Source organism: Pteronotus mesoamericanus, unplaced genomic scaffold, assembly GCF_021234165.1.
Source record: "Pteronotus mesoamericanus isolate MK-2021 breed Mesoamerican mustached bat unplaced genomic scaffold, CSHL_Meso_final contig_90, whole genome shotgun sequence".
Lineage (NCBI taxonomy): Eukaryota > Metazoa > Chordata > Mammalia > Chiroptera > Mormoopidae > Pteronotus > Pteronotus mesoamericanus.
Window position 1 is genome coordinate 30,869,559 of NW_026555277.1, and position 287,709 is coordinate 31,157,267.

Sequence of the window (287,709 nt, forward strand, 5' to 3'; positions counted from 1 at the left end):
ACCCCAGGGGACTTTTTTCTTCCTTATGCCATGTTACCACACACATAATGCACCAATTTAATGTGAAGCTCAGGGATTAGGTGGCTGATTCACAGGAAACTGAATTCAGAAATTACCTCATGTCACTGATGAAGGCTGGGCATCATGACAAGCTGGCACTGATCCTTGTTTTATTTAGCTTTCGTGTTGACACACATCCTACGTGATAGATTGCAGATCCTTCTACTTGTATGTCCCTCTGGGGGATGTTAAACTACGAAACAGTATTCAAGGATAATATTTCAAAAGTTCTATTCTGGAATGAGATAAAGGGGCTTAAATGTCAGTATCCTTGTTTTCAGAGCTAGAGAAGCAGTGTTGGGTAATGCAAAAAACCCGGACCCCGGAGATGAATAGATGCGAATTTCAGTCCCAGTTCTGTCCCTTCAACTGTGTAATTTGGGCCTTATTTTATAAATATATGTAATATTTATACCTTCTTCTTAGGGTCGTTATGAGAATTAGAAGAATAATTCATCTAAAGCACAATGCCTAGCACTTAACAAACCAAAATGAATTACGTAAGCCAAACACACCTAATAAAATCAGCAAATTACGATTGTCCTATGATAGCTGTAGCAGGGGTACTGGTAGTCGTGAAGAGCTGGGTTGATGTGGTAGTGTAGGAGACCTCTTTCTATGCTAATTCTGGAATCATCTATTTTCTGCCCCTGTCTGCCCCCCACCCCACCTGCTGCAGGATGATTGATGCCACCCCCAGCTCCAGAACTGGACACACGGCTAAAGTCTAATCAAGCAAGTCATTGTATTCCACTGGCATAGTGATGGCTTGAGGGATGGGAACGGGACCCAAATACAGCCAATGGGATATAATGACAGTTTTACTGGGAAAGCCGAGAGAAAGATGCCTAACTTTATTCTGTTGAACTTGAAACTTTAAGTAGGGACATCATGGCTTTTGTTACTCATCTTGCCCCAGACTTGAGGTGGGGTGGGGAACTGCCGGGGGGGGAAGTGGGGGAGAAAAGCAGAGCACTGTGATGGAGAGAAACAGAGTTCTTATAACACAAGGTTAAATGAGAAAGGAAGTTCCATGTTTCACTTATATTATTTTTGCTTTCAAAAGAGTTTGAACTGATACACTCAAAGATGCGTGTTTCGAGATATTTGCATTTGAAAATAGACTTAGCAACTCCCCAATTCATTTTCTGAGGGGAGCATATATATAGATTAAAGGAAGGAAAAGCATATAATCATTTCAATAGATATAAAAAAGGGACTTGATAAAATTCAATATCTATTGGTAATTTAAAAAAACAATTAAACTAGGAATAGAAGTAATCTTCCTTAATTTGACTAAGTGTACTTAAAAACAAAGAAATGACTTATAATAAACTGAGCAAATCATTGAAATCTTACCCTTGGAGATTGGAAATGAGACCAACAGGGCTTTTATCACAACTCTACTTAACACTGTTGGGTATACCAGAGGCCCTAGATGGTGCAATAAAGCAAGAAAAAGAAATAAAAAGTTATAGCAATTGGAAAAGAGAGAAAATGTCATTTGTAAATTATAAAAAAATGTAATAAAAAATCCAAAAGAAACTGCCTATACATTATTTGGTTAGTAAGAGATTTTAGCAAGGTTGCTAGGATACAAAGTCAACAAAAAAACTCAACAGCATTTTTATACCAAAAACAAACAAATAGAAAAGTGATACTACAAATAATAGCATCAGTGATATTAAGTACCTAGAAATAAATTACTTTTAAAAGGTATAAGATCTCTACAAGGAAAATTATGAATCTGTATTGTAGTATAGTAAAGAAGATCTGAATTACATGGGGAGACATACATATATTCCTTAACTGAAAGACTCTGCTGTGTTTAGGGGTTGGTTTGACAAGCTGATTTTAAAACACATGCAAAGGGCCAAAACCATGCAAGACAATCTTGACTGAGGAAAAAAAAATGTCAGAGGATTTTCTCTAACAGATACCAAGATATGCTGATATCAAAGCTACAATAATTAAGACTGAGTAAAACTGATACAGTAATAGATAAAGAAACCAATAGATAAGAAAAGGACTATTAAAAGGAGCCCACGCATATGTGGACCTTGATTTAGACAGAAGTGGCAACGTAGGGCATGAGGAAAGGATAATATTTTTAATAGTGATGCTGTGACCCTTGACTAAATATATGGGAAAATGAAACTGGACCTGAAAGAGTGCTGACCACAGTGGTAGGTAGGAAAATGCAATTTAAAAATCACAGGGATATACCACTACACACTCATCAAGATGGTTAATGTAAACATCCGAATACCAAGTGTTGGTGAGGGTGTGAAGCAATAGGTCCTTTCACGTACTGTTGATGGGACTGTAAATTGGTTCAATCACTTTGGACACAAACTGGCACAATTCACTGTGCAATTCAAGAGGAAGAAATGTATACCCTCTGACCTGGTTTAATTCTACTCCAGGCACATTATCTACAGAATGTGTGCTTGTGTGCCAGGCACAAGCACACATAGGGAAGCACACACATGGTTTGTAATGCCCAGAAGCTGGAAATAACCCAAACATCCAGCAACAGCGGGATGGATTTTTTTAAAAGTGCGATGTTCCCATGATGGAATACTACATAGCAATGAAAATGAACGAATTACCTGCATATGACATGAGTGGATGCCCACAACAGTCAAGAAGAAAGACAACAAAAGTACACAGTGTGCAATTACAGTTTAAAGTTGCAATTGGACAAAACTTAAAACAGGTATCAAGATATGTTGATATGTTTGGGATGCTTACAAAGATAGTAAATTGTAAAGGAAACTAAGGATGTGAGTACTGTAAAAGGAAGGAAGGCGGGAAGAAAAAGCGTGATGGAGAGAGAAAGGCCTGGGATTGTCCACATTCTATCAATGCTGTCCAGTAGGCCTTTCTGCGGTGATGAAAAATTCCAGTATCTCAGCTGGCCAGTGCTGTAGCCATTAGTCATACCTGGCAACTGAACACTTGATATGTGGTTAGTGAGATTGAGAAGCCGAATTTCAATTTCATTTCATTTTTTTAGTTAATTACAATGAAAACTTAACTAGCCACATGCGACCAGTGGCTACTGTATTGGACAGTGCCGTATCTACTTTGTATCCGTCAAGGTTGCAATGGGAAACAGGGCTCACCCAAAACAGGGTAATTTGAGAAGGGTTCATTTATAAGACAATATTTAAAAAGGTGCAGCCTCACTGGTGTGGCTCAGTGGGTTGAGTGTCATCCCACAAAGTGAAAGGTTGCTGGTTCAATGCCCAGTCAGGGTTCATGCCTGGGTAGCAGACCAGGTCCTGGTTGGGGTGTGCATGAGAAGCAACCGATTGATGTTTTCTTTCACATAGATGTTTCTCTCCTTCCCTTCCTCCTTCCCTTCCCTTCTGTCTAAAAATAAATAAATAAAATATTTTTAAAAAGAAGGTGCAGGGGGATGCATGTGTCAGGGAACCGCAATAGGTGAGTTTGCAACCTGGGGCTGGTGGCAGCCAAATTGTTACCAGCCCTAGGCCTGAAGGGGCAAGAAGAAGGTGTAGTCTCTAGAACCAGAAGGCAGAAAATGAAGTAGATTCTACCATGTTAAGAAGAGTGGGAAGACACAGCCAGCCCAAGATGACCGCATATTAGGAGCTAATGGAATAGCTGTCCTCACCTCTTTCCTCCCTTGGATATATTGCAGGGTCTCCCCATCAGCCAAACCCAAGAGAGAGTCAGAGGACAAAGTGCCCACAGGCCTGCACAGGTCTGCCTCCAGGGTCAGCAGAAGGTGAGAGGAGATCTGGGGACAATCAAAAGATATCAGGCACACAGATCCTGACCTGAGTGTTTGCTTCTTTATTATTTATTACACTGTACCTTTATATGTTACTCTTTCTTTCCATATGGGATTGTAGTTTACAAAAGGAAAAGAGGCAGAAATGAAGGAAGAGAGGAAGGGATTAAGGGAGTGAAGAAAAAGAGAAAAGGTAAAAAGAAAGGTAAGTAGAAAAGAAAGAAAACAGACCCGACCAGCCAGCTCCTGCATTATGTACTGGGAAGACTGATGGATTTATCAGATCTGAATGTAAATGGACATTATCAAATGTGTTTGTCAAGTCAGGAGACCAATAAAATTTTTAATGCTATCTACTACATTTCTTAACCTGTGATGAAACTTAGACAGTAGCTTCTATTTTTTAACCTTAATATATTTCTTTTTAAAGTAGCCAGAAATTAAATAAAGACATAAAACATGCTCACAAATGCTGTGAACGAACATAACAATGTGGACCTTTGGTTTTGTTTGCCATCCTACAGGACTGGAACTGCAATTTTCAAAAAAACTTTAGTCATCCGCCAATATTTCCAGCACCCATGTGGCACCATACTACAGTATTATTGATTATATTCCCTATGCTATATTTTACATCTCCGTGACTATTCTGTAACTACCAATTCATACTAATTAATTCCTTTGCATTTTTCTCCCAGTCCCCCAACCCCCTTCCCCTCTGACAACCATCAGTCTGTTCTCTGTATCTATGAGTCTGTTTCAGGTTTTTTGCTTGTTTGTTTTATTCTTTAGATTCCACATGTAAGTGTAATCATGTGGTATTTGTCTTTCTCTGACTGACTTATTTCACTGAGTGTAGTACCCTCTAGGTCCATTCATGCAGTTACAAATGGTAAGATTTCATTTTTTATGGCCGAGCAATATTCCATTGTATGTATGTACCACAGCTTTTTTATCCATTCATCTATCAATGGACACGGGTTGCTTCCCTATATTGGCTACTGTAAATAATACTGCAACGAACACAGGAGTGCATATATTCTTTTGCATTAGTGTTCTGGATTTATTTGAATATATACCCAGAAATGAAACCACTGAGTCATAAGGCAGTGCCATTTTTAATTTTTTGAGGACCCTCCATATGCAAGAATCCTATTGCCTAACTTCATCCCATAGTGGGTAAGACAGGCATTACAAATACCCACAACAGCAATAATAACAACAACAAAAATAATGATTCTCTTAAGTTGCAGAGCAGATGTTAGTGCAGTATGACAAGTAGACAAAGCAAGCAGGAATGCAGCCCAACTGTGGATGCTGGGAGTGGGAAAATCTCGGCCGGGCCCTTGTGTCATCAGTCAGGGTCCAATCAGGAGGCAGAACCCACTCATTGTTTTAAATAAGTTTAAGATAAATAAGTACTAACTATGGAAAGTATTAACTGAGGCATAAAGAATGATCTGAAGGATATGTGAACAATAGACACAGGGAGCAGTCACTGCCTGAGGAGATTAGGCAGATGACCTAAGCAGGAAGGAACACTTTAACATCCTGGGTGAAACTAAAGCCATGGAATCAAACTGTGGTTTGTTTTGAAAAGATGTTTGTATCAGTTAGGAAGGCTTCGGCTGAAAGGGAAACAGAACTGGCTAAAAGTGGTTTAACAAACAGATTTTTTTTTAGATATTAAAAAAAAAAAAAAAGCAAACCCAAAACCGAAACACAAGTAACTGCTTTTGATTCAGTGGTTCAATGATCTCTGGATTGGCATCTCTTTGATTCTTCTGGTCTTTTCCTCGTGGTTACAAATAATTAATACAGCTCCAGGTATCAAGTTGAAGTCACCTGGTGGAGGGAGGGAGGTGGCTTTGGAACATACAAGCATCAGCATTTAGCTTTTTATCAGAAAATCAAAAACTTTATCCCCAAACCCCCAGTAGACTACAGCCTACATCTAATTAGCAAGAACATGCTGCATGGCAATCTCTAGCTGCAAGGAAGGTGGGAAGAGGATACTTAACTTTTGCAGCCTTTACAGGGAACTTAGCAGGGGTTAGGGGACACGAAACTTCTGTTAGGTCAGCCAGCTGAGCAAGTAACGCCTAAGGCATTTCCCCTGCAATGTCCAAAATATCTACCATGAAAATGATGAATTCTTTGGCTATAGGAATAATTTCTGGAAGGTCTCTATTTAGATGTATGTGTCACCTGGAAGGCTGACATATCATCATGCTTATGTCCTTTACCATGTTAGCATTAATGTGTTTCTGAAGATTTGCTAGCAGTTTCCAGGTATGAAACCAAGAGTTCAAACAATAGGATAACTAGTCTCTAATGTGGGAGAAATCTATCAGGAAAATTCCAGAGACTGAGAGTTGGCCTTTCGTGCCCATAATTAGGTGAAGGCACTAAATTTAGCAGGTGGGGCAGGTAGGGCAGGAGGTGCTGAAAGATGAATTTCATCCACTGCGCATTGCCCAAGCTCACTCTCAGAGTCAGCTCTGGGAGTTGCCTGTCAGGCTCCTCCCTAGAACGTGCCATGAAGCCTGACGCGCTGCTGTCCTGCAGTCTGCCTGCCATCAACCGGACACGGAAAATGGGCATCGGGAAGATGTGGTGACAGGGAGACACAGACCTAGCTTTGTCCCCTAAAAGCAGGGTGCTTGTTGGGAGTGAAGGCCCTAGAGCTAAAGCCTCAAGGTCCCCATCCTGGCTCCACTGACTTAATTATAAGATTGTAATGAGGATTAAACAAGTTAATGCGTGTAACTTCATTGATATTATGCATGGTGTATAGAAGGGCTACATAAAAACTGGCTTCAAAAAAAAGCCTTTCTCCTCTGATTCTATCAGTATTACTATTTAATATGTCTTTTTGCAAAAGCCTTCTTTCTTTCTTTTTACTTTTTTCATTTTTAAATCATGTTTATTCTATTACGGTTATCTCAGTTTTCCCCTTTTGTCCTCCTCCACCCAACCCACCCTGATCTTTTCTTTAATAGTTTATTTTTATTGTGTTTTTTCCCATCACCATTTATCTGCTTTATTCCCTCTTCCACCTCCACCCAGCCCTCTCCTCCCTGCACCACAACCTTCTTTTTTTTTATTACATGAGCAACATAGGCTTAGTACAAAGAACTCAGAAAAGAAAGAAACACAAGAGGAACTTTTAACAATCCGTAATCTCCTTCTTCCAGAGAAAACCACTACTAATTATATTTGATCCGTCTATATATTCTCTTTTACAAAAACTAGGTCTACTTTGCATCCTGCTCTGTATTATGCCTTTTTAAAAATGTAGCAACATATTGGGAGCATCTTTCCATATCTAAAGATATATTTCCATAGTATCTTTATAGTTGCCACAAGATATTCTGCTAAGAGGGTATTCCATAATGGCATCTGCCAATTTGCTGCTGTTAGACATATTGTTTCTGCTTTTATTGTGTTGTTTGTTCTTTTGTTTTTCCTATAGATGGCACTGTGATGAACATCTTTAGAACTCATTTCTTGTGCACATCCATAATAATTTCCTTAGGGTAAATCCTCAGAAATAAAATTACTACATCAAAAATTAAGCTTAACTTTAAGGCTTTTGATGAGTATGCTTCCACTGATCTCTAGAAAAAGAATGCATTCAAATATACATCCATGTTCTTATCCTCTTGAAAACACTGAAGATTATGATTGGTTTTTTGTTTGTTTGTTTGCAGTTTTCCTGAAATACTTGCTAAGATTCCCAAAATTAATGACATCTTTGATGTAGAACCCACAACACAGATGTGGGATTTCCAGGAATATTTGCCTTCAGCTCTTGGTCCCTGATCTTTTGTCTTAATTTTGCCTCAAGAACTCCTTTTGGTGGATTGGATTTTTGCCGTGGTGTTATTTATAGTGGGAAACACTTTAAGTCAGGTGCTGTTTTGGTGTGTGGGTAGCGCTCCCAGATATTCTTTGTTGTTATCTAGATTGGAGGAACCACTGCTTTTTTCCAAGTCAAAGTTTGTTTTAATACAAATAAGCACATTGACTATATTCTGGTTAGAGAAAGAGAGATGCTGTGATTGTGAACGGCATGCCTGGAAACTAAAATCGAAATCTTTCAACACTCTTTGGTGTGGTGTTTACTTAATTATTCAATGTTTACTCATCACCCCTCAGATTCCAGACCATGTGCTAGGGATATAAAGATGAATGATAATAATCCCAGCCCTGGAGCAGCTTGGCCTGAAGAGGAGGCAGATAGGCAAACAGATAAATTAAAATGTGATGTGAAATATACTATTAAAATATTTTTATCACACATCATAATAGCACAAATTGCTATGTTGAGAAAAACTGGATATTACATAACCTCTGGTTCATTCATTTCTTCCTGTGATACGTAATAGAGCCAGGCCCTGTATTTTTATTTTCAAAATCTATTGCTTTTATTTTAACAAATCCATACATACTTACATACTCATTTCAGAAAGATTAACTTGCAGACAAGTTAAAACTAAAATGGATGGGATTACTTTTAAACTGTAACCTCATCCATTTTATCTACCTTGAGCCCATTAGCACTTCAGCACTTTTTTAAAGATTTCATTTATTTTTAGAGAGAGGGAAGGGAGGGAGAAAGAGAAGGAGAGAAATGTCGGTATGTGGTTGCTTCTCATGCACCCCCCAATGGAGGACCGAGCCCGCGACTCAGGCATATGCCCTGACTGGGAATCGAGCTGGCGACCCTTTGGCTCACAGGCCGGCACTCAATCCACTGAGCCACACCAGCCAGGGCAGCACTTTAGTATTTTAAGTGTTATATTTTTATAACAAAAATGGGGTGAAAACATACATGTTTTAACATCTGTTTTTTATTTACCATACCATGAACATATTTCAAAATAAAAGATATATTTCTACTACATCATTCTAAATATTCACATTCACTACAAAGATATTATATTATTTATTTTAGCAATCTGGCTAAAATAACATTTTACATTAACATGTTAATAACGTTTAACATTTACAATAACATGTTAAACACTTACATTGTTTCTATCTTTTTACAATTACTAACAATACTACAATGAATTTTTTGTTGCTAAATATCTGTGCTCATTCTTTTATCCTCCCCACACAACCCAGGATGTAACATCAGGTACCATTTGGAAAGCTTCACCTGCAGCCACAGTCAGAGACAATGGCTGTAATAGCTATCTCCCAGCTCAGTTGCTTTTTGTGCTCTTGGGTTTTAGTACTAGCGGCTGTAGATTAAACTTGATCAAAGGGGCATGAGCCAAAGGTCAGTGGCTTTTGTCCCTGTAGCAAACTGGAGGTACCGCCTTGAGATGATAATTAGTTCTGAAACGCAATGTCTTCTTAAAGCCTGATGGATTGACAGAGTGCCTGGAATGGCTTGCAGAACACCTCCTCACTTGTTTTCCGTCTGTTTGTTTTTGGATATTTTTTCTCATACTGATACTTGCATCTCAAACTCTATTAGTGCACTCTTGTCAAGGTTCTTCCTGAGCCACGTTTAGCTGTGGCTAGCTAAAACCATGGGTGTATTTCCTTCTGCAAACTTGTACGTGATCTTGGTCCACTCCAAGGTGATCACATAAATAGCCATTTGCTCTTGGAAGATTATATTCTTATTCAAGAAAATGAGAAGCAAGATAACAAGGTGGGGAATCCCTTCAATGACGAGCAACCAGCCAGAGCCTCTGTGGCAGGTCCTATGTGGGCGTAATGGTACAATGATTCCAACACAACTTCTGGTTTCCAGGGTGCCCCAGTCTATCAAGTATTAGAAACAACCAGGAGTCAGATTACAAATAACTAAAAGACATGGCCCCCAAGATTATACCGCAAGAGTTCTGCTAGATAACCTTAAGTCGCCGGCTTCCAGACTGAGTCTGTGCAAGGGCCAATTTTATTTCTCTCTTCAAATTTTTGAAAAGTGAATTCCAACTACCTGACAGATGAATTCCAACTATAGGACGTTCTGAATAAAGCAAAATTGTGAAGGCAGTAAAAAGATCAGTGGCTGCCAGGGCTTGAAAGGAGACAGGGATGAATAAGTGGAACATGGAATTTTGGGGGCAATGAAGCCATTTCGTATGATACTATAATGGTGGGTATATGACATTATAGGTTTGTCCAGACCCATAAAATGTTCAACACCAAGAGTAAACTGTAAACAATATGGACTCTGGGTGACAAGGATGTGTAAATGCAGGTTCACCCATTTTAACAAATGTACCACAGTGGTGGGGGATCTCGGTAACGTGGGAGGCCTTTTTGTGTGGGGACAGGGCGTATATGGGAAACTCTGTAACTTCTTCTCAACTTTACTGTGAACCTAAAACTGCTCTAAAAAATAAAGATATTTTTAAAAATGACAGCAAAGGCAGAGGGGCCTAATCAGCATTATGATATTAATTGCTCCTGAAGGATTTCAGAAACAGAACGAGAGTCTTGGAAATAAAGAACAAACTGACAGTGACCAGAGAGGAAGGGGAGGGGGTACAATGGGGGGAAGAAGGGGGAGGGGTAGGCGAAGGAACAGGAAAAGAGGACCCATGGGCACGGACAGCAGAGGGGGGTTTGACTGTGGGAGTCGGGGGGACGGGGTAGGGGCGAGCAATGGGGAAGAAGGCGGAACAACTGTAACTGAACAACAATAAATAAGTTAGAAGAAGAATTTCAGAAAGCAGGTTGTAACGTCAGTCTCATTAATTAGTAAAGGAGTCAAATGGCAATTACCCTTGTCATTAAGGTGCCACAAACTGAGTCATCACTTCATATAATGTCACCTTGACAATAAGCAAGAATAAAGAGCATTGCTTATATTTCTTCTGCCCCCTGGAAAATACACTTTGTGGGAGGCTGTGAGGTGATGGGAGGAGCTATTTCATCAGCTCTTTTTCAATTGTGGACTAAGTATTTGGGGTGATTTTCTTGTTGCTGGTAAACGATGTAGTTTTGTTGCAATCTGGTTTCTTTCTAGCTAATGTACTTGATCTTCAGTCATTTGTTCTGAAGAAAAGGTGTTCCAAATGTTCTAGATTGTAGTATTTTGTGAATTTACAAATCCTTTGCTGCATAATCTTAACCAGCAACCATATGTGTGGCCCTATAAGGAGACAGAGATTTCCAGTTTTGAGCAATGAATGCTACCTAATTCAGTGTAACTCAGCTGCATTTAAAGAAACAAATATTAATTGAGTACCTATTCTGCATTTACACTGTACTAGGCTCTGGGGGAAAAGGGTGTGGAGCAAGAGACATAAAACATGGATCCTATCTTAAAAAGAAAACAGGTAATGTAGTTGAAAAGAAGATATACGTACACACATGAAACAATTTAATCATGTTATTGGGCTCCATGGTAAAAGTCATTCGCTCATCCATTCAACAAAAATCTTGAATGCGTCCCATGGGCCTGTGCTAGGTAGGAACAGGGGATACACAGTTATGAAATAAATGAAATGAAATCTCTGCCTTCAAGACGCCTACAGTAAAATGGAAAAAGTCAGACAGGTCAACAACAGCTACATTCATTGCACTATAACAAGGGACGGTTACAGCGGAAGTGGGACCGAGAGGTGGGGGTGGGATCTGGGAGGGTTATGGAAGGTTCATTGAGAAGGAGGGCTACGGGAGGCCCCACCGAAAGGAACCAGGCACCTCCGGAGACACGGCCAGTCACGTCTTTGGCAGAGAAAGCAAAAGGTGAGCCTTGGGATTGGGGCATAAAATTTGTTCATTAGGCATGTGTAACAAAATACAGTTGTTTTAAATAATAGTCATGTAGGAAACTGACAAGAGCACTAAGTGATAAGGAACTTGCCCATTAAAATGGGCTAGACTACTAGGGAAGGTTTTGTGGAGAAGGCAGGGGAGCAGAAACTCTGTTGAACCTTAGAAGATATAACTAGGATTCGAGAAGGCAGCACATAAACTGATATACGTGGTGGGGACGGGGGGTGGATTTGGTGATATATCTTTTAAAAAATTTAAGTGCATACTTTGTGACCTATAATCCCATTTCTAGGAATCTATTTTATAAAGTAGTTGCATGGGTAGAAAAAGATTCATGCATAGGAACGTTTATCACAGTGTTGTAAAGAAAAAGGAGACAGAAATATGAAGAAATACAGAAGGAAAGAAAGAAGAAAAGAAAGAGAAGGAGGAAGGAATGGAGAAAGAGGAACAAAGGAAGAGAGAAAGGAAGGCAAGCTCCTTGATCAAGGGCTTTCCCTAGCTGAAGAAATTATGGTATGCCATACGATGACATTAAAAATATATTACTGTACATACAGTAAAACATATCACTAACTTGGAAAGATGTCCATGATATTTTTTCACATGATAGCTTGCAGAATATATGCATTACATAAACCCATATCTGTGAAAAAAAGTAGAGTGTATGTGTTAGTTTGTGTAGAAAGAGCAGCACACATCTGTTAAGCTTCAGGAAAAATTCTGGAAGGCCCAGGAGCGTGAAGGAACAACCTAAGAACTTTCACTTTCTACTTTGTATACCTTGGTAAGTGGTGGGTTTATGATTGTTACTTATTTTCATTTTATTTTCCCAAATACAAATTGTAAACAAAGAAAAACATGTAAATACTAAAGATAAAGTTGATATCCTAGATTATTAATGTAAACTTGAAAAGCATCCCTTTTCTAACTTTGAGGATGGCGATGATTTAAAAACCACAAACCATACACAGGAAAAATAATTTTTAGAGAGTTACAGCCTGTCGATGACCTTTGGATCACCCCTCCAGAAAAGTTGAGGGTGTGTTGGCATCAATTCAGAAATTGAGAAAAAAGATTAACAGTCATTTTTAATACTGATAACATGGTGATTTTCACATACCTAGTTAAGTGTACCCCAACCCCCATAATCTAGAGCAGAGCCCACATTTACAGTGTTTTCTGGTTCTCAGGGGCTATATTTTTTGACCCTAGGGCAAATTTTCTTAAGGTGAAACTAGCAGAACTAAAGTTAAAGATGGTCCCATTAAGACTGCCCCAAAGCACCGAGTCAGCCCAGTAGACAGAAACATTGGACATTGCTCAGTGTTACGGTGTCTGAGATTTGCTTTTTAAAATCCTAGAGATGGGGAAGTAGATGGCTGTGTAAACAAGGTTAGACATTAATTGATGATTATTAAAGCTGGGTAAAAGGTACATGGGGAGAGGTGTTATAAAATTCTGTTCTTGCATATGTTTGAATTTTCAGCAATAAATTTTTTTTTAAGTGTAAAACTAAGACCATTCGACCCAAATCAACAAATCTTGGTTTTCCCAGGTATCTGATCCTGGTTTGCTGACCAAATTAAGCCAAGAAACTTTCTGTACACTAGTGTTTATCTGCAATATAAGGGTCCCCTCTAATGTCCTTTAACTTTTTCAATTCCAAATGGATTTCTTACTTTGATTTGGAGTATTTTTTTTAAAGACTAAAATAGGATTCAATATTTAACCATTCAGTGCTAAATGAAGACATATTCCCACCATATTTGTGGCCTTAATTGCATTCAAATCAATTCGACGTTTAGAAGGCTGAAGAGACCACTGTCTGAACTGTGAGGATCATTTTCTTTCTCTGGTCCCATTTGCAATTCAACCATCCCTGGGTGTGGGGCTGGCTATAGTCATTCCTAATACTGAGCATCCCTGCTTAAGGGCAGACAGGGACATCTTCCAATTTGGGAAGGAACTTATCAATAGTCATAGCTATCTGGTCCTAGATCTTTAAATCTCCACTTGGGAGATTTAAAACTTTTCTAAAAATCCAGCTCATGAACAAAGAATTGCTTTTTTGCAAGTTTTCTAGCAAAACGAACGAGAGCGCCACCTGCTGGGAACTCCGGAACTTCTTGAACTGGCAAATTATACAGCAAATTTCCTGGACTCAATGCATTTGAATCACCGGACACCCGCGGGTTAAAAATGAAGATTCCTAGGTTCTAGTCCTATGGAATTAGGATCTCTGCAGGTGGGGGGTCAAGAATTAGTATTTTTAAGCAAGTCCTAACGCTTTCAAGTTTAAGAGGCAAATATCTTAGTTCCTGAACTTGCCTGGTAAGAATCATGTGGCAATGATCGTTTTAAAGCACTTTTTACCTGGCTTTACTAAATCAGGACCTCCAGAAAAAGAAGCTGACCCTTTCGATGTGTAGTAAGAATGTTAGGTGAGACTTAAGAGATGAACATTTGGTAAATATTGCAGAGTTGAATGTCATACTTAACTTGAGAAATTCCCTAGCAGGATAGAGAAGCTCAATTGCAGTTAATTGATAATTGGTACATAGAACATCCAGATGTAGGGATTTGACAATAGTCCCTGGGTTTTCTGCTCTGTTGTTTTAATTCAGCTCTGCAGTTTAAAGTTCCAGCCTGTACCTTAAAATTCTTGCCCTTAACGCCCAGCTCCTGATGGCTTCATCTATGATACCAAATAAACCTGTGATGCCGACTCTCTGTCTCTCTCCCCTCCCCCTTAGAGAGAACCAACCACCGCCCCTCCCCCTTCCTGCTTTGTGAAGGGGTCAGATGGTGAAACTTGCCCTGCTCTGGGGTTTCTCCCAAGGGCCCTGCCCTACTGCCACCAACTGAAGAGGTATATAAAAGATGACCATTGTCTTTTCTGCTTCAAGGTCAATGAAAAGTTCCAATTACTTTATAGCAGCTCTATTAACACATCTGTGCAGTTAAGCCTGGGATATACTGGGTTTTAAAAAAACAGAGTCTTAAATAAAATACTATTCATCATGGATATACCACAGGGAGAAACAGAATGCAAAATTTCCCAAACTTAACAGCCAAATCTTTTCTTCATGGACCATCTCATGAGACTGACTATTCTGCAGAACATGCTCTGGGGAAGTGTAATTTTTTTTCCTTTAATCATCTCCATGTTCTCTGTTTCAAGTGATCTGTGCGTCTCTTCAGTGGTAAGGTTCAGAAAACAATACCCATGTCCGGAATGAGCCGACCTGGGTTGCACAAAAAGAAAAGATGACATCACGGGTTTTCACACCATCAGTTCATTTCTCAACAACTGAGTGTTCTGCTAACCACAGCGCCCTTGTGTATCGATCGCGCCTTTTTCAGCTCTCTTTGCATTTCACAGAGTATTTCCTTCCTCTGTATCATTCTTTCTCTAAATTCACCAACCTGTGTGGTGAGTCAAGGAACTGGCAATGGCCCTCAATCTGTGGTTTTTGTGCAGCTCTGTAAAGCATGTTTTGCAAAATACCTAGTCTCATGTGCCTGTCCCTACATGTTGGCCATGCATTATTTTTATGGCAGGGACCTTGTCTAATGCACCCCCGTGGTATCCAGCACAGTTCCAGACCCAGCAGATGTTCAATAAATGTCGTTGAGAGAATGTACCAAAAACAATCCACAAACTAAATTAAAACTTGGCCACTCTCCAAAGTCAATGCCATAATCTACCTTTCTCGTAAGAGTGTTCTGTCTGTACTTAAATAATCGGGATTAAAACCCTTTCACTTTTAAGAAAAATCCTAGGGTATTGTGTCCCCTAATCTCCAGAAGCAAATATGAAACCTTGCCTGAGGTAACATTCCTAAATTTTATTCCAAGCTCCCTCCCTTATATAATTCTTGCATGGGCAATCCCAGATCTGTTTTTTAATTGCTCACTCCTCTGGGAATTCTCCCAATATTTGCTATGGTTTCTTCATGTCTTTTTTAACTTTTCTAGCTACATGACAGTTGTTTTTCTTCAAAGATTGTGTTTGGTCCAGGCCTGAATTGGGATGGCACTTCCTTTCCTTTTAATATAATTTGCATTCCTAAGATTAAACACATTACTACCAGATTGCCTTAATTAAACACACACACACACGTATAAGAAGTCATGTCCTTTTTTCCTTCTTGATCCAGTTTTATTACTTCACCCACTTGACAACTTCCCAAAAGATTAAGTGAAATCAATCAGTTGGTTCATTTCTAAGATGACTCAGGATATCCTGTCCACTATCACTGTCTCGCTCTCTTCCTTTCCTTTCTCTTCCACTACACAACACATGAAAACAGACACACTCTGGGTTTACTTTGTACTGCCAGCCCTCAAGTGGACTATAGATGACTTTGGGGAATATGTGAAAGACCAGAGATTCATCTTCTTAATCATCTTTCAAACTTTCTAGCCAATTCACCAGATTTTTTTTTCATAAGGATTCTTCTCCTTTTTTTAAAGGAGAAAATTACAGAACAGTCATTTCATTATGTGCCCTCAAAGAGAAGAACATTGAATAAACATAACCTCACTACCATTACCACATCAAAAACGCAACAATGATTTCATAATAGCAAATATCCAGGCAGTGTTCCCTACTTCCACTTGTCTCATGAGGTCAAATGTTTATTGGTTTTTTAATAAAAAATCAAATTCCAAATAAATTCCACACATTTTGACTTGTTGATACATCGTTTAAGTCTCAATGTACAGATTTCTTTCTTTCCTTGTAATTTATTAATGAAATTCGGTTGTTTGTCGAGTAGCATTTCCCACAACTGAAATTTTCTGAACAAATCCTTGTTGTGCGTTTTAAAAACCACAGAATTCTGAAGTTTGGCTAATGGCATGTTTGACTACCATTATATTTTAAGTTGTCAAGTAACTTGAATATATTAAGATAAATCACATCTGCTATATTCACCAACGAAAAACTCAAGGTGGTTTCCCAGGTAACCTTTCCATTCAGTAAGTTCCCTAATGTAAATTTCTAGTTAACTAATTTTTGTTACTTTTCAAGGGCTTGCACAACAAAAAGGAAAAAAATAGAACACACACTTGGGAAGAATTATTTCCTCTAAACATCCATTAGAGGGCAACATTTGCCTTAATATTATATTTTCCCTGAAAAGTTTTAAATTGCATCAAATTTGTTTTCATACTTTGACAAGTTGAACCTCATTATCTACTTTGACTTCTTGTCTCAATTCTGTAAGATATAGTTACAGCTCGTGTCCTCCGTTAATGTGATCTCCGCGAACTTGTCTTTCCCATCACTTCCATCCTTGACTCTGTTCCCAGTTGTAACCACGAGGCGGCGATATTGCATAAATAAAGACCGGCAGAAAGGCAACATTAAGCCAGAACTGCCAAAGAAAAAGGAGTTCAACCGGGAAAGGCTCATTAATTTAAAAAGGAAGAACACAAACCAGACATTTCTAGTTCGTATCCAACCCGGCCCAAGGTCAGAACTGTGTAAGATACAGCACAAAGGAGCCATTCAGGAGCGTGAAGGCCGACTTGAAGGAAACGTGTGCACAATCTCCTTCGTTTTGCGGTTCCACTGGACGGGGCGTGGGCACGTCCCTGCATGTGTGTATGAAGAGTTGCAGAACAGCAGCAGGATGGAGTGGACTGGGCGTCAGTCTGCTGGAACGAACAACGCTCTGACTGACCGTCTCTGGACACACGCCCTGAGACAAGTTTATAATAGTGCTGCTTGGAAGTCAGCACTCATTTTTCCCCGAGGAAAGAAATCAAGTCCTGAGGGAGCATATGGCCTGTCCATGGACGCACCGTTAGGAGGTGGTGCACTCAGCCAGGTGTTTGAACTCGAGTCAGTGCTAGGGACATTTCTCACTTCGCACTCTTCCTGTAATACCCGTCTCCTCCCCCGCAACACACACACACACACACACACACACACGACATTCACACCTGACAGCAAGCACTGTAGTACAGATAGATGTAACAGGGAAGTCACGGGCTCTTGAAAATTTGATCAGTTAGGGCCCTCTCCCCAGAGCAATACTCAGAAAACCGCGTGTGTAATTTCAAGTAAGGGTGGGTGGGTCGCAGGCCTTCTGCAGCCCGTCCATTTTTCAGATTCCAGGTTAAGGAGAAAGTCTGTTTGGGTTGGAGCCTAGGTAGCAACTTAAGGATCCAGACAGATCTGGGAGGAGGAGCAAGCCAGGGCGTACCTCTTCCTACCACAAGCCACTGGAGTTTCGTCTCAGAAAGTGGGAGGGGCTTCTCAGAAAGTCTAGGGGAGAAATGGAGTGCCTGCGTTGGGAGACCCCTCCCCCATTCTCTTGTCCCCCAGACCCACACTCCAAACGCCGGTCCTGGTGTTCGGCTGCAGCAGGACTTGAAAGAGTGCTGCGAAAGACCCTGGACCGCGGGAAGAGCGCGGCGCATAGTGGCTTTCCCCAGAAATGTTTCTTTAAGTCTGCAGCTCCCGAGTTTAACGTTAGGACCCCTTCTTTCCGGATCTCTGCTCCCACCTCCCGCACGCCCCTCTCGCTCTCTTTCTCTCTTCTCCCTCCTCCACCATTATCCCAGCCGCTGCACCCGACTCTCGGCCTCCAGCCCCGCCTCCGCCGCCGAGGGGTTTCACCCACGGCGGAGAGAAATCTACATAGTGGACCGCCCCTCTAAGAGATCATTGGTTTAGCCCCCGGTCGTCGCGGCCGATGATTGGTGAGCCTCCCCGGGGTTATTTGCATGCCGGCGGCTGCGAGGTACCCAGCTGTACAGGCGGCCCTCGCCCCGCAGAAGTTTGCCCTGCGCTTTCTCGCCGGCTGGTCCCGGACTCGCGCCGCCCCAGGAGCCGCCTCCTTCTGCCGCTGCCGCCGCCGCCGCCCTATTCTCTTGGGATTCCTTGTCTGCGGAGGACAGACGCTCTGCTTGCGGGAAGTTGAAGTGGACAAGGGGGAGTACTGAGGAGCAGCTGCGGGGGCCATTCCAGTGACAGCTTTGCGTCCTGACGCGCGGCGCGTGGGGCTCGGGCAGCAGCTAATCTCCCACCTTCCCGCGGCCGCCGGGCGGGCGGGCAATGCGGCTGCCGAGTGCGGCAGCATCGAAAGGAAGGAGGGCACTCCAGAGAGCCTAGAGCTTGTTTCTGCCCACTTGGAGAAGGGAGCATGGAGTTGTGAGCGCCCCTCGCTCGGCGAGGCCGCCCCCGGCAGGCTCCCCATGGCCGGGACGTACAGCTCCACTTTGAAGACGCTGGAGGACTTGACCTTGGACTCCGGGTATGGGGCCGGGGACTCGTGCCGCTCTCTCAGCCTCTCGTCCTCCAAGTCCAACTCGCAGGCGCTCAACTCTTCGGCGCAGCAACACCGCGGGGCGGCCTGGTGGTGCTACTCCGGATCCATGAACAGCCGCCACAACAGCTGGGACACGGTGAACACGGTGCTGCCCGAGGACCCCGAAGTGGCCGACCTCTTCTCGCGCTGCCCACGCCTCCCCGAGCTGGAGGAGTTCCCCTGGACCGAGGGAGATGTGGCCCGGGTGCTTCGCAAAGGCGCCGGCGGCCGGCGGCTGCCAGTCTTCTCCGCGGAGGCGGTAAGGCGCCTGGCCGGGCTCCTCCGAAGGGCGCTCATCCGCGTGGCCCGCGAGGCGCAGCGCCTGAGCGTGTTGCACGCCAAGTGCACCCGCTTCGAGGTGCAGAGCGCTGTGCGTCTGGTGCACAGCTGGGCGCTGGCCGAGAGCTGCACATTGGCCGCGGTCAAGGCGCTGTCCCTGTATAGCATGAGCGCGGGCGACGGGCTGCGCCGGGGCAAGTCGGCTCGCTGCGGCCTCACCTTCTCGGTGGGCCGCTTTTTCCGCTGGATGGTGGATACCCGCATTTCTGTGCGCATCCACGAGTACGCGGCCATCTCTCTCACTGCGTGCATGGAGAACCTTGTGGAGGAGATCCGGGCCAGGGTGCTGGCTAGCCAGAGTCCCGACGGCGGAGGGGCTGGAAGCGGGGAGGTGTCCGCCGAAGCCCTGGAGATGGTCATCAACAACGACGCGGAACTCTGGGGCGTCCTACAGCCCTACGAGCATCTCATCTGCGGCAAGAACGCCAATGGTAAGCTCGTGGGCCCCCACCGATGATCAGGGTGGGAGAGAAATGCCGCCCTGGCCTGCCCAGGGGGTGAACTTTTTAGGAAGAAGGTGGTGGGTGTACCAGAACCTCAGAGAAAGCGTTTGATCTCTGGGTGGAGATGTTCATTAAATGGCTCTTGCCTGAGATTGTTTTTCTGGCGACAGACTTTTGGAGGAGGTTAAAGCCATAGTTGATCTCCACCCTGTTCTGCGTGTCATTGTCACTTTCTGGGGGCTGTTCACTGCTGGAGCCCCTTGATCAAGCCATTTCTGAGCCTCCCTTGAAGTGAAGCTTACTGCCCTGAGCTCTTGGCCTCGCTTGAGAGGATCTCTAGTTGGCATCCCGTACAGCTGGGCAGATTGACCGTGGTTCTGTCCCTTGAGTCTCTCCAGCCTAATAGGGGCAGCCAGGGAGTTCAGACTCTTAAGACCTGAGCCAAGTGGGATGGGAGGAAGGGAGCAGGAAGACCAGGACTGGTGCTACCTCCCTGGGCTTTGCTGGGTCAAAGGATGCCTGTCAGGCCCTCCCCTAGAAGATGGCTAGATAGTGGTGGCTTCTTAACTCTATGCACCCAGGGTGATTGAACCCGATGATCCCTGACTCCTCTTCCCAGAAAGGGAATCAGTTACTGGCTCCCAGGGCCTGACTTTCCGAGGTATCACCAACCATGTTGTATTAAATGTACAACTTAATGGGCTTTCGTGACAGAAACTGGGGAAAAGGTATGGGGGGTGGGGGATGGGCAACTGCATGGTGTCAAGCCTGGGGAAGAAACCATTGGTTAGTAGAACTTCTCTGAAGGATGGCATGGCTTCGTGCAAAGGGTGGAAGAAAAGCACTTGACCTTCTCCTTAGCAAGGTTAGGGTGTGACATCCGTTCAACATCAAACTGCCTATCATACTCCAATTTCAGGAGTCAGCAAACCATAAATTATTTAGAATGGTACTATGGCTAGACATCCTGGCAATCTGATTGGAAGGCCATTTGGGGGTGGGGGCAGCTTTCAGTGGCAAATAAGTAGTCAGTGGAAGAGGTCAGGTGGGTACTGGAAAGACATAAACAGAGTCAAATTTAAACACCATTTAACATGATCATAATAGTTAAAATTTAAAATTAGCACTTAATGTTTCAGTCTTTGCTCTTAGTGCTTCATATGCTAACTCAGGTAAATCCTAGCAACCCTGTTAGGTAGGTACCTATAGTATTATCCTCATTGGGGAATAATCTTAGTGTCCCCAGATGAAGAAACTAAGATATCCAGCAGTTATTTGCCCAAGATTGCACAGATATTAAGTGACAGAGCTGGAATTTAAACCCAGGCAGGATCCAGAGTTTAAGCTTTTAGCCACTGGAGAAAAGCAAACAGCTTTGTTTTTATTAGTCCCGATTCCTAGGAGAGCAGCTGACTTCTTAGACCTTATTTTCAAGACAGCCTGTATGTATTAGCATGGCTGACTTTGACTTTCATTGGTTTTGTTTTTAATTCTGGCTCGACCAAAGGAGATGCTTGGAATGGAAGAGCGTTTGCCTACTAATTTTCCTTCTCTGAGGTCAGAGTTGAGGTCCGTCCAGAATCTCAGTTGATGATGTCACAGCTGATAATTGTGCTTTGCCCTCCAGGTCTGTGGCATCAACACAGGGTATGAGAGCTCCAGGAGAGGACGTGGGGGGCAGGAGCATTTCCATCCAGTGGTCGCAGCCCAAGGGAAGAGCTCTGCACTGTGGGCCAAGGGGAGGCCCAGATGGAAGTCAAAGAAGTAAAGGTTCCTAGGAGAAAAGGCCCAGGCCCAAGCCCCACAAACCCAAGTAGGAGAACGGTGGACTGATAGGTGCCAAGCACACAAAACAAAACAAAACAAAACAAAAACATGCCCTTCGCAGCAGACCTGGTGCCCTGCAGGTTTAGGAACATCTCAGGTTTTCTAACTACAAATTGGAGCTAGTATGATCAGTGGCTTCTCTAAGATCCCCTGAAAATACAGGGTGGCCAGAAAATGCTAGAATATAGGAGTCCTCCCCTAAACAGCCAGTTCTTATCTAGGGTCATCGCTCCCTGCGATTTTCTTTACATGGGATTTTGACCCCTTGATTTGACCTCTTTCCTACCCCTCTCCCTCACCCCGAGCAATTCTTCTTAAGCCATAAGAGTCGAGACAGCAAGACTCTATGTGACAGACAGCAAAGCTCCTTGGATGTTCAGAGCAAGCATCTTCCCCTGTGCATTCCCCGGTCTCTAAGGAACTCCCTTCCAAGTGAGGTAACTATTCACTTCCACTTAGTGACATGGATGCTCATTTTTTATACATGAAAACCTGGAGGTGGACTCTGTAAACAATAACTAGGCTGATTTATTAAGTCTCTATAGACAAAGTGAAATGAATGTTTAGTAGCAGAGCAATGAATTACTTATGCCTGAAAGCTGACTTCAGAGGGAAGCATAAACTGCTTAGGAAAGAAATGGAGAGATCCAAACCTTTGTTATACTAAAATAAACCCAAGGCCAGCAAGGTTACCGTTTACACAGCTGAAGATTAAGTGGGAAATGACTGCACATGGGAGGGAGAATACTAGTCCTGCTGGTCTTCCCTTTAAATTATATATTTATTGTTGTTATGCCTACTAATTACATAGCATGGGCACATGCATTTGACTCAGCTCTACGAGGCTCTTAAACTTTTAATGTCTTCCAACCAGGAATGAAGGGCCCTAATCTATCTATTCCTGTCCATTACTCAGAGTACTGGGCAAATATGGTTTTGCTCAACCCAGGATGGATAATAAAAGTTCTGTAGTGTTTATAAAACATGATCTCATAGAGCAGCAGGAGTTATATATCACTTGCTCATTTGGTATTGATGTCCCTGTTCCCAGGACAGTGTCATTAAGTGATGATATCTTTGTGGCTTTCTTATGGGAGGTGGAGAAACCACTTTAATAGAGGAGTATTTATAAACATGGAGCTGGCAGAAAAACAGAAACTTCTCTCGTGTCTCTCTCGCACTCTTTTCTCTCCGCCACCCCCTCTCTCTCATCCCTGTATGTGAGTTTGATTCTGGGCATCACTTCTGGGTTTCTTCTTGGCCGTTTTTCTTAGTAAGCTTTTGTGAGTTCCCATGGCATTTGAGAAAGTTCTCTTCAATTCTGAGACTCTAGGTTAAATGATAGGATTTGGGTGAGAATATTCTCACTCTAGAACAGCACCCAGGATGGACAGGCGTAGGAAAGAGTACAGACTTTGGACTCACTGGGAGGGTTTGAAGCTCACCTCTGCAGTTTATATGAGTGACCTGGGGCAAATGTCTTAACCATTCTAAGCCTCAATTTTGTTATCTGTAAAATGGGAGATAATGACAACACATAACTCAAGGTTTGTTTGAAGATTCGGTGAGATCATAGATTTAAAGATCTTAGCAAATACTAAATGCTCAATAAATAATAGCATTTCACTCAACAAACATTTATTGAGCCCTGACCCTGTGCGCACTACTCTTAGAAGTGCTGTAGATTAAAAAGTGCTGCATATTATGTGAAGGGAGACGAAGGGTTCTCCTCTCATAAGGCTTACAAACTAGTGGAGGAGACAAGAAAAAAAATAAACAAATGGGGATATGCTCTTAGCAGTAAGTGTTATTTAAAAAAAAAAAAAGGTCCAAAGTAATGGGATAATGTGACTGGGGCTAATTTAATGCCAACGAAGGAAGACCTCTGAAGTTTCATTAGCAATAGGCAATATTTCAAGACTACTGCTATCTAAGGGACCTCGAGGGGAAAAAATAGTGACTGAGGACTTTTCTGAATTCCTCAGTTATCAGCTGAGGCAAGTCCTAGCAAATGTTGCAGCTGAGAAATAAAAGGGCCGCATCTATAGCGGAGATGAAAACTCTTCTAGTTGTAGGACTCATTTAGCGAGGAGATTACAGGATGGAGTGCCACTGAGATCATCAACTGAAGGACCAGGGGTTAATCGAGCTGCTAGGTGCTGTTTAATCAGTTTCCACACCTGGGTAGTCTGAGGGAGAAGGGCAGTTTCCCATCTCTGACTGTTTTTTTGAGGCCAGGCGAGCTGGTAAAACTGAAACAAAGCAAGCTTTGGAAATGAAAACTTATTTTTCCCGCCTTGAGTGTCTGAGAAATGCAACCCAGCCTCAAATAGAGGAACAAGGTGGAGTTTTGCTTCCTCCAGAGGGCTTTCCTTGACCCCTCCACCCCCGACTAGCAGAGCCATGGCTCCTCGGTGTCTCCGCAGCACCCAGAGCGTGCTCTGGGATCATTTCCTGCAGTGTCTGTCGCTCCCATCAGGCTGTGAGCTGACAGGCATTGTGTCTCCCCTGTGCCTCACACTGCGTCGGCACAGTGGGCCCTCCATAAATGTCTGTCAGGCAATTGATTGTTCCTCCCATACACAATATTTAATTCCAGAAATTTAATTTGGAACTCCTTGACCCCTAGGAAAAACCTTCTTTCTCCCTTTTCTACCCTGGCAAGGAATTTCAAGTTCTCAATGAACAGAGGCAATGTTTCGGGGGTACCCAAACCATAGGGACATCATTCAGACTTTTGATACGCTCATTTGGAGCAGGGCTCCCTGAGCCAGCTGTGAGGAGTGAATGTAAATGGGGTGGATTTCAGGGCAGGGGGAGTCCTTCAGCATGAGATGTCCAAAGTGGAGTTTCAGAGCAGACGTCCAATAGGCAAATGGCAAATCCACAGCAAAACTGGGTTGAAAATCAGAGCCCGTCCGTTCCCCTAAGAATAGCAATACCGACCCCCCCCCCGACCCCCGCCGCTTGCCTGCAGAGCTGCCCCGGAAGGTGATCTCTGTTGATGGCTATTGCTCATAGAAGGTTGTATCTGTGTTCCACTCCACCTGCCTCCGATCTGAGAATAGAACGGAGGCGATCAACTGCCGAGACATGCTGAGATGCATAAATAACACCCAAGGGTCTGAAACAAGCCCGAGACTCTTTGTACTAATCCCCGGGTTGGTTCTTATCCCATCTCCCCATTAGTATCTAACTCATAAGGTTTGGACATTGGGTGGTTGCTTTGGCTTTTGCTTCCACGCTTCTGCAGCTATAGTAACAGGTTTGACCTTTGTGCAACACCTTAAACTTCTGATCATCGTTGCTCTTGCGAGGTCCTCACAAAAATCTGGTGACTGGAATGCCCTCTCACATAAGGAAAAGCCCAGAATTCACAGCTTGGTAATGGCCAGGCCAGGGCCAGGCTCCGTATCGCTCAAGCCCCAGGCCTACGCTTTTTTTGTGAAGAATCATAGAAGCTAAGGTAGTAAGGAGCAGGTCAGCATTTGACCCTCTCCCAATGGCGACGAGGGTCAAAGTCATAGCAACTGCAGTACTTATTATAGATCTTGTTAATGGCCGGCTGTGTCCAAGCACTTGAAATCCACTGGGCCAATGAATCTTCACAACCATAGTGAAGACCGGCATCAAGATCCAGTTATCGACACGTATGAATGACCCATGGACATGGACAACAGAGTGGGTATTGACTGTGGGAGTGGGGGATGGGGTAGGAATGGGGGGAGGGGATAAAGGGGGAAAAATTGAGACAACTGTAATAGAATAGACATGATTTATAAATACAAAATAATAACAAATCACATTTAAAAAGAATAAATTACATAAAGATTTTACAAAATAAAAATAAAAAAGATCAATGGAAAAAAAAAAAGATCCAGTTATCGAGGCCCAGGCATGGATGTTCCTCCAAAGGATGCTGTGCTGCTGTTTAAATGTTGCTTGCTGGCTGTCCCAGAGTGTGCCCTATCGGAGCCGTCGTTACTGCCGCTGGGGGTAGGGGCCAGGATGCTCTGCTGCCCACGGAGGGCCTTGCAAGTGTCGGCTGCTGGGGGATCAGTATGCCCCGCCGGATGGAAAAGCTGCAGACTCCACTGCGATCACCTCCTGGAGGGCTGAGTCAACGCCGGGAAACGGGACACAGGGGGAAAGCACCCGCTGGGAGCCACTGCTCTCGGGAGCACTTGCTCTGGAGTTGGTAGAAAAAACCTTTATGAAGGGGACTTTGATGTCCTCAGAGTCCACTACAGTGCCAGGCCGCTGGTGAAATCTCTGCACCAGCAGCACAGGGAGAGAAGGAAGCAGCACAGCAAGGGCAGAAGTGCTTCAGCTTTGAAGTCTGAGTTGGGTCCCAAATTGCAAGTCCCTGGAAGCAAGTTGCTTCAAGTCTCCATTTCTCCACCATAACACAAGGGGCCAGGCAGTTGTGCTTGGTGCGTACTCAGTGCTCAGGGATGTTAGAGCTGCTGCCGGCTTAGAGTTAAGAGCTAACACTGAGAGTGTAATTCCTGGCTTCCCACTCTTGAGCTGTGTGACACTGGGCAAGTGGTTTAACTTCTGTGCCAGAGGGCCTTCCCCGTAACGAGATTTCTCAGCCTTGTTACTACTGACATTTTGGACAGGATCATTTTTGTCGTTGGTCTGTCCTGTGCATCCTGTGCAAGCAAGGATGCTTGGTAGCATTCCAGCCTTTACCCACTAGATACCAGTAGCAACCCTCTTTCCTCTTCGGCCTATCATGACAATCAAAATTGTCTCCAGACATTGTCACATGCGCCCTACAGGGGCAAAATCACCCCCGGTTGAAAAGCACTGCTCTATAGGACTGAAAAGAATATCCAACCCATGGGATAGTTGTGGGGATTTAATGAGTCTCTGTAAGGGACTCTGTGCTGTGCCTGGCACATACAATATTAATACTAGTTATTGCAATATTTTTGCATAGTTGTGTTGGGTGCACTGGTCATGTTTGCTTTTGTCCAAGTGGGAGTCTCAAGTGCAGGGGAAGATCGTGATCCAAATCCTGGGGTGACAGGTATTAGTCACAAGGCTTTCCTTTGTGACTAATAGGTAGGAGGAAGTTACAAAATTTGGAAAAAGCATCCTCCTCCTTTACGGCTCCATTGCCCCCACGAGGAAGGGCTGGCAGTGGGCCATGAGATCAGGCCCCTCCCCCCAAGCCCGTGCCTGCCCCTGCCAGGACGACAGCAATGGTGCAAACTTGAAGCTCCAGCCCCAGGGAGCAATTGTTGACACTGGACCCCTCTTGTTGCTGCTGCCAAGTCCCGAGCCACAGGACGGCAGGTGTTCTGTGTTTTGCTGGCTTGTCATGTAAACAGACTTTGTGGTCATCTTGCTTGTTTTTAAAAAGACCTAAATGGTTTTGCAACTTCAGCCGTATATTTGGAGCTGCATGCTGAATTGGGAGGAGAAGCTTAGCAACTCAGCCCAAGTGAGCCTGAGAAATGCCACAGTGGCCGCATTAATCAACTATGTACCGAGCACCAGCTACATACAAGACAATAGGGATAGTCTGGAGGAGGACAGGAACTGATCTTGCCTGTCCAGGAATTTACACTTGAGTAGGAAAAGCAAAGTACACACCGTACACGGATCCTTAACAAGGAAGCTTGTGACAGCTACATTCAGACGACAGGGACGATGCTGGCAACCTCCGCTTCCTCTGTGCCCTGCCCATCATGGGTGCTTTTCATGAGTTATTTCATTTCATCTTACCCAAGCCCCTCTGTATGGTAGAGATAATATCCATCCCATAGAGGGGGGCCTTGAAGCTTTTGGTGACTGGGGGGCCCAGAGGGGAGAGATGAGCCCTGGGTGGGTGTGAGGGGGCCGGGGCAGCTCTGGGGAGAACGCGGAATGCACGCAGCGGGACGCGGGCAGGCAGCGCAGTGACAGGGAAGGGGCGATGGTGCAGAGAGCACGGAGGCTTCCAAACCGAGGCAAGCAGTGTGAGCAAAGACCTGGAAGCCAGAGTGTGTGTTTTGGAAAAACAGCAAGTAACCCTGTTGGCCTGGAAGGTTCAGATGTATAACAAGGAGGCGCAGGGCAGATAAGACAGTAAAAAAGGAAAACTTTCCCACATCTTTTATCCAGATGTTATAAAGCCTGCCAGAGTGCAGGAAGAGAGTCCTCCAAAACTTATTTTTATAATTCAGAAATTTAGTTTGTCTGCTCCCCAGCTCATCTTAACCACAGTCCCAGACCTCCCATCACCCCTCTTGTTGATTGAAAGCTTGACCTCAAAAACACCCCAGTCCTCTGTCCTTGCAACACCAGTAATGACAGCAGACTTTAACCGAGCAAACTCGGGCTGAGAGGGCATGAAGAACAAGCCTTCGATCAACTCTGCATCTTCTGTTGAATTTGGCTTCTGATTTGGCATTTCTTCCGTGGCCCTGAACGTAGCATTTCAGGCCAATGCAATCAATCCCAGTATGGAACAAAGCTCAGGGCTGACAAACTCATTACATGAGGCCATTGAATCGACTCTTGCCAAAGCAGGATTCTCAAACATGGAGCTGGAAGGGAACATAAAACAGGGTATGATAAGAGGGTCCCAGAACTTTTCTTTGGGTATAAGTCTGACTTGGTATGTTCAGTTTCCAGTTTGGAGTTTTAGAAGATAACAGCTCAGCTCTCAGAGAGGTTTAGACACTTTCTAATTCTTGGTGAATGTGTTTCCAGAGGATTGATAATACAGATTTCAGTCATGTTAAATGTCTGATATTGTGGAACCACCTTATAGCTCAGTGCTGGATTGCACTTCTGGAGTCCAGCTGAATTCCGCTGACAATAATAAAATGTAACAGATTATCAATGGCTTAGCTCATAAATTGGGTGTTAGTCCTTTTTCTGACCCTAGTGTGACAAAAGGAATTTTCTTGTCACTTGAAAAAGAGAAATCTCGAACATTTTGCAAAATATATCTACAGTCACTTGTGGTTCATGATTTGGGGCCTATCATTTGCTTTCTAAAAGTGAGCTGAGGTTGAAGGGCAGGGTTGGGCCTACAATAGAAAAATTAAATAGGGAAGCACAACTTGGTAATACCACACATGCAAGGTTAGGGGTGGGAGAGAATTTTAATTGGAGCACAAAGAGTCTAAACAGGACTTTCAGTGCAGGAAAATCATCTCTAAAATTGAGGCCCACGCTTTTGTTGAAAACTTAACCTATTTTTTTGTCTGTATCTTCTAAAATATGAAAACCAACCTTTGCGTTGAGGAGAGCTGTTAACAAACACAAGCTGAGGCTCACGCCCCAGACTAAGGGTCTGAGCACAAGCATCGAGGACAGTGCAGTTCAGAGGGCGAAGAATCTGGACCCAGCAGTTCTGGCTCAGAGCGTGGCCTCTCCATGACCTGGAGCAAATAACTCCATCTTCTTGGCTCTCTGTTACTTTATCTGTGGTGTGAAGAGGTTGGACTAGATTCTCCAAGGGCCCTTCTGTCTCTGATAGTGTTTCTAGACCCCACATGGACACTGTGAAATCATTTGCCTAAAGTCAAGCCCTGTAATTAGTATCCTTGGGAAAGAAACACCCCAGATGGAGCTGGATGTGTTCTCCGGAGACCTGGCTGAGTCGTAGGACTCAATTCCATCCTTTTTATGTTGGGATTAACTGCGATTATTGTATTCAGAGTTTCTCTTCCTCACCCCCGCCCCCCGAAGGATGAGTTCTGTCTACTTTTGGCCAACCTAACACTTCAGCGCTCGACAGCTGCGTCCAGGCCCTGGCAGGCCTGCTCTGTGGTGACACTGGCTCCGAGGTGACTTCATACTGCCGGTGTTTGAAGCCCGCCTACCCAGACTTGGGTATTTATAGCAGGGGAGAAGCTCGAAGAAAAAAAAAAATTAAATATGCTACACCCTTCTTTATACTATGTGGGACAGAGACAGGCATTGTGAGGAATTTAGAAGGCAGGGCTGTATAATCCAGCAGGATATTTTTAAATGCTGTTTGTTGCAGTTGGCAGGGCCAGTTTTTCAAAGAGGAGGGAATTGAGAGTGAGTGAGGATGACAGGCTGCCAGCAGCTCTGAAGCCTGAGACGTGGAGCTCCGAGGTGGACGGGCTCTGAACCCCCATTTACTTCACAGTCACAAAGTGTGAACTGGGCTTGGGAAAGTCACCATGACAGGCGAGGTAAGTGGGGTGGCTTGTCGTCCCTCTTCCCCACGGCATATCGACCCTACGAATCCCCAAGTTGAAAATTAAGAAGATATTCTGAAGGAGACAGAACATACGGCTGAAAACAGTTGTTTCCGTGAAAACCAGGGGCCTGGTGCTGCTGCTTTCAACTCATCTCAGCAGCTGGGTAAATCAGGCTGCACACGGGGACGCCATTTGGAGGGAGGTCGCTGACAGCTGCCTTGGGAGCGCCCCTCCCTCCATGAGCGGGCAGGCCAGAGCTGTGCTGGGAACCAATTTAGTTGCAGGTGAGAGGGCCACCAAAAAGGCATCCTGTGACCTCCACTTGTCTGGGGGATGCTTGTGCAGCGTCCTAGGAAAGGCTGGTGTGTCTCCTATCACATTGGTCTTTGAGAAGACAGATGGTGGTTACAGTAGGAAGTTCTGGAGATTAGGGACAGGGGAGAGGCCGAGGGTTTAGTTTGGGGTGCATCCACTTGTCCATTCAGCAAGTATTTGAGGACTTGCTATATGCACGGGGCACTCTTCCAGGTGTTGGTGATAGAACAGTGAGTGAAAGACCTGAAGGAGGGGAGGGTGCAGGCTGGATGAGGGGTGAGGAAGAGTAAGGCGCGCTGGAGGAAGCACGGTGAGGCCAGCCAGGCTGCGGGAGACAGAGCTGGGCAGAGGGGCATCCCGTGCCGGGTGGGTTCAGGGAGACCAGTGTGGCGGGGTGGGGTGAGGGTGGGGTTGCAGGGGGTGTAGTAGGAGATGCGATTGGAGAGGGAATGGAGTAATGACTAGTCAGGTGGGGCCTCATTGACAATTGTGTGGTACTTTGGCCCCCTGAGTTCTGCCAGAGGCCACTGGGGGGCCATCAGCACAAAAGTGACATGATCCGATTTGCATTATAGCAAGATCAGTCTCTTCACCGTGTTGGAACTGGACTGTAGCATTGAATATGGAATCAGGGCGACCACGTAGGAGGCTGTGCAGTAATCCAGGTGAGGAGCACGGAGGCTTGGACCAGGGTGTCGACAGCTTGGATGTGGGAGGGATGAGAGAGGAGCTGGTGAGACACCAAGGGTTATGGTCTGAGCGACTAAGAGAATGAGTGGCCGTGGACTGAGACGGGAACAGCCGTGGAACGAAGAAGCAGGATTGAGCCGGAGATCTGAGGGTGACGTTGGTTGCTTGTCCCAGACTTAATGTATAGAGATGTCAAGTAGGAGGTTGGCCTCCAAATCTCCTTGGCTGGGAGGAAAGGGCTCCTTGAATGTGCTTAATCATAGGATGGATTGAAACATTGCCCTCCTTTGTCCTACCCCAGGGTAAGCACCATCCAGCGGGGCTGGATAGGACCCTGGGCAGTAGAGATTTAATTTTCAGTCTTATAATTCTTGGGTTGATGGCCTTAAGAGACTCTGCATACTGCTTTCTAGCTTCTTCACAGGCAGCCAGCAGCCTTTAATGAAGATCATCAAATCTGTGGTTTCCTGTCATTAACATGGGGTCTCTTTAATTAGGTCCAGTTGTTCTGTGGCCCCCTGGGACTTTTTGCATGTGTCCTTCAGTTCTGGAAAAATGAGACTCCTCTTTCAGGCAGCTTTGGGTTTCTAGAGGTCAAGTCTAGGTCAGAAATTTAGGCAGAAAGAGAACCGTCTTGGATGCTTTGAGAAGGCGCAGGGGCCTGGAGTAGCCTCAGAAACACTTTGGGAGGACCCAAGTGCTCGATGATGGTTTGTTCCCCTCAGGACGGGGATGGTAACACAAGGTGGCTAAGAGATGGAATATGAGAGTCACCACTGCCTCTCTGCCAGCTAGTTACTTAGTGTCCAGGCCTCGGTTTTCCTCTGCTGTGTAATAGGTATATCTCGGTTCCTGTCTCACAGAGCTGTTTCAGTGACCCTTAACCCTGGATTCAAATTAGAATACACTAGAAAGCTTAAAAAAGAGAAAGTGTGTGTAGGTGTGAAATTCTCATCTCCATGGTCTAGAGTGGGCCCAGACCATGTGGGTAGAGTTCTTGGGAGAGTCTGGTCCTCAGGGAGTGCCTAGATGTTAGCTGTAACTAGTGGTAAAAGGATCAGTGTTCTCATTTGGCTGAGCGCTCATTTCTGCCCCACCCAGGATAGTGACTTTCCTTCACTTCACAGCTACGCCGCTTTGGCTCACTCGTCTGGAGGGATCGCGAAAGAACACCCAAGAGAAGCTGGAGTTGTTAGGTTTGCATGGAACGGGCACAGAAAGATCTCAAATGGCAGTGACACTGTGTAATTTATTTATCCCACTGGCAGATGTGATAGGTACGGTTTACTAATTGCATCTTCAAGAGGAGGAAACTGAGGCACAGAGAAGTTAGATAACTTAAGGTCACACAGCTAAGAAGAGATAGAGGCTGTAATCAAACCCAGGCAGCCTCACTCCAGATTCTCTACTCTCCAACCTTACGACGTCCCCTCCTCAGCCAGAGAAACCAAGAAATCTGAGTTCTCAGCACTGATCCCCAGCACATACCTACCCACAAGCCTTTGCAAAGTACAAAGCATATGCCGTGTGCTTCACATGTATGATACCATATACATTGCCTATGAGGTATGCACTCTTCTTACTCACGTTTTATAGTTGCAGCAACTGAGGGTTAGAGAAGTCCAGTTGATGTTGCTAATAAATGACACAGCAGGATTCAAGGCAAGGTCTGTTGGGCTCCGCAGTCCTCATTCGCCCTGCTGCCTCTCTCCTCCCTTGCTTCCATCCCCTGGAGAGGCCTGGGTGGGGATGAAGCATATGCAGTGATTTCCTGAGCAAAGAAATGAATGGGTTGGTCCAAGAGGGTGAGAGGAACTGAAGCCAGTCCATCCCTCACTGCTTCTGAACCAGCGAGCCATTTAGGTGCCTTAAAATAGTAACATCGCCCAGTGGGGTGGCCAACCTGGCGGGCCTGCGGGCTGTGGCGTGGGTATTTGTTTCTCCGCGCGTTTAAAGATAATCCTGTGACGCTGCTTTTCTGCTGGTGGGAATGAAATAACCTCCGAGAGACTGTGGTGGTTGCTTAAAATAACGCAAGAGGAAGAACGTTTGGAAGTTGTTAGCTCCTTGAGTCTGTTTCCTCTCGATTTATGACACCTTGAAGAGGGCTGGGCCTCTTCTTGTTTACCCTTCTGGCTCTTCCTTTCCTCCGTATTTTAGCCCTTATGTCATCATAAGCCAAGGGGGTTTGTCACCAGAAAAGGCGACAACCTTTTCTAAGTAGTTGAGGGCTCCTTGCACATTTAATTTTGTCTCTTATAAAGGAGGGGGGAAATGAGGTGAGGCCATTTGTTTTCAAATGGCCCATTTCTCTCTTCCAGCTGCAGAGGTTCCAACATCATAGCAATGATGTTTGCTCTGGGGTAAGAATTTACTATTTTATTCATTCCCACTAAGGCCTGTTCTGGGAAGTATGAGTTTTCTTATAGCCTTCGTTGGGTGGAGCCCAGGAGACCTGACAGGAGTGAGGGGGGCTGCTTTGTTCACTACCACAGCCACTAACTATGGGAAGCTATTTAAATGTAGATTTAATAACATTCCATAAGGTTAAAAAAATCATTTCCTTTGTCACACAAGTGCTTTTCTAGTGCTTACTCATCACATGGGGCCAGCGCCGCCCCCATTGGACAACGCAGATCCAGAGCTCCATCATCACAGGCAGCGCGGTGGGACACACGGCCGCTAGGGTGGGTCAGCGGGCGGTCATTGGGGCCAGCTCTCTGGGCTTTCACAGGTCTCCAAATCTTAACCATTCTCCAGACTCTCTAAAGGGCCTCTGTTTGCCGAAACAAGAAGATTCATGGAAGTGGAGATGAAGGCCATTGATTCTTGTGGCTCTAACCTCTGGCCCCTGAACACGAGGTCAGGATTTATGGTTTCCAAGCTTTACAGCCTAGGGCAAGCCACTTAGCCTCTCTTGTTGCTTTCTTGTCAGTGAAATGGTGATTTAAAAATATCTCGTAGGGATTTTGTGAGGATTCCACAAAATGACGAAATATGTATAAAACACTTTGCAGAATGCTGGCCACAGAGTAAGAACTTAGATGTGTTACAAAGTTTTCTATGCATTTTCTCATTTGAGCCATATAATATCCCCCAGAGGTAAGACATTGTTGCTGTTTCAAGATGATGAAACAGGCTTCCGGGAGTGCTGTTTCTACTATCACTGCTACTGTGTAGTACTTGAACTTGAGTTCTGCTTTCTTCCTCCAACGTGCTTCTTTCCTCCTGAGCTGTTGATTGACCGCTTATCGTAAGTCAGAGGATGTTTCTTTGAACTAGGAACTCTTGTGAGCTCACTTTCATTCAGGAACTGCCTGTTCCTTCCACCATTTGAGGTGAGCTCTTTTCAGAGGCTTTTTGTCTGGAGCTGCCCTGTTGGTAGCCACTTAGCGAGCTGTCACCGGGAGAGCCACTGCCACAATCTGTGGCTTCTTGGAACTCAAAATTTACCCAAGAGGTTAAGGTTTTTAGTGCTTCCCATGCCCTGGGGTCCTTTCACATCCTTTGCTGTGAGAAATGAGCCCAAGAGAACTCTCAGTGGGATCCTGGCAGAGGAGGGGCTTTGAAAGAAGAGTAGGACCACGAGGAGCCTCTTGGATGGGGTCTGAGAGGATATTTGCTCACGCCACCAGCCATCTGAGTTCAAACCCTGCCTCCGCTATTCACTTCCTCAGGTTATACTGCTAGTTATGTAACCTTTCTGGGCCTCAATTTGTCCATCTGTAATATGGGGATAATGCTAGAACTTGCCCAGCATGGTAGTTGTGAGGATTAAATGAGATGATGTAAAAAAAAAAAAAAGGCACTTAGCTCAGTGCCTGGCATATAGCAGACACCAGATAGAAACTGTGGTTGCCTCTGTCATCATCCTTGCTTCTAGGCAATGGCATTGGGTGTGTTTCCACTTTCATGTATTGTTTGCATTTTTTGCCTGATGATGTATTACCTGTCTAGTCTAAAGAAGTGATTCAGAGGGTATTAGTGCTTCAAGTGAATGTCTAAGTTAAATTTATGTATCACAGGCTTCCACGTGGTCTTTCTTCTTCCTCCCTCCCTTCTTTCTTTCCTTCCTTCCTTCCTTCCTTCGTTTGAGGTCAATAGGGGTAAAAAACATGATTCTGTGCAGTCATCATTTTAGCACCTTACAGGGCAACCGCCAGCGTGTGTCCCTCCTGCTGGTCTGGACTGTGTAACCAGCCCCACCCAGTCAGTGTAATCAGAGCTGATTGTTTCTATAGGATTAATTTGTGGTGTGAAAGGTCCATATAGTTGAGCAATTGCCACTCGTTTGCCCACACCCAGAATGTGCTAAATCTGCCACTTCCAATGAAATCCAGATAGCTTGGAGCTATTGGGTTGGCCAAAAAGTCAGTTTAGTTCTTTCCGTAAAATAAAAGACACATTTTTCATTTTTACCAATAAGTTTGTTGATCTGGATATTTTGAGTATGTCGGCTGTCTCCCTCACGGCATAACGTTGATTGTTCTCAGTTAACCTCTTGATTTGATCACTGTCAACCCCAACTGGCCTCCCCAACTATGGAGCATCGTCCAGCGAGAAATCTCTAGCACAAAACTTCACAAACCACTTACGACACATTCAATCAGTCACAGCATCTTCTCCATACACTGCACAAATCTTTTTTTGCATTTCAGTTGCATTTTTACCTTTCTTGAAATAATAAAACAAAGTATGCTAAAAATATTGTGTATCTTCTTCCATCTTCAATATTAAAATGGCTACATGAAAATTCACCAATTTTGATAAGTATTTTTTAAATACATGCTGATATGACAGCTGTCATGATACAACCTAACAAGATTGTTTTGAATGACATTAAAGACAACCAAGTGCTCCTAGAGCCATCTTACAGAAAAAAACAAACGTACTTTTTGGCCAACCCAGTGTTTGTAGGGAATCCAGTCATTTTCATTACAGTTGTTACAGAGATGGGCTTTAAATCCAGGGGCTCCAAAGACTGAGAAATGGTGAGATCCCTACTTTCCTTCTGCAGATGGGCCTACTGAGGGAGATACCACTGTCAAAGAAAAGAAAGGAAGGACGTAGGGTCAGGATATTGCATCGTTGCGTTGTCTTGTGTAACTTGGGCCCCTCTGTGGGACGTCCCAGCCTGACAACACCCAGCCTGACAAAACTGTTGTCCTTTGTGAGGCTTCCCTGGCACTGACAAAGCGCTCCTGGTTAATGGGTAACTCAGACCCTCCTTTGCAAATAGTTGCTTTGTTACTTACCATGCAGAGGCTGCCTCCATTTTTAGCGTGGCCCCTCAAACCTCAAAAGAACCGTGTGTGTGCACACACACACACATACCTGTAGCATGAGCCCACACATCTCCTCCTCCTCCTTAAAATGCAGGAAATTCTTAAATCAGTCATTCCCAGGCCTGGCTGTTTGCTGAAACATCTTGAGGCACTTTGAACGTTTATATTCTGGGACACACCCTGGATATGTTAAGTAAAAACCCCGAAAAGTGAGGCCAGAACATTTGTATATTTAAAAATGATCCTCAGGTGATTCGGATTTGTGAGTCCATCCTGTATCACTGGAAGCCGGGTTTTGACTTCAGGGCTTCTTTAAGAGTCTGCAGGTGGCAAAGGTCCCCTTTGGGGGAAAGGTGGCATCTGAGGCTGGCCCGTGAGGGTCTCTGTAAATGGTGGAACGAAGACCATGGTCAGGGAAACTGAGCAGGAGGTGTGCAGGGTGCTGCCTTAGAAAAGGTTGTGGGCGCCAACATTTATTGAATGCCGTCTTGTTTACTCTACTCAACCAAACTGCAGAGGTGATGGCGATAAGAACACAGGCTGCTGTTTGCTATGAGACAGGGCAAGATTCTAAACGACTGGCACAGGTTATCTCGTAGGATCCCTGTGATAGCCCATGAGGAGTAGGTGCAGATGAGGACACTGAAGCCTAGAGACAGTTAAAATGACTTGTCCAAGGTCATACACACAGCATGTGGCAGGACTGAGATTTGGGGCTTGTGCTGCCACACTCAAAGCCCATGCCTTCCATGGCTGGAAGTTGGCTGGAGTTTTAAGAACAATCCTTAGGCTATCCAGAGTGGATCCAATAAGAATCCTGTGTTGTAAGTTTTTCCAGACAGATCCTTTGTGCCTTTTCCCCCTAAGCCACTGCCCTTTGACTCTTCTAGCCCTGGCTTTCAGACCCTGGTCATTTCCCTCCACAGATCCTGTTCAAGACCAGCAGCCAGTCAGCTGTGCTGCTGTCATTGGGCCTGTCTGTATTTTGGTCTGTGGCTCCTTCCCTCCTGGACCTCTGCTCTCAGCTCTTCTCCTGGGACAGAGGCCTCAAGTCAGGGCTTCCTCAGCAAATAAATGAATCAGGTTCTGGGAGTGCTACAGTCACTACCCAGGGTGCACACTCAGCACAGACCTCAACTTAGCCAGCATCCGTCTTTGCCACTAGTGTTTAGGTGCCTGCGCTCTGTAGACCGAAAGACGTGCAGCTTCGTGACTGAGGGTGTGGACATGCAGCTGGATCGCCCGAGCTCAAATCCTGGGTTCACTGCTTCGTCAACAAGTTGCTTCATATCTCTGTGCCTCAGTTTACTTGTCTGTAAAATGGAGATAATACTACCTACCTCACAGGGTGGTTGCAGGTCTTAAATGAATTATATCTTCTAACATGCTTGGAGCCATGCCTGGCATGTACGTGGCCAGCGTTTTGGCCATTATGGTGCTGATGACGACAATAGGAAGACTATTCGGAATTGAGGGGGGGGGGTCTTTAGTGACCCTCCTGTGGGTATGATGAGGGATCCCACTTCTATGTGAGGTGAGCACTTCCTAAGAATTACAGCTGAAAGAACAAGGGTTTTGGAGACAAATCTGGGTTTACTCCCAGCTAAGCTGATTTTTTAAAAATGTGATACTGGGCAAGCCCCTCAGCCTATTTGTTTTGTTTTGTTCTTTATTCTGTATGTGGGGATGACAGCAACACCTGCCTTATGGTGCTGTGAAAGCGAAATGCAAACATGTAAGCAAAGCTGCCCACAAGGTACACGGGCTCAGCTGGCAATGAATGAATAAGAGGAAAAATTGGAGTTGAATGAACCTAAGCACTATAATAAGCAGGGGGGAAATCAGTTGCATATGACACACAGCACGATACAATTTTTATAAAGTTATATTTGAAAAATGTACTGAAGGCTCTCTCACAGGCATACAGTAAGTCCGTATAAAGGAGAAAGCAAGGGGATGGGAAGCCCGGGTGATGGTTTGGTGTGTGGGGAGAGGGAAAGGGATGAATAAGGAGAAAGAAGAGAATGAGGTTTAGGTTTAGAGGCTTGTCAAGGCTCTATCTTTTGTTTTAGAGGTGAAGTCACATTATGATAATGAAATAAAAATGGTCATGCACCAGGGATTATGATATATCCGACACGTGCACCGGAAGTTAAAATATTATGGTTCTCAATAGGTTGATTGAGCTAGTTGTGATTATTATCCCGTGAACCCCTGCACCACGCCACAGGTCACCAGTAATGCCCTTTGAGGTTACCTGTCTTCTGTGCAAAATACCCGGAGAACCGGGCCTTTCAGCTTCCAGCCACAGTGGCTTCCACACGGGGAGCTCAGGACAGCAGGGATATTTAAGTTGCCTTGTTTCTTAGGTCGGCGCAGGTCTTGGGCAAACCTTCAGCGTGCGTCTAAAATGGTTGAACAAAGACAGGGTTGTTTTTGTCCTTGCTGTGCCAGATATAAAGGCTTTCATTAGAATCACTTTAGGAACATTTATGTTAGCCAGGAGGCTTTCTTTCCAAGGGAAGGAAATGTTTGGGTTGGAGCTGGTGGTGTTTGCCTTGGGCTGATCTTAGACCTCTCTGCTTTCGCTGCCACCACTGAGCATCATGACCTTGGCCTGTGGCTTTTCTTTACCTGCGGTTCCTTCTCTTGATGGAAAGGGGAAGCGTGGAGGGCATTTGAAGACACCATTGGTGTGCTTCTGGGTCCCTGGCATCTGGGTATAAATATCTGACCTTCATGACTTCCACTCCCCTGTGAATCTCAGAGTAGAGGAGTTAAGAGCATAGATTTGGAAGTTCCAGACACCTAGTGTCAATTTGGGGGTGTGGTTTGAAGAAGAGGCATTATTTTCTTTTCCTTACTTAAAGTTGAGGTGCGTAAAGTACAGAATCTTACATTTCATTCAGCTTAATGCAGTTTTACCCAAATAGACACCTGTGCAACCTACTCAAATCAAGGTCAAGATCTACGATACTCCCATTCCAGCGGAGGCCCTCCTGGCCCTTCCCGGATACCGACTTTTGTCACCAGCCCGAAGTTTTGCCTGACTTTGAACTTCCAGGGGTGGGTGCATTAGCAAACTGCTCCGAGCCTCAGTTTTTCAGTTTTTTTAATTAACGTTGCAGGACTTGTGCTGTAGCACAAGAGAAATGAGACAACATGTGTGAAATATTTGCAAAACACTGCTTAATCAGGTAAAGCTGTTTGTTGTGTGCGATTGTAGTGGTTGACTTCAAAGTCTTCGCCTGTGTCCCACGCAGAGACGCAGGCCTTTTCCCTCACTGCTAACTGTAGCTCCTGTGTTTCCCGTGCCCCTCGTGCCCCGGGACCTCAGAACACACTTCTGAGATTGTTCCAACCGTGGCTTTCAGGGTTTCTTACTGAAACCAGTTCTTCTTGCTTAATAAGGCAGAGGAAATGGGCAGGAAAGCAGAGTTCTGCTGCTTTTGCCTCTCTTTCAAAAGAGGGTCTGTTTGCTCTATTAGCAAAATCAACAGAAGCATTGCTGGAGAGCTGGCTGCGCTGGCCTGCTCCCCTGGGTAGGGGGTTCCCTGGAAGCTGCGTTTGCTGAAGTGCAGGAAGTTAGGCATTGAGGTTTCAGGAGCAGTGGGAGGGGCCACCTCTCCCACTTCCTAAAACAGCAACAACAAACAACAACAACAACAATATTCCTCCACTCTGGTTGCCTGAAATTCTACAGTTACAATTTCATTCGTTAGGTCAGGGCTGGGGGGAGCATAAGTATGCTGGGGGGGGGGGGGGGGGGGTGCCTGAATGATAAATTGCTTTGACCTTAATCTGAATGGTTTCCGTAGTGTCTTTTCCTGAGGGTGGGTCTCCATGAAGGAGATGGTAGAACTCTGCAGTTGGTGGGTGGCGAGGAAGAAACAGGAGGCAAAGAGAGCGTGTGAAGGCCCTTTCCCTGAATTTGCGATGTGGCCTAGGCCTAGGTCTGCCCACAGACCAGGCTGTACACATTTCCAGAACACCTACTTGATGTCAAGTGTCTGAATACAGGGGCAAAGTTACAGACCCTGCCTTGGGGAGCAAGAATTGAAGAGGCATTTGCAATACAGTTTCCTCTGTGCTAAGCTTGGAAACCCATGGCCCCTGCACCAGGTTGGGGCACCTGGTTATCATGGTCCTGGAGGTCATGTCGTTTGGGGTGAGATCTGAAAGGTAAATAGAAATTAGCCCTCAGACATCAAAAACATGTGACTCACCTCAATGTATCGTTGGGACACTCAGGAACTGCATTCCCAAGGGTAACGTCTGTCCACCCCATAAATGAGATTTTGTACTTACTCAGCTGCTTGACATGTTTGCTAATGGCAAGACCACTGATCTGTATCCCAGCAAGCTTGCAGCCCCTCTACCCTGTGCAGTAGAATTTGGAATACCACGTGGGTCTTCTGACTCTGTGCAAGACTCCCATTTTCCTGTGAGAGTTGGTAAGAGGGGCTGGATGGGGAGGTGATTTGTAAACTGAAAACTTTATTAGGAAGAGTTTATGAGCAAGAGAGTAACCCTGCCACAGAACCAGAAGAGAGAGAGAGATGTGGTTGTTATGGAAGAAGATACCCCCTTGGCATCCCTCATGTGGCCAGTCATTGCGTATGGGGCTAGCGCGCCAAATTTCTCCAGTTACCATGGGACCCAGACTTAGACAGGAAATCATGGTAGGATGGGAAAGGGTCCAAAACACACACGGCTGGTATACAGGCAGCAGTTAGAAAAGAGAGTAAGAGAACAATCTATCTATTTTCCTGAACGAGGACTGCGAAATCAAATGGGGTTGTTTTTCCAAGACTCCTTACATTTTATGGACCCAATTTTCAAGCTTTAATTTTTTCCACGTTAAGCAATACTCAGGTTTATTTGACATGACCCTTTTGTATGTTTGCAGAGAGCACTTAGGCTTGTTCTGTGTGTTTTCTAAAGCTTCCAAACTGAAAAAACCCATGTCCCTTCATGGGTTCTGGGGGTGGGGAGGGGGCAGAGGGACGTTTTTCTCCAACACCTGGAAGGAATCTCTCTCTGGCTTTACCATGGCCGTCTCTTTCCTGCGAGCAGCTCTTTGGAAACCCAGCACCCCCTCATTTTATGGGACGTGCCAATGGAAAATAGGAGGGGTCCCCCGTAAGGCAGCACTCCTCGCGGCTGGGTTTCTTGGAAATCTCTGCCGCCAGGTCCAGCAACTGAAATTTCTCATTCATAAAGCAGCACATTTTCATCCTGCCTGTGAAGTTGTTAAAAGAAATTGAAAAATCAGGAAGGGATCTTAGCTTGCACTTTTGCAGATGTAGTTCTGGAAAAGTTCAGCAGGGGCCTGACTGTTCATAGCTTGGGAACAGTTCCAGGCCTCCAGAGGAACATTTACTAGGTCGCTATTGATAGCATTTTCCACGGACAGCCCTGATCTACTTCTTGGGGAGTGAAATGACAGTTGATGAAATGACAGTTATGGAGCCTGTACCCCTGTACCCCATTGACAACTAACTGACTTTCTTTGCCGGGTCAGGCATAGTTTATTGGTTGAGTTCATTTCGTGGGAGTTTGTTGTCTTGACCACACACTTTGACATTATAATCATGGCCAGCTCAGGAGTGAGAGGTGAGGACAACACTCTCTACTATGAGTACAGTGCCGTGTGGTTTTCACCGAGTACTTCCACATGCTTTCTCAGTTGATCCCACAGCTATTATAGCTAACACAGTTGGGTCTTTACTATATACCAGGTACATTGATAGACACTTTATAAACTTTACCTTATATCATTCTTAAAATAGCCCTTTGTGGTAATACTTAGATTATTTCCATTTTGCTGATAAGGAAACTGTGGCCCGGAGAGATTAAACCTCTTACACAAGATCACATAGCTAGTGGAGGGTCGACTAGGGATTTGAACCCGGGTCCACCAACTCAAAGCCCATGTTGCTCAGTACCCTGTGGTACTGCCTCCCATTCTCCTGTGTTAGAGGCAGGTGGCTTCAAGCTCCTCTAGAAGAAACTGAGGCCCAGAAGAGTCTGTGTGGGGTCCCAGGGCCAATGAGTGACCCGGCTTGGACCAAAAGTCCGGTCTCCTGAGGGACCAGTGCTTTGTCATTACTCGAGATCTGTTCACCTGAGCAGCATTCCCCAAGCGAGCCACCAGCATTTCCAAGTCAGCATTCACTTAGTCAGAAACGGCCAGTCCTGCTCTCCTTCTTCAGGGCAGGCAGATGATAAGGAATTCTGGGAATCCACTGCGTTACTCTCACATTCCAAGTAATTCATCTGAAGCTAAGAAGCCGTAAAGTTGCGACTAATGAGTACACTTCTTTTAAAAATTTCTGTATCAAGACACTTTTCAGGTTGCAGATGTATTTCAAATTGATTAAAGCAAAGGGGCTTATTTAAAAGTCCAGAAGTAGGGTTGGCTTCGGGGGTGCTTTGATTCAAGGGTTCAGTGGTGTCTTTGGGACCCTGTTTCCTCTTGTCTACTCATTCCTCTGGGTTGGCCGCCTTCGCCCGCAGCTCCTCTCTTGTGATCGTAAGCTGCCTGCAGCAGCCTCGGCTTTCAAGCCTAATAGCAAAGGGGGCAAGTCAGTTTCCAGGACAGCTCACACAAAAATCCTGATTTGTGTCTCCTTGGCTCTGACCGGCCCGACTGAGGCCACGTGCTCACCATTGAATCATTCATGGGAGTCCAGCGGCCACATGCTTTACCCATGCAGGGAAGGCGGACGGGGAGCACTTAGGGTCTGAGAACCGTAAGTGGGCTGTGGATAGAAGGGGAAAGGACGGTTGCTATGGAGACAAGATGCTGGGGGTGGGGGTGGACTGGGAGATCCAGAGGAAAAAGAAGAATGGAAAAACCAGTCTTGTAGAGAAACACATCTGCCACTTTAGGCAGGGCAAGGATAACTTTTTTATTTGAAGAGAGTTTCAACAGACCATTAAGTAGAACAAGAAGCTCACAAGTATCTTTTTGTCACAGCTATTAAAACAATTATTATTATAGTCACTGACTTCAGTGTGTATTTGTTCTAATGTAACCTTTCCTCTCTGGAAGAAAAGCACTTCTTTGGAATGCCTCTTAAATATTCCAATTATAGGGAGAGAGTTATTTAGGTCCTGAATAGCTGGAGACCAGACTTATTTCTGTCAGTAAAACAGAAACTTAATATCTCAAATTATGCCTCATGAATTGAATATCACTCCTCCTTTCTTCCAATCTGTCTCCAACTCAGAGCCACCTTGGCGTGCCTCAAGTTTTAGTGAGACCATTTGATCTAAGCTGCATGTTGTCAGATTAGACAAGTTCATCTCACAGATCCTTGTTTTTAATCAGCTGCAGATGCCAGTGGAAGGTGTGACAATATTAGAGACCACATGTTTTCAGGATCCTGGATGGCTTGGTGGCTAATTTGCTTTTTATTTCAGAGCTAAACCAGACAAGGAGAGGTGTTATTCAACGTTCCTTTTGAAGTACCTACAGCTAACTAGATCCAGATAGTGCAAATGGTTAGCCAGGAAGGGGGTGCCAGTGTTGAGCCAGGAAGGGTTCCTTGACCGCCTGCCCTGTGGCCGCATCGTGGAGGACACAAAAGGGGTGGCTTCTCCCCCTCAGGAATGAATGATCCTTTTGCGATAACCATAGGAACTGTTTATTCAGCAGTTCCTCTGTGCAGGCATGAACTTGGCGAACATTGTTTCATTGAATCATCACACCAGCAGTAGGAGGGCAGAGGAAGCAGCAGAGGCTTGCAGAGGTGAAGCGCCAAGCCACCCAGCAAGCAAGCTGCAAAGTCGAAGCCCGCATCCCTCCCCCCAGTGTTGTGGATGGAGACTGTCATTGCAGAGCTTCTCACAGTCAAAAAGCAGGTTCTCCCCTGATAACAGATTTCATCGCTCATGAAACTGCAGGCCTGGGAAGAAGGAAGATTGCCTGACTGCGGAGGCCAATGCCTCTCCAGAAGGAGGGCGCTGGGTGGGCCTCCTGCCAGCCTGTCTGGCCCACGTGTTACTTCCATCTGTCTGACTTCTGACTCTGAGCTGTTGGTCCGGCCTGTGTGCGGCCCAGACAGCAGGACCCGTCCGGGCACGAATCAAATCTTTATTCTAGGATTGGGCAGCATCAGAGTTATCCAGAGCGGCTGAGGCCACCTTAATCTCCATATTTTCACACCCTGCACAAAATGACACATTGGAGAGCACAGGCGGATTGGAGGTGTTAAACAGACTGTGAGGAGCTGGGTCTGGGAGGCCAGCCGGCAGACGGAGCATCCTAGCCATACACATACCCCACCCGCCGGGGGCTGTTTCAGCCAGACTCTGCCAAGGTCATAGGCGCAGAGAACGCAAGCCAGGACTCTTTCTCCTGGGCAAGACTGTTTGGTTTTTAAAGTTTTCTGTTTGTTTGTTTTATAGTTTTCTCTTGGGAGAAATATATCTAGGAGAGAGGGAGGTGTGGAAGAAAGGAAATTTTTGCCCCAAATCTTTAGCAACAGGATGTCAAGCCCCGCATGCAGTATGATGCTACAGAGTTGAGAATTTACCCCAGGGACGGGGCTATCATCCCGGGCAGCGGATGGCTTTTTCAACCAGGTCGCTGACTCCTGTCACTTTTGGGGTTGCTTTCCCTCAAGAGCTGAGACTGGAAGGGAGCTGGGAGTAATGAAGCGAACACTGAAGGTGCCTGAGGGCTGGCAGGGACAGCCCGGTGGCGCCTCTCGTGCTGCTGCGGGGGGTGGGGTCCTGGGGGGCGGGCAGAGACTCTCCCGGAGGGGCTCCCGCCTGATCCTCCACGAGCAGCATCACCTTCTCTGATGCTTCGTAGAAAAGCTGGTGGTGTCACATCCCTCTTTATCGCTCATTATCTTCATAGCCTTTGCTATGAAGTCTGTTTGAAATCCCTTATAGCCACTTTAGCTTTCTTTTGATACATGTTGTCATAATCTACTTTTTCCATACATTTCATTTTAACTGGCTTGTATCATATACCAAGTGAGTTTCTGGTGAGCAGCACATAGTTGTATTTTGTTTTTTATCTAGTCTCACGATCTCTGTCTTAACTGGTGCATGTAGGTTATTTACATTTAATACAATTATTGATGGATTTGGATCTAGGGTCTACCATTTGATGTTTTGTTTCTGTTCCCCCCGCTTTTTTTGTTCCTCTCTTTCCCTTTTTCTGCCTTTAGATTATTTGAACATTTCTTAGTATTCCCTTTAAATGTATCTATTTTGACTGTATCTCTTTGTGAGTTTTCTAAGTGGATGCTCTAAGGCTTAAAAAAAATACATACCTAAGTTTTCCTAATCAACTTAAAATTCAATATTTTTCTGCTTTACATATAGGACAGAATACTCACCACTGTGTAGATCCCTTTACCCTCTGTATAAATCTAGGTTGGGAGAAAACCACTCTAACCCATCGATCAGGTAGTATAGAGAGAGGAGGAAGATCTGGAAGGAATGAAGTTGGGGTTTACCTCATTTATTTATTCGTTCACTCACTTTAGTAACATTTATCCAGCATCTGACAAGGCAACAGAATCCCCTCCCTCCTGGGTTGTATAATTCAAAGACTGGTATTAGTAGTCAGAGTAGTAATAGCTAAATTCTGGGCACTTACTATGTGTCATGAGCTGTTCTAAGTTCTTTACAAGCATGATGTAATTATTCCAACAACACTATACTGTGAGTACTGTAATTATCTGCATCTTATACATGAGGAAAATAGGGCACTGAGAGTTTAACTTGCCTAAGGTCACCTACCCAGTGAACAGCAGGCTTTGGACCCATTGATTTTTATCCCATTATCAGAGAGTGTCCATGGTGGAAGAACACACTGGAAGGTCTACAAACTCCTAGTCTGTCTTGGGACCTTGCTCTCCAGCTCGGTCAGACCTTCCTTTGCTAGAGCCCACTGATGGTCCACTTAAGAGGCTGCTTTGTTTGCAAACTGGTGGTCTTTCCCCATCCTCCCATAAAATATCGATAGGAGACTTTCTGTGTGTCAGGGGTTATGTACATAGTAGCAGAAAATGGACCTTGAATCTGAGGTTAGAGCCGGAAGGGACTCCACGTGTGGCCTAAGTAGTGACCTTTTCAGGTGTGGAATGTGAGCTGGGGGTGTGGGGTGAAGCTACCTGCCTGCAGGCATGCAAGTAGAGGCAGAGCCTGACTCTGGCTTTTTGTCTGCGTCCCCTGTGCCTTCTTGGCAGAAGGGTGAGGGAAGCTGAAGAGTAGCAGAGCTGGAAATTCTGATCTGTGACAGAGACAGCCAGAGGTCCCCACAGGGGAGCCCTTCCCTGCATGCCAAGCCTCAAAAGGCTTTGGCAGCTGGGCTGTGCTATTTAATAACCTTCTGGAGGCTGGTCCAGTGGTCTGGCAATGCCGTGTGGCAGGGCCGAGCTTTATTCAGAGCCTTAGGTTTTGCATCTCCTGAAGAGGCAGAAATGGACGTCAGAAAGAACTATTGCAAGGGTAACTTTGTCACATTGGCACCTGCTTTTTCAAAATAGCAAGGCCTAGTATAGGAACAGCAAGTAGATATCACTTCTTCAGCCAAACCTAATCAAGTGATGATAGCTGCCTGGAGCACTGTGCTGGGGGCAGGCTCAGCAAAGAGGATTTGGGGATCTATTGGTGATGCCTGTTACCAGCTGAGAATTGGACTGAAAGCATGTCTGTTAGGTATGTGTCACATTAGGTGTATAGGTTAAATAAGCCTTGGATTTCAGTCATAGCACAGTGATACCTGCGCTTGTAGGACTATCGTGAGGATTAAATACGAACATATGTAAAGCGCTCATTACGTGGTAATCATTCTGTTCGGTGCTCTTAAGGGCTTTTAATAAGAGAGAAAATTCAGTTTATTCATTCAGATATTTGAGTTCCTTCTCCATGCCTGGTGCTGACCTGGCACCAAGGAAAGATTGAGCAAGACATACTAGGTCACTCTTCTCAAGGAGATTGTTCCAGATGGAAGGAATTGATAATGACTAGTGAATAAGAGGGTAACTTCAGGTAATGATAAGAGTGTGGAACATCAGCCAGACTGATAAGGAGAGAAGGGCTGCAGGGAAGGTGAAGCCAACGTGAGAAGGTTACACCTGCACAGAGGCCTGAATGTGAGGAGGAGCCAATGATGCAAAAATATGGGAAACCATTCCAGAAAGATGGAGGAAAATGTGCAAAAGGCCTCAAGGAGCCACAGCGTGTAGGCACGGTAAGCTTTTCGAGGCAAGGTCAGAGATATCATGCCTTACTTACAAAATACTTTTTAGGCTGTTGTTATGAAAAATGTTTGAACATTAAAAATGTGGAAATTTATATAATGAACCACTATTATCTATTCGTGACCCATATTCAACAATTACCACCATTTTGATGCTCTCTTCATCTATGTCGTAGACTCTATGACTTCCTTTTTTTTGGCTGAAATAGGTTAAAGCAAACTCCAAACATCATGACATTTTTATCCCTAAATATTTCAGTCTGTGTCTTTTAAGAAATAATGATTTGCCTACAATCGCATTTTTTTTTCACTGTCACAGTGTCATAATAATTCCTTAACACGACCTTGTGCCTAGGCCGTATTTAAATTTACCTGTTTGCCTCAAAAATGTAAGTTGGTTAGTTTGAATCAGATTCCGAACAGATTGCAAATTGTCATTAACCGAAATGTGTTTTTGTGATGGGCACGATGAGGAAAGCGTTTGACATCAGATCTGCACTATTGGGGCGTTTCCTGCGTGGCTCTCAGGCCTGGTGTGCGCTTTAGATTGTTAGTGGCCCTGGAGGCCTGTGAACTACGGCAGGCATTGGAGGGTTGTCTCCCAAACTGGCATCAGAACCCCCGCCTCATCCTTTATTCTTGCTAATGGGACTGGGCTCTGTTTAGGGATCAGAAGCCACATGTATCATGGGCTTTCCCTGCTGGCCCAGAGGTGATTCCTGACTTTCCTAACAGTTGTGGTTCTAGCCCCCTCATGACGCAGAGATGGGCCCGTGACCCCGTTCAGGCCGCTGAGGGAAGTCTGCTGGTTGGGGCTTCTGGGAGGATTTTCTTCTCGTGAAGGGATGACCCAACTTTGGAGTCATCTCATTTTCAGACTTCTCGAGGTTGTATGGGGATGTCTGGGGCTGTGGTAGCTGCTGTCTGTTGATGGTGCAAGAAAAATCAAACCACCCTAGTGCACACTGAGGGGGGAACAGGAAATAACTTGAATCCTTGATAGCAGTGTTGAGTCACACGACTGACCAACCCTGAAACCACCCTACCTAGAGTGACTTCTAATGAGATGATAATACCCCTTATTGGTTAGGCAACTTTATATTGCTTTTTGTTATCTACTGCCCAGAATCGTCCCAATGAAACTACGCTCATTTCATAGCCATGTTTCTGGAGAAACAAATAGCACCCCTAATAAGTTTTACTTTTCTTTGGATCCAAAAAAGGGCAGTTGACCTTCAAACTCTATCCTTATCCTCCTGCTTAAGTCTCTCTGTTTTTGTTCATGTTTTTTTAAACTGGCTGATTAATGTTCTCCCTTTTCTTTTGAACTCCTGGCACACTGCTATCTGTGGTTTGTCCAGAAACATTTCTGAAGGGTGGACTTCTGTGAAATGGAAGATAGGCGACATTCCTTCTCTCTGTGCAAAGACTTAACCCAGGGCAAAACATCTTTCAATAGTGCAACGTAAAACTTTACGGAAGATTTTAGCAAACATAGCAGAAAGAAAGACAAAAACCGTGTGGGAGTGGTTAATAAAATTGCATGTGCTGCTTATTAAAAGAATTGAGGTGTCGTCCAGTGAGGAAAGGCAGTGAGCAGGGCCTGCCCGGGGAGGTAAAGGTAGCCTGGTGCATTCTGGGAGAATTTAGCAACCCTCTAGTGTGGGCCCACAGTGCTCATGGAATGAGAACTCGGTGAAGGCAGAATGAGCAAATGGAAGAGGCGTTCAACTTGGTCCACCAAAAATGACCACTTGGGCTTCCAGGTTCTACTCTGCTCTGGAGACAAGTTTCTGCAGAAGTGAGGCAGGTCCATTCAGATGACCTGTTGACGTAAATCTCTACACCCGTGGGGAGCTGAAATGACCCATGATCTTTCAACTTGGGGATCATCCAGAGGCCATTTTTCATCAGCAGCTGGATTGTTTCAGCTCCCGAGGACATTTCTAGGACCTGTCTTCTGATATGGATTAGTCAGAAAACGCAAAATATTTGAATGTTAGCTCACACCTGACATCGTTAAGAAGGAAAATGCTCTCCTTCCTCAAAAGCATCAGTGCCTCCCGAAGCTATGACTAATTCCTGTTTAGCTCACCTATGCCTGTACTGGAGGGAGGTGGATATAAATCTCATCTCACTCTCTTGGTAGAGATCTCAGGGAATAAAGCATGTGTTAAGAAGGAAAATAAAATTCGGTAACATATTAAGGGATTGGTATGTCCCAGGTACTTGGCTAAATACACCCATTAACTCATTTGAATACACCTACTCTCTAAGCAGGGTGATGTCTTTTTTTCCCAGATGACAAAACTGAAGCGCGGAGAGGTTAAATAACTTACCACGGATAACAAGTGAGGGGACTGACACCTAGGTCTGGCCAACCCCAGGGCCACCTGTTAACGACTTCCCTAAGGTGACAGCATGGCAGCTGCTTAGCATGTGTTGGCCATTCCCTTCCCTTCTTGCCCACAGCCCATCCTTGGCTTGGAGCTGTCCCACACCTGGGTTTCCTCTCCTCTGTCTCTTAGACACTAGCCAGCCCAGGCACCAGCTGGTCCTGATTGGACTGCCTCTGTGTGATAAGGTCGGAAGAAAGTCAGAGGAGTCTTGCTGAGGGCAGACTCGGACCTTGGCCGCCTGGCTGTGGAGTGGCCACCTCAAGTCGGTGGGGGTGAGGGGAAGCAGGCTTGAACCAAGTATTGCCAGATCCTGGCCGCAGAACTTTTCATTGCCCTGCCTTCCTCCTGCCATCTGCTCCTGGACTTCGGGTGTTCCCTGCTCCGATGCTCTTCCTGCTCCTCTGCGCGGCTAACAAGACGTTGTTCCCAGCTGCAAGGGCCTTTGCTGTCACTTCGGCTAAGGCAGTGCTGGTCTCTGGCTTCACAATTTTAGGCTGGGAAAACGATCCTTTGGCAGCACAGCTGACTCAGGCTAATAACTGGGACAGTCCTTGGACAGGTACACCAGCCTCCTTCCCGAGTCCTGACACGAAACCTCTTGGTGTTTTTTTCATCAAAACATCTTGTTTCTCTAAATGGTGGCTTTTCTGAAGTACTTGTGCTGGTGGTTAAGCTGCCCCAGGAAGACCCGAGACCAACGTGTTGGGTCCTTATCACATTGTGGGTCACCTCTGGACCCAGAACATTGAGTTCCAACTCCCCTGCCGGCACTCAATGCAAAATAATCCCCCGAGATTTTGGACTCGGGACATACTTGGTGGTTCAGGATCTAGCAAAGCCACCCGTTTTCAGACTGCCCAGAAATCCAAGGGGGAATTTTGATGAGTGCTCCAGTGTGAGGTTAGTAGCCGAGACTCAGAGTCACGTCCCGGCTCTGCCACCAGCTGATTAAGTGACCTTTGGCCAGTTCTTTGAGCCCTCGGAGCCCATGCTTCCTTCTTGGGGAAGTGTTGGGGTGTGACTGCTCCAGGGGGTCTCTGGGTTGCCTTTAACATTAGTGATTTTCAATTATGTTGATGAAGAGCTCCCCTTCCCATTCCTGGCATTTGTTCTCTCAGTCAGCGTCCACTCACGGAGCACGCTGGGGGCCAGGTGTGGAGTAGGAAGTAAGGCTACAACATGAAGGACAGGGGACAGCCCCAGCTCTCCTGCCCACAGGAAGGTTATCGTCTCCAGGGCTGACAGGCCTGTAATGACCATAATGACACTCTGAACAAAGGGCAGCTGAGTCAGAGGGTGAGGAATGCCTGAGCCCCACCTCACCCAGCAAATCTAGAGCGCCAACAGATCTCAAAGCTAACATGTGTGACCTACCCAAGACCAGCACTGTTTTTATTAAACACCCGAAAATCTGCACGGCAAAGCACCAAGGGTTCCTCCATGCATTTCTGACTGGAATTAACTCTAGCTCTGTTGATTCTGGAGGTGGCGGCTAGTGGCAACCCTTCACGTCTCTCCTGCGCAGTGACTGTAGACTTGCTGTCGATGGGGGCTGAGCGTTATGCCCTGTTCTTTAAGTTCTCTTCCATGCGTCTTTCTGGGCTTCCCCACTGAGGTCATCAGCATGAGGAGGGCGGGAACTGTGTCATAAACTGCTCACACATCCTTGGTCTCACCACTGCCTTAGGCACACACAGTCCTTAGTGTATCCTTAATGTAGTCAATTAGAGCAGGCCCAGCTGAGCTTCAGTTATTCTTGGAAACTTCGCAATTTTTATTGCGGCAGTTTCATCACATTCCAGTACACAGTGTATTTCAATATCTCTATTCCTAGGCTCACAGATTATCTGCAAAGTTGGGTTTCAGTAGCACCAGTGGAAATAGTAACTTAGCGTTGCTATTTTTACCCTGGCCTGGTGCATGAGTACCTGAGGATGAAATATTTGTGGCAGACACATGTTTGCACCAGGTCACTGGCTAATGCCTGTGGGTTGGCGGGGAGCAAATGAGCATAAAGTAGGGGAGGATCTAAAGAGTATCTTTGCCTCCTGAAGGATCAGAAGGCCCAGGCCATCGGCTGGGCTGGACCTGGAGCTGAGTTCAAAATTAAAGTATTTCTAGAAAGTGAGTGCTTCTCCACTCTTGAGGAGTTCTTGTCCATCCAGAAGGTCTCATGTTGCTGACAGTTGAAGAAAGGATAAAAGGAAGGCTTTTGCAACTCTTCAGATATCCATGTGACAGGTGCCCCTTGTGATGGCCAGAGCCTGGGGGACTGACCACAGAACGCAGCCTGGGCAGCGCTGCCCTCGGCTGAGAGTTGTCTCCCCTCCCCACTCCCTGCCCCAGGCACTGCCCTGTGGAGGCTGGAGCAGTGGTCTCCATCCCGCTAGGTGCGTGGAACAGAGTGACATCACCATTTTGAGCCCTGTTCCAACAAATCTGGTCACTTGGTCCCCAAGTTGTTTTCTGGGCAAGTGTTGGGTAAAAGCAAAGCATTTGTTTCGTCCCTTACAACTTTAATTGCAAACCAACTTCACTCTGGTTGGTTAGAAATTGCTGTATAAGCTGGATGGGGAAAAGCTGACTCCACCTAAGGTCCCTTCTCTGTAAAAAGACCGTAGCACAAGTGTTCTGGGGTTCTGTCTGTATGTCAGATCCCACCGGAAGGATGGCAGTGTCTGCTATTGCTAACTGGAAAAGGGAAACTGAATTTAAGGAGACCTGTGCACTTAAGAACTGGACTCATTGTGAACAAGAGCCCCAGGGCCGTGGCCAGCCAGAATGTGCCCTTTCCCTTCTGCCGCGTCTGCCGAGGCTTGTGGGTGAGCTGTGATTTGGGTAAGGGGAGGGGAAATGGAGAAGGAAGCTGAGTGGGGGAGAGAGAGGAGAATGGGAACCCAGAACTCGTCCCTGGAATCAGTCTAATTGTTTCCATTCCTCTCATGAATACTTGGAGCTGTGTTCCCCAAAGCTTTTTGGCTGCCCAAATACAGCTTTCCATTGTTTCAGAGTTTCCCAGAGATGGGGTTTTGAACCTCAGAGAGCCAAACCTCAGACCCCTCCCAGCTGCAGGTCAGGAAGGCCCTGGACACAGGTAATGGCAGATAGGCTTGTTTCTCTCCTTCCGCAGAAACCAGTCAGCCTGACCTGCGTGTGTTCATTCCTGGAAACCCAGGAACCTCGGGCCGCGGGTTTTAATCAGGACCCTCACTCGTTCTGTGGTAATTGGGGCTCCTCAACCCAGGCTCTGGGCCCACTTAAGTTTCCAAATGCCAGCCGAGCGCTCGTTCCCACAGACAGAGTGTCTGCCACTCACGTGGCCTCCTGTAAACGCAGACTGTCCAGGAGACAGACTCACTCAAGTGCAGGCCTCCTTTTAATGTGGAATTTTGAACTCTTTGGGCAGGGATTTTTCCAGTCTTCATTTTTTCAAAGGAGGGTAAGATAATACGTGGCAGCCTTTCTGGAGAAGTCATTTGGAAAGACGTGGCAAAATGAGACTCATCGGGACCAGTGCGGGGCTGGTTATGCCCAGTCCACGGCCCCTCTCCCTCAGCTTCTCTGTCCCAGTCCCTAGAGGCAGGGTCCCATACTTGGCTTAGTGACCTGTTGTCATTCCCTTGAGATTCTTCATTTTTGAATGAGCTCCCCCGCCCCTCCTGCTTTCATTTTGCTCTGGCCCCCACAAGTCATGCAGCCAGTTCGGCCAAGGACCCTGGGGATGGATACATGCGGTGAAGGCTGGGCTCTGCCACTCGCTCGTCAGCTGTGAGACCTGGAACTAACGAGCGCTGGCCTCTTAGCCTCAAAGTCCTTTCAGATGAGAACAGTCCTGCCTCCCGCCCCTTTGGCTGCTGCGGAGAACAGAAAAGGTTATGCCCTTAGCACTTAGCACAGTGTGTGGCACATAATAGGCCCTTGAAAACACACACAGCTGGCTTACCTTTTTCATTCCTTTTTCAGGCAACAGATACTATAGTCATACCTTTTTCAGGTAACAGATGCTATAGGACACATATGCTAGAGACTGAATGGTCTCCCCTCCCCCCAAATTTGTATGTTGAAGCCCTAACACTCAAAGTGACTACCTGGAGATGAAGTCTTTCGGAGGTAAGTAAGGTTATATGAGGTCATAAAGGCAGGACCCTAATCCCATAGGGTTGGTGATCTTATAAGAGGAAGAGAAAGATTAGAAGGAGATCTCCAGAGATCTGCCATGAGAGCTTCTCACCAGAAACCAGACCCTGGTGGGCCTGATCTTGGACTTTTCAGAACTAAGAGAAGATGAATTTCTGTCGTTTAAGCCTCTCAGTCTGTGGTATTTTGTTGTGGTAGCCCGAACTAATACAACATACTGAATGCCAGGCCCAGCGTCAGAGCTGGAGTATAGCCACCCCACTGAAGGAGATGTGTCCCTGCCTTCATCATAGTTGGAGTCTAAGCTCAGACCCAGTCACTCGTCCCTGAACAAATTGCAGAATTGTGTGTTCTGTCTCAATTTATTAGGGAAGAATAGCCTCAAAGTCTGGTGGGACCAGAGGGTCCCAGGGTACTCCAGGCCATAAGGAATGGCTGTTTCTCCATGTTTCCACATGACTGGATTCCAAAGAATTAAAGCCACACACAGAGGAATATTCCAGGTATCTTTTTCTGTGGTCACTGTCCCTGGCCTCAGCCCTTTGCCTCTGCTGGTGTACATTTTGGGACCTCAAGCCTCTCAGTTTCTGAGCATGTTTAGTCATTGTGTTCATTCACCGCACCGTAGGTGGGGCACCTCCCCCTGGCATGGCGTCAGCCAGGTCATGCCCTCATGATCTGCCCTCCCCTCCCCCCCAGGAGAACTCCAGGCACATTTGTGGGTGCCGGGGGAAGTCCCTCTCCCAGCGCAGTGGGATTAAGGTTTTGACAGTGAATCTCTAATTTCTGTTTTTCATCACAGGGGTAGTAATAGTAGTAATGACAGTTAACAGCACTTCAGTGAGTGTTTAAGCGCCAGGCACTGTTCTGAGTGCTTCACACATGTTAACTCATTGGCCATAGAGTTGCAAAGTCCTACACTAACCCTGTGTCGCAGATGAAGAGCCGGAGGCAGGTGAGTGCCCACAGTAGCATCATCCCCACTTATGTGACACAGCTGGTGCTATGGTCTGTGTGTGTGTGTGTGTGTGTCTGTGTGTGTGTGTGTGTCTGTGTGTGACCCCTACTGTCAGGGTGTTTGAAGGTGACACCCCCCTGTCAGATGCTCTTGTTTACAATGACTAGCTGTTTACCAGGGAAGGCAGGGCCTTGGACTTCACCAGGGAGCTTTTTAACCAGGAGGTTGGGCTCCTCTGATGAATCTGATAGTCACGCAGGTGCTGGCTCGCCTTCTGAGCCAGGTGGCCTGCAAGGAGCTACCAGACACTTGAAAGAATGTGGTCAGACCACATCCTACCCAGGAGACAGCTGCGGTGCTCAGGAGCCAGCCAATCAGATGCACCATCTGCCAGCCAGCCCTCCCGCAGTGTGCGCTCAGGGTGTCTGGTCTTCCTCTTACTGCTCTTCCCTCTGCCAGCCGCTCTCCAGCTGCTGACCTCATTCCACGGAAGGCTCCAGAACCCCTTGAGCAGGAAACTGCACAGGGGCTCCTGTATGAACTGCTCCACTGACAATGAGCTAACAATGAGCTATCATTAACCCTTTCAGTCCTTGGCCCATTTCCAAATCAAGAATGTATATTGGATTTTAGTGTATCTCGTTTGTCTAGAGAGATTTTTTCTTTTTTAAGAACATGGGTTTTTGAATCACGTAGGCTTGTGTCTGAGGCCCCTCGCTAGCTCTGTAACTAAGACGGGATACCCTCTGAGGCTGTTTTCTCCTGTAAATGAAAATAATAGAAGCTATTACATAGGATTGTTGTGAGGACTCCATGTTACAGCACACGAAACACACTTGCATAGCTATGGCACATAGTAAGTGCTCATCAAACGTTACCTGCTGCTGTTAACACAGTCTGAGACAAGGAGGATCTTTGGGGAGGCTCATTTTCCATAGATCAGTTGAGAGAAGAAAAAGAGAAATGGGAACTCTGAGGACTACAAGCTAGTTAGATATGGAGGACATTTTAAAATAGCCTTTTGGATCTACAACTAAGAAAGTGCTGAATGCTCTGCTCAAGACAAAAGCTAGAAACGAGGTTCTGCTGCAGTGAATGCTTGTTCAGCCCTGTGGAATGCCTGTGGCCCATCTCCTGTGAGCCTCTAGGCAACCCCCGAAAGCAGTTACCCACCTCTGGTCCACGGTTGAGAAAACTTGCTCATTTTGCAGATTTGGACCCAAGTTCAGTATTTCTCACATCATAGTAACCCTCTGAAAATGGGTGGGGACCATGGGTTTTCCTGGGGCTCCAGTATTGAATCAAACAGGGAACTCTTTTCTGTGCATTGGATGTGCCTTAGCCAGTTCGAGGATGTGCTCAGTGAATTTGCAGGTGCTTTTCCGGCAGAACCACCTGTTGTTCCACGGGGTTATTTTGAGTCACTATCTCTGAATGAACTGGCGATTAGAAGTCCCCAAGAGAGTAGTAGCTGATTGCTCCCTCATAGAGCTTGCTCTGTCTTTTACTATAGGATTGAAATGGTGTAATTACCCTAAGGCAGAACGCTAGTAACGAGGGCTATGTTTAAATAGTTGTTTCCCATTATAAATGGACATCTTATTAAACTTTTGTCACTTTTTACTCAGCCCTGGAGAGCAACCTCAGCCACTATCCCTAAAAGAAATGTGTGTCTTCTCTCTCTCTCTCTCTCTCTCTTTCTTAAGTATCAGGGGCAGCTTGAGAATTTCTACATAGGTAAGGTTTTCAATCCAGTTTCAGGGAGTGGCAGAGGGATTGGCTTGAAGCGTCACGTGCCAGGCAGGCCTGAGGCTTCTTTTAGAATAAGTTGGCTTGGGTTCGTTTGGCACTAAGGGTTAAGATGAGGACAGCTGAGGCCTTGCCCAAGCTGCCCTGGTGCCTGCGTGATTAAACTCCATCTTCAGTATTTTTAGACCTCTCAGAGGCAGATAGATTTAGAAGCACTAACAGCATGCCTTCCAGGGTCTGTCCAGTGTCACCCCCAGGTCCCAGGTCTGAGCGGCGGGTGAGGCGGCCCTTCCGCGGCCTGACAAGCCAGGGTGTGTGTGAGGCCTGTCAGGGTGCTCTGGAGAGCGGTCCGGAGCCCTAGAGCAAGCTGACCAGCACAGGGTAAGAAACACAGGGCAGTGGGAGGGGTGGGCTGTGTTTGGAGCCCCTTGGGAACAGAAATGACCTCTCCACATGGTGTCCCTCAAGACTGTGTCATTTTAAGTTTGACTGGTGTCCTCCCTCCAGACCTAGGCTGAGCTGAGGGACCACTGAGAAACTGGCTCCCTTCCAAAAATATCACAGCTGTGTGCACATTTGTTTTGAGTGTTCTGTGTGTGAGGAGGTAGGCCAGGGACTGAGGCTATGGAAGGGCAGGGTGACGGTCCGTGGGGTTGACCAGAGGGGGCATTAAACAGCATAACCGCAATGCAGGCCACCCCAGGAGGAGAACTGTGTGCCGCTTGAAACAGGGGCGCCGACCTACATGGGTCCGGGGAGGCTCCTGGAGCCCAGCTCTGAGGAGGGAGGACGTGACGAGGCAGAGTGTGGGTGCTTGGGGCGTAGGTGGGTGGTGTGCAGGGAAAGGGAGCAGCCAGTGCCAGGGCCCCAAGGCAGAAATAAGCAAGGGTGTGAAGACTGGAATGGCTGAAGCTGGGAGTCACTAAGCTAGGAAAATAGATGCCACTGAAGAATGTGATGTGTATCCCGAGACAGAGGCTGACAGGGTCGGAACTGTGCTTTCAAAGAAAGGATTGTTCTCCCTGGAAGGTGGGTGGGAATTTAGCAGGGGGGAGTGTGGGAGGAGGAGACCTGTGCGGAGGCTCCGGGGTACCCCAGGTGAGAGCATGCAAGCTTGGGCGGAGGTGGCAGTGGAGCTGGAGAGATGTCGCTGGTCTGGAGGACGCCACAGAGACAGACTGGAAGTTGACTGGATGTTGGAAGTGTTGGGAGGAGAGGTAAGGTCAGGACTTGGGTGTCTGGCATTCACAGCAGGGCGGACTCGAGCAAGGTGGAGACCTCCGTGCAGGGGATGGCGCACACAGGGAGAGGAGTGGGCTTGGGACGTGCTGAGATTCGGGTATCTCAATCTACCCAAGCACAGTCGCAAAGAGGGTTGAATGATGGATTTGAAGATATGGACTTGAAAGTGATTGGCATATAGATGAGCAATATTTAGAAGCACTCCTTCTGGAGTGCTTCCTGCTCTCAGCCCCTTCAAGTGCCTTATCTCGTTTCATTGACAAGCATCTCTCTCTCTCTCTCTCTCTCACACACACACACACACACACACACACACGTACACACACACGCGCGCACACGCGCGTGCGCTATACCCCATCAGAAACAAGTGTGGAGGCCCAGTGGGTGGAGACAGGTGCCTCCCGAACACGTGGTAGGTCTCAGAATCAGGCCCATGTGATCTGATGCTCACACTGTGCTGTGGTCAGCAGTGACCCAGGTTTTGTGAAGCCTAAAGTTTATACAGTGCAGAAAAATAATCCAGTATTACAAAGGCAAAGTGAGGCATACAAACAAATTGTTATTTCGAATGAAAAAGGTCTAAAACACATTTTTAAAAGCTGATAAATCACAAAATCCAGAAAACTCCTTTGATTAACAGCCTGACACACCTTGACAAGACTTTTCCCTACATTTTTCGGCTTTGATCACCTCTTCGTAGGACAGTGATTCTATACTGTTGTCTATAGTATAGTAATTCAGCCTTCCCTTTAGAACAGTTCATCAAAATTTGCATTTTTCTTTATCACTGATATTTTAGAAAACCTTATTTTGGCTTCATAATTCAATATTGGTGATGTCAAGTATTTGATAGGATTGTTGTCAAATTTGGGAAAATGGCAATCACATTTCCTTCATTTACAAGCGGTAGGATTTGGAAGGTTTTTCCACAGACCGGGTCCTGGCCCCATGCATTTTGAACCCTGTTCATTTCTTTTCCACCCCTCGCACACATCTGAATCCAAGCGCTGTAATACACATTTGTATCCTGATGTGACCCCTGACTCTGCACCCCCTGTCAAGACACATTTGACAATAGGAGTATTTCTTGATTATCATGGCGCACTGGGATAGTTAGTGACATATTAACTGTGCATGGAAATGACCGCTAACCACTAAACCCTGCTGATGGTTTTTCCCGCTCAGCTTCCCTTCCACTGGTTTCCAGCCTGGGGTGGGTCACATGATAGCGGGTCAGCTGGAGGGAGAACAGGCAGTGATCGTAACTGCTGGTGGTTAATCGTACTTTGGCCAAATTTATAAAAATACATGTCCCCCTGAACACATGGTTACACCCCACCAAGGGTTCTGGAAGGGACCTGTGCAAAGGGGCGGGGGGGGGGGGATGTTGCCTAAAGTTTAAGCTTCCTGACCTTCCCAGTAAATCTGCCTCTACTGACATCTCAACCCATCAGACCTTCAGGGGGCAAGTCGTCCAGGACAGCTGCACATTCATGTCTTGTAGGCACCCAAACTTCATCATTACAATAAAGCTGCTTAACTGTGTAGGACCGGAATAGTTTAAAATCATTTCTCACAGTTGCCTGCTATCTTCAGTAGCAAGAGCTATGTTCTTGATGATTCAGTGTGTATTTTCACAGTACTGGGCTCGCTCTAAGGAAGTGATTCACCCAGGGACCCCAAGATGTCACCAGGTTTGAGCCAAGTTATTACATGGCTCCGCACTAAGTCATTTCAAGTTTTTATGTCTACTTTCTCTTTGTAAGTTTGAAAGCCCTTCTAAAGCTATTAACTGTCACTTCTTGCTGCTTTGAACAGCCACGGTCTGAGAAACAAAACCAGCCAGCTTCCTTTCAGTCTATTGGCTGTTCTGACTACCTGGTATGTGTGGGTTAATGATGGGCGAGGAAACGTGTATCTAGTAATAATGATCAATAATAACGAGCATTCATTGGATGCTTGCTCTGTATTAGGTATTCTAAGCCCATCACATGTGTCCACTCGTGTGACCCTTACAGTTATCTGTGAGGCAGGTGCTTCTGTTATTCTTATCTTGCAGGTGAGGAGGCGTAGGCCTGGAGAAATGAAGTGACTTGTCTTTGGTCATGTACAAGAGGTGCCGGGCTGGGATGCCCTCCCAGGCAGTCTGGCTGCAGAGCCACATGCTTAGCCATGTACGCCATGGCTTCTCAGTGTGTCACCTCTCATCTCGCAATACCCTCAAAGGCAGTGTTTTTTAAAAAATTTATTGGGGTGACACTGGTTCAAAGGCCATGTTTTCAATAGTATTTTAGGAATAAGGAAAGTGAAGCTCCCAGAAGGTTAAGTAACTTGCCCGAGGAACTGATTCCAAAATACCCACCTTTTTTACTTCAGCCGGTTGTAACTCTTAAAGATTCATCTACTGTGGGGCCACCTTCATAAGCACCAATAACATATGAATCGGCCCAGAAAGTATGATGTGTCTGCAAGGAGATTACACCTTCAAATGTACATGCAAGGAGAGAACTGTGGTGTGAGAGTCTGTGGAGCTCCCCTGTGAGGCCCGTGAATGGGTCCATGGCATTTCTGTTGACTCTTCAAACTCTTTTCCTTCATTTCCGGATTATTGCCCAAGTTCCAGGCGGTGGAGATTGCTGAGACTCTGGTTCAGGGTGCATGAGATGTTGAGTTATCCCAGAGTTTTAGGATATAGCATGAATGCAGATTATGCATACGGGAAGGTTGGGGAAGACCTAGGAATAGACATGTGATCCGGTTGAGAGAATGTGGTTTGTCACTTCCTGGTTCTGATCTCAAGGGTATTTTAGGGAATGACCCAGTTGCTCTGAACTTCTGTCTGTGACCTGGTGACAGTTACCTCCTCATAGTCTTGAGAGCAGCGCCAGGAAGGAGTCTGGATGGTTCAGGACACTGTTGTAGGGCTCGTAGGGCTCCGAGCTCTGAATGAGCGATTCATTCAGAAAGGCATGCAGGAAATCAGCCTTACACTCAGTGGCCCTGAACTGAGTCCTGCTGGAAGTCTTGATCTGCCTTTCTTTTCCTTTTTTAAATAGGTCCCCTATCATGCTGTGATATTCTTGCTGTGGCTGGAAAACCAAGTCGGCCAGCTTTGACTGAGCCATTAAGCACTTTTGTGTACCTACTATGTGTCAAACTCACGAGAACACTCATATAGCAGAATTTTCTAAATATTGTAAAGTAATACTTGTTTAAAAAAAAGAAAAAGATAACTAAAGAAAATGGCTTACTCTCCAGGCTTTCTTTTCCTAAAATAGAAATGCTTTTACTGCATGACAGAAGGCAAGAACTCAAGCAAGTAATAGAATATCTTTTTAAAAACAACTCCCCAGGTGTATGGGGGGACCTGTATGCTTTGAACTTTATCCCTCTTCTTCTGGGTCTACAGTGCCGTATAATGACAGTTTAGAGTCACAGTGCTGAGACATAGCAAATACTTAATCATCATATAGAAGTTATTTTCTTCACTGTACTGTACTTAGTGGACTCTGGTACATTTTAGAATTACCTTTCCCTCTAACAAATTCATTGAATCCAAACTGTACCATTTTTTAAAATTGAGATTTTGCTGACTCAGCATTATTAGAAGTAACTATGAGATGACTAGATACTAGATAACATTATATCAATATTAACTTTGAAAATGGCAATGTTATCTAGAAGGCTGTCTTTCATCTTAGGTGATACCTGCTGAAATATTAATAGAGGAAGCCACATGCCTACAACTTCCAAATGGTTCAGCAAAAAAAAGAGAGAAAATAAATGTGGCAAAACATGAGCAACTGGTGAATCTCGGTGAAGGGTATTGGAGTATTCATTGTACCGTCCTTCCTGTTTCTCTGTAAGTTTCAACATTTTCAAGAAAAGTTGGGGGGAATAAAGTAAAATTCTAGTCCTTTTGTCCTCTAACTTAACTGTCTTGAAGGCAGGAATCATCGCAAATGAAACACATTGAGATAGCATACCTTTATCGCCTCCTATTTTCCTACTTGCTCAGTTCCAGTCAAGCCTCAAAGCCCCAGCCAAATATTTATCTATATGATGTGCAGGATTATTTTCTGCCAAGAAGGCAAAAGCTCAACAACGGCCCTGCTGACTCGGTTTGCTGGGGAAAGAGGTGGGTGAGGTGTAACGCTGCCCCTGCTGATGGCTTCGTGAGTATCAAATGTTGCGAACTGCAAGGTTTCCTTCTTTACGGAGAGAAAATGTGCTGTGTGTGACAGAGAACGTGTGTACAGGGGAGCACGCTTGTCCCATAAAGGCTTCACTGCTCACACGCTCCAGGAAAACACTGCCAAGGACTGGCGTCCAGGCCCACGCATGGTCTCTCGGGGGTGTGTTGCTGAGTTTAGCGTGGAGCCCCAGCTCAGCGTTTTGACTTTCAGCCAGGGGATGCGAGGGCCTTCCAGATCGAGTTGCACTTACGTGGGGTCTTCATTTAGAGTCCATGTTTTCTTTAGCCTGAGACGTGTCCCCTGATGTGGAAGCCAGTTGTCCGCACTTATGTGCCGTTCCAGACATTGCTTCGAAGAGTCTTAACCTTACTCAGGTACTAGGCTCTGATGTTGGTGTATATGGCCAAAATTTCTCCTGAAAAATCCGTTAAGTGGCCCATAAAATACACTGTGAGAGGCACCTGGGAACTCAGGCCGGTAAGGAATACAGGTTCATGGTCCTGTCCCATGCTCACTCTGGGGCCTCTGCCCTTTGAAGAGAATGGCAGCCCAAACGTCGATCAGCAGGGCCACTGACGCCTTGTGGTTGGTTAAGAGTCCTTTGCCATTGTTCTGCCTGGGTTCAGATTCTGGCCCCGGCACTTCCTGGCTGTGTGTCCATGGACAAGATACTTGGACTCTGTTTTCTCATCTGTGAAATGGGAATCATGAATTCTTTTATAGGAAGTGCTTGCAACAGTGCTGGCACATAGTTGGTTTCATATAAGGATTTACTTTTAGCATTTCTTTTCCTTCCAAATATTTATATTGGTGTTATGTAAGTTACGTGCATTTAAAGTGTAACTCCACTCTAAAAGATAAAGAGTATGCTTTAGAGTTGGCACTTTAAGAAGAAAAACATTTAACCTCTTCCCCCTGCACAAAGGAAGCTTCTACATGATGCCACTCCTGTGTTCGCTGCAATTAAGATCACCTTCGACATGGGGAGGCTGTTTCTAGTCCTCTCAACACAGTGTAAAGTGATGGTGCTTGACAGTTAATAAAAAGGGAGGATGGAGTTGGAAAGGTCACCTCTGTGAACTGTCAAATGGGGCTGCCACGTGGGGTTGAAGGCCTGCTGGCCTGTGGTTGGGTGCTGCTCCGAGAAAGTGCCCTGCACAGCAGGTGGCCTTGACACCTCTTCCTGTCGCCCTCGCGCTTGACCAGCGCGGACAGCTGGCCTCTGCCATCTTCCTAAGAACAGTTCAGTAGTGTTGTAGGAATGGGCGACGCTAATTGTGTGGCCTCTCTATTTGATTCCCACCTGAGAAAGTGCCCTGTGGCCTCTGCCTTAAATCAAAGGCCTGAGAACAGAACTATTGAGAATGAAACCCATCAGAAATAAATCTGCCAGAGACAGGAAATTGAGTTGGAGGTGTCTTATCAGGTGCTGAGCTTAACCCTGCCCTCCTGGAGAAGCACCAACAACCTAAGATACAGATACGTTTCCATTTACAACTGGAGGCTTGACAGATGCAGGCCCCTGGGAAGCCCAGAGCCTGCTGGTGAATCTGCGATGCCTTCTGGGTAATAAATCAAACTGCCAGGAACGGCCCAGCTTCCTTCCCTCTGCCTGGGGCCTTAGGTACAAGGGTTCAACTGGGTGCATTTCTGAGGGCTGGAGGCTCCTTAGCGATACCTAGTTACAGGGGACATCTTGATTTGCTTGCTGCCCTGAGGTATTTTCAAAGCCACAAACACTGAATCATTCAAGGGCCACAGCCCCACGGACTGACCGAAGTTGGTGACAGAAACAGCCAGCCCAGACCAGCCCTTGATTTCCTTTGGTAACCTTTCTGGCTGGAGCCTGAGCCCTGTGGGGCTGGAGAGCCAGTGGGCCTTCTCATACCAGAGATTTTCATGCAAGAATCCCTCCTCTCAGGTTCCTCAGGAAAATGTCCTTGAATGGATTTGAATCTGGTCACGGATGTGAAATAGAAAAGTGAGAGTTTAATTTTAGTAAAGAAGCTAGGGAGAGATTAAAATGCTGTCTGTATATTGTCTGAGAATGGTTAAATAAATCATAGCACTTGGATATGGTGAAATTTATGCAGCCACTAAAGAGTACATTTTTGAAGGAAATACAATGGCCTAAGAAAATGCTCACTCAATATTCGGTTATGGTGGGCAAGAGGGTGGGGACAGGAAACTGTATGCTGTGGCCCAGTTCTGTAAAAACATACGTGTACATCGTGTGTGTGTGGAAATATACCTAAGTGTTACTAGTGATTATTTCAAGGGGGTAGAAATACACAATTTTTATTTTCTTTATATTTTCTAATATTTGCCAAAGTTTGTAGCCTGAGCATATGTTATGTTGAAATGTCTTCTAAAATGAAGTGCGCTGTAGTGAGGAGAAACTGAAGAGTTCTGAATACTCAGGGGCGGTTCCCTCCCTTGTCTGCAGAAGGGGATGATGCTAAAACGAACAAGCTCAATGGAATAGCGAAGCTCAGCCGCACACCTCCCTCCCCCTTTCAGCATTGAGGCCAGGCCCTCATGCTTTGCTGGTGGATATGACTAAACCAGGTTACCTAAGCTCATTGTTTATGCTCGCTTTTTGGGATGGGCAGGAAAAGCACACATTTGTGGAATTAGATTTTTTTAAAAATCTTGACATAGGCGAGATGAGCAAGTGGAAGATCCATTTCAGGTGCACAGACCCATATCCGTAGTCCCTTTACCTGACGGTGTGTTTCATTCATCTGCTGGCTGGCTCGAGGGGGTGGGTGTCCTCTGAACAGCAGTGGCTATAGGAAAGGCGGCGTGTTTAGGGACATGTGGGCAGCTGGCTCCTCTCTCAAGTCCTTTTTGACCGCCGTGACCCGGGTGAGCCGAGATGCTAACAGAGCCTTCAAAGCTGGACATTGCTTTCCCGTAACAGCTTTGGAGGCTGGAAGATGAACCAGACACAGAAAGGGGCATTGGACAGAAATTAGAATGTAATCCAACAGAAAGACTTGAGATCACAGAGATGTAGGTTAAGCTTCTTCATCCTCTCTCCTCCCTTCGTGCTCCCTTATCAATGGCAAGGACCAAAGGCAATCCTATCAACTCACTGGCATAAAGCGGCGCCCCCCACCCTCACCACCAATAAACAGATGGATGTGTGTATGAGTAAAGTTAACCCAACTGGAAAAGAGTTTATTATTCACATTCATTTAAGAAGAAACAACAAAGGCAGAGCAAATGAAGACAAACGAAAGGGGGGAGGCATTTACAGTCCTTAATGGGGTTGTTGCAACTTACAACCTCTTCTCATTGGTTATCTTTATTGAGTACCAAGAGTTCGAGCTCACTCCCCACCCCCAATCTCCTTCTTCTGAAGAAAGGATGAAAAAGCTGTGAGGAGATGTACGAGCTTCGATAATGCCTCATTACATTTGGCAAGCCCAAGACAAAAATTAATGGGACCAGATCATTCTTCTGCACGAGAAGCCGTGCTGCCCAGCCAAACGATTTTTAGCTCTTGCCATGCCGGAGATCGTCAAACAAATTAATAGCATGCTAATGGGTGCCTTTCAGGCTTCTCGTTTATATTAATGAGGTCCACTCCATCCGATAACCAGTGATTTATAGCCCTGGAACTCGGAGCCCAGCTCAAAAGATTGTCTTTTGTCACTCTTTCTGGGGTGGAGCAGCCAGCCTAACAAGCTAAATGGTAGGGTTTTGTAATTGAATTCTAAAATGTAAAACGCCTGGTGCGAGAGCATTTCATTCTGATCATGGCTTTGGAAACTGAAAGGCAGGCCTTCAGTATGTCTCCCACTACCCAGAGCTGAATGCAGTCTGATTTGGGTTTCCACAACTTGTAAAACAAGCGTGTGACATGACTGTTAACGCACGGGTGTTCACGCTGAGCTAGCGTGGCAGTTACAGTCAGCGGGCTGCATAATGGTTCCTCTGAAAGAAAACAATATATATTTTTTAAAGCCATAAAAGAAAGCCCTCTCTTGCCTTGAGGGTACAGGCATCCTTCCCCTTCACAACGTCCACCCCCACCCCCAATGAATAGGAGGCAGAGAGGGCTGGCTATGCACCAGGCACCGTGCCCCTATTTTATTCCTGTCTCGTTTAATCGTCCCAGCGGTTCTGGGAAATAGGTGGTAATATTATTCCCATTTTACAGAGGCAAAGCTGGAACACAGAGAGGTTCTGGAGCAGACCCCCGTTCTTCGAGCTAGTAAGTGGTGGAGCCCGGATGCCCACCTCGCAGACTCTGCTGCCTCCCAGATCGCCTGCTACCTCTTGCTCCCAGTGCAAGGCAGGGCGGGACGGGGCCCCAGATGAGCAAACTCAGCACGCCCTTGGCACGAGGGCCCAAAGTGTAGGGGCTGTCCATTTGAGCCTGGGAAAAAAGCTCTTTACAAACGAAAGGCCCATCCCCCTGAAGGCTTCAGGCAAGGTTCATTCACTGGCCTAAAATGTCCCATCCGGAGTGCTGGGCTGGCAGGTCCCTGAGGTAGCAAGACCTTCAGGGCTGCAGCTTCCTTGGGCTTTGCAAACAACTGCCTTCATTGTTTTCCATGAGCACTGTACTGTTTTACTATCACGACTTCCCAAACACACAGTCCTTCCAAACAAGGCAACCTGATCCCCTGGAAGATCTTGGCTCAAACATCACAAGGATGTCTTGCTTAAATGATTTTTTTTTTTACATCAATTTGGGTTCATTTTCTGTAGTCCATGACCACCGTGTATAGCCATGTCCTAGAAACGATCCGAAGACAGCTTATTTTTCATAAGCAGTAGTCTGGAAATTTAATTGGTAGGCCATTCTTGCCTCCCCGTGCAGACCTCTGTTCAGTTCGTTCTCTTTACCAACTTTGACTTTGATTCTTTTAGTTCTTCCTATTTTATAATCACCAGCCATTCCAGAAAAACATCTGCTAAAAAGATCCATCCCCTGTAGGGAGAATTAAGTACATATTTTCACTTCAGACAATTTTACTTCATGTTTTCTGCATTGCATGGTGCAGGGGATTAATGCAGACGTCCCTGAAAAGCTCCTAGGAAACCTGAAGCTGCATCTTCAATCACTCAAACCGTTCAAGGGCCAGAATTTGAAAGAGGGTGAGGAAGTACCAAGAATAAAATTAGAACAGGACTCTATTAATTGAAACACTTATGCAGGCCCAGTTGTATGTAGGAAACACTAAACTCTTTTGCTTTGATGTACCCAAGCTGAACACTTTTTAATGGGAAGACCAGAAAATAAAATGGCTTTTAAAAGTAACAGGTTTAAAAGAAGAGAGAAGTGAAATTCCCATCCCCCACCCCCAGGTTTCCTTCTCTAATTTTCTGTGTTTTAAAGGTAGAGAGTAAGACCTGGGTTTTATGTCAAGGGTATGCCACGGATGATCGAGCCTTGTCATCAGTGTTGCAGTGAAATGGGGATATCTATTTTGTGATGTGTTCTGGAGCAGCCAAGAATGCCGGGTTCTGGCTCCATTTCTTACACAGCACATGTGATCTCGGGGAAGTCACTTTGCCTTCCTGAGTCTGAGTGAGATGGAAAAAAAAACTGACAGACTCTCTGTTTACACTCACCTTGAAAATTCTTCATTATGATTACGTGTTCATTGTAAGGTATTCTACTCTAAAGCACAATAGAAAAAGTTAAGTGGCATTTGGCTGGCATTCTTTAAGCTGAAACTTAAAAGAGTATGTAGTTTGAAATGACCAGAGAGAGAACAGGACAAGGTACAAAGGCTTCAAAGAGGCAAGGGATCTTTAAGGAAAAGCAAATTCATTTCTAATACAGGGCATCTACCACATGCCAGGTTCAAGGCTACCAGGTGAGGAAATAATGTGAGTATGTACATAAAGTGCCAGGACTAAACCTATCTGCCTTCGTGAATTACAAAAGTCCCCCCTTAATCATGGAGATACATTCCAAGACCCCCAGTAGATGCCTCGAACCACAGAGTACTGAACTCCATAGGTACTGTTTTTTCCTACACATACATACCTGTGATAAAGTTTCGTGTATAAGTTAGGCACAGAGAGAGATTAACAACAACTAGTAATAAAATGCAGCTGTTTTAACAATATGCCGTAACAGAAGTTTTGTGAATGTGGCGTTGTTAAGTAAAATAAGTGTGACTTGAACCCAAGCACTGTGACGCCACCACAGTGATCTCATAAGCAGGGCAGCTGCTGAATGCCTGGCAGGCCAGTCGCGCGCGTGTCCTGTGCAGAAACGCTGGGAAAAGGGATGATCCACCTTCCGGCAGGACGGGTCGGGATGACGTGAGATTCCACGATGCCTCTCAGAAGGCATACACTTTAAAACATGAATTGTTCATTTCCAGGATTTTCCACTGAATACTTTTGGATCGCAATTGACCACAGGTAACTGAAACCCGTGGAAAGTGAAACCGTGGGGAAGGGGGAATGTTATATTTTTAAAATGTGTTTCCTTTGCATAATAAGCCATATATACATAGTTCTATTGTATATGTGAATGAAAGCTTAACTTATTGAAAGTTTTCCTAAAACTCATTAGTGGTGGTACATTTTTCTGGGTCTTTGAGTAAAGTCAGAGTTGTCGAGAAGTTCAGCCTCCTTTCTTTTTTTTATTTTTTTTAATTTTTTTAACACTTCCTTCACCATCTTGCTGGAATTGGAACCTGCCTGTGTGGGGGGACATTTCCGTCCTCACAGATTTCTCAACCTGTGACTGTTTGTTTCCCCCACAGACTGTTGTTCCTTATTGTCATTTCCAGACCATTTCTTCTTATTTCTCCTTAAAAAAAAGAAGAAAAAATGTTCCTTTGAAGCATACGGCATTTCAGATTAGACCACCTGCTGGCCCCCCTTATTTCAGGAATCTGCACATCCCCAGATCCCCACCCCACCCCCTTCGCTGAGGGAATCGGCCCTGCCTCACTGCCTGGACCTCCAGTGTAACTTCTGCCTCGTTCTGGGCTGCACCGGCCTCCACAGGAAGCGCTGGTCTTTCGGTTCCTTGACCACCTCACTTCCAATGGTCTTGCTCATTTGTTTATCTGACTTCAGCAACCTGGTCTCAGGGTAATACCCTGGGCCTTGTTGGGGCCAATAACGGCAGCACCTTTTTAAGCTTCTCTCTCTCTGGCCACCACCTCCTGTCTTTCCAGCTTAGTTCTCTTGGTCCCAACACCCAGTGGCTCCTCCATTCCAGTGGGACCACCAGCCCATTGACCCTGCTGTCCACGAACACCTTCACCCTTTTCTTCCCCCCCCCACCCACCTTACATGTCAGGGCCCCCCACCATAACCAACCAACGCCTTGCCTTTCACTTTTTGGAAAATCCTAACCTTGGCGAAGCCCAGCTCTGCTCTCCATGCGGGCGCCCAAGCAGCTCCCGGGGCTGAGAGCGTGCACACAACAGCACCGATTGGACTCCCTTTAGATGTATGGCCACGTACCCCAGCTGAGCTTTCGGCTGTGCGTGGCAGTTCTGCTGCATCTCCTAGTCAGTTTGCTCTCTTATTTTTCCCACACCTCCTCTTCTCTCTGAAACTAAACGTCTACTTTCTCTTTCACATTCAATTGTGTTTGCTTTCTCTACCACTGAGAAAATAGGAATCTCAGAAGGAAATCTCCTTTTATTTCTTTTGTGGAGCTGAATAGTCTCTAGGCACCTTATCCACACACTTGGCCACTCTTCCAGTGGACGACCTGTCCTTCCTATCAATGGCCAAGCCTCCACTTGTACCTCAGCGTCCGCTACCGCTGGCCTCCTGAGAGCGTTATGTCTGTGGTTCTCCCATTTCTCCTGGATCATTCTCACCAGCAGACAAATACGCCACCTTATGTAAGTGCCATCTTTAAAAAATTATTTTCACTTTACCCCCTGTTCACCTCCCATTTCTGTTCTGGTGTATAGCAAACCCTCCGCAAAGCATTGCCTATAGTTAATGTCATCACTTTCTCACTTCTTCTCTGCTGCACGCTCCAGCGATCAAGTCTCTGCACCACTCCACTGAGCTGCCCTAGTTCGTGTATCAACAGCTTCTGTGTTGTCAGACTCTGGTCCATGCTCAGTTCCTCATCTTACTAGATCTCTCAGAAACATCATTTTTTCCTTTTAACTTTTTTTTTATTGAATTTCACATGTAGAGAAAGTTACAAGAATAAAGAATTTCCGTGTATGCTCCATCCAGATCCCCAAATGTTAACATTTACCGTGTTTGCTTTATCCTTACCTCCATCTGTGTGTGTGTGTGTGTGTGTGTATGTGTGTGTGTTTCCTTCCCTTTTAAGGGTGTCTCAACAGCATTTCACACAGCTGGTCACTCGTTCCTTGTTGAAACAGCTTCTTCCCTTGGCCTCTGAGGCGCCACACTCTTGCATCACAGTCCCTTTTGTGACTTCTCCCTCCTGCTCCTGAGGGCTGACAGAGCTCTGCAGCGCAGCCCTGGGGCCCCTACTTCTAGGCTCGCTCCCCAGGTAACCTCACTTGGTCCTGAGACTCCTACATTCTACCTACGGCCTGGAATGCCTCCCTCAACTGCAGCCTCTTCTCCTACCTCCTGATGTCTCCCTCAGATGTCACATGCCCCAAACTGCAGTCCCAATTTCACCTTCTCAGACCCTGCTCCTCTCCCAGCATCCCCCATGTCAGCAAGTGGCGCATTCTAGTCACTGCTAAAACCCTAGCGGTTATCCTGGCTTCTTTTTTCTTGCATCCACATCCAATCCATTAGACAGCCTGTTGGCTCTGCCTACAAAGAACCCTCATTTCCACTGCTGTTTCTCTAGACTGAGCTGCTGTCTTCTCTCCTCTACTTCGTCAGCACCCTCCTAACCTGTGTCCCTGCTACCACTCATACTTCCTGAAAGACAGCTCGCCATGCCGTCCCCTCAGCCAAAGGCTTCTCGTCACACTTAGAATAAAGTCCAGTGTCCTCCAGTGGCCTACAAATCCTCTGCAGTCTGGCCCCTGCGTTGCTGGGTGATTCTTTTATTATTACGCCTTGGGGCTTTGTACCTGCTCTTACCGCACCCAGGTGGCCCCTTGTACCTGCTCTCCCCTTCACCCAAATGGTCCTGTCCCAGGCTCCCTCACTGGGGGCAAGTATCTGCTTCACTTCCACCTTCTCCAAGAGGCCCTTCTGACCTCTCTGTCAGAAAACCCCATTCCTCTTCATTCTCTTTCCTTGTTTAATGTTTCTTCATATCATCAACTGCCATCTGCCATGTATGTTTTCTTATTGTCCATCACCCCCTCCCCCACTGGAATGTAAGACTCTTAAGGCAGGACTTTGTATATGCTCATCAAATGCCTGGGCGCATAGAAAGTATTCCATGAAGTTGTCCATATTCCAGTGGGGCGAAGGCAGGATGATGGACTGATTCCTGAGAAGAGCAGAGATCGGCGGCCCTGGCCAGGATGCCATTGTCACAGACCATGACTAAGAGAATCCTCAGGCAAACTGGCTGGTTGCAGGTTGAGGCCGATGTTTTGACCAATTCGCAAAGTAGGAAAGATCATTTTTGTGCCGTAAGGCGTGTAGCTTCTTGCAGCTGTTTTAGAAGTTTCCAGGTCTTTGCTAAATTGTTCCCAGTCCTCTCATAGAACACTATGGCGTTTCCTTCCTTCATTACTGGGGAGGGAGCGGGGTTATTAGATGAACAGAAGGAATGCAGCTTTGGTGCCGATTCAGTGGACTTTCGAACCAGGGTTTCACACAGAATGAAATATGTTTGATTTAAGGTCTGTTTAGATTCGTCTCCCACCTTCCTCAGTTTATTAGATCTAGAAAATATGTGGGCCGGGCTTAGGATTCAGCAAATTAATATATATGGCCTATGTTTTAGATGTGTAAAATCAACCAAGCTCAGATTCCTAGTGCAGTCACTTAAATGGGACCTTTGTACTATTTGTTAATCCAGGTACCACTGGATTTCCATGCACTTGAAAAACTTAAAAAAATAACAAACCTCTAATTAGCTACAAGTAGGGATGTTTCTTTGCGGACCAGTTTGCCCAACTCAAAGTCCATTTGTGTAAAATCATAGTAGAAACAATTTTTTAAAAATGAACATGATCAAGATCAGCTGGAGGAACAGTTTTCAGTTCTGTGTGCTGCCCCCCGCCCCCCGCCCCCTGCCCCGGAGAGCGCGGAGCCACCTCTGTCCTAGCCTGTGTCTTCTGGGGCAGAACTGCCAGTTTTATAGCCCACATGTGCTCCTGGCCCTCTGCTCCCTCCAGGCTGGGATGTGTTTATAGACCTGCTCACGCCAGTGCCAGTGGCTGGCTGGGAAGCACAAGCTGGTCCACTTGGGATAAAGACATCAAAGCAGATCTGATCCAATTAGAAAAAGACACTATTGTCCGCTGAATTCCCCAAGTTAGCAGGCTGTTATGAACACTTAGCCAGTTTCCTTGGGGAGTGCCGTGGCATTGACTTCGATCTGAAGTTCATGGAAATGCACACGTAAGGACAGCACCCAGTCTCCTGTGCGGGGAGCCTGGGAAACCCTGGAACCACTGCTCCCTTCCCATTTGGGGCAGGTGAAGGTTTTCCGGTTTGCACAGTGGCTGTAAGACACTCTTTTCCTCACTTGGTCTTAACAAATGTTAGTCTCTTGCGTCTTAGAGGGAAGAATACAAACTCTTTATTGGGGGAAAAAATGTATAACTGTTTCCATTTATAGCACTTCAGAGAGTGAACATGGGAAATAGTTTAAGCTGGTAATTTTAGCTATTAGTCCTGGCTGTGGAAGTCCCGGAGACACTTATCCATCTGTGTTCAAGTTGCAATTACTCTGTCCTCTCTGGCACACACTTTTCTTTTGTTCCACTTTGTTTTCCTCTGGAGCTTTTCTGAAAGCCACCTGTCTTTGATGGCACATAGATGATTTTCATATCTGCCATGTGCAGCTAATGAGCTGCTTAAAATCTCTGCTTTCTTCAACCGCTATCACCTATTACAGAGAAGAACCACACTTGTAATGTTTAGAAAGTGTTTTCCTGGGGTCACATGGATTGACGTGGACTGCTGAGGTCAGGGAGGAATTCGGTATAATCTCAACAAGAGAAAGCTGGGCCTTCTTTGCTCCCTGGCCACAGAGCAGCCCGGAGCTCCAGCTGCCCTCTTGAAAATACAGATTATTGATCTCAGCTGGGACCAAGAAAGGGCAGGTAGCTACAATAGCCCAAATCCCACTCTGCAAAGATACATACCCTCATCCAGTTGTTTCTATACTTTATGATTTCAAAATCATTTTATGATCTTTGCCCATCTCTAAGAACCATGTGATTATATTGTACTCAACCTTTCTCTGTGAATCAATTTTTAAAAGTTCAGTATGCATAAGCACACTCTGGTACTATACAAAAGTGCAGGATTTGCAGGGCCCTCTCTGAATACAAACTATAGAGTATTTTAGAAGCGCTGGTCACAGTAGAACCAGAATAAAGATGAGAATAGAATCATTAGGGTCCCCACACTATTTAATGTGTTTAAATTTCCAATTTAAAAAAAGGGCTAAGAAAATGCTTCCTTCAATCTGTCATGGCTTCTTATGTGTTTACACTCGTATGTGGGTGTGCTGCTCTCTCTCTCTCTCTCTCTCTCTCTCTCTCTCTCTCTCAAGTAAGTGGAGCTTTAATGGCCGGCACACCGGCCCAGAGATCTCAGGTGGAGCCTCTTTGCCGGCTACCTTCAGCAAAGAGCAGTCCCTCACCCAGGTAACTCCTCCTAATGTGTAATCCCACAGCATAGCCTTAGAAACCTGTTAAACTTCACATTTTTCCCCCAAAGGGGCTGTCTGTACTGATTTTTGTCTGATAATATTCAATCATCGTAAAAAACACGAGTGCCCTCAAGGTTCATCCATGGTGTAGCAGGTGACAGGATCGCCTTCCTTTCCAGGGTTGAGTGGTATTCCGTTGTGTGGCTGTACCACACTTATCCCTTCATCTGTCAATGGGGGTCATTGTGGATACTTCTTGGCTTTCGTGGATAAAGCTTCTATGAACATGGATATGAAAATCATATCTTCCAGACACTGCTTTCAGTTATTTTAGATCTTTACCCAGAAATGGGATTGCTATATCACATTAGTTTTATTTTTAATATTTTGAGGAACCGCAGCACTATTTTCCACAGCACCTGTGCCAGAGTGCACCCCACTGTTAGTGCACAAGGATTTTAGTCTCTCCACACTCTCTCCAATACTCATTTTCTGATTTTTGGATAGTAGCCATCCTGACAGGTATGAAGTGGTGTATCTCATTGTGCATCCTTCCTGTCTGTATATGTCTAGGTAGCATGCACCTTTAAAATGTGTATGACTATATTATATGTGCTTTCATTATAGAAAACGGCCTCTCTCTATTGCTCTGTTTTGGCAAAAAGCTATTATCTTGCATAAATATTTTAACTCTTAGTGACAAGGGAATAATACAAGCTAAAGCAGAAGACTAGGTTGGGTTCCGTTTTGTCTTCTCAGACCAGGCATTTTTTTAACCACTATTTTAATGAATCATTTGGGATCATTTTCTAATTCTCTTTTTAAGTATGAAAAATTTTATACTAAAAACTTTTCAATACCCTAATGGTTTTATTCACATCTTTTCTGACCTTAGGGGAAGAAAAATGGAGTGAGCTAATAATATTCCCCTGCTTGTCTGCTGGCTCTTATTGGCATGCTCAGAGAAGTGTGAGCTGTGAACAAGCGTGGAAGTTGGTATTGTCAGAAATCCTGGGCTGGGGGCTTTGGCACTTGTACAGTGTAAGGCGGTAGGAGGAGGAGCATTAGGGACCAGAATCGGAAGTCCATTGTGGGGTCGATACAACTGCTTTGCTGTGATTTAAGGGTCCCAGTCCAATGTCCTCAGAAATGAGGCCATTCATCTCTGTTAATCTGTTGTAATGAAGATGTTGAAGGTGAGACTATGGGGACTAGTGGGGCCTTTATAGCCAGCGGCAGGCCCCGCCTAGAAGCTATTCAGATTTATTTATTTTACTATTGTTTATGCTTTTACAGTTGTCCAGATTTCCCCCCATTTGCTGCCCCTCCGCCCAGCCCACCCCCGACTTTCATAGGCAACCCCCACACCGCTGCCCATGTCAGTGGGTCCTTCATATATGTTCTTTGACTAATCTCTTCACCCTCTTTCAAATGGCTCCCACCTCTCTCCTCCCCTCTTACTGCTCTCTGTCTGTTCCATGATTCTATGCCTCTGGTTCTGTTTTGCTCATTAGTTTATTTTGTTCATTCGATTCCTAAGTAAGATCATATGGTATTTGTCTTTCACTGACTGGCTTATTTCACTTCGCATAATAGTCTCCAATTCCACCCATGCTGCCATAAAAGGTAAGAATTCCTTCCTTTTTTCTGCTGCATAATATTCCATTGTGTAAGTATACTATAGTTTCTTTAATCCACTGATTTACTGGTGAGCACTTAGGCAGTTTTCGGCATTTGGCTATTGTAAATAGCGCTGCTATGAACATAGGGGTGTATAGGTTCTTTTGAATTGGTGTTTTGGGATTCTTAGGATAAAAAAACCTATTCAAACTTAAAAAAAAAAAAAAAAGTGAAGCTGTGTGGGCCAAGCAACACTCTCCAGGCCTGAATCAGCCCCATAGGTGCAATTTGACATCTGCTACAGAGCTGGTTCTTTATGGAATAGTCTTTGCCTGATGGTCACCATTTAGCAGTTGTTAGTTACCTGCCCCCAAGACCCCCTCGTCCAGGCCCTGCAGCCTTGTGCTCCTGGCGCATGCCCGCTCCGGCTGGCCCGCTGGGAAGGACTGTCTCATCAGTTGACTTTAATAAGTCATTTGTATGGGGAGAAAAATTGGGGTCAGGGTAGCTTCAAGTTAGGGACTGAGCAGAGTTGTTTCATGGGGTCCCAAGAAGGCCATGAGTTTCCTGGTGGTGCAGGAGTCAGGCCTCGGCAGATTCCAGCCCTGCTGCTTACGAGTTGTGTAGCTCTAGAAGGCGCATTGCTTTGCCTTTCTCATCCTCATGTTCTACTCCTGAGAGTGGGATGATAATGACAGTGATAAAGGGGCCGTCATGAGATTGAATAAGGTAGTGCAGTCAAGTGCTTAGTGTAGAGGCCAGCATATAGTCAGCCCTACATTCACATTAACCATGGATGTTGGGATTTAGAGGCATTGTGGATGTGCCGTGGTGAACCCCTAAAATTAATTGCAAAATGTTGTGTTGATGTGCACGTAATTTTTCCTGGGGAGAAGATGCATTACCTTTCATTGGAATCTGAACATCAAACAAGATAGATTATGGACCCTGATATTAAAGGAAGCCAAGGACATTGTTACAGCACTCATGTTGGAGAACTGACAAGCAGGTCCTCTTGGATCTGGAGGGCAACGTCATGTTTGCTTGGCTCTTGCCATCCTCATCGTAACTTGACTGACCATAGATTTATGCCATCGACCCACCTTCTTCAAGGGCAGAGTCAGTTTTCCAGGCTGTGCTGATGTCAAAACTGGAAAAGCAGATTCTCATTCAGCCAGCATGACCCCGGTAAAAATGGCCATGTTGCTGGGTTTCCGCTTGAAGGTAGGGGTAGGGATGGGGCATATGTGACGAATAACCCCAGAGAGACTGTGAAGGTCATTGCTGATGTTATGACCAGATGCAGGAGTGTCCAGAGGAAAACTGTGCTCATGTCAGGGCGATAAAGTGAGAGTTTCCATGTAGATGCGGCTACAACACCCCTCCCCCCCGCACCCCCGCCAACCTTCCTCATGCACCTGGGAGTGATTTTGCGGCAACACAGAAGCCTGGCTTCTAGGACAGTGGCCTTGGAAACGTGGCTGAAGGTCATCCTTCATTGTCATCCCCCTGTGGACCTGTAAGTCCCTAATCACCCCCCTCCCCACCTCACCCTCCTCCTGGGCTGAAAACAAGACTGAGAAGACTAATGACACAGTGAGAAAATAACACACCTAGTGCTCTGTCCTTCTGTTTGATTCTTCCAGACCTGATTCAGAGCAGTCAGAGCTTGGAAGGGGTGCATGGCTGCCAGGGGACCTGGCTACTGGAAATCGCCGATTATTCTTGCCCTTAGGATAGCTCTGAAGAGTGTAGCTCACTTCCTTTGTTTATGCAATGGGGTGTTTTCAGATGATTAAACAGAAATGGGTGCAGAAAAAGTCAATGGTTTAAAGGATGGAGAGAGGGACAGACAGATGGATAGATAGGTGATAATACAGGTAACTATAGCAACATGACAGACTCTGATCTAGATGGTGTTTACAGTTCCCTGTAGGATGCTTTTAACTTTGCTGTATGTTTGAAGACTTTAATCATCAAATGTTGGAGGAAATGAGTTATAATATTTGGCTGTAAAACTTATGGAAAATGGCAAAAGAGAATTCATGGATTTGTGATTCTACTTCTCTCCGCTGCCGCCACAGCCATTTCCCCACTTTGTTCAAGCTCTGTCTTCTTCATGGTCTGTTCACTCTGCTTCAGGCGCTTTGGGCATATTCTAGGTGAAGCAGGTACGCCGGTGAGCAAGGTGATCCTCTGACTGTGGAACACGTGTCCTTTTACTCTTTCGCAGGGAGGACAGATAAGTGATAGTAAAAAGTTTTATAAGAAAAAAAATTTTTTTTCCGGAAAAACCATGACAGCACAGAGTGAGGAGGGGCTTGAGCAGCTCTCCAGTGAGGGCTCAGACAGACCTCTCTGAGGAGACTTCGGAGCTGAGGCCTGAGTGAGCAGGAGGCAGGTGGGGAACAGCTGGTGCAGAAGCCTGGAGTGGGCACGTGCTTGGTGTCTCTGAAGAAAGGAAGGAGGTTGGTGTATGGGAGAGGAAGGGAGTGGCTGAGAGACAGGGTGGGGACAAGGTCAGCCTAGAATGTTACTCTGATTGCAGGGGGCAGCCACAGCGGAGGAGGAGAGGGGTGGTACATCCTTCTGGGAAGATCTCTGGGTACCATTCACATTGCACATGATGAATGGGGGTCCCCAAAGGCAAATAATGCATGTAGAGGCCCTAGCTTGGGCAGAGAGGCTGTGTGTGTTGTGTAAAAGCTTTGAAGAAGTGGCTCTCTTTGGTGACTAGGATCAATCAATCATTCATAATTAGGGAGTTTCCCCACCTCTGTCCCAGGAGGAGATCAGTTCTGTTGGCGCATGAATTTTTTTAATTATTATATGGTAAAATTGGCTTTGGGGGATATATAGTTCTATGAGTTGGAACACATGTATACATTTGTGTAATCACCACCACAATGAAAATACAGAACAGTTCCATGACCCCAAAAGCTCCTTCCTGCTATGCTTTAACCACACCCTCCCCTCCCCCTCCCCTGGCAACCACTGACCTGTTCTCCATCATTTGAGAATAGCACATATGTGGGATTCTGCAGTATGTACTAGCCTTTTGAGACTTCCTTCTTTCATGCAGCATAATTCCAGGGAATATGTTTTTAAGCCTCCAAGGGGACAAGCTGAGAATAATACTTAAATGCTTTTGTTTTGCTGGGAGTGAGGGGAGGGGAAGAAGCAGCCTGAAAATGGTGGTGGATGGTAAGAACCAGAAACAGGAGTGGGAGACCCTGGGTGGGCCCTGGGAAAGGAGCGTGGGGAATGATCATAGGTGTGCAAAGGAAGAGTGTGGAAAGCTTTCTTCCCTAAATGGGCAATATAAACTCCCGTGATGTCCCCTCAATACTGTTGGACCACAGAGTTCAATTTCTTTGGAGAACGCACCGAAAGGCCTAGGGTTCCCAGGTATGTGTGGGCCGAGCACAGAGGCTGCCCATCGAGTTCCGCTCATCCAAAATAGAAGCTGCGGTGAGGGTGGCGGTGGGGGGTGGGGAAGGCCAGGCAACTTCAGGCTTAAACAGGAAACAATGGAGTAAAATGATCCAAGGAGTGGTTGCCTCCCTGTGTCTTGGGTCCACGTTCCTGGACAGCAGTGAGAGGCGAGCTGGCCAGAGGCTGTTGTCTGGGGCCGGGCGAGGGGCTGGTGAGCTCCGCCCAGCTCTTGGAAAGTCTGGAGCCCCTGAGTGGATGTAGCGGGGCGCGCCCGTGAGCGGTGGGGCGAGTGAGGCAAGACCGAAGGGCAGAGCGATGGGCCCCTGCCTGCCCAGCTCTGCTGCTTCCAGCGCCCGTCCGCCTCTGGCCTCCCAGATCACATGTGCAGGCGGCTTTGTAAATTGCAAACCGATTGTGGCCCCTTTATTGTTAACGTCCATTTCTGTACCTTCTTGGTTAAGAGTCCTGCAAGATAACTAAAGGAGGAAGGGGAAGAAAGGCCAACCTGTTTTTCCATTGGCAAGGATCTGTTGCCATGTTCCTCTGGTCACCGCCTGAGCAAAGCACACGCCAGGGCCTGCCGCACAAAGAAGAATCCCCAGGGACCCCCGAGCGTGATCGATAGCGCCCGCCTCTCTCTGGGGCTGGAATAATGAGCTGTGCAGCCCCTGCCAGAGTCACCAGGCAGCCTCAGGGAAGCCTCCCCTCTCCCACTGTCCACTTCGTCAACAAATGCCCCCTCCCCGCCTGACACCTCAGTTGGGTTTCCCTTTGATTGGCAGAGGCCCTGTTATTTCCGCCTGGGCCGCCTGACAGCCCCTCCGCCTGGTCTAATTATGCCCGGTCTATTCTCGGGCCACCTCAGCCCCAGGAAGCCCTTATCAGATTGTCCAACTGACCGTGACCAGATCTCCAGCACCTGCCTCCCTTGCTGATTGAGAATGGAAGGTGTTTATACACAGCAGAGCCGGGGTCTGATTGACTGGCCAGGGTCCTGGGCTGAGGACCGCCTGTCTGAGTGTCAGTGATGAAAAATGGAGTCGCCTCGCCACCCAGCCTCATTAACGCCCCTCCCGGTCCAGACAGGATCAAGTGCTGTGTGTGCAAGCACAGCGCCTGCCGCCATTGTTCGGGTCCCAGGGGACAGGTGTCCGGCTGCAGCGGTGTTACTCGGGTCCACCTCGTACCAGTTTTATTGTTCTCTGCTCCCTCCACCGCTCCCGTGACGGTCACCCACTCCCAGCTTCTGGTTCCTCTTCTCTGATCCACCCTGAGTGTGGCCTTGCGCCTTTGTCTTTCACACTCACTCCTTCCCTCTGGTGTCAGCTTTCATAGAAGCCAATCAGAATCACTGTTGGAAGGTTGATTTCTTGGTGTTATAAATGTTCTGTTTCTGAATGAAACCTTCGCTGCTGCCTACCTTGTCCAGGCACCCACAGGAGTTTCTGGCTTTACAGAGTCCTGTAAGGCAGCCAGCACATTGGGGCAGATCCCTCTGGTAAATGACCCATTGGGGAGGAACATTAAATAAATTATCAAGATCCTTCAGGGTTCCATTTAGATCATTTGCTAATTGATCACTAGTGGCCTACGGAGCTAAGAATTTTCTAGAAGCCGTGGCTGCTCTCCTGGATGACGGTAGTTGGCCCCTTGTCTCATTTAAGCTCAGCGTCCCTGGGCTCAGTTCAGTTCTTCTATCTGAGAAGCATGGATAAGGCCCTCTGCTCAAAGTGTGGCCTCCGGACCAGCTGTGGCATCAGCTGGGAGCTTGTTAGAAATTCAGAATCGCAGGCCCCACCCCAGACCGCCTGGGTCAGAGTCTGCATCCTGACAAGACCCCAGGGGTTGTGTGTACAGTATAGCTTGAGAAGTCCTGCACCAGGTCATTATAAATCCAGGTAGGGAAGCCCTCTTTAGATTTACCAAGAAGCAAAAGAAGTCAGCAACTTCCATAAAACCGATTGGAGAAGAGGTCTTGCTTTCTTCTGGCTTGGGCCGGGTCTGCAGACAGGGAGGGGGTCCTTGCTGGGAGACAGGAAAACCAGTTTGAAGCGTGTTTGCTGAGAGGAAGGAACCAAATGTGAATCTTGGGGTCTTAGATTAAGTTTCCTATTAGCAGCTTTTCCTTATTCTCATTTTGGTGTTGAAAGACCACCTACAAAAAATAGTGTCCTCTAGGGCCACCGCGGATGATACCCTCTAGGCTGGTGAGCATTTAGTGACAATTCCCCATCTTGACCCATGCCCTAAATTACTACCATTTGCCTTTGGTTAATTTGCAACTTTGCAGCTTGAATTTATGGGATGGTATTTTTTTTCCTACATTTTTATGCTTGCTAAATGGGCATAAGCAATTTCTTTAATCAAAAGAAAACTTTAAAAATAACTTTTATTATACAACTAATTTACCCAATGTAGACAAACTTTTAAAATATGGATCATCAAATAGAAGCACACAGAAGTCATCTATAATCTCACCTACTGGGGATTTTATTTTTAAGACCTCAAGGCATATAATAGTGTTTTATAACCTGTTTTTCTTTCCAAGTTAATAAATACATACAGCTCTTCTCCATATTTGTTTTTAATGCCTTAAAAAGTATTTCATTATATGGAATGTTCTGTATAATGAATGGATTGATGTAATTCATCACCTGTTACTGGGAATTTGGGTTTACAGCTTTTCCTCTGTTATATCAACACTGCCATGAACTTCAGCAGTAGCAAAATATTTGCACATTGTCTAAATGATTAATTTAGGATAACTTTTGAGTACATATATAAAAATGTTACATTTAGACTAGAAAAGAAACAACAATTCCAAGAAATAGAAGGCTGTGAGATTTGACCCTACTCTGCGATATTACTTTGCGTCTTTTAATAGCACCTTCAGGTGAATAAGCATCAAGCTGCTGGAATTAGGTGGTGCGCCTTCACCGTGGCAAATGGCTCTTAGGAATCCCCTGGTATTTCTGAAGAAAGCCAATTCCTTGGCTTCTGGAGCTCAGTATCTTGCCTAGCAGGCAGCCACAGAAGGCTGCGCTGGACTTTTAAAGCATGGTTGGCGAAGCACTGGTGATGGCTATGGGACTGCCGTGACGGAAGGGTCAGGGGAGGTACTGAGGCTCTGGTGGGTGGCTGGAAAGCGCGATGCTGTGTGTACGAATGGGGGCCACACCCTGGACCCAAGAGCAGATCCAGGCCTTGGGTGTGGACAGCCATGCTAAAAGGGGAACTTGAGGTGGCTTCAAGCCAGTGCAGAGCTGGGGGCCAGGATCCAAGAGTGGAGAGGTAGCCTCAACAGGAAGGGGCAGGCTGGATTTGAGAGCCAGCTGGGTGGACCCAGGATCAACTGAGTGAGAAAGTCTTGAAGAAGTCTTGCTAGGTGTTTTCCCCGGAGGGGCCTCTGAGCCTGCCCTCGGGAGTGGGTGCACCCTCCCTCCTGGCCTGGAAAGGACTCTGCTGGGTGCCATGCTGTTGCTGGGACCGTGGTTTTGGGTGGAGATTCTCATTCCTGGAGTGCCCAGAACTTTGCTGCTCATCGCAGTATGTTCCCAGTCCCCCACGCACGGCCGCTACAGCCACGTCACGTGCCACCTCCTCCGAGCTTGAAACCACCTCTCCTGTTTTGCTTTGTTTGTGTCACAGCTACGGCATTTCCCATTTTCTTCACTAGACTATAGTTATGTGTGTGTCTTCGGAAAAGCAGTACGGTGTGGGGGGAGCTCCCAGGGATCATGCATCCACCAGCTCTTCGAGTGGCCTTCTCTCTCTTCCGATTCCTGTGTCAGTCTTGGGAAGGTACTTAACTGAATGTCCTCATTTATAAAACAGGGTGGTTGTAAGGATTAGAAGTAATGACATAAAGTACCCCCCTTAGTATCGGGCCAGATAGTAGGTGCTTAAATTGTCCATTATTATTGAGGGCTTAATGTAGTCTTGTCTATGAGGGTTGATGGATCATTGTCTGTGGGCAGATCCCACTAGACATGCCTGTTAGGTTAGTAATAGGGGCCCTGAGGTCAAAAGGCTTAGGATAGCCATCCTGCCCTTCCCCCCAGACCTGAGCTGGGAAAATGATCACTGGCAGCAGATACTAGACCAGCGCCTTTCAGAGGTGGCAATAAGAGAGAGAGGAGAGAGCGTGCGAGCAAGCAAGCGAGGAAGCTCCGGGCAGCTGTTGGAGCTGGGAAGGCGCTGGGTAACTGCAGATTATGACAAGGCCATGTGAACAACCACAGTGACAACTGTGTGGGACTGTCCTTTCTGTCCTGCAGTGTTGGAACTGGCCTGGCCCAGCAGGCAGGCAGCAGAGCCATGACCCAGGAACTTCGCCTTGCCCCCATCTTAGCCCCAGACTTGCCCCTCTCCTTCCTCTGTGGAGCCGTGGAGCACAGTGGTCAAGGCTGCCTGTGCGGGGACCCACCCCAGCTCCGTCCTTTCTGCCTGTGTGACCTCAGGCAAGTTCCGAACCATTTGTCACTCCATGTTGTCATCTGTCCAGTGGGCATAATAGTACCTATGGCACAGGGTCCACTTAAGGACCAAATGAGTTTATTTAAGAAAAGCATTTAAAATAGCGACTGGATATAAGTGGCATTTTCTTTATAAGTGTTTGCTGGTGCTGCCGGGGGTTCAGATCTCTCTGTCTCAAGCCTTTCATCTGAACACCTTGTTTCTCCTTGAGAGCAGAATCCCGCATCTGATCCACGTAACCCCCACAGTGCAAAGTAAGGATTCCTAAATATTTGTTGGATCAATAGGTGGGGGGAACTGAGGCTGTGGCACCAAATGGACCCAAGTTCAAATCCTGGCTTCGCCCCTGTCCCTGGACTGTTGACTTCTCTGGCCTCATTGCCTCATCTGTACAATGAAATAAAATATTAGATTCCTTATCGGGTTGCTGTGAAGGTTCCATGGAAGAACGCATGCAGGGAACGCGGCTGTAGTGAGCTTTCGGCCAGTGGCAGTGCTGATGAGTGAAATAGTGCCTCGGTAGCGCTCATTCTACTGCATTGAGGAGGTGGCTCATGCGTGGTAGGTTTCATGTTGAAGCAGCAGAATGATTTCTGGTTTCTGTTTACTTTTCCCCACTGAACATCAGAGCACGAGGGAAAAAGCAGAGCACAGGCACATCCTCTCCCCCGACCCGCTGCCATGCATCTAGAGCTGCAGTTTTGTGTGTGCTTTTCACAGGAGGTCCTCAGGCATGCAACCACCCTCGAGGTTATTCATGGTCTTTGGTGTCCACTGCTCATCCATGCGGCCGAGATCATGGAGCATCTTCCCAGCTTGTATGTGGCGGCAGCCAGACTTTGACCCCACCTCCTTAGTGCTTCCAAGTTGGCGTTAACTCTCCTGTTTGGAATTGCCAGCACACAGCTTGGCGTGCACAGTGATTTAGTGCTCACAAAGGCACCTGTGAAAGATCCACTCCCCGCAGGGTGCTGGGCATTTGGGACACCTGGCAGGCAGTAAGCTGTGTTACTGACAAGCGCAGGTGCTACAGGGGACTGCAAGAAGTCACAGAGAGGACATGTTTCTGTTCACTGGATGTCCACAGGGGCTGGTGACACTCAGCCACTCCCTCACTCGGTGCCTCAACACGGAAGTCAGCACGTGGGACTGCCTTAGTTTCCTTCTCTGTGAGTTGGGGTGAGGGTTATTCAGCAGGTGACTTAAGTATTAACCAATCTCTAATGTAGTTCTGAGAACACTGGTCATGTGCAAATATACCACAGGAAAAAATTCCATGGCCAAATGTGTTGGGAAATGCATCACACTGTCTTCCTTGGCGTTTTATAATACATATTTGCATATCCAAGGCTCTGAGAAGTCTTGCAGTAAAAAAACAAAGTTAACATGTTTAATCCAGTAGTGCCCAAATCAATCACCATAAACACCCCCCCCCCCGCCGCCATATAACATCTATTAGCATCCTTGGGAGCTAGGTAACCACACCGAAAAAAATTTGGGGTTATCTAATCATCCCAAAATAGTTTACATAATAAGTGATATGTGAATATTAAGAAAGGAGAATCTGTTATTTTTAAATGGGAATATGGTAGAATTAAAAGTATTTTGCAAAAATAAACTATTTGGACCCTGGCTGGATGGCTCAGTTGATTGGAGCATCATCTCATACACCTGACGGTTGTGGGTTCAACTCCCGGTCAGGGCACATACCTAGGTTGTGGGTTGGTCAGGGCGTATATCAATTGATATTTCTTTCTCACATCGATGTTTTTTTTTCTTTCTCCCTTCCTTTCTCTCTCTAAAAATAAAAAATAAAAAAATAAAAAATAAAAAAGTCCTCAGGTGAGGATTAAAAATAAATAAACAAATAAAAACTATTTGGTAATTATTTTTTTGTAGCCAGTCACTTTTAGGGTAGTACCAGGGTCATGACATGCTGGCAGATGCCTCCATGGGGGTCAAGCTTGACACTGAATGATGAAGGTAAAATTTAGCATTTCAGAGATGCTCTTTCTGAGACCCTGGATTCCCCACAATTTCCCCTTCACAAAACAGCTTTAGAGGCTGTCCATTCGAGTAGTTTCATTCGAGCCTTTAAACACTTTCTCAACCAAATGGATATCTCCTGAGCCAGCCCCTCACCCAGTGGTTACAGCTCTCAGACTAAAGTTTGGCTCAGTATGAAAGACCCAGGGTGTCAGATTTATCCCAAAAAATATTTTTCATGTATTTTTTGTCTTTGGGGATGGCACTCACGAAACTGCCTTTCAGAAGAATTGCTCTGACAAGAATCACTTGCGAATGTAGGGTCCTCGTTATGCTGCACCGTGGAAATCGAGGCGAATTACCAGAGCCCCACGAGCCTCAGTGCTCACTTCCTCCCAACTCTTCTGAGAAAGGGTGGAAATGTAGACCTGCAGGTCAGCATTATCCTGGATCTGAGAGGTCACTGGGTCACTTCTGAAGCCTCTGTGTCAACGAGGCAAGAAAACAATGGACCCGCTGCAGGCTCTTGTTTATTATTGCAGTCCTCCAATTGTACATCCTTCTTACCCCTGCCCTCCTGCGGCTGGTCAAGCTAATTTGATTTGACATCTGGCATTTGAGATTTGTCAAGTATTGTAACCCTAAGCAGTACTAATATTGAAAACCATACTTGAAATTTATATAATCCAGATGTGCATGCCAATAAAGCAGAGAGATGAAATGACAAGCTTGGGTGGGGGAGGGGCCTGGACTGGGTAGGGGAGTGAGAGAGAGTGTGTGTGTGTGAATCTTGTTGCCTTCTATTTTTTCCACATGTTCTATATAGCCAAGAGGGATATTAAACATTAATATTTTCCCCTAGGAATAATAACTGGATTATAAAGTCTAGCTTTAAGTAAGTACCAGCATCAGTTTTATTTGCAGCCAAGAATAAATAAGTTTTGGGGACCAGGAAGGCGGTCTGTTTTAAATGCTTTTTAAAACTTTTCCATTGGCCAGGACCATTCAACAATGTGGTCTTGGGAATTATTAGGCTGAGTCAGGATTTTCGACATGGCTCTCTTTAATGTCAGAATTTTTCTAGTTGAACATGCCGTTTTTCTTATTTGAGAGCCTTTGTTGTCCGTCAGATGCTCCCCCTGAGAACCAAAGGCTTTGACCCCTGAGTTGTCAGTCCAGAGCCCTCCCACGCTTGTAATGCCCAAAGGCCATTCCCATTTTCTGGAGTCTCGATGAGTAGCTGAGTTAAATGCGAAAAGGTCACACTGTTCAGGTACTTGGCAGTGGCCTTACATGAAAGGTTGAGTGTCTCCCCTCTCCCCAACTCAGCAGTGGTCCCCTGTGTCACCTCCAGCAGGACAGTCATTCACCTTCTCTGGCCATGGCCTTGCCCACCTGTGAAGACCACAGAGCTTTGTCCAGGTGACCGTATAGGAACAGTTTATGTGGCTGATCTAACAGGGAGTTTGGTGTCAAAAGTTTTGGTGTTCTTGACATGAAAGCATGGCAGAATGTATTATTATTCCTTAACCTCATGTTGTGCATAATGAACAACTGCCCTTAACTAGACCCACTAGCCCAGGGAAAACTGGTCATACCACCTAGTAAAAGCAGACAGAAAATGAGACAGAAAGGAAAGCGCAGAGCTGGAATCCACGTAAGTGAAGGTGACTTCTGGTAGACTGGGCTATTGACAAAAACCACGGCTGCAGTTGATTCAGTGGCAACTGTGACTATTGCCAGGTAGGAACTCAAAGATCCAGTTGTTACTTTAACCCCTCTTCAAGCAGAATTAAAGGAAAGTGGTGCGCTGTATCCAGGGGAAGCTTCTGGCACGCCATCACCCCCACAATCTCCCCTCCACAAAATGGCTCTGGAGAAAGTCTAATGCGCAGTTTCCGAAGCAGGGATGGAGTGCCTTTCACGGGGCCAGGAGGGGTGTTTCCCAGCTTTTCTTCTGTCGTAACTGAGAGCTATAATCCCGGGAGGGTGAGAAGGACGATGCCTGCAACCCAGACTCTCCTCAGCAGAGCCTCCTCCCGTGGGCTACAGCCCTGCTCCGACTCAGGTCTTGAGTAAGGAATGCGTCATGGATCCAAGCCAGACAGATTCCAAATGATGGACCCTGATTTCCCGTCTTGGGTTTTGAGCTGAGGGAGTCAGGGTTCGGTGTGATTAGGCCCCCGTGGTTTGTTTACATCATGGATACTCAGGCACAGGGAGTGGAATGAGGGATCTTGAGCAGGCTTGGCCAGAGTGGAGCGCAGGTGAGTCATCGCCACTTGTAAACGGCCGTCCCCTCTGCTTCATCACGTCCACGAGGCCCAGCAGCGCTGGCACTGGGGCCCCGGGCAGGAGTCAGACAGTCGGGGCTGCTGGTCCAGTTCTCCCCACTGACATCACCCCACGAGTCTGGAATGATTGGCAGCCTCTGCCTGAGGATGGGAGCAGTCCAGAAGTAGAAAAGCAGGAAATGTGTCCAGGGCAGGAGCACACCTTGGATTTTCAAGGCACATCCACGCCAGGCCACGCCAGTGCAGCTGGCCAGCAGATCTCACAGCATCCCGCGACCGCAGTGCGGTTCCGCGCACCCACTGCTCGGACCTAGGACCTCTCCTCTAGGACACAGCGAGACCCACTTGGCAAAAAAATAAAGTAACCAAACCTGTGCTGCTGAGGTTATCCAACTGAGGCGCACTGTGTTTTATTTGTTTGATAAATACATAAATAACCCATTCCAACCCACTACCAGATGCAGAGATGCATAAGAGCATCCTAAAAGGGCTGTAACAAGGACCAAACCCATCACATGGGCCATAGCATGGATAAAGGGCAACATGAGAGCCAGGCCAAGAGGAGCCGCGGTTATGGGGGAGGTGGCTGGAGCTCCAGTGTGGAGGTCCATGAGTCCCGCTGGAATCCTCCTGGCTTGGTGGCTTATTAGCTGTGACTTTGGCCTCCCTTTGATTCTCTTACTGTAAGGTGGGGTGATGGCACCACATCATAAGTTGGTCTGAGAATTGAGTGCTTCTAGTACCCAGGAAGTGCTTAATAAATGGCGACTGTTGGCATGATGAGTGGCACCCCTTCTTCCGTAGCAACAGCCTGTTTTGGGGTGATGCCCTCCACACAGCTGAATGAGTCTGATTTCCTTCCTCTTTTCTACATCGTTGCTTCAGTACCAGTGCTTAAGGGGGTGTAAGTTCTTAGGAACTTGAACCTTGAAGTCAGGCCGTGTGGCCGCCCTCAGTTGTGTCCTCCCTCGGGCTCATTCTCAGGACTGGGTCGTGTCTCACCCATCTCCTCCGAGGTCTGCTAGTGTCACTCAGCTGTGAAGCCCATCTAGGAGGCCACCGTTCAGACGGATGGAGGGGTTCTTCAGAGAAAGCGTGGGCTGGAGTTACCTGGGGGTCAAGTGCTGGCCTCTGTCAGGGGTGCAGGCCGGCAGGGCCGGCCAGCTCTGCCCCTCCCCTGTCCCTCGCCAGTTTACTCTCCAAAGCAGCGAGCGTAGAGTCAGCCAAGGTTCCCAGCAGAGACCCCAGGCCTCCAAACACATGCTCAGGCCCAGACGCCTGAGTTTTCCTTCCAAATTGCAACGTGGCTTTATTCCAAAACAAAACAACAACAAAAGCAGACCCCCAGTGTGTGCTTGGCTCACTTCTGTAAAGCGTCATGACCATTAATCAAGGGAAAAGAACGGTCTGCGCCCTGTGACAGACAGAAGTCAGGCCAAGATCATTCTTTCCCCGCCCCTTCCTGGGGCCCAGGAAGAGTAAAAATAGTGAACATCGTAATTGCTAAAAATCACAGAGTGTTCACCTAAGTGCCTGCCTGGTACTGGCATTTTACATACATTAAATTATTTAATCCTCCTAACAACCCAGTCCGAGAAGCGCTATCAACGTTCTTCCCATTTTACAGATTGACGGGACAGGGGCACAGCGCAGTTAAGTAACTTGCTGAAGGTCACACAGCTAGTGACGTCCAGTGTTAGAATTAATACAGCCTGGCATGAGAGACCACACACTTAACCACAGGCCTCTCATGAGAGTTATAAGTGATAAAACATGATAATTATAAAAATAAACCAGATATACTTGTTATAAAATGGCACAGAACTAGAAATACACTTCATTCCAATGTCAGTTTCCTAGCTTTGCTATTGTACTATGATTATGTAAGGTATAACCATCTAGGGAAACTGGGTGAAGGGTATATACAGGACCCTTCTGTAAGATTTTTGCAGCTTCCTATGAATATAATTATTTCAGAATAAAAGGTTCCCACAAGCAAATAAATCTCCACCAACTTTGCATTGCATTCTGATTGTATGCCAAGCACTGTTCTAAGTACTTCACATTCATTATGTTATTTAAGCCTCCCAGCAACCCTGTGTGATGGGGGTACATTATTATCTTCAGTTACAGATGAGGAAACTGAGGCGTGGCAAGGTGGAATAAGTTGTATAAAGCCAGCAGGGAGTGATGAGGCCCCTGAGTCTTTCTGACTCTAGAGCGTGAACTCACAGTGCTTCTTTAGAAGTAGGTACCTAGAAGGTGTGCGACGTGGGGGCCTAGCTCCATGTCAGGCTTGGCCAGTGGAGCGAGTCAAGCTCCCCTGGGGTCGGAAAGCTCCCTGAGGCAGCCCTGCAACCTTGTCCGGTCTGAGGCAGGCCTGAGAAGGAGTAGAGTCAGTCGATTTCCATCATCTTTCCGCTGTCCCCACTGGTCCTCCTAGCAGCCCCCTTCCTTTCCATGAAGGACTAGCTTGCCCTACAAGATGAGTGACCCTTGGAGGAGGGTGGCTGGGGCTGAATCGCAAGTGGCCCTCACATCCGAGTGAAAGAGCAGGCTTTGGGGTCAGACCTGGGTTTAAATCCTAGCTTGACTTCTTACTAACTTCTTTACCTTGAGAAAGTTACTTAAACTCCTAGAGCTGTGTTGTTGTTGTTGTTGCTGCTGCTGTCATTTTAACCTGTCCAACAGGAATACTAGCATTACTTTCCTTCACGTTTTATCACACGCCTCAAGTGAGATACGCACCTGGTGCATGGATGCGCCATCAGCGCTGATTTCCGTGCGCTTGCGCAGCCAACATTGAGTCCTGCTGGGTGCTACACCCAGCACTGCATTAGCCATTTGAAACCTCTTTAGGCACATAGGCTCTCAGGGACACAGGGACAATGGTGACCACTATGCAGTCCTACCATCAAAGAGCAGGTACTGGCTCGTGGTGCAGAAGGCAGGTTACAAGTATTTACAGAGGGTGAACCACCCCCTCCAGGTACCCACCGAGCCTGGAGCCCTGCTGGATGCTGGACCCACGCCAGGCCCCTTTCTGGGATTCAAGGGCATGGTGCGATTTGGAAGAGGGAGCATTATCAATCACCGTGTAGGATGGCATCAGCGATTCCATCTTCATTTCCATCCAAGGTGTCTTGTGACAGGGTATTGTCAAGTTCAATTTAGTCTGAATCGGGTCATGACAAGGACTTATTTTTTATTTCTGCCCGCCCTGAGCCAAACCCGTCTTGAATAATTCAGGGTGCATCTTCTTCCAAACACTGAGCTTGTTTTTTTCTGTATTGCTTTACTCAGGGTCATGTGGTTGCTTGTTTCTCCTTGTCTCCTCTCTGAAAACCCACCCCGCACCCTCACCTCCGGTGCCAGTAAGGAGCATTTTTAGGAAAGAGAATCGACTTTGTGTATTTACTACAAAGTAGCACAGTCTGCATAAAGTCAAAGGACGGTCCTCAGGGCACAGGCTGCACATGGTGTCCTGTGGATATCTTTCGACCCGACATTCTTTGGGGGAAAAAGATTCTTGTGCTGTCATTCAAAAATCAGGAGATTTCCAGAGTTGGCAACAGTTGGCTGAAGCTGAGTAGCATCTGCCCCCTTGAGAAAGAGCAAATGTTCTCCAATTTGCTGTAGACCTTCATCCCCCAATTTCACTTATTTAGTTGTGTGCCTGATCCCCACAGCACCTACTTGTCAACTCCTGCCATAAATGAACAAGCAAAACCCTGTTTCCAAAGGTGCAGCTGATTAGATGCTTCAGGAGCTGAGCGGGCCGCGGTGGGTCCTGAGAACCTGCTCCTCATGGTGTGTGGATGCAGCAGAGGCCGCAGGAAGCTGCTCACTGCCCATCCTTCTCTTAGGTCGGTGTCCCACTGGAACACTGGGACTGCAGAGGAGTCTCCGCTCTGCACCAATACCCCAACTGTGGTCGAATTCCTAGAAAAGTGACCTGGAGGATGACATGACATGCTAATTCCGGGAGTTGTGGGAACACACGTACATCCGTGGGAGAGGGGCTGGCTTCGAGTATGTTTGAGTAATGTGGAGTATTAGCTGGGGTTCCAGACAAAGAGTCAGACTGTGTAAGTTTCACCGGCTTTGCCCTATGCTAACTGGGCATTTGACTTCCTGGAGTCTTGGTTTTCTCATCTGTAAGATGGGGATAATGTCAAGTGTGCCTACCAACAGGATCTGGCTACACGAGCCTATGAGAATACGTTATGACGTGTAAAGCTGTGTTGAAAATTAGGTGATAGGACAGCAACAGCGTGCGGTGGAAGAACACACAGTCTCTGTGATATCTGATAGCATGTAGACTGAGCTGGAGCCCACAGGGCAAGCCCTGCCCTCTAAAGAGGGTTTATACATTTGAAAATGGTTGAAAAACGATCAAATGACATATGCATAGAATTTCATGGTGCATAGAATTTCTATGAAATTTAAATTTCAGTGTCAATAAATGAAGTTTCCTTGGAACACAGCCACGCCCATTTGTTTATGTGTTGTCTACAGCTGCTTTCACGGTACAGTGGCAGAGCTGTGTAGCTGTGACAGAGACCAGATGGCCCAAAAAGCATAAAATATTTACAATCTGACCCTTCACAGAAAAACTGTGCCAGCCTCTGGAGTGGATCATGGAGGGACAGTGACTCAGTTCCCCTACTTTTTTCTCTCCATTTCTTCCGCCACCCAGATTCAGGTGCTGTTTGTTGCAAACAGGTGACCCAAGGATTATTTACAGACATAGAGCCATGGGGGTAGATCCTCTATGGCCCCCAAAAAAGCTGCCCTTCAGGACAAAGCCAAGAATTTCTCTCTGTTTAACTCGCATGGAGCACCCCTCCCATCCTCTGGGCTCCAGCTAGGAGCACTTCCTGATGCAAACCACAGCATTTTTCATAAAACCAATCCCCCTTTTAGCAGCAACCACAAAAAGAGAAGAGGCTGTTTCTGACACAATGGGCATTCCTCCAGCATATTAACCACCGGGCGAACCTGGTCACAGAGCTTCCCCCCTCAGCCCTGGGCTGACAGGTGACACAGAGCACAGCTAAGCTACGATGAGCCCGTGAGGGCAGTGCCAGGGCTGGATTGTGTCCCCCCAAAATATGTTGAAATCCCAACCCCTAGTCCCAGAGAATGTGACCTCATTTGGAAGTAGGGTCATTGCAGATGTAATGTGTTAAGTAAGACTAGGTCCTATTAGAGCACCGTGGGCTCCTCATTCAACATGAGTGGCATCCTTCTAAGAAGGGGGAAATTTGAGCAGAATCAGAGGCAGACGGGGAGAACGCCATGGGACATTGGAGGCAGAGATTGGAGTGATGCATCCGTAAGCCAAGGAGTGCCAAGGCTTGGGGGCCACCACCAGAACCTGGGAAGAAGCAAGAAGGGATTCCACCCAGCATCTCAGAGGAAGCACGGCCCGGCTGATGTCTTAATCTCAGACTTCTAGTCTCCGAAGTGTAAGATAATAAGTTTATGTTGCTTAAAGCCACTCGGGCTGCTTGGCGACCCCTGGCACAGCCTTCTAATGCCTTTCAGGCACTAGGCATTATCCCAGTTGTAGGCATGAGGCAATAGAAGTGTGGCAGGTTTCCGCGACCTGCCTGATGTTTGGCTCATGGCAGAGCAGGATGCAAACCCGAGCCTTATGATTCCAAGCTGCTCCATGGGTTGCCCAGGGAACGGCGTTCCTCTGGCTGGTCCAGAGTGTCCTCACAGAGGAAAAGGTGGGCTCTCAAAGTGAGGGCACCTCCAGCCTTATGTTTCTCATTCCAGGAGTATTTTTTTTCCTATGGTTACCTGAATTTGTTTACTTGAGCTCTCAAATGTGCAAGAAGGAAAGTCAGCTGCTAACTAAAAAAGAAAAGGAAAAAAAAGGGATAGATGTGTTTTTGCATACATCTATGTCTACAGTTGTCAATGGGGCAAGAAGTGAGTATCACTTTCTTAGCCACCTTACACTGCATGTCAGAAATTTGTCTAAGAGACCCTTGAAGAGATACTCCACATAAAACGCAACATGGAAGGCAGTTTAAAAAGGGAAGACTCCGTGCCCGGGCCTGTGTGGCTCGGTTGGTTGGAGTGTCTTCCTATAGCCAAAGCATTGCAGGTTCAATCCCTGGTCAGGGAGTGTACAGGAAGCAACCAATTGGGGTATTTCTCTCTCTCCTCTCCTCTCTCCCTTCCTCTCTTTCTAAAAGAAATGAAAAAAATTCTTGGGTGAGGATTTAAAAAAAAAAAAGGAAGTCCCCAGCAGCCTCCTGGAAAGCATAAGAACACTGATACTTCCTTCTTTGGTAGCAACTGGTTGGTCAAGCTCTTGTATAACATGCCCATGAAATCAGCCGCAAACGCTCCTGAGATGCGGCAGGAGATCCCTTTAAAACTCCCAGCTCACATACTGGGGAAGAAATTGAGGTTGCAAGTCTGGGGTTTTGTTTAAGGTTGTCTTTTTCTTTCTTATGAATATTTTCAAACAAACAGACCAGTGTAAAGCTTTGTATGAAGAACGCCAGCATGACCATCCAGAATCAACAGTGTGATTTTTGCCCTTCCCCTGTCGCTTTGTCCTCGCTGTTGCTGAAGTATGTGACAGCGTATCCCGCATCTCATGCCGTTTTTCCCCTTCCTGCCATAGCGTGCATCTCTTCCAAAAGTGGCACTTTGTTTTTTTAATAACCACAGTATCATTATTGTGCCTACGCACATTAACCATGATCCCTGGCATCAGTGCCTCCCCGTTTGTGTCCAGAGTTCCGGATTAGGGTTTTTAAGCTGCACGGATGGAAAGGTGGGCCGGGGGACAGGGAGTAATGCCGTTTGGGATGGCAAGAGGCTGAGGCTGGGGTCCAGGAAAGAGAATTTGAGGAAATCCTCTCCGACTGCAAAGGGCTTTGCAGTCTGCAAAGGGCAAGTCAGCAAGACTGAGCCCAGGTTGGGGGGTCCCCGGCCAGGTGAGTCTCTCCCCTTCCCCTGGGTGACCCAGGTTTCTCCCTGGAATCCTGCCAGCCCTGGCTGGCGCTTCCAAGGGCCGCTGTCTCTCAAATACCCCAGGGGTGGCTCCCGGCCCCAGCGTCGGGGGACTTAGCATTCCCGACATATGCTGGCAGCGCCCCGGTGTGTGCTTCTGGTCGCCGCCAATAAAGAGAATTGTTTCTTTCTCAGAACAGCATTCATTTACATGGAGAGAACTTCCCTTCCCTACCTCCACCCATTCCCCCCACCCCAAAAGGGATGGAAATGCTTTTTGGAATTTGATTTTAGTGGGCTCACTCAAAAGGAGCTTTATGTTTATTTTTTTGAGTAGCTCTCTGCACTGTTGTATCCATTTATCATGCCTCGCTTCCAGCCCTCCCCGTCTCTCCTTTACTCTGCAAACCTAAACTTCATCAAACTTCTCCTAACGACTACCACATGTCCACAGAGGACGCAGGGGGCGGGGGAGGTGGGGGCTGGGAAATGAAGAAATCCTCCAAGGAGCACAGTAGCATATTAAAATTCAATGGCTTAGTCATCAGAGTTTTCAGCCCAAGCACGGAAGAAAAATAAATGAATGTTCTGTAACAGTCTTGTGGATCTCAGAGGAAGGGGGTGGCAGGCGGAGGGAGGTTGGGGAGAGGTGGTGGTTTTTAGAGAAGGGAGTTCATGCCGTAGAGAACAATTGGGGCTTTTGCTCAGAAGTAACAAGACACACTGCTGTTTTCCTGCTCGATAGAGGCACACACAGTGCCAGCTAGAAGGGACCGCTCTGATCAGATCAGCTGGCTCCGCTCACAGGCAGGGGCCGTGACTTCTTCATCCTCTGAGGAATTAGCGGTAGAGGTGGGGCTACATCCCCGCCCTCCGCACTTCTCAGTCCGTGTTTTCTCCTTCTGGCCCAGAGAGGGCATTTTCCTTTTGCTGATAGGTCTGCTTGGAGTTCCTGGCGAAGGGGATCCCTCTGGGCTACCTCTGAGCTTTTAGAGCATCACCGCTTGGACTGGGGACTCACCAGTGACTCCGTGGGCTGGAGAAATGCTGACACAGCCTTTCCCTGTCCGTCTTCTCTGTCAACTGGAGTGGGCACTGGAAAGTGAATGTGTGAGCCGGTTTACGCTGCTCAGGTTCCAAGACTGTAAAAAGGCCCCCTCTGAAACTTGTTGCCTTTGCTTCCATTCTTTGATCCCTGAGTCTCCCTGAGGAAGAATAGGCTGGTTGGCCCTTGCCTTTGTTCTTAGGTAAAGCAACTGCGGGCAAGGACATAAGATGACCTGATGAGGTCCCGAGTTGATTGGGTAAAGCTGGCTCTGCAACGCACCTCCCCTCGTTTCCCACTCTCCGGGCTGGGTAAACCCCATCCTGTGATGACCAGGGACAGTGAAGGGCAGAGGGACTGTGAACTCTCCAGGCAGAGGAGGATTTAGAGGGGAGCAAAGGCAAGCCCCTTAATCTGAGGATGAGGGCGGGGAGGGCTCTGGCCTGGGCCCTGCCCGGCCAGTCCAGCAGAGGTAGCACTTCAAACAGTTCAGCGTCCCAGGGAAACCAAAGAGCGGCCAGTGCATGACGCCCACCACAGGTCCTGTTCAGGGAGAGATTTGTGACTCTTGGCTTCGAGTTTCTGTTTGATTTCTTTGATCAGCTTCAGGGCAAACTGAAAGAGGGGAAGAAAGTGACCAACCCAACTCAGCGAAAGGTTGGTGGCAAAAAGTCAAAACAAAATTAGATTTTCTGAGCAAGGTTGAGAGATCTCCCTCCAGTTGCTGGGCCAGGTCCCCTGGATTGGGGCCGTTGAGTTCATTTCCCAGGGCGGTCACCCATTCTTGCTTCCCCATGTATTACAGAAATGCCACCTGTGTGCAGACTTCTGCAGGTCCCTCCTCCTGTCCCCAGCCCCAGGGAAGTAGCCATGGGCCACATGGCCCTGTGCCCTTGATGTGCTGTCATTGCATGCCGGATAAATCGCTGCTCTCATTCCACAGAGGAAGAAATTGGACTGAGAGCTCCAGGGAGAGTCCCGATTAGAGTCCCAGCCCCTGGCTCCCTGCCCGGGGCCCTGCCCGCCCTGCTCCCCTTGAGGTACTGCCCTCCACGCTGCTGCTAATAGATCAGGTGGGCTTGGAGACCCTCCCTTCTTGTCCTGCTGGAGAAGCCTGGCAGGGCCTGGGTTACCTCCCGCAGAGAAGATGCTGGGAAACTTTGCTCGGGCAGACTGCTGCTCTCCTGGAGCACAGCCATTCGAATGTCAGGCTCCACGAAGATGGCAGTGGGGAAAGGAGAGCGGCCTGGGCCTGCAGCAGCAGCGCCCCCACCCCCGACACACCCACACCAGCCTTGTTAGCAGACAGTTTCATGTTCTCCCTTCCAGGCCCCCAGATCACAGCACCCACCCACCAATATCAGCAGGAGGGCCGGGGTGGAGCAGGGGGCGGGGGTGTTGCACAGGGCAGGTGCACCTCTAAGTTCTGAGCATGATCTTGCTCTTTGGACTTGCAGAGAAGGGCTCCTGGGGGTAGGTTTAAGTGTCTTTGTTTCTCCACTTGGCTTAGAGTTGAGCTCCATCCACAGAGGTGCTCGCAGCCTATTGGGAAAAGAGCAGGAGCGTGTGAGTCCTGAGCAGCTATAGGCCTCACCTGTCTGCCTTTCCAGCCTCCCCAAGAACAGGTCACCCGGACATAGGAGAGCCTCAGGAGAGAGCCCATTCAACCCAGGCCACCTGGGCCTGTCACAGGGAACAGTAAAAATAAAACGTGAGCACACCTGTCCTTTTTAAGTGTGGAGGCAGAGGTGAGTGCTCTGTCCCGAGAGATGTGCTAATTAAAAGCTGGCAACCTGCAACAGAACTGATATTTAAACCCCACCCCCACTCCACGTCCACCCCACCTCATCCTACTGACTCCCCTCCTTGCAATAAAAGCCTAGTTCTCCCCTCACCACTCCCCCCACCCCCACCATGAGCGTTTGTTAATGAATTTCTAGCCAAACTCCCAAGTTTAGGGATGTGAAGGATGAACCTGGCTCTCATGCAAACACATGCACACACGGACCCGCACCCGTGAGCCTGAACGCACAGTGGCTCCACTCTGTGTCCCCTCCATCATCACGAGCAGGGTTTCTCAAGACATGAACCTGTAACCTGTCAGGGCTTCCACAGGCACAAAGAGCCTAATGAAAACCAGAGCTACCCCCAGGCACGCCTGCTGTTAAACCAGTCCCCAGGCCATTGAGCTCTAGGCCCTGGGCTGCTAGTGCCTCAGATCAAAACAAACCTGGGCCCCATTATCTCCTTGGCTGGGTTTGGTCTCCTGCGGCTGCCTTGTTAGTTCTCTGCTGACATCCTGATGCGCTGCACTGGGCCCTTCTCTGTCCAATGGTCAGGGCCTTCGCAAACCCACTGAGACGGAGTTTGAGCAACACCATGTGGAGGGCAGTGCTTGGTTCCAATGCCCTGGGCAGCTGAGGGTTCACAGGTGAAAGCCGCCAGCGAGAGGCGGCAGGAAGCAGCGTGGCCTTGGTCTGGCAAGACGATGCGGAGGCCCTTGAGAAAACAGTATTACATTATTGTCACCATTAATAATAGCCTTTTATTTGAGCCTTGCTGGGACAATGCTCCAAACAGAGCTGAGAGGAAGAAACAGTCCCTGCAGGGGGGCCTTGTAATTTATCAAGGCTAGCAGAGGAAGAAAAATCCACTGGGGAGCAGCTGTAGGGCTGGGCTGGGCTTTGTCGTCGCTGGAGTATAATGGGAAGATGCCCACAGCCTCACTATGCATCCCTGTTGGCTTTGTTGCGGGAGCACTGTGTCTCCGGAACCCCCCTTTGTCTATTGACCAGATCAGAGCCCCTTGAAGGCTCTGAAAAGAGAGAATAAAGTTAGGCCAACTGAGGTCTGAATCTTGCCTTGACACAGCCGTGTGACCTCGGGCAGGTTCCTTTTCTTCTGAGCCTCCGATTCCTCAGCTGCAGGGAAGCACCCAGGTAGGAGATCCTGGGAGTTCAAGCCCTTTGCGTCGCTCACAGAGCAATAGCTGCCAAAACCAGATGGCAAGCTTGTTGATGGAAGAGGACTTGCTAGAAGTGTCTTTGCACCTCTGGGAGTGAGAATCCAAGTACCAGGCTTGGCTCTGAGTGATGCCACCATTTACTGAGAGCCTAGCGAGTGCCACGCGCCTAACCTGTTGCATTTCTGGCCCTCCTTTATTTCTCGATGAAAGAATGGTCACGAGAACAATTGCCTTCACACTTTTTCAGACGAAGATGTGAGTCTGTCTGGTGTTCTGGTTGGGTGCCGGGCTCCGCGTACCAGGGGGGGTGTGGTGGCATCTGGGGACTAGAAGAGCTCTGTGAAACCCAGCAGCCTACCCTGCCAAGTCGGAAGTCCTGCTCTGCTCCAGGAAGGCTGGCAGCTAGGAGCTGCAGCTGTGTTGCAACAAGTCTGATTTAATTTGGGGGGTGGTACAGACAGCACTGTGTGGTGTTTGTTAAAAGCCAGAAGAATGCCGCTTATTCACCCATCTATGAGGATGGCTATGCCTTGGGTGGGGGAAGCCAGAAGAGATGTGTGATGATAGCATTTTAAAAGAGTGAAAATGGTGGTAATTATAAATTTTTCATAATACCCATGATGCATGAGGTCTAAGTGGATTAACTCATTACAGCTAAGTAGGCATCAGGTTTTCCTGCGGCTTCTTCTCTTCTCTCCCGGGGTTATTATTCTATATTTGACCCGCCCATCCTGTCTATTAATTTGTAAGATGGGAATCTAATCATTGTCAGTAATCATTATCTTTCTTCATGGTCCTTTTATCATCAACTTGGTTTCCCAGAAATAAAAATTAATCAGGAAAAAAAGTACATTTTTAACATAATGCAATTGGTATAAACCCAAAGGCATTGAAAGGGGGGAGGGTTTTTCTACGTTAAATCCTCTTTCAAATGCATGAGAAAAACAGGCCTCTTAGTAGAATCCTATGGTAAATAGTTTTGTACAGCAAAGAAGCATCTGTATAATTGTCTCTTAGGTAAACCTGGATTTTCAATGTCCACAATTATTACACTGTGTACTCATGCTGATATGTCAACCATATGGCAGTAACTCTGTTTTCACATTCACTTACATCTTTTCTGTAAAAAATCTTGTAGGTTATTGAACCTAGGTGGGAGTGATGGAAACAGATGAGAGCATGCCTTATGAAGCACCCCTTCAATGTAAGGATACTGCAAACTCAGATAGGAGAAGGCATTTGGAGGAAATGCAGTTGTGGGGTAGGTAGGGTGGACAGGCACCTGGAGCAGAAATCGGGAATCTTGGCCTCACCTCCCAGCTTTTGTTTGGCCTTGGACAGGACACTTGGCCTCTGTAGGCATCGGTTTTTCTAACTGTAAGATGAGGGATGTGAGTGTTTAAGAAAACCCATGGAATAAGTAACTATGATGGAACGCTTCCAAGGAGACAACATGGGGCCAAGTGTCCATTTAGAAAAACTGTTACTCTCTTGTTATCAGCCCAGATTTATCCCTGGAAATGTGCAGGAGTGTTTCTGGACAGCATTCAGGAGGGAAACCTGATCTGGGAATTCTGCCTCCTCGAGGCCCCAGAACTGCGTCGCACACAGACGTGTCCTCTTCAGAGACCCTCCTCAAATTACACCGTGATCAGCAGTGGGGACCTCGTGTATGTATTATTCAGCAGGCGTACACCAGCCGCCCTGCAAGGGCAGGTACCGTGTCATCTGGGATCAGATGGGTTATAGAATTCAGAAAATCCTCCCTTTGTATCCAGCTTGCTTCTCCCTGTGCCACTTGACTGTGGTCCTCATGGGCAACCCCGGCCTCTGGGGCTTTCATGGGGGAGCCTCACAGTGCTGGGTGGTGGGTGTCATTCTGTCCACTCTGCACCTGGGCAGGGGCAGCAAGCAAAGCAACACAGTAGCTCCACAGCCTTACATTTAGCAGAGATCTGTCTTAAGTTCATGTTGGGGAAGACCTCTGAGGGTTCATTGACTAATGCTAGGTCTCTAGGGGCGCTGGGTTTTGAGGAGGGCGGTCAACAGGACCTGGGTATCAGCCAGTACTGAAAAGCCATCTGGTAGTTATATTCCTGAGCATTTGAGTGTCACGAGCCACCATTTTGTAAAGCTGCAGGCTAGGTCCCACCTGCTGAAAGAGAATGGGAGACAGACAGACAGACAGACAGACTGACATACCAAAATACCCAACAGATCTTCGAATGTCAAAACAAAAGGCTGAATTCGTACATGTCCAGAGGGCAGAAATTCATTTGCTTGTTTCTGGGAAGAAGGGGAGCTGAGTGGGGAAGGATTTCAGTAGTCCTGCTCCCTGCCCTCCCTCCAAACAGAAACCTGCTCATCTTGTGGAAGTTTCCGTGGTGCTTTTTACCCATTCCCCAAATGACTCATAAGATTTCAGGGGTTGTAGGCTGCATTTCCTCCTTTCTCTCACCTTCCAGATTCATGCTGTAAAATCCCCACACCTAATTTAAACAACAGTTGTAGAATCTGACCTTCCCATCCTCATTCCGGCTCAAAGGCGATGCCAGACACCTGCAACCTCACTGCAGAGGACAGGTGGGAGACCCAAAGCTGGGCCGGTGGGAGCGACCCATCAGGCAGTTAGACCAAACCACTAACAAGCCTGACACCAGTAATAGTAACAGCAGCAATAATTGGCAATAGCAACAAACACATCTGGACTTTGCTGAGCCCATGTCAAACTCTTCTACACACTGGATAATATGAGCAGAGCAATGGTGTGTATGTTGATACAGCCAGGTGTATAGTGACACCCCCCCCCCCACACACACACACACACATCACAGCTTTCTCAAGAGCAGATGCTTCCTCAGAGCCTTCTCCGTGCTGGGCACAGCTCTAAGCACTGTTCATGATCTAACTTACAACAACCCCAGGGGCAGGTACTGTTGTAATTCCCACTTCACAGATGACACTGAAGCACAGAGAGGTTAAGTAATTTGCCCAGAGCAACACAAGATTATCCTCAGACTTCTGGGTCATTAACCTCAGCTTTGTAAACCCTTGACAAGTGTGTTCCTCAACTGTAAAACAGATAGGATAGCACCTCCCTTGAACTCTCTCTCAACGTGAGGGATAAATGGGAAAATCACGATAAAGTGGGACAGAAATTCATGTTATTCCATCTTCACATAAGCTGTGTGGGGAAGCAGAGGTTATTCAGTAATGATCAGTAGCTGCTGGAAAGAGTGACATAAAGCCTACAGGATGCCGTGGCAATCCATAAAGTGTGCCATGGGGCTTCATTTTTACTTTATTTATTATTTTTTAATGATTTTATTTATTTATTTTTAGGGAGAGGAGAAGGGAGGGAGAAAAACATCCATTGGTTGCCTCACATATGCACCCCGACCATGGACTGAACCCCTAACCCAGGCCTGTGCCCCTACTGGGAATTGAACCAGTGACCTTTCACTTGAGGGGACAACGCCCAAGCAACGGAGCCACAGCGGTCAGGCAGGACTTCATTCTTAGATGAAGAATTGAGATTGTTATGGGGCAACAGGTTAGGGGGTTTAAGAGGAGCCCCGACAGTGGAGCTTCTAGAGCCATTAGAGCACTCTGCCTGAAAGCCGCAAAAACGGAGCCAGGGTTCTGCCTCCATTTCCCCCTCCCCCGCCAGGGCCACTCAGGGCTGGCTGGGAAGAGTGAGGCGGCCTGGCCCGCGGTCGGTCAGGACGTGCTTTGGAGGGATTTGGACTTCAGAGGATTGCGTACAACCCTCAAGTAGAGAATGTCGCCTCTGGGCATCATGGTCCATCTTGGCCAGAACACGCCTGCTCTCCAGCGTCCTGGATTCTGTGGCTGGTGTCCTGGTGTCAGAAGACGTGCGCTTGAGCAAGTGGGCCTTAAGGCCCAGGGTCCCAGGGGCTTTGAAAGGAAGAAAAGGAATAACTGTCAGATAGTTTTGCTGGAGACAGTTTTGGGGGCTTTTTCATAAACAGTGATTTGAAGTTTGATCTTATTATTGTGCTGTGTAATAGAGTAGCTCCAAGCCTCATGTGACTATTTACATTTATGTTTTAATTAATAGTTCATAAAATTAAAATTTTAGTTCCTCCTTAACATGAGCCACATTTCAAGTGCCCGTTGCCAAACATGACCGGTGACCACTGTGTTAGCACAGATACAGAACATATTCACCATTACAGAAAGTTCTAGAGGTTCCCTGATTCTTCTGGGTTTATACGACAACAAGCCTGCTCTTTCCTAGGCTGCTTTCTGTGCCCTGTTTTAGTCTGAAAGCTCTTCTTCTCTCAATATTCTCAGAGGCCTCTTGGAGACTCAGCTGCTCTAAGCTGCTTTTGACAAGTGCTCATTCTAAGACCTCCGGTCACATGTTTTCTTCTCTGATGCCAAAGAATCAGGCCTTCCTGAGCCACGCACAGCTCTTGCATTCATTTTCCTTGGGTTCCGTTGTGTTCTGTAAACGTCGTCCTCCACATGTGTTCAGAATGAACTCACCTTACTTCCAGTTAGACTGGACCAGTCAGAATTCAGAGGTCAGACTTAAGACCTGCCCTCACAAAGAAACCAGACCAACTTACAGGATCAAGACCTACTGTTCTTCATACTCACTCTCAGGGATCATTTCATGTGTGAAGAATAGTTGTATATTTAGAGTTTTTGAATTTCTTCAATAAGCTGGTGTGTATGGGACAGCTAAGGTACTAAGGAGGCATTCGATGACTGAGTGGCCCTGTATCTGGGGACGCCTTGATGTGGCAGCGACTGAGAGCAACCCAGCAAATCCTGGGCAGCCCGCAGGGCGAACTCTGTCTTATCCTCGCAGCTGCACAGCTGTGACAGGCTGAGAAATGGAGGACTCAGCAGCCAGGGTTTTTCAGGATGTAATTTTCCCTCTGGATAGCCCGTGGCTCCCTCTGCCACCCCCTCTGGGGGGCGCGTGTGGTGGTAAGACACGGAAAATAGGCCTTGTGAAATGTTTTTCACTTGGGAGAGAAAAGAAAGAAGAATCATTGGCGATTTTGCCTTGAGTATGTGGAACCTGACACCAGCCTCGTTTTCCTCCATGGAGCTTCCAAATGTCACACGGTACAGGTTGCCGACACCGTGTCTCATTACCGACTCGACTCGACTCAGCCCCCACCCAGCCTCCTTTCCCCAAACAAACCCTTCACATCTCGAAGGTCAGAACCCCGGACAGCTTTTTACACAGCCACCATATGGTGTTTGCTTTAGCATAGATCCACAAATGATGTGTTATTACAGTGGAGGTGCAGAAAATTATATGACAAAACCGGGTTTGTTTCTCCACTAGAAACCCAAGGCTGAAATACTGCAGTATTCCTTCATGCCTCACTCAGAAGGCGAAAGGGAGCCTTTCCCAGAATTAGGGGCCGTTCACCAGGGACCAGAGGGGGGAAAAAATAACATCGCACTGATCACTAGTGGCTGAGCTAGTGGTTTATTTTCTGTCTGTGTTTTATTAAATTCACGTTTTCCATTCGACTGTTCCTCATGTGATTTATTTCTGCTCTCGCTGTCCCCGTCCCCGCCCCCCAGGAGATTACACACTGACTGTAGTGTGGGCATCACAGTGAACTGAGACATGCCAACTGGCTTCCACGAAGGGACAGGAATGGGAATGAGTGCTGGGTGGGTGCCAGGGTGTTTGGCAAGGACATCATGCCCACCCAGTGGATTATACCATTTGGGGCTGAAAGGCAACATCCCAGGGGTTGGGTTGATCCTAAAGGAAACGAGCAGGAGTTGGGTGTCATTTAAGGAGGCCAATGTGAGATGACACCTTTATTCCCCCTAATTATGGTTCCTGGGGCAAGAATGATGGAAAAGGGAATTTATCCAAAATGTCTGCCTGACTTTCCTCATTTTTAGAAAAGCAACTTGGAACCCCACAGCAGCTTAGAGGACCTTGAATCCTGACCACCTCGTCCCTTTGGTCTGAGGAGACCACACCCTAGCCTTTCTGGAACCCTCCACCGTGTGCTTTCATCCCTCTTCCTTCCCAGGACAGAGGAGGGACTGGTGAGAAAGTGATGTGTCAGGGTCATGGGGGAGCCAGAATGGGGCTCAGGGAACATCTCTCCTGGCCCAAAGGTCAGAGGCCAAGTGTGGGTAAAAGTCACATAATGGAAATTGTTTGGGGGCCACGAGAGTGAAATATGTAATACAATTCACCTTGAGCAAATCCCTAAGCTTCAGTTTTCTCATCAGCAATTGGGGTTCATTTTGCTTGCCCTGCCTGCCTGAAAATGGAATCATGTGGTAGGTATGGAAGTACTTTATACAAAATGTGATTTTATACCTGTGTGGTCCAGTATGGTAGCAACTGGCCATTCATGGCTATTTAAATTAAAATTAAATAAAATTAAGTGAAAGTATAAATCTGGCTTCTGGTAATCACTGGCCTTATTTTAAGTGCTTGAGAGCCACATGTGGCTGGGGGCTCTTGTAGCCACCAGTGCCATTGCAGATGAACGCAAGGAAGTAGGTGGTTAGTAGAAGCTGCCCCGCATTCTGGGGGCAGAAGGAATGGGGCTGGGAGCTGCTAGTCACGAGGAAGGTTCAGTGTGGGAAATGGGGGTTCGATTCCGGGCTCTGACAAGTCACCAACTGTGGGACTTGGGCAGGTTACCTCACTTTCTGAGGCTCAGTTTATGCATCTGTACCATGAAAAACAAAAGAGTACTTTCTTTTTGGGGTGCTTGTGGGGTCAAATGAACTCGTCAGCTCTGTACCTGGCACTCCCTAAGTGCTCAAATGATTAAGTCACTGAAGTCACGGCTTGTTACGCTGTGGGTGCTGCTATCCCAGCTGCTACTATACCATGTCGGAAAACTCAGGTCTCACGGCCAGTGCCCTTAAGGTCCACCCAAGGAAGGGCAGGGGAGCTTCACCAGGGGAGGGTGGGAGGAGGGTGTGTGGTAGTTTTAAGCCCAAGGTGGTGATGGCGAGACAAGGCAGTTTTGTCCCAAGCACCCTAAGCACCAGAGAAGGAGCCCTTCCATGGGAGAGTGAAGAAAGTGGTTAACTCGCTTCCAGCGGGTGGGGCGGGGGCAGGCACCGTTCCCAGGCAGGAAGAGGCTGAGATAACCCCAGGCGTTTTGCTGCCTCTGTGGCTCCCCTGGAATCAATCCCCTGGCGGCGGCCGCTTCCTAAGCAGGCCTGGCCGCTCTGAGCGGGGCCTCCTCTGCGGTCGGGCAGGGCCGGGGACGTGGCTGTATCGTGAGTCCCGCTCCCAGATCTTGAAGGAAGCCAAGAAGTCCAGGCCTCTGTTGTCTCCTGGCCCAGGGCAACCTGGGTGCAGGTGATGAAATGGGAGACAGTGGCAGTGAGGTGCCCAAGCCTGGAAGGGCCCAGGGCGTTGGATAAGGCTTGTCGTCATCTGGGAAGAATGTGAGGAGATAACTGGGGCTGGGGCTTCCCTAGGGTGGAGGTGGCAATTAGCTGTGGAGGAGCGAGTGCAGAGCCAACCCTGGTACGATGCGCTCGCGCCGATGGCAGCTGTGGAAGCAGCTCTTCCTCTTGCAGTTGGAGGGGCGGATTCGGTCCCGAGCTGTGCGTGGGCCAGGTAACAGCCACCTGGAGCGAGGCAGGAGAGGTCCAGGTGTCCAGGACCTTATGGCTCCCTGGAGGCCGCCCAGCCTCCTCTGGCCCAGGCACTAGGCGAGGGAGGACTCTTGTGGTTGCAAATTATAAAAATATATTTGAGTATAAGGTGGAAATAAAAAAGGAGAAGGATTATTAGAAACAGATGGAGCCAAAGGACAGAAGAGTCCAGCTTTGGGCCCGTGCTGGGATCAGGGCCCGGAAGGACACGTGCACGCGCACACACAGCCTCTCTCCCTCCTTCTGTCTCTCTTCTCCTCTCTGCTTGCTTTTCTCCCATGAGCTTCTTTGGAAACTGAGGTGCATCATGGTTGGAGGCCGGGGATGCCCTCAGTGCATAGGTTAGGAATCCAGTCCCTCTCCCTGGGCCCTGGTTCCGCGTTCTCCAGGAAGGGGTCAGTGACCCACCCATGGTCCAGTGGGGCCGGGCTCATACCATCCAAACAGTGCCCTCCCACTGTGACTGAGATGGGCTAGCTGAGCAATGTGAGCTGCCCAGCCAGCCCGCGAGGTGCCTGCTGCCACGGGGAAGTCAGCCCCAGTGAGGGCAGAGGTGTGGCTGCTGCCGGGAACAAACCGAAAGGGAGTTTTTGAAGTTCCTCTGGCATATACCATGTATCTGTGCAGTGCTCGGAGTGGAAGAACAGATTTTAACCTCTTTGCACTTCGCTTGGCCCCAGAAAGAAAGAGTCTTACAAATATACATTTACGACAGATAAAGTCAGTGAAGAACTCACCTTTAACCTTTCAATTCCAGGGGAGTCCAACCCGCGGCCCACGGGCCGCACGCGGCTCTGAATGTGGCCCAAAACAAAATCGTAAAAATACTTAAAACATTACTTAGTTTTATTACCTAGATATGTCCGTTTTCTATCCTAGTGATCACAAACTTGGGACCTGCTCAGCGATTTTAAAAGGTTATCGAAAGGGCCGCTGCATAATTAGAGTTATTATGTGAGGACTCTGGCTCATCTGTGGTGGCAGATAACATGAAAGTTATGCACGGACCTTTTTTTTTGCTCATCAGTTTTTATTAGTGTTTGTGTATTTAATGTGGGGCTCAAGACAACTCTTCTTCCAGAGAGGCCCAGAAACGCCAAAAGGTTGGATGCCCCTGTGTTAGGCCATGTCCCTCTTACAGCTCAGAGAAACAGTGTGGCTCCCCCCGGGCCACCCAGCACCCTGCTGGGGGTGGGAGTAGACACCCGTCCACAGTGAGCACAAGGGGAAGGAGGAGGATAGGGTCCTGTGAGAAAAGCCAGACACCCGAGCATCCCTGCTGCGCTTGGGGAAGGGTGTGGGGAGGGCGTGTGGTGTCGTGGGGTGTGTGTGTTCCTGGCTGTATTTCTCTGTGCACCCCCCTTAAAGAGCCGCTCTGCCCCCGGGGCTCTCGCACAGGCAGAGCGGAAACACTGCCAGGCATCTGAGCAGACACCTCGCCCTCCAGCCAGCAGGCATGATTCACCCGGAACGAAGCCTTCTGAAGTCAGAGCGCAGAGCCCACGCCCACCAACACAGCCTCTATTTTGGTTTTGGTTTTGGTTGTCATAGAGGAGGGGAGGAGCCATTGTCCTTGTCTCTTGAGAGGCTTCTCCTACCTTCTCTCCTCCGAAGCCAGGCAGGCCCCTGCTCCTAAGCCAGGGCAGAATGTTCATCTCTTAGACCACCAGCTTCTACTCGCCAATGCTGGGGGCACTGGCCCTCCTTCCCTTCCTCCTCTTCCTCCTCCATATAACAGCAGAGATTCAGAAAGGAGTAACGCATAGAGGCCAAGCACATGCACTTTGATGTCAGATCGATGTGCGTTCTGTTTTGCCCCTGACCAGCTGTGCGACTTCGAGCCAGCTACTTAACCTCTCTGAACCTGTTTTCTCATCTGTGTATAACATGGGGCTGGTGGTAGCTCCCTCTCCACCTTGTCCTGAGGATAAATGAGTGAGGAGTGATTTGCAGAGAGTCGTACTCATGGTAAGAGAGCAATCATGGTGGCTGCAGTTTTATTCAGGGAGGCCCCTGATCTGTGTGCTGCAGGAAGAGGCTTGGGGTTGGTGCCGACCCTCTTTGAGGGGGTCTCAATCAAGACTTCTGGGGTTTGGGAAGAGCTGGTGTGGAGACTGGGAGGGTGAAGCGTCATTCTGCCACAACTGCTCACTTTCCCATTGTCCCTCCTCTCCCAGGGCCAAGTGTCATCCCTTTGGAGGCAGAAAGCTGACCCTACAGGTCATTTGAGAAATTGGCCAAAACGCTGTAATCTAATGTCTATAAAGTCCCCTTTTCCCAGAGGAAACCCTTGCCTCTTTGGGCCAGGAAGGAAGAGATTCTGGATTTACCTTTATGTCTTTATTCAGGAAGTATTTAGTCTAAATGCACCCCATGCCAGGCATTTTTGGGGGGGGGGTGCTGGGAACAATCCCCTGACTCCTGTGGAACCCACAATCTGGTGGCACTAAAGAACTCATAAGGCTCTTTAAGGAGACCTGGGGGAATTTGCCTTTGCACTGAAACCTGCAGTGTCTCCTTATTGCCAGTAGATGAGATGCGGACTCCTTGGCTTCGCTTACCTTGCCTGTGTTCCCTGCTCCCCAAGCAACCCCTTCTCTCTTTTCCAAGGCAGCTCACACCTTCCTGCCTTTGCTCCTGCCGAGAACCCTTACTGCTACCTCTCTCTGCCTAAGCTTCCCAGGGCTTCGTCCAGGGCCCGCTCGAGGGGTCACTAAGGCCCCTGTGAAGCCATCCAGCCACTGAGAACAGCTGGAAGTTACACTGACAGGGTAATGGATATGCCTTAGCCCTGGGGAGATCTCGTCCTACTGGCCGTGCCGCCAGCTCTTTGAGAGCAGGGCTGTGAATTGGGCTTCTTCAGCTCTGCTGATGGTGCACAGTGATGGGCACTTAAGGAGTGTGTCCCTGACTGGGACTAAGCTCTGAGTTAGGTGTTCAGGTGGGGTGAGGCTCAAACAGCTTTCCCTTTTTCAGAAGGTCGTGGCGTGACCTACCCAGGTGGCCCGCCCTCTTGCCCGTGTTCTGGGCCTTAGTAGTATGGCCCTGTTGTTGTAGAGGATATTCCCAAAGTGCTTTGCGTTCCCTGGGCCTTGAAGCTGGTGCTTTTGTAGAAATTGTTCAAGGTTTCACCCACCTATGAAGATTTTGGTGTAAAACTAGCACTGTACCACTTCTTAACAACTTTTTCAGTTGCTCGTGGGTGCCTGTGTTCTCCTGCATTGACCACAGCTGCAGTTCGGGGACCAGACTCGGAGACTCGTTCTTACAGGCATGGCCATTGCAGGTTGGAGGCTGCAGTTTGATCATTGACTCAGCAGTGGTCCCAGTGGTCCCACCTACAGTCTGTGGCCAACATTTGCAGGCATGCAATTCACGACCACCTTTGTGGTAAATTCATGTTGCATGTGTTTTTATATTTACATAGTGCTTCATCATTTTTAACATTTAAATAGATAGCAGACCACGAGTGCTTGAATGGATTTTGCAGTTGAAATAGCCGCAAACTCTCAATGTGTCCCTCAATGTGTACATTTAAGCCTTGGCCAGGCAGCTCAATTGGATAGAGCGTTGTCCAGATACGCCAAGGTTGTGGGTTCAATCCCTGGTCAGGGAACGTACAAGAATCAAACAATGAATGCATAAATAAGTGGAACAACAAATCAATGTTTCTCTCTCTCTCTCCAATAAATAAAAAACAAAAAGTTGTACATCTGCGTTCATTTATGAAAATTATGCTTGGGAACGAATTCACTTGTTTTACCTTCCTCAGTAAGCAGAGGGGAAGGTGTTGTGAGCTCATCAGGGGCCCAAGCTGGGCTGACAGGTTCCCTTGGGAGGTGGAGCCGCCTCTGAATTGGCTGGGCCACAGTTCCGCTTCCCATTCTTTTTAATAATTCCTACTCTGGGTAACACCTGGGATGTGGGATGGAAACAAAGTTATAATTAAAGGTAGTGAGGGAGTTTCTCTTTTTACAGAAAACCTGCAGTTAACCCTTTGAAAAAAATGAACCATTGCTCCTCATTGTTCCCCGTGAGTAAGTTGGGGTTTTCCCACAGTGGGATCATAAGCTGCCCCGGGGTCCGGCCCCCCAGATGCAGCCCTTCCTTCTCCCTGTGCTTGTGTAAGCGCTTAGCACGTACTACGTGCCTTTCGCCCTGCGTGAGGCACTGAGATGCTCAAACGCGAGTTTCCTTTTCTCCTGTATGCCTCTGAACTGATTTCTTTATGTACAAAATAGTGCCAATAAGAGCTTTTCTCGTTGAGTCGTCGGGAGGTCTAAATGAAATGAGGCATGTAAAGTGCTTAGCAGAGTATCCGGTTTGCAGTAAAGCTAGAGTCGGTGTCAGCTATTGCTCTGAGTGGTGGGGAGAGTCATTGGTCGGCCTGCTCCCTGGCCCCGCCAGGACCACGACTGCTGTGTATGTGGATCTCTAGCACTCGCCCTCTGCAGAACCGGGGAGGGGGCAGGGTTCGTGGTGCTGCAAGAAGCCTGCCGGGCAGACCGTAACAGCGGCAGCCACAGCTCCGCCAGCCAACCGGCCGAGGCCGAGCCACACAGGACGCCTTGGCCCAGTGATTTAAGGAACTGAGCTTTTGGCAAAAAAGTCATTTGTTGAGCGTTCTGAGGCTCAGTACAAAGAAACTCATTTGTGTAATAGAGAGATGAACTTTATAAAACTCCCTAAAGAAATCAGGGAGGTTTTCTGTTGTCATAGGGTGCAAAGCAAGTTGGGATGGCTGGGTGTGCAAATATCAAGAACAAGGTTTCGGAAGACAAGATTCGGCCTTTAAGAAGCAGACAAAAAGCCCTTTTGTCCCAAGTTGGACAAGAGCCTGCCCAACCTTGGCCACTCCTGTTGAACTTGTTTAAGAAACCCACATAATTGCCCGACTGGTTTCTTGCTCTTTTGTTTGGCTGGAGAGTCTCCGCTTGAACAGAATTCTTTTCTTTTAGGGAGGGAGGTAGGATTGGGCACCCAGTGGTGACGCCTGCTGCTAAGGTCCTCGATGTCCGGTACCTCCCACCCCTCACATCCTCCAAGGAGCTTGTCCAGCCTTTGAGGCAGTGCTGGGGCCTGGGCCATGAGTAAGACTTACCTGGCCTGGCTTCCAGTGTGTCTGGTGGGGAATCCGCCACCTCAAGGCTAGACCCGAGGCTGTGGGTAGAACAGAGGCAGCCTTAGTCAGGAGGCGCCCTGGGAGAGTTGAGGGCATCCAAAGCAGGGTGTTGAAGTGAGGAAGCAAGAAGCCTAGGGTCCCAGCCAACTCCTGTCCTTCTACTGCCACTTGTGCAGGAGGGCTGCTGAGGGACACACGTGGCCAGGAATTGAGAGCAATGGCCAGTCCATACTCGACAGATGGTTTGTGGCCCCAGGATGGGGAAGGCCCATCTCCTCTGCTGGGGTCCATGTGTCCCTGTGGTTGCAGCATTGACAGCTGAGATTCCTCCCTGGTTTGGATTCTAGCCCCGAGCGGCACAGCGACTGCAGACACTTGGGGACGGCCTTGGGGAGGAGCCAGTCGGTCCTGTGCTGTTCGGCCGCACCTGGCTCCTGGATCTTTTAAACACCTTCTTAGAAGTAAAGCCAAGCACAATTTAATTTTCAGAAAGAAGCCTGCTGGGAAGAGCCTCTCTGTCCCCTTTGGAAGCAGCATTCTGCAAGGAGTGTGATTTCCGGGAATGGTACAGCCGTGTACGGGAAAGAAAATCCGCTCTGAAACCTGACGGCTTGCTTTTAGCCCTGGCTTGGCCTCTTGTTTACTGGGGAAGCTGGGCCAAATTACGTCATCTCTCTGTGCCTCGGTTTCCTCTTCTGTAAATTAAGGATGGTAACATAGTAGCAAACACTTCCTGTGTGCCATACTCATTACTTTATGTTATTCTTTAATTCCTTTATCCTTCACACCCACCCTATGAAGCAGGTCCTGGTATTAGCTCCCTATCACTATGCTGCTGGTACACAATTCATCAGTAATCAAGCATGTTAACAACTTACAATAGTACCTGTGTTCTAATGTGCTCTCAATGAATATCACTTATTTTTAATTTTCTATTGGCCACTTCCATTCTGCCCTTCAACCTTATAGCCAGGGTTAGACTTGGTTTATTCTTTGACTTGAGAAACCTCCGGGGGACTTGGCTAATGAGAGATTCTAAAGGTCAGGCTGCAGAGAACAGCTCTCCCCAGTGGAGCCTTCTGGCTCCGAAGAGAAGATGCCTGTTGAGGCAGCCGGAGTACCTGGGGCTGCCAGTGCTGGGCTTGGGCGGGCAGAATGGTCCCTCTGGTGGAGGGGCAGCTGCAGGGCATTTACCTCCCTCCCTTAGAGACTGGCTGTGGGGCAGCGATTCCCTGCTTCTCTCCTCCCCTTCCTGTGTGCGCCCCAGGTTCCTGGGGGACTTTCCCCAAATGCTAGACCTAATTAGCCCTCTGCTCCGAGCACTCACAGCACCCTCAACATCCCCTCTTGTACATAGGACTCACTCCTTCCTTCCTTCATTCAACAGACATTTGCCCAGTGCCTCGATGTCCCAGATACTGTGTTGGGTGGTTGGGATACGTAAGAAAATAAAGCACACACAGGTTTCTGCCTTTACATGCTAGTGGGGCTAGGGAGAGATGAGAAGATGATCCCAGTAAATACAGTCAGTAAATAGTGTATGAGTGGGTGGTAAGTGGTAAGGGGGAAATGAGCAAAATGAGGTGGATCGGGAGTGTGCGGCACAGGGAGGGAAGCCGGGGTTTGAAATGGCTCACGCCGCAGGTGTCTCGCTCGGCGCCACAGGAAAGCCGTGCCCGTCTGCGGCTCACGCTCCATGGTGGAGAGTCAGGCCTCGGGTCTGCTCCTCCGAGCCTTTCCCGGGGTCTGTTTGCATTCTGCCTCCATAGGCAGATCCTGAAATGGGTTCTCATCCCTCGATGGTTCGCTTCAGGCGCTGGGGTCCTAATGGGAAAAGCCCAAGAGCCAGCAGTCCTCTGCCTTCACCGACAGCTTCGCGGGGAGCGGCCACTCTCTCCCAGGAGGCCGCGTGGGGAGGCCAGCACTAGCACCCACTCGGAGAGGGTGACTCTGAGTCATCTTCTTGGGTAGTGTCAGTTTTTATCACCTGTAAAATAGAGATAACATACGTCAGTCACAGGGCTGTTCACAGTCATAATGGTAGTTAACTGTTGAGGCCTTGTCAAGTGCTTTATGTGGTTTACCTATTTAACATTCACAACAATCTTATAAGGTAGGTCCTAGTGCCCCAGTTTTATAGATGAGGAAATTGAGGCCTAAAGAAGTTAAACAACCTGCCCAAGGTCACCCAGCCAGTAAGGCGTGGGTGGGGAGGGAGTGTAGAGCACCCCAGCCGGCCTGACTCTGCACCAGCTCTCACCCACAAGGGTGAGACATTAAATGAGATGATCGGAATGAAAAGCCTAACAGAGGCGCAAAGTAAGTGCTCATTCCGCTGTAATGAAGGCCACAGGACAGCGCTGTCTCCTGAATGCTTTATTACCCTGCATTTTGTGCTAGGGGCCCAGCTGTGGCTTATTCTAGTCACATGCTAAAAATGTGCCGGGTTTTCAGTCTCTTTGTGTTGCCAGTAAAACTGCTGTCTATCAGCTTTTCCCACAGCCAGCCCGCCCAGCGCAGGCCCGCTTCCACTTTTCACTCTGAGCTTTCAAAGGTCAGGGGAGTCCTGACAGATTGTCCTCTTATCTCCTAAGTGTTTTAGAGCTTTTCATTCACTTAACAGCCAGAAGTGATTTTTAAAAAGAAGAAACACCCCTTTTGATTAATTTATTTATTTTTCCAAATGCATTTGTCTCCGCCTTCCCCCCACCACTTTCCCCTGCCCCCTCTCCCCTCTCCCTCCCTCAATCTTTCCCCACTGTGGCTTTGTCCATGAGTCCTTGCTGTATGTTCCTTGACTTTCCCTTTCCCTCTTGTCTCTGTTGGTTTCTTTTCCTTTCAGTGTTGCTGGTCTTATTTTCCTTGCATCTTTGTATTGTTGGTTAGGTTCCGCTTATAGGTGAGATCATATGGTATTTGTTTTTTGCCCCCTGGCTTATTTCGCATAGCATAATGCTCTCTAGTTCCATCCATGCTGTCACGAAGTTTAGTAGTTCTTTTTTTCTTTCTGCTGCATAGTAGTCCATTGTGTAAATGTACCATAATTTTTGATCCAATCATCTACTGATGGGCATTTAGGTTGCTTCCAACACTTGGCTATTGTAAATTGTGCTGCTATGAACATTGGGGTGCATAGGTTCTTTTGAATTGGCATTTTGGGATTCTTAGGGTATAGTCCCAGCAGAGGAATCACTGGATCAAAAGGCAGTTCCATTTTCAGCTTTTTGAGGAAATTCTACACTGCTTTCCACAATGGCTGCACCAGTCTGCATTCCCACCAACAGTGGACTAGGGTTCCCTTTTCTCCACAGCCTCGCTGTTGTTTGTTGATTTGTTTATGATGGCCATTCTGACCAGTGTGAGGTGGTAACTCATTGTGGTTTTGATCTGCATTTCTCTGATGGTTAGTAATGCCAAGCATCCTTTCAAATGTCTCTGCGCCCTCTGTATTTCTTCCTTGGAAAAGCATCTGCCCAGGTCCTTTGCCCATTTTTTTGATTGGATCATTTGTCTTCTTGAAGTGGAGTTGAGTGAGTTCTTTACATATCTTGGAGATCAAACCTATATCTGATGTATCATTAGCAAATATATTTTCCCATAGGGTTGGCTCCCTTTTCATTTTGCTGATGTTTTCTTTAGCCCTGCAGAAGCTTCTTATTTTGATGAGGTCCCACTCGTTTATTCTTTCCTTTATGTCCCTTGCTTTAGGGCTTTAGGAGACGTATCGGTGAAAAAAATGCTGCTTTGGGATATCTGAGAGTTTCCTGCCAATGTTCTCCTCTAGGATTTTTATGGTGTTGCGACTTATATTTAAGTCTTTTATCCATCTTGGAAACACCCCTTTTGGTCAGCAGTGACATCCCCAGAGGTCAGCGACTGGTTCCCCCAGGCAGGCCTCACCTGGCCTGCAGGAGCCCAGGCTGGCTGCTAAGGGAAGCCAGGCTGGTTTCTCCTTGTGTCTCTTGGGCCTGCCAGGGTCTGGCAGGGACAGACTAGGAAAGAAACAGGTAGTTTGTCATTCATGGCAGGGGGACCATTTGCAGTGCTAGACTCAGGAGCCAAAGCTTCCGATTCCATCCATCCTTTCTCCAGATACGCCCACCCTTCTCCTAGGGCACAGAAGGATCTCGGCCACTTTCAGGAGGGGTTTTCCAATGTTTTTGTAAACCAGTGAATGTGCTCTGCTGAGTCACTGCACCAATGCCTGGGGCTGGGGCGTGTCCCGGAGGAAGGAGCCCTGCTCTGGACAGTTCAGGGCGTCCTTCTGGCCTCACTTGATGTTTGACTTTAGGGCCATCTGAGTGAGGGCTTCAAGTTTCCACCCTTCAAAGGTGGAGTCTGTGCCAAGCACAGTCCATGAATGAACTTAACTGACTCTTCATAGAAGCCTTATAAGAGAACAAATACGGTTGTTCCCATTTTTACAGATGATAATCTGTAAAATGGAGTTGAGACTAGCACCTGTCTCCTGGGATTATTTTTGAGGATTAAATGAGATATCGAGTGGAAAGTGTTAGCAATAGAATGCGGTAGATGTTAGTGATTTGTGCTGTTAGAGGGCAGAGGGGGAGGAAATGAGGCAGGGGACTGGGAGAGGGGTGAGGGTGATTATAGATGAGAAAAGCAGGGTTTAGAAGTGTGAAGTGCTGTGCCTGAGGTCAGGAGGCTAGTCCTTGGCGGGGCGGGATTTGGAAAGGATTGTACCTCACACCTCTATTCATCCCCTTTCAGTGTTGAGATAGCAGCCTCCCCGCCCACAGTTTCCAGGTGTTCTGGAGAAGTCAAGGTTCTCCAGAACTGGGCCAGGCGTGTAATAGCTCCTCCAAAGGTACCAAGTTCACCAGCTCTTTCCCTTCCTCCTATTTCCTCCTCAGGCCCATGGGGTAGGTTCTCCGTGAACTGGACAGGGCAGGGGGAGATGAGAGGTGGAGGGGGGAAGCTGGGCAAAGGGGAGAGGCCCCCTAATCCAGGGGAGGCCAGGGTACCTTCTTCCCTGGCCTTGATTCAACTGGGGTCAGGCTCGTGGACTTGGCTGAGTTGTTGACCGCACTAGACTTCAGGTTCCTCTTCTGGAAAATGAAGACAATGGTTGTGCCCATCTTGTAGAGACTTTAGGATTAACTGAGACAGTGCACACATGAACCGCTTAGCTCAGTGCACGTGAAGTGCTCATAAGCTTGCAGTGCCTAGCTACCTGTCACACGGCCTTATGACCCCAGCTGGTCCTTTCCCCCCGCGGGTCCATAACCCTCTGCTCCCCCAGGATACCAACAGCTCTCCTCCTGTCTGAGTTCGTGCAGCTGCAAGTGCAGCAGAGCTCTGTCTCAGTGTCCATACCACTCCTGCCACCTTTCTCCCCAACAAGAAGTGCTGTGGCCCAGCAACAATTGCTGCTCACTGAGCTCTGCGTGGAGCCGTGCGTGGTGAGCATGATGTGTTTGCCGCATCATCCTCACCACCGTCACCACCACTACCGTGTGCCAGATACTGTGTACGAAGCACCCGACAATCATCATCTCATCTGAAGACCAGACAACACGATTCCGAGTCATACGCAGTCTGGAAATTCCTGCAGATGGGAAATGGTGTCCCCTTGGTTCAGAAATCATGTTTTAGATAAGGAGGGCGTGGCAAGGTCTGACTCACAGGTGACACAGAGCCGCTTCAGATTCACAATCCTAGGGAGGAGGCAGCGTCACACGCCTGACTGAATCCTGTTTCACTCATAGAAGGCAGAAGCCCAACCTGTCCACGAAAAGTTGTAATGTAGCGGGGGAAGGGGGTGGATTCCAGGAGCAAGGTAAAGGTAAGCAGTGACTCTGCAGAGAGATTCCGGGGCAGGGCCCGGGCAGCATCATGTGCTTTTCAGTTGTCTCATTTGGTAAAGCAAACGAGGGGCTAGGAGGCAGGATCAACCCGTGGGTTATTCACAAGACACCTCAGAAGGGTTTAGCTTCTCACAGCAGCCTTTGGAGGGGTGCGGCCTGTTTCTGACTTAAACTCAGCCTTGGGTCCTAAAATGTTTACATATTAGAATAAAGACAGCCAAAGTTACATTCTCTCTAAAGAAGAACACAGGATTGGCAAGATCTTTTAAAAACAATCATAATAAATGATCAACATTGGCTCTGTGGATGTAGGAAATGCAAGACAAGCCTGCTGGGTCCTTTCCTGTCTCAAGACTGGACTCCCAGCCTGTGGTTCACGGTGTCCTTCCAGTGTCTTCCATTCCCCCATTTCTTCAGTCCCCCTGTGGTACTTGGGAGCAGGGAAAATGACATCTGGCAGGAATTCAGAGGATGATGGAGACACCCTTGGCCTCCCCCTGGGTAGACGCCGCCTCCTCTCTCCTCCTCCTTCCCCTGGAAATACACACAGGATGTTTGACTGCATTCTCTCTTTCTCCTTGTTAGGCTTTAGAACAGAGATTTCAACTCACTCACTCCTCACAGCACCCCATGAGGAGGTTACTGACCATTATTCCCACTATAAAGATGAAGAAACAGGCAGAAAGAGACTAATTTGCCCGGAATCACAGAGTGCCTGGTAGCTGGGAGTGGAACTCAAACCACCGGACTCTGGAATCCTCCTCTTACCCACCCTGGACCCCTTGCAGAGAAAAGGCACCGCTGACTGAAAAGCCTTTTCTTTTCACTAACTCCCCCTCTGTTGGCCTCCAAACCCAGTGAACTTGGCCTCTGAAGATTTCGGCCCCAATTTAAAGAGCATAGCCCTTTGGCAGGACTGGACACAGGAGATGAGCGGCCTAAACCTTTCTCCAGGCGCTGTCACTTTATTAGTGGGAAACCTTCTCTGTGTCTGGCTCCCCGGTGCTGACAGGAGGTCCCTCTCTGGGGGACATCAACGGTGAAGGCGGGGAAGCGGTGTCCGTGGGGCCCCTCCTGGTGTGTGGTCGCCGTGTGTTGCGGCCAGGTGGATGGTTAGATTCCCTGGAGTCACGGCTCCCTGCCTTCGAGCTGTTCCTGTCAGCAGCTCGGCCTCACGGCCAGCAAAGGAAAGGGGCCTGTCAAACAGAAAAGCTTCGGAAGCTGTGGGACGGAAGGTGTTCTTTGAGAGCTCTCTTGGCTTTAAGCTTTAAGATGGGAGGGAGGTGGGGGGTCGGGGCATATGGACAACTTTTTCCTTCTCCTTTGTTCTCAGAAGCCCAAGGGAAAAAAATGGGCTGTAATGAGTCTCAGTTGAGGTTATAATGATTTTCTTATGAATTGTGAAGTCTTATGTGTCCATTAACTGTCTTTTGCGGTGAGGAGATTATGTAACAGAAATAAGAAACTCTACCTGACTATTACGTGCTAATTCAGTCCACCAGACTCTTGGCTCTTCATCCAATATTGGGGGACGTGGTGATGGGGAGCCTCCATGGAGACAGGCAATAGTCTTTCTGGGAAAATGGTCAATTCAGGCTGGAATGTGTTCCTGGCTTCGGGCTGGCAGTGGATCCTTGCCAAGAGGTGGGGCAATGGTAGGGAGGGGTCGGGGAGAGTGACAGCTGTAATTAGCCCCCCAGTATCAGTTCTTCCCAGACTCCGGTCAGGGAGACTTATTTACGTGCAGTACTGTACAGGTCAGACAGTTGCAGGAAAAGGCCCGTCTTACAGTCTGTTTGGGTAGTTGTTCTTTGCTGACAGAAAGCCAGGGTGGGGGTGGGTGAGCTTGGAAAGAGGTAGAGACCTGAGAGTGAGTTCTTGGTCTGCTCAGCCTCAGGTTAAACTGCTGTACATGCTTCTAAAACGTTCTGTAAGTGGCAAAGCAACCCAGGACTACGTAAAGAGTGAACAGCCAATTCCCCCAATTCCTTATCAGATGTCTTCATTCCACAGATACTCTCTGAGCTCCTCCTGGGTACCAGGCACTGTCCTGAGCTCCAGGGACCAGACACAGCCCTGGAGCCTCCAGTTCAGCAGGGAAAACAGACGCCAGTGATCACAATAGGGTGTGATGAGTAATAAGACCAGACACAACAAACTGGGCAGGTCATTTAGCTTCCATACCTCTGCTTCATCGTGTGTAATGTGGAGCTCAGACCTCCCCTCACAGGCTGTTGCAGGCTTAATGGCATTGTATGTGTTCAGTACTTGGCCTATGGTTGGTAGTGGATTCGTACTTACACAAAGGTATGGATGGACTTCAATAGGGTCATACAGCAAATCTTCATCCATTCAGCAAATATTTATTGAGCACTTACTGCATCCCAGGCATTGTTCTAGATGCTAAGAATATAGCAATGGATAAAACAGACAAAAGCTCTGCCTCATGGAGACTACGCAGTATTCAGGGAAGGCAGAAAATAAAATAATGCAGTAGCACGCATAGCGTATTTGATAGTGGGTGGTGCCATGAAAAAAATAATGCAGGGAATGGGACGATGGAGGGCCAGAGGTGGGCCAATACACATCAGGGAAGACCTCACTGAAAAGCGACATTTGTGAAAAGCCCTGAAGGAGGTGAGGGAGCTGGGCCTGGAGGTATTGGGGAAGGAGCATTAGAGAAAAAGGAACCAGTGCAAAGGCCCTGTGGCCACATCCTGCCTGGCATGTTTGCACACAGGAAGGGGGCCAGTGTGGTATCGCCAGAGACACGAGGGTGTGGGGGATGACACGGGGCTCAGAGGCCAATTTAAAGACCTTCTCCCTGTGTGATGCTGGGGGAGACATGCAGGGTGTGGGGCATAGCAGAGCTTTGAACAGAGAGTGGCATAATCAGGATCAGCCTCCGGGTTGGAAAGGACCATTCTTGTTGTTCTGCTGGGAATGGCGCACAAAGAATGAGTCAAGGAGAACAGCTAGGCTATTGCGGGAAGCCAGGCGAGCAATGATGGCCTCTTGGGCCAGGTGGTACCACGGAAGACAGGAGAGTAGAAGTTGACCTCCTGGAGGAGGGCAGTGCATTTGTAGTGGAAGTGGCCTGCTCTGCCTCACCCTGACCTTGCCTCGCAGGTGCCAGAGGAAGGGGATGGTAACCACAACGCCCTGACACGAGGGTGCCCTGGCTCCCCGCCAGTCCCCCATGAGAAAGCCAGAGTGGCTCAGAAAGTCAATGGCCGACTTTTTCTCTCCAAAAAAGATGAGAGCTACAGAAGTACGGGCGAGCCGGAGCTGGCCTGGCCTGGCCCAGGAAGGGGGTATTTCCAGGATTTCATTCCTTTCGCTGTTGGCTTTGTTTCACTGGGGCTTCTTCCAGCCTTCACAGTTGTCACATCCTTTCCCCATGAATAGCTGTCACTTAGAGAAGGAGCCAGAGATCCTGAACTTCCTCAAGAGGACGCCCTGGCTTCTTTCCTGTGTTGACCAGGGCTCTTCTTGGCGAGGGAGGGGGGAGGGCTCTCATGTAAGCCAGCCTTAACGGGGCAAGGTCAGATTCATTCCAATAGTAATTCAGAAAGTGAGACTATCCTTTACAAAGAGCATATTATGATGATCAGAACAATTATAAATAACTTGGCAAAGGAATTTGTAGAGATAATAGGAAAACAATTAGAAATGAGAAGAACATACATATATATCGAGAGGGTAGTTGTGGTAATCTTTATATAAAAACGTCCAGTATTGAGTGGTTACTCTGTATTCATCAGCCCATTTAATCTTCCTAACAGCTCTGTAGAGGTGGTGCTGTGGACTCTAGTTTACAGATGGGAAACCACACACACACGTGCACGGATTCGGTAACTTGCCCAGAATGATTCAGAGGTAGATGATCTGTCCCCAAAGCCCCGTGCTCTTGGCCATGACTCCATTAAGTTACCACTAAATGGCTTGCTTCCCTCATACAATTTAAATGATTTTAAGTCTTTCTGTTTACATTCAACTTTCTCATAAACTTGAGGATCCCAGATAATAGCTGCCAAAACATTTCCACGGGAACGGAGAGTCCGGGTCCCCAAGGGCTCCGGGCCGGCTCTGACAGCCCGGGATGCAGAGGCTGTCTAGAACGATTAGGACAGAGGGAGGTGCTAATCCATCAAGGGGAGGCGCTTTGCGAATCTGCTGCTCTCCCCCTCCTCTGCTCTTTGTCTCTTTATCCACCCAGCTCCCTCCCAGCCCTGCCGACAGGCCTGATGTATCGGCATCTCAATCACTTCTGCTTCCCCTGGAGATCAAGGCCTGGCCTTGGGCCCTGAGACCTCCCGGAATAAATCAGTAAATTAGGGGGAGGGGTGCAGGGAAAAGATCAAAAGAGAATGGGGTCCTCCCTGCTTCCAGCCACCTAGAATCTGCTGCTGCCACCATTCTGAAGATGGAAAGAGGGACTTGGAAAGAAGCTGCCCTTAGGGAAATCTAGGGGGACAGGGTCCGTCTCTAGCCCTAGAAATAAGCTCCCTGAAACCCATCAGATAAACCAGCCCAAATCAGGAAGAATTTTTTTTTTCTATAAAAAGTACATTACACCAAGTCCTGTGCTTTCAGCCCTTCACACAGCCAGAGATGGAAGACCAGTGTGTCGCCAAACCTCCACCACAAGAGCAAAGGAAGGAGAAAATTTCCATATTTTCTCAGCCATTTCAAAATGAATTTTTTTAGGTTTCAGATGAAGAGATTGTTCCAAGTGACCTCTTCTTTCGGGAGAAAGAGCTCTATTTCAATTCTTTCTTTTTCCTCCCCCCGTTTCTCTGGCCCCCGTCTCTTTTCCCATTTTCAATCTCCCTCTGCCAGCAAGTCTCCAAGGACTCCCCACCGGGACCTTTCCCTTCCCTCCACTGCCGAGCTGTCCCCACCGGCCCTCTCCCTGAGGCGCTTCTCTCCCCTCCGGGAGACGGGCCTGCCCCTGGGCCTGGGCAGCAGAAACCAGATGCTGTTCTTGCCCTGACCATACAGCTCTGCATTGAGGGCTCTGCTGCTCCCCGAAGGTTGGTGTCAAGGAGGGACAGGTTCCACTCTGCCTTCCTGGCTTTGTCTGTTACCTGGGGTACAAAGACTGTTCAATTAGCGAACGGCTGACCTCCTGCAGCTAATTAGTGCCTTTAGCCGGACTGAGCAGCCTGGACCAGGAAAAGCTTTGCAAAATGGCAATTAGTGACGGATTGCTTGTCGCTGCTCCCTAGGAGAGCTGTCAGCAGGACCCGTGGTTTGTGGCTTAGGAGCAAAACAGCAAACCGGTGCATCCCCACTCAGACAGGGCCCTGGATGACGCTGATAGGCAAATCCTTTTAGGAAGGTGGGATCACGGGCACCAGGTCCTTTTGATCTTACACTCTGTCATCCCCTTCCTGTGGGGCTGGTTGAATACAGGCTAATTCATTAAATCCCGAGGATATGGCAGTTTCACTGAAGGGCCCAGAATCTCTCCAACCTCTGATGATGATCACAGACACCCCGTTTATTGGTTTATTGAACTCTTGCCATGTGTCTTGGGCTGAGGGCTTTATGTGTATTCGACCTTTCAGCTGGCACTATAACCACTAGAAAGAAGAAACGATCTCCACTTTACAGATGAAGAAACCGAGGACTAGAGGACAAATGACTTACCCAGGGTCACAGTGAAACAGCTAGTTGATGGCTATCTTTGTTTCCCAGAAGATACTTATTGAGTTACTACGTGCCTGCCATTGTTCAGGCAACCCCTGCCAGAAGAGGCGAGGGCTGGGCATGGAACAGCTAAGCAAATAAATAAACAGCAGTCTCCGTGTAAGGCTTCAGGGAGACGAAAGGGGCCCTCCTCCCCGGCATAGCAGGGGTCCCCAGCGCTGTCTGAGGCTGGCAGGAGCAGGTAGCATTGCCCTGTGACCTGAGGGCCTCAGGCAGAGTGAGTCACCTGAATGGCCCCAGTGCTGAGCACTGCCTGGTAGCATGTGTTTTCATTAGGAAACGATTATGTGCAAAGCACCTTGGCCTTGTTTTATGAGGCAGAGCCAGAGTTGGCATTCATGTGTTCCCTGTTCCCACGATGCCGGCTCTTTGCAAGAGGGTATTGCATCTCTCCTCCTTCCCCCCGCCCCCAGGGGAAGCCAGCCCTGGTGCCTCCCTGGGGTGTTAGTACAGCCTCACTCAGGTGTTCGAAGTTAGCCTTGTTGTCAGTAAAAGTCACCCAGGAATCTCCCCCACTGACGGGGAAGCCCTGGGTAACTTACACTAGTAGTTCTGATGTTCTGGTTACAGCCTCTGCTCTAGGAGGGCCAGGGAGGGGACAACGCAGAAGTTCTCACCAGCAGCTATTACTGGTTTCCCCTTGAGCTGGGAGCCCCCATTTCTTCCCTCCTGCCTCCCTGAGTCAGAGCTCTGCAAATAGCTCCTCAGCATGATTTCACTCCGGAAGCTCCTCCGCCTGACTCACCGGCCTTGGGCACCTCCTCCGGGGAAAGGGCTCTCGCCTCGCCCTCCCCTGGCAGGGGAGGAGCCAGGGAAAGGGGCAATGCCTTAGTGAGACTGGTGGGAAGCTGTGGAAGGTACCCTGGAACTGCCAGCATGACTGGCCCCTGAGAGGCGGGGCCAGCTTGTGGACACAGTTCAAGTTTGGGAGGCAGAATATACTACAGATCTTCACATACATGTATAGCCAGATGTACGGACCTGAAAAAGTGTCCACAAAATATAGGATTCAGTGTTAGATGAAACTACTTTTCACCTGCGGGCAAAAAATGTTGATATGTTAAATATAGGAAGAAAAAAGACTTTGAAGAAAAACACATATTATATTAATAGTTGTCTTTGGGAGGTAAGATTATAGGAAACTTTCTTTCTCTTTATTCATTTTCCCTTTCTGGTTTCAAAATAGTAATCGTACAGAGAACAAACTGATGGTTGCCAGATGGGAGGGGGACTGGGGGGCTGAGTAAAGAAGGAGAAGGGATTAAGAAGTACAAATTGCCAGTTATAAAAATAGCCACAGGGTTGTAAAGTACAGCAAAGGGAATATAGTCAATACTATTGTAATAACTATGTCTGGTGCCAGGTGAGTACTAGACTTAAGGGGGGAGCACTTCTTAGGTATATAAATGTCTAACCACTATGCTGTACACCTGAAACTAATGTAGTATTGAATGTCAAATGTAATTGAAAAATCTTTTAAGGTGAGCTGGGAAAAATCCTATTCACCTTTATAATCAGGAAAAAAAAAGTTCCAGGGGAAAAATCCTAAATAATCCAAGCTCAATGTCCTAAAGGGTGTCAGCCTTGTTAAATGCCCAACAGCTACCCAAAGGGGGCCTTTCCAGGTATGAAGTAAATGGGGTGGACTTGCCATTGACCCAGCAAATATTAGCTGCCCCCCCAGCCATGGAAAGACAAGTCACCTCTGCAGGGCGTCTCCCCTCACGGGCCCCCAGCTCAGCAGAGAGGGAAAAACACTTGTGTTCTTCACCATGGCGTCTTTTAGACCTAGCACTTGTGCCTGCCCCCAGTAAGGGCTGAACAAGGTTTTTGGGTTTGTTTTTTTTTTTAGTGGATATGTAAATGAGGAGACATAATGCAATCAAGTGTTACAAGTGCTGTATGAGATAAGTGTTTGCAGATTTTGGTGGGGGCTTAAGGGAATTAGAAAAGTCTACATGATGTTTCTGGGGCATTCTTTTTTAAGGACCTGTGTATTTCATTAATATTTAATCAACGATTAAATTTTAGAATAGTTTTAGATTTACGGAAAAGTTGCAAGAATATTACAAGTTCCCAGATACCCCACACCCGGCTTTCCCTATCATCATCTTACATTTGTCACAACTATTTGATAGTAATTCATTGTTATTAAGTTCATCCATACTTCATTAGGATGTCCTTAGTTGTTACCTATGTTTTTCTGTCCAGGATCCTATATAACATTTCGTTGCCATGTCTCCTTGGATTTCTCTTGGATTTGACAGCTTCTCACACTTCTGTTGTTCTCGGTGAGCTTGCTAGGTTAGCAGAGTACTTGTTGGGTATTTTGTAGAATATGTTTCAATTTGGGTTTGACTTGGGCGTTTTCTGGTGATTAGGTTGGCGTTGCGGGATTTGGGGGCGGGGGAGAGCACAGAGGTCAAGGACGCTTCTCATCACGTCATATCAAGGGCACATGCTGTCAACAGGACTTACCACTGATGCTATTAACCTTGTCCACCTGACCGAGGAAATGTTTGTCAGGTTTCTTTACTGTAAAGGTACTTTCTCCCCTTCCTGCCCTTTCCATACTGAACTCCTTAAAATGAAGTCAATCCACAAGTCCCAAACGTAAGGGAAAGGAAGTTAGGCTCCACCTCCTTGAAGGAGGCATGTTGGAATTATTTTGTATGAAAGGTTTGTCTGTTGAATCTCAATTTGATTGATTATTTCATCATTATTCTCATCATATGGATACATAGACATTTATTTTATACTTTGGGTTACAATTCCATACTGGGCTGTTTATTGTATCACACAAATTATTCCAGCTCGGGCCATTGCAAGCTCTCTTGGTTGGGCCCTGCCTCTCTGGATGTGCCCCCTCATTTTGTTTTTTGAGCGCCCTCTTGCTTTTGAACACGACAACATGCTCACCTTGTGTATTCCAACCCCCATCTCTAAAATCTGCCATTTCTCCAAGGGCCTCTGGGTCCATCTGCTGGGGAGTGGTGTTGGAAAACGGCCTGGGCCCGAGACGTGCTCATTGCTACTTGGGTATCTGGAACATTTCCTTTTGCTGAAGGTTTTCAGAAACTCGGGAAAGAGGAACCAGATATGTACTGAAGTTGTGTGACAAAAATAAGAGGGAAAGAGCAGGAAGAGGCAGTCAAGTCAACAGCTCTAAGTGGATACCAGGGGGCGGGGTGGTGGGGGTGTACAGTCCAGTAAATGGCCACAGATGCTTTAGAGAGAGGGCTACCATCATTCGGGGTCCTGAGGGGACAGGCTTTCCCATCACCTGGGTACTGCTCATCCCGTGGCTCCAGGTAACATTCTCAGCCTCTCCTGTGTCCCAGGCACTCCCTCAGCTCTCACTGGACCCTCACAGCACCCTGCAAGGCGCTGTAGGTGTTTTGGGCCCATTTGACTGCTGAAAGGCTGAGCACTTGCCTAGCGTCCTTGGGTAAGTGACTGGCCCAGCATTCAAAGCTCAGTCTGGCCCTTGGATTCCCCTTCACGGATCCATGCTGCCCCTTGGTGTGGTCTGTGCATTTGTTGGATGGACTGTGGTGTGTCCAGGTTCACAGGCCTGCCCTCCCTGCTGTCTCTGATCAGACTGGTCGTCACAGGGAAATGTAAAAGCTGTGTGTGTGTGTGTGTGTGTGTGCGCGTGCGTGTGTGTGTGTGTGTGTGTGTGCGCGCGCGCGTACACACTTCTCCCAGAAAACAGATTACTGGTTGCCAGGGCTGGGGTGGGGTGGGGAAGCATAAAGATGGAGAATGGGTTGTGACTACTGGGCGCAAGATTTCTTTAAGGGGCAATGAAATTACTCTGGAATTAAGTAGTGGTTATGGTTTCACAATTCTGTGAACATAGTAAAATTCCCTGAGCAGTAAATTTTCAAAGGGTGGACTTTATGACAGGGGAATTACATCTCAACTTAAAAAAAAAACACTCCAACACTGACCTGCAGGTGCTGGGCCCAGGTTCCCTGCAGTGGGGCAGCAGAGTGGGGGCTCTGCTGCTTCCCAGCTGTGGTGTCGCGGGCACGTTGCTTAACCTCCTGCAGCGTCGGTTTTCTTACGGTACAATGGGGACACCATTACCTCCCAGAGTCTGAGGGAGGCTTCATTCTGACCCTGCGCTCCTTCTCCCTGCCCTCCTCTAGTCTGCTCCCTAAGGAGGCGAATTTATCCTCCGTGTAAGCGGATCTTGGCCTTGCTTTCCATTCCCAGGGGACAGCCCCTCCATTGAAACCACCCTATCCAGAGCCTGGGCTCCTGGGTAGAGGACGGAGGAATGGCTTTCCCTGCCAAGCCATTGCTGATGTTTATTTGAAGGAATAAAAGTCAAATAGGCAATTGCTTCTTCTATCTTGTAGTTACTAGAAATGCCATGGGGCTTCTAAGCTCAATGCACTCCTTTAAAGCACCTGTGTTTATTTTTCAGACGGACACTTCCCTCCTCTTCTCTCTCTCCCTCTCTTCCTTTTTAAGGCAAGGAGTAGGAGAACTAGGGGCCATGCGGGTGGGCCCTGCGGTCTGCAAGCCCAGCGTGGAGTCAGAGCTGTTGTTTACAGCCGGCGTCCTCACCCTGATGGTGGTGCCTGGCCTGCAGACCACACAGCAGTGCTCCGCTTCATCTTCTGGATCAGAACCGGGGTGGCCTGGGCTCGGGGCTGAACTGACATGCCCTCTCTCTTTCTGTTCTGCTCTAACAACTGTGCCAGGGCGGTCGGCGCCCGGCAGGCCTCTGCCCTCCAACATCTGCCCTCCCGGAAGGCCATCTCTTGGTGCGCTGTGCAGTTGGAAGAGACAGGTGTCACAGATACATTTTTAGTTTTAACTTTTAATGCTATCTGAAGCCAGAGCCATGATTTTCATTTGCTTTACTATTGAGAATATCTAGTTTTTATGAAGGATTAAAGCTGAATAAATTTGTGTTTTCTGAACATGGGTTTTTCATACCCACGAAGCATCTACCAAGTTCTTGTACCTGGAGAGGTGGCAGAAGGAAGGAGTAAGGTGACAACTCTAGCTTCTGCTCTTCATAAGCCAGCCACCTAGTGAAAGTGTGTCAATGGCACTGATAACCCCTACTTGGAACCTGAGTACACGGAGAGAAGAACAGAGGGCACAGTGTTAAGAGGTCACAAGGAGCCTGTGGGGACAATGGCACAGACAAAGACAGCTCTGAGTGCCCACTCTGTGCCCGACACTGCCCAAAGCTCACATTTGTGTCGTCTCAGTTGATCCTCACTCTCGCTCTCTGAGAGTAGGTGTTGTCCCCATTTTACAGATTCCCACCTGTAAGCTGAGGCCCAGAGAAGGTGTCATGTGTCTGAGGCCACAGCAAGGAATGGTGGAGCCAGGCGTTGAGGCTGGCTCAGCCCAGCTCACGAGCTTATGCTCATAGTCGCTCTACTGTGGACAGAAGAGCCACTAGGAAGTAGGTAGTGACCAGTCACTGGGTAGAAAGGGGAGGGACAAAGATGGGGGAAGCCACCAAGTTTGCAGCTGCAGTAATGAGCATTTCAGAATTCGGAAAGAGTGGTGTGGATCATTTTGTCTCCTGAACCAGTCAGGTTGGACACACACACACAACACAGTCTGGAGCTGTGCATGAGTCCCGAGCTCTGGATTGAAGAAGGGTGGAGCCAGGACACAGAAGGAACCTGTGATGGAGGTAGGGGCCCCACGGTGAGCAGGTGGCTAGGTTCACTGCTATGGACGCGGGACCAGGGGTGGAAGCTGCAACAGGACAGCATCAGATTAAACAAGAACTTTCCAGCAGTTGGAGCTGCACATGGGCTCTCTTAGGAGGAAGTGAGTTGATGGTCGCTGGACCGTGTCCTCAGATAACCGCTTCAGGGAGCTGTGTGGGAGTGTCAGAGCCACAATCAGATGGTGCCATATGTATTGGGGTGTGATGTGGTCAACATAGATAACACAGGCACAGCGTATTAAAGATGGACCATGGATAAGCATGAATACAGTTGGAGGCAGGTAGTTCCTGTAGCCCAGCCTTGGCTATATAAAGATACGGTGTGTTCTCCTGGTGTATTTGGAGGCGGCAGGGGTAGGAGAAGCGTTATCTGTATATGTTTTAAAAAAGCCCTGGGACGGAGAAGTTATCTTAATGAAACTTAGCCAGGAAGGGTAAAAGATTTTGATTTGTACTTTTGCCATCTGGCAGGTGGCTCGAAGGGTGCACGGTAAGATCTCTGAGGTGACATATTGCTTCAGCCTTGGTGTACTTTGGGGCATGCTGCCTGGTCAACGATTCGGGTAATGAGACATGCTGGGGAGTGAGAGACCACTTTTGTGTGCACTGCACTCACCCCGGCCTTCTGCATACCAGACACAACCCCTCCCACAGGCACATGCTGCAAAGCAGAGGTGACAATTCTGAGAGCTAGAAAGAGAACAAGAACAGAGGCCACCCAGGCAGGAGGAACACCCCCTGGAAAAATAAGATTAACCTGCTCAAGACAGGAGTCGGAGGGTGGGGGGCGGTGTATGTGGAGGGGGGAGGTGGTAGTGGAAGCCGCCTCTGCTTGTAGTGATGATTATGAGGAGAAATAGAAATAGAACTGAGGTGCTTCAAATAAAGAAGTGAAAAAAGGCTGAGGAGAGTAGAGGATTTCACGGTGGCAGCGTGCCTTCCTCCCCTATCAGTTGTGCAGCTCGAATCCAAGAAAGATCCAGCCCAGCTGTCTTGGAAGGACATCCACTGTCTGCCTGTCATCTGGCCTGTTGCCCACGCAGCTTTGATGGGGAGGGGAGCTGGGGAAAGGGGCTTTGCCCAAACAGGCTGATTCACTGTTTCCACTGGGTCCAACGCCGTCTTGGTGGGCAGATCACACGCCAGCCTCGTAAACTCACTCTCTGCTTGTCTGTGTGACGTTTATAGCCCCATGGGGAGCTGGCTTTTTAATGAGCCTAATTTGAGACTATAAGTAGGAGTTTGTAAAACAAACAGCGAGGGAGTCCGGCCAAAGCCCAGAGTTGCACTTAAGCACACAGGGTCACATCGAGCTCTGCAGACAGACTGAGACTGCCAAGCCCAGGGCAGTGGGACAAAGGTGCTCTCCAAGGAAAAGCCCTCCTTCTGGGGGAGCTTGCTGCAGGCTCCATCTTTGCCCCAGAAAACCGTGGAGACTTAGCAAGACGCCGTCCCATTTAGGTTTTATAGGAAGCCCTGGAGGGACCTGCTTCCCCACGGTAGGAAAGAGTTTCTTTGGGACTGGGCTTGTGTACACGTCCAGGGCTAGACGTCGGGGGATCAGAAGGCATGGGTGCCCCCTGGCTCGATGGCAGCCCCACAGCCAGCCCTACAAGACCTCTGGGAGTGATAAGCTGTAATCCAAAGACACGTATGAGGAAACCCCCGCATCTTCCTCTAGCTCGAATTCCATTTTGGCGAGACCTGGTTTTTAAATTAAGAACGAGAGGGAGGGTACTGATGTCTGTTTATGGCCCTGTTCAGCTCACCTCTCTCTTAACAGATCCCAGGTGGAAAAGGAGGTTCCTCACCTCCCATGTGGATGCTTAGGGCTTGCTTCGAGGGGTAGGATGACAAACAGGACTCTCTTCAGTGCTGGAGCATTGGGGCTCTATGTGACTTAGAGGCCACTGCCTACTGTGGAGTCATATTAGGAAGGTCCCTCCTGACTCACCCAAAATAGCAGCAGTAGGTACCATGAGCCTCTAGGATAGCACGTGCTGCAGCCTTTGACAGTGATGATGGGACACAATATTGGGGCGCATGGAAAGGCATCCATGAAATATCATTAGTGAGAAAGGTCATGAAATTGTGTGGAAGTGTTCCTTATCTAAAATTAAAAGCAAAGATGCACACTTAAAAGCACAGGTACAGAACTTCCGGTCAAGATGGAGGCATAGGTAGAGACGCTTCACCTCATACAGAGAAAATTACAACTAAACCTCAAGACAAATAACACCCAGAACCGTCAGAAAATTGACCTGTGTGGAAGTCCGACAACCAAGGATTTAAAGAAGTCACATTCATCCAGATGGGTAGGAGGGGCAGAGATGCAGAGACAGGTGGAGAAGCAAGGAGACATGGTACGGCACAGATAGGTGGAGGCAGCGGTGGAACGGGCACAGGTGGTCCCACATTCACATGTGGTGGATAAAAATTGGGAGGGATACCTTGGGAGCGAGCAATCCCAGCCCCAGGCCAGACTGTACAGCCCAGGGTTCCAGTGCCAGGAAGATAAATCCCCACAACTTCTGGTTGTAAAAACCAGTGGGGCTTGAGGCAGTGGAAGAAACTGCTGGATTTTCAGGAGACCTCACTTAAAGGGCCAGCTCAGTCTTAGAACACATGCAAACCAACCGACTCTGGGATTTAGCACCAGGGCAACAGCTGGAAGGGTGCCAGTCACGTACGGGGAGAAGGAGAAGTGACTAGAAATTGGGTGAATGCCAGGCAAACCTCCAGAAGCCAGGCAGCCACACTGTCTCCTCTCTGAGCCCTCCCCCAACACAGAGCCACAACGCAGTGAAGAAGGTCACCGCACCCTAGCAATTACCTAAGGCTCTGCCCCACACAATCTACAGGTGCCTTTTCTACAATAAGCCATGCTACTAACACAAGGAGTCAAAGCAGCTCTACTGAATACACAGAAACACACGTGGGGAGGCTGCCAAATTAAGGAGACAAAGAAATATGGCCCAAATTAAAGAAAAGAACAAAACTCCAGGAAAAGAAGTAAACAAAATAGAAATAACCAGCCTATCAGATGCAGAGTTCAAAGCACTGGTGAGCAGGATGCTCAGAGAACTTTTTGAGTGTGGCCACAACATAACGGAAGAAATGAAGGTAACGCTAAGAGCAATAAAGAAAAATCTACAGAGAACCAACAGTGAAGGGGAGGAAGCTGATATTCAAATCAATGATTTGGACTATAAGGAAGAAATAAGCATTCAACCAGAACAGCAAAAGAAGCAAGAATTAAAAAAAAAAAAACAAGAGTGGGATAAGAAACCTCTGGGACATCTCCAAATGTACCAACATCTGAATTATAGGGATGCCAGAAGGAGAAAAGGAAGAGCAAGAAACTGAAAACTTATTTGAAAAGATAATGAAAGAAAAATGTCCCTAATTGGGCAAAGGAAATAGACATATAAGTCCAGGAAGCACAGAGAATCCCAAACAAGTTGGACCCAAAGAGGACCACTCCAAGACACATCATTAAATGCCAAAGGTTAAAGATAAAGAGAGAATCTCAAAAGCAGCAAGAGAAAAACAGAGAGTTACCTACAAAGGAGTTCCCATAAGGCTATCAGCTGATTTCTCAAGAGAAACTGTAGGCTAGAAGGGACTGGCAGGAAGTATTCAAAGTGATGAAAAGCAAGGACCTACAACCAAGAATACTCTATCCAACAGAGCTATCATTTAGAATGGAAGGACAGAAAAAGTGCTTCCCAGACAAGGTAAAGCTAAAGGAGTTCATCATCCCCAAGCCATTATTACAGATTTTGATTGTAAGCAAACAATCAAAACAGGAATAGAATCATAGATAGGGAGATCATCTGGAGGGTTATCCACTGGGAAGAGGAAAGGGAGAATGGGGGGAAGGTGCAGGGATTAAGAAGCGTAATTGATAGGTACAAAATAGACAGGGGAATGTTAAGAATAGTATAGGAGAAGCCAATGAACTCATGCACAACCCATGGACATGAACTAAGGGGGGTATTGCTGGAAGGAAGGGGAGTACCTGGTGGAGGGGAGAAAAGAGGGAAAAATTGGGGCAACTATAATAGCATAATCAATAAAATATATATATTTAAAAAGCACAGGTGCATATTCAAAAGAGTCTGAAAGGATATAAAACCATAATGCCGATGGTGATTATCTCAGGCTGGTAAAATGAGAGCGATTTTTATTCTCCTCTCTTTACCTATCTGAACTTTTGAGATTCAGGTTGTGAGTGGAGTTCCTCAGACATTCACCTGGCAGCAGCTGAATGGTCTGCCTGGATCACTCCCCCAGGACACGAGCTTCCAGCCCCGCATCTGAGCCAAATGCAGGCTAGAGTCGCTATTGCCATCCCAAGCCTTCAGGGAACTTGGCGTCGTGGGCCAGAGCCACTCTGCTCTCCGCAGAGCCTGCGGGGGCAAGGAAAGTGGGCTTGGAGCAGCCATTGCAACCTGCTTGCAGACCTGGGGGGCCCTGGAGTGGGGAGATGGCTGTATTGTTGAAACCGGCATGTGATTTCATTGAACGAAGGATTCCATGGTTTAAAAAAAAAAGATGTTTTTGAAAACTAAGAAACCAACTTGTATTAGAAAACCCACTTCATCTGCAAGTCACAGAAAACCTGACACTTAGGGTCTGAGTGCTGTCCCCCGCCCCCCGGAATTCATATGTTAAAGTCCTAACACCCCAGTGTCTCAGAATGTGGCTGTATTTGGAAATAGAGCATTTAAAGAGGTAAGTAAGGTAAAATGAGGTTCTTAGGGCAGGGCTTCAGCCAATGTGACCAGTGTCCTTATAAAGAAGAGACAGGACAGACTCACACACAGAGGAGACCATGTGAGGACCCAGGGAGAACACAGGCCTCTCTAAGCCAAGGAGAGAAACCTCATAGGAAACCAGCCTTCCCAACACCTGCTCTTAGACTTCTAGCCTCCAGAATTATGAGAAAATAAAGTCCTGTTGTTTAGACCACCCAGTGTGTGGTGTACCTCCAGGAGATTTTTTTTGTCCTGTAACAGGAAGTTCAGGGACGGGCATTTCGTGGTGGTATTTAGCTGTGCAGGGAGACCGTCAGAGACCCAGGCTCCTTCTACTTGTTGCTCCGCTACCCTTAGCATGTTGGCTGTGCTCTGGCTCTTGTCCCTTCATGCAGATCCACCCACCCCTCTGCTGCAGCACCCTGGGAACCATGCTCCAGCTTTTGCAGCAGTTGGCCTGCCTCATGGTTACACAGTGGCTGCTGCGGCACCTTCTTCAGGTAGTGTGTCATATCTGAGGTAGTAAGAAGAACAAAGGGCCTGCCAGCCGGGTGGCCTTTCCCCTCAGGTCAGGAAAAGCAGTATTTTCCAGGACCCTTGAGGTCCTCAATTTATATCTCATTGTCCAAAACCATGTTGCACAGCTGGGGAACCTGGGGAAGGTGTCCCCCAGGGTTGATATTACATAACCATTCTGGACAGAATGGGAGTCACTAGCCCAGAAGGAGAGGAATGGCATTGGATAGGTCTCTAAGCATGTTGGCACAATTTCTAGCCTCCAGTGACATTTCATACATCTTACCAGGGGAAGATCATGGTGTTCTTCAAGATCCCAGGAGTGCCCTGACCAGTGTGGCTCAGTTGGTTGGGCGTCGTTCTGCAACGTGAAAGGCCACTGGTTTGATTCCCAGTCAGGGCACATGCCTGGGTTATGGGTTCAGTCTCTAGGCAGGGCGCATGTTGAGAGGCAGCCAATCAGTGTTCCTCTTCCTTTCTTTCTCCCTCCTTTCCCCTCTCTCTAAGAGTAAAAACAAAAAAAAAAAAGCAGTGGGCTTTGGAATGTCCCCATCCTGGGAATGAGCATACTGCAGGCACCTCCTTTCTGTAAATGAGCTCCCTTTTTCCCCCACTTCAGCTCCCTCTGGTATTCTGTGATGTCACTCAGCCATGAGATGACCAGGGACTGTTGGCATCTCGTAAAGTTTGTAAGGTCCCATTGGGGTTCTCAGAGTAAGTGGGGGCTTTCCGAAACATCCTGTTATTTTTCCTCCCTTGCTGATGAAAGCCCTCTCTTCAGACTCCTTCCAGGCTGCTAGTACCTGCTGCAGACTCCTCCTCTAGCATTTATCGTGGTGCGTTTTAATTATTTGTCTGTGTGTTTTCCTTCCCCTCTGGAACCAGCTTCTGGGTCTTACCTCTGTATTCCTAGCACCACGCTCAGTGTCATTAATGAGCATGTGAGGAACACTTGGTCACATGAATGAATGATGGGAACTGCAGTGTGAAAATTCCCCTAGCCTACTCAGAGACTTACCCTGAATTTAAAGCCATCAGTTAACCTGGGACAGAGGGCCTGGGGCTTTCGAGGTTGTGTTCTCCGAGTCTAGGGTTTGTTACCTCCCTGCAAGCAACCCTTTCTGATGGGGGAGGTGGGTTTGTGCGTGTGTGCTCTGTGTGAGTTATGAAGGGAGTGATATTACCTCTGGGCCCTGGTGTCCCCGACACACTTAGCACTGGGGTGTCGTCGTTCTGTCCCAGATTTCGAGGCATGTGTTGTACAAATTCTCCCATTTTTTGTGCGTTACCTTTTCAGGCCTGATAGAGTGAAATCTGCCAACTGCCTAAAGCTGAGCCGAGAACACCACCAAGTTTAAAGGTAGTCATATATGGCTTTCACTTAGTTGGGCTTAAAAATGATCTCTTAATGAATTTTAGTTCCAAAAAACACATATTCTGCTACTTCTGTCTTTGATATTGAAGTGCTTAGTGCAAGGGTTAAAAGGTTATTGAAGCGAGAGCCCACACAGCGGCCTGCGTGGGTACGGGCCTGTGAGAGCCACGGCGAGGGAGGCGGTGTGAGCAGCCGCAGGCTCCGCCACCTCGGTGCTACGCTCGCATCCCTCTCCCACATGCTTCCTGATCTTTCTGTCTCCGTGTACCTATGACCCTGTCTCTCAACTGCTTAAACCCCTTCCGTGGGGCCTCGTTGCCTTCAGAACAGAGTCCCCGCCTCTTAGCGCCTGTGACTGGCCCCGTCCAGGCTGGCCCCTCCCCGGGATTCGGAGCTTCACCTCTCAGCCTGACGGGGACTCCGCCTCGCACAGGCACAGCTGTCGGCAGGCAGTGCCCTGGGGCCAAAGCCCACTGCCACCTTTATCGGTATGGCCCTCAGGCGAAGAACGAGCTTTACACGTTTAAATGGTTGGGGGAAAATTTAACAGACTATTTCTTGACACATGAAGATGATATAAAATGCAAATCCATGTCCCTGATTTTATACATGGAACACAGCCATGCCCATTTGTTTACATACGGTCTCTGCACACACTAACGCTGAGCACTTGCAGCAGAGACCTCATGGCCCCCAAAGCCAAAATATTTACTCTGAGCCCTTGCAGAAAAAGTTCACTTACTCCTAGATTAGTAGTGGCTCCAAGGGTGGGCGGGAAGAGGGCAGTGATGTCTACTGGCCATCTCCCAAGCTGCCCCCAAAACATATAAGCCTTTCCCCTCAACCTATCACTACCCTGGGGTTTCCTATACAAGCTTTCCTTCTGCCTGGAAGACCCATTTAACCCCTTGACCTGACTGACAAGCTACTCATCGGGAGCTGAAATGTCCCTTCCTCCAGGAAGCCTTCCTTGATCACTGAACCTGCGGAGTCTGGCTTAGAGACCCTTCCTCTGGGTTCGTTGTGCTGAGCCTGTTGTGGCTATTTCCACGCAACGTGGAATTGGCTGGTTTTCTGTCTGCCCTCCTTCACTAGACTGCAGACGTCAAGAAGGGCAGACTTTGTCTTGGTTATTTTTATATCCCCAGAGCATAGCCTCTTCTGGCACATTGTTAGGTCATCAAAATAAGCAGCTTTTGAATAAACAAGTGAGTGAATGACTGCAGAATAAATGACCTATCTGTGGGGAGTAAAGCATGATTCTTTAATAGCACAGATCATGGTGGCCTTCAGGAAAATAATAAGATAGATTGGCCTTGGGTCTATCCCTTTTTCCTAAGGTGGATGGGTACCATACTTTCATAGGGTATTGGATGGCTTTATCCCAAAGGCATTGACCCTGGGACTCAGCAAGGCCATTTATAAGAATATTCTCATTTACTACATGTTTTCTAGGTGTCAGTTGTTTTGCTAAAGGCTTACTTTCTTCACTTCTTTTAATCCTCAGTCCTGTAAATCAGGAGCTATTATTAGGTATATATACACATATGAGCAATCTAAGGTTCAGAGAGGTTAAGAAACTAGCCCAAGATCTCACAACTAGTAAGGGGCAAAACTGACTCATGCCAGTAGATCATCGAGAAAGTCTAAGAGTCAAAGCCCTCTGAAAGGGAAACCCAAGCTGGCTGAAACAGGTTGTGTTTGGTAGAAGGAGCCTAGCACTATAAATTTCTGACTAATGCATTCATGTTCTATTAATAAATACCTTGGCCATCTGCCTTGGACCTTATGACATTTGCATCTTTAAAAAAAAAAACAACCAAGGAGTTTCTTGTGCTTATTGTGGGTGCTTGGGCTCCTTTATCCCTTTCCTCCCCCTGGGCAGACAGTTGGCCCACAACTGCGCAATTTTCCCTGCTGGAGCCCTGCCCCCAGCCCAGGGTGCAGCTCCAGAATCACTCCCGGCGCCAACTGTGCTTCCTGTCTCACCTCTGGTCCCTCTGTACCTCCATCCCAGCACGGGCTGCAGCAAGGCTCCTTTTCCATGAGCGGCGATTCCAGTTTTGTGGCGTGAGAATTTTTCCCAGCTCTACCTGTTCTCGGATCCAGCACGTTGCAGCCTACACCGGCCACTGCAAGGGTTGGCAGTCCAGGCCGTGGCAGAGCTGCGTCGGGATCGTGCAGGCTCAGCGCAGTGGAGACACAGCTGAGCCCATTGCCAGCAAGATGCCAAAGGAAGTCCCACTGCTGAGGCAGCCCCAGAGTCCCCCCCACCTGGCCAGGGGAAGGGGGTGGCCCTCAGAAAGGCTAATGCTTGGAATGAGGCCTGCAGACAAAATTTTGCCCCCTCGATAGCAATATAGAATGCTTTCTGCCTGAGCTTCTTCCAAAAGAATTACCCTTTTCCCTTATCTTTTATTTCTTTTTAGTAATATTTCTATAAAATAACCAGAGTTTCACTATTTACTTTTTGTTTCCATGAGCTTGCAATGGTTGTAACAATGCTTTTATTTTTATTGAAATGCATTTTTCATTTTTACTGAGACATAGTTGATATACAGAACTGCAGAAGTTTAAGGTATACAGATTAGGAACTTGATTTACATAAATCACTATTTAATCAGTAGAGAACAGTATGATGAATGGAGCGGGAAAAAATCATCTAAAATTCTCCCATGCAGAAACAACTTATCTTTTATGTTAGAGAACCTCCATTCTGGGCTCTTTACAAGTAACTGGATAATAGTATTTTTTTTAACATTCACTGCTCTTTTTATATAAAAATTTAATTTCTGGTAACTACTTTTCTGCCGTATTTGGAATTGTGGGCATTCTTTTGCTCCAAAGAAATATTCTGTTACCCTCCTCTTCCTCTATATACATCATTCCCATCCCCCATTTTCCTTATAATCATTTTTGCTACACCAATAAGCCATATTCATTTACAAATGTTGGAAAGAATAGTAGTTGAAAACAGTTTCTTAATGCTAGCTTAGAGAGAACCACTCTTAACTTTGGTGGCTGTCTGGACTGGTTGGGGAAAAACTCGATATTTTGGGGTGATGACTTGGCCCGCCTGTCTCCATCCTCAAGTCCTCCACCTACTCTGTGTGTGTGCGCGCGCGCATGTGCGTGCGTGTGTGTGCGCGTATGTGTGTGCGTGCGCGCACGCGTTGAACGTGTGCCTTTATACCAGAGTGGCTCAAGGTTGGCCGTGGCTCACAGGAATTAGCGTGTTCAGCCACCATGGGTCAAGAATGACATTTGACAAAGGGCCATGATCATGTGGTGGATTTTTCTTTTTTTAAGAGGCAGCAGTTCCGAGACTCACGCTTCCTGGGTCACTCAAGTTCTCCATGTGTTACATCACTACTTTGGAGAGAGGCCACCCAGAATCTCTTAAAAAGTACTCTAAGCAGCACGGAGATCTTTTTCCACAGGAAAAAGCTCAGTAGTTGACACGTGTGTTTTCTGCGCCACAGTGCCCAATGTTGTGATTATTGCCAGTTTTTCCAGAGTTCACCTATGGTTTAATTTCCTGAAATTGATCTGCGTGGTTACTCTGGCTTCATTTTACGCTTGCAAAGAGGAGAAATGACAATGAACAGACTGTGTTTTATTAGGGGTTTTTCTTCAAAAAAAAAATTAAGCAGCAGTCTGTGATCTCTACTAGTTTGTTCCTTTTCAGGCACCCATTATTCATTCTCTGGGTCTGCGACAGCCTGATGTGTACCTTAACCTAACACATCAGCAAAATGCCAGTGAGCCGGCATTTGTGGTGGAGATTCCGGGCTCACCCCCACTGCTATGTTGAGCTCTTACAGTTTTACGGTGGCCCCAATCCCCGCTCTAACTCCTCACCCTGCTTGGAGCCCCTTGAGAATTGGATGAGCCAGGAGTAAGGTCAGAGGTCAGAGGGGCTACTGCCGGCTGGAATGGAAAGAGGCAGCCCCAAGGGCAGCTCCCCAAGCAGGCCCACCACCAGCAGCGCGAGACTGCCAAGGATTCAAAGGGAGATGAATTCCAGCCCAGGATACACAGTGAGGTTTGCTTTTTACCATCTTTTGAAAGAGAGTTGGGGATGCTGGCAATGAGCATGTTGCCTTTGATCTCGGGCTGGGTTCTCTAGCCCCAGGCTCCCTGGGCAGTCATAAATGTGCATTATTATTTCACCGTTTAATGGTGAGCTCTTGGCCCCTGGGCCTGACTTCACTGGAAGACCACCTTTAGCTGGTGGTGTTCTGATTATTTAGCCAGCGTGAGGTGTTAACCAGAGCACGATTGTGTTTGCTTTTAATTTCCTGACCTTAAAGAAGGGGAAAGTGCAGTGCTAATCGGACTGGTGAAGGTGAAGGAGCGTTCTGTCCCTGGGCTCGAATGAGGGGAGCCCCGTGTGAAGGGCAGGGCAGTGCCGTGCGTGGTTCCCGTTGTGGACTCCAGTGTCAGACAGGCTGGGTCTGGATCCCACCTCTGCCTTCGCTAGCTTTGCGACCTTAGCCCATCTAAGCCTCAGGGCCCCTCGTTGGTAAATAGAGCTAGTAACAGTACTAGCTACCGGCTAAGAGTAGTAAGACCACTGCTAATAGTGTGGGGGCTCAGATGCTGGTTTCCCCCGTTCCTGGCATACGGGACTACTCAGTATGCGCTAGCCCCTCTCCATTCATTATTAACCCGCAGTTAAAACCTGCTTGCCAAACTCTATTTAGAAACCCCCTCACCCGCACACTGCCGTTCTTCTCTCTCCCTGCCTCCCAATGTTTTTTCCTCACTTGAACTCTTGAGCTTCACAGTATAGTTGGCCCATCTTTGATTATTCTTTTTTTAAAAAAAAATTAGTGATTGATTTTTAGAGAGAGAGGAAGGAGGAGGAGCAGAGAGAGAGAGAGAGATAGGTGGCTCACTTATTTATGCATTCATTGGTTGCTGCTTGTGTTTGCTCTGACTCGGGATCGAACCCTCAGCCTTGGTGTGTCAGGGCGATGTGACAAACTGAGCTCCCCCGCCAAGCCCATCTTCGTCTCGGAGTCTTGATGAATAATTTTTACATGTATGATTGAAAACTCAGCGGTCAGGCATATTTCATTCCACTTCCAGGTTTTTCTTCTTATCCGCCCGCTACCGCACCCTGCCCCGGCCTCTTTGGACTTACAATCTCAGAAGAAATACCATTCGGTGAAGTTCTTTTAGAATCGACTGGCCTTACATTTCATCTGGGTTTCTCTGAAAAATATTCATGCTTTAAGTTTTCAGCACTTTGTTTCGATATGACTAACATACAAGTGAGGATTAAACGTACTATATATAAAATTCCAGATCAGAAAACGGAAACACTTAAAAAAAATTAAAAGGGCTGAATTGTGTGGGCTATTTGGAAACCATTCAGTGGGGCAATATAATTTTTATTTTCAGAAGCTTATGGATTGAACTCCACCCAGGCCTCCAGCTCCTTAGAAAACTGGCAGAAGATGCCCTGCCAAGTTTCCTCACAAGCAATAAAAGAGTAATCCTCTGCATCCCAGTTTTCATTTTAAAGAACCAGGAGACAAGTAGTGGCCTTTGTTGCCCTCCGTGGGCCAAGTGGCCAGGGGTTCTGGTGGGGATTGTTGGGGGGCAGGGCGAGAGAGGGCCGTCCACGCACGCTTGCACAGGTATCTGGACCCACTGGAAAGAATGTTTACAACTATGGGGACAGCGCTGGTAATGGTTTGTTGAGTTGAGAGGACAGTCATGTTGTAGTCTTGATGGCTGGTCAGAAAAGCTGAATTGGACATCTATCCACTTTTCACAAAAAAGGATATTTTCTTTACACTTAAATTTACATTGTGTGTATGTGTGGGCGGGGGGTGTTATTATAGCTGTGGGGAAAATTAAACCAGAGAAAACGGTAATAACAAGATCTAGCCATTCCCATTGTTGACAATTTAGAAGTTCAATGGTGGAATGCAGTGGGGCAGGGTGAAGGCTTCGGGGGGTTCACTGTACAGCCAGAGCACACAGACGACCCAGTTGGAGAGGAGGATCCCCAGGCTGGAGAAGACTTGAGAAGCCATGGGATCAACCCCCATGGTTTACAGAGGAGAGAATGAAACAATGCCCATTGATATGGCCCTTGGGCTAAGCACTGCTTCTGAAAAACTTCTGCGCTCAAAGTCCGGTTTGTCAGCCCAGTGTGCAGTTCCTCTGCATCTGGCCTGGTGCTGGCTTGGAGAAGCCAAAGCCTCTGCAAGCTGAAACCCAGGTTGAATTCCTGGTTGGCGACCAGCAGCAGGGAGGCGGGGTTCCCAGCCTTCCGCCGGCGTGGTGGGTCCCCAGCTAACTCAATGGCGCCCTCTCTGGGTGCTGGTGGAGAACCACCTGGGAAGGAAGTGTTGCTTTTCCAAACCCAGAGCTGGAACAGAGCCCAGTGACACTGGGAAAAGAGCTTGGAGAAACGGGATCAGGTGTACACAGGCTTCTTACTGGGACTGATTGCCTGGGAGGTGGCGGGAATTTCCCCTTTTACTGGCAGAACGATTTTCGTTTCTAAATTTCAGAGAAAGAATTAAGAATGGCATCTATTCTTAACTGTGGAAAGGAGTTCAAACTTGTTCGTCAGGGCAGTGGAGAAGTCCTTGAAGAGCACAAAACTCCAGAGAAAGGTGACCAGAGTAATGCGTGGTGGGGGTGGGACTGGAGGCAGGAGACAGGCGAGGAGTGTGCTGCAGTAGCCGGTGAAGGGGACTGGGGCCTGAACTGGGGCACAACAATGACAGGTGGTGGGGACTTGCAGGGGGTGAAAGGCACAAGACTCTGTTGGTTGGCTGTGCAGGAGAAGGGAGGGCGTTGATGAGGATGACTCACGGGTCTGCTGTTGGGCAACTGGGTGGATGTGGCACTGTCCTCAGAGAGGTCAGGACGGTGGAGGAGGCGGCGCTTTGGGGAACGAGACAATGAGCTCCCAGATCCGAGGGTTGGGCAACCAGGCTGGGAAAAATTGAGTGATGGAAGATTATGGTTCTGTGTGTACATTGAGAAACGTAGAGGCTTCCCAGGCAGTCAGAGCACGTTGGCGTGGCACAGGGTTTCAACAGAAGTGCTGATTTTATAGAAGGAGGCAAAGCGCAGCTCGATCACGCTCACCGCCTCACACCCAGGAGTTCTTTCCACGGCAGCGATGTGAGAGGGGCGTGCGGGACTTCTCGGTAACTTTTACAGAGCTTAACGGGTCAACTTGGGGTGTCCTTTTTAACTCACAAAGGGACTGAGGGAAACATCCCAGCATGCTTTCTTTTCCATCATGACTAAAATAAGCAATTTTTTTCCTAAGGATTTTATTAAATAGAAAAAAAATCCCATTTTTCTTTTTTTTTTTTCCTTGAAATATCCTTTTACAGAGTGACCTTGCCTTGAGTCTGTATCGTAAAGCTGGGAAGTTGTGCAGGCAAAGAAGGCCTCGAGGTGTTGAGAGAATATAAAGCCAATATTATCCATCACCAGTGAGAGCTTCTGAGAAACGGGCTCATGGGGGGGAGAGAAGAATTTTGATTGACGTAGAAAATGCTTTCTGAAGGGGCAGGTTTGGAAGACAAGCTGTGGAACCGCATTCTGGAAAGAGTGGCGGGAACAGGAAGACACAGCCTTCCATCCCTAGGGTTTCAGGGAGGACCACAGGGATCTTGACAGGTGACACTGGAGGCCATTAAAAGCAAAGTCATGTTTCTGGATCGTACTTTGAATATCCTCTTATCAAACCACAGGCCTCCAAAGAAACCCTCTTCTTGCACACATCCCAACACAGGGTAGCAAAAGTTAGAATGACATTTTATGTCAGAAATTAAGAGGTTGAAATTTTAGCCCCAGGTCAGTTTCTGACCCTCAGTAACCTAGGGCAAGTCACCTAACTTTTGGGGGCCTTGGATTTCTCATCTGTAAGATGGGTATGAATGGGTACCTCACAAACAGCCCTCAATAACAGCATCATTGATGATGTGGCTCTTAATCATGGTGAGTGCCCTACCTCTCTCACTGGAAGAATAAATTACTCCATGTAAAAAGCCTCTTAAAGGCAAAAGGTACTATGAAGAAGCTGTATTGCTATCAAATACTGTTATTAATTATAGGTTAATAATTACTTTTGCCACAGAATTAAGTGAAAGTCCCTTTGGGTGGGCGATGACTGGGAACATGGGAACCATTATTAATGGAGCTGCCAGCTCCTGTTACTAGATCCATTGACATAATATTTCTCTCTGGGAACCCTTCGACAAATCAGCTGAATTTCCTATTACCTTGCCCCCTAAGCACTGTAAATTTGATCCACATGTCCCCAGTGTTGTTTCTGTAGATTAATAACGGAGAAAAGAGGAGGAGCCAGGCCTGCACTGGGACCCATAGCTGTGTAGACGCTCTCCCAAGAGTTTGGGCTGTCTGTGTGTTTTAGTTTGTAGTGTGTATGTGCACGTGACGTTCTCTCTTGTTTTGCTTCTTTTACTGTCCCTGGTTTTTCCTAATGGGTACTCAGCTGTCAGGGAGAGTTTGTGCTTTGGGGAATAGGGCAGGGGGAACCCAGTCATGCCCTCCTTCTCCTCCTCCCACTGAAAACAGCCCTGAGGAAGCGCTTTGATGCGGTGCTTTGCTAAATCAGTGAGCCGGATGTGGTGGGAGGGGCTGCTACCATCAAAGGGGGCAAAGGAAAATAGGGTGGGGGGAAGTGGCAGGCCTCAGCCACACCAAGGCAGTGCCAGGCTGCAGTGAGGCAGCAAGGAGGGCAGGGAGGCTGGGTCAAGGGCAGGGCAGGCTAGGACGGCAGGGCTGAACCTGCAGAGTGGCCAGGACCTGGGTAGGAGGAGATCGGCCATGTGCGCTTGCCCCCAGAAAGAGAAACACGCGGGGCTCAGCCCGGGGCCTTCTGTGGCTGAAACAGGCAGGAATAATGCAGCTGTGTGGTCCGGATCAGGACAGCCGCAGGTGAGCTTGGTGCTGTGTTCATTGGATGTGGGCTTTCAGAGGGTGAAGCGTACAGGGGTCTAGAGTCCGTCAGACCCAGCTTCGAATCCTGGCTCTTCCACTCAGTTAACAAGTTATTCAAGTCTCCCAGTATCTCAGGTGGAGGCAGCAGTGCCTACCTGGGAGGAAGAAAAAAGAGATCATGTAAACAAAGCCTGCATTCCCAGCACACGGTAAAAATAGCAGCCACCGCTCCCAACAGAGCACCTGTTCCAAGCCACACACTGGTCCACACACTGACATCCAGCCACTCAGCTAACCTTGGCTGCACTACAGGCCCCGTACTTTCCTTATCTCTAGTTAACACACGAGGAATTGGAAGCACAGAGAAGTGAAGTACCTTGCCTGAAATCACACAGCTGGCTTAAGTGACAGAGCCAGAATCCTACACCCAGACGTCCCAGCTCCAAGGCCCTGTTCGGACCGCTGTCCTACACACCCTCTGGCTGTCATCATCCTTGTGACATTTCCAGGTTTAGGACAGAGAATTCTTACCCGCGTCTGGCCACATCCCAGGGGCCTCCAGTTATCTCAAGGAATTTTAAGGAATTTTTCTCAAAATGGACTGATTAAATTCTGTGGGTATTTTCCATAGGGGAAAAAAAAGTTCAGGGTGGGTGAACAAAGAGGCATTGATCAAAGAAACAGCAGTTACCCAAAGTTGGGAATCCCTGTGACCACATGCCCTTAAGAACCAACATGTAATTTTAAGCCAGTCTGATTTTGCTTTTCTGGTGCTTTCTAAGAAGCCACACAGTGAGTTGAAGAAATTTACAAGCTGTCACCCTCTGGGATTGATGCTGACAGCTCTGCTCCTCTGTCACCGAAGTGCTAATGAAAAACATTAATTGGACTTGGCCAGTGGCTGGGACGTGTCCCCTTCTTGGGGGGAGGAGGCAGCCTCTCTTTCTGGACATGTCCCCTTCTTGTGGGGGAGGAGGCAGCATCTCTTTCTCTGGGGTTTGTCCCAGCCCCTCCGTGGCTTGAAGAAGGAAGGGGGCAGCACAGGAAGCGAGTGGCCTAGGGGGGTGCTGTGCTGTCCTTTGGGCTGTCCGGTGGAGGTGTCAGGTGGATGATCACATCTGACGCAGGTGTCCCCTGAGCTCCATGAAGACAGAGCCAGGTGTCTTTGTCCCTCAGCACCCTGAGCGTCACATGGTGCCTCGGCCCAGGGAGATGCTCCAATTATTCAGTGAATGAAGACGCGAAGGAGGGAATGAATTTTTGTTTGGCCCACGAGCCTCGGTAGGCCGGTTCCTTGTGCAGCTCCAAGGAAGGATGGTCTCCACTTGGCTTAACGTCACGGGTACAAGTGGGCCGCTCCTCATTCGGGCCCCCATAGCACTGTCCACGGCGAGATGTCGGCTGTCGTCCAGTGGAGCCTTGGCCTCTGCCCACTGACCCTGCTCTGCCAACAGCTCCGCTTCCTTCCTGCGGTGACCTGTCTGCCTTGTCTCCCCACAGGTGTCCTCTCCCTCCCGGCCTACTTCAGTCCCTACAACGGCGGGTCGCTGGGCCAGGATGAACGGGCCGACGCCTACGCTCAGCTGGAGCTCCGGACCCTGGAGCAGTCCCTCCTGGCCACCTGCGTGGGGAGCATCTCCGAGCTGAGTGAGTGTGACATCCACGTCTAGCAGGCTCTCGGCGGGCGTGGGGGTGGGGGGACAGGAGAGGCAGAGAGGAAGAGGTTGCCTTCTGGATTCTGGCCTCCTCTGTCTTCACACTTCTTGCTCTCCCTCAAATCTCCAGCCTTCCGGGCCAGAGGTTGCAAGCCAGTGGCCCACAGACCTGGGTCGTATGGCCAACAGGTGGACTTAATCTCACACAAATCTGGGTTTCTGGTTTCTCGTGAGAAATCAGATGACCTGGTGATGCTGTGCCCATCTTCTGCTTGGCAGCCATGGGGGTGGGGCGATGTCGCAGCTGAGCAGACAAACATGTGTCCCCTCTATCATCTCATACCTCGTTACCTTATAGCTGGCCTGTTTCATTCATTTCTTTTACCTGCCTGGCTCAGAAAGTTGTGAATTTACAGCCAATATTCTTTCTTGAAAGAAAGCACTCCTGAAACCTCAACATAGAAAAAGGAAAATAAAAAGAGAGCTGCCCTGGCGGAAGGAGGGCCCCTCCCAGGACTGCAGGGCTCTGTGGAACACGACGCCTTGGTCTAGGTCATTGCCATTGGACAGCTGCTTCGCAGCGTCGGTTAGAAAACAAGAAATCCCCTACGCCTCCTGCTCTCTCCCTCGCGTTACCCCAGATATCTGAGAAATCAAACTGCACATTCTTCCTCCTTAGTGCTCCCTCGCTGCGTCATGAGACCACCCAGTGGAGGGCAGCAATGCATCCAGGGGTCGCCGCACTCAGGATGCAAACAGATGGAGTTTCACTCTGCTCCAGCCTCTTCCAGTTGCTAATTTCTATGAGTTTTCTGGCCCCAGAACAGTGAACGACAAACCTTTCTTCTTCTTTAGGACACAGTTTTCTCCCTTCCTCCCTTTGTTCTTCCTCCCCTGCCCAGGACAGGAAACAAAGGTGCCTGGTTCAAGGTCACAGAGCAGATGGGTATTGGGGCTGGGAGAGAAAGCTGGACTTCCGGCCCTCTGTCTCCCTGGGGGATTGCAGGTAGGCCACCTGGGTCCCCCACCCCTTGAGGGACACTGCGGGAAGTGGGCTCAGAGTGTGGCTTGATCCCCAACCCTGACAGATGTCTCCTGGGCAGCAGGGTGTATTTGGGGCCAAGCGCAGCCAGTGTTTGGTAAACTCTCCTGCCCTGAGAACAGTGAAGGATGCCCTCAGCTCCTCGGAAAGCATCTTGTTTTAATTTTGCATTTTTAACAGAGTACCTACTGCGTGCAAGCCACCACATGAAGCACCACACTCACATGATCTCATTTATTGCTCAGAACAACTCAGCGAGGTGTGTCCTGTTGAGGAAACTGAGGCTTAGAGAAGAGAAGTGATTTCCCCAAGGCAGACAGCAAGAGGAGGCAGAGAGCGGCTTGCCTCCCAGTGTGCCCGATGCGCGCAGAGCTCTTTCTCACGTGGCCTGTGGGCTTCCTCGACATGGCTCGCAGCCCTGCCACCAGCATTCAGGGCAGCGGATGTCAACACCGGGCTCTGATCCTTTGTCTTTTCCCATGGCGGCCCCTGTGTCCCTCACCATCCACAGCCAGGCCAAGGGAAACATTCAGACACTTCCCTCTGGAGGAGGCTTGTCCTTACCATTCCGCCCAGAGACAAAGCCTTGTTGGTTCTACCCCCTAAAACTGTCTCTCAGATTTTAGTTTGCCCCTTTTACCACCTGCATGGCTACCAACTCAGCCCAAACCATTTAAAACACAAATTGGATGATGTCATTCATCTGTTCAATGTCTCCCCCAACCCCGCTCTGGCCTCCCAGCTCACTCAGTGAGATCCAGTATCCTCGCCATAGCCCAGCATCGAGTACAGGGTCTGGTCCCATCACCTCATGACTGTGCCCCAGCCGTCCCGGCCTCCTGGCCAAGCACCTCCCACCCCCGGGCCTTCGCACCAGCTGCTCCCTGTGCCTGTGACCTTTCCCCTCAGATGCTCAAGGGTGTGGGACCCCCACTTTCTTCAAGTCCTTGCCCACATGACACCTTAAGAGACAGGCCTTCCCTGAGCACCGTGCATAGATGAGCATCCTAATCTCATTCCTTTCTCTCTTCACATAGGTCTTTGGTTTTTTTCAAAGCACCGATCGCCAAGTGACATTTATTGTATATTCACATGTAAATAGTTTGTCATCTCTCTCATCTGACTAGAATTGTCAGCTTCATGAGGATAGAGGCTCCCTCTGTTTGGTCCTCTGCTGTCCTGTATCCCTAGTGATTAGAACAGTACCAGCTGCTGTGTGTGTGCATGTATGTGTATGTTAGTTAGAAGGAATGACTTCTCTATGGTCTAGTGTGTGCCTCCTAAAACCCCCATAGGATCGATCCACATCCTGGCACAGCTACTCCTCAGGGCAAAGGAAAGAAGCAGCTCTGTAGCATCTTTTCACGGACAACCAAAGAGGCTGTGTCTTGCCCAAGTTGCCGGAGCTTCCTCGCTCCGAAACCAGGGTTTTTGCTCACCCACTGTGAAGGGAGGAGACAAGGTGGAGGCAGATACTGCAATTTTTTCTCCAAGACTAAAGAACTTAATGAGGTTAGTGATACTTGGCACTGAGCACCTTGTACCTAAAACTTTACCCCAGGTTTACCATGCACTAACTCCCTGCACCTTGCCAAGACCAGCCTGCCAGGTAGGTCAAGAAGTTTCTTGCTTGCATCAGGTCCTGCTGCACAGGGAGCTAGGGCACTTGAATTATTGTCCCTCTCTACCCATGCAAATGCAAATGGGAGGGAACGAGACATGAACAAAACAAAACACTTCTTTTTAAAGGCAGCCAGATGGTATAGGCCTTATTCTGAAGAAAGCGCTGCATTCTAGGCTCTCTGCTGGTTTTATTGGACAGCAGGTAATGAGGGTTGGACAGAGCGGAGTGAAACCTGTAGCACCTCTGATCAAGGCTCTTGTGATTAACAAGCAGCAAGGACTTGTTTTTCATGCTTGTGGGTGTTTCTGGGCTTCAGACTGAGGTTTCATCGAGCTTAGGATCAAATGATTCTCAAGAGCAAGGATTTTCCAGAAGCAGCACTGAGCGTCGACCTGTGCTAATGCAAGAGCAGAGCCCAGCCTGGGCCAGGGCGTCTCAAACTCGCTGTGGGGATGGCTGGGGATTTTATCCACCCCGCCCCACACTCTGATGCAGACTGAAACTTTAATAAAACACAATAAAGATAAGTGTCTAGAAAAATGAAATAAAAGACACGTAAGATCTGCAAAATGCAAGCCAGTTTTTGGGGTTTTTTTCCATTATTCAATTAGGTAGACATTGCTGTGGGAGTTTTTGAAACCTCAGAAATTTCTAAAATTAGCTTGTTATGAACCAGTAACAAAACAGTTTGCAAACCTGACCCTGTTTGCAGACCACACTTTCCGCAGAAATGGTGCGACAGCCCAGAGTAAGTGAACTAGGGAGCAAACAGGCTCCCTAGTTCAAGTCCTGGCTGGTTCACTTACTAGTTGTGCAACTGGGACAAAGCACTGACTTCTGTGAGCCCGTTTCCTCTTCTGTAAAGTGGAAATGCCTCCCTTAAGGGGTGGTTGTAAAGACTGAATGAGATTTTGTCCATCTTTTCATGTCTTTTGCAAAGCCTAGAAAATCCAAGGTGGCCGGGAGGAAAATCACTCCAGGAGAACAGCCAAAGCAAGCAGCTTTCCCTGGCCATAAACGAGGGCTGCAGAGCAGTGTGAGTTTAAGATGCCTCATCAGTGTTGTCCACAGGCATCTGTCTCTGAGGGAGACTCACGGCACCCAGCTGGGCTCAGGACTCAGAGTCTGGGGGCCCCATCTCCAGCTGCTATTCTGCCGCCTCCATGGTTTTCCTGAACCTTCCTAAGGCCTCTCTGTTCCTGGCCCCCCATTAGGGAGCCCTTAGGAGGGGCCCCCATTTCTTTCTGGATTCCTTGGACTGTGTTCTGGCTGGAAATGTGGTGTCAAAGTGTTCCACACCGATATCAATAAAACAATCATGAACGTAATTAAAAATGACGACTTCTACTTCTTCTGCCTTGGAAATGATATTTCAACAAGATTCCTCTTTGATGCTCTCGGAGGCTGTCTTCTCCTCCCTTGGTCCTGTGGTCCTGCCTAAAGCGATGGCATTTAGACCTGGAGAAGCAGGAGCCAGGTTTCAACTTATTGCAGCCTGCTCAGCTGTACAACCAGCCGTGCTGAGGCGGGCTGGCTGGGGGTAGGGCGGTGATGCCAGTTTCTGCCTCCCAGGAGCCCGAGGGCAGGGCTGGGGCTGGGACTCCCGTCCTGGGAAACGAGAGGCAGCGCCTCCTTGCAGACTGAGGTCCTAGAATGGAGAGCACCCCAGGAGGTGGCCCACAGGGCAGAGTAATAATAACAGGACAGGAATCATAATGGTGTTATACTTAACCTTTATCCAGTACTTGCTCTGTGCCAAGCGTGATGTTGAGCGCTTCCCATTTATCATTTACTGGAATCCTCACGGTTTTTAGGTTACGTGTGATGATTTCCATTTTGCAGGTGAGAAACCAAGGCCCTGAGCAGTAACTTACAGAAGGCCCAAGGGCTGGAAGTAGCCAGCGAGTCTGACCCTGGGATCTCTGTTCTTACCCGTTTCACTGGTGATCCTCAGACCTGGCTGGATTCACCCAGGGGAACTTGAACAAAGTGCAGGTGTCCCCGTCCTGCCCCCGACCGATTCAGTCAGAGTCTCGGGGATAGAAGCCAGTTCGCAGTAACTCACCGCCCTCAGTCCCCTGGGCCCTAGGGTTTGCCAGCAGCACCCAGACAGGCGGGCGGCCACGGCAGGGGTGGGCTGGGGTGAGCAGAGTGAGGGCCTGTGGCCGGCGGGGCCGGGGGGCTTCTTCCCGTAGACATCGGGCTCCAGAGGTGCCACGTCCCGACTCGGAAGCCAGCTACCATCGCTGTGGCCATCACAGAAGAACTGGGCAGCTAATGAGCTCACATCAAGCCCCACCAGATGTTGTATTTTAAAATGAAATGAAGGCAGAAGGCTATTTCTTCACCCTCTAAATGTCTGCTGTGCACCCATTGAGCAGTGGATCCGGTGCCGGGGCTCCGTGGAGCAAGCACCAGGCTCTCAGAAGCTGAGTGAAGGGGAACTGCATCAGTGAATGAATCAGTCCTGTCGTTCATTGAATGACACTTCGCTTGCCAAATTAAAATCCGCTTATTTCTCCTCCCTCAGGGTCAGCCATGTCCAGATGGGGGAGGCTGACCCACAGGGGAGGCCCCCTGAGTTCCCAGGCCTGCGGAGGATGAACAGGCGCCACTTTTCCCAGCACAGAGGGGCCTGCAGGTGCCTGGGGCTGTTTCCCCCATCCTTTCTCAGCATTGTGACCTTGCACAATGATGGGACATTTCCTGCCCCAGCTGGGTGATATTGAAAAGACTTGACTCGGGCAGAAACACGGCACAGGATATGGGGCCCCGCAGACCCCACAGACTTGGGTAGCACAGGCCACAGCCCAGGTCACAGCCCAGTTCGTAGACTTTGGAGTCAAACAGGCCTGGATTCCAATGGAGACGCTATCATTTACCAGCCATTTGACCGGGACTATTTCTCTCAACTTACATGCACTGCAGCCTCCCTGTGACCAGGGAAATGGGGGGGAGGGTCAGTATTCGTTTACCGGACAAGCCTCAATTTCTTCATCTGTAAAATGGGGATAAGTCCCCAGCATTTTAAGGCTCAAATTAAATCCTCTTTCTAGGGAAGCAAACACCTAGCCCATAGAGCCCAGTGGATGGTGGTGGTGGTGGTAGTTTTGCTTGGCGTGATAGGGACTCAGGTAGCCTCTTTGCCAAAGCACCTGGGCCTCGCATAAGGCAGCACAGCAGGGTGCTGCCACTCAGCCCGGCGCTGGCTGTAAGAGGCTGGGAGAAGAGGCCCAGAGAGACTCACTTGGTCAGAGAGCTGGGGAGAGGCCCTGTGGAGGTGGAGGAGAGAGTGGCGATGTCGAAAAGGAAACCACATTAGCCTAAGTTCTGCAGGCGATGGGCCTTCCAGGCGCTTCATTCAGCTCTGACGTGCGAGACTGGAAGTGAAAGGGAAACTAAGTGGCTGTTGCGTTCTAGGTGGCAGTCTCCACCCCTGCCTGCCGGCTCTGGGGTAAACAGTAATTACGAAGGTGAGGCTTTAACTCTGGCTGGTATCGTTGGAAGAATGTGGCTGTGAACTCAGTTTTCTTTTCCCCTCTCTCCCTCCCTTCTCTCCCCTCCAGGTGACCTGGTTTCCCGAGCCATGCACCACATGCAGGGACGCCACCCGCTGTGTCCCGGCTCCAGCCCCGCCCGTCAGGCCCGCCAGCCTCCCCAGCCCATCACCTGGTCCCCCGACGCCCTCCACACGCTCTACTACTTCCTGCGGTGTCCACAGATGGAGTCCATGGAGAACCCCAACCTGGACCCCCCGAGAATGGCCCTGAACAATGAGCGGTAGGGGTCCTGCTTGGGCTGCACACCTGTGGCTCAGGCGTCCCAATGTGTGTTGACTGACTGACTGAGGGTCAGGCTGAGAAGAGTTCCCTGGTGCCGGCCTTCCAGCCTGTGAGGAGGCGGCTGGCACAGGGTGGGCTGGGGATGCAGATGGAGAAGGCATGTCCCAGGAATGCAGTGGGGTCATTGTACCTGGGGTTGACCAGCTCTGTCTAGTGCTCACCTCCCGGGCTCTCAAGAAATCCAATTGCCTCTTTTATAAAATGAGATATTCGCACCCACCTTGGAAGGTGGTAGTGAGAATTGAGTGAGCTGATGCTCTGAGAAAAAGCACTTAGGACAAGAATAGCTGTCACCTCACTTGATGACAGTGATGTCACTGTCAGGGATCTAAGGCACATTTTTGCCCCGTCCACTCACTTTACAAATGAGACATCATGGTTCTGGCAGGTTGTTCGATCTCCAGTAGGTTAGTGGTCCAATAGCTTAGTAGGTTAGTGGTCCAATAGGTTAGTAGGTTAGGCCTGCTGGCTCCCAGTCTACTGCTTTCTCTACAGGCTTCCAGCCCTTTCCCAGCCAGGAGCAGGGCTGCCCAGAACAGGTGTACACACAGGTATACACACAGGTCGTGCACTGCACAAGGGACCTCAACAAGGGGATGGAGGACGCATGTGGGACCATGTCCGCCTAAGGACAGGTGTCTTTTCTAATTGGTCTCTCAGAGAGCCACCTTTTAAACTTCCGCCTAGAGAGGATGAGTTTTTTTAAATTTTCCTAAAACACCATATTTGCTGGCACGTCTCACCTGGAGGCCAGCACATGGTCACCCGAGGCAGGGTGTCTGACCATGGGCTCAAGGATTGTGTGCTTGAAAGACTCCCCTTGGGTTGAGGAGCCCCGTCCGCATACACTCCACCAAGAGGAGGGCCCCGGAGAGGGAGAGAGCCCAAGGGTCTCTGTGCCCATCGTGGAAGCAGATGATCTGAGACCTGGTACAGAAAGTGCCAACGCCCTCCCAGTCCCCCTGCCCCAGCTTCCCACTGTCTTTAGGTGACATTGAGCCTCAGCAACTTTGGGGTCCTCGGGCCTGCTTCTCCAGTGTCTCCACAGTGAGAGAAATCAAAGGCACAAAAATACATCCCTACAGCCCAGTTCATAAAAACAGCCACCGCGAACACATTGGCTGTCCCGCAGACATATGTCAGCCTGGGAGCCCCTGGGGGTGGAGAGGTCAGGTGGCCTGGGCACCAACGGCAGCTCCGGCATTTGTGAACCCTGAGACCTTTGTGCAAGCTCCCAACCTCCCAGAACCTCCATTTCCTCAGCTGTACACGTGGCAGTGGTAACGAAGCAGTTGTAGGGATGGAATAATGATAGTCAACGTTTGCCGGGCATTTACTCTGTGCTAGGCACTGTGCCGAGCACTTGACACATGTTAACACGTTCATGCAAACACTTCCAGGAAACGGGTGCTCTTCGCAGCCCCATTTTCCAGGTGAGTCAGTGGAGGCAGAGATTCAGTAACTTGCCAAGGCCACACAGGCCCTGCTCTCAACCCCTACCCGAGCTGTCCGTCATTACGCAAGGCATAAAGCAGCAGTGGCCCAGTACACACGTGTAGTGTATTCCCAGTACATGCTGCCCCCGCTGCTATTATTAGTGGTATCATTATTAGATCACCATTGCCTTATTCCCCTGGGACATGGACAGTATTTACAGGACTGAGGCAGGTCACTCTGGGCCTGGCAGAGCAAGAAGGCATCAGGCGGAGGCCCTGGGTTTCCTAAAGGCAGCGTCTAGCAGGAAGGTGAACCCAGGGCTTGGGCCCTGAGCCCCAGCTGCTTCTACTTTGCGAAGAAATTGTTGTGGTTGCTGGGGTTGGCTGCAAAGGGGAAAGAGCAAGGGAAGTGTTTGGGGTGGAGAAGAGGAAGTGGTTCGCTTATTGTTTGGTGCCATCCCCAGCGGTTCTAGATTGAGCCTGGTCACCCAAGCAAAGGTGCTGGGAGAAGAGGACAAGAAGCCTTCCTTGGACCTGCTGCCCTGCGCTGGGCTGCTTGGCCGTCCGGCTGTGACCGTGGCTGTTGGCTGTGGGGTGGGCCAGGGGCGGGTCAGGGCGGTGCGCTTCCACGGGCACTGTGCCCAGAACCCCCCGATGTCTTTGTGGCCATCCTCTGGCTTCCCTGCTGGGAGGGTCCCCAGTCCCTGTGCCCTAGAACAGAGAGAACATCAGGGTTTCTGTAGGACCTGAGTTGCTTGTCTGTGTAGCTGAGCTTGAATGGTAACATAACACACATAGGTATTTCAGTATCTCATTATTTAAAAACCACACTGTCTGTGGCACAAAGAAATGGGTAGCAAAGGCATCTTCCCATGAATCGTTCCCAGTGAGTATCAGACACATGGGAAATTGGAACCACCCTTAGAAGAAAAGAATCCCCACATTTCAGATTTGGTCACTGACAGGCAGACACCCTAAGGACCCCCAGGCCTACAGGCAGCCCGACAGCTCTCTGGTGGCCTGATTCCTCGCTGTGGAAACAGGTCCTGCTGCGCTTGGACTCACTCTGACAGGGCAGGTCCTGGAGAGCTTGGCTGGCCTTGCCTGGAGGCCACTGAGGTCCCGTGTGACGGCAGGCTGGGCCACATGACCCCTCAAGGCGCCACCATTCTGACAGCCTTTTTTATTCAGTTGCAGTTGGCATACAATATTATGTTAGCTTCCGGTATACAACAGTCATTAGACATTCATTTACCTTATGAAGTGATCACCTCAATTAGTCTAGCATCCTTCAGACACATTAATATTGTTATTACAGTATTATTGACTGTATGCTCCATGCCGCTCCAATATCCTCACCAGAGATCTGGGGAAAGCCTTCTTGTGCACAGAGTAACTGGAGCTGCTAGAGCTCCAGGGTGATGGAGCTTTGCTTTTGTGAGTCTGGGGATGTGCGTATGTCTGCCTCTTTCCTTTCCCTTCCCTTTATTTCCTCCTCTGCCCCATGTCAGGAGTGTGGGTGCCAGGTCCCCGGCCAGAACTGGTCTGAATGTCTGATTTCAGGTGTGCGGCCCCGGAGGCCTCTGTTGGTTTGGGGGTTTCTGGGTCTTTTCCACTGCCTTGCACATATGGGCCACAGAGCACCATTTGAGGACATGGGTTTGTCCACATGATCCCTTCACGGAGCTACTCAAGTCTGTGCTCACAGGTTTCTGCTTTGAAGAAATTACCCTTCTTCCTTCCAGTCAGCGGCTGTGTGACCACATCCGAGCTGCTAAGGGCTCGACATGTGCTCCTCCCTCTTGTGAAGCCCATTGTAACGTTCCCTGCTAAGCCTTGTGCTGCCTCTGCGCTCTGCAGTCTTACTGTCCCTCCTTAAGAGACTGCTCCCCAGAGCCTCCTGCTCTGCATCTTGGTGGGGAGATGCTGGGAGCAGGGAGTTGGAGAAACAGGGGAGCTCCGGGTGGAGAGCGGAGCAGCTTGCAGGGGGCACGGAGGCTCTGTAACGCACTTCCACCTCCTGCTCCCCTGAGCCAGATGCGCCAGGGGACAGAGCACGAGTTGGAGCAGCGCCCCTCCATGCCTTAGACGCCGCGGCTGTAAAATGGGGCTAAGCGATCCCATCGGGTAGGGCGGAGTGAGATAAGGCATGTGGAGGGCATTTCTGCCTACTTCTGTTTCTTCTGTGCCCCATAACAAACCAGCGAGGCAGGTGCCAGCATTACCTGCCTGTTACAAATGAGGGCTCAAGGTGAGGGGCACCCAGCTGCTAAGTGGCTGGGCAGGGATTCAAACCAGGTCTCTCTGGTTCCTGGTACGCCTTTCACCATCCCAGGCTACAGCTTGCCCACCCAGCTGCTGCGAGGTGGTCCTAAGGCTTTAAGGCCACCTGGGTGCATCCCGGCCTTTGGGGCCACCTCCTCCAAGGCCATTCCAACCCCACCTGCCTCTCCTCTCCCAGGAGGCCTCCCTGGCTGCCCAGGGAGAACCTCTCAGCTGGAACCTGCCCGCACCCTCCCAGGATGCCTTTCTTGTGGCGGCTTTGCATCACGGGCACCAGCGAGGCACAAGGCAGGGTCTCAAATGCAAGGTGAGTCACAGCTGCTGCCCTTAAGGGCGTGTCATTACCCGAGACCAAGCTGGGAAAGTAAAAGAACTTGCTGTTGGAGATCTGGGGTTACCCAGGGAGAAGGAGGCTCCCCAGGCCTGGAGGAGAATGGACAGCCATCTGACTGACCGCTACCCTTCCCGGTGTGCCTGCAGGCCGAGGGGTGGGGAGCTGAGATAGCGTCCTGGGTGGAGGATACCTCCTCGGTCATGGTCACCCTGCAACGAGGAGTCTGGGAAGTAGGAGAAAGGCTGCATGGGCATGCAGGGGCAGCAGGCAAAGGGCTGGAAGAAACATCATCAAGCAGAGCGCACGGAGGGGGACAGACACACAGTTAGCGGTGCAGAGGGGGCTGAGGGAGACAGGTGCTGTTCCAGTACCGATTAAATGGTGGCCACCATCCTTCTCTTCCTCAATATTGTAACGGTCACAAACATGTTTAGATGACATATTTGACATCCAGAATAGTCCTTCTTTATTGATATCATGCACATTTCTTAAAATGTGGTCTCAATTCTGGATTAGTAATAGTGCTAGTAATACAATTACTAATACTACTATTGATCTTCCTAATATAACCACTACTGCTAACAATAATTAATAATACAGCTACTTACAAACACCATGACTAACTATAGCCAGCCTCACAGACTACATATTAATAGAGACAGAAACCATCTTAAGTGCTTCACATACTAACTCATTTCTCCCGGTACTTCTGTGGATCAGTGGGGAAGGGGTACAAGGGTTATGAAGAATGAGCTAATATGATTGAGTCTCCAGCCTAATGAGGGAGCAAAAAACAAGAGAGGAGGGAAAAATGAGCACAAAGGAGCAGACAGCGCAGAGGAAGCTGGGCTGCGCAGTACTGTCTCAGGTTGGCCCTCAGACCCTGCAGTCTGCCTCAGTCCTAGCATCTTGGAGCTGGGTGGCCTCAGACCTGTCATTTGGCCTCTGTGCCTCAGTCTGTTCTTCCTAGCATGGGCATAACAGGGCCACCTCGTACGGGTATTGCAGGGTAGAGTAAATAGACGTAAAGCACCCAGACTAGTGCCCAGTCCAAGGTATGTGTCAGTCACCTTTGCCACCATTGCATTCAACAGGGTGTCTAAAGGGCTGGAGTAGTTGGGGCGGCATCAGGACAGAGTGGGATTGTAACCAGGCCTGAAGAGGCAGCCACAGGAGATTGGGTCAGGCAAGGTGGCATGGGCAGCGGAAGCCACAGAAGGCCTCTTGTTGTTTCAGAGTGCGCATTTCCTGACCGAAATGGATCTACAACTTAAAAACACAAAAATTATGTGTGTGTGTTTTTTAAGTCATCATGAATTGTTGTTTATTTAGGCAAATATTTTGGGGGGTCCCTGGATGAGGGTCTAATCCAGCCCCTCTGTGATTGAAGCAAGTCTCCTCATTCCTTCTGAGCCTCAGTTTCTTCCTGTGTAAAGTGAAGATCTGAGCAGTGCCTACCCCCGGGGGTTTCCCAAGAGCTGGGGAAATGCCCCAGATACAAATAAGGTACCCGGCAGGGGGAGAGGCGCCTCTTCGTTCCTTTCCAGATGCAGAGGGGGATGTCTCCCTCAGATGAGCACTTTACATAAATACAGAGCCCCCACAGATAGTCTGTGGGCTCAGTCTGAAGAAGCGGGCTCATTAATCTTTTGCTCAGTTTGCGAAAGTATTTTCTTATCAGATAATAGAGATGATGGCAGTGGTGGCTTTATACTACTGACTTGTGGTTCCCTTAAATACCATTTCAAGATTTGCAATGTTAAGCTCTTTTCTCTCTTTTCCTCTCCTCCCTTTTGTGTGCTAAATTTCCATCTGTTTACCCAAAATGGAAGTAAAAGAAATAAGAATAGCTGTGGGATGAATTAAGTACTTGTTCCCATGTGTCCCCCCAGACTGTACACCCAGCAACCCCTGCAGTGAGTGGGCTGTGCACCCAGGAAGCTGGGCCTCCCACCTCCAGGTATTCTCCATCACCGTCAATTTTTTTTTTCAATTCAGAGCACTTTCTCTGAACTCACCTTGCTTACGTACTTGTTTACTTACTTGTCTTCGTTCTTCATCCCTCTAGAACGTCTCTTGGGTGGGCCGGGTTCCCACCGTGTCCTCAGCACGTAGGACTGTCCCTAGCACATAGGAGGCAATTAAGTCTTTTGCTCAGTTAGTGAAATAAGCGGTAGTGCCTAAAGGTTGGACACTTTGGAGTCAAAGACCATAATATGGGGCCTCTGCTCTGCCCTTTACCAGTCGTATACTTTCGGCAAGCGGTGTAATTTCTGAAGGAATACATTCAGAGGACCTAGCGCAGAGTAAACTCTTCACACGTGGAAGCTGCTGTTATTGGTACAATTAGTTTTCACAAACCTGTGGAAGCACTAGAATCACCAAATCTTGTTTAATTCATAAATAATCAAAAAGTGATGGTAAATTTAAATATCACATCTACTCAAAATGCATGTTTTCTCTCCCTCTCATATATACCTTCTTCAGTCCCTGCCCTTAATTTCCTCTTAACTCAGCCCTGACAATAGCCAGCCAGAAGATGAGGTAGACCAGATGGCACAAAGGACTAATTCAGCGAGGACTATTTTGGACAGACACACACACAAACTTTAGATTTATCACAACCCACCACCCAAGGATTTTAAAGGACTAAAAACTGGATTTCATCTACCTACTGGTTCAGAGACCAAAAAGTCAGGCAAGTGCCCCTTGCCCCAGGCCCCTTGCTTGTTGGTTGGCCATAGCGTTTATATATGTTGGGCCGTCACTGCCGAGTGTTAAGCTTGGGAGTGGTATGATCTGGTTTATTTTTACACCAGCTAGAAGCATCTACCAGGGATGTCTAACCTTTTGGCATCTCTGGGCCACTCTCGAAGAAGAAGAGTTGTCTTGGGCCACACATTAAATACACAGACACTAAGAAAAACAAAAAAAACTTCTAATGTTTTAAGTAAATTTATGATTTTGTGTTGGGCCACATTCATAGCCATCCTGGGCTGCATGTGGACCACGGGCCGCAGGTTGGATACTCCTGATCGAGACAAAGATTTACAGTCTATAAAGTACTTTAAATACCCAGCTGTCTAGCAGATCCTCACATTAGCTCTTGGAGGGAGCCATTACCATCATTTACAGAGGAGCAGACTGAGGCTTTGAGAGAGGGTCAGGGGGCATCCAAAGTCACAGTTGTATACTGTGACATCCAAGGTCACAGATAGGAAGAGGTAGATCTGAGCCCAGCAGAGAGGCTCAATTATAATAACACAGTGAATTCACATGATCCAGGGTGCTATATCCCTCCTGTCTCCCAGGAGAGAAAAGGCAAGATGCTGGAAGCTGGGTGTCAGCATGGCCTCTACCCAGCGCAACTACGGGCAGCCTCTTGCGCAACAGACTTGAATTCGCTGGCCCTGGCGGGGCAGGCCAAGGGTGGGCATCCTTCCAGCATCCAGAAAGGAATGGGCCAGGGGTTGGGGGCAGACAAAGGAAGTGGCGGTGCCAGATACCAAGGGCCGGAGACAGGACAGGATCCTGGCCCAGCCGTTGACAAGTGCCTTAAGGGCTGCCTGTTGCGTATGACTTCCTCTCCCATTGTTGGGCCCACTGGTCCTCACAGAAAAGGAGAAGGCCGGAACCGCCAGGCCCAGGGCTTCATTCGTTCAGAGTGTTTTTATAACACGGCAGCAACAATCCCCTTTGTCTGCAGCCTTGCTGGAAAATCCCACCGCTAAAGGGAATTGAATTTGCTCCTTAAAGAACCTTCCGAAGCTGAGCTGCTGACTTTCCAGGCACTGAGTGGGGGCAGGAGAGGCGCTCAGGCGGCATCTGGCGTCGGGCTGGGCTGGTTCTGGGCCTGCTCCTACTTGCCTGTCAGGCGGCTCTTCAGAGCTTCCTCCTCCCACAGGACCAGCCACCTCCAACAACTGGGGTTGCCCCCCTTCCCTACTTCAACATTTGAGGTTTGGGGAAAGGAGGCTCTTACGGGGCCCACGTGACCCTCTGAGCCCCTCATTCCCGCTGACCTCAGGGCTGGCGGGGCTGTGGGTGCAGAAGCCAGAGGAGGGGCCCGCTGAGGGGAGCCTTTTGTCCACCATGCCTGCCAGGGCGTGGGCTCAGAGCATTTTGTGCAGGGCAGTTTGCTCTTAGGAAAGACCCAAGAATCTTTTCTTTTTTTTTTTTAAGAGCTTGACAAATCACCATTGGCTGACTGTGACCTCAGTCAGACACGTCTCCAAATGTCTCAAAGCCTCGGTTTCCACATTTGTAAAATGCAGACTAATGATACCTCCCTTGCAAGGGCGGCTGTGTCAGAGGGTCATGTATGCAAAATGGCCCCATGCTTACCTAGCACATAGTAGGCCCTCAGCACATCACAGCAGTGAGGCCTTGCTGCTCAGAAGCCTTGCCTGAGGCTGTAGCTGGGACATGGGTGCAGAAGCAGGGTCAGGTCCCGGGAGCCTGCGCCATCTTTCCCCTTTCTCTGGTTGGGTTGGGTCAAAGCCACTAGGTGCCAGTCAGGAATCTCCCCCTTTCACATGTGCATTTCTTTCAGGCCTCAAGAGCCCTGTGACCCTACCGCCTTTTAGAAGTTTCTGGAAACTCTTTACCTGACAGCCTGAATAAGTCATCTTTGTGCCTTAGACAGGGGGATGTGGGGAAGGTAGGGTCTGTGGGATTTTACTGCTGAATCCAAACAGGAATTCCTACCCGGAAACCATAAACAAAAGCCCCCCATCCGGCCCTGCTGCCCAGCAGGTGCCTGTGGGGTACATGAGGCAGACAGCAGAGCCTAGGGTCCTCCCAAGCCTGCCTTGCTGGCAGATGCCGGAGGGTGGAGGGGGGTGACAAGAGCCTGTGGGAGGGGCATGTGTTTGAACAGGTCGAAGGCCTTCTTCTGTCTGGCTTCCATATGGCGAGAGAGTGTGTGGTCTCCGTCCGCCACCACAGATGCCCAGCCTGGGTGGAGAAGGCCCGTCTCTGGCTTGTGGCAGAGGTGAGCCCCGTAGCTGAGGTGTGGCCCGCAGGCCAGGCGGGCCACGCCCCGGCCCTGTGGAAAGAGCCTGCTTTCACACCAGCCATCCCCAGGGAGTAGGAGGCAGCGATACTCTGGCCTGCCAGACCAGCTGCCCGCCCTCCAGGCCGCTGTGCAGTGAGTGAGCTCTGGCCTGAGAAATGGGCCAGGCACCCCGGCCCTCGCAGCGCTCCGAGCCCTCCCTGCGTGTGTGTGTGAGAAAGGGCGGAGGGGGCGGCGGCCTGCGTGCCGTCTCCGCCGGAATCTATACCATCCCACCCACGTAGTGTGCCACCCTGGGGTTGGGCCGTGTCCCCTCCACCGGGGCCTAAGTCCACGTTGACATGTGCAGAACCAGTCTGCCATTCTCCTCCCCGAGAAGGTGCGGTCCCAGCATCCTGCCTGCCCTCCCGGAAAATGCCGTATCCCCCATCAGCCAAGCTTCCCCTAGAAAGCTGTCCCCAGGCAGAACATTCTCCTATGAACTGGCAGTCTTTTTATCTGGGAAGTATTTTTTCTTTTCTTTTTTTTTTTTTCCCCCCTAAAGAAAACCATTTGCCAGTACCCAAGAATGGAAGACAAAGCAGTTCCCCATTTCCCGAGCTCATCTGCCTGACTTAGAACATTCTGGAGGAGGAGCAGAACCTGAGAACACATGGGCAGCAGAGGGCTTGGCCCCCAGGAGTGAGACCCATGCCTTCAAAAGTTCAGAGTGGGCTTCTAACGCGGGCTTCTGAGCTGAGGGACGGGAAACAACAGTGAGCAGAACAGTCTCTGCCTTCTGAGAAATCAGAGTTCAGAGGAGGAGACAGACAAAAATGCAGATAAAATAATGACACTATGGGCCAAGTGCTGTGAGTCTGCAGTGCTGCAGGGAGAGTGGAGCCCTACCTCGGGGTGGGTGGGCCGGCGGGCCTCCCACTGCCCGGTGTGGGCGGCGTGGGCCTGGCAGAGACGCTCTGTCCTGGTACCCTGACACCAGGGCGGCCGGATGTTCGGCTCGCCTGGCGCAGCCCTCGTTTGCGCCTGCCACCCTGATGTTGTTGGTAACAGCGCTCCGTTTCCCTCTCAAAAGTGGCCCCGTGTGGGTGACAAATTATATGGTCCCCGTGCCTAATACTCATCGTCCCCAAGGTGACGGTGGTGGGGCAGGGTCTGGGAAATGGGAGGCCAGGCTCAGTGGCAGTGGAGTGTACTATTTAGGAGCTGCCTGAGGGCACAGCCCAGCTCGGCCACTTACGAGGTGCATGACCTCGGGCAGGTTACTACGCCTCCCTGGCCTCAGTTTCCCCATGTGTAAGATGGAGATAATCACAGTGTCTGCTTCGTACAGTAGGCGTGAGGATCAAATGAGGCCATAGATAAAAAAGGCTTAAAACAGTGCCAGGTGCTTAGCAAATGCCCTGTAAGTGGTCGTTGTCATGTTTTTCTGTTACTCCTGGATGCCCCGGGGGCCAGTCCAGGATGTCCCAGTTGTCACACAGTCGACCTCCCATTCCAGTGCTCACTTTTAGGCTCCACTGGGGCCCGAAGGGCAACCCTGCCCCCCGCCAACGCCCCCCTTCCCCAGGAACAGGAAGGGAAATCACACACAGCTAATCACAACTTGGTTGTATTCTAAATTTATACCCATATGCATATGTGGACAAGTGGAGCTTTATCTAATGCTTCTAATCTATACCAGATGAGCTTTAATAAGAAAAGTGTATTTTCCCCCACAGAAAGCCCTAAGCTCTGCCTCAAACAGAAGTCACCTGTCCCCAAGGGGAGACTGCCGGGCGTCAGTTCGCTCCAGGGTCTGCGGCAGCACAGCGGCTGGAGGGCACGGGCCGGGGGTCAGAGAAGGGTGCCTGCCCAGCTCTGGCTCCAGGCTGAGCCACCCCATTCTGGTTTACCAAGCAATTCTAGAAAAGTAATTAGTCCAAGATGTGAATTGGACTAGAATGGCTTCCTTTGTGCGAGGAGTAGTCTGCCTTTGGGGGGACAGCGCTGGTTTTATTCTTGGCGGACGTCTGGGCTTGTGTTCAGCCACGGTGGCGCTCTAGAAATCTCGGGCAGCCCGTGGTGAGGGCCTCCGAGCTGCACGGCGGAGCCGCCCTTGACCTTCCCAGAGACGGCTCTGCCGGTGGAGCATCACTGGATGGGGGACAGTGTGGCGTCTTCACAGGTCCCACTCGTGCCAGCCCCAGCCCAGACAGCATGGCAGGGAGGGGCGTGGGAGCAGCACGCTTACAGCGAAACCCACAAGAAGGGCGATCGTGGGGGGAATCCCCCTGCAACCCCAGTCTTGCAGTGGCTCCCACCAAAGGTGGGGCAAAGTCATTGGAAGAATTTAGGGCTGAGGGTGGGAGACATTCTGGCCGCCCCCTCCCTTGATCTTCATCTGCAGCCGTCTGGCTGGTCCCTGTGAGATGCCGGTCCTGGACTAAGTGTGCTCACAGCTTGGGCTGGGCTGGGCTGGGCTCAGAGAGTGATGGGGAAATCTCATTGGGGAGCCAGCCTCAGGCACCGTGGACCACCCCAATCCCTCCCAGCCCTGGGAGCCAGGCCTGCACCCCAGAGCCCTCTGCTCCCAGCCGGGGGCGGAAGAAACCGCAGCCCGGTTTTCTCAGGGCTGAGCTTGGCCAGGTCTCAAGGCCCTGCCCAGCCAGTGGGCACCTCTGGAGCCTGCCTGAGTACTCATACCCCGCTCCTCGTGGGTGGGCACAGAGGGGCATGCCTGCTGGCCCCAGACTCAGCCTGCCGGTTGGGGACAGAGGCACAAGGCCTTCTCATGCCTGGGGCGCGAGTGGCCCATCTGCCAACCTGACTCTTTCCTGGAGGCCCCTGCCCACCTCAAGAAAGAACAGAGCCTCCTTTGAGCTGGAAATTGGAGGCGTTTCCTGTTCTGTGTTGTTAAGACACCGCTTATAGGACTGTAATCCCAATAAATCATACGCTTGCTGAGTGGGGCAGGGTTTATTTTTTTTTCCAGGCTGCAGGGACCTCTTAAAACCAAGGCCTTAAGAAGTTTACTCTCTTTCATTTTTTTAACAGGGAAAATGGCTTTTGCAGACCTGGTCCTGTTGAAGGGCCTTCTGAGGCCCTTGGCTTGATGTACTCGGGCTTATCTCTGTGATCAATTCAAAGCGGGATGAAGGGAAGCGGAGCCGGGACACGTGGGTCCGGCCTCCGTGTTGCTGCCGACCTGGCCCTCTGACCCTGGGCCGGGGAGCCGGCCTCGCGGGTCTCGGTTTCCTCTTCCCGCCCTCTTCGTGGGGAAGAGCCTTTCTCATCTGTGTGTCTTCTGCATCCACCTCCCCGCGCCATGACAACAGTTGTTTCCTTATGCCCTCAAAGACAAACGCTACTGGCTGCTGACCCTTTAAGTGGCTTTGTTTGTCGTAGCAGGGACTGACATGAATGTGGGTGGGGTTCTGTAGGCTAGGCCCCCAGTAGGACTCGGTGCGTGCAGGGGGGCGCAGGCCCACCCGCACCAGCACCTCACAGGCTCAGGACCCTCGGCCCCTAGGTCTGCGATCCTTGCTCTTGGTCCTTCCCTCCTGTGGGGGTTCTTCGTGGCCAAGGCCAAGCGCCTGCACCACCAGCGATGATTTCCAGATCACAGTCGACATCACACTAGTTTTCTCTGTTTCAGGAGGCGGGTGGCGGGCAGCTTGCCGGCAGGCTCTTGCGAGCCTTCCGTGTTTGTACTCGCCGGGGACAGAGTCGGCCGGACCCAAGGAAGGCTGGGGCAGAGGCCATTTAATAGGACCAGATTCCCATAGGCTTTTTTTTTTTTGGCTCTTATATATTTTCTCTCTTAACAGATACTAAAATAGAAATAATAGTTAACCTTTATGGAGAACTCTACCGTGAGTCAAACGCTCTGCCAAGCACCTCACATATGTACTTCTTGTGAGGTGGTCCCAGTAGTTATGCCCATTTTGCTGATGGGGAACTGAGGCTGAGAGGTGAGGTAACTTGCACGGGGTCACAGTTTAATTCGTTGGCAACACACTGGATTCCAACCCAGGAGCCTCCCTCCAGAGCCCAGGCCACTGGACAGTGGATACAGCCCTCGTCACGCACAGGCTGTGAAATAACAGCAGAAGGGGCTCCCGCGGTGGAAAATGTCCAGAAATGCTGATTTAAACTACCCCTTCTCCAACAAAAGAACAGGCCCACAGAGGGTGATGATCTGCCCAAGGGTACAGAGCCAGTTCAGCTCCTTCCAGGACGCTAGAACTTTCTCCCAGCAAGGATGCTGCAGAGAAAGCGCATTGGACCCTCAGATTCTGGGCTGGGAGTGCGGATGCAAACCACACGGCATTCCCCACAGGGCCAGGACCCCAGCCCCGCACCCACTGCGCCTGCCAGCCCACGGGCAGCCTCATCTTAGGGACCGGCCGTGTTTGTCTGAGGCAGCAATCCCCCAAGTGAGGCCCAGGGTCCCATAGACGTTCCAGAAGTTCACAGGGCCAGAGCAATTTTCATTACAAGGTGTTACTTGCCTTTCACCTCATCTTCTTACGAGGGTCCGGGGGAGTTTCCAGAGGCTGAGTGACATGCAGTTATGTCATTTGTTACTCTGACAGCTGATGGGATGTGAGCTTGTGTATTCAGATATTTTAACATTTTCTCGGTTTTAATTTCTGACACAGTAAAACATCAGTAGAAGAACTACACACAAAATAAAAGCCCCTGGCGGGGGGCGGGGGGCGGGGAGCGGCGCACAATCGTTTGTGAGAGTACAAAGGAGATCCTGAGACCAAAGCTCTGAGCACGGCTGGCTGTTGCGAGGTAGCAGACCCAGCAGAGGGGAAGCTGCGGGCCAGAGGGCCGAACAAAAACTCCTTCAGCCCTGCCCTGCTCCCTGCCCTCCCTCTCCCTGCCCCGCTCTCACTGGCTCTTGCACTGCAGACAAGTGCACTCTGGCACTGAAAAGCTTTTAGCCGGTGCATCCTAGGGGACAAGCAGGAGAGGGAAACAGTCTTTTTCTTTGGGGGGCTGGGACGGAGAGGGTACAAAGCAGAGAGACTCTGGGAACGATGCAGCCTCAGTCCTTCCCAGCCCTGCCTCTCTGGAGCCCTTTCACCCTGGAGTTCGGACGCAGCTGTGGCCCCGGGGATTTTTTATAGGGATTTTCCAGAATGTCCAATAAAGCAGGCGAGCTCTTCTCAGCATGCCCAGTGGGCTAGATGAAATTTCCAGAAAGGAAATAGTAACCAGGAACACACAGGCCAAGGGTAGGAAGTCACTGAGAAAGCCCGTGCATTGCTTGTCACTTCACCACCCCATGGTCCACAGGCCCCAGAGGTGGGTAGGCCCAAGAGAAAGGCCCGGAGAGGTCAGTTTGGGGCAGGCAGGGCCTTGTTTGTGGACAGGTGGGCACCAGGCACCACCCCAGTGGCAGAGGGGCGATCTTGACCCTGGAGGGTTCCCGTGTGCTGAGACTGTTCATTAGTGTTCAGCTCAGGAAACAGAAGCCACTGCGGTTATCTTAGGCAGGAAGCAATTTAAAGCACGGAATTGAGCACCAGTAGAATCATGGGAAAGGCTCAAGGCGGAGGTTCGAGGCTGCACCTCTAGGAGGGACTTCAAGGATAACACAGAACTTGTCTATGGTCGGGCTGGGATGGGCACGGCTCCCTCTGAAACAGCTCCTTCAATTCAGGGATGAAGCCGGAAGCAAGAAGCCTTTGCTATTGCTTTCAGCGGTACCGCCCCTGCCTCTGGAGCACCCAGGAGGGTGGGAAATGGGCACTGGAATGCTCTATAGGAAAAGGAATAAATAAAAGGCCACATGTTTCATGGCCTGGCATAGCAGAAACAGGCTCAGGGGGAGCGCTGAAGGAGGTCTCTCTCTGCCTCATCTTTCTTTACCAGCTCTCATGCAGCGACAGCTTAATGGCGAAACTAGTTTTGTATCCAATGTCCCAGCTGCAATGGAGTCTGGGAAATGTAAATAGTTTTCAACTTCCCAAGTCTCCAACAAAGATGGTGAAATAGAGGCCCAATGAGCCAATCCCTAGTGTCGGCCCACTGAGGTTATGGATACTGATTTTTTTTCACATGCCAAGTTATAAGGGGCACAAAAACAGAATGAGTCATGAAACCAACTGCTTAGACTTCATCATTTCCTAAGTTCCCGCTTGGATTTCCCCTAGCACAGCTGAGAGGTGCCACCGTGAGCGTTAGTGGCTGCCCAGGGAGCTTTGTCTTGGCTGTTGGCCACAACAGGGGAGAATGGCCGGCAGATCCACACACTGTCTTTGTGTTGACACTTCATTCTCCAGTGCCAGTGGTTTAATGACACCGTCCCATTGGATGGAAAGGACTGATGTGCAGAAGTGTGCCTTTGAGCTTGCCTTCTAGCACAGTCATGTAAGAATTGTGAAATCCAGAAATATGTGGGGGGGATTCAGGTGGAGATTTGTCATCAAGAAAGGTCTTGGAATTGGGGGTAATTCACCAATGGATGGCTGGTCCTTTCCAGACTCCACAAGCTCCCCCATGGACTCCTGGCTTCCCACTCAAGCGTGTGAACACCGCACCCTGGGAAATTACATGCCATTCTTTTCTGGCCAGAAACAGATACTACAGAACTTGCGCAGAACTGGATCCAGAACTGAAAACTTGGGCACTCTGAACTACGTTTCGGGTGCTTGCCGTCCTTTCAGCCATTCGGCACGTGTCTGTGGAGGACCTGTCGCATCCAGGCCCCGGGCTGGGCACATGTAGGAGAGAGTGGCGATGAGGAAGGGGCTCCCCTGCGGCAGGAGAGGCTAGTCAGGGAGAGACGCGGTCCTTGCTGGGAGCGAGAGTTCTAAGGGATCTTGGAGCAGTAAGAGATTATTTTCTTTGGAGAGAGGGGATCGGGAGCGGTTTCTGGAACTGAGCCTTGAAGAATGAATGGTATCTGGACGGGCAGAGGTGAGCGTGGCTCATGCTCATGAGGAGTTCGGCACCATCAGGGTGGGCTTGAGAAACCTGAGTACCCCGTGGTCTGGTGTGTCCTGGTGGAGAGTAAGAGCCAGGGCTGGAAAGGAGGCGGAGGGGAGGCTCTGGTGTCTTTGGCGGCCAAGCCTGGCCGGGCTCTCCCGGCCCGTGGCCCCCCCTCACCGCTCGGACCAGCGCCTTCAGTCCACCAGTTCAGTGACTCAGACCCAGATACAGTTTCTGAAATGACAGAATCAGAACATCAGAATAACTTCCAAATGAGCTACCTTCCAGATCCCATCTGATTATTTTGCTTAAAAAAGTAAAAGCAGCCTTAGCCCTTCGAGAGAAGCTTTTAAAGCTTTGAAACGACCTCTGCGTTTGGAGACCTGAGCTCCGTGACCTGAGGGCAGCTGCTGATTCTCTGCAGCTGATCCACTTAGGAGCTGGGGAGGGGGACGGACGGGCCTTTCCCTGCTCAGAGAGCCTCTCTGCGCGTCTCGGGGACCCGTGGCGGTGACAGCAGGGGCCTGGCTGTCAGAGGGAGTGGGCTGTGTAGGGCGCCCGGCTGCCAGCCCCTGGCCGAGTTTAAAAGGGAAGATGGAAAGCAGACATCGGGAGGGCAAGGGGCACACGAGGAGCAGAGGCCAACTCTTGGGCTGTCTTTGGCGTGAACAGCCCCACTGGGCAGGTTCCGGGTGGCCTCGTCCTGTGGAGGACAGGAGGAAGCCCCCCCCCAACCCGTTGATGCTGGGCGGCCCCCACCTCTCCTGGTGGAACAAAGGCTGAGTGGGGAGGGGTCGGAAGGGTCTGGGGACGGGAACGGGCAGGGCCCTGAGTGGCCGGGCCAGTGTATGGCTCAGCCCCAGGGACACTAGTGGCAGTCCCTGTGAATGGTGCCCCCTGGTGACATGATAGAATACTTTGTGAACGATGTCCCCTGGAGCTGGCAGCTCAGAGGCTTTGATGAGGCCTGTCCAGTGCCCCACACTGCAGCCCTAGGCTCTTAATACTTCACAGGCCTCCCTGACCGTTCCCCCCGGAGGCCAGGCGCCCAGCTGGGGCAGCCCCCAGCCTGCCACTGGAAGCAGGAAGTAATGTAGGCCCACCGCAGCCCAGGTTCTGGCTGCGGAAGGACTGAGTATCAACAGCGTGCATGTAGTGGGATATGCGTCGCCTCGTTTAGCCTCGTGGCAACCCCCAGAAGGAGGCGTTAACCTGTCTCACAGGTGAAGGAAACAGGCCTGGGGTGTTTGTCTCCGGTGAGGAAGGCGCACAGCTGCTAATGGGGAAGCTCGGCCCAGAGCCCAGGTCTGTCTGATGCTCCTTTGTGCCCCACTATGCAGGAGGTGCACTCTCCCCTCTGCAGAGAGGCAGGCACCGTCTGAATTCGTTGGGGGGACAGGAGCGTCCTTCGACGCTTTCTTTCACTGGCCACCCCCTCAGCTTCCACCCCTGGCGCATGGCAGGAATCCCTTCTGACCCATGGCGCAGTTTCTGTGGAATGGGACGCCCTGGAGTGTCTGTGAGGAGCAGAGTCAGGTCCCCCCCACATCCCACAGCCTTACAGGGTGACTCTGTGGCCGTTCTCTGAGGGTGACTGCGGAAGGGGTCCCCTCCGCCCTCTGGGACCACCCCCCCCCGCCGCCCGGGGCTTGACTCTCTCCCTCTGCTGCCTCGCAGGCCCTTCATGCTGCTGCCCCCGCTGATGGAGTGGATGCGCGTGGCCATCACCTATGCCGAGCACCGCCGCAGCCTCACCGTGGACAGCGGCGACATCCGGCAGGCGGCCCGGCTGCTGCTGCCCGGCCTGGACTGCGAGCCCCGGCAGCTCAAGTGAGGAACAGGGGAGAGTGAAGCAGGAGGGTCCCGGCTTCCCTGCCAGCCCCTGGCTACCCGCTGTGTCCCTCTGTCTCCTGGGGGTCGGGAGGGGGCAGCAAGCAGGGACTGCAGCATGTTCAAGCCGCTCTAAGGGCATCCTCTGGGCACGCCACGCCTGTGAGAGCCACCATTCTGGACCTTGGCTGCTTTCTGGGTGCGTCTTCTGCAGCTGCTGGTCAGGTGCACCGCAGACTCACGTTCGGGCTTGGGCAGGAGAGCTCTCACAGTCTGACTCTCTGGGCCATTTGGGGGCAGGGGGGCGGCAGAAGCAGGTCCTCTCTTCTCTTTCTAGTGCAGGCGCTGTGCTGAGCCCTTTTTACATGCAGCTTCTTGGTCCTTGTGTCAACTTTAGAGAAAGAAAGGGCCATATGCTCATATTGTATTACAGGTGGAGAAACCGAGGGCCAGGGAGGAATAATGATTTGCCCCCAGATATGCAGTTTAGCACAGTGGCCATGCCCCCGTGTGAAGCTAGGTCCGCGCAGCCCCAAGCCTGGGCTCTTAACTTCCTTCCCAGTGTGCCTCAGTTGGATTGGTCTCCTGGGGGAGTTCCAGAGAAGCCTCCTCAGGCCATCCTTGGCCTGTGGGAGCCTGGTGACTTTTTTGTTTTTGTTTTTTGACCTGCCCAAACCCTAGTGATGACCTCCTCTGTTTTTGTGGCAAATGACTGAATCTCATTCTGAAACATGAACTTTTGACACTTTGGCTGAACCAAGGCTCCAGGCTGCAGCTGCCTGGTGGAAGCCTGCGGTGCCCTCTGTAGATACCGGGGGTTTTCTGTGCCTTTTCTGGGTAGGATGGCTTGATTGCAGTGGGGTTCTGGGCTGCCATCCATCCTTTCTTCAGTACTTCAGGGCCTCACCAAGAAACCTTGAGGGGAGAGAATGTAAAGTTAAGAACTGCAACTTGGCCACAACCACCATTCCTATAGGCTGAGTATGGCCTTCTCCAAGCCAAAAGTATTCAACCAGTCCCGACCGGTGTGGCTCAGTTGGTTGGGGTCATCTTGCAAAGCGAAAGGTCGCTGGTTCAATTCCCAGTCAGGGCACATGCCTGGGTTGCAGGTTTGGTCCCCAGTACGGATGCCTACAAGAAGCAACCGATCAATGTATCTCTCGCACATTGATGTTCCTCTCCCTTTCTCCCTCCCTTCCCCTCTCTCTAAAAATAAATAATTTTTTTTTTAAGAAAAACATTCACCCACATTCTGTGGCCAAAGCCCAGGCCCAGGCTCCCTTCTTGGGCAGCCCCCTGACATATTATTTTAGAAGGGACTTTGTTTCCTGGCAATTGACAGTAACCAAGAGCTCAGAGAATTTTTTAACAGGTTTATAGAACAACAGAAGTATGTTCTTCATGCCACTGAGTACGACAAGGCCAATCACTGCTGTTCAGATGCTGATTCCCAGTCCTTCCCCCCCTCCCTGTCTGCGTGCCTCATGCCCGCCTCGCACGCTGTGTCACGTCTCGTTGAGAAGCGGTGTCTTAGCAGAACGAGTCCACACGCAGGCACGCTCATTCACACCGGAGTCTTTTCTGCGCAGACCCGAATGCTGCTTCAGCTCCTTCCGGAGGCTGGATGCCCGAGCGGCTACTGAGAAGTTCAACCAGGACCTGGGTTTCCGCATGCTCAACTGCGGCAGGACGGACCTCATCAGCCAGGCGATCGAGGCCCTGGGCCCGGACGGGGTGAACACCATGGACGACCAGGTGCGCTCTGAGGGCTCTGCCCGCCGGGCAGAGGGGATTTGGCTTTGCCAGAGGGGGCGGCACTGTCCTTTCTGTCCCAAACCTGAGAGCAGCTCAGCTCCAGGCTCTCAGAAGTGGGCTGCCTAGGGATCCTACCCTGCCTGTTTCAGGCGGGGCGTCAGCCTGAGACCTCCCTGGCAGGCACCCTTTGGGAAAACTTAGCGACGGGGACTCTGCCTCCTCTCCCTGGAGGCTGGAGACTCCCACAGGAGGTGCAGAGCTCGGAAAAGTCCAGAGGAGTGAACTTGACAGCAGGCTCCATGTAGTGAGCGCCAGAACCTGTATTAGAGCATCTTGTATTGTCTACCATGTGCCAGGCCCCTAGGAAGCCTCGCCTGCATGGTGTTAGCATCCTTGTGTGGGAACCTAGAAGAAATAAAAACATATAAAATACGGAGTGTTGGTGGGAAGTGCTAAGTAAAACGAAGCCAGAAAAGGGAGTATTGGAGGTGTTTACAACTTTAGACAGAGTTTAACTTGAGTTTTGGGTTGACTTTGTTTTGTGTTTGTGCCCTGAATAACATTTGTGTTACACCCGCGATGTTCCAGGCATTGTTCTAAGTGCTTCACACAGATCAGTTCACTTAGCCCCGATCGCAGCCCTGTGATGTAGGCACTGATATCACCCTCATTCTACTGCTGAGGGGGCGGGGGTGCAGAGGAGCTGCCTTACCTGAGGCCACAGGACTAGTAGGGAGCAGCACGGGGGCTGGAAGAAGCCCTGCAGTCTGACTGCATCCCCTTAACCCGCCACGGGCTGTGCACTCCCATAGCCACTACGGGACATCCAGCATGTGTACTTGCTGCTATTGTGCGAGCCCTTGCAGTGTGGACAAGAGCACTGTGGTTGGGAAGACCACCGAGGGGCACGGGGAAGGTTAAATGGCAACTAGGGTTAAGGAACGCTCTCGGGTGAGGTGACACGTGGTACAGGGCATGATGAAGCACCGAGTAAACCGTGAGGCCAACGTGGACTTTCACAGGTGGGACGAGGCAGCCAGGGAAGGCTTCCTCCTGGGGGGTCTGAGCCAGGCCTGAGGAAGGGAGGCTGTGGGGAAGCAGAGAGGAGCAGGGACAGCGTCCAGGGGAGGGAGGTGACGGGAGGAGGGGCCTGCCCAGTGGGGCTGTTGGAGCACAGGCGGGGCAGAGAGACCACGATGCTGGGGTGCGGCGGCGGCAGTGGGCGGTGGGGAGGTGACAGGCTGGTCAGGTCGCCCGGAGGTGCCTGTGTGGACAAGGCTCCCCGGCTCCAGGGGCGCTCATCCTGGGGGAGCCGTCCAGCTCGTGAGGCCCGTGGCCTATGGCTCCCGACGACCTGGGTTTCAGCTGCCATGTCATCGCCGTAGCATCTCCCATAAGCTACTCGACCTCTCTGGGCCTCAGTTTCCTCACCTCCAGCATGGAGGACAGTAGTACCTGCCCCATCAGGGTATTGTGAGGCTTTGCCTCTGGCATGTGGTAAATGCTCTATAAACGTTCGCGCTGGGTTTTGCTGTCCACAGGATGATGACGGTGGTTGTCCCAGAAATCTGTTACTCAGCATCTTTCAGTTTAGCCTCTTTACGTTCCCAAAGTAGGGATGAGCCCAACATACAAAAAAGTAGTTTCTCCTCACAAGGCTCCCAGCCTGCTTTAAACTGCAAATCGTGTACAGATGTGTGGAGAAGGCGGCCAGGCATGTGCAGGGCGGGGAGAAAGCAAAGCCAAATTTTCGCGCTGTGGCCCTTGGCTTCTCTCTAAAGGCCCGATCCTGTTTGTTCGCACAGCCTTGGTATTTACAGTGACCTGTGGGTAAGCAGTCCCCTCGCCCGTGATTAATCTCAGGCTGTTTCTTTATCTCTGGGCATGAGGCAAGGATTTATGAGGTAAGGAGATCTTGTCTACACACAAATAACCTAATAAATAACAGCGTGGGGCTCCAGACAAATGCTTGCCAGGCTCCAGCTGTGGAATAACACTTTCCACCGCCGCCTTTGCTGTTACTGGCCCCAGAGAAAGATTCCCAGCCAGGAGGCAGCCCTGTTAACGACCCACCTAAACGCAGGGGGGGACTGGGCCTCAGCTTTCGGAAAAGCTCTGAACTTCTCAGTAGCACGAGATGCTACAGTGAAACGGCTCTCTATCTTCCAGGAGACGCTTCAAAGGGAGGACCTGGGTTTTAGGTCTAAATCCTTTTCTAGCTCGTTGGGAGGCGGTGGGGCAAATTAATCCCCTCTCTGCTCGTGTCTATAAAATGGGAATAATAATAGAACCTCCCTAGGAGGGGTGTAATGGTGATTAAATGAGATAATGCATGTGAATACCTTCACACAGTGATTCACAGGCACAGGGCCGGGCGTGGGTTGGGAGGCGGCAGTTTAATGCAGCAGCAGTGATAGTGTGACTTTACCTGCATAGCTTGGTTGAGGTAAGCTTGCTCTGTACTAAGCCCTTTATACATAGTAACTAACTCTCTTTACAACAGCCCCGCAAGGTAGATACTCTTGTTATTCCCATTCTTAAGATGAAGAAACCAAGGCACAGAGGGGTACAAGTAACTTGTACGCTAAGTTTACAGCCCCGATGGCAGAGGCGGCCTCGCACCTGGGCCCGGCTGCCCGGCGTGTGCTCTTCGCCCGTCTGGTGTCCTGCAGCGCTCACGGAAGTGCCCCCTACTCACCCTTTGGGGGGTCACATGTCCCGTGGGCCTAGGAGACAGGCTGTTCCAGCACGAGGCACAGGGCTGCTGCGGCCGAGCAGCAGGGCGGGCAGGGCGCTGGGGCCTGTGGCCTGCGGGGCAGAGGCCTGTGGCACATGTGCCATCGCGGTCTGCCTCCCGACCGTGCAGCATCTGCCTTTGGTCCTCGCAGGGAATGACGCCACTGATGTACGCCTGTGCTGCCGGGGACGAAGCGATGGTCCAGATGCTGATCGATGCGGGAGCAAACTTGGACGTCCAGGTGCGGGAGCCCCAGAGAACTGCAGCCAGGCCCCTGGCCCCGCAAGAGAGCACCCCAAGGTCTCCACCGGCCATGCTGCAAGCTGGGTGCAGTGTTTTGAACAACCAGGCAGGGGTGTCTCGGAGGACTGGAAATACAAGATGCACGGAGATGACAGCAAAGATTTGGGCTTTCTTTTAAAGAGTTTATTTATTTATTTTAGAGAAAGGGAAAAGGAGGGAGAACGAAAGGGAAACATCAATGTGTGGTTGCGCCCCCTAGTGGGGACCTGGCCTGCAACCCACACAGGTGCCCTGACTGGGAATTGAGCTAGCAACACTTTGGTTCACAGGCTGGCACTCAATCCACTGAGCCACACCAGCCAGGGCAGATTTGGGCTTTCGGAGAGGGGGTGCACTGGGGCAGGAGTAGAGCAGAGAGAACAGCCATGATTCTGTTACTGTAGCACCTTTTACCTTTACCAGCCTAATCCCCAGGCATCCCTGCCATCCCCAAATGCTTCCAGCTCAGCCTTCCTCTGAGGCATAAAGTGCTCCCTCTCTGCCCAAGGCAGACATCACTAGTTGAATATCCTTTTGAGCTTTACCCATATGGTGATCCAGGCAGACATTACCAATTGAATGTGGGAAAGCACCTGAGTTGACTCCTAATCACCGTCCCTGCAGGGTGCCCACTTAGCTCACTCAAGTGCCCGTGTGACCCGCCCAGGAATGTCACCCACAAAACACTGCTCATTTGCGGTATTTTCCCAGGTTCCAAGCAACTCTCCCAGGCACCCCTCCATTCACCCCGACAGCCGGCACTGGACCTCGCTGACATTTGCTGTGCTGCACGGACACATCTCTGTGGTTCAGGTGAGCTCCTGGCAGCTGTGCAGTGCACCCTCAGCTTGTTGGGTGGGCTGGGCCCCGAGCATGGCCCCAGCCTCAATGGAGTGAGCCGTGGCCTCAAGTCTGAGATACCAGGAGGACTGCTCAAGTACCTGGTCAGCCCGGCGGAGACCCGCCTGGCTCAGTTTTCTCTCCACCAACCATCTTCCTGACCCTCCGCTGTTTCTGCTCCCTCATGAGCCCCCCCAGAGCTGCCTCTGTGTCATGGCGACCTTCCAGTTCAGCCTTTTTCCATTAATGGGCTCCGTGCGCCACTCTCCCAGTTCCCGAGGGCAGACTCAGACCGACACGGCTCACCTGTTGAGCCGAGCCCCCTTGTTGGTCAGTTTGGCCGAGGTAGCTGTGACCAGTGTGGGTTCATGCCTAGAAGTGGAAGCTGTGAGCGGAGCAGCGTCCAGCCCCAGGCGGGGGACCAGCCTCACTGCCCCTCGACTCCCAGACTCCTTTGCTTCTCAGGCCACCAGGGCCTACAGATCTGACACTCCTTCCTAGGAGTTCACATAACACCCCGACTGTCCACTAGATTGAGAGTCCTCGGAGGACGGGGGTCCCGTCCGGCTTACTCAGCGTCGTCATCCCAGCCCGGGCCTGTAGCAGGGCCTCAGGTGGTGGTGATTACCAGGCTGGCCGCCACGTCTGCCTGCTTTTGGGTGACTGCTCTCCGCAGGACTGAGCAAAATTCCAGCCTAGCCCACACTGGCCTGCGGGATGCGCCCCAGACGTGTCTGGCCTGGTGCCCAGTTTCGCCCTGACGGGCAGCCCCTACCTCCGCCGCCTGGGTGTGCTGGCGCGGGCGGCAGTGCCACGACTGGTTTCTGACAATAGTCTCAGCCAACAGCAGGCCCCACTCTCCACACACTGGCAGGGAGGCTCACAGGTCCGCCTGTGCAGCCCCCTGCCATCCCACCACCTGGTCTCCAGTGAGAAGCAGGCGGGGCTTCCCCAAGATTGCACAGGCTCTGGGGAGGGTTTGGTCTCTAGAAACCTGGAAAGGTTGGCAGGTGGCTCCCTCCCGAGAAGCCGGTCAGGAAAGGTGAGACAACTGAAAGTCACCTGGTGGAACAGCGCAGATGCCTCCCCTGCCCCAAGGCAAGCGGGCCCGGCCCAGCTGGAACTGCTTGGTATCTGTTAACCCTGCCCCAGGAGTCCCCTGCCCTTGCCAGGCGGGGAGAGGCCACGTGGCGTCCTAGAGAGCAAGCCTGTGCCGCAGCCCCACCGCTCCCAGCCTTGGGTAGCTGCGCCCCGGAGCTTCAGTCACCCCCAGCAGACTGGGGAGGGGAGGCAGGACCTTCTGTTCTGCTCCTGTGCGTGCATTCTTAGGAAGGTCACTGCAGAAATAGCTCAGAGTCCCCACAGCGAAGGGCTTGGTCCAAGACCACGAGAGTGGAGGGGAAGATTCTAGAAACTGAGAGCACGGAGGGTCACCCGGCATTCTGAAGTCCTGGCCCCTCGGCTGCCTGGGTGAGCCTGGCGCACAGACCCCACGCTCCCCACCTCACCCGCATGTCCTCCCTGTGCCCCAACAGCTGCTGCTGGATGCCGGTGCCCACGTGGAGGGCTCGGCCGTGAACAGCGGCGAGGACAGCTACGCGGAGACTCCCCTGCAGCTCGCCTCTGCGGCCGGTAAGTGCAGGGCGGCCCTGCCCAGCAAGGATCCCTCACTGCCCCTCTCTACTGTATCACCCACGCCGGCGGGGCCTGTAGCTGGACATGTGGCCCCACAGGTGCACCCTTGGGGCAGCCTTGAAACCCCCTCTCTGGGCCCCTGGGGGACCCCTGGCCCTGCCCCCCAGCGTCCCCGCCAGGCTCGATGCCCAGGCAGCTCGAGCAGCGCGGCGCAGGAGTGGGTGGTGGGAATGCCCTCAGTCACCCTGTCTTGTAGGGAACTACGAGCTGGTCAGCTTGCTGCTGAGCCGCGGTGCCGACCCCCTGCTCAGCATGCTCGAGGCCACCGGCATGGCCTCCTCCCTGCACGAGGACATGAACTGCTTCAGCCACTCAGCCGCCCACGGCCACAGGTACCGCCTGGGGTTCCTGCCCTGTGATGTGGGCACAGGACACAGGGAGCAGAGTTGCTTGGCCTGGAGATCTTTCCAGACGTGGGGGTGGGGCGGGGGCTGTGTGTGAGCCAGCCAGAAGGGAGGTCCTGGTCCTCAGCCAGCACAGGGGCCCCAGAAGTTGATGGGCCCAGACGCGGGGTGGCGGGTCACTTAGAGAGGCCCCGTAGCTAGTCCCTGGCAGGCCTGGGGCTCCTGACGCCCAGGGGCAGGACCTCTGTTTTCTTTTAAGATTCTCTACCCTGCAACTGCGGCGGCCACCTCAGGGCCACATCCCTTCTGTGCGAGGTGGTCATTCTCAGGAGCCACCGCAGCTCCAGACGCTCCCATACAGCATAAGGCTGGGCCTCGAAGAGGCTCCCGGCGGCTCTGTGGGAAATCCCATCCTGCTCTGGGAGCAGATGGTGGGCCTTGTGCGTGGGGGCCAGGCCTGCCCAGGGGTGCGAGGGCAGCAGCAGGCTGGTCGTTGCCCTTACCCTGATCCCCTCCCGAGACGTGCTGAGGCCTCCGGGCCAGGAGCGTGGCTGCCAGCCCAGCCTCCAGCACAGAATGGGGAAGCGGGCTGAGGGGCCCGGCGGGGCTGCTGGCAGGAGGGTCAGCGCCCAGGTGACCGTGGGCCTGCCTGTGCTGCAGCCACCCCGAGTCCCAAGCCACAGGATGCGACAGAACAGGCCTGGGCCTTGGAGCCAGAAGTGCTGGTCTGCACCTGCCCAGTGCGACCTTACGTTGTATTCATCACCCGCAAATGGCAATGTTCATGGGATCTCACAGGTTAAGTGCAACAGTATATGGGGACAAGCTCTGTCAAGTCTAACATTACATGAACATTATGTATAATAATCTCCTTCTCATTCTTATTAATAAAGAAGTCAGTAGAGGCACGTGCTGTGCAGCGCCGGATGCCGTTTCAGAGCGCTGCCATATGTCAGGCTCTGCATTCGATGCCATCACATAGGCCCCCCCATTAACTCCTGCAGAGGGCGATCCGACACCTTGTTCTGCTCATGACAAGCGGTCAGGGCTCAGAGAGGTGGAACAACCTGTGTGAGATCACAGTCAGGAGAGCAGAGCCTGCCTGGCCCCGGAGCCTGTGACTTCGCGGCAGCACCAGGATGGCAGGCAGGCGGGGTCTTCAGTACCCTCCCTGCCTCGCTCAGGTGTCCCGCCCAGAGGGCCTGGGGCCCTGGCCCAGCCTCCCTGGCTGGGGAAAGCGGGGAGCCCTTTGCGCCCACAGATGTCCCCGAATAGGCTGTCCAGGCCATGGACACCACCCATGGCTGGGACCTCAGGCATCGCCCTCCTTGTCCCGCGGCCCCTAGGAACGTCCTGAGGAAGCTCCTGACGCAGCCGCAGCAGGCCAAAGCGGACGTCCTGTCCCTGGAGGAGATCCTGGCCGAGGGCGTGGAGGAGAGCGATGCCTCCAGCCAGGGCAGCGGCGGCGAGGGGCCTGTGCGGCTGAGCCGGACCCGCACGAAGGCTCTGCAGGAGGCCATGTACTACAGCGCGGAACACGGCTACGTGGACATCACCATGGAGCTGAGGGCGCTGGGTGAGGCATGGGGCGCGCGCGCACACGTACACGCACACAGCCATGTGTCCTGCTTGCTGCTCTTCAGCAGGCCGGGGAGGGCAGACAGGCCACGGGCTGCCGAGCTCAGGGCGGTGTCGGCCTACCCAGGCCCGGCGGCTGGTGGCCAGGACGGGAGATGCCCTGAGCCTCGGGCAGTGCCTCGGCAGGGTCCTGAGCTCGCCAGCCAAGCCCTTCGCCCCCAGACCCTCCCTCTGGCCAGCCGTGCCACCCCAGCCAGACCCTGGCCAGAGCGTTACGGCCGCTGCCCCGTCGTGGCCCTGGGGTGTGGGGCACCATGAGCGTCTGTAGCACTAGGGCCCGTTTCCGGTCAACGAGATGCTGTCCTGTCCCTCGGCCAGCCTCTGCCATTCCTTGGGTTTGCACGTCTCTGCAGCTCTCCCCTCAGGGAGGCTGGCCACACAGGCAGGCCTGGCTGAGTCCCAGCCGTGCCACCCCAGCTGACACCGATGCGCCTCACCGCGAATGAGATGTCAGGACATGGGGAACGGGGCCGGGGGCCGGCTCTCCGAGAGCACGCAGTGCAAGCAGCAGTACCATGGCTGTCACGGGGGCCACAGCACACGAACACACGGCGCTGGGTGGGGGAGCAGGAGGCCACGCCGCCCTCCCGCAGCCACTCGGCCTCAGTGCTCGTCCCTGTGCGATGGAGCCGCTCCCGCCTGCAGGCAGGCAGCCGAGGGTGCCCGGGCCACTTCCAGTGGGTCCCAGGGTGGTGCCATCGGTCCTTTTTCTAACCCCCGCTGACGGGGGAGGCCACTCTCTCTGATTACCAGGAACAGTGCTGGCTTTTGTCATGACCTTCACGAAGGAGGTTTAAGTTGCCCTGTGGCCCCGCTGACGCTCTCCGGAGAGCTGGCACACAGCAGTTATGGGCCACTAACAGACCAGTGACCGGGGTGCTGGTAAAAACCCCGTGTGATAGGACAGGGTTCATCTCAGGCTTCCAGACAGGCAGGGGGCCAGTGCGTCCTGCTCATAATTAATGGGTCTTCCCCAGCAAGCAAGGCCAGGGCCCGGCCAGCGGTGGGCCCAGGACTCCCTGCGTTTGGGCGGGAGCTGCTCCTCCGCCTCGCATGGTGAGGGCCCGGCATCCCCTCCAACCTGCTGGGGAGAATGGACGCTTTCCCTCCATGGCCACGCTGCAAGGGTGTCCAGCGTGAGGAGTGGGGCACGGGCTCGGGTGGGGTAGGGAGGAGCGCTCTCTGGCTCATCCCGAGAGAGCCCCCCGGAGAAGGGGGTCCGCGCGGGCCGGGCTCCGGTCACACGGGAGCGTGCAGAGGGGGTGACTGCCTGCCCTCCCGCCCCGCCTGGCCCAGGCGTCCCCTGGAAGCTGCACGTCTGGATCGAGTCGCTGAGGACCTCCTTCTCCCAGTCGCGGTACTCCGTGGTGCAGAGCCTCCTGCGGGACTTCAGCTCCATCAAGGAGGAGGAGTACAACGAGGAGCTGGTGACCGAGGGCTTGCAGCTCATGTTCAACATCCTCAAGACCAGCAAGGTGAATGCCACCGGGAAGGCCAGGAACGCCACGGTCCAGAGCCCGCAGCCCTGGGACAGGCCACGGGACAGACACGGGGACTGACGCAGGCAGGCAGACATGGGGACACCCCCCTGCAACACACACACACACAGATGACACAGGCTACAGGTGGACGCCTTCCCCACGCCCAAACTCACGCTGCCTGGCTGCCGAGGGCAGAGGCCATGGATTTGCCTGGAGCCTGGCCAAAAAAGCAATTTGGGGGATCAGCGGTGAAGGGCCAGGCATCTCTTGCCAAAGCAGATCCAGGACGAACAAAAGACAGCGGCTGCTCTGATCCTGGCCCCGACGTTTGAAATCTGCCTGACGGAGCTTCAGCTGTAAACAGGGCCACAGCGGGCGGGCTCACAGAACCCCTCTCTGCTCTCCCCACAGAACGACTCCGTCATCCAGCAGCTGGCGGCCATCTTCACTCACTGCTACGGCAGCAGCCCCATCCCCAGCATCCCTGAGATCCGGAAGACCCTGCCGGCCAGACTAGGTGAAGCCTGTCCCCCTACCCAGCCACCTGCCTCATGGGCTTTCCAGGTCCCCTCCCCTCTCTTCCCTTCTCTCCCCCTCTCTTCCTTGTTCTCCTTTCCCACTTCCGGGTGCCAAGGCCCTGGCCTCCGTTTCTCTGCCCTTCGCCTTTGTGTCCCACCCCCACACCCTCGCCCTGCCCCCTGGAGGTGGGCTCCTCAGTCATTCCCCTTCTTCCTTCCCTTTTGGTTCAGATCCTCACTTTTTGAACAACAAGGAGATGTCGGATGTAACCTTCCTAGTGGAAGGAAAGCTGTTTTATGCACATAAAGTCCTGCTGGTGACAGCTTCTAACAGGTAGGTGCCAGCCTCCAGGTGACAGGTGCTGGCAAAGAGGCTGGGGCTCTGCCTGCAGCCTCTGCCCCTCTGAGTGCAACACGTAGCAGCTGAGCCCTGCCCCCCTCACACCCCACAGGGGCCCGAGGCGGGGGGGGGGGGCGGGGGGCGGGCAGGAGGGAGGGGCCCAGAGTTCTCTAGGAGCACTGAGCTTGTCCTTTCGGGTCAAGCCGTTGCTTTTGATTTCTAGAAAACGAGCATCCTGGAATAAAGAGTCAGTTTTCCAGCCACAGGTGTCATGGTCGTTCATAAGGGGAGCCGTGGGGACAGAGCAGGGCTTGGCCTGGCTCTCAGCCCAGGGTGATGTAAAACGTCACTCACTGAGACTTATTTCAGGAGCATGGCAGTAATTTTTAAAACACCGCCTCCCCACGACCGGTCCGGTGACGGGTGGCGCCACTGCCGCACGGTGATGGACTATGTCACATTCAAGCCCTGCCTGGTTTCCTCTCCTTGCTCCAGGTTCAAGACACTGATGACCAATAAATCAGAACAAGATGGTGACAGCAGCAAAACCATTGAGATCAGCGACATGAAGTACCACATTTTTCAGGTGTGTGGACCTCGGGGCTACACGCCTTCAGGGAGACGCCTTCTCCCCCAGCATCCCCGCCCTGGTCGGGGGGCAGCTGTGAGTTCGCCATAGTCTTCCACGGCACCCCCAGTGCCTCCTGTGTTGAGCGGAATCAGAGGTCAGGTTGGAGCGTCCAGGCTTTTCCCAGGCAAAGGTAGCCCTTCCATGGTCGTAGCTTCAGAGCCTGTCCCCCAGTCCCTAAGCTTTAACTCCTGGATGAGGGGTCTGGGTAAGAACAGGCACCCGCCACACATGCGCGAGAGCGGGGGGGGGGCGGGGGGGCGGGGGTGGGGGAAGGCCTCGCCCTTCAGTGAGCTCCGCGGCTCAGGCACGGCCCAAGCGCCTGTTGGAAATGCAGCCCCGCCAGTGGGTGGTGAGTGCACAGGCCGGGAAGCACTGGTGCTGGCTGCACCGGTCCCCCCAGGCGGCCGACCCCAGCCGTGCTGGCCAGGCAGAGTAAGTCCTGAGGACCCCATCCTGGCTGTAGAAGATCAAGGTCAGGTCTTTTGATCTCTCAGCTTTGGAGAACATCAGAGGTTGCATAATGGAAACTCCACAGGCCGCCTGCCAGTCGGCAAGATGAGGTCTGGAGGAGGCGGCAGGCTGGGACCTCAGCCGAACGCCAGCCGAGAGCGCCTTTCCGGAAAGTGGCCACTGTCTGGGGGGCTGTGGGCCGAGGTCAAGAAGCCACTGGTGTGGGGGTCCTGGCCTTGCACAGGGCAGGCTGGTGACCTAATGGGAGGGAACAGAGTCTCCCAGAAGCCCAGGGAGCCCCCGTCTAAAATGGCTCAGTCCCCCTCTCGTGCTCCCTCTAGCCCTTGGCAGGTGTGAGGGCCCCTGCGCTCCAGGAGGCAGCAGGGTTGGGAAACAGTGGGACCCGTGTGGTGGGCGTGGCAGTGGCTCTTGCCCGGGGCTGTTCAGAGAGCAGCCCCTGCCCCCCAGGCTGCCTGCTGTGTGAGGCCGCGACCCACGTCCTCCCCGGGGAGTGCCAGGCTGTGCGAGGTTAATCCGCCCCTGCCTGCCGCCCGCGCTCTCGGAGGCTCCGCGTGAGCCCTTCTGCTCGACTTGTGTGGATCCTGCATTCACAGGACCCCAGGGCACCACAGATGGCTGGGCCTTGCCAAACCCAGCTCTCCAAATGCAGCAGGAGGCTGCCTGTCCCCCAGCCCACACCGCTGCCCCCCACCTTGCCCAGGGGCTGCCCTGCAGCCATCTTTTAGCAAAGAATCCTGGGAGATGGCACCTGCCCCGCTGCTCCATTCCCAGCCCTGGGCCAGGGACTTTAGCCCTTATGGTCCACAGCTGTCACGCTGGTCCCAGCATGCTGGGCAGGGGACAGGGAGGGGGCAGGAAGGAACCAGCCCATACACATAATGGGGAGATCACCAGAGGCCTACGGGAGCCCCATGCCTGTGGGGAGGGACTAACGTCTCCAGGAACCGGCCACGGGCTAAGGCGAGGCTGGCCAGGCCACCTCCCTGCTCCTCTCCCCAGAGGTTGGGCTCCGTCCCCCAGACCCTCTGGGGCCTCTTCCTAATAGAGCCCGACTGTGACGGCTGGAGCCGCATTTGCTTACACACTTGCCAGTTCCTTGCCGGGGCTGTTTCTTCAGCCCACCAGGGATATTTTTCTTTTTTCAGCCGGAACTTCCCCAGGCACAGTGTGATGGCAGAGTTTGTAACGTAGACCTCAGCAGAGCTGAACGTAGTTCCCCCTTCCTGGGTCACCTCATTTGATATCTCAAACCCTCTGGTCCTAAGAGCCCCGGACAGGGCCGGGCCATCAGCCAGGTGCCCTCTGGCCCTCACCTCCACGTGGAGTCCTCGCAATGCTGGGCTGGTTGCTGAGGGTGTAGCCAGTTAGACTGTGTCCCTCAGAGCCCCCCCTCCCTCGCTCCCAGCCCCACAGGTAGAGTTCAGGTAAAGGAGGAACGGTCCGTATTGTGCCTGCTGCGCTGAGGCGGGGCCCTCACATGGGAGTCGCCTCCCGAGCGACTTGAGCCACGTCGGCATCCCTCCTTGGGCCTCAGTTTTCCAGCTGTGAATAGAATCTTCCCTCCTGGGCTCACGGGCTGTCCTGAGCCTCAAGAGAAACTGCTCTGTGGAAGGCGGCTGGTCACACTGGCAGGAAATCGAGAACACACACACACACACACTCGGGTCTCAGCTTACGCGGGAGCTGGAGTCTCTGCGGGTACAGCGCGCGGAGACCGAGGGCCAGCGGGTCCGTGGGGTGCGGGTGGGAGCAGTAGGAGCAGCGCTCTGGGGGCGGGGCGGGCGCAGCGCAGCAGGTCCGCCCGGCGCTCATGCGGGGCCTCTTCCCACTGCAGCTGATGATGCAGTACCTGTACCACGGAGGGACAGAATCCATGGACATCCCCACCGCCGACATCCTGGAGGTGAGGGCCCCGGGGGGCCCGGGGGCCCAGTGCCCGCCTGCCCGCATCTCGCTGTTCCCTCCACGACTCTGTCCTTCCAGCCGGAGTCACCGGCCAGGTCAACCCCGCTTTCAGCGTTTGGAGAGATGCGGGGAAGCAGGGAGCTGCAGCGAGGGCCTCCTGGTTCCCAGCTGGTCACTTCCCTTTGTGTGACAGGAAGGGCCGTGCTGAGAGACTGGGGAACTATGCACCCCAGAACCTCACCTCCTGGGCCACACCCAGGGTCAGAAAGGGTCTTCCCAGTGGGGGCAGCAGGCCTAGGAGGACCAGAGGACAGCGGGGCTTCCCCGCCCTCCCCGCAGCTTAGAAAATGGGCCTGCTGCTGCCAGGACCCCTGGCTAGAAGGCCGCGCAGACACAGCATGCATTACAGTTGAAGACCCCCTAAGGTCGGGAAGCCTAGCTAGCACCTGTCACCCATGCTGTGCCACCTGGGTATCCAGCATATATATACACCGGTGGCTTAGGCACAGAAATAAGTCGAGGCCATCAGGCCTGTCCTGCTGACGTGGGTGGACCCTGGGGGCCGGGAGGAGCGGGGGGCAGCCCCTTTCTGTTCTGTGCCTTGTCACCCCATACCCAAGGCTGCCCTTGCCTCCCCCCACAGCTGCTGTCGGCCGCCAGCCTGTTCCAGCTGGACGCCCTGCAGAGGCACTGCGAGATCCTGTGCTCGCAGACGCTCAGCGTGGAGAGCGCCGTGAGCACCTACAAGTACGCCAAGGTGAGGCCCCCAGAGGCCCCCGGACACCACCTCCGGATGGGCGCTCAGCTTCACCCAGACTGGGAATGCAGCCGCGGGGCAGTTGTGGAGGGCGGTGTAAGGAGCTGAGGAGGGTCAGGGGCTCCCTCTCACCCGAGGTCGCTGCTGCCCAGCAGGACCCTGTGCAGCTTGGCACCCAGCTCACAGTCCCCCTGTGCCACCAGGCTGTACGACCCGGGGCAAGTGGCTCAGCCTCTGAGTCACTTCCATTCCACAGGTTCTTACTTGGTTTTCTCCTCAACCTGCTCTTTCACCTTCCCCCGTCTCAGCCAATAGCGTGGTCACCGGCTCAGCTGCTCAGACTCAGTTACATCTGATTTTTTAAAGCAAAGCTCTCGCGCGGGGGCCATCTGCCTCTGAAACTCATCAGCAGGCACCCCTGCCTCCTCGTCCCCGCTGTTCCCACCTAGCCCGGAGCCGCCATTCTCTCCCAGCCGATTGCGTTGGCTCCCCCGCCCTCTCCTGGCTTTCACCCTGCAATCCACCTGCCTCTTGGAAAAGCATTACAACCATGTCCCTCCTCTCTTGAAACCCTCCAGAGGTTTCCACTGCCTCCAAACTAGATGAAATCCAACCCTTACCACGCCTTACAAGGCCCCTCGGATCCCGTCCACCCCCAGGGCCCCCTTCGCCCGGCCACGCAGCCCGTCTCTCTCTCAGCTGGTCCCTGCTCAGCACCCTTGCGAGGGCCGTCCCCGCTGTGAAGGCTCCCTCCCAAGCAGCTCACAAGACCAGCTGATTGCCCTGGGCCTCCCTGTCACCTGCCCCCCACCCAGTCGCCTGCTCCTGCCTCCTCACAGCGTTGGTCACGCTCTGCAGTTACCTTAGCTTCTCCATCTCCCCTAAACTAAGAACATTAGCCCTAAGAGGAATGCGGAGACCTTGACCTTGGAAACTGGCTCCCAGAGCAGTCACTCGGTATCTGTTGAGTTAAAATAGTCATTGATCACCTACCACATGAACACTCACGTGCAGGACGCGGGACACCCAGCAGTGGGCAGTCCCTGTCCCCAGTTAGGAGCATCCAGTCCAGTGGGGACAACTGCCATTCAACACACCACCCGCCATGAGACACAGGAAAGGAGAGCAGGGCCGGGACATTCCAGGTGGCAGAGCCGGGATCTGAACCCAGATCAGTCCATCCTGAACGAGTGCTCAGGGACGGAATTCAGCCAAGGGGGCAGCCTCCCCCTGGCCTTGGCCCGTGGGTAGCATGGCAGGGGCTGTGCTAGGCTGGGGTCTCACCCCTTCTCTCTGCCCCCACAGATCCACAACGCCCCAGAACTGGCCCTGTTCTGTGAGGGCTTCTTCCTCAAGCACATGAAGGCCCTGCTCGAGCAGGACTCCTTCCGGCAGCTCATCTACGGCCGCAGCAGCAAAGTGCAGGGCCTGGACCCGCTGCAGGACCTGCAGAGCACCCTGGCCGAGCGCGTGCACTCTGTCTACATCACCTCCCGTGTGTGAGGCGGGCGCGGGATGGCTGCTGAGCACGCCCAGCCCCGCTGGGCATCCCAGGGGTGGGAAGGGCTGGGAGCAGGTACAGCCGGGGCCTGTGGACACGCCAGGGCCCCCCTGGGTCGGGGCTGGTCCTAGGACCTCCTGGGGTCCCATAGGGCTCCGTTCCGCCCTCTTTCCCCAGACACCCTCTGGTGTCGGTCTGTCTTTGGGCACTCAGATGTGCCCACCTGTCACTAGGCAGCCCCACCCTCAGCCCCTTCATCCCAGAGCTGTTCATTCACCCATGAATGAGCAGCTGGGGCCAAAAAAGGCGGCCCTTCCCACCCGCCACACCATTTGCACCTTGCAAGCCATTGCGTGCGCACCCTTGTGTACCCCTCCTCCTCTCCTGAGGTCAGCAGCTGATCCTGATTCGCCTCTGCCCTAACCAGCTTCCACCAAGGCCCCCCACTCCCGGACCTCCGTAAGCTCAGAGCGTCCCGGTGGAGGCTCATGGGCATCCTCTGAGTGTATACTGTCTGCGCTCCAGGCCACTTCGTTCCAAAGCTAGTATTTTCCCTCAATGTCATGTCAGAAAGGCTTCCCCAAATCTCTGAACTTACCCCTCAAAGCTGTGCCTTGGAGAGGCTTCCCACGGGCCTCCAGGGGCGTGGGGGTCCCTGCGTGGGGGGCACTTTGAGTTCCATTTACTTGGGTGTCTGGGCCTGCAGAGGGCCCTTTGGGGGGGCTGCCAGCCTGCTCAGTTCACAGTAGAACGCAGTGCCCCAGCTGACGCCTGCAGCACTTTCCGGCTGAGCCACGGGTGGCAGGGCATGCAGGGAGGAGCCCGGAGGCCTCGGCCTTTGGCTTAGGGGCCGATGTAAAGAGGTCGATTCTGATACCCGAGGTGTAGAGTCAGGCTGCCTCAGCGGGCCTAGGGAGCAGAGCCCTAACTGTGCCCCTGGTCCAACCTCTGGTGAACGAGGCCATTAATGTGGACTGGAGAGCAGGGTGCACACTTCCCACTGGGAGCTGCGGGTCTCGGGGGCGAAGGGACAGGCAGTGGTAGGAGGGAAGGGCCTACCTACGGCTTCCCCTCGCCCACCTGCCGATACCCAGGGCTCCGGGCTCTCCTGGGCTGGAGGCACGGCCTCATGCCTGGACACTTGTATTTATGGACCAGACACTGGGGAAGCATTCTGGACAGCTTACTCTGGGTGTAGCCTCCTTGAGCTGTCTGGCCGCACCTTAGAAACTATTTATTCACCAGAAGTCCTGGGCACTTCAGGCGGTGTCCCCTCGGTCGCCTTGAAAAGTCCCTGGGGACTTGCAATCCTGGAAAATATTTTCAACTGGCTGCTTGAGCTGGATGTACAAAGGAAGAGGCGTTATTTTATTGCTGTAATATTGTACGATACTGTAACTATGCATTAATGTTGTCACTTATTGTAAATGTACTATGGTTTTATTAACAATAAACACTTGTTAACAACGACCTTGGCCTCATCGCTCCTGAGAGGGAGTTGCTCCGAGTTCAGCACTGGGAGAGGCCAACTTAAGACCAGGAAGAAGAGAACTCAGAGCCCGTTCCCTGGTTACTCGGGACTCCTGCCTCCCAGAGAGAAAGGACCCTCCTATCAAAAGCTATGCTGTGGCCACCTCCCCGCCCCCTTGCCTCACCCAGGACCTGAGCCTAGGTCTGACCCTCACCAGCTCTGTGGCAGGGGGCAAGTACTTCCCTTGCTGGGCCCTAGTCCTCTTCTGTCAGAGAAGGTAGCTGATAATATCCAATAGTTCCCATTTGTTAAGTACCTGTGTACCATTTTGCTGGGCAGAAAGGGGGTCTGCGTGGAGGGACCAGCGCCTGATGGCAGGAATAAGACCGCTGCCAGGGGCTGAGGGGGTTTTCTGATTGTCCCTGAGCCCAGGTCCTCTCCCCCAGCCCTCACATGGGAGCTGTTGGTGGGTCAGCTTAGCAGCCTGTAACCTGTTGCGTAATCCAAACCTACGTAGTACAGTGAGGCGAGGCAGGGCCTTCTCTACCCAGGTCTGGCCTAATAGCAGGCCACCTGTCCCTCGGTGGCTGCTGCCTCCAGGACCTGCTGAGCCCGAGCTGGCTGTGCCACCTGGTAACAGAGAGAGGACAGTGAGCTGGTGACTCAGGCCCAAGAGTTTTCCAGATCCAGTTATAGTTCATTTTAGGTGCAAGCCCAAGGGTTCGTGCCTGTAGAGGGACAAAAAATTGCTAAGGTCACTGGGAAGGCTGACCAGAGCGGCTGTAGGAATCGGGGACAACATGAAGGTCTCATGGGTCTGTACCAGGCAAGGCCGGTTTCCCAGCTTTGCTGGATGGGCCCAGGCGGGGCCCCTAGAGGCCCAGCCTGGGGCCCTGCTTGGGCACACGGCGCCCTCTGGGGCCCACAGGGAGGAGCTGCGCCGCACGGCACCACCCTCCGGGCAGAGGCGTTTGCGCGGGCAGTTGACAGGGGCTAACCCTAACCCTCCCCATCTGCATGGACAGCGGACAGCTCGTAAGGGGTCTGTGTCCACCCTCCCCACGAGTTCCTCAGCCCCTGCAGGATGCCCCTCCCTCAGTTATCCGGCCTGAAAATGCAAAACCTACTCGCAAGCTGGCTCCGGAGGAGGCTCAGCCATTTTCTTTCCTTTTTTGTTGGGGTTGGGGGGTTGGGCAGGTTAAAGGGAGGGTGATGTAAGAGGGGGTGGGACCCCTTTGAGCCTCTGTGTAGCAGCACACACTCTTAGGAGAGCACTTAATTTTTAAAAAGTCAGACATCCTTCCAGGGGACTAGGAGGCTAGAATGGAAATGGAGCGGGTCACCCTACGTTTCCCTGGCGGCCAGGCCCCCTCGGGGCCCAGGAATCCTCCAGCCTCCTGCTACAGGCCATCAGCAGCCAGCCAGCCTTGGGGGTAGGAAAGTGAACTTCTCCTTAGCAGGAAGCCCTCGGAGAAAAGGGGCTGAGGGATTACATCCTACACGGTCCCACAGGCAGTTACAAGCTTGTGCTTAGGCTGCTGCAGCCTGGGCCCCCCGCTCCCAGCAAACCCCCCTGATGGGAGGGGCCCGGCTGGACCGCAGGCCTAGCCCTGCTTTCCTTCTCCTGGTACCTCCTGTCTGCCTCCCGCTGTTACCCGACACCGGCTGATACCAGGGCCATCACAGCTTCCCCTCCACTGAACCACCTAAACCACCCCAGGAAGCCTCAGGCCTCCCCCTTTCCACAACCCCCCACCCCTTTGCACAACCCTCACCTTTTACATTTTAACCAATTGTCTCTAGAACGAGCGCACACACCTCTCTCTCTCTCTCTCTCTCTCTCTCTCTCTCTCTCTCTCTCTCTCTCTCTCTCGTCTGAAGTCTGAACCAAATTCAGGCCCGAGGGGCCACTAGCCCCACCCCCGCCTCCAGGCCTGAGGGCTGGCGGCTGGTGTGATGGCCTCAGATAATGAGTCTACATTTTTCCAAGGTGACAGTCACTTATTTCCTCCCCTCCCCCAGCCCCAAGAGCCCCCTTTGTGTCCAGCCCGGTCACCCGGGAGTCCTCCGGGACCGCTGGGCCAGATGAGCCGCAAGGCGGTGGAGCGCGGTGGAGCAGCCGCGCAGGGCCCCTCCCGGCCGGGGCGGACACCGCTCAAGGGTCTCCTTTGTTCACGTTGTCTCAGCGCCTGCCCCGTCCTGGTGGCAGCATTCAAAGCCGGCTGAGATGGAGTCTTTTCACGAGTGAGATTTCCTGAGACAGCAAGCTTTACAGATGTCACTCTGCCTGGGGGCCAGACGGTGAGGTCTGGGGGGAGGCGTTCCTTTTTCAGGTTTGGAAGAGAACCCAAGAGCACAACCATGGAGTGCAGAGACCCGTTTAGGAACATTCGCTTTACAAAAAGCAAACCAACAAGAAAACCCAGACTGTACACAGTAGGGAAACGTGTGCCTGCCTTTTGTGGGCAGAGGGGAAGGGTGATGCTTGCTGGAGGGCGCAGGGCTGGCTGCCCGGGGCTGCTCCTTGCAGCCCGAGTGGGTGAGCGGGACTCCTCCTGCGGCTCGGCTGTGGTTTGAGAACAAAGCCGGCCCTCATTCAGTACGTCATGCCGGGGGGCGTGGCTCCGCGGGCCACACCGGGCGCCCCCAGCACTGGGCTTTGGCGAGCGCCTGCAGGCTGCCAGGCTCCGCTCTCCGCGCTTTCCAGTCCGCCCCTCACCACGGCCCTGCGGTGCTGCTGTCGCGGCCACTCACACTTTACAGCCGTGGACCCGGACAGCAGGGAGGGGTTAAGGGGCACACCCAGGTCACAGTGAAGGTCAGGACGGAGCCCGTGTCAGAGCGCCTCTCCCTGCACCCGGAGCCAAGCAGAGGACCGGCCTTGGGGACAGAGTTGCACATACTCAGCAGGTGGGGCCCCACACTGGCAGGACATGGGACGACAAGGCTGGAGTTTTAGGAAGCCACGCAGGTCTGCCCACTTGGGATTCCGCCTTTGCTTTTGGCCGCTCTCCTAAGAAGATCCTCTTGGAAAGGCAAGCTGTGGCACTCGTGGAGAAAAATGGATCAGACACTATTTTCATCTCTCTCAGCAAACTTTTGTGCAGACTTCACAGGAGATCTTCAGGCAGGAAGATGCAAAACCAGGAGGCAAAAGGCCCCTGTGCCCACGGGGACAGGTGCAGGGAATCAAGCTTGCTATTCTCCCTGTGGCCATGAGTCCTGGCGGTGCATGTTTAATCATCTTTGGTCCAGAAGCTCTCCCTCACTTCCCCATCCGTGTGTCTGATGGCTGAGAACCCAGTGACATATCAGGGCTGAGGAAATAATCTATTTCAACTCACAGATCAGCCCTTCTAAAGCATACTTTTTGAAAAACCATTGGAAGACCAGTAACCAAGGAAGGCCACATGAATTTTTCAGGCAAACATGAAAACAGTAGCAGCTGAAGACGAACGCAGCGTGGAGCTGAGAAGGATGCCATCGCTTCGCATGCTGTGGCAGGAAGAAAGGCAGAGCAGAACCAAAGCACCAGAGCGGACTTCCACCGTGAGCTTTTCCCGCACGTGGCGACGCGGATACAGGACAGTCCTACAGAGGACCTTCAGGGTCACAGTTTCAGTTAACACAGTGTTATCAGATTTGGGATGGGAATGTAGATGCCATCAAACAAACATACCAAAGTGTGTGTGAAGCCACCACCTAATTTCTGTCCCCAAGAGATGGAAGGGACCAAACCACCTGACAGAAGCTGGGAAGAGGCGCAGCTAGCGGGCTTCCTGGCACCATGCCAAGTCGCACACAACGCCCACAGCAAGTGCCAGCCGATGCCAGCTGCTTCTCCCGCAGCCTCCTGGGCTGGTCAGCCCAGGCCACCCTGCCCAACCTCAGCCTCGACTCCCACACCCTCCAAGGTCTACCTGGCAGCCAAGATCCACCAGAAGAAACATGGCAAGATGCAACCCCCACCTGCGTGGGTCAGTGAGTACCCGCTGGCCGCTGGTCTTTCTAGGATGTTCTTTATTAAAAATAGATCCTCTATCCCTCTCTCGCCCTTGCCAACGAAGGGATCCTTTTCCAACACCATTTCCCGGGTGGACAAAATAGTGAATTTGGAGGACTGAAACGCCATGGCCTTCCTAACTCAAGACTAGGTCGGGCTTTCCTGGGGCACGGGGGCAGCCGGCCTGCCGGAGCCAGGAGCGCAATGGTACACAGCAGTACAAATCCCTGTGCCTGTGATGGCGGCCTGCCAAGGCCACCTGGGGGGACCAGCACTCCCGCCGCTCCAGGTCCCCGGGGTATTTGGGCAAGTCCACAACGAGAGGCCCCAGGGCTCCACCAGGAGCCTCCTAGGCATCTCCAGGCAGCAGAGGACTTAACACTTGAGAAGGGACAAGAGTCAGCGCAGCTTCTACACATGTGGGAAGGAGTAAAAAAAGCTGGGCCCAATGCAAAACACGAACTTACAGGACAGGAAGGCCCCAGGGCTGGGGGCAGAGGAGACAGACCTTTGGCGGGGCCAGAGGTTTGCCCGCCCATCAAGTTCCCAGCAGACCCATTCAGAAGTGACTTTGCTTTAAGCTGAGCTCAGTCCATATACCGCATTCCAGGACGGCTTCTGGGCCTGATGGGGGCTCTTGTCACTCTGACCACTGTAGGCCACCGCCCAGTCCAGCCAGCCAGAGTTCAGAAAGTCAGGGTTTTGGAGAGGTCAGCTGCTGACGCCCAAGTTTCTCTGCACTATTTCTTCCGCTTCAGTTTCATATCTTTTTTGTGCTTCATATCTCTGTTTTTCTTCAACTTTTTGTTCTGTTTGGGTTCTTGTTTGGCTTCCAATTTCCTTTTCTTGTCACTAGAAGAGAAAACAGCCAAAGAAAAAGAATGAAACATGCACAGAGCTAACACCTTTCAGGCTGCTCTGCTATGTCTGAAAAGTGTTTCCATCGTCTGAAACAAGGCAAGAACACCCAGCGGACTAACTGTTCTCTGCCAGCCTGACCAGCGTGCCACGCCCCGGGCTGCGGGCCGGGGATACCCCACGGCACCCCTGCTCCTGCCCCGGTTGAGCTCGTCTGTGGACAAACAAACCCACACCTCAGCATCTGAAGTCTGCTTTTTCTCCAGAGCCCTGCACATTCTCCTCTCCCAAGGCCGCGAGGGACACTTGAGGCATCACGAAGAAGCTTCCCTCCCCTACTCACCACTCAGGATGACCCTGGAAACCAGACACATGATCCCAGTGACCCTCCTACAAAGCATGAGGCTCCCAGGCAAACCCTACAACACCCCCTGATGGGATGTGAATGCTACTTTTCCTAAACAAGAAGAAAGCCCAAGGACTGACTCAGGCGACGCGTTTCAGCCACCAGTGGACTCCTCAAGTTGGCTGAGAGGAGAGGGCAGCAGGTATAACCAGCGGCTCTGCAGCGGACAAAACGGGCTGATTCTGGCCCCGCCTCTTACTAGCTGTGTTTCATGGGAGGTTGCTTAACACCGTCGGTTACTTCACCTTTAAAGCAGTGATGGTAACAGAGCCGCCACCTGGTGGTGTTCTGAGGGTGAACAGGACACTGCGTTAAAGCCTACAGGCCGGGGGTCAGGCCCCGGCTGCTGGGACTGTCCCCTCAAGCCCGTCTCCCCGCGGGTCTGGGGAATCCAAGGCGTGCCGAGATCCGGGCCTAGAGACGCCCCGCCTGGCCTGCAAGGAGGTTCGCTACAAAAGGGGCAACCCCCAAAGGAAAGAGCCGCAACTGTCCCCCCCAGTTTCTGCTCCAACCTGCCATTTCCTGATGAAAGTGACGAGAGAAGCCTAGTGGCCAGTGTCTCCCTGTCAGGTGTGAGGCCCTCACCTCTTCAGGCTGACGATGGAGGCGTTCTGCCCGGCTTTGTTTAAAACCTCATTCCACTCTTCATCATCCCCACGGATTACGTACCTATAAAATTGAGGGAAATATCAAAGCTTGTTCAAAAAAAGGGGACTGCTTAAGATACAGTCAGGCAGCGACAACATTCTCATCAGACACGTCCCACCACACAAGCCAGGCCACACTGCGTCAGCACTGAGCAGCGGGCAGGACAGGCCGGAGCAGGACCAAGAGACGTGGGGCCAGCTCCAGGGAACGGGGGCTTCCCTGGAGCAAGGAGGCCCCGGCTGGCAGGCGTCAGTGACAGGCCACAGGCCAGTCCGGGGGGGCGGGGGGGCGTGTGGGCGGGGCGGCAGGCGGGTGGTGGGGGATGATGCAGCTGCCCGACCTCTCCCAACTCTGAGTAACTGCCCACAGAAGAAGCCTCCCATCTGTCAGCCGGACCATCTTCTCGCCCCCACCCCTCAAGCCCTGGCACGGCGCCTCTCCCCGCCCCGCCATGCCCCGCCTCTTGGGATCTGGAGGTCATGGCAAGTCAAGGTTCTGACATTGCCAAACTGATGGCAGAGCTCATAACCCTGCCCAGGGACCTCCTGGCCACCTCCCCCTCCCCCATGTCCCATAACCACCATCCGTAACAACGCGGCAACGACAGTACTAAAGGTCAGAAAGGCACAAAGGCCACCAATCCTGGTGCTGTCATTCACGTCAATCCACGGGGAAAGCAGTACCCTGTTGTAGCTCAAAGGGGACTAGGATTCCTAGTATACAGGGGATTCCAGAGCAAGGGGTTTTGTTGGGCTATTTGTTCACAGTAAAATCCTTTCTTCAAACAAATTCACATGCAAAAGCCAAATACAGAAAGTGGTCATTAGAAGTGGCTGCTCACTGACCAGCAGTCCCCTTCCCTGAGGGGCCTGAGCCATGACGTGGAACCCAAGGGTCTTGGGGCCATGTCTGAAGTCAACGTGCAGAGCTGATCTGGGGAAACCAAATCCTCCAAAGTCATGCAAATAGGGAATTAGGAGGGTTTTAGCTATGGTGCTTGTACAAGTGGTCTCATGAAACACAGCTTCCAGGGCACCCGGGACCTGGGCTGAGGAACAGAAGGGACCTGCAGACAGATTCTATGGGCGCCAGAAGCCACGGCAGAGCCTTCGCTCCCCACAAGCAGCGGAAGGGCCTTACTGAGAGAGGTCCATGTTCTTCAGTTTCCCCACTTCTTTCTTGTGTTTCTCCTGGAATTCCTTTGCTGCTTCATCCTGCGGCCAAGGCCCCACAGACAGAGCAGGTCAGAGTCAAGCAGGGGACAAGTCACAGAAAAAGGTATGGGGGCAGAATATCCCCACCACGAGCAGCTATCTCTTCTCCCCAGTTCTTCCCTCCACCGTTAGAAGCAGCTCTTACCAAGCGTAAATGAATATAAAACACCCACTCTGAAAAGTCCACAAGGACAAACAAGGAGTTCACGGCAGCAGCTAGGCTGCTTGTGCACGCACACTCCGTGGGGACAGACAGGACAGCGTGTGCTCGGGCACATCCGGGGGGGGCGATGCACAGGGAGGGCTGCTTGCTCACACCCACACATCAGCACCTCTGAGCGCACCCAGTGCAGGGGACGCCCACGAAAGGGGCCCGGGCATACATTCGGCGCTCACGAGGCCCTCAGCGGCTGCCTACCAGGTCATCACTCAGGGTCTTCATCGTGGGCTCCAGGACCACGTCTTTCACTGCCACCATCTGCTCCTCAATGGCCCTCTCCTGCACTTCGTTAAATAGCTACAAAAGATAACGGCCAAGAAGCAGACGATGGAGCAGCAGCAGGGACCCAGGCAATCAGCACAAACTCCACATAGTTTAGGACTACACATGTCCACAGTAAGAGTATAAAAAGAGACTGCTAAGATACCAAGGTCTGAGCAGCGGTACCTCTGGGGAGAACACTAGATACAACTGAAGCCCCCCATTTCTTCAGGTTATGTGTACGTGCACGCGTGTATGTGACAATCTGCAGCAAATATGGCCCAATGTCACAATCTATTCATCTTGGGGCAGGGAGCACACTGTTACTGTACATTATAGGAAACAGACCAAACGCATGCCCTGGGCCAAGGTTACCTTCACGACTTTCCGGATGATCCGGTTGAAAAGTCCCATCAACTGGCCCGAGGGCAGCTCAATCTCCTTTTCCAGCTGGTCCACGGACTTATGCTGCAGGCCAAGCCCCAAGAGAAGAGCCTGGAGGACAGAAAATCTTCTGAGTGGCCACTGGGCCAGGCCCTTGCCCACTCAAATGGCACTGAGGACAGAGCTACTCTATCTTGGCCAAAGCTAGCTGGTACAAAGTATCAACTGCCACTGTGTATTTGGAATCTTCTCTTTCATCCTTTTATTGAAACTGCTGAGCAATTATCCTGACAAACAGCCGCTTCGCAGCTACATTAAAGAAGTTCGGGGCGCTCCCAGACCTCTGCTATAGGAGAGTGAGAAGGGAGGCAACATGGAAGAAGAACGTGGGCTCAGTTGCAGCTCCTCACTAACTGTACAGCCGGGCCCATGACTCAACTGCAGAGCTCAAGTGTTGTCACGTGGACAGCAGGGACACCCACCCACCTATCAGAATTAAATGCACAAAATTATGTCGAAACACCCAGCGTAACTCGCTCCACAAACCCAGCTTCTTTCCCAGCACACAAGCAGCAGGCAACCTACCGACTGGGCAGCAGACAGCGCCAGGTCCCCCAGCTGGTTCAGGAAGTACATCCGGGAGACGGCCGGGATCATGTCCATGATGAGGTGGTAGTCGACCATGTTTCGTGAATACATCTCCAGCCTCTTCAGGTCATAGGGGAGAAAGAGGGCCTCCAGCTCCTCCCGGCGCAGGGCTGCACACGCGACCGAGCGAAGGGTCAAGGTCAGGCAGCCCCCAGGCAGCACCGGCCAGCTCCTCCTCCCCGGCCCTTCAGCCAGGGCAGAATGGCAGAGGGGCCCCCGGGAACGGCCTGCCGACTGACACGACATGCCACCCCAGGCAGCCCAGCCCCTTCTGCTGCCAAGGAGAGGCGGCTCCGGGCCATGCAGGGAGAGGACAACTGGCATGTGACCCTTACTCAGAGTTCTAGCCAGCACATCAGCTCAAGGAAAGTCCCCCATGCCCCAGCATTAGAGGGACACAACACTCTTTCCCCACTTTGTCACTGTCCTCAGGATGTGGATTCAGAAAGTGTGCTGCCTTTGTCCAGCTTGAGGAACAGGTTTTTAAAAATGTAATTGGCAAAACAGCATACACACATATTTGGAAACAGAAAAAAACAGAAGCCCAGAGCTCTTAATACAATAATCCTTACACTTTCTTTGTGTCCTAAATATTCAAACAGAATTTATAATGCCCAACGCATGTCTACATGTGGGCCACAGAAGACTGGCAGCATATTCTTACTACAATTTCACAAATGAAGAAAACTTGAGCCTCACAATAGGGCTGGTCACCCTGTTCACAGGATTTAAATCAGGTTCCGCAGTTCACTAGCTGAATAATGTTACTTGACATCCCTGAAGTCAAATCACACCCCCAAAGTCTTGTTACGTAGAAAGCAGCCGTGGCAGCACCCCTAAGGCAAAGCGTGGCTGGTGAACGGGAGGTGGTCAGCGGGAGATGTGGGCCTGAGCCAGTCCCTCAATTCCTAGTCCCTCCCTCTTCCTGGACCACCACAGTGCCTCCCACTTCCTCACAACCAAGCCACTACCAGCCCTCGGCGCCGTCCTGCTCAGCAGCTCACCTGGCTGTGCCGGCTTCCCGATGTTCCTATTCTGAATGATGTTCAGAGCCAGGGCAGGAGGGAAGGAGCTGAACTGGTAGGAGAGCAGAGCTAGGAACCGCCTTCGGAAATCTGTGGGGCGCAACCACAGAGTCAGAAGTCCAGGAGCCCCTGCTCGTCACCCCGCTGTCCCTCTTCCCCTCAGAAGTACCCTTCCAAAAGGCCGCGAGCCAGGCTCCCTGGTCAGCCTCGTTCTCGTCAGTCAGTGTCTTCAGCATGATGCACGAGTGTTCTCCGGTCAGGTCGTTCTGGAAAGTACAAATTCCTAACTGGCATCTTTTGTGAACAATCTGTCATCGTTAAAGGATAAGAGTGCAGAGCGAAAGGCCTGGAGCTTCCCCGGCCTTTCCTCCTTCCCCAGCCGGGGCGGGGGCGGGGGGGGGGGGGAGGTGCCTGGCCTTCACACCCTCACGTGGCATCATTTCCTACACCAGGGCTTTCACATTGTCCTGCTGCTTCTTAGACGCCACGGCTACCGAGCAGAGCTGCTCAGGTCTTCTGAGCAGTTCTGCCCTGGACCCACAGGAGTGAGCAACTTGCTGGCGCCAGGTAATGAACTCAGGACTGATCACAGCTTCAACTCCACATAATCCTGTCAACGTGTTTTGGTGCCTTACGGCAAAAACTTCACGTCCAAAACCCAGAGCTTCCGTGCTGGCCACCAGTTTGCAAGTGCGGGCCTCTTTAGGTGCTAAAACAGTGACCACGCATTTTTTAACTTTTCCTATGTAACAATGACTAAGCCCCATCCCATTAAAACATCTCATGGATTTCAACATGTGTGTAACAAAACGCCAGCACCAAGTCACAAATGAGCTGCACACAGCTTAAGCTCATACTGCGGTTGCGCTGAACTCAATGGGTTGTATTCTTGTAGCTGACTGCCAAATTCAGGCACCAGCCTCCACCTCTCAAACAGGCGCTACCCTGGGGTACTGGCTTTGTACACTCCAAAAATCAAGCCTCTGACACACCTTCCTCTCTGCGGATGGCCTCCTCTCACCAAGAAGACAGACACATTCAAAGGAAAACAAGAACCTCTTCATCCTTCCCACACCAAGTCAACCAGCTGGCCAGCACCTTCCGTACCCACACTCTTTGCCTCCCCTCTTTGAAAGACAAGGGAGGTGGCCCTCCTTCCTCCCGCACCCCCAGCCCTCCCCCGCCCGCCTCCTCAAGGCCTGCATTCCTGCAATCAGACCCCTCTCCTGCACCATTATTTGCGTGATTTCTGCAGGACCACACCGTGCAGCACCCCAACATGTTCCACAATCCCCTGACAGAGCAGCCTTAACTCCAGTCTCCCCCCACCCACCCTGTTTCTCAGCCCCCTTCTGCTTTGTGTAGGACTCATCTATTCAGCCTACTGCTTGCCTCCCGTTCTCTCCAATCACGCTGCTCCCTCCACTCCCCTGGGCCTGCTTTAATGCAGATCAGCCTTGCTGAGAAGTCCAGTGGCCAATTGTTTTTCCTCATCTTAATGGTTGTCTGAATAGCAACTGACTCCCCTTCTTGAAACACTCATCTGTGGTTGTGACACCAAGCCCCTCCCCCCGCCTTTCTCCTGGGGATCAAGGTGGCTCCTTCTCAGTCTCCCTTTGCTGTTTCTTCTTCCTCATTTCTCTAAACACTGAAGATCCCAAGGACTCACCTTTTTATCTATTTCCCTTCAGTCTCTACTCTCAATAGCTTTAAATACTTATTCATTCAGGGAACAAAGTACAGATAGTACTCCATATCTGTGGGTTCCTCATTCAGAGTCAACCAATCACAACTCCAAAATATTCAGGAAAAAATGTCACATCGCTGCTGATGTGTACTATGTAGTCAGGTCTACCATGGTTGATAAACTGAACATGTACAGTTTTTTTTTTCTTGCCATTATTCCCTAAGCAATACAGAATAACAATTATTTAAATATTTACACAGCACTTACATTGCATTGGGTATTATAAGTAGTCTAGAAATGATTTAAGAGTATAAGGGACAGCATGTGTAGGCTATATGCAAATACTAAGCCATTTTATATAAAGGACTTTAGCATCCACAGATGTTGGCATCCGCAGCGGGTGGGGGCGGGAGTTGTTTTGAAACCAGTCCCTGCGGATCCAAAGGGCTGATGCATTTACTAACACGTACTATTTGCAGTAGGTGCTACTAAGTTCAGGGGCTACAGCAGGGAAGACAAAAAAATACGTGCCCCAAAGGAATATATCCTATTAGGAACATGCTGATGACCCCCAAAGCTACCTCCAGTCCAACCTCCTCCGTGAACTACAGACTCCACCAGTCACCTGCCTATTCCATGTTTCCATCTGGATGGCTAACCACCATCTCACATTACTATGCCTAGAAAAGTTCCCACTTTTCCCTCCAGTGGGTCTTATCTCAGCAAAACACACCTCCCTCACTCAGCTTCTCACCCCCAAAATCTAGGACTTTACCCTTGATCTCCCATTCACTCATCTTCGACATCCAACCAACCCTTCAGTTCTAGTCTGTGTAACCTCCAAAACACACCTCACAGCCGGCCACTTCTCTCCGCCTTCACTACTTGACCCTCAAACCAAGCCACCACCTCTCTCACCCACTCTTCTTCCTGCCTCTACACTTGGGCCACCGCCATCCACTGTCCCCAGTGCCTTCCTCCAAATGAACAGGAAGGCAATGCAGAGTCCTTACCTAGACCTAACTGCCCACTACCCTGTGCTTTCACGGACTCCCCAACCGCACTGGCACTCCCGTGTTTCCTTCCATCACCAAGTTCACGTCCACCTCAGGGCCGTCCGCTCACTGTGTCCTCTGCCTGAAACGCTCTTTTTTCCACAGCTGCTCCATTCCAGTCATTCGGGCTTTAGTTTGAAAGGTCACCCCTCAGAAGCCTGACCACTCATTATACTATAATTTCCATGTTTGGTTTTCCTCAGAATACGTATCAGTATGGAAAAATTTATTTGTTCACTTTTTGGTGGCCTATTTCTACCCATTAGAAAAATAAGCTTCATGGTTTAGCTTGCTCACTGCCTAAAACACTGTCGGCTGCTAAATAATTTTTTTTTTTAAATGAACTGACAGTCACACTCCTTCCCCTTCCATAATAATTAATTCTCTATGGCTTTGTCATGCACCCCTCTCCTAAAACCACATTTCTTTTTTTTTTTTTAAGAAATTCAAGGAGGCCCCAGGTTACAGGCTTCCAGAATTTGATGCACCTCAACTATTTTACAATCAAGCACCAAGAGGCCAGAAGGCCCCAGGAGTGAACTACGTAGTGGGGGATGAACACGTGCTCACACGGCCTTCTGAAGAGACGGCTGTTCTGGGGTCCATCGGAACAAACCTCTTGGAGACACACGGACACCTGCTCAGAGAAGAGCAGGGGGCCCAGGGCTCTGTGCAAGGGCAGATCTGTCACCAGCTGCAGCCACAAACCCACACCCCTCCTCTCGACACCTCACTCACCGGGGTCTGTCTCAGATAAACAGGAACAAACCCAGCTCGTTTCCAGAACCTGCAAAGACACAAAGAGAGCAGGTCACTACACGAGCATTCTCGGAACAGCTGAGAGACAAAGCTGGAAAGGGCCAGGAGGGGCCAGGAGTCACTGAAGCACCCCCTGGAAAGGCAGACACACAGCCCACAGAACTCTCACTTCAGGTAAGACAAGGCCGGGGGCGGGGAGGCTCGGAGAGGAAGGACAGGCAAGCCCTTACTTGAGGAGCCTGGGGGTCAAGCCATAGGACACACCCAGGTAATCCAGGCGCTCGGCAGGCCTCTCATTCAATTTGAGGAGCAAGGGAGGCAGGTCCTTCCGGGGGGTGATGACTTCTTCCAACAGGCTGACGGCCTAGAGGATGCCAGGCAGAAAGCACAGTCCACTCGGCCGAGGGAAAAGAAGGTGAGTGACGCCCCCAAGCACCGCTGCCACACCAGGCTCCAGACCCAACACAACCACCACCAGGGCAGGCTTCTTGGTTTGTCCCCATGGTTTTGAAAATCCAGGAACACCAGTAAGCGCTCATCTCTTAAGTAGACCAACTCCTTAGATAAGCACAGAATCACACTGCTCAGAACCCACAAGGCAGAAGAGCCGCACAGTTTAGAAATGCCTAAGAGATGTACAAAGAGAAAAGGCAAGGTTCCGTGGATGCTGGCTGAAGACCCAGGTCTATCACTGGATGGCTCTAGGACTTGGGAAGTGACAAACCTCTGAGCCTGACCATAAATATAAGCCCCTTCCCCACCCCTGCAACAGGCGCACTATGAAATTCAAGTGGGTGTGTACAAAAAGCCATTACAGTTCCTAGCGTTAACCCTGCTTACCAAGACAGACAGAACTTCACCGAGTCTGGGCTCAGTACTAAGAGAAGGAGATCGGAGAGGGTGGTTTTAAGCGGAAACGTGCATTAGCATCACCTGGGAGCTTGTGACGGCTCACGTTACTGGGTCTCACCAGAGCTTCTGATTCCCGTCTGGGGCAGGACTCAAGAATGTGCATTTTTTAAACAAGTTTCCAGGTGATGTAAATGATGCTAATCTGAAGAGCTCAAATGTTAGGCTCAAGAAAGGAGCAGCTTCTCCAAACTGGGAGGAAAAAACCTGAGAAAGCAGGCCACTAAATTGTTCTTGATGATGCTCCCAAAGACCCTGGGGAGAATCCTGCCAGGACCAGGAGTTCAGCCAGAAGGTGCTTACCTCACTGCTGACGGTGTGAATTTCTTGTGATGTCTCAACAACCTTCTCCTCAAGACAAGGGAATCGGCCTTCATAGTACATTTGCAGCAGCTGCAGAGCTCGGCTCCCATAGCCCATCTATGAGCAAACACGGAGGGAAATGGGCAGAACTGCACTTGACAAAGAACCAATGAAATCCCTCAATGAGGCCAAGGCAGAGACCCGAAGGACTGAGCACAGCATGACCCTCGCTCTCGCACTCTCTAACCCATCAAGCGCAGCCCGTTTGCCACCTGAGCGTGAGGATGGCTGGCTGGGGTTGCTGGTCCACAGATCAGCAAGCCCAACCTGACCAATCTACAGATAACTCTTCAGTGGGGTTTCTAAGGAACAGGAGGTAACTACAAAAAGTAGATCTGGTTCCCAAGCCCCCTGCCCTCACCAAGGAAGAATGCGCACATATAATCATCCCGTCCACCCGGCCCCTACCCCCAGCCCCAGCAAACTCCACTGCAGAGGAGGGCCTAAAACTGCTTGCTCCCTGACCGGCTTCCCACTCACACAGCCCAGTGCGCCTGCCCTAACAAGCCAGCAAACAAGCCAGCAACCCAGCTGCAGCCAGTAACCGCACACCAGGGCTGAGAGGCGCGAGGACACGTTACCCCTTGGTAATCCGGGTGAACAGCGATGCGCACGACCCTTCCACCTGAAAGGCCACCGAAGTCTGGGTCTTGGAACTGTGTGGGAGACACAAGCCAGAGACTCAGCAACACAACACACCCTCTGACACCGCCAGCGTCCCTCACACCAACGCGCCAGAGAAAGTGCATCATTACCTGTTCTGACACCGTCCATGGGATCAGGTCTCCCGAAGCCTTCTTCCCTCGAGACAGGCTGTTCAAGATGGACTGGCGAGAAATCTCCCCCTCAAGGCACACCTGCGGGGGAGGCAGGACAGTGCAGCCAGGAAGGCCAGCCCAGGAGAGAGTCCATCCCAGAACATCATCAGCGTTCTGCTGGTCTCCGACTAGGCCAGCTGTTTCTGCTCCAGGTCAGGCTTAACCCTGCAAGTGACTCATCCCTTCCCACTGGAGGTTTCATTACTGTACCCCATGGGTATCCCAAAACTGTCACCAACAAGGCACAGCAGTGATATCTCCCTGGCCTAAAGAGCAAAAACCATACTAGAAGGAGGTCTCCATGCACGGTGTGCATGTGCGCACACCAGTGAAGACACAGGATGCTCATGCAGCTCTGTACAAAAGAGTAGAATTTACAATTACTCAAGTATCTGATAGGAGAATGGTTAAACACAATATGGTACATGTACATGACGACATACAATGCAGCCTTTAAAAATTACGCAGGTTAGCCCTGGCCCGGTAGCCCAGTTGGTTGAAGCATCATCCCATACACCAAAAGGCTGTGGGTTTGATTCCCGGTTAGGGCACATACCTAGGTTTCAGGCTCACTCCCCAGATGAGGTGCATACAGGAGGCAACCAACCAATGTTTCTCTCACACTGGGGGGAGTGGGAGAGTGTGTGTGTGTGTGTGTGTGTGTGTGTGTGTGTTTTTCCCCTTTCCCCTTTCTCTAAAAATTAATAAAATATATCCTCGGGTGACAATAAAAAAAATTGTGCGTATTATAAATATTTGACACTGCAAAAAGAAAAAAAAGATTACCAGGTACTATGATCCCATGCTTATGAAAAGGAAAAATGATACAGGAATGCATAAATACATGCCAGGCATTAAAAACATTATTTTTCCAATCAGTTTTTTCTAATCTTATAATTACCACATACTGCTTTGGTAATAGAGGAGGGGAATAACCACACAGTCCTGCGTTAGAAGGAGCTCTAACAGAGTCACGAAACGAATGGCCAGCTCTGACTTGGGTCCACCCAGGAGCAGCGGGGCCTCAGGTTTCTGTCAGAGGTGCTTTCCTCCGACACGCCTGCCCCGCCTGCCTCGAGAACACCCAGCCTCGCGGCTGCAGACCAGGAACCTACAGCTTCCCCTCCCGTGATGTGGTTACTGAGCCATCACCCCTTTGGATTTCCAAAATTAACGCCTCAAGGACGCCTCTGCTTCTGTACCTGGACGACAGCAAGCACTTCAGGAAGGGCATTCTGGGTGGGGGGCACGGGAGGCAGGAGGCAGAAGAGGTGGTGGGCAGGTGCATCAGAGAGCATCTGGAGGTCGTTGGGAGAGTTCTGTGGGCACAAACACGGGTCGGTGAGAACCGCTTTCTTCCTGTCCTTCACGCAAGGTACGGCTTGGAGTCAATGGAGGACCAGAGCCCTCCCCAGAGCCAGGCGATGGGCCAAAACCCAGCCAGGTGCCTGTCTGGTATCTTGGGCAGCCAGCCCAAGATTGTCAAGAAAGGCTTAAGTGGGACCTAGTCTCCAATGTTTGCTGCCACCTCCGAGTGCCGAGGCCGCAGGGCGGGTGCGCAGAACTGCTGAGTTGGCATTGCCCATTTCACAGCTGGGACGCGAACTCCGTCCTGATGAGAGGTTGCTGTTTCCAAAACACCTGTCACTGCTCACGACACCAACTTTTCAGGCTTCCATTAAAGGGTGTTCGTGCAACTGCTACCCAGGCACCCAACACGTGTCCTTTCCAACATGTGCTTTAGTTTTTAAGACATTCAGATATTCTAAATTCTCACTCACGGCTCCTCAAAAATAGCCCGGAGGTACAGGGCTGATTTCAAGTCAAACAGCAACAACTGCCATGTCATCTGAGTCTAAGAGCTTAGCAGACAGACGAGAAACGGAAGCACCCCTTTAAAACGAGCAGTGCTCTCTGCCCCTCCAGTTCCCCAGTGTGGCGCTGCATACCGAACTCCACGCCCTGCAGGCAAAGCTGGAAGCCCAAGCCAATCTCCGCAACAGTGGAAAACGCAATTTCTCCAGCAAGATCACTGGCCCTTGCCAACCCCATGAAATGGTTACCTGAGCCACTCCACTGCATAACAGAAGATGCAAAAAGCCAAGGAAAAGGGGACTGTCAGGGCTGACGTTCACCCAGGGGCCAGCTGCAGTTACCTTGTAATGAGAAGCCACGTAGAGGGCCATGAGCCGTTGGAGGAAAACCTCGGAGGCCTTGTGGTAGCAGAAAAGGGTGTCTCTGTTAACATAGTAGCTGGACTGGGAGTTAAGCCATCAAAACAAATGAAAGAAAGCCCACAACAGGACATACTACTCCAAAGGTCGCCTGGATATGAGGATGTCCCCCGTCTTGGGCACAAGAACCCCACGTCCCGAGCAGAAACACATTAGGGAAGGAAAGGAGGGAAATCAAGAACGTTCAACTTCCCCCTCTCCCTAGAGCAGCAGCCCATGAAACAAAGCACCACAGCCTTTTACGTAACCCTTTCAACCGCCACCTCGCCTCCGTCTCCCCTTCACGGGGCAAACGAAACCCGGGAGGATACAGCTCACAGGCTTCAGGCAAGGGGCAGCCTGACACTATCCGAGTAATGTTGAGGCAGTCCAGGCACAGCAAGTCGTTCAGCCACTTCTCCACCGTGTCCCCGGGGGCGTATCGGATTGACTCCTGCAGGGAGACCTCGTGCAGTGTCCGCGCTGTTCCCCACAAAACACACACACACAGTGAGAAACAATTATTAAATATGTTTTGGCTAAAAGTGCAAAGCAAATGTTCTACTCTATCTTTGTCACAGCGTGCCCACATAAATATGGCTTGAGAATTTCAACTGAGTGGCCTTAAACTGTTCCGGTGGATGTGCAGCTTGTCAGGTCACCGATCCCAAAGGGCCCTCAGTAAGTCAACGCGACCGTGTCCCGAGGTGGGGAAAAACGACGGTCCAGCCACTGGCCTTACTGGCCACTGGCCTGCTACTCTTTGGAGAAAGGCAGCTTCAGCTCTTGGGGACTGAACCTTTCTGCCTGAACATAGGAAGGTCTGGTGCCGCCCATGATGCCACGGGGCAAGGGCCCAGCAAGCGAGTCTAAGGAGACCTTCTGCATACTGCAGGGCACACGCAGAGCACCAGGTACCTGAGGCCAGCCTGGCCGTTGTCGTGGTCTTGTTCTCAGCGGTGGTGCTGACCTGGCTCTGGGCGCTCTGTTGACGGAGCTGCTGAATTAGCTTGAGGGACAGTGACCGACCAGTGCCCTCGTAGCTAGAAATAAAAGTAAAGACTATCAGGCACAAGGTCCCAAATCCGTTCTCCAGAAGGGGAAAGAGAACTACCTTCCCCATCCTGCTGTAGCACCAGGCTCCTGCTCCCCCAGAACAGCCCGCTCACCTCTGACCTTCCTGGACAGCACAGACACTCCCACCGGGGGCAGGGCAGCTCAGGGCTCAGCCTGCGGCTGTCCTGGGCTCATGTCCTGGCAGGTCTACTTAGTGCTTCTGGGCAAGGAACTCGACCTCTTTTACCCTCATGCTCACAACGGGTTGTTCTACACGCCCCACAGGACTATGCTATAAACTAAGTAAGGACTGCAAAAATTATGTGAGTAAAGCCTGTAGCATAATGACACTAAAACACAGTTAAATCGTCAATTAATGAGGGCTGCTGTTAGAAGTAATGTGCTTGAAGGAAGGAATGAACAGAACATTTCCAGTCTGGAAAATCGAGACTAAACAAATCCGCCACCCAAGTAATTCTTTTTATTACTACTTTTGCTTAAAAGGTAACATAAAACAAGTTGCAAAAACAATTGGAAAAAGAAATTATTTATAACCTGATCACTGAACTAGCACTTTCTAATTGTATTTCCTCCCTGTCTTTCTTCAAGCATATGTGACCACAGGGTGCAGACTGCTCAGTGAGCTTTTTTTTTATTTATGCATTATTTTGTAGTTCTCATATTATCATATTTAAAGACTGCATAACTACTTTGTCTTCCTCAAGTACTCCTTTTAATGAACAGTCAAAATATTGGAATTTTATAATATTTTATTGTGTTTTATTCCGCCTCTCCACACCACAGAGCAAAGCTTTCTCAAAGAAATTCCATTTACTTATTTAAAAATAAAAATAAACACAAGCAACAACACTAAAAACTTTTGTGCTTCAAAGGACATTATCGAGAAAGTAAGAAAAACAGTGGGAGAAAAATTTTGTAAATCATGTATCTGATAAGGGGCTTATATAAGGAACCTTTACAACTCAATAAGAAAAGACAACCCAATCAGAAAATGAGAGGAACTGAATAGTTATTTCTCCAAAGAAGATGTACAAATAGCCAATAAGCGCATAAGACGCCCTACATCATCAGCCAACAAGAAAATGCAAAGGAAGACCAAAGAAGACACCACTTGGCACTCACTAGAATGGCTATAGTCAAAAAGACGTAACAGCCTTAACCGGTGTGGCTCAGTTGGTTGGGTGTTGTCCCACAAACCGGTCATGGGTTCTATTCCCAGTCATGGGTTCTGTTCCCAGTCAGGGCACATGCCTGAGTCGCAGGTTTGGTCGCCAGCCCCCCAGCCAGGATGCAAGCAGAAGGCAAGCAATGGATATTTCTCTCTCACATTGGTGTTTCTCTCACTCTCTTTCTCCCTCCCTTCCCCTCTCTCTAGAACCAATTAAAGGAAGGAAGGAAAAAAAAAAAAAGACATACTATGAATACTGGCAAGGATATGGAAAAATTGGAACCTTCATACACTACTAGTGAGAATGTAAAATGGAACAGCTGCTTTGGAATACAGTCTGGCAGTTCCTCAAATGATTAAACAGAAATTTACCGTTTTACTCAGTAATTTCACTCCTAGTTATAAATACCCAAGAAATCTGAAAACATGCCCCATAAAAACCTGTACAGGAACATTCACAGCAGCACTGTTCTTAATAGCCAAAGACAGAAACAACCCAAATGTCCATGAACAGGTGAATGAAAAATCAAAATGTTTATAAACACACAATAGAATACGATTTGTCCATAAAAGGAATGACGTACTGATGCAAACTACTCAGATGAACCTGAAAAACACTAAGTGAAAGAAGCCAGTTGCAAAAGATCATATATTGAATGATTCCATAATGAAGCAATGTACAGAATAAGCGAATCTATCGAAACAGAAAGACTGAGGTTCCCCAAGACTGGGGCAGGGGAGGGGAAGGCGGCAGGGGGCTTCTTTCTGGGCTAAGGAAGATGGCCTGATATGGACGGTGGTGATGACTGCACTACTCTGTGAACAGACTAACAACAGTCCAACTCTACACTTTCAATGGGTAAACTGTGTGGTATGTAAATTATATCTCAACAAAGCTGTTACCAAAAAAAAAAGTAAAATCCACTTTAAATATTTTCAGTATAAGTAAAGCAGTCACAATAATAAATCTATAATAGAATTATCAAGACATGTCATTTCCATATCAAATCTCTCCAATATTAAAAATATGTATTTATTGACCTGGAAATTTTTCACTGTACATTGTTATGGAAAACAGCTACTTAAAAAAGATATGTAAACTATGTTTAAGTTCTTGTTCAAAATGAAAAAGTAAAACAAACACACAGAAAATGTACAGCAGAATTCAAACAAAAGCTCTCTCTAGATGAATGGGTCCCCAGTGATTTTTCTTTTTGCTTATCTGTTTTTTCTAAATTTTCTACAGCAAACATGAACTAAATATTTCAAAATTTTAAAAAAACCTCCTGACTGAGTATAAAGCTGCTTTCTTACGCTATTATAGAGTTACTTTAATACTCTATTTTCACATAATTCTAAGATACACAACATTGATACTGCCATCCATGTGCGGGCACTTTTAAACCCTGTCCAGGCCTGCGGACAGGAGACACTCATCGCCTGAGCCGTGAGGTTCTCAGCCTTGCGCAGCCCACTTAAGGTCAGAGCGGAGGCTGGCTACACTGACTGCTGAGAGGCCAGCTCCCATGTGCAGGAGCCCTGGGAGGGGCGGAAGCAGCCCCGCGGACTCAGACTTGCGGAGTCAGACTTACCTACCGATGCCAATTTGCCACATGCCACCTAATCTGCAAGGGCCTACCAGGAGAGCCCCGAGCGCACGCCCCCGTGCCTTACCCATTGATGGTGGAGGCCATGAAAACAAGGTAGGGGCCCAGGAGGCTTTTCACAAGGGGCAGGGGGATGGCGGCAGCTTCGTCAATCACAACGAGTTCGGCTTGGCCCAGTTTCACAGCGTCTGCGGGATGTATATACTGTGGGAGAGAAACCTTTGTATTATTAACTTGGCCACCTGATGTCACAGCAACGATCACTGCTAAGGCATCATGAAGGCCTCTCTCTTCTCTCTCTCCCCTTTCCCATTTCTTCTTTCTTCCATTCCTCCTTTCCACTTTTCCCCTTGGCAGGGCAAAAATGTAATGGGCTTGGAATCAGGCACCTGGGTTCAAACAGTTCAACCACCAACTGCGTGACCCCGAACGGGTCACTTAATCACACCGAGCCTCCTGTAAAATGGAGGAGATACCTATCTGATGGCTGTTTGGAAAAAAACAATCAGGTGAATCTAAAAATTCTTTGCACAGTGCTTGGCCTAGCGTGGTAGGTGGTGGCTCCCTTTCCTTTCTCTCCTCTGTGCTCTCATGCTTCCCGCCAGCCTCACTCAGGCCCGGGAACCAGAGGCACAGGCTGGCCCTAGCAGTGGCTAATGGGAGGATGTCCCATTTCTCAAGCACCTCCTGTGTGCCAGGCACCATGCACCAGGCGTTCATACTATCATTGTAAAGGCCAAGTCTCCCGCACTACTGGGATCCTTCTAGGACTCAGTCCTTTCTTAATACACATACATGCACATGAGTATTTCTAGTATTAGCTTGGCCACCTAATGCCACAAACCGGGCATACGCTTGACATCCTTATGCGCACAAACAGCCCCTTTAGTCTCTTCAGGACTTCCTGCTATTTTTAAGTTTGCAAAAGGACATGAAGAGGTATTATACAGGAGAAAAACCTGCATGACCAATTAACAGAAACAAAGGTACTTGATTGCACTAAGTAATCAGGGCGATGCTCAAGACAACAGGAGATCCCATTCCACACGCACACGGGAAAACTTAAATAGCGGTAAACACCCAGTGTTTGTGAGGATCTGGGGAAACAAAATCTCAGGGGAAAAAAATGCTGATGTGAAGGTAAATTTAAAGAATTTGGCAAAATCCAAGAAAGCTGGAAAGCTACATACTCCTTGAAGCCCAACAATTCCACTCCCAGAAAGATGTAAATAAACTGTAGTATATACATATAGTGCTTAACATCAACCAGATCTATAAGCATCAATCTAGACAAATCTTAAAAAATAAACGTCGAGTAAAAAAAGGCAACCTGAAAAAGGACTAGTATGTTACCATTTATGGATACATAATTACGTAGTAAAATATAAACACATGAATTGAAAGGAAACACACCAATCTCAGAACAGAGTTACTAGGGGGCGTGACAGAAGGAAAAGGGATGTGGCGGGTGCCAGAGGGACTTCGACTGTGTCTGTGATGTTTCCGGTCTTTAAAACAAAAATATAAGTGACTTTTCGAATATAAAGCAAACATAGCAAATAGCGAAATGTCAACATTTCTTAAACCTGAGTACTGGGCCTCTGAGTGTCATACTGGTCTCTGCGTTCCTCTACACGTGTGAAGTATTTTGTTACATGTTAAGATCTTGTAACTGCTTTGCTAGAAGTTGATGGGTCAGGGAGGTAGTGACCCCACTCATTCCCAAGAGCAAGATACACATCCTCAATAGGGCCCCATATCCTGGGATCTTAAAGGGGGGGAAACGAAACAAGAATCACAAAAGCAGCAGAAAGCTCTCCCCTAGAGAAGGCACAGCAGACTTTAATCTAATATTCCTTTCTTTTCCCCCTCCAATTTCCAGCATGAAGGAGGAAGCCTCAAAGGCACATAAATGGAGCCTCATAAAGTCAGGTCACCACTTCCGTGTTTAAGCTCCAGTCTGGAGACAAAAGGACCCTGGTAAAGCAAGAGGGTCTCTGACTGAAAATCCAAGGAACAGCAAGAGCTGAATCAGGGCGTTTCTGGGAAAGTTTTCCTTCTTCAGTGTGTGCATTTTTCTTCAGGTTTAACCGGCCTCTGTATTCTTACTGCCTGCAGCCTACTCCCCGCCCCAACGTGAGGCTTTCCTCCTCAGCTGAGGGAATCGGGCACATGGGAAATGTAGTTCAGAATGAGAGATTCTAGAAAGAGACCTAATTAATTAAAAAAAAGAGAGAGAGAGAGAGAGAGATCCTGAGATAAGAGGCACGAACACTTAACATGACTTGTAACCTGGACTCTGATAGAAAAAGCACACCTCCTTCACAGGTGCGGCTCCTTAAGAGGCACAAAGGTCAAGGGCAAAAAATGCTAAGTTTACGTGGCCCACCTCCTACCTCACCCCAACTCCAAACATAATCAGTGAACCTGCTCCACTAGGAGCCAGTGGGTCTCTGTCCCTTCTGCAAGCCTGTCACACTGATGTTTCTCTACAATTTAATGAAATTGCAACCTTTGGACAACTGCAAACCATTCCGGCTTACAGAGCACTAGAGATTTATGGAGCTTTCAGGGCACACTGTTTAAAAAGGAAAATGGGCCACTCGCTAAGCCACAAAGATTCAGAGTCCATATTTGCAAAGTTCTTTTTTTTTTTCTTTTATTAAAGATTTTATTTATTTTAGAGGGGAAGAGAGGGAGAAAGAGAGGGAGATAAACATCAATGTGTGGTTGTCTCTCGCGCCCCCCTCACCAGGGACCTGGCCCAAAACCCAGGCATGTGCCCTGACTGGGAACCAAACCCATGACCCTTCGGCTTGCAGGCTGGCGCTCAATCCAGTGAGCCACACCAGCCAGGGCAGTTTTTTTTGTCTTAGAAATGGTGAAGTTACTGTTTTAGTTACTGAGGCACCATTTCAAAACCTGCTGTAACTAAACAAAATTAGAACTGATGTCAGATTAGCATATTCTCAATCCCACTTACTGAGTTTTCATGGGTCAAAACCATAACTTTCTAAACTGGTTAAATGCCTTTGTTAGTTTGCTATGTTTCTTCAGAAGAAGCTGAAAATCTGGAAAAGGTTTATCCTGAAACAACTACCACATAAAGAACATGCAATTACACAGGACATAAAGTGACTATAAAAGAAAACACCTTAGAGCTGTTTAAACACAGCAGGGTTTCAGAACGCGCCTCACCTGAATGGTCTGCCTGTGTTCTCGGAATATGTTCACTCTGATCACTGCTTTGTTAAACTCAGGATTTAAAGACTGAATAATCTCATAATCCAGATGCTCCTGATGGGGAAAGACCAATGACAAATACCAGAAACAAGCTTTAGAAACTAAATAGTAAGAAAGCAAGCATGCATTCTAAGACTTCCCCCCAGTTTAAACTCAGCACTGTATCAAAATAAATTCTTATCCTAATCTCCTACCTGATATTGCAGTGCATCAAATCCTTTAAATACAAATTCAAATAGAGTATGGAGGTTATCAGGGCTTGGGGAGGTAACAAAGATATTGGAGTACCTGTTGAACGAAAGAAAAAAACTTTTTTAAGTAATTAGGAAATCTAAGAAATGTTTGGGGAACTTAAGGAAAAAGAAAACATTTTTGTTTGCCCAAGTCACACAGGTGATAAACAAAGACAATGGCAGGAGAAAAAAATCAGGACACTTTTTGGGGAGGAAGAGTAAAGCAACTCCAGACCTGACGATACTTTTCCTCCCAAACTAAGGGAAACATTGTAACAGTTTGACAAGAGCATGTCCTGGCAATTACCCCATACCTTGTGCATATAATGTGCACTTTTTTGCCCAGTTTTTTTAAGGGAAAAATAAGGATGCACATCATACACGGGTATGATGACTACATACCACTGGCATAATAATCTCATGTATATGCACACAATAAGGTGGTTGTGCACTATACACGGGAGCGCATTATACATGGGAGCACATTATACATGACAAAATACAGTAGCTACCAATGTGTGAAAATGCGCCACTAGGAGGCGCTGTGGGGACAACCCCCTCAGTGTGCGAATGGCTTCACTGCTTCCCATCCTATGCCCTGAACGAGGGATGGCTCCACACTGATCACCAGCCCTTGGGGCTTCAAACTGGGAAGCCAGAGAGCCTCACTTGTCCTTGGCCAAGGGCACAGCAAACCTCTGAGGGACTCTGGAGGATGTACAGGATGCCAACCCCGAACGGGCCGAGTGGCACCCCTGGAGCGAGAGGAACAGAGGCCTAGGAGTCGGAGCTGAGTTCAGCCTCGGTGCTACTGACTGGCTCAGGGACCTCAGCTGAGTCACTGAATCTCCTCAGGCCTGGGCTCCTTCACCTCTAAACGCTCACAGGATGACATGGAGCGCCTTGGAAGATGGTGCTTATTGTACAGGGGACCGTGGTCTCCTAGGTCCATTCTAGGTCTAGGGCCTGTGAAGTCAGAAGCACGACCTGCTGACAGCTGCATAAATCTCCTACCAAGAGCAAGAGACAAAAAGTTACATCACACTCAAGGCAGCTCCTCAGAAGTACCTTCTGTTCCATCAAAATCATTACCAGGTCAAACTCGTGCTTTTCTGTCAGCAACGCTGGTCATGCACCTTCTCACATCCTGAGAATTTTAAAGTTTCTCACCAGCATTTCTTTGCTGTCGTGTTTGTTCAACTTTAAACAGTAATCACAAGGGCCCTGGTGTGGGTGTGTCTGTGTGTGTCTGAACACGTGTATTTGCACCTCTAGGGAGTTGGGGGACTGTGTGGCTGTTTCTAGGTGGGAACCCAAGCCCTAGAGAAAGCACCCAGTCCTGAGTCCTGACCCCACACACTGCTGCCTCAGAGCCCAGAGGCCCTCAAGGCGGGGAATCAGACCCTCTTACCCAAAAGCCACTGCCCCGGCTATAGCCAGTCCCAGGGCTGCAGATTTTCCCCTTCCTCGGGCAGCGGTGAGCGCAACGGTGCTTCTCAGGGTCTTTTCAGAGATCCCCTCAATGAATTTCAAGACAGCTTTGGCCTGGAGAAAGAGACACATGTTAGGTGAGTCCTGAGAAACGCCAAGTTTCAGCTCCCTGCTTCCATCACCACGGAGAAGTCCAGGCTGATGCCCGGGCCGGATACACAGGGTAGTTCTCATAGGCCCGAAGGCAAGGCTCAGCCCTTAGACTTCCACTCCTGCAGTCACCTCCTCTGAGTCCTGAAGCTTTAAACACCAGTTAGATGTTGATAACCCCAAGTTCACATCCGGGGCAACTGCCCCTGTGCATCTCCGCTTGCCCCTCTGACAGACGTGCCAAACTTAAAATCGAACATGTAAAACATTTCATGTTCCCCTCAGACCTCCTCCATGTATCATCCTCCCATCTAACTGCCCAACTGCTCAGGCTGAAAGCCTTCTCCGCTTTCTCCCCGTGTCTGATTTATCAGCAAATCCCACCAGTGCTACCCTCAAAACACACGCAAAACCCTACCATACCTCACCATTACCCTCCTCTACTACTCCGACAGAAGCCACCATCCTCTCTCGCCCCGGTTACTACAGTGGCCTCCTAATGAGGCTCTCTGTTTCCACCTTCCTTCCCCTATAGTAGAGATGCAATACAGCAGCCAGAGGGAGCCTTTTAAATTAAGACTGGGGATCCCTCTGGTGGCTGTGCTGAGAAGAGGCTAAGCCTACTAACCCCTTCCATCTTGTACAGAGTAAGGGCCAAAGCCCTTCCAAGGGCCTGTGTGCACGTGTAATGTCTGAGGTCCACCATCACTGGCCGACTCTTGGCCACTCGCCCTGCTTCAGCGCCATCAGCCCCCGCCAGCCCTCAAGCACACCAGGCTGATGCCTACCTCAGGCCCAGGTAGCTGCAGAGCCCTCTGCTGGAAGCACTCTCCCCGCAGAGCCACCCAGCCCACTTTCTCAGTCCCATCAAGTCTGCTCAAACCGCTCTCCACGAGGCCTTCCCTGACCACCGGGCCTAGAACCGCGGCGTCCCGCCCTCCTCCTGGCACAGCCTGGCCCTCCTCCCTGCTCACTGGGCTTCTCCATCGTACACAGCACCTACTAATTACAAGATTTGCCTGTTTCCTTGACTCACTGTCTGTCTCTTCCCACCAGAATGTAAACTCGAGGAAACAGGTGTGTCCCTCTTGTTTACTGCTGAGCCCAGTGCCTAGAAGCGAGCCTGGCACCCAGGAGGGCAAGGAAGGTGCCTGGGGCACACCAGGAGAGGGGCTGCCACACTCCGCAGGGGCCAACGGCTCTCCAACTGGCACCTGCCCTGGGAACAGGCCACTGAGGCAGGGAAGAGGGCCAGAGGGTCCCGCCTGGCCCATCGGCTCCTAAAGTAGTTGCCTTACACACCCAGGTGGCGACACGAAGACATTGAGGAGGTGCAGGCCCAGGCAGATGGAAGGGAAGGAAGGAGAGGGGCCACAGGAAGCCGGATTCTCCCCAGATGGATACACTCAGAGAGGGTCCAGGTCCCGGTCATCCTAACTTGGCCTTTGCTGAACGCTGTATTTTACCCTTTTGTTTTTTACTTTTGAATAAGGAACTTACACACTGATAAATATTAACAAAAATTTCACTAACATAATACAAGGGTACAAAATCTGCACTACAAATGCGTTTACATACACAGGTGACCCTTGAACAACATGGGGTTCAGGGTCACCCGCTGCCCTCAGCATCTGAAATCCACATGTAACAAATTGGCACTCTGCATACAGTCTCCCAACCAGCCGTCCCTTGAACTGCATGCATCAGCTGAAAAAAATCCGCATATACATGAACCCATACAGTTCAGACCGATATTGTTCAAGGGTCAACTCTACTGTGAAATAATTACCACAGTGTATTTAACTAAAATCCATCTCTCATATTGCTACAATAAAAAGAATAAAGGAAAAACTCTTCTGCCTGTGATAACTCTTAGCATATAGTCCCTTAACAATTTCCCTCTATACCCTCATGATGTATGTCACATCCCTAGTACTTGTACCTGGAAGTTCGTACCTTTTGACAACCTCCCTTCAATGCCCTCTACCCCTAACCCCTTCCTCTGGTAACCACAAGTCTGCTTTCTTCTTCGGAGTATTTTTGAAGATTCCACGTACTCTCTGAGATCATACAGTATTTGTCTTTCTCTGTCTTATTTCACTTAGCATAATGCCTTCAAATCCCATCCATATTGTCACAAGTGGTAGGATTCATTCTTTTTTTTATGGCGGAGTAAAAATAATAATGTTCCGTTGTATACATACACACCACAGTTTCTTCATTCATCCACACTTCGGTTGTTTCCATATTTTCATTACTGTAAATAATGTTGCAATGAACATGGGGGTGCAGATCTCTTTGCGAATTAGTGTTTTCATTACCTTTGGATGTAGCCCCAGAAGTGGACCTGCTGGATGATGGAACAGTTCTGCTTACTGCTTTCCACAGAGGCCGCGCCAAGCTACATTCCCCCCACCAGTGCACACGGTTCCCTTTCTTCCACATCCACGTCAGCATGTTACCCCTTGTCCTTTTGATGAGAGCCATTCTCACAGGCGGGAAGCGGTATCTCATCATGGTTAAATGTGCCTTTTTTCTAATGATTAGCGATGTTGAGCATCTTCTCATATATCTGCTGGCCTTTCATATCCTTTTTTGTAGAAATGTCTATTTGGGAACTTTCCCCACTTTTAAATTGGGGTATTTGTTTCTTTGCTGTTGAGTTGTATGAGGTCTCTGTATGTTTTGGGTATTAACCCCTTATCAGGTATATGGTTTGCAAATATTTTTTCCCAGTCTGTCGGTCATTTTTTCACTCTGTGGATTGTTTCTTCTGCTTTTTTTGTGTGATGCAGTACCATTTATTTTGTTGCTTGTGCTTTAGGTGTCATATCCAAAAAATCACCTAGACCCATGTCAAGGAGCTTTGTTCTTCTGTGTTACGCTAGGAATTTCATGTCTTACATTTAAGTCTCTAATCCATTTCGGTTCACTTTTGTGGTGAGACATGGGTCCAGTTTCATTCTTTTACATGTGGGTATTATTCCAGCACCTTTTATTAAAAAACGTCTTCCCTCCACTGAGTATTCTTGGCTCCCTTGTGAAATACCAGTTGACTGTATGTGCTTTGGGTATACTTTTGGGCTCTCAATTCTGTTCCATCAGTCTGTGTGTCTAATTTAATGCCAGTACGACACTGTTTTGATGACTGTAGCATTACACTACAGCTTGAAATCATGAAGTGCACTACTTCTTGCTTTGTTCTTTCAGGGATTTCTTTGGCTATTCTGGGTCGTCTGTGGTTCCACATAAATGTTAAGAGCGTTTTTGCACTTCTGTAAAAAATGCCATTAGAATCTTGATAGGGATTGCACTGAATCTACAAGCTGCTTTTGGCAGTATTGACATTTTCCCAATACAAGGATGAACAAATGTAGGTTTACAGTTGTACTACAAATAAGTAATATAATTAATAAGTAATAACAAGAATAAACTGTGTTTCACATACTCACAACTGTAAACCAACTTCTGAACCCCATATTAATTCTTTCAATCCATGAACACAGGATACCTTTCCATTTATTTGTGTCTTCTTCAATTTGTTTTATCAATGTATTGTAGTCTCCAGCACAGAGATCTTTCCCCTCCTTAAATTACATTTATTCCTTAGTATTTTACTAATTTTCTTTCTTTTTCAGAAATTTCACTGTTAGTGTGCCGCCTTCTGTTTTTAATGCGCTCTTTTGTACTTGCTAATTATTTTGGGAGGAAAGCTATAAGCCACGTTTTCCTACAACACTGCTACTGATGTTGTTGTTTCTCCCTTTTCTGCCCTTTCCTCCACCCCGTCTCACTTCCTCTCTGGTGATAAAGAGAGTGCTAGGAAATTGTCCAAAGCAGCCTAGAGCCTGCATGCTGGACTGCACAGACTGCTACAAGCTGGTAATTCTATTTCCAGATGAAAAGAAAAGCCAGCCTGTTTGGACTCAGCCCCAAGTGGGCGCTGTCATTACAGCTGTTTTCCACCGTGACAGCAGAGCCAAGGACCAAGGGGCCTGTGCTGCTCGCCTGGCTCAGGCTAGACCAGGGCCCTAAACACACCTGACAGCCTGAAGGCCCATGGCCCACGCCCGGTCAGCTCCCAGCACAGCCCGGGAATCACCAGAAAAACCGAGTTCACCAGCCCTGGCCGCCTCAATGAGCAGAGCCTGCCGTCTGCACCTAAAGATCATGTACATTCCATCCCACAAGGCCTCCCAGGCCTCCCACTGGAAGTGCTAAGTACAAGAGCCCTCAAGCTCTCCTCTCACTTCTACACAAGGCGAAGGCAAAAGCCTTTATATCATCAAAACTTAACTCAAACGAAAGAACACAAGCATACCACCCCTCTTGGGCAAAGCGCTGAGGGAGCTCCTCTTTAAATTTAATCCATCTCCCCGCAAACCCCGGCTCCCTGAACTGTTGGTGGGGGGTCAGGGGGAGGTAATCTTGGACCTCTGCTGTGAACCCAGACAGAAAGAAGGCAGAAAGAACAGCCCTGCTCTTGCTGCATAAGTCTGAACAAGAAAATACCTCCTCCCCAGAGAAGATCCAAGTCTTGACTTGCCCTAACGGGGCTTCTGTTGCTTTCGACGCGCAACGGTTTACCTCTGGGCGATGCGTACTGGGAGAGGCACTTCTGAACGCCACACTCACCTGGTCCAGGGTCTTGCAGCAGTCCACCAGCACACCCACCGGCTGCGTGTCCTGCAAGCTCTCCTTCAACTCCTTCAGCTCCAGGTCAGAGGGACCAAGACTCTCATCCTACCAGAGAGGAGAGAAGGTTTGCCACTGCCACAGGAGAGTCAACACAGGAGGCGCAGCCTCCCCCAGACTCTCAGAACCCTGGCCGACTCACCGGGGCCTGGGGAGGCAGGGCCTCAATGCTGGCAGCATGGGAGGAGATGGGCAGGATGTTGAGCTCATCATCGATGACAAGACACTTCTTACAAGAGGCCAGAGAAAGAATAAATCTGAGGAACAAAACCACCATAATGAAGTGCTGTGGGGGGACAGAGCCAATGCCTACACAACCAAGGCATCATTTTTCTTCAGGAAAATCACCAAGTCTCCGAGGAAGCCAGAGAAAGCCAGAAGCCAGCTGGAGAGCAATGTGAGGAGGTTCCGAGCCTCCTCTCCAGGGCACCTGACCACACTTTACACAGCACAGGAGGAAACCGAGGACCCTCCGGAGAAACTAATGACGAGCATTCCTGCGGTGCACGGCCGCCCCCGTTCCCAGAGCCCCGCAGCGCTCCCCACACTCTCCGAGGCTCACCCTCACTCCGCGGTGTCTCAGGCCGCCCTTAGGTGGGGAGCTCCAAGCCCACCCCTCCCACACACTCACCCATCACACAGGGAAACATACAAATGGACTTACCTTCTGTCACAAGGAAGAAAAAAATAAAGAAAAGGGAGAACGGGGAAACTCCCTTTAAAAAAATAACAAACATCCTTGCATGTAGAGAAACATGTGTTCGCCTATGAAATTAAGACTCCCACAAAAACAAGAAAAAGGCCTCATGTGCTACTTTCCCAGGCTTCGGTTCTGCCTGGGAGCACACGGTAACTTCCTGGCCTACTCCTACGAAGTTAAAGTCTCAGAGACGGTTAAAATTCAAAAGGCCCCAGGGTCCACCGAGGTCAGGGCTTCTAAACCTCAGCACTGCTGACACTTCAGACCAGATCACTCTTTGTTGAAAAGGCAGTATTGTGCTTTTTAAGCTGTTCAGCAGCATCCCTGGCCTCTACCCACTAGATGCTAAGAGCACCCTCTACCAAACGCCCTCTCCCCCAAGTCATGACATCTGAAATGACCGCAGACACTGCCAAACACCCCTGGGGAAAACGGCTCCTGCAGAGAACTACTGGTCTAGGCCACCGTTTCTTCAGGTGATCCACAGGCTGCTCACTGGTGTTCCCTAGAAAAGGGGACTTCGGCCAAATAAATTTGGGAAACCATCAATTAAACAGGTCTCCGCTGCTGCAAGACTTTTAGAGGCCACGACAAGCTAATGTGACGCTTCATAAAGGAAAACCAGTACCAGCGTTTCCCAGACACATGGGACCACAAAGCCCTTTTGTAATAAGGTCTCTCTTAAAATACTAGTGGTCTGCAAAACACATTTTGGGAACAGTGACCCAGACCTGACAAATGACCGCTTTGACAGATGAGCACGCTAAGCGCCAGAGAGGGAGAGCGCCTGGCGTGGTCAGGGCCAGAGGCAAGGCCGAATCCAGCCTCCGGGCCCCAGCTTCCCACTTGCTTTTACTGCTTCCAGTTGTTTCACGGCGGCTGCTGTCAGAAACCTCCCCGTTCTGGACTCCTGTACTCCCTTCCTTCAGACAGATAGGAGCACAGCTCTCAGCTGGGTCCAAGACAAAAGTATTCCTCCTACTGTGTCTCCCCACATCTAAGGGACTGAGCAATGTACTACAGACCTACCTCTCATTAAATCTTCCCACCACATCCTGATGGGCCTCAGTCCTGTATCTCGAATGCACGTCCTGAAAGAGACAACATCCATTAGCACAGGCATCCGTGGAGGGAGGAGGCCCAGGGCCCAAAGGTGAAGAAGTTCTACCAAGAGACTCTGGGATGAAGGAGGCACCAGCGACACTGCTGGGAACAAACTCCACTTCTCTGTAACCTGCTGCGCTAAACTGGCCAAACCCTACCTGCTGGAACTGGGCTGGAACAAGTACAATGTTTCTTATTACAGCAAACTTCCCCTCACCTCACCTTTGACTTTTCCCACATTTTATCCAGCATCACAAAGTGTATTCATTCATTCAGTAAAATGCACAAACCAACAATGCCAGACATGCTGGGCAGACGCAGCTGTTTAATACCCTGTTCTCATGAAGCTTCAAGTCTCATGATTACAGGGAGACAAATGAGTAAAGAGATGCAAGTGCTGGCAAACACTACAAATGCAAAACAGGGCGCAATGACAGCAGTGGGGGCAGGGGACTGCTTACGTGGGGTAGTGAGGGAAGGCTCTCGTGGGGTGATAAGCACGCAGCCAGGTAAGAGAGGGAGAAAAAACAAACCGACTGCTATGAGCATGAAGTCATTTGTTCACTCACAAATATTTAATGAGTGCCTAGTAAAGACCAGGCACTCTTCCAGGATCTGGGAATACAGCAGTCAAGAAAACTAAGTCCCTGCTCTTATGAAGTTTAAAGACTAGCACAGGAAGTATAAAATGCTTTAAAGAAAAATAAAGCAGGTTGAAGGAGTGACAGACAAAACCAGTTATTCTCAACTGGGCGTGACACAAGATCACGCTGAGGAGGTGGTATTTGAGCAGGGACTTAAAACACAGCGAGGAGGCGAACCATGCAGATATTCACACAGGAGCAGCAGGTGCAAAAGCCCTGAGGCGAGAGTGCTGGGCATGCCCGAGGACTTTCAAGGAGGCCAGAGGGGCTGCAGTGACAAGAGGAGTGGTGGTGAGTAGAAGCAGGTACTAAGATTTTACCAAAGTCCACTTCACCAGGTGAATGCAGCTCACAAAACCCTGAGGCCAATCCTAACACCATTCTGCGCAGCTGAGCAGTGAACAGGACCCAAACCTGCTGCTCAGAACACCCACGTGGCATCCAATGCAACATGCCTACTCCTAACCACGTCCTCAGCTTTGGGAGAAAGCTACCCCTCCCAGAGTGGAAGTTCTTGTAAACGTGGGAGTGGAAGGAGCAAACGGTCTTTCGTTAGCCGTTAGGATAAGGGCCAGTGCGGAACTCTGCGCACGGCCCCTTTCTTGCAATACAGGAATTTAGGCAGTGGCACCGCTTTCTGCAAACACTATTTCAGAAATGTAACTGCAAAACAGGTGCATCATATCTGAATCTCACTGGTGTAGAATTTGCAAATGTCTGGCAACAAATGCAAAATTCAGAGCCTTGTAGGCACACCCAAGGCCACTGAGATTTCTCCGCAGTGGCTTTCTCACCGGCTGCAAAGAGCTCCCAGCCCAGAAATTGTGCTGACTGCTCACTGGAGTTGCTCAACAGGAATTCTTCAAAGTGGTCTACGGTAAAAACACAGACTGACTTGAACCCTCCACAGTTAAGTTAAAAAACAGGCACTTACCATGGCCATCGTGTACAGCTGCTTGAGTGAATTCATGGTCCGTAGGAGGATAACCACCAGCCCACCACCTTCCACTGTTTCTACTGTCCTGGCCAGCAAGTTTGGAGTCAAAGCTTCGAAATCCTGGAAGGAGGAGGTCGTTGAAAGGGCTGGTCTTGCCAAGAGTTCCCACAGGGAAGCTTAACCAAGGGCCAGGGGATAAAGCAAAAGGAGGGCTTCAGAGTACAAACTCAAGGCTCTACCCCTCACCTGACTCACCAGACAGGGAAGGACGGGGACACACACACACACACACACACACACACACACCACACCCCCCAGCCCCCTAACACAGGGGTACCACAGCTGACTCACCAGACAGGGAAGGACGGGGACACACACCCACACCCACATCCCCCGCCCCCTAAAACAGGGGTACCACAGAAGAAAGCCCAGCCCGTGAGAACTGGTGTACCTGGCCTGGTTTCACATGTCAAAAGTGTTTCTAATAATCTCTGATAACACTGTATTTGGACAGAAGTCCTCCAATCTTCATTGATTCACACTTGAATTTCAAAAGCACCTCACATTCATTTTGAGATGTTTATAGTTGGAAACTGACAAAACCCAGCTGCACCACCTGGGGGAGCCGCTGCCCCAACGAGCCACCATCAGTGGCTCCTTCCACAGCTCAAATTGACAGCTCTCCCGGCCGGCAGCAGGCAGGGGAGAGGAGGCAAAGTGCGTTTTCCTGGCCTCCCAGGTGGCCATGCAAGGTGGTCTCCAAATGCAGGAAAAAAATTAGAACTCCTATTCATGATTTTCCCCCTCACTTCTTAATTCACATTTTGTAGGTATGTTTTATAATGTATATAATCACAATATACATGTAGATCATACCAAAATGTGGAGATGTGTGCTTAAATGCCTTCTTTTTTGTGAATCAGAATGAAACAAAGCCACCAGAGCTCAAAACAAAGGAAAAAGTGAAACGTAGTCTATTAACTTGCCAGGCAAAAGAGTAAGTACCAGTGAAGAACTTTACCGGGGTCGTTCTCTGAGCTGGAAAGGTGAGGGGTTTTAAGGACTAGAAGGGGGATGGGGAAACTGGTGGCGGTGGTTATGCTGATCAAGCACTCGGGACAGGACATGTGAGTGCAAGGTCTGCGCCCACTTGGTTACAGCAAGTCCAACTGCTCATCTGCCACCAGTCTTCAGTTAGTTCCAATAAAGATCTGGGGTCCTAAAGGCACATGGAGTCCATGGTGCTTTCTTTATGAGCTTTAGCTAGTTAGAACCAGTTGCGACAGATCATCACTGCAGTTCTGGTATCTCCAGACAAGTGCCACTTTAAGGAGAAAATTTCCATTTTGCATGGGATGAATTATTGAGTTTCCTCTGGAAGGTGGCCGAGCACTCCATTGACGGTGCTGGCGGGGGGGGTGGGGGGCACCGTGTGAACCTTCTCTCCTTACTGTGCACTGTTCCCACGGGGAACCACGCAGCCCAGGCAGCCCCTCGGTGCCGGCTGCAGTCACGGGCTAGAGGACGTCACCCACCTGGAGGACACACATGCCGAAGGTGTTGCCCAGGATCTTGTGAGTCTCGTTGTAGTAGCAGTAGCGAATGTTTGTGGCGGCGACAAAGAGTTCAAAGGGGTCATCTTGCTTTATGTTCAGCGTTCCATTCTTTATTTTTTTCTGCAGCTGACGCATTCTTTTCTTCCGGTGACTGCAATCACCCCCCATCCCATGATAGCCAGTTAACCATAGGGGCTGAAGGGTTGGGGGCAGGGGCTACGCACAATGATCACCGACTTAGACCCTCAGAGCCAGGAAGGAACTTGGAGATTGTGGGGCTGACCTCCTCCTTTCAGAGGCGGAGGAAACCAGAGCGGCCCCGGAGCAGAGTGGTGAAGAAGATGGTCGTCAGAGGTCGACAGAGGAAGGTCTGGGTGCGAACGCTGCTATTTTGCTCTGTCACTTCAGCAGACACTTCACTTTAAAAGAAGAGCAATGAAATTACCTAAACCTCTTACTGGCCAGAGGCAGAGCCTGAACCAGCCTCAGTGGCCTCACTCCCTCAGTCTTTTACAGAAAAGAGAGAACAAGAAAGTATCAGAATTAAGGATCACGGCTGATCAAACTTTTACCATGGCTCTCTAACTGAGTAGCTAGAACCAAGGTCTTCCCTCTGGGCCTCCACTTCGTCATCTGTGAAACAAGACAGTTGAAAGAGCGGATTTCCATGGTCCCTCTGATGACCCATGCCTTTGCCCATGACTTAGAAGAAACTATCAGCTTTAACCTGATGCCCTGCGACATCAGGAAAGAGATGGAAGAGCTACAAAAGGCACAGAGAGATTTTTAAAGGTACCATCAGGTGGGTTAAGTTCAAAAGGCAAACCTTCCTAGAACATTGTGGGCTGCCTAATTCCACACCCATCTGACACTGACCAGCTGAACAGCCACGAGAATCACAAGCTCCAGAAACTTACAATTCTGCTGACAGGCAACAGGCCTTATTCTCAATCTGTACTGAAGATGCTTACCTGCCCAAGAATGAAAGAATACATACAAGAAAATTCACCCAAAAGTCTAGCTTCTTTCAGGCAGAATAAGTCTCTTTAAGACCAAAGGAGATAAACTAATCAAATTTAGCCTTTGGACTAAGAAACATTAAAATAACCTTAGAGCTTGTTAACAATACATTCAACTCAACAAATATTAGCTAAGCACCCAGCACAAACATGCCAGATCACCTGAAAACATGAAAATACAAAGACAAACAGGAGAGGCCTCCTAAATAAGTGAACTTACCACCTGGAAGTTAAAACAATGCCAGTATGCAAAGGGGTATGCCCAGAGAGAGCAAGAACATGGGGTGACAGGCACTGTAAGAGGGGGCAAGTGCTAAAGGGGCGGAGGAGCCGTGAGGTGGGACTGAGGGACTGAGAACAAGCTTCCGGAAGAAGACAGGCCCTGAGAGGCGAGGAGAACTCAGTGGGTGACGACAGAGGTGGGGAGCGGCATCCAGAGCAGAGGCAGCAGGTGTGAAGGCAGGACACTTCACCGCGCCAGAGAGCAGTCAGAGCTGGAGATACGATTTCAGAGTCGGCGTCAGAGACGAACACATTGGGGGACAGTGGAGGAGCAGAAGCCCAAAGACAGAACCACACGAGCTAGCTGGGCTTAGCACAGTAATAAGGTCAATGGCAAGGGAAGAACTCAGATGGTTTGAGTAAGTGATGTAGAGGCCAAGCAAGGGGAGCATTTCTGAGGTTATGTACCAAGTGGCAGCACCCTACACTCCAGGCTCCTCTAGACACAGAGTTGTAGGTAGAACTGCCAAGTTTCAACTGGGTGACCAATCCCACCTCTCCTGGCCCAGGAGTGGGTGACTTCCCACAAGAATTTGGAAGAAAGACTGATTCCCATGTAGCTAGACCCGAAACATGTAAAACTCAAGCGCTGTTTCTGCAGTGGGGACAACAGAAAACAGAAAGCTGAGGTACAGTGGGAAAACCTAGAGCACACACGCCGAGATGTGTGGAGGAGCAGGCACTGGGAGCATCGGCACCCTGGCTCTGCCTGCAGAAGCAGAGCTTAAGCCTCATCCCCAGAGGGGGCACAGGTTACCCCCTACACTTCACCAAACTCCCCTTGTGCCTAAGCGTGTCATGCCGGAGGTCCGTTATTTACAACTACAAACCTTAAGCTCACAGCTTCAAAAAAGTAGGACAAGCCCACTGTCAAATACAGCAGTAAACTAGCGAAGAAAGAGCTCTGAAAAGGAGGAAGAAAAGAGGGAGAAAAGTTCTCGCACTGGGCATTAGGTCATCAGCTATCTCCATGAGCACAGTTCGGTCACAATGTTAGAAGTAGGAGCCAGACAGCACAGGGTGGCCAGGAAGAGCAAAAGGCTTCCATTTCAAGATGTCTGGCAATAAGAATGAGGGAAAATGCTGACCTGAGGGATAAGGGAGGTGTGTAGCTGATGTGGAAGGGAAAGAGCAGAGCACGTGTAACAGGAGAACAGAAAAAACTTTAAAGGGGTATGGAACGTCCCTCAGAGGAAAGAAGGTAAAGGTCCTGAAAGCAGTTTGAGAAGGGATCCAGAGTAGATTAAGGGGTTTCTTTAGAGCCCTAGCTCAGTTGGTTGGAGCATCACCCCATGAACGGAAAGGTCACAGGTTCGATTACCGGTCGGGGCACATACCCAGGTGTGGGTTTGATCCCCAGTCAGGGTAACTACAAGAAAGCAACCAATCGATGTTTCTCTCTCACACTGATGTTTCTCTCTCCCTCTTACTTTCTCTCTCTCCCTCTCCCCCCACCAAAAGCAATTTAAAAATGTCCTTGGGTGAGAATAAAAAAAAAAAAAAAAAGAAAAGAAAAACATGGCATGAGTTATAGCCTCCCCAGAAACAAACGGAAAAGAAAAGAGAGAATAAAAACATGAAGTAAATTTGAGGTGAGAAAGGGTAATTAAAGGGGCTGGCATTCAATCGGCTTAGGAAAGTAGAAAGAAAAGAAAGCAAGAAATGGCCCTGGGAACTTAAAGAGCACGAAAATGATTTGAAATTTATTGTCAGGGATGAAGGAAAGACACCAACTCTAGTACTTTCTCTATTTGGTAACGTCCTGAGACAGCACCTCCGCTAACAATCTCAGGAAAACTACGTCAAGGAATCATTTCCTGGCACTTAACCAACCGGCAGGAATGGTAAGTAGCACGGGCCGCTCCAAGGGCCAAGCTTACCTGCTAAACCCCAGCTCTTTCTTGTAACACCACAGCACTGAAGGCCGAGCCCTCACAGTTGCTTTGGACAACATGTGATGAAGTATGACCACCTGCCAAAGAAAAAAGTCAGAATCTCAGGGCCAAGAGACCTTTGAGACTACCACGCCCAAGACCTCATTTGACAGATGTGGAAACCAAACCGAGGGCCAGAGAAGGGCCCAAGGTCACAAGGCAAGCGGTGCTCAAATTGGAATTGGAAGCCAGGTCACATACACATAACCTTGTGCTCAGCCCACCACCCCAGGCATCAAGAGCTGTTAACCTGACTGCTAATAGCTCTACATACAGAATATTTATCACCTACAGAGAAAACAAAGGAAGATTCCCCTCTAGGCATTTTACTTAAAAGATGCCAATCAAGGGACCTTAATGTCATGGCGTGCTAAAACCCAAGAGGGCCTTTGACATGCTGGTGGACTGTCTGGGACAGGATACAGTCTGTCAGGAAGCATGCACCAGGTCTTACCTGATCCTTTCCTCGATCTCCAACCACAACAAAGAGAGACCTCTGCCGCTCAGCTACCCCATTCTCTATGAGAATCCGGATTCGGTTATCTACTTTCTTCCGATGCATGGTGAAATAGTATCACTGAACAGAAAGAAAGGAAACATGCTGGACATACACACCAGATTCTGGGTGAGGAACATTAACTGCTGCCTCCTACGGGGCTAGGGACTGACCTAGGTACATTAACAGGCATCATCTTAACCCTCGAACAGTTTATTAGGGAAGACGTCACACTAATTTATAAAATTAGGAAACTGAGGCTCGGGGAGGAGAAGAAATTGTTCCCTGAACATGGCAACGCAACAGGAAAGCTGTAATTCACACCTTTATGGATAAGTATTTTAAAAAATCAGAAACATTGTTCAAAAAAAAATAGAATGATTGTCCTGGTCGGGTGGCTCAGTTGTTTGGAGCTTCATCCCATACACCAAAGGCTGCGGGTTCAATCCCAGGTTGGGGCACATACAGGACGCAACTAATCAATGTTTTTCTCTCTCATTCTCTCCCTTCTTCTCTCTCTAATATCAATAAACATATCCTTGGGTGAGAATTAAAAAAATAAATAAAAATTTCTAAACTAGAATGATTAAACTATATAATGTTATATCTATGGGATTATAAGACAGTTTTCAATAAAACTGTATCAAAATCATTTTTAAAATACCTAAGGATATGGGTATAGATGTTTCAGAGAATAACATGGAGGAATTAAATACAATACCATTTTTTGTGCATATATACAATACATAGAAAAAGAAAAAGACTGGACAAAAACACAGAAATATATTGGATTGGCCAAAAAGTTCATTTGGTTTTTTCTGTAAGATGGCTCCAGTAGCACTTAACTGTCTTTAACTTCCTTCAAAACAATTTTGTTAGATTGTACTGTGACACCTGTCATATCGTTGTGCATTTAAAAATACTTACCAAAATTGGTGAATTTTTGTGTAGCCATTTGACCATTGAAGATGGAAGAAAATATGCAACATTTTTGGCATATTACGTTTATTTCAAGAAAGGTAAAAATGCAACTGAAACACAAAAAAAGATTTGTGCAGTCTATAGAGAAGGTGCTAAGACTGATGGAAAATGTCAAAAGTGGTTTGTGAAGTTTCATGCTTGAGATTTCTGGCTGGACAATGCTCCAGGGTCAGGCAGACCAGTTGAAGTTGATAATCATCAAATCGAGACATTAATTGAGAACAATCTATGTTATACCAAGCGGGAAGTGACATTCAAAATATCCAAGTCAATAAAGTTTTTGATGAAAATAAAAAATATGTCTTTTATTTTATGGAAAAAACCATACAGACTTTTTTGGCCAATCCAGTAGTTATTTCTGGATTGTGAGGTTGCAGGTGATTCTTTCTTTGTTCTTTGGGAGGTGGGGGCGGGGTTGCTTTTTAAAAATTCACATGCTTTACTAACAAAGGCAGGATGGAAAAAAAATCAATGATCACTATGATGAAATGAGTTCAACTGTTCCTCCACGGGAGGGAAAAACCAGAAAAAACTCAAAACTTGTTGCAATCACATATAATACTGCATCATTACCATAATACACCAAAGAAACATCAGCTATGTTACTATAAAATAAAATGTAAAAAAGGTTACTGAGAAGAGATCAAGATTCTCTAACACTGATGTTTCTCTCTCCCTCTCAATTTCTCTCTCTTCCTCTCTCTTCCCGCACCACCCCCCCCCCCAGAGCAATTTAAGAATGTCCTTGGGTGAGAATAAAAAAGAAAAAAGAAAAACATGGCATGAGTTATAGCCTCCCCAGAAACAAACGGGAAGGAAAAGAGAGAATGAAAACGTGAAGTAAATTTGAGGTAAGAAAGGGTAATTAAAGGGGCTGGTATTCATTCTATTTAAAATAGAATCATTAAACTATATAATGTTATATCCATGGGATTATAAGACAGTTTTCAATAAAACTGTATCAAAATCATTTTTAAAATACCTAAGGATATGGGTATAGATGTTTCAGAGAATAACATGGAGAGATTAAATACAATACCGTTTTTTGTGCATATATACAATACACAGAGAAAGAAAAAGACTGGACAAAAACACAGAAATATATTGGATTGGCCAAAAAGTTCATTTGGTTTTTTCTGTAAGAAAAAATCATTCTAAATATCTAATAATGCTCATTATTAGATGCTCATTATTAATGCTAATAATGAGCATCTAATAATGCTCATTAATTGAAACTTAACCATGCCTTAACTGTCCTTCTAAACCTCCAAAAAGGGAGTTTGTAAACAATTAGCAGTTGTATTTTTCCATGAACTCTACGTCAAAATCAGTGGTTCCTATTTCATAAGGAAAGGAACAAGTATCGCAAGAAAGAAAAGCTACAGAGACAGGACTTACTCTCAAGTCTGCCTGACTCCAAAGCCTGAGGTCTTTCCAGTTTTTTCCAACCTGCCCGTCTGGTCGGCTGTGCTGCGGACCGCATAAAGACCCCGTAATAATCAATTAATAATTAACTATCGGGACTGCTTTTTGCTCTAGTTACCATGGGAGCCCCACAAGTAGTACCAGACAACGTCCTGACTTCAAGGAGCTTTCATTCTTCTTGGAGAAAATACTTAAGTGAAAAAGATGAGGACTAATATACGCAAAGGCATAAAATTTGACCGCTACAGCCAGTGGTCTGACGGAAGTCTGAGATTACTGTGGCTTGGAGTGGCCAAGGAAGTCTTAATGGACGAGGGAGGCCTTAACTGAGAAAAAGGGCGGTTATTTTAATTCATTCATCGATTCGTCTAACAAACACACACAGCATATACGTGCCAGGCACCATTCCAGGTGTGCTGTCAAACAAAACGAACTCCTGAATGTGACTGCCGGAAAAGGAGTACAAATGAATGATCTTGGTTGGCAACTAGAAGTGTGGGAGGGTCTGGAATCAAGACTGCCTTAGTTCAAGGCCCAGCGCCGCAATCAGGAACTGCGGGCAAGCTCCGCGGACAGCAAATGTGTTGTCACCCACCCATTCACCTCAGCCCGCCGCATCCCCCTAGCTAGAGGTCTCTAGAGGGTAGAAATCGAACCACGTAACCCCCAGGATCGCTGGAGAAGCACGCCCGAGTGGCCGCCTATTGGGGAAGAGGACCCTGTCATCTAGGAGCGCCCGGGTGGGGCAGCAGTCGGCGTGAGCCGGGCAGAGACATGGATGCAGACAGAGCCTGCGTCTTCGAGCCAGTCTCCTCCGGGCCCAAGAAGGTCATGACACTGACCTCGGCACCCAACCCCAGCCATCCCGTTAGGAGTACCTGCGTCTCAAGCTAACCAAATTCCAAAGAGCAGCGCAGAGGAAGCACGTGGGGCGCAGGAACACGTGGGGCGCCGAACCACTCTCTAAAAGAGGCCGACGGAGACTGCCCCTAGCGGATGCCTGAAATCGGTTCTCAGAGCTCGCCTGGCTCCGCGACGTGCGCCGGCTTAGGTGCTGATAGGCTGTGCGTGCCCGAGCGCACAGGGCTGCAGCGACGGCGAGCAAGGAGGGGACCTTACTCAACCCTGTCTCTGAGTGATGACGTCAAAGGCCCGGGAGGCGGAGCTGCAGCCTAAATCGCACGCAAAGCTGTTTAATCTCTGCCTGCGGTGGCTACGGTGCAGCACGTGATTTCTCTTTTCCTGTTGAAATATACCACCAAGGACAAAATAAGCATATGGATGTCCGCACCCGCAGTCCCTGCCACTGTGGATATAGTTCGGGTGCCCAGATGGGTCCGGGCCGCACGTGATTACAACGTCCGGGGTTTTCAATGCTAGCCTTGTTATGCGAGACTTCTGGTTTCAGAGTTGTGTAATTTTACCGATCCTATTTAAATAACACACTATTTTAATATTACAGACATTTCATTCCTCTCACTTGATCCTCCTCCATGTCGATGACCTTGTAGTCCGGAATCCTGTAGGTTTTCTACCCATTGCGCCTGCTGTACTCCGCAGATTCCTTTTAGCTCTATATCTGGCCGTCAAATACTGGCGCTCTTCATAACCCACCTCCGGGGCTGTTCTTGTTCAATTACTGCCCACATCTAGCAACCACTGCTGGCCTAAGCACATGACTACAGGGCCACTAATACATGTTTACAGTTTTTGGACCAGATCGTTGAATTTTAACAAATTCAACCCCTTGCTTGACATTTCTTCTCAGACACCTCAAATTCATGTCTGAACCCGAACTCATTTCTCTTGCTTCCCCAATTTAAGGCACTTCCAAATCTAATGTAATAGCCCGCACCACCACCCATCCACTCCAACATTCCTCATCAAATCTTTTCACTCAAGATTTCAATATGCCAGACACAAGGGATAGTAACCACAAACGTTCCCATCCCTTGTGAAGCTTACATAATTCTAGGTAAGCTTTAAGTATCCAGTGAGTAAAAAGTGACTACACTGCTTTAGGGTGAGCATGAAGTAAACAAAAACCTCAACTTAGAATGAGCTTTAAGAAGGAGTGAAAAGTCTTCCCGTGCTGAAAACACACGATTCCCAAAATGGGGAAAATCTTCGCAGCCAGTGACCAGAGAACAGTGGGAAATAAGGACAGTGGAAAATGGTAGAAAACCAGGACATATAATGAAGGGCTCGTGCACCACAGATTTAGAATTTACCTCTAGGTGTGATGGGAAACCACCGCAGTTTGGGAAAGTGAAGTGACAAAATCTTATTTGCCCTCTAAAAATGCTCATTCTGGCCACTGTGCAAAAATTGTACTACAGAAGAGCAACGATAGAAGGGAGAACCACTTACAAGCTACTATAGTTAACTGTCCAAAGCTGGTAATGGTGATGGTCACAAGTGCTGGATGACTTGGATACATTTGCAAGGTAAAAGCAGATGTCTTTGCTTAAAGCCTAGATACAGGGTATGGATGGATATCCAAGACAATGTCCAAAGTGTATTTGCCCTAAGCAACTGGATAAATGTAGGCTAATCAAGAGGTCAATTTGGAATACACACATTCAAATAGAGATACTAAACATGAATTGTTTCAGAGTTTGGGACCTAGAAATATTTAGGACTTACTTAAAACACTAATTGCATCGTAATCATGGGATTAGATGAGGCCACCTAAGGAAGAATATCAGCTAGAGACAAAGTCTGATAACCAAGGCCTGGAGAACTCCACAAAGTACACAGATAATACATACATAGAAATCCACTCACCACCCTCCTCCACTTTGTGTTCATTTCATACATGGGCTACTTCCAATAGCCACCTCTTGTATATTTTGCTCTTGACATTGCAATGAGCAGTTTTTATATGGCATTTATTAGGTGACCGACCATTCTCCCTCCCACCCCTTATACACGTGGAGTAAAAAATCGTCCCAAGTTCCCAGCTGTTCTTGAGACAAAACTTAACATGGCTTATTAACTACAAAGCCATTCATGGGAGCTGTTACCTTTCAACCTCACTCTACTCAATCTGTACTCTTTTCCCTTGAGACAGATAGCCTTCTCAGTCACTGGAGATTGGACATGCTTTTCTCCCCTTTGTCTCATTTATAACTCCTCATTCTCCAAATCTTAGTTCAATTATCCCTTTCAACGAAGTCTTTATCATTTTGACTAGGTCATATCATATCCTATCAGTCAATGCCTTGAAATCTATCATCATACATGTTGCTCCATCATGGATTTGCTACACTTTAATGCCACCACATCAGTATCCTTAACGAGACTGTTCAGTGAAAGCAGAATCACATGATTTTGTCACCTATTAATAATGTGCCTAGCATGATGCCTGGCAAAGGCTACCCAAATTTTCTGAAGATTTAGTTCACTGCCTTACAGTGGTGCTCCCTAATATAAATACAGGACTTAAAGAAAACTAGTACTTACAAATACAGCACTAAAAGTTACTGTAATAGGTTAGATGCTTTCACTACCTAAACTCAAAGAGCCAGTCTTCTGCATGGAACTAGATTAGGCTTCAGAACAGCTGTTAAAGTTTTTTTAAAACCAGTTGGAATTAATAGTCCACCCTCCTTAGAAATCAAGGCTACCAAAGACATTTCTTTAGGCTTTTTCCTCTCCTAAGTATAAGTAGCACATCTTCTTTACTTAGAGCTTTGCTGGATGGTACATACAACTAAAGCAAACTTCACTCAAGGACATAAGGAATCAGATTTTAATATGATTTACCTAATGTAATTTAAAACATTCGCTAGTCTTTTCCAGTATTTTTGTAGAATTCAAAATTGGAAAAGGTATAGAAATGAGCCTTCATTGTGCTCAAGGTTTTCCTTTCCCATTACCTCTTTAGAAGAGATAAATTCAAGGACAATACCAATTCTTTTCAATATAACTTAGTCAACAAAACTTAGGAGCCCTTAACAATTCAAGTGAGTTGGGAATTCGGGAGCTTAGAGATTAAATTAGAGGTTTGCAGTCAGCACTTACCTGTATCCCATTCCCCCTAATTAGATGTATTATTGAAAATAAAATGAACAATACAAATTTCCTAAGACACTTAAAAGGCTGACTACTCAACTACTTTCTACATTGTATGAATTGGTTGCCAACAGAGCACCTCAGTTAATGAGCTTTCTGATAATAAACACACATTCTCATGTCTCCTATAAGTGGAAAAGTCTCCCATGTTGCCTATATAGGAGACAAAACTACTACAGAAGCTAACTGATTAAAAATATTTAAAGATATTTTAGTATCAAGATACAATGATCAGGAAAAACTCTTCTATATTCTTTAGGGATATTAGTATCTGAAAATAAAACTGCCCTAACCTAGGTAATCTATGGCATTCTACCTTAAAGCCTTAAAACAGAAGTCTCATTATACATGTGAGATGACTGATACTGTGCATTTACAGAAGTTCTTTGTGTGTGGAGTCTTGCTATGCCAAGAAGCTACAGTGACATGTGTGACAATCATTTCCTTGCAACTCTGTTAAAATACGCATTTGACCAAACAAAAGGCCTTCTGCACATAGGACAAGTATATTATACAGAACACTTGGACCAAGATTCAGATCTTAATGGAACTTTTTAAAAAGTTCTCTGCCTCATAATGAGGCATCACTTTAAAAAATATAGTCTGAATTGAGGCATAAAAGTTTTACATTTAGACTGCAATTGTAGAATGCCAAAAATAATATATAGTACTTCAAAAAGAAACAATCCTTTAGAAACATACACAGAAATAATCAAACACCTTTGCACATTCACAACACCTGCACTAATGCATAGAATTTTGAAACCTAGAAAACATTTTTCCCCATCCCATCTCTGAACTGATTCATAGAAATCACTGTATAAAGAACTTATCTAGTTCTATTTTGATTGTAAATGTCCTGAATTTTCTACAGATAGTAAATTTAGCTTTATAGAGATGACTGCACACATACATCTAGGGATTACCCAATAAACCACGAATACTTATCTAATCCTTCTAGAGTACACCTAACATATGGTTGTGGTACATCCCAGGCAGATGCCATTTAAAGCACACAAGGGGAGGTGCTAACAAAAACTCATTTGCAAATGTAAACAGATAACCCTCCAATATGATGTACCACAACCACACATAAGAAAAGTCAAGAACTTACTTTATTTTAAAATAAACATTGAAGATCCCCTCCTTCCCCACCACCCTACAAAACTTTTGAATGTGGAATGTTCAACAGCCTATCCATTTTAGTAGGTTATGAAACCAGTGAAAACTCCAGTTGTCTAATGATGAATGTTCGAGGATAGTTTCGTGGGTTTTTTTTTAAGTAGCTGAGCACCTACTGCAAACATTCCTTCACTAAAGGCTGAAAACAAAATTTAATTTCTGCACAGAAAAGACCATTAACTTAGCCTTTGCTTACTACGTGGGCTTAGTTCTCCATGAAGTCAAAGTGGGATACAACAAGCAGCATTAAGTTCATAGGCACACAGAACTAGAGCTCAAACTGCTAGCACATATTCCAACTTAGTATATAAATTACTAAACTGTCAATCTCCATCAAATTTGTGACTCTCCTTATGCATCTAAGAGAAGGAATCACCACTTTGAGTATAAATACCTCCATGAGAAAAGGATTTTCAATTAGGGTTAGACAAAAGGTAAGTGCAAGTACTATAGAAATAGCTGCTGGAAATGTCCATAAAATTTCTAACACTAACAATGCATGGGTGAATCACATAAGCTGCTAGCTGTTGAACACCAGTGTTTCAAGATACAACTTTTATAAACACGTTTTATTTGTTTTGCTTATATCATGAGAACTGAAACTATTGACTGTCATTTCCCTAAAATAGGGAAATCAATCTAAAACCCATACTGGTGCTTTTCAAAAGATAGCAATTTAAGAGGGTGGTAGCAGCAGGCATTTGATCTCTCTTAAAAACCTTCAGGCTGCAGGAAAACATGTGACCAAGAATGTTATGATTATCCATTATAGATTTTTATCAGTACCTGTACCAATTTAGGTGACAATACAGCAAGATCCAAGGATTAGTGGTAAGCAATGAGCATCATAAGGAATGATATATAGTACCAATCCTTACAAAAGCCATTGTCAAAGAAAATGTTACGTGTTCAAAAAGGTATCTAAATACTTCACATTAATTACAGAAGTGGCCATCCAGATTACATCTCATATTTGTTGCATATTTTTCAAAAAGTGCCAATCAAAGCCTAATTTTGCATTTTGGCTTTGTCTTACACATATCAGCTATTAGGAAGCAAGTTACATGTTTTTAACCAGTCCTTTGGCCAGAGGATGAATAGTGCTGTGTCAAAGTTGGTTGCCAACCTTGTATGTGTGATTAAGGGCCCATGCGTAATTTGGTATGCATCTAAACATTCAGTGCTCCAATTTAACTGGAAAAGCTGTGAAATGCAGTTTTTCTGCCATACCACACTCCTTCCATCTTCCTTTCAAGGGAAATATTTTTTTGTCAATTACCATGGAATATATTGCTTGGGCTGATTTGCAGATTTTTATCCAATGTCAAAAGTCAATCTTGCTTTTTCCAAGCCACTTCGATTAACTATGGAGATATTATCACCCTGTAAAGAATATTATGTTTTACTCCTAAGCAAGGGTGAGGAATCTGAGTATCATGTGCAAGGCTCAAGATGACGCTTAGGACAGACATGCAGAGTAAAAATAGTTTCCTTCCATATCCAGGTAATATAAAGCTGACAATTGTAGTCCTGTCTTTATGGGATGAAAACAGTCCCTTTACAATAAGTTTCCTGAAAGGGAGAACAAATAGGTAATAACTCTTCTGGTAACATTATGGTACACTGGCCAGTGTGTTTTTGGCGATTAAACATAATCCTGTGAATCAGATTAATTCACTTGCTGAGTGTTCATTTGCGGCATCCCTCTGTTGGGTCTTGGAGGCCCTCCACGACCTAGAAGACAAAAATGGCATTTGGTTTTTCTTTCAAATACTATTTGTTTTGCCTTCAAGCAGATTTTCATCTGAAGTCAAGAAGCATGTGGGCAGCTTGTCACCACATTATTAGGTTTAAGAGGTCAATTCTTCAGTGTTCAAGTTTCACCTGTCCTGGAAGTTGTCATGCGCAAATTTGCTCATGTTCTCTAGCTAAAGGAAGAGTGGAGCTAATGGAGTATTCCACCAGTACTCATTCATTCATTCATTCAACAAGTATTTATTGAGTGCCTACTATGTGCCAGGCACTGTCATCAGGCGTTGGAAATAGATACAGTAGTAAAGACAGACAAGGTACCTGCTCTCATGGAGCTTACATTCTAGTGTACACTCTAGCTTACATTTCAGTAGCAACATCATACTATTGAAATTAATAAAAGCACCAGAATGAAAAACAGACCTTATTACCTAAACTGTTAAAAAGAAACTACATAACATTGAAAATTATATAATGACTTGTAACAGATAAAATAACTTTTTACATGCTGTTAAAACAGATTTTTAGCTACCAGTCAACTCAACTTTCGTAGAATATGCTACAAGGTGAAAAAGAACATAACCCACATTCACATGCAAATATCCTTAAGATACTTCAAGTCAATAATTTCCCAGTGATCCATTAATTTTTTAAAAGTGCACCTTTTTGTTGGCCAGTTTCTACTAGCACTAAAATCAAAGTACTTTGTAATTCCTCCTTAATATACATTTTATACACGTGACGGCCAATATCTAGAGGAAACCTATTCAATTTACTTCCTTCAAATAAGAGAACCATTTAGAACTTCAGATCATATGAAATGCTACTTCTAATTGTTACATAGGCTGACTTCCTGCCCAAATAGTATGAAGTGGTTTTTCTACAACAGACAAAACCAAAAACTCTTAAAACCTATCATTTTTAAGTATAATTCAATTAGTTAGGAATTTGGAGATTTTGTTTAAAAGTCAGAAATAACTGGGTATTTATATAGTAGTGCTCCAAAAGGCATTGAAATTTCAATTAGTTCTATGATTTCTAAATGGTTCTCTAAATGTAACTATGGCTTATCTGGCCATTAAAGGGTCTCTGGCCCTACAATAATATGCATGTTTCAAAAATAAAAGAGGAATAATAAATTTATATAAATGTTCAATCTCATTCCAAAAATGTCTTACAAAAATGTTTCAATAAGTACTTCCTAAAAACATTTAGCAGGTTTTAGGACCTGAAAAATAATTTGCAGTTGGAAAAACATTTTTTTGTGAGGAGGAGAAATGTTCTAGTTTTCAAGACAGTGTAGAGTAACAGGGAAAGCATTCAAAAAATTAAATTTGGTTTCAAGATAAATTTTAGAAACAGAGCATTTCATTTAACCTCTAAAAACAAGTCTGGAAATGATAACTGTATTCCTAACATGTAACCTACATGCAGATTATGAACAGCTCTTCCAAGGCCAGAATAGAAGCTCCACTTGGGAGCTAGGATCACCACCACAAAATATTACCTCGTGGGGCTCCCCGTGGTCCACTCTGCCCAGAGCCTCGCTTGAAATTCTGCTGATATCCATCCTAGAAGACAAGCTAGTTAGTAATGAAGAGAAGGTAATTTTTTGATCCTTAGCTATCTATATTCTTAGTCTAATACTTGCATAATATAGAATTCTTCTTTTAGACATTTTTTATCATAACTATTACTCTGTAATTGTTGTACTCCTATTATTCTCAAGAACATTCAATGAGATATGTTTCTCTGCTCTTAAAAAGCACTGTTTTTAACTCTATATTAACTGAGTACCTATACTGACTGCCAATAAAAGCAAGTCATCATTATCATTCTTCGTAATGAAATATCTTGTACAAAAGTATAAATAAAATCAGCCCCAAATTACTTAATCAAGTCCATCAAGAAACTACATCAATTCCTTTCATTGGTACATTTCCATCAGGTTTATATTTTAAAACAACTTTACATACCCGCTGATAGCCAGAATAGTCCCGGGGAGCACTGAACTGAGACTGTGTGTAACCACTGTTTGGAGTGTTAGAGAATGAAGGGCGGTAACCATCGTATCCTCCTAAAATTTAGGAGAAGAAAATAATTTTATGTTCGCAAGGAATTTTTACTTTCTTACTACTGACCAAGAAAAGAACCTGAAAAATTATAAGCCATGCTTAGTTATTCAAACTAATTTCAAATTCTCTATCCTGACCCAATCTGTATATTTCTGTGAGCATTAACTGCCTTAGAAAATGAAACTTGCGATCACCCATCCATGAACACACACACACACACACACACACACACCCCCCCCACACACACACACCCCAACAACAGCAGCAGCAAAAAATCTCCATAAGGTCTGATAATGTACAAAAAGCAATTATCCCTTAAAGGACAGTGGTAGACATAGATTTGACATTTACAAAAAAATTAACTCTCAATTTATATTACTGTATCCAAATATACTAAAAATGTTTAAATTATATATGAGGCTAATACAGAGGGATACATATCTTTCCCCAAAACCATGACATATTTCTATATATTTTACAAATCAAAAAAGGACATGAACTTGGTGGTGTTTGTTTTTACCTCTGAATCCATTGGCAGGGCCCCGGTATCCATTCATCAAGCCTCTAGCACCACGAGAGCCTCCACGAGACACACCACGACTGCTGTAATAGGGCTGACTGCTCCGAGGAAATCCAGTGTTCTGCTGTGGAGGCTGCTGGTGGTTACCAGTCACTTGATGGGGTTGGTCCTGGGAACCATGGTAAGTGCCAACCACTATAATAAAGAGAGAAAAAATAATAATACACACACACTACACATAGCTCATTACAATTTGTTTTCCCACGTGCTTTCTGGTTTAAGGAATGTCTTATACAATCTCTTCAAAGTTCCATTCTGTGTTTAAATAAATTTTCCTATTAACAATAGGGGAAACTACACATTAGTAAATCCCTGCCTTTCTCCTACCCATATTTTAAACTAAGTGGGATAAAATTCTCCAACAATTCTAAATACCTGAGAGCACACAATTATATCCTTCCAAATGACTGAAAGGCTGTATTATTTATTAAACATCTTCAAGAGACACCTACCTCTTAGCACAAGAGACCAAAACAATTCAAAAGATCTTACATACTGAAACAGTACAATTACCAGTTTATAACAATTACTTATTTTCATTATAAGGCTCCTTAAGTAGTTGAAGCTTTCTTATTCTTTTAAATCTCCCTCAATACTTAGAGAACAAATAAAACCATGTTCCTATAACTAAGTAGCTGTATGGTAGACTATTTAGTCGATTACAAAGATAAACCACAGAAGCCTTCAACTTATACCCCCCTTAATTCTTGATTCATTTTAAGTCCTCTTGGGCAGAGCCAATTTTGAAGACAGTTACATGGTATTCACACTAGCATGCAGCCAGCTAAAGTGTTAAGGAAGGTCCTACAAAGCCCACTATTTGACACCCCACCCTTCTCCCTTCCACAACTGGGAATCTAGAAACCTTCAAAAATTAAATACCGAGGTGAGATACATGTGTGGTATTAAGCCAGTGTTCATAATTCAGAGGGCACAGGGGCAAAAAACAGGGTGCTATCACTACCTTTGGGAGATTAAGGAAGGTACAGACCACAGGAAGGCCTACATTCCAGGAACAAAAACAGCAGCCTCTAGTCAGCCCCAATCTCCCATGCTTAGGCAGAGAAAATGTGGTGTGACTCTTGAAAATCCTCACCTGACCTATTTTATATCAAGAAACCCAAAATACATTTATGTTCCCAGAATGCTATTTTGCAATAAAAAAGCTAGAGAATGCCTAGGAGGAGAAAGGGTCATGACTCCTTTTTCAATTATGTAATGAACCAAATAGACTATTCATATTGTGAACTTTCTACACAGATTACCTTGTACTACATTCCCAAAATTAAAAACTGTAAGCAAATATCAGGAGTATAGTTAACATTTTCTATCTAAGAAGATTCATTTGTATGCATGTAGAAAATAGTCAACAGAACTGATTTTGACTCACTTTTTATCTATAAGAATTTTATTAATCTTGGTCAAATCTCAGTTCAAGAAACTCAAAGCAAAACAACTGAAGTATGATCTTCATTTAAAAATACCAGAATTCCTTTTAAGTGTTTGTAGAGTATAAACTCTAATCCATAAAAAAAATTGCCAAAGATTCCTGTCACATCCTTTTTTCCTTTTTTAATTCAAATTAAAACAAAACTTCTAAAATTATGGGACACACTGATTTGTTCAACACATATATCAACATGCCAAGCATGTCCTAGACATCAGGGATGTATCAGTTACCAACACACAATGCTTGCCCAGGTGGACATTTTAATTATGGGAGATAATAAGTGAATAAAATACACATACAAGTGAAAACATCTGCATTGTATCAGGTAATAAGTGATGAGGAATGCACCAAAGTAGGAGAAATGAGTGACCAGAGCGAGTGTGATACATTTAGACAGGATGATGGAGGCCTGTTAGGGATATTTGAGCACAAACCTAAAAGAAGTCAAGAAACAAAGCCATATAAACACTAATGGAAGAAAGTTTCAGACAAAGATAACGTGTAGAGGCTATGAGTGGGCAGAAAACTTGCTGTGTTTGTGTCTGGTATGGGTATATAAGGAAGAAAATAGGATATACAATAGGATCAAGGCAGGGACCAGATCATAAAAGATCTTGTAAACCAAGGTAAAGACTTTGGATTTCTTTTCAAATAAAACAGGAAGTCACTGGAAGGTTTTAAAAAGAGTGAGACATCTGACTTACATTTTGAAATAATCACTATGGCTACTGTGTGAAGAACAGACTTGGCTAAAACAATAGTCAAAGGAGACAACAGCAACAGTCCAAATAAGAGATGATGACTGCCTAGATTAGAGTGGTAGTGTGAAATAAGCAAAGTGTATATGGGCTGATTTGTTTTGTTTTTGAAAATGTCAGTGAATGTTATGCAGTTAATTTTTATAAACAATGTATATTTTTAAATGGTAACAAAAGGTTATCTATCTAGCTCAAGTTCTGATAGTTAATTAGTAAAGTCAAGGTTCTCATATAGGAGCAAGACACTTTGAAATCAATTGGTACAAAGTGCAAAATTAACCAAGCCAAATTATGCATAGTAATTACTTTTAATTTCATCACATCATCTAAAAAAAACTGGCAAAATAGCACACATGTCAGTACAATGTTTTTAAAGAAATTTACTTGTTCCACAACTGACTCGTAAGTACATGACAAAGAAATTAAAGGAGCCCAAGAGCAAGAAGCCCAGTTATCATTCAGAAGCTGAGCACACACAGCATTAACTGACAAATTTCTATTGGATTACAGTGATCTAACCTCCCTGCTGATTAGTAATATTGAATACTACAGGGATATGTAAGAATTTAGTACTGAGAAATCTTTAACATTGATCCAGGATTATCAAGAAAATTTCGGTTACTTAAATCAGTCTGGCCCTGGCTCAGTTGGTTGGGCATCATCCTGCAAAGCAAGAGGTCGCCAGTTCAATTCCCGATTAGGGCAACATGCCTGGGTGCTGGACTGGTCCCCCAGCTGGGGCCCATGCGAAAGGCAACCAATGTTTCTCTCACGCATCGATGTTCCTCTTCTGCTTTCTCCCTCCCTTCCCCTCTCTCTAAAAAGAATAAGTAAAACCTCTTTTAAAAAATCAGTCTGGTAAAATCAAAGGACTACTTCCTATGACTTTTTAGCAGGGTTGTTATTTTGGTGTGGGACTCCAATTAAACTCCTAGGAATTAAATAACCAAAAACCTAAAGAAGATATTTCATGTGTTATGAATTTAAAAAATCTAAAATATCCTTTATCTACTTTATTACTGTGACAGGTACGATACCTGGCCAAATTACGACCATACTCTCCAACAAGGACTTTTGGTTCAACCTAGTTCACCAAATGCAGCCACACCAACTCCTTACTCCTTCCTAACTTTGTATAACTGAGTGCCAAGTATCATGCCAGCAGGGTTCAGTAAATTAGCAATTTATTGAAAGCAAAACTGATCATAATTTGAATAACAAGTTTAATTCCACTAAATATAAAAAAGGTTATTATAAAAGCTCACTGACCAAAGGAAAATAGGTATAAGGCCTCTAAAAACTGCACATAATTCACATACAGTAAATAGGAATCAGCAATGCAAAATCTGTAAAGTCTAAAACTGAAACAAAACTCTCAGATACAGCCACTCTAAAGTGTAAACTGTCCTAACACTATCAATAAACTACATTAGTAAGCAAGTAGCCAAGGAACTGATACTGATTATCCTACCTGTTTGAAGCTGTTCTTGCTGAAGCTCTGCTTGTTCTACTTGGTGAGGCTGACTGGAAAAGCTCTGGTTATAACTGGCCTGGTACTGATTCTGCTGTTTTAAAGTTTCTGGTTCATTAACAGGAGGAACCGGGGCATTCATATTGAACACCTGTAAGTAAATAAATGATTAGTTCATCGTGTTATGCAAGTAATTTCCCTACTTTTCACATGGCAGACTTCAATGCTGGTTTTACCTCAAATGTACAACAAAGCCTTACAGAAGTCTCAAACATCACACACACACACACACACACACACACACACACACACAAACTTCCTCAAATAATGCACTTCAATGTGAGAAAAGAACACATTAAAAGCAAAGTATAAGTGGGGACTAAAAAATCTAAAGACACCTAATCAGCAGTCTTGAAAATGCTATTATAAATGAAAAATCCTTATAGAAGATGCAAAACCCTGATATGATATTACTCACAGAAATGAATTATATCAGCTTGAACTCGAGTTCAATATTTACTTCAATTATTTTACTTTTACTGATTTTTTTAACTCAAGAGTTCTTAAGTATTTAACTGTATGAACTTTCTTGTGAGCACTGATTTAACTGTATCTTACTGATTACAGTATTTCCATTATCATCATTTTCCAGAAACTTTGAAATTTAGAGATGCTTCAGGAGGAAGCAGGGTGAAGTATCATGTCTGAAATTTACCTTGAGATATACTTCAGTGAAGTAAAAAATTAGCAAATATAGCAAAATGTAAACAACTGTTAAATCTAAGTAAGTTTTGTATGTGGCTATTGGTCTACTTTTCTGCATGTTGAAAAGAGTTCAACTATAAAACAAGATGTGAGCACATAACTCTTCTAAGACTCAAATATACCTCTGAAAGCAGGAAAATCAGAATTCAGGTTCATTTAAATATATCTCCCAGTTAGGGCAGATGCAGACTCAAGCACAAAGTTAAACGAAGACTTTTCATTGAAACTCTAGCATGGTAATAGTGGATTCTAGACACTTAATGTTAGTTGAATTAATTTGCCTACCGTTTGCATGGATTGGAATGGAGCCGCATTTACATTGATTCCACTGCTATGTAAAGGTTTGCTTGTTCCAGCCTGGAACACTTGGGGCTGAGAAGCAGCAGGAAGGGATGATGACGCCGTAGCCTGGTCTGTATTTAAAGAGATTGTTGCCTAAACACAAAGTAAATAGATGCACTTTAGTGATAAACTAAACTTAGCCAAAGCTACTACCCATATTTGTATTAACAAACTCAGCTATTTCATGAAATAAATATACTACAGTGCATGCATTAGATCCAAAAAAGAAGAGTCACTAAATTAACAGTAATTTACCTCTGCCCAATTCATGAATAAGCAAGCGCCTCATCAAGTTGATATGACCTGGTAACAGAACTTGCCTGAATCTGGTCAATTGGTTCCTTTTGTGGTCGTTGCTCTGTAGCATGAGACGGCTGGTACAAGGGTTGAGATGCTGTATACCCCTCACTTGTGGATGAAACCAAAGGAACCTACACAGAAGTAAAGAAATCAAAGGTTCTCTCTGTTATAAACAAACTCTTAATATATACAGAGCTAAAATATATATATATACACACATATATGTATCTGTTAAAGAGACTATAAAAACCTAACAACTACAAAACATACATTATTGAAGCTCGAAGTTACATAAACCTTAGTCTAGTTATGAAGTTCCCCACCAATGCCTCTAAAATAGTAATAGCTGCACTAAATTTTAGAATTATGTATCTAAAAGCTTCTTCCTTTGTTATGATAAACTATTATAAAACATAAGAATTTAAAAAAATTTAATCACAAGAAAAATATAAACATGGAAATAAAGCTACACATGCTAGATTTGGACATGGATCAAATTTGTATCTGACTTTCATAAGCTGACTAAGAAAGTAACCCAAGAACTAAAAACAAATCTACAAAAGTATTTATATTGCTCTTACCTGTGTAGCTTCTGGTTGTACAGCAACTTGATTAGGTTGAGCAAGTCTAGATTCAGAATGAACTGCAAAATTGACCAAAAAAATATTGTTCTACAAAATCAAATTTCTATAGCTAAATCCTAAATAAACTTTAGCAATTATGAAAATACACTGGGTAGGACAGGTAAGATTTTAACTCTTGAATGAGCTTTGTCTTTACTAGTAATCATTCATTATTAATCAACACTCACAGTGGCTTGAATTTTGCATTTTACAAAGATAAAGTAAGATGTTAATGATAAAGTGCTAACAAAGAGGTAAAGAGCAAAACAAATAAGAATGATGCCAGTGTTATCCATGAAAAAGCCTTTTAAAGCAGCAACTAAAGTAGCATTACTCTTACTCAAGACCTTAGATAATATTCAGTGAAATAACATTATCAAGTTTCAGTATTTCAGATGTCTCCAGGAAAAAAAAAAAGTAAATATACTTTTAAAAAGCCTTTATTCAATTCTGTGTGCATATTATTGCCAATTCTCACCATCCTTCCACTCCCCTCCCAACCATGGTTAAGTAGATAATCAAAAATACAGTATCTTTGACTAGCCATTTAGAATTGCCCGTTTTCACTGAAGAGTCTAAGGGACTCAGCAGTTACCAGAATAACATCAGTGCTGCTGCATGTGTCAACTTTAGCACAACTTACCAGCTAAGAAAACTACATATTTTCTTCCTCTGGTAGCGCTCAGAAAATGAACACTAATTAAACTCTGATTCCTTTCCAGAAGGCCTAACCGTGATGTTTTCTAACTCTTGGTAGAAATGTGACAAAGATGAGTTCACTTTACTTTGGGAAAATCATTAACTACCGTACCAGATAAATATGCTTTTACTCAGCAACTCCTTTTATGACATTTAAAATTATACACTAAATATGTTACTTTACATAGTTCCACCTTTGTGCCATTAATGCCTACATATTGGGTTGGCCAAAAAATCCATTTAGTTTTTTCCATATGATGGCTCTAGTAGTACTCAGTTGTCTTTAACTTCACTTGGGACAATTCTGTTAGGTTGTATTATGACAGCTGTCATATCAGCACGCATTTTTTTTAACAAAAAGTCAAAACTGGTGAATTTTTGTGCACCCATTTTAATATTGAAGATGGAAGAGATACAACATTTTTGGCACATTATGCTTTATTATTTAAAGAAAGGTAAAAACACAACTGTAAAGCAAAAAGATTTGTGCAGTGTATGGAGAAGGTGTTGTGACTAATTGCACATGTCAAAGTGGTCTGCAAAGTTTCTTGGTATATTGATATTCTGGCCAAATAATTCTTTGCTGTGGGGCTGTCTTCTGCATTAGAAGACGTTGAGCAGCACCCCTGGCCTCTACCCACTAAAAGCCAATAGCAGGAGAGAGCTGACATATTCAGAATATCCAAATCAATAAAGTTATTCATGAAACTGAAAAAAGTATCTCTTATTTTACAGAAAAATCCATACAGACTTTTTGGCCAACCCAATATTTTGGGGGGAAAACAAGACTCAAAATTACTAATGATCCATTTAACCCAATACAATGCATCAACTCTAATTAGTGCTGCTTTCAAATAATGGTATAAGACTAGAAAGTCTGGAACTTCCATTGTCTTCTTATCTACCTCTTCCTCTTTCCCCCTAAGCATTCCCTTACTCACTTCACTGTTAAATCTCCTAAAAAATTACTAGCATCCTTCAGAGAAAGACACCTCTATTACTTTTATTCATAGATTCTGACATTTAAAAAGTCAAGTAAAATTTCATTTATATAAATTACAGAAACAGGAAAAACCAGTCCAGTTTTACAAGTCAGGAAGTAATTACCATGGGGCTGAAGGAGAGGGTAATTACTGACCAGAAAGGAACAAAAATAGGCTTCTAGGTTGATAATGTTCCGTTTCTGGGTGCTGATGTGTTCAGTTTGTGAAAACTTGTTGAAATGTACATTTGCATATACTTTTCTATGTCTATATGCCAAAATAATTACAAAAAAAGTATGGAGCTACAGTTATTCATATTATAGGAAAAAACAATGCTTCTTATCAAATTAAAAAGGTAGAAGAACTAAAAGGTAAACAAGCATTAAAAAGAAAAAAATTTCATTTTTATAAACTTTAAAAAACCTAAAATCATTGGTCCTATATCTACTTCTCACATAAAAATATACCATTACTAACCTGGAGGGCAAACCAGCTGGGGCATGTCTATGTTTTGTGCTGGATTCATAGGCTGTGCAGATACAATGGCAGGATCAAGAGTCTGGTTTTCAAAATCCAGCATTGAATCCTACCAGTTAGAATACAATGGAATTAAGTTAAATAACATAAACACTTAACCCTTCTGCTACAAAGTCTAATTAAACCGCACATACCTGTATGAAATTGTAAGGCCCCTGCATTTGTGCCATCAGGTCCTGTACTCGCTGTCTTCTCACAAGCGGATCTGCCTGAGCCACTGGTGTCAAAGAGTGGGGCTCCGGGACTGAAGGAGATGCAGCCTGAGGCTGCTGCTGGAGTGAATTTACCACCTAAATGAAGTGGGAGAAGGGCAGGGGAGTGGATTGGTAGAATGACAGAACTCCATTCATTACTATCATGACATGTCCCCAAGCTACACAGGCTATGTATACGGTATACACAATAGACTTCAACGTAGTTACTCAAACTGACCATATTATGCCAAGTTTAACATTCTGATTAATGCTATAATTCTGAAGTGTTAATCAAGTCCCCAGGACCACCATGCAGCATTTCAGAATTACTTTGTAAATTGCTTTCAGAGAAGGACTACCTATGTTTATTTCCTAAAGTAACATACTTTGCTTAAACTGTTAGGCCTTCTACATTATAAAGTAAATCTCTATCAAATACATGTCTATATCAGTACCCAATGTATAGTCAGCACTCAGGAAATATTAGCTATTATTAGCATCAAGCTTTGAGTTCCTACCATTCCATCCTCTCTGCCAAAACCCTAGGTCAACATCCATCACTTCATCTAAACTGCTACGAAAGCCAAAGCTCATTCTCTCTGCCTCTTTTTTCTAGCTCTTATAATTTCTCCAGATTATCATTTTTAATAATTCTCTGTTCTGCTGGAAAAACTAATTTGTATTACATCAAATTTACATCCTTCTGTTTGGCTTTTAAGCCTAGGCAAGTCATACCTGTTGAGCTTGAGCAAGTCAGAGCCATATTTCCTGTATAAGGAACATTGAGATAATAGAGCCTGGTAACCAAACAGGCTTGGGGTGAAGGAGGAGCCTAAGGTGACACTCTAATATATCCCCTGTGGGTTTTTTTTCCTGCAGGTTATCCGTGTGGGAACCCAGATTTTTAGAGACTAACCTGGTAACAAATCATATACTTTAATACATTAACCCTAATTTATACATGGTTATAGTTTTTTCAAATTAGATCAACATCAGTGCTTCTATTAAACACCCACAGGGATGAACAAAACACCTTTTAAACCTAACAGTCTTCTGTAACGAGTTTAATATAATAAATGTACTTATACAGAAGATTAATAGTCTTAATTTTTTCTTAGAAGACATAAAAACTACTAATTAAAGACAAAGGACATCAACCTTGTAATACAGAGAACTCTTACCTCAACTGTTTCAGCTGTCCACTCATCTACCTGCTCCTTTTCACCACTGTTGAACTGTGTTTCGGCCATAAATTGTCTATTTACATACTGCAAAACAAAATAAATGTTTGAGACCTCTGTCTGAAAGGCAAAAAGGGAAAGCCAGCATTAAATAAAAGTCATACCTCTGTTGATTCAACTTCACTTTGTTCAGTGTATTCTTCTGCTGGCTCAGGCTCTAAGAAGTTTAAAAAAAGATACAAAGGAGTTTAAGAAATCTTTTTTAAAGTTAACAATTCATTTGAATTCCAAATAAGTAAAGGGTTTAACATCACATACTCTGAATTTATTTACAAAGTTATAGTTAACAGTAAGTTTCCGTATTTTATCATTCTTGCAATAATACATTCAGAAAGAGTTTTATCATTATTCCAGAATAAGTAACTTTAGTTTCAACAGTTATTCGGGGTCAGGTATAATGCAAATTAAGAACTACTATGTTAAAATTGCTCTCTATTCTTCAAAGTAGTATTATAAAACAGCATACTGGTTACACTGGTGGCAAAGTAAAGTAAAACCAGTACCCTAAACTAAGGCTCATATCCACCTAAGTACTCACCAGCTTCAGCTACCTGGTCTTCAACAGTAGGTGCTGAGGCCGCCTCTTCCTCCTCACATAGCCCGTTCTGGTGGTTGTGAGTGCTGTCAAAGTAGTTTGACTGGAAAACACGCTCAACAATTTCCTTTAGAGCTTTATCTAAGTACAGAATATGAATTATAATGTTAGACTATCTGAGATACAAGTCAACACTCTAAAATATTGTAAGAAAAAAACCATCGACTGTTACTAAAACATGTAAGAACATGAAATTCCACCAAGAACAAAATTATAGTACAGAATAATAGGGAACAAAAGAATCTACTTGTTTTTAACTTTATCTTTCTGTATTTTAAGTAAATTCATTTAAAAAAAAGCTGACGACAATGTGGTAGGCACTGGGGCTACAAAATGGTATGTAAAAGATATATGGTATCTGCCCTTCCTAAGTTTACAATCCAATAGCAAAGAGTTGTCAAATACTCAAACAATAAAATTGCACCTGTGAAATGTACTACATAGAAACACAATGGATTGGACCTAATCAAGAAAAGGCTGCAAGAAGCTTTCCTGGTTAAGTGCTGAAAAACCTAAGACCTGGAAGATGAGTAGTAGAGAGAAGTGTTTCAAGGCAGAGGCAACAGCATTTAAAAGCCCTGAAGAGAGAAGGGTGCCAAATACAAGAAAATGAAAGTGTGCTGTGGCTGAAAGACAGGGAGTAAAAAAAAGCGTAAGGAAATTTGAGTCTGGAGAGACTGATAAGGGTCAGATGATCATGCAAGGTCTTGGAATTAAGGACAAAGTATGTAAAATGTAATTAAAATATTTGGGGGGTGGATTCAGTTAGAAGACCACATTAGACAAGAGAAAGGCAGAAAAGTAGAAGAGAAATAGCAGCAGACAGGTTCAATACATTTAAAAGGCAATTCATATTGTCAGAAGTTGTTTCGCTTGGATATAAGAAGGGCAGGACAGCAGGCAACGGTGTGTGTCAAGAATTAAAATCTTAATTTCCTGGCCTTATATAGCAAATGTACAGCAAGGCTATTCCCTAATAGGTCCCTCTACAGAAATTTAAAACTTCTATTATTATATCAACTATCATAAAATTAATCCTATTAATAAAATTATTAACTACTTACTGAACTGCGAACACTTCATATTTTCCTTTCCCTAAGCTTCAGAGATTCATGACTCAAAACTACTTGTTTTAAAAAAAATTAAATGCATGAAAGCTGAATGCATATAAAAACACTAATGTTTAATACATTAGTAGCTTTCCATTAGCTACAGATACAGATGTGACATTCCCAAGATGCAGGAACAAGACTAGGCAGAAAACAACACCAAGGCAAGCTACAAGATTAAGATGTACGCTCATGAAAATATTATCAGGAGTGGCCTAAAACTACTTTTGTAAGCTATTAAGTTTATGCACATATGTGAATTACTTTCCAAACTTCAAGTAGTGAATTTAGTGTATACTTCTAGCAGAATTAAAATCAAGAAGCCAAAAGATTTTTTACAAAGAAATAACAGACAACACAAGTTAACAAACCAAGAGAATTATTTCTTACAAGAAGACACCAAAGGATTGTTTCCTCATGATTCACACATGTCCTTACAGCAAATACACACCAAATTGTTTCTTACTGTTTTGTCAATTAAAATTTATAATCCAATTTATTTTCAACCAAATAACTAAAAACAAGCTATAAATACAGATTGTTTTACCCTGATGTGTTCAACAATCTACTTGGCTAAATCAACTTTATAGCCAATAGAAAAATCTATTACCTGATTTATTAAGGGACGAAAATCCTAAAATTCCTATTTTATTGAGTTAGTGAAACTTAAATGTCCTTAAAAAAAGAAAAAAATCAACATACAATCGCATTATTTCAGGTTAAGAACTGACATATAGCAAACTGAACTAGATACCAGAGCCTTTTTTAAAATACAAAAAAGAAGTCTAAGAAAAATTAAAGACAGACTAAGGGCCATGACCACATGAGGTACAGTAAATGTTTTTCACAAAATGTCAGCTCTAAGGAAAAACCAGTCACCAACTAATAATCACACACTGGCAAGTTAATTTGGTGTTAATATGTCCACCTCAATCAGAGTAAGTTACAGACAAAAACCATGTTAAGTAAGGACTTCCATCTTTATAGATTTTTGGTTGGCTGGTACTGGTGTTTTGACTACCGACAAGGAACAGGCACAAAAAATGCAAAAATAGATATAAAAATGAAATAAATAAGGAAGTAAAAAGTGGATGATATTTTTCCAGTTCTAAAATTTCTTCAATTAACATTATTCTTCTTAGGCAGGAAACTAATTTTTAAAGATTTTTAGTTATAAAAACACAAGGCGTCAGTGATACTCACAGGTTGTTCCACATACAGATTTTTCTTTGCCTTCCAACAAGTCCCACAGGTGAATGGAGGCATGTTCATACTGTTCATTCAACCTTAAAATAATAATTAAATAGTTAATTAATTACCTTTCAATTGTTAACTTAAAGCAACATTTATAAGTTTCTTTTATCAAATACCACTATACCTCAAGCTCATGTCCCGTTCAGGGTCTGCTAACTTGTAGAATTCATCCAACAATGACAATTCCTCTTCAGACAATATTGGCACACCATTCAAACCTTGTTTCAGGTCAGTTCGCACTTCCTCATCTCCCAATTTGTCCAAAACATACTGCAGCTCAAGTACAGTTTTCAAACGTTTTTGTTCAGCTTCTTCTCTCATAAGCTGCTCCCGTCGTGCCGTTTTCTTTATTGTTTTCTGAATCTGCAGAAGAATATAAACAGAAGACATCAAAATAAGTTTTAAAAACTCTTTTAGCTCAATCAATTTCTGACCCAATGTAAATAGGACATACTTATTCAATGAGTTAGATGTGACCCTAGTACACAAAAGGATGGTTCCCAGTTTACAAAGAGTTCCTTCGTGAGCCATTTTACTCAGCTGTTAGAAATTCAGAATACATCTTTCTCCAGAAGGTGGTATACTACTGAAATGTTACTAATGAAAGGATATATTTGGGATTTGTTTCAAAATAATCCAGCAGACAAGGAGCAGGGGAGTAGATGTGGTATACTCTATGAAATATGATTGCCCATTAGATGGTAAGTGTAGAAGATGGATAGATATGAGTATGTGTAGGTTCATTATATTCTTTAGTTTTGAAATTTCCCGTAATAAAAAGTATAAAAGTTAAAATTTTTAATTAAGGCTCTGAGTCAAATTAAAAATAAACCTAACCACCACAGCAAAAAATATTAACTATATCCTCTCTACGGAAAAATGATCCAAAGTTCTAAGTACCTATTCTGATTTCACAAAGAAATGCCAAAATCCACCACGGTTACCTCAACCCAAACAATTACTGCTAGTATTATAATGGCATTCCAAGATACTGAAATAGTGACTAAAACTGACTTGTTTTTGTGAATATGGGCATACTAGCAGAGAAAAAGAAGGTGGCAGTAAAAGCAGATAAAAGTATGAGTGCATTTTCTCCACTATTTTTTACTCTCCACTACACTCTTTTTTTCCTGCGAAGGCTAAAGGGAGAGAGCATCAGCCAAATTCAAATACTTCTCTTTTCTTATGGATAGTATCAGTGCGGGGTCAAAGAAAAGTCAGTCTGTTCATTCAAGAACCATGACAGTGTTTTCCTTTCTTCATTCTCCCCTTTCTCAAGCCTCACCAGGATAACTTTAAACAGAGATAACCAAAATAAGGACATATGAAACATGTAATAAAAAGAAAAACACGGGAGACTTGGAAGGAATAGTAAGGTTGCAATAAGGTTAAATCTATAATGGTAGTAAAGAGGGTAGTAAATTAAATGATATCTTAGCAATCCGTGGCAAGCAAATACATATGAACAGAAAGATGAGATCTCTTAAGGAAGACAGATAAAAAAGCTTTCAAGGGGAAAAAGTAACATCTACTGCAAAGATGGATGAGCTTTCAAACTAATTGGAGGAGTGCGATCTTAGGATAGAGAACTCTAAATTTATAAGCAGCCAGAGAAAGGAAGCACTACATACAGGAAGAGAGGCAAGAATGTGAAATGATATCAAGAAAGCAAAAGAAAAAAGATAATAAAGAAAGCCACTTCAGATGAAATGAGAAGTTTAAGTAGGGAAGAATATGAAAACCAGAACAGGTAGGCTGGAGCTAAGTTTAAAGAAGCTCCTGAATGCTCAACAAAAAAGGTGTTCAATAATTGTGGCAAGTACAATAAAGGATCAGAGTTAAACCAAAGGACTGCCAATGAAGTTAAAAACCTAGTGAAAAGTTTCTAAGAACACCAGTGTTAAAAGAGAAGCAAAGGAAGATACAAGTATTATCATTTACACAGCTTCAGAAATAGATTCTTTATTAAACTGTATAGCTTCAGAAAAAGAAATTGGATAGGGTTCATCATACCTGAGGTTTTGACCTAAGCTAAGCAGAACAAATCCCTACTTCAGTATAAAATAAATTTTCTTTACTTTTGAGAGATATCATCAATATTTTCCACCTTTAATCAAATATAGTATGTAACAATATTAAGTGCATAAAATGTGTTATGCATCAAATACCATTCTAAGCACAACCCTCTGATCAGGTAGGTACCATTATCGTTGCCATTTTACAGATCAGAAAACAGGCGCCAAATAAGAACCTCTCCCCTCTCTCTCTTCCTCCCCCCGCCCAGGTCCCATCTTTCTTTCTATCCTAATCGGTAAAAATGGCAGAATCACGATTCAAAACCAGGAAGTCTGGTTCCAGAATCAGAACTTCTAACTTCTCTATTGCATGGTCTCTCATCACATAATAAATTGCTTATTCACCTTAGCAAATCACAGACAACTTTATATTTTGATATTTTTAGCCTTTCTCCAAATAAGCTAACACTAATTCAGAAGGGTATTATTTATGGTCTCAACTGAACAAATTATTTGACTTCGTAATTTGATTTTTTTTCCTGTTCCCAAAGGCTTCTGTCATATCAAAAGATGTTTGGGAAAAACACACCACTTTGCTGGGTCAAGAGCAATGTACCAGTCTACCACATCCCTTAAAATCCCTAATGGAAAGAATAGTTACCAACTATATAAACAAGCCTATTCTCTGCTAGTTAATGGAACTGTAAGATGGTCATTAAGCATACAGGAATACATAAAAAGTAAATGCCTACCATGTTTTATCTATTTTCTTTTTAACCAATGAGAACCTTGGGTAATTACTATACATGTTTGTCCTATCTGAAAGCCAGTGCTTTTAAAATGCACCTTTCACATGTGGAACTTTACAGAATTCAAAAGCATCTTAGATACAACTGGATCCAAGCCTCTCACCTTAAAGAGTTTATCAATGGTTATACAAGGACTAAAACCAGAAAAATAAAATTTTCTGACTTCCTTATTTAAAATACTTCACAAACATACATATACTGCTTTTAACTTACATCTTGACTTAATGCCATGAAACTCCTCTGTAATTCTTTTGCAAACTCCAAGTTATTTGTGACTTCCTGATACTTAGATACGGCATCCTAAAATAAACACAGAACACAACTTTATTGGAAACACAAACACAAAATTAATTTTCTTGTTAAAAATAGTGAACATAAATACTTAAATAAAATGTAGCATCTTTACCAGCTGATCTTGGTTAAGCCTTTCACCTTTGTTCATTCGCTCCTGGTAATCATCAAGCTTGCCCTATATTAAAAAAAATAAATAAATTTTAATTCCATACTGGAAGTATATACCAGCTTAAAATTAACAAAACCCACATAATCCTCTAAATTTGTCTCAAATTTGCCCTAAATATACTCCAGTATGAGTTAGTACATAAAATAACTTAAATAGTGAGCTAAAAAAATAATTTAAATGCTCCAGCAACTGCTAAATGATACCAAATATTATAAGCCAGTGAATGATACATTGTTTATTCTTTAGGTTTCTTTAAAAAAAAAGGCACGCATCAGATGACTCAGGCACATGGTTCCTCCTCCCCACATGGGTGAGAGCCACCATGTGATTAGGGTCCTGCTTATCCCCAAGTGAGTCTATCAGACATTTTGTAATGAGTTAAAAATGTATGTCACTCCTTCCCCCTCCCATCCCAAAGAGTTCACATGATATAAATATTAAGTGATATAAATATTGTGTTTTCCTGAATAAACCTATGTGCATATTGTCTTTGATGTGCCTCATCCATTTCTCTTGAACGACATGAGATACTTCAGGCTATTCCCTGTGGGGAGTACACTGTCAACAGCATTCCTTTGTTATTTTCTCAAAAATGGAATTAAATGCACAAGTGGGGACAGAAAATTAACTTCTGGTCATCCTTTTTTTGCTAAGATGAAAACCCTGGAGGTGTCCCAGGCTACTACTTTAGATAAGACCCCAGAGAAAACATATTCAGGTAATGCAACACAGGCAAGAATTCAGTTACTATTTTATGAGTCAAAGGAGAGGGACTAAGAAGAAATCTAAATTAAGGGAGGAAATGTTATAAATAATCATAATAAATGATAAAAATATGTAGTTCCTGACCTTTAGTAATAAAATTAACCAAGAGACAAAATACAAAGGAAGATTCTGATAAAATGCATTCAGAGACACAGACACAAGTTTAAAAACAGTGTTAATAAGTTGTTTTATGGCAAATGATTGGAAACATTAGCCAACTTGCATAGCAATTCTACCACAAATTAAAAAGCCTATCACAATTCTTTATACTAGAGATAAAGAAAACCAAGATAATCGTCAAAACATTAAAGGCTGATTAAAGTATACAATTTTACTCTTCTGTGAACTATTTCACACAATTAATAAGCCACCAGCTAAATAGGTATAAAATTCATCTACTGGTTGAAAAATCAGGTTTTTTACAATGATCTGGGCAAGGCCTAGCCCCAAGTACAAAAGATATACATAACTACTTAAGAACACTCTAAAGCAATTTAAATAAAAATTACTTAAGTAAAATTATTTTAACCCTGCCCCTCCTTAATTTAGATTTCTACTTATTCCCTCACCTATGGCCCCTGAACTGTCTTTCTTCATCTACTTTTTTGAAAGGGGAGGCTAATTTTCTTTTAAGAAATAAAAAAAAAAAACAGGTTAAGGTTTGCTTTTAATTACAACTTAGAATGTAACAGTACTACAGTCAGAATTCCTCTATTTTAAAATATATGGATAACAGAAAACATGACAATTAAGAGGAGTACCTGAAATTTAGTGCTAGTACAGTTAAAATTCTGAATACGAGGCAAAAGGAAAACTGCTATTATACCTGGCATTTATTATCTCCCCTTTAATTGTACTGTACATTTTTCATGAAAATTGCTGACAAGTCTAGAAATACACACTAAGTGTACGCTACATCCCACATAAGGTAGAGTTTTATATACCTAGCTTATTTATCATTTAATGTCTTGAGAACTTAAAGCATACACACCAATCAAAATGTATGTCAAATCAAATTCCTAAAAATAAAAGGCTTATATACATATAAAAATATGAAAAGATTTTTTAATGTTAAGAATTATACTTGAATGGTAGAATTATAGGTGGAACTTTCCTCCTTTTCCTTTACTATGTACACTTAAGATATTCTGCAATGGACATATATATAGTTTGTATAATAAAAATGTTAATTTCATGCTACATAAAAGATGTTAACGTGGACACATTTCAGGATAGTGTCAGGACTTTCACCTACAAAAATCCTTAAATATGAATCTATACCAACCTACAGTGGCCAAGCTATTCCGTGACAGAAAAGCTCCAATTACCTACACAATAACGAATTTAGTATTTGTCCAACCGCGAGGTCTATGGCAGATTACATTTCCCAACCTACCATATCTGCTGTCCCAAATACGTTTTTACAGTGTGACTTTGGCACTTCCCCTGTCATTGTATTGAATGGACATCAACCAACAGACTGCAGTAAAAATGATTCTGTATGACTTCGAAGACTGAGTCATGAAAACACTGTATCTCTGCCCTGTTGGCTGGTCACTAAAAACACTATTGTTTTTAGAGACCAAACCCTCATACAAGCAGTTCCATAATCCTGAGGTTGCCATGCTCAAAGGAAGCCAAGCCATGAAGAGAGGTCTTGGATAAGAATTGGTCAGCAGTGCTAGAGTTAAGAGTCATCCCAGCCCAGCATCATGGAGCAAAGACACAAACCCACCGTGTGCCTTGTCTAATACCTGACAGGCAGAATCCATATTCATGATAAAATGATGCAGTCTAAGTTTTGAAGCAATATGTCACACAGCAATAACTGGGAACAAGGTTAAAAAGGCAATGAAAAGGAAAAGCAGTTACGACGTGAAACTCAGCTTCAGTATCAATCTTCACAGAATACCATCAACACAAAGTATGTAAAATGAACTCTATGCCGCCAAAATAAAGATCTATGATTTTATTAAAGTTCATACATTAATTTACTGTGATTTTACATTACTATAACATGTTTCTGCTTTGTCATGATAATTGAAGAGGCATGATTTTTCAATGTAGAAGAACTGCTACAAACACAAGAAATGAGTTTACTATGAAGGGGAAAATGTGTTAAAAAGTCATGATATAACTGAGAATCTCAAGGATCTTTAACAAGGGTCTTCAAAAAGCATATCAGTTCCTTATTCCTGGTAAGTTGAATTGATGCATTCAATCAAAAACTCCAGTTAATCAAATAAATGGAAATTAGGTCCTATGTGAAATATTTTTCTAACCATAATAAAACGAAAGTTTCATCATAGCTTTCTTTATGTGTGTTACTCTGTAGCTGTTACCACTACCCTAACGTTATAAATACCCTATCCCCTGTCCTTCCCCAAGCATCAGGAAAGCACGATCCTGGATCTGGTCAAAGTTCCTAATAAATAACTCTCATTTGAGAAAACAGCAACACTTACTAATATATTCACTACAGAGTGACTTTTTTTTTAAACTATTCTACATTAAAGGGCACTAGTTTGTTTTGTTCTGTTTTTGTCAGTATACTACAGGATCTTCTTGGCTGCTTAGGGGTGCAGGACTTTATCACCATGGAATTCAAACTGAAAGCACCTCTGCTCACTGTTACATATAATTAGATCCCTACAGAGTAGAGACCCTATGCTGACAGAGGTCAATGATTCTCAAAGTGTGATCCCCAAACCAGCAACATAAGCCATCACCTAGGAACTTACATGTAAACCTCCCAGGCAGGAATCAGAAACTGGTGTGGGACCCAGGAATCTGCTCCATCAAGCCCCTGGGTGATTCTGATGGTGCTTAAGTTTGAGAAACATCCAAGTCAAATACATTGTAATTCTCTTGAAACAGTGAGTCCAGTAGAATGTAGAAATAAATTATTCTGAACCAAACATACAACACAAATTGTGACCCTAGGAACCTTTATATATCAGCCTCCATTTGGAAATAGGTTGCCTAACAGCTCAACTTTAAACACCACAGAAAACTTGTTGAGTGGTGGTTTTCTAGACCATGTTATAATCTATTTAACCTCTTAACTGCTTGCATAAGATCCATTTATGATCTGAACACTAAAGGATTACCATCTTCCATTCATAAGTAATACTTCTCTATTAAATCTTGCTTCATGAGCCAAAGTTCCAGAAGTTTAGAGTACATTATGATTAAACTCAAGTGACAAATGCCAAGTTTTGCATAGAAACAGAGAGCCTCTCTACAATCAGTTGGTCTAACTTTCTATTTTTCAAAATAAGGGCAGCATGCAATCCCAGCTCACTCCTAAATAGCTGTAAGAGATAAAGAAAAGGATGTGATATCTGCACTGGTCCCAATACTATAGCTTGCCAAATCTTTGAAAGAGTAGACTACTCAGAGACAAATGACACCATCGTTAACAGACTCATTCCTATTGTCACATCCTACTCAAATGGCTCAAATTAAGTCCAAGTAGAAAATTGTCAATTTGGGGTTAAAATTTACAGTATAAACTGAATCAACATAAACTGTAAATAAGGACTTGTCGCATTGGCTGAACCAACTTATTAACTCCAACAAAAACAGAGGGGCAAAGAGTAAAGTGCTCCAAACAAACACAGCTTTTTCTCTTCCTTAAGCTAGCGCATAGTTACCTGACACATACTAAGTAGTGTTAGGCAAATTGGTCATTCACATAAAATATATATGGCATTTTTTAATGGAGAATGGGGCTGTTTTCCTACCCATAAAAAGATAACTTCATCAGAAAGCCCACCATAATATTGATAACAAAAACCTGCCCTCTTAGATTCTATCTTGAAATTAAGTTTAGGGTTTCTTTTTCAACTACCAAGTGTCCAGAGTGTATTAAAAATTCATTTACAGCATTTTAAGTGAGCAAAATAAAACTCAGGTCATTACCCAGATTACCCAGAGACTCTGAAAGGAAACCATTCAACAGAAGTGTTACTATCCCAAGTAAATGTCAAAACACTACATAGTGGTGTGGTACTAAGAAATAATTAGCCCAGCAAGCGCTGCCCAGTCCCACTCTATCTGGTTTCTTTGCTACTTACAGTAGTTGACACTAGGAGACAGACGCTAAAATTTAAAGCACTGGTGGCTAACCCTATCAGGGTTGCAACATTATCAATCACATTTCACCTAATTGGAAACTGAGAGACAGAGCAATTTAAACAACTTGCCTCAGGTCATAAATCCCAGAAAAGTCATTTGTGCTGCAACATGTACCCCTTAGTAAAGCAGCTCTGGATTCCAGCCAGTGCTACCTTTCATTTGGGCACCACTGTTGCTGTTTTCTGCCTCTCCCTTCTCCAGAGGACAATGATTTTGCTGAATCACAGTACACCTAAATCTTCCACTCTTCCCAAAGATTTTTTTCCATCATTACCAATGTTATTTTATTTTGAAATGTTTTTTTAAAAATTCGGTACATTGCCATGAGGGTGCCGAAGATAAACATCCTAAACAGCTGTCCTCCTCCTAGGCATTCCTTTCTTCCTATTATATCAAACAAATTCCTTAAATGAAAAATTAAACACTTTTTTAAATATATAAATAAAAAGAAATAGCAAAAAGGTAAGAGACTTAAAAAGAACAACAAAAATTCTTCAACTAGACAACTTTCCACAGCTCATAAAAACAAAGATTAGGAGGAGACAACATCTGAAAATTTGGCTATTCAAGAAACTAAGTAAATCTTATTCTCAATTACGGAGATCTCCAAAGTGAAACAGAACACATACTTAAAAATGAAGCGTAAAATAACAAAAGTAGTAAGAGCTTTAAATTTTGTCTTTAGTGAAGTGAATCACTTCTACAGTACTAAAAGAACAATGCAGAAAGAAAATACAAAACACAAAAGATAAAGATTTCTTTTCCTCTCAATTTTCCATAATGTTCAGTGGCCTTTCTAAATACTGTTTCAAGTTCCCACTTCTAACATTCCCTGTTTTTCACCTGGAAACATTAGTTCTGACCTTGCCCACATAGTGGCAGGCAGCTGACCCTGCCTCCTGTTTACCCTCCACCAATTCAACTAAGAATTAGCTGCTAGTAAAATTCATAAAAGTCAGAAAAGATAATAAGAAACAAACATATCCTCAGTTTTTAAAAGGACAGTAGATGGCATTTAGTACAACCCAAAGATGATCCTTAACAGCTATCTTCAAATGCTGGAAGCCTTCTCATGTAGCAGAAGTCTGAGCTGTTCCAGGAAACAAAGTATATATTAAAGATTGGTGGTGTAACACAGACATAAAGAACTTGGCCAAAAATGAAATTTGCATTGAGAAATGAGCATTCTACCAAGTCCTAGAGGACTGAGTAATGCAGAAGCTGAATGAGCACCTACCTATTCAGAATGCAGGATTTTTGAACCCTAAGAACAGTAAAAGGATGCTAAATCGGATGTTATCTAAGGTCCCACTGTTAAGATAATTTTTCAAGCAGATAAGTAACCAAGAGTTTAATCTGACAAGACTTTTGCCTAAATGAAAAGGAAAAACAAGATAAAAGATAATTCTGTAAAAACCCTTATTATTCCTTGTCCATGAATTATGCAATGAAGTCTAAATGAACGGAAGCAGTTAACCCTAGCAGGAAAATGAAAAGTTTAATACTAAAGAGTTCTAGCATCACTTACTTTGAATTATATTCTTAAAAGGTTTAAAGCTTGTGCATTTGAAAAACAAATGATCATTTATAATCTTAATGGGTGTCTTTTGAATTATTAGTTGCTTTAACCAAGGTACTCATTAGAGTCAGTACAAAGAAATGGTATTTATACGCTCTGTTGGGAGTTCAAGGCAAAAAGGTGTCAATTGGAATTCATTTAAAATGGAAACCAAAAGGCTTTTTTCCCCCAGTGAATAAAGTATATTTTAGTTATTTGTTTGGATAACAGCAGTAAGTGGAATGTAATAAAATTTCTAATAATTTACAATTGTGCAAATACCAAGAATCGTCAATGTCCTTCTTCCTAAGATTGTTCATAAATCTTGTTTACATTACCTAGATTTTAAAATAAGTGTGTTCTACTTGCCTACTCATTAACTCTGTAAGGAAGGAAGGAAGGAAGGAAGGAAAGAAGGGAAGGAGGGAGGGAGGAAAAAGGGAGGGAGGGAAAGAACAAAGGGGAAGAGAACCAAAATCCTTCAGGAAAAATTCCATTTTAATGAAAAAACACAAGTAAATAGCTCTATACAAAAAAGCATTTTCCCCTCACTGATTAATACATTTTAATAGGGTTTTATGGGCCAGGATACAAATTTCTATGCAATGATTTAGTCAAACTAGCAAATAGTTATTTAACATATACCATGTGGAAGACACAGTATGTTATTAAAATAGCCTCTGCCTTGTAGAAGCTTAATACCTATTTTGAAGAACACATCAGGTAGCAACATAAGGCCCTATAAAAATGCCAAAGTAGTATACAGACAATAGGTAGTACAGGAAGTTAAAAGAAACAGACTACTTTAGCTGAGCATGGTCAAGAAGCACACTTTCCTGTTTTCTCAGGGAAATATGAAATTCTGAACTCTGCCCAGTAAAGTCTCTTTCATCTATGTTTTCACACTCATTCTATCCAACAAAAGCACTGGTATAGCTAGTGAAAAAAAATAAATATGCAGAAGCCAAACAGTTTACACTCCAACTTTGGCTAAATTTCTCTTCGGCTACTCCTCACATTCTTCTCTACAACACACATACTATTCATTTCCCTCAGAAAAAGGGTCCAATTACTAAAAATTACCCAGAAGTTTGGAATACAAGAATTAAGATAGAAAGGTTGACACACCTCCCACTCCTTTCTACTGGTTACGCTTTTCCCAAATTTTCTGGTCAACAACATACCAAGTTTGAGTAGAGACTGGCAAATGTGCATTTGGAGCTTACCTATGTATAGAGAGAAACCTCAGAGTCTGAACTTTAAAATTCGTTTCATTACAACATGATGTCCCAACAACATGGGACATTACCTGTACTGCTAGTCTGAGGACCCCATTATCTGGACAGCCTACAAACGCAAATTTCACAAGACATTAATAAAGGTCTAACTGAAGAAACAAGAAGCTACTTCTTTTCCTTTCGACTTTTTAAAACAGAAGTACTCTAAAATTAAAGAATGTGAAGTAAAAGGATTCACTTGGTTCTACAGGATCAGCTTAAACATGAAAAATTACACTTACATTGCAGGGCATTACAAATTCTAATTACCCCCATAAAACATTACAAGAGACCCTGGGATTCACCCATTCCAAGTCAAGTCATTTCACGTGAGCATCTAAATTTCCTCTTCTGTAAAATGAATTAAATTGTAAGGTGGCTCTGAGGTCTTAAAAAGTCTTAGGCTCTCTTAACAGTATGGTTATGAAATTAAGGCCATGTTGTTTTAGTTTCACCTTTGCAAGTACTTATTTTTTAAAAGATAAAACTGTACCAGACTAATCTTTATCTAATTCTAAATGTAAACTAACAAATTACTTAAAGGTATGCTTGTTGTATGCTTAAACTCTAAGTTACACAAAATTTATTCCTATACCAACTTTTGCCACATGGAAAGTAGCCTAGCAGGGGTGTCCAACCTTTTGGTGTCTCTGGACCACACTGGAAGAAGAGGCATCGTCTTGGGCTACACATGGAAACACACTGCGACATGTAATCACAAAAAAAAAAATCTCACAATGTTTTAAGTAAGTTTCCGATTTTGTGTTGAGATGCATTCACAGCCACCCAGGGCCTCATGTGGAGCCAGCTGAATAGCTGCTAGTTGAACACCCCCTAGAAAATAACGTGGCCACGTTAAAACAACCCATTCTCATTGTAATACTTAGGATTCTACCCTCATCCCAAAAAAGGTATCCCATTATCATGTAAGGGACTTCACATTCTCTTCCTCTTTAAATTGAAATTTAAATACTTCCCTATAGGCAAGTGCATGCGCATGCACACAGGCATGCACACAGTAGCACATGCACACACCCAGGCAGGCAGAGAGAAACAAATTAAGCATTGTGAATGCTTTTTTATCTGTGACAAGATGAATGCAAAACAAAGTAATCCTGCCCTCTGCATTGCAGAGAATAGTTCATGCAATCAATGGAGAGCTAACACATCAGAGACTGTCAAGAAAAACTTAAGATGTTTTTATTTCAAATACTTAACAAAAAAATTCTGTACAATAGCTGCACTGAAAATTCTAAGTTAAGGTACACTACAATGCTCTGGAAAGAAATGTTATCCTCTCTAACAACAAAAACACTCTTTTTCTGAATAATATTTACTGCAAGATATAAAGATCAAGAAGACTTTAGGGAGTAGCATGAAAAACAGTACACGCTGACTAACACTACTGGTCACCTACTAGTTACAAAGGGGTCAGGCTGTCTTGCAAGAGAACACTGGTTAACTTTTTCACCTACCAGTCACTGATGTCTAAATCTATTATACTTACAAAGTATGTAACAATTGTAAATGTCATCTATTAAAACACCTTTTATTCTACATAAGATCTGATTACATCTTACCATATAAATGAGCTCTCTTCAGTTTAAATTAAGACTTGATTTCAAAACATCTTACATAGCCTAGGGCCCAGTTTTATACCAACAAACTGATGAAAACTAGGCAATCACTCAACTCATTATTTATACTTTAATCACTCAGATTTTTAAATGGAATTTTACACTAGATTTTTATTATAGCTGCATTTCCTCTCTCTGCTAAACACCAATGTAGTCTTTATAAGCTCAAATTTTGAAAACTACCAGGCCATTTAGTTGCATTACATAATAGGATCCTATTTCATCAATATTAAGCATGCATTCTTATTAAACAGATGCTTAGTTTCCCTCTAATGACTGGATTTACTAGAAAATTAACAAATAACTTTCTTTTTTAAATAAAGTGAAATAAAATCATTGCAACTCTATGCCATAATGTGATACTGCCTATCTAGTATTAATTTTTGTCAGGATACTTCATTTTAGAACACATGAATAAAAGGCATTTTATCAGAAAACTGAAATACAGCTCAAATATAACTTGCTAAGTAGACTGAAGTAAAAAGAAATCCAGTTATACACAGCATCTTTATCCTGTAAGTTTCTAAAAAGGTACAAAACCACTTTGTAAAGTAAATCCTATTTTAGGTATATTAGAAATGCTCACTCACTATTGAGAAATGAAATCAGCCCTGGCCGGTGTGGCTCAGTTGGTTGGAGCGTTGTCCCGTAACTGAAAGGTTGCGGGTTCGATTCCCGGTCAGGGCACATACCTAGGTTGTGGGTTCGATCCCGGGTCCGGATGCGTTAAGGGAGGCAACCAATCGATGCTTCTCTCTCGCATCGATGTTTCTCTCTCCCCCTTCCTCTCTCTCTCTAAAAAGCAATGAAAAAAAAAATGTCCTCGGTTGATTTAAAAAAAAAAAAAAAGAAAAATGAATCAATTAAGTCCTTTCATACAACAAATCATCTAGATATCAAGGGGAAAAAAGCCTTGAGTTTCTCAAAAAGTAAACTTCCAGTTTTAACAGTAATTAAGTCACATCAGTACTTTCAACTTAACCATTTAAGTAGATAATATTTAGTAATACAAACCTATGCAGGAGTGACCTGCCATGGTTCAGGCACTCTTAAAGCTTATAAACTAGATTTCTATTTTTTTCTTGTACACTTGAACACTAGTCTTTAACAGTCATCTCAAAACTAAGCTGGCTGCTCATCTGCACCTAACTTTACATTAACACCTTCAAAGAATTATTTTTTCAGTCATTAAAATATAAATGCCTACACTTAAATTATTACTTCATTACTATTCATCTTCTGATTCCTATCCTAAAAGAACAGAGATTTCCTAGGAATTCTGAAAACACTCATGCATCTACCAAATTGACAGAATTGTTTATTGTTTTAAAGTTTTAAAAAAAAATACCTAAGTCTCAATTTCAAAGAGTAACAAAAACTAAATCAGCAGACTCGGAAGACTTTTAATGGCCTTGGCCATGCTTATTCTATTACATATTTTAATATAGCTGCTTTATAATTACTTTTGTTGCCTTGTTGACATTGACAAATCAATTATTTCAATCATTTATAATAAACCATGCTTGTTGATTAAAATAATGGATCAGAAAAAAGGTAGCAATCCACAATTAGAGGGCATCTCTCAATTTCAAAGAAATTCAAGTAAAATTCCCAATACAGAAAATGAGATAGGGAAGTATAAAATCTAAAATATTTGCTTTAAAACTCAGAAAAGTAAAATGAATGATTAAATGAACCTTTAAAATAATTAAAACCTAAATATCACCAGTTTTCTTCAAGTTATTTCCCACAGCCCAAATTTTGGCCAAAAAATTACTACCTCAACATCTTAGTAACACTGTTAGGTGGCTAGCTAAACAAACATTTTTAAATGACTCCTCAAAATTCAACATGTTATAAACGTTTGACTAGTTATCGAATGAAAGTTAATTATTTTTTCTTTTTAAGGTAAAAGACGAAAGTTCGCATAATAGTCACTGACGTAATCATCCCATTTTCTGTACTACTCATTTGTTTCTCCCTTACCACCTCCAATCTTACAAATATTTAAACACTCTGCCTAGACCTTTCCTCTACATATACACACACACGTCCCCCTAAAACAGTTGATACACTGCCCTAGGCTGAAAGCATAAAACAAAAGCCCGACTTGAAGATAAACCTCACGGTGTGACCTAGGGTGGCTAAACAGTGAATCCAAAATATTGTGGGTGTGCCTCGATTTTTTTTTTGGAGGGGGCTAGGAAGGCCAGTCAGGGCGGGTGCCTGGTCTCTGCCCTCCCCCTCTGCTTTCGCTTTGTGCTCACAATGCAGCTCCTGTAAAGCGCTTCCCTCTCCCCGCAGCCGCCGCCATGTTAGTCGCTCTCTCCATGTGCCCAGAGACCTAACGCTCCCCTCGGTGTAACCCACACACTCCCAACAAATCTCAATCGATACGGTCTCCCTCCCGTCCTTCTTTAGGGTCCCCGAGCGACAAAGAGCCGCAGCAGAAAATCTTCTCGGGAATGAGTTGAGCGTGAGGCTCGGGGGCACCTAGACAATTGAAACAAAGAAGGAAACGTCGGAAGCCCATCCGATGGGGGCGGGGGTAGCAAATCGAAGACCCACTCAAAAGGAGCTTGATAGGAAAGCAATTCTAGTTTAAGGGCCTAAATACACTTCTCTCCCAAGGGAGAAGAGGGGACACTGAACAGGTCTCAAGTACACAGTAACGGAGCGGACAAACCCCACGGCTAGAGGACGCAGGCCGCCCCAACTCCACGAGGCAGTCGGTTGAACCCTCAGTCCGCACACTGGGATCTTTTTTCTCCCCGATGGCCCTACTCAAAGAATTCGGACCTCGGTAACGGTGAAAAGGGCATCATACAGTTAAATCTGGCGACAGGACAGGTCCCCACCCTTACACGCCCCACTCCCAAAGGCTCAAAGGCCTGGCCCACAGCAGGGGTACAGTAATCAAGAGTCCTGAAGGCAGCGCTGCGTACGGGTCAGGTGACAAGCACCTCCCCTAGCAGCCCGTTTTCTGAGCACGAAGCTCCCGTTTACTGAGGACAACGGCCGTGGGGGGCGGGGGATTGAGGGGAAATGCCGGAGATGAACAGTGAAGGATACGGCAGAGTCGGAGCACCAAACCCTCCCTTCCCCGCCAATTCCTGGCACCTTTTTCTTCTCCAGGTTCCGAAGTTTCTTGTCGATCACACCGAGAATCTGTTTCATGGCCTCAGTCTGGACAGCGCCGGTGCCGGTTGCGGGGTGCTGAGAAGCCGGTGCAGCGGCCCCAGCCCCCGCCTCACTCCCGGAGGAACCCGACGGGGGTGGCGGTCCAGACGACTTGCTGCCGCTTCCGCTGTGGCTGGTGGCCGAGGGCATCTTTAGACCGTAAAGGGAAAGAAGAAAAAGCGGGAGGAAGGACAGGAGCGGCGAGTCAGGCGACGGACGGGGCGAGACGCGGGACAAAACGCGGAGCGGGCAGGAGCCTGCGCGAGCGGGTGGGGGTGGGGACGAGGCCGCGCGCACCGCGAGGGCAGGAAGGGACGGCCGGCGCGCGCACGACCCGCCAGCGGGGCGCCCGGGTCGGTCTCGCACCGCCCCCCGCCCCGCCCCTCCCCCGCGCGGGCCGCCGGCTCGGCCTACCCGCCCGGGGGCACCGAGGCTCAGGCTGGGGGCGGGGCCTTGCAGCGCCGGCCAACTGCCAGTGCAACGGTCTCCACGGGGAGGGCCTGCCGGCACCGTCGCCTTCCGAGGAAGGGAGGGAAGAGAGAGGTCGGGGCTAGGAGGCCGAGGAGGGTGGAGAAGGGCACTGGAAATGACTGGGGGAGAGAAGGTGGAGGGGGCGGGAGACTTGAGGATCAAGCTTCTTGCGAAGGTCCAGCCGATCCGGAGGTTTAGGACACTCGGGGCAGCAGCCCTCTTCCCAATCAGCGCCTCGGTCCGGGATGGCGCTCACCGTGCGCGCGCGCAGGCCGCTGGAGATCCCGAGTGGGCGGCTGAAAGGGCAAGGGTGGCGGTGCGTTCCGGGCAGTGTCGCACGCTCCGTGGGCGCAGGCCGCTTCGCCCTGTCCCCGCTGCACCGAGAGCCGCTGCTAGTGAGGCGGAGAGCCGGGAGCAGAAGGGACTTAGCCAGCCAGCCCTCTGGGACCGAGGGGGCGGGGAAAGCAGCGGACGGGGGCCTTCGCTGCCGCTCGGGCTGCCCAGCGCGAACGCCTGTTGGGAAACCCAACCCCCTCGGACTCCTATCAGCCCTGCCCAAGTCCCCGTTCTCGGGGGCGGTCGCTCCGCGCAGGTTGGGGCGGTCCCGTGGAGGCTGCAGGAGCGGTTCCTTGAGTTTTGAACTAAATCGCAGCTAGGGTCCTTCAGGCGAAATCGCTTGACGTCCAAACGGGGACAATAGGTGTCAGGCAGCTGGATCTGAAGCTGGCTACTGCCGTGTGTAGAGCTCTTATTTGGTGGGGGTGGGGTGGGGTAGCAAAGGTTTCTGCAAGTAAGTGGTGCTTGGTGTGGGTGGTGCAATCCCAGCTCCTAGAATTCCTTCTGTATGCAGAGAAAGCAAATTTCCACATCCCCAAAGGTCTTGAAAAAAAGACAACGTTCCCCGCAAATGATCACCCAGTAACCTAGGAATTCTCTGTAGAACGCATTGGAAATGAACAACATACTCCAGATTCATCACAAATAATAGTCAACTACCTTAAGGTGACATCCAATAGGCCTGAGTATTGAGATTTAGACCTTTTCCTTGTTTCAGATGTACCTGAAACTTTAAATAGAATGTTTAATGAAATAAAACAATTTTTTGGTTTTTTGCTCCAGGAGAATTATTCCAGTCTTGTAATTAACCTAGGATCAGGGTGGGTGTGGTTGTAGACAGTAAACAAAATAAGCCAAGTGCTGGAAAGAAATGTATTAAAAAGAATATAAGCAGAAAATTCAGCAACATAATGTATGACAACGGTAAATGACAAATTACGTGAAAAAGGGATTTAGGTTTCTACCAAACTTACTGTTCTCTGGGGACTAAAATGAGTAATACTGGCTGGCAACAGTGTATCCTGGGGGAGCCTAGGATGCACTGCAGAGAAACGACTGCAGCCTCCATCCTCAAGATATTTCAGTGAGCTAACAAAGTCTGTTAGACATTCAAACATGTATTGAGTACCTTACTATGTGTTGAGAACTCTTTGGTGCTAGGAGTTAATATCTTCATGGAGCTTACATTCTATGTGGTAAGAAGATAAATAAATACATGTCAGATAGTGAAGTGGTAGAAAAAAATAAACAGAGTGGTCAGGAAAAGCCTTACCGGGTCACACTTGAGCTAAGACTGAGGGAAATGAGGAAGGCCAAGCAGTTACCTTGGAAGAATTTTGTGGGTAGAGGGAACACCAAGTGCCAGGGTCTGAGACCAGAGTGTGTTTGGTGGGTTCAAGGATCAGCAAGGAGGCAGCAGTGTCTAGAAGAGAGTAGAAGACGAGGTCAAAGACATGAAAGAGGGCTAGTCTTGTAAATCCTGATAGGCCATTGTAAGGACTTCAGCTTTTGCTGAGTGAAATGTGGAATCACTGCATACGTACTTTTAACATGATTAACCTGTGGGGGGGTTTTTTATTTTTTTATAAATCCTCTTGCTGCTGTATAAAGAATTTACAGTAAGTGTGTATAAGAGGTGAGAGGGAGGGTGAAGCGTGAGCAGACACTGGGAGCCCAATTTGGAGGCTGTTGAAATAATACAGCCCAGAGATAGTAGTGGTCGATGTCAGTGTGTTATAGTAAATGTGGTGACAAGTGGTTGAATGCTTTATACATTGTGATTGTAGAACCAACAGGGTTTGCCAGTTGTATGTTGCGTGAGAGAAGTCAAAGTTGACCTAAGATTATTAAGATTTAGGCACCTGAACTGAGCTTAGCCCTTTGCTAAACACTGTGTAAGTCTAGAGGCTAGAAAAGAAGATCAGAATTATTTAGCTTCTTGCGGCTTTTAGTGTACTCAGCCTGACCAAAATCACTATCAAAATCTCAGGCTCCAACCCAGGCCTACTGAATCTGCATTTTAACAAGATACCCAGCTGATTTATATGCACATGAATTTTTTTTTTGTGTGTGTGTGTCGGGGGAGATGGGAGTCACTCCTTTATTCCTTAGAACTTGACCAGTATCTTTCAGATTAGACATGAAATACTCTATCAGGCAGATTTTCCCTAGACAAACAGAACCAAATTCTTGGGGGTGGAGCCCAGCAATCTTTGTCATCAAGCCCGCCAGGTGACTCTGATGCATGCTAATATATGAGAGCTGTTGACCTGGAGACCTCTGATGATTCAGGTTTGAGTTGAGGACTTGTGATAAGGTATGCAAAAGGCCTCTTCTGCCTTCCCTTGACACATTACGATTCAGTAGCAGTTACGAAGCATAAAGATTCATGGTCTGCTAAACTGGGCTTTTCAAGAGAAAGGGAGGTAGATTGTTAAGAGGGAGAAGGATAGATGACAACACAGATAACCAAGAATCTCCTTTGGGGGTCCATCTCACAGCCCAGCATATCAAGATAAAAGCTAGGTTGTACCGAAGTAACAATCTTGAAAACTCTGTGGCTTAAAACAGGGATTTGCAAACTATAGTCCCTGGGCCAAGTGCCCCTCCATCTGTTTTTGTAAATAAACTTTTTTTTGGAGACACAGCCATATCCATTTATGTGCATATTGTGGCTGATTTTGTGCCACAGGAGAGCAGAGTTGAGTAGTTGTGACAGAGATAGTATGATGTGCAAAAGCTAAAATATTCTCTAATTCTTTACAGAAGTTTACCAAGCCCTGGCTTAAAACAGGTGATACATATCCATCATGGTTCACAGAAGACTCTGCTCATAGTGGTCACTCAGTACATTCAGGCTGATGGAGAAACCATATCTCAAGTATTGCTGATCACTGTGACATAAGGAAAAAGAACTCAGGAGTATGTGGAGTGTAAACATACTCCAGAAGGGTAGGCTTGCATCCTGTATGCTTACACCTCCTTAGCCAGGAAAAGTCACATGACCCTATAAAACAGAGATGCTATTCTAATCAGATGCCTGGGAGAAAGTCAGCTGAAACAGAAATATTTGGTCAGCCTACATACCTGTCCTGCTTTCACTTCCCAAAATATGGCCTCCTAATCCCATTCCTTTGGTTTTTCTGACATTCTTGTAGCTGTTTGTTCAGGTCAGCAAGTCCAGGAAGACCAATAAACTTATGGCAAAGCAGTGTCCTGTCCAGCCCAATGCCATGGTCCCAAAAAAACAAATTTGTCTATTTCCTACCCAACAAAAATGGGGCTAAAGCTATATTTATGTAAATTTTTTAGTACTTACTATTTTTTAACCTTTTTTTCTAATTTAAAGCCATGTAGTACTTGGAGTTATTATATCACTGAAAAATAGAACAATTAAAGAGTTTTTCCAGAAAAAGAGTGGGAACACAGAATATGTCTATAAACAAAAAACATTTTCTCCAAAAATCTTGGTATTAAACTTGTACCTAATATTAATATATTTTAATTTTTAATTGATTTTTAGAGAGAGAAGAAGGGGAAGAGAGGGGGGGAGAGAGAGAGAGAGAGATTGATTTGTTGTTCTCTTTATTTATGCATGCATTGGTTGCTTCTCATATGTGCCCTGACCAGAGATCAAACCCAAAACCCTGGCATATCGAGACAATACTCTAACCAACTGAACTATCTGGCCAGGACCAATATTAATATATTTTAATAACACAAATCTCCCAAGCTGACAATTGCTTGTTTGATTCACTAGACAATAGCAAGCTGAAGTCTCCACAGGCAAGTGAAGTGAGTAATTGAACGACTTATCCTGATCACTTTGTCAAAATAGTTCAGCTGCTTCAGTTTGAATCATCAATGAGCCAATGCCAAGGTTATTTGTAGCAAAAGAGGGGAAATTTTCTCTGAATTACATTAACTGCCTTACTGAAGCAGATTGACAGAAACCTCGCCTAGCTGTGAACTATACTATGCAAACAGCTAAGGCTCTTATTTTTCAGTCATTTTACAACTCAGCAGTAGACATTTCTATCATAATTTTTCCAGTACTGCCTTTTTTTATGATAAATGTCATAATTATTTATATGTTCATGAAGCATCATTAGACTCTGATCTTTTCAAGGGAAGAAAGCACTTGTTTTCACCTCCATATCATACCTGGCACAAATGCGTTGCCAGTAAACATTGCCTATATTAACATAGCAATGTGGTATTATCATTATTGGTCCATAATGCCTCTTTCCCTTGTTACATTGTGGTTATCAGCTGAGGCAACATTCTTTTCCACTTATATTTTCTGATGTCCACCTTTTTGCAATTGTAGTATTATGCTCAGAAATACATTTCATATTTTGTAGAGGTACCATACGTCCAGAATAATGTTATTAGATTTCATAAAATACTGTTGTTTCTTATTGAACAGTGTTAGAAGCTTACACTATTTTCAACATAAAAGCAAAAATATTTTGGCGGGGCATTAAAGTGTTCCATATAGTTACTTATATGAATTATACATTCTCTTCATTTGATGTTTCTATTTCAGTGATTCTCAACCCATAGCAATTTTGCCTGCCCTCATCCCTGAAGATATTTGGCAATGTGTGGAGATATTTTTAAGTTGTCACAACTTGGGGGGATGTTATTGACATCTGAGGGTAGAGGCAAAGAACACTTCTAAACATCCTGCAATGCGCAGGACAACACAGAATGATCTAGGTGAAAATGCCCGTAATGCTGAGATAGGGCAACTCTATTTTATGAGACCAAAAATGTAGTCATTTATTCCAGCACTTTTCAAGTAAAAATACCAAGATGACAGTGGCAAAAAAAAAAAAAAAAAAAAAAAGTTTTTAGAAAGGACACAACACAACTATAAACAGATAATCATCTTGCATCTTGGCAACTGATGTATAATCATGGTCTTTTCCAGGCAATATATAGTATATAAATTTATTTCTCCCACTAATACATACAACCCACTATGAATAATAATATTCTAAGAAAAAGAATTTCTTTCAAAGAGACAACTGCTCAACAAATTTTAGAAGGAGTAAAACTTTGTATCTCAAAGTTACATACTAGGAGAATATAAGCATAAAGGTAATTAGCTTATTCAGGATGGTTTCTACAACTAGTCAGGACATGTATTATTTTGAGAATAACTTTGACACCTAACAGCACCTCCCCCTACATTTATGATTTACCCTTCAGATGTTAATAATATTTTTTTTAATCTTGAGAGTCTAAGAACTTGACTTAAAGATCTCCCTAGCACGAAATTGCTAAATTAAAGACATGAAAAAATATTACAGAAAGATGTAGGTCCTGTGTTACTTATTATTTTCTCTAATACTATATATTTCCAGTGGTGTAGACCTTGCAAAGAGGAAAGATGCAGAAGCCCCACCTCACCTCCTCCGTTTGCCCTGTTTCTGAAAGGAGACAAGGCCCACCACCTTCAAAATCACCGGGGGTGCTTGGGAGAACGAGCACTCCCGGATCCCACCCCAGACATTGTATCTGTATCCCAGGATCTGAGACCTAAGAGTATGCATTTTAAAAATCAGACTCTCCTTTGCATATTCAAGTTTGTGATTCTCGGAGTCTCCATGGAAATAGTGTACTTCTTTCACAAAGATAAGTATCATAAATGGTCAAACAAAAATTCCTCTTTTCAAGATACCCTCTTTCTTTTCTTCCCAGCAAGTGCTGTGAGGATCTCTGAAGCGGGGCATGTGGACAACCACCAGACAGGTGGAAAAGGACCACACACTCAAGTTGCTGATTCAGAAAGATGCAATCAGATTCCAAACTTTTGAGAGAAACATTCTGAGGGAAGAATCCAAGCAAAGTGGTGAGTGGAAGGTTAAGGGAAGGGAATAGGAGGTGACTCAGCAAATCTGTTGCTCCGACTATTGTACATTATAGTTAAAAAGCTGATGGCTAAGAAAAAGGAGCAGGAATTCGAGCCATGGGACTGCAACTTGAGTGCGCCTAAGAATATCCGGGAGGGCCCGATAAGGCGCGGCTGCCTGGGCCTCATACCCCAGCGTGTGTGCGATTGTGCGGATGTAGGGCGGGCCGATAATTTACATTTCTAGCAAGTCCTCTTGTATTGTTGATGCTGCTAGTCTGGGAACCACATTCTGAGAAGCCCAGGATTAAAGACATTAAAAAAAATTGTTTGAAACTATTGGAGCAAGAAAAAAGACTAATGGGGAGAAAAAAATTTAAAAAGTGATCAAAGATGACACTCGTATAATATCATGTTTCATGTTGCTGGTTTTTGTTTTCTATTTTCTTCTTCAAGAGGCCAGAAGAGAAAAAAAATGGAAGAGGATATTGAACAGGCTGGTCATGCTCCAGTAAGACCGTTGCTTCCAGAGGACAATGAGGGAAGGAATAAGCAACCTTTTCTCTAGACTCTCCTTGCCCAGACTAAATGCCCCTGACAGCCCTGTCATCCTGCAAGATCATATCCCTTGGCCTTTTTTGGAGTTAGAGCAGGTGACACACACTTATGTCATGAAGGCTGTGCTAACATCCACCCAGAGGAGAAAGAAGCCAGTTCTTCAAGACAGCGCAGGCTGGTTTGATTTGAAAAGGGAGAGGGGACAATGTTAGAAGAAGTGTGTCCGTGCCACCTTTTCACTAGGAAAAAAAATACAAACCATAATTAAGCTTATTTTTAAAAGCTTTGTTTTTGGAAATTGCAAGAGTGAGATAAGCTTATTGCATAATAATTCAGATAAAAAGTAAATTATTTTTAAAAAGTAAAATTTAACAGTCCAATTTGATGTATAACAGCGTTATTGAGATATAATTTATATACATAAAATCCACCCTTTTAAAATGTGCAATGCAGTGGTTTTTAGTATATTCACAAAGTAATGCAACCATCACCATTGTCTAATTTTAGTACATTTTATCACCCCCAAAATTAACATGTACCCATTAGAAGTCACTCCCCATTTATCCTTTTTCTCAGCCCCTGGCTTCCATTAATCTAATTTCCGCCTCTATGGATTTGCTTATTCTGGACATTTTATATAGATGGCACCATATGATATGTAGCCTTTGTATCTGGCTTATTTCACTTAAAATACTATTTTCAAGATTCATCCATGTTGTAGCATGTATTTTATTCTGTTTTATGGCTGAATAATATTCCATTGTGTAGCTTTACAGCAGTTTGTTTATCCATTCATCAGCTGATGGACATTTGGATTGTTTCCACTTTTTGGTTATTATGAATAATGCTGCTATGAACATTCACATACAAATTTTTGTGTAAACATGTTTTCAGTTCTCTAAGTATAGCATCTATACCATTTTACACTCCTATCAGCTGTGTATGAAGCTTCCAATTTCTTCATATACTCACCAACACTTGTTATTATCTGTCTTTTTTATTATAGCCCTCCATGCGACACTATCTCAGTGAGAAGTGGTACCTCATTATAGTTTTGATTTGAATATCTGAGTATCTTTAAACAAACTTTAGCTTCTTTTGGTGGCTTAGATGTGATTTCTCCAGAAAGTATGGGAAATATAATGATATTTTAAGGTCTCGATTTTAAGTCCACGGTTAGAATTATCACAGCTCTGATGTATACATTCCTAATCAATGCTAGTGAAGTACCTAGCCAGTGAGTCCTTGAGAAAGTACCAGAAGAACAGTACAAGCAGTAAGTAGACACCCAAACATGTCCGATGATTAGGACTTGACTTAAACTTAGGCAAGGTTTAATCATCACTTTTCAAAAAACTTGATGTTAGCATTAGGGAGACTTCTCAGCCCCTTATTACTTCTCCAGCTTGAGTCTGTTTACATGTAAACACTTCCTTAGCACCTTGTGTGTACCAGGCATGGTACATGGTGATAGGCAGTGCTAAATAGAACATAGCTTTAGGGCCTCAAGGAAATCAGTGTTCAGAAGGGTAAACAAATATATAAAGAAATAAAACTCAGTGTCACATACTTCCACAGGGTACTACTATGCAGTCACCAAAGCAGCTAAAACTTAAAAAGTAAAACAGACAAGTAATGGCAACAACGTAGACCAACAGGAACTCTCATACACTATTGATGGGAGTATAAATTGGCCCAACCAACTTAGAAGAGTATTTGGCAGTGTTCCCTGGAGCTGAATATTTTCATATGCTAGAATCCAGAAATCTATTTTTAGATGTACATATACGTAACAAATGTATACATATGGTACCTGAAAGGCATGAACAAGAATGTTCATAGCATCACTGTTCTTATTCTTAGTAGCCAAAAATGGGAACAATTTAAATGTCTACCAGTAATACAAAAGGATAAATAAATGGTGTATTTGTGCAGTGGAATACTATACAGCAGTGAAAATTAACAAATCACTGTTACTGGTAGCAACATGGCTGAGTCCCACATAGAGAATATTGAACCAAAGAAGCTAGATACAAGACTTTGAGACTTTTAAAAATTGGCAAATTAATTTATGGTAAAAAATAAAGCAGAACAGTGGTTACATCTGAGATTCGGTATGACTGGGATGAAACATAAGAGAGGCTTTGGGGGTCCTAGAAATATTCTATTTCTTGATTGTATTGATAGTTACACAGGTGTATTTACTTTGTAAAAATCATTGAGCTGCTGTATGCTTACAGTTTGAGTACTTTTGTTGGTATGCTATACTTCAATTTAAACAATGTCTCTTTAAAATAATTTTATGGGTAAAAATTCAGACAAAACAAGAAGTCCATACAAGAAGAGGTGGCTCATAAGTGGGAGTAGTTATTCTTTATGGGAGGGAATCAGGGAAAGCTCTCTAGAAATGTTGCCAGAGCTGGATTTTTTAAGACAAATGTGGGTAAAGGAAAGAAGAAAGGCCTTGCAAACAGAGGGTGTGGCACACGCAAAGGCACATGGAGGCATAAAACATAGGGTACGTTGTAAGAGTCATAAGCAATTCTATGCAGCTGGTGTATGGTGGGGGTGGGGGGATGGCAGGGAGAAAGATGCAGACGATGACTGGCCAGGTAAGCTGTACTCAGGTCATTAGAATCCCTTTCATCCCAGCTAAACAGCTGGAGCTTGAACTGTAGATTTTAGCTTTGCTGTGGAAATGTATTCCCCTGAAGTTCTGATTAAAATTATCGGCCATCTTCCTGGAAACATGCACATAGAAAATTCTGCATATAATTCACAGTTCCTTTGATGCCCATTTATGGACCCCTTCATGTATCTCAGGTTCAGAATCCTATCCTTTGTTCCTGCTCAAGTCTACTCCTGCTGCACAGAAGGTCCAAATGTAAAGGATGTCACCAGAGGCCAGGAGCCTGGGCCCCAACACTAATCAGGATGCACTTAAACCTAGGAGATTAATTAAAGACAGTGGAGATTAATTAAAGAGCTTTAAACTGAACAGAAACAGGACCCGATTTATATTTTAGATCAGTGAATGCAGTAAAGAGGCTGGATTGGAAGCTGCGCCAGGGTGACCTGTAGGAACTGATTAAAACTCTAAGAGAACAGATAGGGTTTGAACTAAGACAGTGTCAGAGCCAAATTCTAAGGATATTCATAAGTAGAGTCATCAGGATTGGTGGCTGATTAGATATGAAGGTTGAGTGAGAAGGTAGCTTCTGGGATTCTTCTGTTTCTAGCTTGAGTTAGTGGTCAGACCACCTACCAAACACAGGGAGTAGAGAGTGTCAGAGACATTTTGGTTAAAAATAAACTTCTTTCTCAGAAAGAAGTAGACTACACCCTAACTCCTAGGTTTAAGTGCATCCTGATTAGTGTTGGGGCCCAGGCTCCTGGCCTCTGGTGACATCCTTTACATTTGGACCTTCTGTGCAGCAGGAGTAGACTTGAGCAGGAACAAATGAATTTGTCAGCACTAATTCACAAGGGCATTAAGATCTTATTGTGGGAAATGCAAGCAGGTCCTGACAACTACCAGGGCTCCTTATCCATATGTATGAAATAAAAGAGCTCTGTAAGGGAGGAGCTTTAACATCTGTGTCCTAGACGTACCGTGGCACTGAGCCATCATAGTTGAAGAGAACACTTGCAAAGTACAATTTTCTTTTTCCTTAACCTACAGAACTGAAACACAGTTGGGCCTGGATCATCAAAACACTTCCTTTCACTGGATAAGGATTACCATGGGCTGTTTGGTGGACCTTTGTGCCCAGTCACTGCAGATCATTCTGCAATAGACAAGGACTACCCTGGTGACCATGCAATGCAATATACAGGTGATATACTGTGTAACTGTACATTCAAAACCTATATAATGTCATTTGAGCAGGGTGCCCTCTCTCACAGAGTCCCCCCAACGGCCACGGATGAGGAAATAAGTCATTCCAGACACTCTCAGTCTGCCAGGAAAAGGGGGTAGCGATTCCCTCTAGTGGAGAATGCCCCGAGCCCTTCTCTTGAAGTGGCTTCTATTGAGAATGGTATGTACAGGGGTATACAGCAGGCATGCAAAGTTTATCAGTCAATGTCTAAAGGCTATGTTTACAGAAAACAGATAGAGATCATAGATAACAATTGAAGGAACACAGAGATTTGCCTCAGGTCAGGGTCTGGTAGACAGGTTAACGCCCATTCAGCCCTGAAACCAGGGAAACTAATCTTATCCTATGCTCAGGACCCCAAACATCAGTACTTATTAACTTGAGGGCATTCTTAGCAAAGTAGTTTTCATAGGATTTAATGCATTCCTTTTCCAGGCCTAATTGCTCCCAGGGAACTGCCTGATCCAGTCTAGGGCTGTACCTGCCTTTAGTATTGTTTCACTGACCCAGTCAGGTGGGCGGAGCAGAGCAGCCAAGAGATAAGGGGGCTTCTTTCAGATAGAATGAGGACTGTGGCCACTACAAAGCCGAGGGGTGAGGGTCATTTGCCCTTCTCCCTGTCCCCCAAGTCCTTCCCTGATGGCTCCTTTGCAACTGTGCCTGTCTTAGGTCGCCCCTGCCATGGAGGCTACCCTATTATTGACTAACCAGCCATCTTCTGGGGCCAAGCAGGGTGATGTGAGGGAGGCAGAAGCTGCACCTCTGCCAGGGGGACAGGTTTTGCCTTCTCAGTGGCCTATTTTCCCAAGGCCTCTTTGCTCAGCTCCAGCCTTGGGGCCCCTCTCGCCTGTCAGGGAGGCTGTAGTCCCTAAAACCGGGGGGACGGTTCCCAACAGTTATTAACCAATGTCACGCCAATAAATTTAATTTAAAAAAGTTTTAAAGATAAGGACTACCTAAAAACAGAGGACCAATAGAGCCTGGTATTTTACTGACAATCAAAGCAGTCGAAAAGAATATGAGCAGATTTTCCAGTTTCATCTAGTAAGAGAATCTGAACCTTTGGAATCTGAAGTTATCACACAAGGGAGACAAGTAGAAGGCTCCAAGTCTTCTGATTTGAACATTGAGAGGAATGTGACCTCATTTTGAACCCCATGGGAGTGAAACAGGATATGTTGGTTTAATCAGGTTTGCATTTTTAAAAGATCATTTTGGCTGCTTCATGGAAAATAGATTGGAGGGAGGCAAACATAGATGCAGGAGCACAAGAGGCCACGGTTATCAGTGATGGTGGCTTGAACCAAAGACTTGCAGGAGATATGGAGAGAATTAGATGGGTTGAATATATATTCCATATTTAGAGGGACAACAAATAGAATAGAATGCGGTCATTGATGAAAGATGAAGAGGTGGTGAGGGAGAAAGAAGTGTCACAGGTGACTCCTAGGTTTCTGATTTATGCATCTCAGTGTGTAACGGCACAGCCAGGGGCCCTCGAAAGGGTATTTGTGATTGGGTCCAGAGATTGGGGTGTCCAAGAAAAATATATTCTCCCCACCCCAGGGCGGGCCATGGGGGATGGGAGCCTTGAGCAGGGCCATTGAGAGTCATTTTGCATGTCAATAACAGGATAGCTTCATTCCTCATATGCAAGAAGGGTTATTTTGCATATCACCAAAGCTAATCAGGAAAGTTTAAAAGACTTAATACAGAATGTAACTGGGGGAGAGGGAAAGGAAGGAGGAGAGGCAGGGGCCTGCGGGAGAGAAAAAGGGACACAGACTCTGGGGAACAGTGTGAAGACCACGTGGGAAGAAAGAGGGGAGAAAGGACTCTTGCTAGTGGGCCAGGAGAAGGTGCCACATGGTTGTGGACTGAGAACTGGAGATGGCGGCGACACAGCAGATGGTGCTGACAACCACAAGAGCCCTGGACTTCTGTTCCTTTTCTTCTGAAGGACGGTACCCCTGACAGGCCTGACTGGCCTAACTGGGCAAAGAGGGGAAAGGCAGGACTGTGTGTGTGCTGGTGATTGTTTTAAAGGGATTTTGAGGTTTAAGGGTGACATTTAGCCATTAATCAAACCGGTATAACTTTTGAATAAATAGTTCCTTTCCTTTTCACCAAACTCTGCCATTCAGAGCCATAATTCCAAAGGCAGCAGGCAAAAGGACCTACAACTGAGGGACCCCGGGGAAGGGGGGTGTCGTTGTTTTGGTAACAGCATCTGGGCACCCCGCCCCCACCCATGGGTCCATTTGTTCGCTAAGAAGTGGATGGTAGAACCATTTCTGTAGAAGGGCCAGATGGGGAGCTAAGAGATGGAAAGTTCAATCTTATACACGTTACATTTGTAGACTTGAGGAGACATCCAAATGATTTGCTAAGAAGGTACTTGAGTCAGGTGTAGATTTCAGAGGGTAGGCCTTGGTTAAATACTTAATATGGTGTTCATTCCATGTGTAGTAGTTGAAGTCATGAGGTGAGAATAAGTGAGATCTATTGAGATATTAAAGAGAAGGTGACCCAGGACATTGCCAACAATTAAAGGTTATGTCAGTGGGGCCAAGATGGAGGTGTAGGTAAATACACTTTGCCTCCTTGCACAACCAAAAGAAGGACAACAAATTTAAACACAAAGACAACCAGAACTGCCAGAAAATCTAACTCTATGGGAGTCCAACAATCAAGGAGTTAAAGAAGAAACATTCATCCAGACTGGTAGGAGAGGAGGACTTGGGCAGCCAGGCTGGAGAGGACACCTGCCAAGCCGGCAGCTGGTGGTCCAAGCAGTCCCACATTTGCATCCAGATAAACTGGGAGGAACAGCTGGAGAGCAAGGCAGACCCTGCGATCCAGGGTTCCAGTGTGGGAAAAGAAAGCCTCAAACACCTGTCGGGGGGTGCAGCAGCGGGAGAAACTCCCAGTCTCACAGGAGAGTTCCTTGGAGGGACCCACAGGGTCATAGAACATACACAAACCCACCCTCCTGGGAATCGGCACCAGAAGGGCCCAATTTGCTTGTGGGTAGTGGGGGAAGTGACTGAAAGCTGGCTGAGGGTCTAGCAAGCAACATTCATTGTTCCCTCTCAGACCCCTCCCCCACATACAGCATCACACCACAGCAACCTGGGTTGCCCTGCCCTGGTGAATACCTAAGGTTCTGTCCCTTCCAACATAACAGGCGTGCTGAGACAAAGAAATATGGCCCAAGTGAAAGAACAGATCAAAGCTCCAAAAATAGAAATAAGCGATGAAGAAATATCCAACCTATCAGATGCACAGTTCAAAATATTGGTAATCAGGATGCTCACTGAATTGGTTGAGTATGGTCGCAAAATGGGGGGAAAAGTGGAGGCTATGCAAAGTGAAATAAAGAAAAATATATAGGGAACCAGTAGTAAAGGGAAGAAAACCGGGACTCAAATCAATGATTAGGAGCAGAAGGAGATAAACATTGAACCAGAAAAGAATGAAGAAACAAGAATTCAAAAAAATGAGGAGAGGCTTAGGAACCTCTGGGACAACTTTAAATGTTCCAACATCCGAAACAGGGGTGCCAGCAAAGAAGTTGGACTCAAGGAAGCAGACACCAAGGCACATCATAATTACATTACCCAAAATTAAAGATAAGGAGAGAATCTCAAAAGCAGCAAGAGAAAAGGAGACAGTTACTTACAAAGGAGTTCCCATAAGACTATCAGCTGATTTCTCAAAAGAAACCTTGCAGGCAAGAAGGGGCTGGCAAGAAGTTATCAAAGTCATGACAAGCAAGGACCTACGTCCAAGATTACTGTATCCAGCAAAGCTATCATTTAGAATGGAAAGGCAGATAAACTGCTTCCCAGATAAGGTCAAGTTAAAGGAGTTCATCATCATCAAGCCCTTATTACATGAAATATTAGAGGGACTTATCTAAGAAGAGGAAGATCAAAAACTATGAACAGTAAAAAGACAACAAACTCACAACTATCAAACAACTGAACCTAAAAAAAAAACAAACGAACAACTAGAACAGGAACAGAATCACAGAAACGGAGATTAGAGAGGAGGGGAAGAGGGGAGAATGGGGGAACAGGAAGTAAGGAGCATGAATAGTAGGTACAAAATAGACTGGGGGAGATTAAGAATAGTATAGGAAATGGAGAAGCCAAAGAACTTTTATGTACGACCCATGGACATGAACTAAGGGAGGGGGAGGGTGCAGGATGGAGGGGAATAAAGGGGAGAAAAAAATGGGACAACTGTAATAGCATGATCAATAAGATATATGTATATTAAAAATACCACTTGAGGAAAAAAATTAAAGGTTATGTCAATGGGGGGGAAGTCAGTGTAAAGAAACTGAGAAGTGCAAGAAGAAAACCAGGAGAGCGTGTCATCACAAAAATCAAAAGAGGCTGTTTCAATCAGTCAACTGGGTTAAATGATTCTGAAGAGTCAAGATGGAGCCCAGAAAATCTGTTGATTTTACCTGAGATGGGTTATACTAGAAATATTTAACTACTATGGGTATTAGTATTCGTATGGGTTGGGCACAAACTAATCAGAAAGGATGCGAGCCTGATGCGGGAGTTGGGAGAGAGAGAGGGGATGTAGACAGCTCTTCCAAGTCATTTGTTTCGGGGGCAGACAGAGTGAGAGGAGGAGGTAGGGGTGAGGGAAGTTATGTATATTTTTGTAATATGCTGGCAAAGACTTGAGCATACGTGAAAGGCAAGCACAGGTAGAGGGAGAAGCCACAGTTAACTCGAATAGACTGGGAGGAAATCACTTTATAGATATGACAGCCAGAAATTGAAGGAATTCTTGCACGACAGGTGTTTTCCCTGTGAAGTAGGAAGTGAGAGTTATTTGCTGGGAATGAAGGGAGATGTAAGGGGTCATAAGTTTAATCAATATAGGTAGATGAGTAGGGTGGGGCCTGGAAATTTGCATTAGAAGTTTCCAGGAAATGTGGATGATGCTGGTTCAGGGACCACACTATCAGAGAAAAGTACAGAGAAAGTAGAAGGTGAACCCCTCAGTGGAACACCTTCATCTCCCAGTTGGACCGCAGCAGAATTCCTGTCACTGTGTCCCAGCTCCATCTATGCCTTCCCCACAGTATAATTTCTACACAGTACCCAGAGTGCTTTTGATCGTTTGTTTGGTTTTAGGAAAACCAGACCATTTCAATCAGCTGCTTCAAACTCTTCAGTGGCTTCTTTGGACCAAACAAAGTCCCAAGTCCTCATCTGGTTCTGGTAAGACCTCTGGATATCTTCCCAACCTCATCTTCTACTGCTGGTCATGGTGTCGCCTTGCTCTTCCTCAAAGCACACACCCACCCCAGGAACTTTGCACCCGCTGTTCTCTAGAGTGTCCTCTCATGCCTTGGGTCTCAGCTCATTCAGGTCTCTGCTCAAAAGTCACCTCCTCAGTGATACCTTCCTAGGTCATTGCATCTGAAATAGCATCACCCCCTCTCCCTGCCCTCCTACCTCCCATTGCTTTCAGTCCCCTTTCCTGGCACTTATTTTTCCTCAAAAGCACTTATGACCTGACATATATTAACTAACTGTGTTCCTATTTTCTGCCATCCTCACCAATCCCCCAGGAGGATATAAGGTCCACAAAGTCAGGGTCATGATCTGACTTGTCCATTTTGCATCTTCAGTGCCTATAAAAGCACCTGTCACAAAGTTGATGCTTATGCAATGCCTGATATTTTGATGGTTGATGTCAACCATGATTGTGTTTGCCAGAGTAGTCACCAAAAAGGTCAGAACAAAGTAAATAAAGATATTTCGAAAACTAATTGAAATGATAGACCATCCAATCAAAGACAGGTAAGGAACCAAGGAGATGACTATGTGAAGAAAGTGAGAGAGTAATTTTTGGAACTAAGTAGTCTCAAAGAGGTTGGAGTCGAGGAAACTCTAATACAAGAATCTGTGGTCGGGAGTGGGATGCTTGTATATATGATTTTGGAGGGAAAGCAGTTTCCAGGGGTACAGGTTTTGTATGTAACTGTGGGAGTCAATGGGAGAGGACAGAGAAGGGGGGTGTTGGAAATAAGGTGGTCACCAAATTGAGAGGCTCAGGTATACCGTGGACTTTGTGGACTTTGAGGACTTTAAAGTGACTCTGGATGAGCCTGGTACAAAAGATTTGACTAATGAGAAGGGGGAAGGGTGGTATAACCACAGGGCATGAGCCTCGAAGGATTAAGAGTTTATAAAAGAGGGTAGGAGAGAAATAATGATCCAGAAATACTAATGGAGAGAGATGAGAACAAGGAGTAGATAGTAAATAGATGCAAGTAAATTGTAAATAAACGTGAGTACAGCTCTGCCACCACAGAAGGCTGCTTTAGAAGAGGTTTCACTTAATGCGAGAGGTATGAATAACATTCCTGGGAGGATGTGGAAGGTAAAAGGGAATATTCGATTATCACTGAGCAGCTGCTCTCTAGAGTTCATTGGAGAGCAGGGGGTAAGGATAGAGACAGTGCGTTAGAACAGTGGGGAACTGGTTCAGGAACAAAGAAATATGAAGTATTGTGGAGAAGATGCTCTAGTTCAGTCATTCTGAAACGTAAATGTGTATCAGATCATGGGGAGAGCTGGTTCAAGCCTGGGTTGCCAGGCCCTATCCCAGAGTCCCTGATTGAGTAGATCTGGAGTGGGCCCTGAGAATTGTCATTACAAGTTCCTAAGTGATGTAGATACTCTGAAGCAAAGACCACACTTTGAGACCGTGGATGTAATGGAAGGCCTGTGACAAGTGTGGCAATGAAAACAGGAGTAGAGTGGAGAGTGAATTTGTCCCAACCATCTCCTGGAGGATGTCATGTTCTGGACTAACGGACAGAAGGCTCGCTCCATTCACTCTAGGAGCTAACAGCTTGACACCAGCGGCCTTAGTACATTCAGCTTAGGGGTAGTGTAAAGGTCTGGTCTTAATGTAGGTGGTGTCAGTTTAGTCCCAGGGAATATATCATAGAGTCCAGAAATCTTTATTAATGGACCTAGCACAGAGCAGAGCTACCTTGTGAATTGAAGGATATTTACACTAAGTCCAGTGGAATTAGAGACCGGCCTAAAACTGCATCCCAGTGGAACTGCTGGGGGTTGGATTGTGAAGTCTCAGCAGTGACATAATCAAGTGTCTGGCTCCCCCAAAAGGTAGCCCGAACAACTAAGAAGTGCCAGGCATAGACAACTTGATCAGAACAAAAGCACGTAAAACTGCCAATAAATCCTAGGTCTCAGACTTCACAAGCTGGATAATGTAAATGAAGCCACAATACCCCAATAGGAATACCCCCCATATATCAATACCCTAAATCTTGATGCTCCAGGACCTTACCTAATTGACTAGCAGGAATTCAAATAATTTCCAGCACTTTCTCTGAAAATATTTGGGAAGGGCTAGAGAGCTGAAATGTTTTTGAAACTTTACTCCAAAATCTCAAACCTCCAAACCCTTAGTTGATTTGATTCTGATACAGGATCTCTTAGATTTCTCTCTCTACTAACAGTGGTGAAGTTTCCAGGGAAAATTACACATGTCCGTGAATCATCGCCAGCCATCATTTGCTGTTAGCCTCCTAACAGAGAGAAAGGTCATGTGTATCCTTTCAGGCAGAAATGCTAGCATATAGATTAGAATAAAGCTGGAAGTTCAGTCTGACCCAGCCAACTCTCTAGAAATTGCAGGTGAAACTCCCTCTTACACCAATGATAAAGAAGTACAAAGATCTCTGCAGGGGATTTAGAGGCTGCTAATGACTCACAGTTACACTAACTTATCCTTTTAGTCCCCGTGAAAAGAGCAAACCCAACCTTACCTCTAAAGAAGAGAATGGATTGGTTTTGGGTCTTTCCCTTTAATTAGTTGTGGGAACAGAGTATGACCAGCAGTTAACACCTGTGTGTACCCTGGCTCAGGACAAGGGCAGGACAAGCCCTTACAGAGCCAGGGACCTACCAGGACATAAAATATCTGTCTTGTAGGTCCTTAGAAGCTCTAAAAGTGTTGTGCCACGTGCCCTCTGGGCATGCTAAAGTTAACTGGAAATTAGGGCAAGTAAGCACAGCTTGGCAACAAAATTTGAACATGCTCCCAGAGGTTCTCTACTGCGGAGTGCAGGGGATTAAAAATCCATTCATTCAAGTAAATATTTATGACACCACAGCAGAATCACTAGGGGCACATTTCCCCCCAAATGTGCATGTCTTTGAAAAGTTTG

The 287,709-nt window shown here is 47.5% G+C and overlaps 3 protein-coding genes across 4 annotated transcripts; 1 reads left to right on the forward strand and 2 right to left on the reverse strand.

Annotated features, from left to right (window-relative positions):
• Positions 1-18,417: 18,417 nt before the first annotated feature.
• On the forward strand, positions 18,418-186,911 carry ABTB2 (ankyrin repeat and BTB domain containing 2). The gene is made up of 17 exons (XM_054585927.1): positions 18,418-19,670; positions 145,531-145,677; positions 151,918-152,131; positions 169,862-170,014; positions 171,604-171,769; positions 174,658-174,747; positions 175,500-175,601; positions 177,164-177,260; positions 177,520-177,655; positions 179,014-179,243; positions 180,602-180,780; positions 181,198-181,303; positions 181,536-181,638; positions 182,140-182,230; positions 184,581-184,649; positions 185,295-185,408; positions 186,714-186,911. The coding sequence occupies exons 1-17, from the start codon at positions 18,788-18,790 to the stop codon at positions 186,909-186,911; spliced, it is 3,078 nt and encodes a 1,025-aa protein (XP_054441902.1). The 5' UTR covers positions 18,418-18,787.
• A 5,477-nt stretch (positions 186,912-192,388) lies between these two features.
• On the reverse strand, positions 192,389-231,517 carry NAT10 (N-acetyltransferase 10). The gene is made up of 29 exons (XM_054585928.1): positions 231,412-231,517; positions 228,086-228,208; positions 227,578-227,669; positions 224,376-224,547; positions 222,838-222,960; positions 221,185-221,246; positions 219,598-219,712; positions 219,396-219,503; positions 214,591-214,724; positions 213,141-213,234; positions 212,902-213,000; positions 209,771-209,907; positions 206,770-206,894; positions 206,184-206,334; positions 205,795-205,891; positions 204,841-204,957; positions 203,576-203,677; positions 203,402-203,476; positions 202,761-202,877; positions 201,779-201,912; positions 201,528-201,576; positions 198,217-198,313; positions 198,027-198,137; positions 196,960-197,132; positions 196,366-196,485; positions 195,928-196,026; positions 195,436-195,509; positions 194,233-194,316; positions 192,389-193,235 (listed from the first exon to the last, which is right to left on the reverse strand). Exons 2-29 carry the CDS (start codon positions 228,191-228,193, stop codon positions 193,124-193,126), a joined length of 3,081 nt encoding a protein of 1,026 aa, XP_054441903.1. The 5' UTR covers positions 228,194-228,208; positions 231,412-231,517; the 3' UTR covers positions 192,389-193,123.
• A 3,858-nt stretch (positions 231,518-235,375) lies between these two features.
• CAPRIN1 (cell cycle associated protein 1) lies at positions 235,376-269,284 on the reverse strand. 2 transcript variants are annotated; one of them, XM_054585930.1, is made up of 19 exons: positions 269,092-269,284; positions 268,305-268,514; positions 255,751-255,813; positions 255,558-255,644; positions 252,645-252,883; positions 252,470-252,552; positions 250,101-250,238; positions 249,667-249,719; positions 249,503-249,589; positions 248,262-248,417; positions 248,068-248,176; positions 245,867-245,928; positions 245,306-245,416; positions 244,929-245,078; positions 243,879-244,029; positions 240,140-240,334; positions 239,521-239,621; positions 239,052-239,115; positions 235,376-237,526 (listed from the first exon to the last, which is right to left on the reverse strand). In XM_054585930.1, exons 2-19 carry the CDS (start codon positions 268,512-268,514, stop codon positions 237,462-237,464), a joined length of 2,124 nt encoding a protein of 707 aa, XP_054441905.1. In that variant the 5' UTR covers positions 269,092-269,284; the 3' UTR covers positions 235,376-237,461. The 2 variants fall into 2 exon arrangements, with proteins under 2 accessions (XP_054441905.1, XP_054441906.1); XM_054585931.1 differs by lacking the exons at positions 268,305-268,514; positions 269,092-269,284 and adding an exon at positions 265,877-266,112.
• Between the last annotated feature and the right edge of the window lie 18,425 nt (positions 269,285-287,709).

Bases quoted from the DNA above. Each gene is read 5' to 3' on its own strand.
- ABTB2 (XM_054585927.1), top strand. From the start codon at position 18,788: ATGGCCGGGACGTACAGCTCCACTTTGAAGACGCTGGAGGACTTGACC. The intron at 174,748-175,499 runs GTGCGGGAGCCC...GTATTTTCCCAG, and splicing joins GAGCAAACTTGGACGTCCAG to GTTCCAAGCAACTCTCCCAG. The intron at 185,409-186,713 runs GTGAGGCCCCCA...CTGCCCCCACAG, and splicing joins GCACCTACAAGTACGCCAAG to ATCCACAACGCCCCAGAACT.
- NAT10 (XM_054585928.1), bottom strand. From the start codon at position 228,193: ATGCATCGGAAGAAAGTAGATAACCGAATCCGGATTCTCATAGAGAAT. The intron at 219,504-219,597 runs GTGAGTCGGCCA...CCTCTCTGGTAG, and splicing joins CCCTGCCTCCCCAGGCCCCG to GATGAGAGTCTTGGTCCCTC. The intron at 203,477-203,575 runs GTAATGATGCAC...TCTCCCACACAG, and splicing joins CATGGACGGTGTCAGAACAG to TTCCAAGACCCAGACTTCGG.
- CAPRIN1 (XM_054585930.1), bottom strand. From the start codon at position 268,514: ATGCCCTCGGCCACCAGCCACAGCGGAAGCGGCAGCAAGTCGTCTGGA. The intron at 248,177-248,261 runs GTATGTGCGGTT...TCTAACTGGTAG, and splicing joins GGCCTTACAATTTCATACAG to GATTCAATGCTGGATTTTGA. The intron at 245,417-245,866 runs GTAAGAGCAATA...ACTTCTGTGTAG, and splicing joins TACAACCAGAAGCTACACAG to GTTCCTTTGGTTTCATCCAC.